The following is a 278280-nucleotide window of genomic DNA, read 5'->3' on the forward strand; positions in this document are numbered from 1 at the left end:
AATTTATTGCCGCGGATACTTATCCGTGTGCCCATTGTTACACGGGTACCTTTAGCTACACGTATGCACACGTGAGTGTGTGTGAAAGTGGGTGGAGCTGGGAGGAAGTTGAAGGAAGTGGGAGGAGTTGGGAGCTCACCCACAAATTTATACGCGGCTTTCCTTGCCACGGCGCTACCCATTTAACAGATGGAAATGGAAAATTATGAAGCGACGTGCCCGGAACTGCAAAGTTCATACAGTTCGCGTGCCCACATAATAAATGTGCCTGCCTGCCTAAGTGAGCAAAATAAAAAACTGAATGCGAGAATGAAAATGGAAAATTAAAAAAAAGCGCGGCGGAACAGACAGTTGCACGCTCGTTTAGAGTCGCCCCTGTATTTGAATGTTGCACTTGCCTCCCAATGGGAAGTATCTCCACCCACCGCCCACTTCGACCCGCCCAACGCCCACCGTGCCCCGCCCACCGCAGACTAAACGGAATAAGCGTTAATGCTTCGTTTGAATGAATTTTTGATTGCGTTGTTTACGATTGAATTTACTTCCTGCCAGGGTAGCATTTTTTTTGTTTTGTTTGTTTTCTCTTGTTTGGCATTCGGGGAGTGAGCATAAATTTGCGTAGCCCAACTCCTCCGGAATTCCTTTTTTCTTTTTTACGCTTGCAAATCCGTGCGAATTTTTCTACGGAGTTATAAAGTTAACTGTTGTTTACAGCTTACCGACATCTCCAAGGAGACTTTTCCTCCTCAGATCGGAGATAATGCAAATGGCAATGGAAAAGTATCGGGATGGGGAGTGAAAGTCGTGTTAAACACTTTTCACATTCAATGAGCAGTGGGGCGGCATTCGGGAAATGCGATTTAATAAACGATAATTTCTGATATAAATAAATAATCCAAATGGTACACACATAAGTGTGTGGCAAATGAAAAATGTGCCAAAGACAATTAAACAATAATGATGCGAATGAAAATAAACGTTAAAACTAGTTTAACTACTCAGAAATTAACAAAACTCATCCTCAAGATCATTATATCAGGCCTCCGAAATTTGAGAATTCTGTTTAAAACAGCTTATAAAATATTGCATTATAATATTCCATCCACCGCTTTAAAGTACCTCTCCGAAAACATAGCTGATGATGGAAAATCATCGGTATAATCTCGTTATGGAACTCCTCATCGCCACCACCTCGAGTTTGCCGGCCTATTGGGCAACGTAACAGGAAACCAATTAATCTCTATCAATGCCCGACTTCGCAGGCTCAAGCTCAAGGATCAAGTGACAAGACATCGACTGGCTTAACAGACGCAACCCGGAATGGACAAGCCGTGAAGTGGCCAGGATGATGGCCGGGATTTCTGGGGGGTTGGAAGGACCTGAGATGGAGACGGGGACTGACATCTACGACTCCCTGGAGTGCAATCGGAAATGGACGCCAATGAAACAAATGCAGGCACGTAAAAAAGTCCAAGACCACGGAGCAGCAAAGGTTGGCCTGCCCCTTGCCTCCTTGGCCCCTTGGCCCCTCGCCAGCCATCCTTTTCTCAATTCAATTCCCAACTCCTGCGGAACTTCCAATTGTGCAACGCGTGGTATGAGTAATGAGAGAAACGGCAGCCAAAAAGGGAAAACGATTTTCCGGTTCAATCAGTTTTGATTTAAATTGCAATTATTAACTTCAGTTTGGCAAATCATTTATTTTGCTCTTATATAGGGGGTTCTCATTACGTCGTTGGGTTAATAAAGTATCCCATGATTTCCATTCACGCAACCTTAATCCAAAGAATGTCGTACCTAATATAATTCCGTTGTCAGCTCTCAGTTTATTCTCAGTTATAAATTAAATGAGAGAGAGAGCTTTAGTAGAGTTCCTCGACTATCAGGTACCCGTTACTCAACTTTTATAATTCTTGAGATTTCGACACTCATACGGACGGACGAACGGACATGGCCAGACCATCTAGGCTAATGACCCTCATCAAGAATATATATATTTTATTGGGTCGGAAACGCTTCCGTCTACTTTTAGGGTAACGGGTATAAATAAATGTTCTTGAAAGACCTTGACAGTGATTTAATGACTATGTTATTTAATTGTAAAATCTGTTTACCGGCTACGTTGACGCAATATCTGGTATCTAAGCTATTAATAAGCTAAGCTATTAATAGAATCTTAAGTCCCGTATAGCATAAAAATAAGTTATTACCGTCTACGTAAAGTACATTGTACAGTTAAGTCAAAACTTTTTCAGACAGTAGCTGATGCCTTTAAACTTCCTTATTAGTGTGGGCTTGGTTTGCGTATCGTTGCCTATTTAGGCCTTTTCAGTTTAGATGCTACTGTTTGCTAATAGTATTATGTATTTATACAGTACAGTTTTATAGTATTAATACAATAACTAAACAGTACATAGCAACGAGGGCCTGTCTAAAGATTAAGGGAATGGTAAAGATTTAAGTCCATAAAGAGCAGTTGCTGTGGCGTCACACTCAAATATTTAATTAACTTATTTTTAGACCCATTACTCGTAGAGTAAAAGGGTATACTAGGTTTCTTAAAAAGTATGTAACAGGTAGAAGTATGCGCTTTCGACCCTATCAAGTATATATATTCTTGAGGATCAATAGCCGAGTCGATCCGGCCATGTCCGTTTGTCTGTCCGTCCGTAAGTTAAGATAAATCATACAGATTCAATTGTCCAATTTTTATCGATATGCCAAAAACGTATTAAATTTCCCGTTCGCATTAGTAACAGGTATCTGATAGTCAGGTAACTCGACTATAGCGTTCTATCATTTTTATAGATATTGAAAAATCCTTTTTGACCTTCTTGAAATAATAATCTCTAATCGGGATTAGTTGAATCACCTGGCTTGAGTAAAAATTTTCCCAGACAGCAGAAAACAGATCTAGCTTCCTTACCCATAAAAAATATTCTAATGCAAGCATGAAGTGACTTTTACGCCGAAAGTGTTGCCTAGATTATAAATAAAAACTGGTAAATAAATCATAAACATTTTTATTTACATTTAACCAAAAACGCACGTTGGACAAAGGGAATCTCGGGAAGAAAAGATAAGTAATCCTATGGTATAGGTAGCAACTCACTTAAATCTAGAGGTTAGAGATGCTAAACACTGTAGTTTCACGGGAAATTATTTACACAAAATAACGATAAGCGTTATCAGACGTGGTTCGTGGCCATAATCAACACGTTATAATGCCATTAAAACAAAGTGTGACTGTCCCATGTCACTTTTCATCGCTATCAGATTTTGTTTTGGTCTCCTTTTCAGTGACGGCAGGGCTTTTCTCATCCTGGTCTGATTTGAGAGGCTTCTTCTCCTCCTCGTCCTCCTTATCGCCTCCCAGATTTTGGAGTTCCTTTAGTCCGGAATCGGGCAGCTGGTGACAGCCACTGTTCCAGGGCTGCAATTTGGATTCCGAGAATAACGCGTACAAGATGCCACTGCCTGTTAGCATCACAGAGCTAAGCAGGAACACATTCTTCCAGGCATCAATGGTTTGCTATAAGAAGACATTATACATGGATTAATTAATACTTACAAAGGCAGTTCCAACTTACATTATTGTGGGTGAGTTGGCCCACGATAAAGGGCGATATGAAGCCTGGCATTCCACCAATCATTCCACTCACACCCAGGACAATGCCCGCATAGTTTGGCGACAGATCGACCATGGAGGCTAGAGGACCGGATGACACGGCACCGTGGAGCATGGTAGCGAATGTGACCAACAAGATGGCAGCCGTCGCGTTGTAGCCAAAGTATGCTAGGGCTAAGACTATCAAGCCTTTAACACCACAGCCTGAAAAAAATATAGTTAAGTAAATTTAGGAAATGTATTTATTTATTTTAGGAAAGTATAATACAATCAGAAGTTATACTCACAAATGAATGTGGCCAACTTCCGGACATTGGTGCGGCTCATCTTATCCGTCCGCAGTAGATAGTCGGCGAACATGGAGAAGACGTAGGCGAAGAGCATTCTCATAAGATGCGGCAGTCCAGAGAGGAAGCCCGTCTGAAAAGGATAAAATAATGTGTAATGTTGTTGACCTACAAAATCCTTTACCCACTTACCGCTCGAATGTTCCAGTGGTGAATCAGTCTGAAGTAAGTCGGCGCATGGGTCATTAAAGTGAAGAGACCCCAGATGCCACCCCATTGGGCGACCACATTCAGCCAAACCGGACGGGAGGTGGCAATCGCCTTCCACGGAGTGGGTCCCTTCTTGCCCTGAATGGAGGCTCCCAAGGACTTCTCGATGTACTTCCTCTCCGAATCCGCGATGCGGGGATGCTCGGCGGGACTATCGAAGACGAGGAACTGCCAGGCGATGAACCAAAGGGTGCCCACGATTCCGCAGATATAGTAGACCCACTCCCACCGTGTCCAATCGATGATATAGCCGAAGATCGGATAGAACAAGGCCACGCCCACCGAGCTGCCCAAGTAAGCACTGACAAACTTGCTGCGCTCGTTGGGCGGAATCCATTTGGCGGTGAGCACGTGCATCGATGGCCAGGCCAAGCCCTTGAAATCAAATATTTAAACTTTTCTATCAAAGTTCGCTTGGGGTTCCCTTACTGTTATCCACCCCTGGAACACTCGAAGGGCAATCAAGCCCGTGTAGCTCCAATAAGATACGAGGGGTATGAGGAAGCAGCAGAACACACCGATACCATTGGACCAACCGAAGACCAGTTTAGTACCATACTTGGTGGCCAGGATGCCGCCGGGGATTTGAAGAGTCCAGTGGGCCCAGAAAAATGATCCCAACAGAGCGCCCTGCTGCCTCTCGTTCCAGTGGAATCCATTCTTTTCGTACGATATCTGCCAAAGATATTGTCCACACACACGTTACTCATACGCCCCGTTGTTGCACAAGCTCCGTCACTTAGTGGCTTCATTAAGCACTTAACCAGTGATTCAGCGATCTGATACTCACATTCGCCCAGTCCAAAAACCAACGCTCCAACGAAAATCGTTCATTTAGTTCTGCAAGGGCAGCCAAGTCCGTGGAGTTCTCATGGGTTTCATTTGAGGCAACAGCACCCTTCCCGGCAATCATGTCCACAATGGTAATGTTCAGATTGATCCGGATCATGTAGTTCACGATGAAGCCCATGAATGTCATGTACCACAGCACAGTGCGCGCCTCGACTAAAAAGATCAAAGTAAAGTACGTGAAATGCGAGCTCCCAACTTGTGGTTGTTCTTAAATTGGAGGTCTTAAGCCAGATCTTCGACTTCGATTTCAGATTTCAGATCATTCTCCTACCTTGGGCCATGGTGAATGGATTGACTGGTTGGGAACTTCACTTGAATTTTGAACTCTGCATTTGCAGGAGCTGCTGCCAATCCCAGCGATTCGATCTCCGACGATCAACTGCTGCGATCCGCTGCCGGAATAGAATGCCAGACCCAGTCTGCCTCCAGTCGATCCGCCTGTATCTCTTTATCCCAGCCGGACGCCACTGATAAGCGCCGCAGATCTGGCGGATTATGCTGCAGCTCGGCTCGTGATCGCTCATCAACCTGCCCAACATGCGACAGACAACGACGAGTTCGGCGATCGGCAGTGCTCAGTTGAATTTCGCATTTAAGCAGATCGGATCAGTCAGCTGTTGGACTATCTTTATGATATGGCGTGCTCCCTGTGGATTTGCTTATCGCGTTTTGAGAGATGAATACTAGATATTCCTGGAGACAGCTTAACGACGGGCCGCCTGCTGGATTTACAGCTTCGCAAAGTCCAAACAAACATGATTGTGGAGTCCACATCAGAACTAAGGAAGTGACTGCTCCGATTTGGCCAGAAAAACATTTGTTAGGTATATGGCTCGTAGTTAGGTATATGGGAATAGGAAATTCTTGCCAGAATTTGGGGATCAATCATTTTAATTGATCTTATATAATAAACATATAAAAACCCAAGGTCCATATTTTCAATAACAGCCACAAATTAAAAATACAATTATATTTGTATTCACACCAAAATATTTATGCGTCGCGATCTATTGAGAACTTGAGTCACAGTTTGGCTGCGCTGTTATTGCCACGAGAACATTTACATGAGGATCACGACATCCACTTACCACAAAATGGCATAAGTCAAGAACATCTTGTTTGTAATCCTTTAAGAATATCTTTGTCATAGACTGCACCATTTCCGACTTATGAACATTTTTGTAGTGAGCAATGTGTACTTAGGTATAGGCTAGCATAAGAGTGAGGCCTACGAATTGCTGTCTAAATCGAGGGCTAACAGTTGTGCGCGTCTGCCGTCGTGGGGGACAACGTCGCAGGGCGTGGTGCTCCACAAGTGGCTTCCCACAGACGGCTCAGGACTCATCCGACATTTTCGTAGGACATTGGAGGCCGTTCGCTGGCGGCAGAGCCAAAGATCGTGGGCGGATGGTGCTGCTGTCCCTGTTGCTGCTGCTGGTGGGTATGCTGTTGCTGGTGGGGATTGTGGGCATGCTGGTGTTGCTGTGCGGGCGGCTGCTCATTGCGAAGTTGTCCCAACGGGAACATGATGTTATGAGTCATCTGGGGGTGGTGCAGGTGCTCATTGGGTGGCGGTGGAGGCGGTTGCTGGTGGGCAGCATGATGGGCCTGAGCGGCCTCCACATGCTTGCGTTGCTCGCTCTGCTGCTGCTGCTGTTGCTGCTGATGCACCTTCTCCACGGTGTTCTCCTCGTACTTTTTCTGAAGCTGGAAAAGTGGCAGCTGCTGGGAGGCATGGATGGGCACAGCAACTGTCCCTGCAGACGCTACTCGCTCTACTTGTGATTGAGGCGATGGTTCACGCTCGCCCTTTTCGTACTTCTTTTGCAACTGGTACATGCTGTGGGACAAGTGAGTAGTCACCGTGCTACTGCCACTACTGCTAGAGCTCAGCTTTGAGGAGGTGGACGTGGAGGAGGCCGCAGGCTTTTCCGCTTTGACAGGCGACTTCTTCTGGTACTTCTTCAGTATCTGCATTAGTTCGGACTTTACATCAAGGCGTATCTCCTCGGGAACTCTCTTTATTTCCTCGTACAGGGATAAAAGGAATAACTTATCCGGATCTCGGTTTTTGCGTTTCTTGCTCTTTTTTGGAAAGGCATCCTGCATGAACTGCAGAAGCTTCTCCTCAAAGGGCGACTCCCTGGATAGTGATCCACTTCCATGCTGCCTCCTCAACAAGTGTGGATGCAAGCCACCATGAAAAGCAGGGTGCTGGAGCATCCCGGAGTGTGACTGACCACCGCCGCCATGCTCGCCTCCTCCACCACTGCCATTGTGCGCCTGCAACTGGGGTACTGGGTGTCCCTGATATGAGCCACCATTGCTTGATCCAGGAGCATCATTGGTTTCGCCATCGTTGGTGTGATGATCCTGCTGCTGCTGTTGCCCTGCATGCGATTGCGGATCCTTCTGGTGCTGCATATTGTGCTGGTGATGGCCCACTGCCGCCGTGAGAATGGCATCGCACAGATGCTCCGGTGCGTAGTCCAAGCCGGTCAAGAAGTTCTCCGCCTTGAGTTCACCATTCATCTCCTCGTAGAAGTACTCGGTGCCCACAATGTCAATGATGTCGTTGTCCTCCTGGTTCAGTTCGATCCCTGGCGGTGGAGATCCTCCAGAGAGTTGACAGCGCTTCAGTTCCGCCAGCTTTTTTCTCGTCGTCAGTCGCATGTCGCGCCAGCACTGAAGAAAAGGTTAAACTTATTTTTTTGCTTTTATAGACGAGTGAACTTACTTTTTTCCACTGAATAATCGTCTTCTTGGGACCAATGGTGTTTAGGGCCGCTTGGATCTTCTCCCAGTACCACTCCTTCTCCTTTTTGCCCTCCATGTACTTGGTTTCCCGCAGCAGTGTGATGAGCATCTTCTTCTGCGGCTTGGTCACTCGATCCTGGAAGGGCAAAACGGCACATTAGCACTCCCACATTCCAATGAATGAATTTCCAAAAATCAGTGCTTTTCCCGCCTCGACCACCACTCCAATTGTTGCTATTGTTTATCCAAATGCCAGCGGTGTCTACAATTTTTGCTGGTTCCCGCACACATACACACACAAGTTGTCGAGTGTGTGTGTGATTAAAGAATCGAACGATTCATAAGTTTTTGGAACCTTGCAAATTACCATGGTGAGCTTTTGGAGCAGTCTGCGTTGGCTCGAAATCTTGATGTTTTGTTTTTAAACCGCCGTCGAGTTTTTGCTGCTTAAATCTGTGGACTTTTGTTTAATTTTTCACTCCCTCAAACATTGCTGTTGCTGCCTTTCGTTCTTCTTCTTCTTTTGCTCGTTGCGTATGTGTGTGTGTGTGCGTTTGACGGTCTCACCAGTTTGACGTTTTGCCCGCCCGGTTGGAAATCAGCTGATGCGCAAACGACCGTTACAAAATATAAATTTGTAGTTGAAGTTCTTATTTCGTTATTTAAATTAGTTTAAATATTGCAATCTGCGTTTAAAAAAAAAAATAATCAGACCCTTCCTTTAAATAAAATTCTCGCCAATTTAAAAATCTAACAAGGTAAATAACGCAAACTTCCAATTAAATAAATGTAAATTAGTGCAATCGAACTAATAAAATTACTTAAATATTTATTAAATTTATTAAAAACCTGTATTACACCAAATTAAATTAAAGCAACAGCATTTTATATGAGATTTTACAGGTTTTATTAAGTAATAAAAATTATACGAGTCCAATTTCAGCGCTTGTTGGATGTTGCCTGTCTGCTGACCTGCCGGGTGATGGTGGACACACCCTCCTCAAAGAGAGTGCGGAACAGAACGTTGGCGTGGTTGAATAGACCATCCTTGAGAGACACAATCAGGAACTGCGAGTTGGTGAAGTGCTGCTTCAACATGCTGCCTATGTTTTGCGTGTGCGACATGTCCAGCGCAGCGTCCACCTCATCCAAAATGTACAAGGGAGCTGGGGAGAACTTGAGCATGGCCAGGACAAGAGATAGAGCCACCAAGGACTTTTGACCACCAGAAAGTTCACCAAGACTTTCCTTCCATTTCCCATTGAAGCCCACTTTAATCTCCAAGCCGGTCAGACACCCATTGGTATGGACGGGATTGAGTTTTGCATCAGCGCCGGGTAAAAGGGAGCTAAAGATCCCACTGAAGTTCGCGTTCACCTCGGTAGCTGCTCTGTTCAACTGATCCTGCTCTTCTTCGTCCATCTTCACGATGATTTTCTTAATCTTCTCCTTGTCCATTGCCACAATGTTTCGCCGGCGCTCGGTCTCCTTGAAGTTCTCTTCTTCGCGATCCAGCACCATGATAGCGTTCATGTTGAGGGTGCGCTCCATTTTGTCTTTTTTCTCCTGCATCTTCGCCAGCTTGTTGCCTGCTTCGTGGGGATCCTCCTTGCTGTAATCGTAGCGAGTGTTCTTCATGCCAAAGCAGTTCTTCTCCTCCGGAATCCAGGGATACTTGGTCTCGAGGGCTTCCATCCGCTTTTTTGCTTCCTTGGCATCTGAACTAATCTTTTTTTGTTCGTTCTCTTTTTTCTTCACCTCTAGCTCAATCTCCTGATTTTGCTTCAACATTTTCTCCTTCTTGACCAACTGATTTCGCATCTCCTTGTTATGGGCGTTCAGTTTATCTTTCTGCTCCTTGATTGCCCGCTCGAGCTCCGTCACCTCGGACGCAGCACTGGAGCTATTTGCTTTTAGAGCGTCTAGCTCGGCCTTGAACTTTTCGAGGTTGTCAATCATGTCCTGGTGCTGCTTCTTTGCAGTTTCGATACTTTTCTGCAGCTCAGTGATTTCCAATTGAAGAGTTTCGAACTCTTGCTCTCGCTTTTTCCAGTTCGCCCGAGATTTCTCCGCCCTTTGTTTGGTCACCTTGATCTCGTTCGTGGCAGCTTTCATCTCACGCTCGCGATAGCCCTTTGCATCCGCCAGCTTCGCCTCGATATCCTTAATTTTGGCTTGCGAGGTCTTTTGCTTTTCACGGGAGTCAATAATTTGTTGCTCTAGGGTCTTGACCCTTTCCTTCATTTCTTCAATTTCTGCCTGATTCTGTTGAAAGGTTGTTTGGGCCAACCTGTTCTCACACATGCTTAACTCATGTTGTCGCATCTCAAGATTTTCCTTTATTTTGTTGAACGATTGAGCCAAGTTTTCAATGGATCTAAGAACAGATAGGAGTAAGTATTGGCAACGGAAAATTTCTTGTTTACTTACGCAATTTGCTTTTCTAATTCGGCTATCTCAGCGTCTATCTCCCTATACTCCTTTTCTATTTGCTTAATGGCGTGTAATTCTTCCAGGACGTTGGCACCTTTAGGAGCAGCACCTCCAGACACAGTGCCATGGGGATCGACAACATCGCCTTCCAAAGTCACCGAACGGCAATTAATACGTGGGTCGTAGCTGATCTAGAACAATGAACAATGCATGTACAAAATTTACCGAAATATAATGGAAATCAACACTTACTTGTTTGGCTACATTAAGGTCCTTGCATATAAGGGTTCCGCCAAAACAAAACTTCATGACAGGCTCGTAATAGCGGTCGTAGTTAATCAGTGACATGGCCCATTGGACATTTTCGGCACCCACTTTGTTTTGAGCGTATTCCACCACATTTCTGCTTAGCGAGCCAGATTGAATCTTGTTGATGGGGATCATAGTGACACGACGCTGAAGGTTGCCCCTCTGCAGGATCTTTTTGCTAGTTACATCATCGTCCGTCACGTAGCTATATAACTAACAAAGAACTCGAGTTTAAAAAAAAGAACTTTTGAAATCTAATACAACAACTTACACTCCCGCCAGCTGTCTGGACTAGAGCCATTGAGTTTTGCATGTCTTTCACCTGGAACAACTTGCCAACCATACCACGCACCTTTCGCCGATCAAAGTTAGGTTCTGGGTCCTGGTATTGCAGGTCATAGCGGGAGGCATTGCAGCGGTCCAACTCTCGTTTCAGATCGCGCTTCCGCATGTGCAGATCATTGCGGCGCTGCTTCAGCTGCTCGAATTGACCACCCTCGTAATTCAGATTTTGTAGCTGCCGTTCCAAGTTCTTAATTTCGACCACAAGCTGATCATGCAGCCTTTTATCCTTTACATAGGCAGCATCGTTGGTCTGGGTCTCACCCTCACGTTGTTTTAAAACGCCTCGCGTATGACGCAGCTCGATCTCTGAGGTCTTAATGGTGGTCTGTGCCTCGCTGAACTGCTCCTTGGCCACTACAGAGGAAAAAGACAAATAGGTGAGTAAAATGATTTGGTTTTATCCCCGACCGACATACCCATTAATTGTTCTTGCAGTGTGGAGGCTTGACCGTCTTCATTGGTGGACAGTCCCTGCGACACAGCTTCCAGCTTCTTTTGAGCATCTTCATAAGCTTTCGAGTCCGTGGCATCTGCCTCCTTAAGACTTTCAAATTCGCCTTGAACCTTAGCCATGTCCGCTTCTTTTTTAGCCAGCGCTCGCTCATCATCCTCAATGTTTTTGGAGGCCATTCGAATCTTCTTCTCATCTTGCTGAATTGTTCCCTGGGCCGCCTTTAAGCTTCCCGTAGCGGTAGCTTCTAGTGCCCGCTTGGCGCTGAGCTGCGTTTCCAGATTTTTGATGGAGCCACCCATCTCTGCATCGATCTGCTGCTGCATCTCCTTCACGGAGTTTTCAATGCTCTCGACCTCTTCGAGGTTCTTGGCGTGAGTGGCCTTGCAGTTCGCTATGCGATCCTCTATTTTTTGCTCATTGGCCTCCACCGTCTTAAGGGACTCGCATTGCTTGAGATATTTGGCGGAGATGTGAATCCTGATAAGAAAGTCAATGTCACGGCAGATCTTCTGATACTCCTGGTAGGCGGAGCGCTCTTGACGAAGTTTCACCAGCTTCGGCAGCACCTCCTCGTCGAGCAGAACCTTAGTCTCCCGCACTTTTGTCTCCTTTTTCTCAATCAGGGTTTTGGTGGCATCTCGCTTGGTTTTGTACTGACTGGTTCCCGCTGCCTCCTCTACCATTGAAAGAACCTTAAGGAAATATCTTTGTTAGATGGAGGACGACTATTTATAAATGTATATTTCTGGCTACACACCTCTTTGGGCTTCATGTTTAGCACTTGTTGGATCTTGCCCTGCATGATCAGGAAATTGGGATTGTTCACATTCAGCTGGATTGAGCAGAAGAAGTCTTGCACCTTCTTGTTCTGCACCAGCTTTCCATTGATGAGGAACTTGTTTTTGCCTCCGACAACCACCTGGCGCGCCACAGAGATCTCCCGGCACTTCTCGTATCCCTGCGGACACTGGGCGGGATTTGTGTTGTCAAACACAATGGTAACAGTGGCCTTAGTAATGCCCGCTTGCCCATTCTTGTACACCAAATCCTGTAGAGCTGACGCGCGCACCTGGAATTACACAAAAATGGTTAAGGTTTAGCCCACAATATGTCCAATTGGTACTCACATTCTGGAGATTACTAATTCCCAGCACGAAACAAATGCTATCTAAGATGTTGGACTTGCCGGAGCCGTTCAAACCCGTGATAGCCGTAAATTCCGGATCGAATCCTTCTATCTCCGTGCGCCGTCCATAGGATTTGAAGCCGTCGAGCACTAGCTTCTTAACATACATTTTTATGCGAAGCCGTTTTTCCAATTCCTGGCGTTCTTTTCGTTTAATTTCGCGTCAAAAATTTGCCGCAATTAGTGTGACCGTGGCACGGCATCTGAAATCCTATCGAAATGTTAAGACAGGAATGATTTCGATAAGTGTCCGCTTAGTGACGAATACTATATGCACGGTATTTTAAATTAACACAAGGGATTCCAATTTAATTCGGTTAGAATTCTCACAGCCATTAAAATGCATCCATCTTTAAAATAGAGCTTCATAATAAAGTTTCTTTAATACAGCCTGGAATCTTACAATTACAAAATGTTGTGCAATAATTTTGGATTGCCTTCGTTACCTGATTTCTAATTGCACCTTGGGCTTTTTAGTTTGTTTTATTTAAACAACCGAAATGGATGACTTCGACGATGATTCCTTTAACGATGTGCTGGGCTCCATGGAAATGCCAACGGCAGCGAAGCAACCAAAAGTAGATGCTCCATCGACTACAGCAGTGGTTCCTGCTCCCAGCACCAGCACGGAAACAAGTGGATCCGGCAGTTCCGCATCCGGCAAGCCGGCTTCGAATCCGCACTGCGTTCTTGTGCACAGCAAACAGCGCGGCAATCCCATCCTGAAATCCATACTCAATGTGCCGCTGGAGTTCCGCGACGACATCGTGCCTGACTATGTGGTCGGTCGGACATCCTGCATCCTGTACCTCTCGCTGAAGTACCATAATCTCAATCCCGACTACATCTGCCAGCGTTTGAAGGCTCTAGGCAAGATGTATGAGCTGCGCGTGCTACTGGTCCAGGTGGACACACCAGAGCCAAACAATGCCCTCAAGAGTTTGACCAGGATATCACTGTTGGCCGACCTGACCATGATGTTGGCCTGGAACGCCGAGGAGGCAGGCAAAATCATTGAGACGTATAAACAGTTCGAAAAGCGTCCCCCAGATTTGATCATGGAGCGGGTGGAGTCTAATCCACATCAGAAGGTACACATGATGAAATTCAGCGTATAGTCATTGTAATGCAATACCCAAATGTCCTTAGCTACTCGCTGCTCTCACCAACATCAAGCCTGTGAACAAGACGGATGCGGCCGCCCTTCTGCACACTTTCGGCAACCTGGGCAACATAATCAATGCCAGCGAGGAGCGACTCTCCCAGGTGATGGGACTGGGTCCCCGGAAGGCCAAGAAGCTGTACAAAACCTTGCAGGAACCTTTCCTCAGCAAATAGCAATCTTTATTAGGTTAACGCATCCCATAACCATGTATGATACACTTCATTCATTATTGGAATACAAATACTTTAATTTGTTATTACGCAGACACTGTACAAAAATTAAGTTCCAGCATTACCCACTTAAATATAGCAAACAATAATCGTTCTGTTACTCGGTCACTTTCCAAATTTTAATGGTGCCATCATCGCTGCAGGATATCAGTTGACCGGCCACCACTGGATTCCACTGAACCGAGTTTACGTCCTGATCGTGAGCACTCTCCTCCGCAGTTAGTTGCTCAAACGTGGGTTCGTCTGGCTTGGAGTCGCTGGTCTCCTTGAAGATGCGAATGCCGTCGTCGCCACAGGCAGTCGCTATTAGGCCTGTAAGCTTGCACCAGGACACGTCGTAGATGGCTCGCGAATGCTGACCGGACAGTGTACACACGCACTTCCAAACGGTTTGCTGGTCGGGTGTGGCCACTCCGGCCGAATTCCCAGGATGGTATGCCCTCCAAATCTTCACCGTGGTGTCGTCGCTACAAGAAACCAGGCGCTCGCCATCCGCATCAAAGTCAATGCCCCAAATTGTGCTTGTGTGGGAAGTTAGAGTCGCCGTGCAGTCCCAGTCGTTGTCTATGGGCTCCTCTGCGTACATTTTTATGGTATTGTCGTATGAGGCGGAGGCCAAAATCTCCTTGGTCGGATGCCACACTACCCGCTTTACGTCCTGTGTGTGCGAGTTCAAAACGGCGGCGCACTCGAATTCATCATCGCCGGCCACCTCCCAGATCCACACGGACTTGTCCCGCGAACAGGTAGCCAGTAATCCGCCGGATCGCGACCAGCTGACGCTCTTCACCTCGTTTTCATGGCCCTCCAAAGTTGCGTTGCATTCGAATTCTCCCGAGGATTTCGACCAAATCGCTGTGGTGGCATCGAAGCTGGCCGAGGCCAGGTACTGGCCACATGGAGACCATTGGATCTCGCGAATTGTGCGCTTGTGGCCGTCGGATAGAATGGTCTTTGTGCTCCAGGTGTTACCGGTCAGCGACCAAATGCGGATGGCCTTGTCCTCGCCGCAGGAAGCAAATACGTTGCCCTTTGGATGCCATGCCACTCCCCAAATTCGTCCTTTGTGGCCCTGCAGCGTGTGTTCCAAAATTAAACGTCCCATTGATGATCAAGTGCTGTATTAGTGGACAAATCACTGTCTGTCCAAATAATGATAACATAAGCGCATGTCGCAAGAAGAAGATTGTCAGCTGATGCCAGTGTGGGCAAACGTCGGCAGAGGTCGTTCTGGCTTTATTTATCTCTTCACTGGAGATAATATCAATACAGCCGTTACCCGTAGAGTACAGGGGTATACTATGTCTCCTAAAGAGTATGGAACAGGCGGAAAAGTTTTCAAACCTTCCTACTTCTAACTGTTGCTCCCCTTTTAAACGATTCTAGTATACCCTTTTACGCTACGAGTACCGGCTATAATAAGAACATGTTAATGAATGAATGGATACAGATTCATACATTCTAAATGTTCAAATTAATTATGAATACTCAATGAAAGTTGACAAAAACATATTTCCACTTAAAGAGTAGGCATTATATATATTGTTTTGTTTGTTTATTAAATGACGTATAGTGCAAAAAGCTAAATCTGGCTAAATAGGCTCGAATTGCTCAGATCTAAAACGTCTTTAGTGTTGTGCAGCGCCGAATTCCAGTCATCACCTTTCCTTATCAGAACGCACTTCGAATTCCGTTACCCAGCACCAGTGGAACTGGTGAAAGTTTTGTTGTGTATTTAGTGTTTTGCCGATGCTGATAAGAAAATGAACGGACTGATTGTGTTTAACAGCGCCAACGACGTTGTGTACCAGAAGCTCAATGAGCCGCTGGCGCAGAAGATTCGCGGTGTGGCCACCACCCAGGGCCTGCTCCCCTCCGGTGGCGCCCTGGACAGCAACATACTTCTCCAGATTTTCAGCCCCATCGTTGGCTCTCAGCGGATAATGCAGTGCCAGTTCGATAACGCCTACTCCAGCCTGCAGTGTGAGCAAGGTTTCAATTTGGTATTTGGCGAACTGCTAGGCTTTACCTTTCTGAAGATCGGACAGATACCCGTGGAGTTGCTGGGCCGCCAAATGGGTGTGGCCATTACGCTGACGCGCTATTGTTACGGCGCCAATTTGTTTGCCGCCCAGGCGGGCGCCATGCAACAGGAGCTGCTGACGCAGTGCCTCGATTGCTACGAGACGTTGCTGTGGGAGGAGGATCAGACGTACCTGCTGGAGGCCATGCCCAGGCTGTTGATCAACACGGAACTAAAGAGGACGGTTCATCTAACGCTGGACGCCACCCTGGAGCACTTGCGTCAGCTGGGATTGCCCCGTGCCCACGCCCTGTTGCTTGTTTCCAACAAACTGGTGGCCGCGAACAGTACTCGGCAAGCTCTGCCACTTGCTGCCGCCGACCTGCTCTTCCTCAGCCTTATGTCACGCGCCCTCCAGGCGCCAAAGTCACCGTCACAGCGGGCAGTAGCTGTGTTCCTGCAGGGCGTCTCCCACGATGTGAATTCTGGCTGCGTTCCCAGTATCGTGCACATTTCGCGCCTGCACGGCAACCAAGTCCTGCTGCAGGTCATCGAGTACGCACACATGCCACTGACCAGCTGCATCTACGATTCCTTTTTTGTGCTTCAAAAAATCATGGCCGTGCAGCATCAGGGCGATTCGGATGCCCTCAAGCCCGCCTTCGAGAATCTCGAGTCCTTTATTGTGCAAGCCCTAAACGCTTTAAAGCGATACCTGAAACAGCGATCGGAAACCGAGGATCTAGAGAACTGCACGAAGAAATTCGCCGCTAAATGGGAAAATCTTCGCAAGATGTACACTGAGTACTTCAAGAACTTTGAGCGGGAGCTGTTGGTGAGGATCGAGTCCAATTTGCCCTCGTTTGGAGAGGAACTAAAGCAGATATTCACACTGGCCTGCTGCGACAGCTCCAGTGTCCATGAGCTGGATCAACTCTCTGATACAGCAGCGAATGTGGAGGCCAAGCTACTTGAGTTCGCTGAATTTCTGGCCGTTAAGGCCACTCGTAACATATCAATTGATGCTTACTTGGAGGATTTTCCGGGTCTGGTGCACTTTATGTACGTCAACCGCAGCCGAGGACAAATGCTTGCTCCAGATCTGCGACCCAACCAGCTGGTGCCAAAAACAAAACTCTGGAGCATGGTGGAGATCGCAAGGAATTACCTGAAGAAGGGCCAGACCACAGTGATGTGGAAGGACAAGGCATTCCACTACTCGTACTTCCTCTGGTTCGAGGACATGACTGGTGGCGTTCTAAATACTGTCGTGGATTTGCAGCACCACTTTCTGTCCACAGGGGCCGCCAGTGGCAATGGTTCGAAGTCTCCAACAGAACCGGGTGCACTTACAATGGATTACTACCATGACCTAGCGGAACTGTGCTTCCCTAAGTTGTCGCCGGCAAAGGTGCGCGTCTACGAGTTGTATTGCATTCATTTGGGGCTCGTCACCGCCACATGCGCCGTGGAGCACGCTCGTCGCCTAGTGGCGACCATCAGCGATGTTGTCGGCGAGGAAGCGTTTTAACTGTATTGTCCACCGCGTCATCCTTTCATTCCGTGCAACATTACCCGAGTTAGAACATGATTTCTAGTCAATTTTCGAGACCCCTTGGCGAGAAAATCCAATCGAAATTTGTTAGGCTAAGGACAACTATCCACTGTTATAGGCTACACAACAAAGATATTTGTAAAATAATTGGAAACATATTTTCTTTAATCGTAACAATAAATGTTATTACTCCGTTTCAGGCTGTTGTGCCTTCTTCAGTTCCTCCAGCCTCTCCAGGAAGAAGGATTTCCGTGCCGTAAGTGGCATGGACTTTTGGCGAATCATAAAGTTCTCGTTGCCCAGGGCAGTGTAAATGTCATTTCCAATCAGCTCTCTCAGAGCGATGTTCTTCTTTAGATGCTTGTCGTAAAAGCTGGCTCCGGCCTCCACAAATTGAGGACCCATGCTGGCCAGCCGCTGGTCAATCTCTGCGTCCATGGACACCTGATTGTAGTCTTTCATAAAGGACCAGATTCCCAGGCCAAAGAGACCAAGGATACTGTATAGCACAAACCGGACCTGGTAATTACAATCGTGAAACGGAATCATTTAATGTTCTACAAGTGTGAGGTTGAAAACTCACGCTGCCATGGCGAGCAAATAGATCTTGCCGCAGGTTGAGGTAGTGACCAATGGTGTAAACCATGAGGAAGCTAACGCTGGGGAAGATGGAGTTCAGAAGTACCCTATGGGTTTGCAGCTGTAGCACAGCCTTGCTAAGACCGAAGATCTGCTCATCCTCATTCAGAACAATGGCCTCCTCCAGCAGCTTTCCGCTGGGCGAACTCCAGTTGATCTCTTTGTCCCTGAAGCGAATGTCTGCCCGCTTAATCTCCTCCCGACTGCCATAACCATAGTTCACTGGTATGCCCAAAGCGCCGCCAAATCGCAACTTGGTGGTGCCCGCCTGGAACACATCGAATCCGAAGACTGTGAAGGGCTTCACGAACTTTCGCTCAAAGGGCGTCAGACCCAACTGATCCAATGCCTTCTCCAGGCGCTGCTGCACTGCCTCCGGCACTGGACGACCCACGCCATGTCTACGGAAAGAAGAGGGTGTTAGAATGGCTTCCAGACGGGAAAATGTTCTCACCCACTGATAGCATTGCACGAAATCGCGGTAGTATTTCAGGCCAAATGTGTGTGGCACGAAGTTTCCCACAAAGAGTGCCACTGTGGTGGCTCCCGCCGCGTAAAATACCAGCTTCCGGCCCTTTTCTGTCTTAAAATAGGAGAAGAATCCCCCGCCGGCTTTTATTTTCTGCTGCATTTCAGCACTTGTTGTTTTGTAACACGGCCAGTGTGACCATAGACAGCTATGAAATAAGACCAAAACATGAACGTTTTGCGGTTACCGTACAGCTGATTTATATCGGTTTTTGAAAATATATTTTAAAATAAAATAAAAATATATGTAATATTCGAGGAAAAAGGTATATAACGATGTTGTCCAAAAAGTAAATATAAAGCAGATGTGTATGTATGGAAGTATGAACCTTCGGCAGAAGATACAAGTGCTATTTATGTATATATTTTCAGGCCGTTTCTTGTTATAAAAACTATACAACTTTACTTAAGCTTAGAAGTTAACCTAACTGCTGGCGGCGCTCTGCAACTTAACGTCGACTACAACTACTTGGTTCTTGGCCTCCTTGAGTCGCCACCAGCGACCCAAGCGGTGCTCCTGGCCGGTGGCCACAAACAGCTTGGTGCCATCGGCATTGAAGGCCAGTCCGTTGATGAAACCAGCGATGGATATGCTCTGAATGAGGTGCATTTTGCGCGCGTTGGGATTAGTCTGCCAGAGGCGGACGCAACCGTCACAGGAGCCTAGAAACATGAATATTGAGTTATATTTCGCAATTAGTAATAAGGCAATCCCACCTGTTGCCACTAAATCCGTGTTCACTACCACAGCAATGGCGGTTATCCAGTTGGCCACGCCATTTTCTCCCACTCCGTGCGCCAGTTGCGTTGTACAAATGGGCTTCTTCTTTAAAGCGCTCCACAAACCGATTGCTCTGTAAATACATCGTATTATTACTAACTGACTGAAGTAATTAGGCAGACTCCCACTTACCCATCCATGCCACCGGACACGAAATGCTCATCGTTGATGTACTTTACGCACTCAATGCTGTCTTTGTGTCCATTGTAGATCAGCTGCGATTCCTCTGTGATCTTCCAAATGCGCAACGAGCAATCCGAACCGCCAGCGGTGATGGCGCGCTCTCGACTGAGCGCATCTATGCTGGTTACTCCCGTTTGGTGACCGAATCTGCAAAGAGGCTCGTTTTTAAACTTTGATATTAAGAATATTATTGAGCACACCACTCACAAACTCTCCACATAGGCCATCTCATCCAGGGACCAGATTTTCACCGACCGATCCTTCGCTGCCGAGTACAAGTCATGCGTGCCTTTGCGAAAGACCAGACCTGCCACACAGTCCCGGTGGCCTTTCAGCGTCTTAATGTGCTTCATCGTCTGCGGACACCAGATTTGAATGTGTGGACCTCCTTCGGCCAGGGCCAGGAACTTCATGTCCGAGGACAGGCATATGCTGATGACATGTGAGCGCCGCTTTTTGACCGTCTCTGGCTCCTCGCGATGCGACAGTACATCGGATTTGTCCAGCACCTTCCCCGTTTCCGTGCACCACTTGAGCAGGAACTGGGATTTGGCACCAGTGTATAGGTATTTGCCATCCGGACTGAGTGCCAGGGCACAGATGGGCGTGTGGTGCAGTTTGTGCTTGAGGATGCGGCTGGACTCGCAGCTCTTCAGGCTGCCCGCAATGTTGCGACGCAGCTTGCCCACGCTGTCCAAGTACTCCGTCTGCAGGCGCTGCTCCACGCTCTGGCCCAGTTCCCGGTCGTCGGCGCGTTCCGCCTCCTGCTTCTCGATCTCCGACAGATACTGTTTGGCCAGACGCAGCCGCTTGTCCTGGGCCGTCTCCTCCTCGCCCTCGTCGGAGGAAAATGCCAACGCGTTGCTGTCGCCGGCGCCCAGATCGCTGTTGTACTCCTCATCGTCGCTGGCTATTTCCTCGTCGTCTTCCTTGGGACGGCGCTGCTTCTTCGGCACTGGTCCGTCTCCGGCTTGCGCTGATTTACCCAATTTTCCGCCTTTCTTGAGCGGTTTTCCTTTTGTTGTTGCTGCGGGATTCTATTGAAAGCGTTACAGGTGCTGCTGTTTGCGCTGCTTCATTCACTCACCTTGCGCTTCTTGGTGCCCTTGGCGCCTGGCTTGAGAAAGAAGGAGGACGACATCGTGCAAAGTTACTACTTTTGCGGCTTTAATTCAATGTTTATGATAAAAAACTTAATTTAAACGAAGAGTCGTGCCCACGTGCATATAACAAGGCGCGTGTCCAAATTTAGTACTTTTGCGGAATCAGCTGTTTGGCGAGAGCACAGACACAAGCTGCATGCTATGAAACTGTGTGTCAGCACGGCAGCCCTGAAATGGGCGCCAATTTGAAATGCAATGTTTAAACTAAAATAAATCCTATTAATCAGCTTCACATTTTATGTAAAAAACATGGATTTTTAGCTTGCTTATATATCTTTATTTGTGAAATATCGATGATTAATCAACCAACAACTAAAACTCATAATTAAATCAATTAAATATGTGCTTTTGGATTCATTTTGTTTATTGTTTCCGCAAATCATCATAAGAAAAGTACACATTAGTTAAGCGTGATGTTAGTGGTCAAATGTGATTTGTTTGCTAGTGTTATAAATGTATCACAAATTATGTATACTCTGTTTTTATTCTGTAAGTGGTTTTTTTTATTAAATGTTGCCAGTTCTTGTTTTCGGTAATAATTTATTTATACGAGTGTGAGCGCGCCGGATCGAAAATATTTGGATATTTGTTGGATACCTACAGACCGCGAGGCGCCGCTCTCCGGCCGAGAACGTCTCTCGTTGACTATCTAAAACTAAGTAACGTGTAAAAGTAATCGTAGTAAAAATCAATTAGGAATATCGCCAGCTCCTGCTCCTCCCTCCACTTAGGCGGCCGTTTTCTTTTTTACATGATCGAGCACAGGCCCGACGTCTCGATGCCGTTCTGCACCTTCTTCGTCCGCTTCAGCGTAGCGTTGCGCAGCGCCGGCTTCAGTTCCACGACGGGCTCCGGATCCGGATCGACTGTGGCGAGCGGCGGAGTGGGCGATTTCCGGCTGGCCGTCTCCGCCGGAAGCGTAGCAGCCGCTGTGGATGCGGCGGTGGCAGTGTTGCTTCGGCTGGCACTGTTGCTGCCGCTTCCGCCGTAGTTGCTGCCAATTACCGAGATCGAGCTGATTACGTTGGAGGGCGTGCTGGTCGCAATCTTCGGCACGAACGTGTTGCCGCCGCACAGCACTGGAATGGTGGAAATGGTTTGAATGGCGTTCACCTGCTGGACAGAATCGGCGGCTCCGGATGCACCAACAGCTGCTCCTCCTGATCCACCGATGACGCTTATGGCCGAGACTTGCGAGTCCGTTGTCGTGGTGTTGGAGGCACTATTATGACTATTACTACTTGTATTCTTAGTGATATTTATCTTTATTTTATTAACTATGCTAGCCAAAGGTAACGTCGGACCCACTGCGCTCAGGTTATGCGTGGCCTCCTGCTTCTCCCCGTTCAATTCAGCATCCGTATCGACGGTTGCATCTCCCTGCTCCACCTCGTCTGCCTCATTGGCGGGCAGGGAGAGCGAGGTCACCGATGCTGGCCGCTCGATGGTCGCCGGCGAAGCGGACGAGCCGATGGTGTGTGTTTGAGTTTCTGCCAGGATGCCAGATGATTGAGCAACTAAATCAGATACTGAGGACAGGAAGGTGGTGTTTGCAAACTTACCGCTGCTGTGAATGGAGATCTCGTCCTCGGGCAGAGGCAAAAGCGAAACCACCGTGCCCACGTCTTCGAATCCATCATCCTCGTCCTCCTCATACTCATCCTTGGGCTCCTCCTTGATCTTTACGTTCAGCAGAGCAGCCTTGGTGGCCTCATCCATCTCCTTCTCCACATACGTGTCCAGATCCGTAAAGGGAATGTTTGGCTCTTGGATCTCGACATCCGATTCGTTGGCCGATTCGTTTTGCGGCTGCTCGCCGAGCTCAGCCTGTTCTTTCTCCGGTTCTTTTGTCTCGGAGTTGGACTCTGTTTTGTCCTGTGACTCGTTGCCCATGTCCGCACGTGTCACGTTTCCCGGAACATACTCGTCCTCATCGTCGTCGTCGACGATTTCCGTAACACTAGGTTCTTCGTTGGGCAGCACAATGACATCGTCGTCATCGTCATCAAAAATGGCTTGTGATGTTTTGGGCGCACCTATTGTAAAAACGCGTTTAAAACACACTGTCTTGTTTGCATTTATTATAGCTAAACCCACCTTCATCGTCATCGTCCTCCACTTTGATTAGCGTGTCCATGGCATTGTCATCGGTGTTGTTCATGTCCACGTCCTTGTCCGACTTTACCTCTGCTGGTGGATTCAACGAGGCCTTGTAGTCCTCGTAGCACAGTGGATGGTAAATCTTATCTTCAACACGAATGGCGCTTCGCAGGTGCCACTCCTCGAGCTCTTCGTTGTAGAACTGCTCGAACTTCTCGTGGCACATGTCACAGCAGTGATCCACATCATCCGTTCCGGCAGCACACGTTGGCACGGGTGAATCCAGCGAGCGTTGTTGAGAGAGCTCTTCCAGGGCCTCAATGCCGCCCGGCTGACCCTGGGCCTCCAGGAAGTTCTTTTCTCGCTCCTCCACATCCTCGATTTCTTCGTATTGCCTCCAGTCGTTGAGATCGTAGTACCATCTGCGCGAGGTGGCCTTTCTAGTGGAATCCCGCTCCCGTCTATTCTGGCGGAAGTGCCAATCCAAATGCTGGCTGTACTTAATGGTTTGCTCTGGCGGGAAACGCACTCCGCAGCTGCTGCACTGCATTCCCAGGTAGAGGACGGCCACCACCGCCGCCTGGCGGGTCTTGATGGTCTCTGGCTTGCGGAGATCGATGCGCTTGATGGGCTCCATCGGGGGACCAGCTGGTGGTGGAGCAGGAGGTGCGGTTGCGGGTGCAGTTGAGGGTTCGGTGGCAGAGGTAGTTGGCTCTTTGGCCGCTGATGAGTCTGCGGCAGGCAGAGTTGGCGCTGCAGCAGCACCACCAATTATTCCAGACGAGACAAGCTTTTGGAACAAGTCATTGATGTTCAAGCTCTCCAGAGCAGCGGCGGCTGCTGGAAGGGAAATGGGCGCCACAGCAACTGGAGCGGTCTTTGGTTGCTCCACCACCGGTGGTGGTTTCACAATAACTGGTGGCGGCTTGGGAGGCTCTGCAGGAGCATCAGTCTTAATGTACACCATATCCGCCACGTGGGTTTTTCCCGCAATGACTCCTTTGGGCAGCGTACCAAATCGAATAAAGCAGCTGCGACCGCCGTTCAGCATCATTCCTTTCGGGAGACCACCATACTCGATCTTCTGCAGCTGCCCGTCGAGCAGAGCATATTGGAAACTGTCCACAAACTGCAGCGAATGCTGCTCGGCGCCCAGCTGGAAGGTCTGCTGTCTGGCGTCCAGAAAGAGCGGCACTATAGTGTGCGCATCTACAATCATATTGATTTTGCCCACAACCAGATCCCTTCGCACTCGGCCAATGTCTACGTTGGGCGGTGGTCCCTCAGCTTTGATTATGTGCAGTTTGTTTCCAATGGGCACGGATACCGGTGGACCGCCAAAGTAGATCTCGTACCAGTGCTCGTCGATGTATAGTTCGCGCGATGGGAAGCCAAACCGAATCCGGTGAAGCTGTCCATCCAACTGGAACGGCTTGTAATCGTCGTTGAAGCAAAGTGGCAGCGGTTCATTGTGATCGATGAGGATCACTCGCTGACCCGGCTGGAAACCAATTTCATGCGGCTGATCGCCATCCATGAAGATGATGGCCACCTGGTTGTAGAAGCGAATCTCTTTGGAACCACCGTCGATCGTGATACTTCGCACTACGTCAGCCATGGGATTGTCAAGGGAATTAATGGCCTTAGTCATGGTCACCGGTGGCACGGGTGGCATTCCAATCATCGACGGCGGTTGCGGGGGCGGCGGCACTGCGGACTGGGCCATCACCATGGCTGGTGGCTGCTGCCAGGGCATGCCACGGAATCCAGGCTGCGGCTGAACCGGCAATTGGATACCGCCCCGCTTGTTGTTGTTATTATTATTGTTGGCATTGGCATTGGCCAGCTGCCAGGCAGTGCGTTGTGCTGCCCCTGGATCCACTTGGTCGCCCCATTTGCTGGGCTTGCGACGCTTGATATCCCGCTTGGTCTTGTCTCTTTTGTTTGTGGGCTTCTCCGGTGCAGCTGACGGCTGCTCATCGTACCTGGGCGATCCATCGCTATGCGGTGAGCCCATTGAATGATTTTCGTTGCCCTTCAGCTTGGGAATACGTTTGCGCAGTACTGCATCCCTGGCCGCATTGCGCTCGAGATCGTCGTCGCGGCGTCGGGATTCTTTTATTTTGCTGTTCTCATTGATGGCCACCACTTTTTGGACCAGATCCTTGTACTGCTCCTGATTCATGCCGTGATTCTCGTACATCTCCTGCGCCTGGCTGAGAATGGTGCGCACCTTTTCGTCGTGCGCCTCCTGAGAATCGTCGTTGACTTTTAGCTCCGCCAGCTGCTTAAGGCGCTGCGACACGGCCTGATCCTTGCCCTTGTCTAAAGGAGGATTAAGTAAGGCAAATATTAGCAAAGTGTTCAAACTACTGTCACATTATCTTCTATAAGCTGGGTATCAACTTTTTCATAAGCTGAAACTATGCTATACTGCAACTCACCAGACTTTCCCTGCTTATTTTGGATTCGAGCGGAGTTGGCCAACTTGGCGCGCAGCTCCTCCAACGTTGCCTTCTTGGGCGGCGAGCCAGATTTCTTCGTGGGCTGGGGATCAAAGTAAAAGAAGTTAGCTATTTGGCACAACAATCTAGACTTATATCAATCCTACCTTTCGCACATCGCAGTCGTCCATAGAATCGTCTTCGACGACAATAACTCCTGGCTTAACGACTGGAATCTCGCGACGCAGGTCCACATCCTCACTGCCAAAGAGACTATGAAATCAAAGGGTGTTAGGAGATGTTCTTGAAAGAAGGAAGATAACTACTTACGCGTCCAGTTTGGTTGACTTGCTGCGCTTGTGCTGCGGCGGTTGCTCTTCACCGTCGATCTCAGGCGGCAGTGCGTCGGCGGGACGTTTCTCGGCGGCACCGGTAGCACCTTGCACTTGGAGCAACTTGGTAATCGACTGCTGCAGGGCGTCCGATACATTACCCTGCGAGGAAATAGACGAGGACGAGGGACTGGGCGACGGTTGCCTGACTAGAGATGCTGCTGGTGATCCTGAAGTCGTGGGATTTGAGTTGAGCAGTGATACTGTTGATAGATTCGCTGTAGATTTTTCTAATTTATTAAACTGTTTTTGTATTTTGAACGACACTTTTGCGGGCAATTTGGAAGTGGACGCGGCTGATGGGGAGGCGTTGGAGGCGCCACTAGCTTGTATTATTGTGCTGCTGATGTGGCCGCTATGTGTTTCCTTCTTGTCGAGGCTTTCCACTGAGTCGAATGTCGGAGGAGGCGGCGTCTTTGGCCGCCTCAAGTCAATGTCCATACTCGATACATCTATAATCGGCGGACTTGGAGGAGCTGGAGGATGGCCTGGTTCGAGTATTTGAAATGTAGCTAGAAAATTGATTTTGCTTGTGGACTAACATTCTTTTTCTTACGGCAGAGGAAGGTAGTTTTCAGATAAAAGCAATAGAATAACAAAACGTGAATTAAATAAGGCAGAGAATGCTAAGCAAATAAAATCGGGAAACTGGTTGGAAAAATAATAACAAAATTATAAGGGGAAAGGGCCGACAAACACCAGGCACAACAATCAGGCTAGAGAAATTGATGGGAGCACGAACTAATGCATAAATAATAATAACTTAAAGAATCCACGGGCTCCGTTGGGGAACCAATGCGAAATCTAGGTTAGACTATAAAAAATAAATTGTAATTAGATAATATAAAAGGGATAAAAGTGCCGTTCTACAAATACAAAACAATATAAATACATATACAAATTCAACTAGCTGGCTTGTATATACAGTAAAGCCAACTACAACGTATGCTTAAAATAAAAGTAAACTTAATCTGGTTCTAGATGTTCCATAGATTTGGATTTTAGTTTAAAAATGTTTGTTCACTTAGGGTTTACACGGTTGTTAACAAGAAATTAAAACTGCAGTCTTTATTTTATTAAGTTTCTCTTCATCTAATTATTGTTTATCAATAGGAAGTTTAAGGTACAAAAAATACGTCACAGTTAAATCATTTTGGTTTATTATTTTTGGTTCGCTTTCAATTTAGTTGTACTTATTGCTTTGACATTCACAAATCGAAAATCATCTTTAAAATCACACCTAAGGCGGCACCTGGCTACATTTTGCATTAATTAAAACAACTTGGAATGCAAAAGGTTTTTAACACATTTTATTTACACTTTGGTTTTGATGTTTTAAACTTGTTAAATTGTTCTAAACGACGCTTAAGTATTTATAAAAAAATATAGCATAAATGTTTAATTAATGGTTGACGGTTAGTTGCCTTAAATCGAAACAAATTCCCCCTTCCCAATAAACTGGGCCAAAAAACAACGTAGGAGAACCAAATTTCAGCAGTTAGCGGAATCATTTTACAGACATTTTTGTGTCAATAATGTTGATCAGTAAGGTACTGGCAATAGTAGATTTTATAAACATCTCAAATGTTTGTCCAGTAGAAATTTAATATAATTTAATACTCGATTGAGTGCTGTTATCTATCAGAATTGAAGCAAAATCTATAGATTTAACATTCCATTGTTGGGAACGCCAGCACTTGATTATCACAGTTGTACTTATCACAGACTTCGGTTAGAGCTGAGCAGAATATTTTCCACTTGTCAACCACATACGGTCCAACCCAAAACCCGCCCTTCCACCATCCTAAGCCATTGAGTGCCGCCATTCTGGTTGATATTTTCTAAATTTTCAACTAAGCTGCCTGCAGCTCTAGGTTCCAAGTCAAACCAGACTTGGTTGTTTGCTAACAAGTGTGAGATTAGAATTAAAAGTTGTTTCTTACGTTTCTCTAAATCTTTTGGTGCTTTAGCTGCTGCTGCTGCTGATGATGCGCCCGCCAGTGGTAAGGATGATGGGGCAGCTGCCCTGCTCTCTGGTGACTTGCTCCGAACTCCGCTGCGCAAGTCAACGTCCATGAAAACTGGAGATCGACTGTGAGATCGTCCAGAAGAGGTCTTTCCTCGCGACGAAGATGACTTGTGCGACGTGCTGCGCTTGGATTTGGAGGGCGAGCTACTCGGTGAGCTGCTCTTGCGTTTCGCAGATCCCGAAGGAGACCCATTGCGAACATAGCGATCCGAATCCTTGGACGAGTTCTTACCGGATCGCTTAACTGGAGACTGGTTGGAGCTGCTGCCAGTGCTCTTGTGCCGAACATCAGAGCCCGACGAAGATGAGGAAGCCGTGGAGCTCTTGGACTCACTTCGCTTGCGACTCGACGAACTGCTGCTGTGGGTAGAGTTTCCACTCTTTCCGGAGCGACTGCTGCTGTTGCGCACAGGCGATTTGCTGCGCGACCGACTAGATTTCAGTGAGGAGCTCGATTTGGACTCCAGCCGAGGATCGTTACGTGCCGGCGCAGTTGGATGTGAGGATTGCGACTGCATCTGGCGCGCTAGTCTTGGATCTCGTTGGCGCACCGAGTTCAGCAGTGCCGGATTTACAGGATTTACTTTTGGTTTATTGGCAAAATGCTGTAATTCCATAATTGAATTAGATTTTGAATAGCTTCCACATCACACTGCACAATTTACCTGCTGAGCCGCTGGCAAGTTATGCATTATGGGACCAACATTGCCCATTGGTCCTGGTCCTCGTTGATTACGCACTGCCAGATTGGGATCTGTGATTGGCGGACGAATAGCAGCTGCAGTAGGGGCAGGCATGATAATGGGTGCCCCAGCCATCGCGTCAGTGGCTTGGTTTAGCTGACGCTCCTGCTCCTCTAAATGCTTTTTGGTTTGCTCCAGCTCGAGTTCCAGTTTGCGCTTCTTGAGCTCGAGCAACTCGCGGGTTTTTGCTTGGAGTATCTCCTCCATGTCGCTGGGCATTGTGGGGTTAACAGGCATCACAGGAACCATACCCTTTGCATTTGAACGATACATTGGATACATGGGTCTAACTAAAGTCGTTTTTCAGTAGTTTGGTGAGCTTACCGTTTTTAAAAAGTCTGGATTTACATGAATGGCCGGATTGACGTGAATTTTATTAGTTGGCTGTTTGGCAGTAATGGGCCAGTTGTTATCCAGCCGCTTCACCTTAACATCCAGGGCGTACATCTTGGATGGCGGGAAGACCTCGTTCCAGGTCTGACGCAGGGCGTACATGCGTTCCCGCACCTTTTCCAAAACCTGCGACTGTGAATGCTGGACCTACAGGAAAGAATTAATATTATTAAGCCATGGGACAGTCATATAAAAGTGATTGCACTTACCGATTCGAAGGCGTGGAGGAATATGTTGACTATGCATTGTCCAAACAATTGGACGTAGCTGCTTTTCACATTCTTTACTATCGAATCAATTAAATATAGTATGGGCAATTTAAATTCGGGCGCCACCTGTTTGAAGTTTAGTAAAATAGGTAAGAAATAAAGAAGAATAAGTGTCTACGGAACGTCGCTAGCGGAGAGTCAAACAGATAGATTTGAAGAAAACTAATGAGACAGGCCGACTGGACAACACAACAGCTGGGTCAGCGATCGTCCACCGAAGTAATCCTCTTCCTTAGCGGGTGGTGTTTGCCTCCAGGGCAAGCCGGTCGAACTCAAAACAAACACTATCCTACAGAGAAATATTTTCCTAAGCATGGGTGGTGAATGAGGAAACGCGGTGTCTGAGGATCTTCAGACATTAAGGGTTACAGTGTTGGCGTATGATGTTACAATGTCTGTTCCCTTAGCCGAGTAAATGTGAATGAAAATCGCAGTGAAAATGTGGCAAGAATATGGGCTTTACTCTACTCTTACGTTTTATGGACATATATTTTTGTTTGGCTGCAGTTTTTTTACTTTTACCAAAACTTGCGCTTTTCTTTTTGAAATACAAAAATTGCTGCACATCAATTTTGTTTTATTGATTGTAAGCAGTCAAGGTTTTTGTATAAAATAAAAGACCATTTGGTGACGATTGTTTAAGCATTTTCTGTTTTTATTTATTTGTCAATATTTTTTACGTTTTTTAAGGTTGTTTGTTATTCCTTAGCTTTAAACTCTGGGATCCAAAGTAGAAAGAAATAAGAAACGATGAGTAGGTTGGTTAAACTTCTTACCTTTGTAGATGATTAAAATCAGTCACGTTTTAGAACCCAAATTATGAGATATATACTAAGATTATTAGGAACCTATCTAGCATTTGTGCCCAAGAGTTTGGAGAAAAAGCCAACTGAAAAAACCAATACTGATAAATGCATATGGAAAATGCCTGGCCTTTGTTGGGTTTTTCTGCAATCAAACGGCAATCGTAATCAATGAACTGCACATTCTATCACAATTTCGATATGGAGAATCACTTTTAGTGTCGACCTTCTACTAGCTGTGTGTAAGCTGGAGTGTCTTTGTTGTTAAGTAAATACGCTTTTGTTTTGTTAACCTGGCTGATGTAATATTCCACCACTTTAACAATGATGTGGGCGTAGTTGATATTCTCCTCGGCAAGCATTGTGAGCATATTGATCAATGGCTTGCTGTTGCAGTTGAGGTCCTGAAGACTGGACAGGTACTCCTCGCCGATCCTCCGCTCATCGTCGCGGTAGTTCTGAAATAGCTGCTCCATTGTGGGCGCCGTATTCCAGATCTTGATCCTAATATCGATCAAGTTATTTGGTTTGAAATAATCGCAGTTGCTAGGTTTCGACTGCAAGGAAAATACAACAAAGTAATTAAATGGCATGAAAAGCAATGGTTATTCGATTATTTGGAAAAATGCCGCTCTTGAGACTTAAGCCTGCGTTTTTTGTTAGCAATATGAAACGTTTTTGCTTGTAATATGTAGAAAATTAGGGCTAGCATTCTAGGGCTAGATAATGCTGTACATAGTGTATCTATGTATGTAATTCGTACCAGATGTAAACAATCACGCGCGTCCACAAACACAAGGTAATCTTTTACATACGCATATACACACACACGTACGGGATTACGACGAAAATTCAATATGGCGACCATGAGCATATTTTTCGCATGTGTGGCCTGTCCAAAGAAATTAACCAATAAAATGCTTGTTTTCGCTGTCCATGCATCGCATTACACGCTTTTACGAAATATTTACGTTTCAGTAAAACTGTCTCGTCGCTTAACTTGATTTAACAACGTTTTTCCCAGATAAAGCCACGTTTGTATTACCACCACATACACACGCGAGTTTTCGGTTCGATTACAAAGTACTTTTTTTACGCTGCAGAACATTAAGAAACATACCTTTTTATGCTAATACATTTGTACAATCACTGCCAGACACTTTTGCGCAGAAAAAAATTCATAAAAGCACTGTTAATATAAAAAAATTAGCGTTTGAAAACTCTCACGTAACTACTGCGATGTATTTTTGATGAGTTACACTTCTAAGTGTGCCCGTATGTGGGAAATGGAAAATATACATTTCTTACAGTTTTTATTTCTCCAAAAATACCAAGAATATACCGAACAAGTATTTTATTCAGTATTGCACCGCGTTGCCAACTACTTGAATTTTTCAAAGTGCCCTTAGAACTACTGGAGAAGTAATTTCTAAAGAATAATATAAATAAATATATTTCTTCTATATTTTTTCCTAAATTTTTTTAATGCTACCGGCTACGGTTATGAGCGATCTTAAAAAAGTCTTTTTTCGTTTAGTTCTTGTATATCTCCATCGCATTCCCACTAGCTGAGTAACGGGTATCTGATAGTCGAGGAACTCGACAGTAGCGTTCTCAAAAGACTTTATAATAAAGTCGCCATAGGAATTGGCATTTGAAATGATAATAATAATAATAATTGGGAAATGTTAGGAAGTTAGGCAGATAATAAATTTATTATATAGATTTAATCACCAGGGCGGTTGTTCTACAGTTATCTCTCACTATATCAATTGCACTAACTTGATTTACTGTTAAAAGCTCCCAAGTCTAAGCTTCCATTCGACTTGTTTTTCAGTGAGCCGAGGTTTTGTGAGACGAGGTTATCTGCCTGGGTCTGTTTACACTACCGCAGCTGATTGATTGGAAGCGGAGCGTATAGAGGCGTTGGTTCTGGAGTTCAGTTGAAAGTGAATCCAATTGGGGAGAGGATGCTGGATGTAGTGGCTCTGCTGCTGATTGCCCTGGCAGTGGGCTTCTGGTTCGTGCGGACTCGATATAGCTACTGGAGCCGGCGGGGCATAGGCAATGTTCTAGCCCGGTTTCCCGTGGGTAACATGGAGGGGTTCCGCACAACAAAACATTTCATCGACATAGTAACCCCAATCTATGAGAAGTTCAAGGGCAATGGAGCACCCTTTGCTGGTTTCTATATGATGCTAAGGCCTGTGGTCTTAGTCACGGATCTGGAACTGGCCAAGCAGATCCTCATACAGGATTTCGCCAACTTTGAGGATCGCGGAATGTATCACAATGCGCGGGATGATCCTCTGACTGGCCACCTATTTCGCATCGATGGGCCCAAGTGGCGACCTTTGCGCCAAAAAATGTCGCCCACCTTCACCTCAGCCAAGATGAAGTACATGTTTCCGACGGTCTGCGAGGTGGGCATGGAACTTACTCAAGTCTGTGGCGAGTTGGCGGATAATGCGATGTGCGGAATCCTCGAGATCGGCGATCTGATGGCTCGCTACACTTCTGATGTCATTGGACGTTGTGCCTTTGGCGTGGAGTGCAATGGTCTACGAAATCCCCAGGCGGAGTTCGCCATAATGGGTAGGAGAGCCTTCGCAGAGCGTCGCCACTGCAAGCTGATCGATGGATTTATAGAGAGTTTCCCCGACTTGGCGAGGTTTCTGCGCATGCGCCAAATCCATCAGGACATTACGGATTTCTATGTGGGCATCGTCCGGGAAACTGTGAAGCAGCGCGAGGAGCAGGGCATTGTGAGGAGCGACTTCATGAACCTGCTGATCGAAATGAAGCAGCGTGGTGAGCTCACCATCGAGGAAATGGCCGCCCAGGCCTTTATATTCTTTGTGGCTGGTTTCGACACCTCCGCATCGACTTTAGGATTCGCCCTGTATGAGTTGGCCAAGCAGCCGGCACTGCAGGAAAAGCTACGCGAGGAAATCGACCAGGCTCTGAAATTGCATCAGGGCGAATTCACATATGATTCCATGCAGGAGCTGCGGTACATGGAACTGGTCATTGCAGGTGAGCCTGACTCGAAATTAATTCAAAAAATATTGTTAGGAAGATAAAATTGGCACCTAATCCTCCAGAAACCCTGCGGAAGTATCCCATACTACCGCAGCTCACTCGGATCTCCAGGCATCTGTATGCAGCCAAGGGCGATCGGCATTTCTACATCGAGCCCGGCCAAATGCTACTGATTCCAGTCTATGGCATCCATCATGATCCCGCCCTGTACCCGGAGCCCCACAAGTTCATCCCGGAGCGCTTTCTGGCCGACCAGCTGTCCCAGCGACCCACCGCCGCATGGCTGCCCTTCGGCGATGGACCGCGAAACTGCATTGGCATGAGATTTGGCAAAATGCAGACGACCATTGGCCTGGTCAGTTTGCTCAGAAACTTTCACTTCAGCGTCTGTCCACGAACTGACCCTAAAATTGAGTTTCTCAAGTCCAACATTCTGCTGTGCCCAGCCAACGGAATTTACTTAAAAGTCCAACAACTCAGCCAACTGAGCAGATAGTGCTGCTTATCATATCGCTGCCTGGATTGTATTATAATCTACATTTTATATAGCTGTTATACAAATGCACAATCATATGTTTTTATCAATCAACGTAGTAGTACAGGAAAACTGCTGTATATCTAATCAGGCTTCTTGAGCTTAATTTGTTTGATTAAACATTTGAGTCGTCACATTAGCTGGGCATTTCACCAGTGCCAGGGACTTTAAATAATAAAACCTCTTTTTCGAATTTCATGATTAGTTTGTAATTTTGGTTTGTACAGCTCAATTTCATCGAATACGCAAAAAATGCAATAATAATTGTTGCGATTCGCTTTGTTTATATCTTATCGATTACGTAAGCGCCAGATTGTTTATATGGAGAGATTGTGTTTACTACAGTATGTATCCCCAATCATTATTTATCACATTGAGAAAGAGAACTAACCTTAAGAGAACTTGGACGACGAGTTTTTTGTGAAAGCAACACACACATGAGAGACCGGCGAACAGAGCGGATGAGAGACCTTTAAACCACTTTAAATTTAAACTCAGTTTTCATTGGACACTGCACGTGAAATGTTGTTACTGGCGCTGATTGTTATTTTACTATCTCTGCTCGTCCTCGCGGCCCGTCGACGTCATGGATACTGGCAAAGAAGGGGCATTCCGCACGACGAGGCTCACCCACTTTTCGGAAACATCAAGGACTGGCCCAATAGGCGCCACATCGCCGAGATCTTTCGGGACTATTACTTCAAATACAAGAACTCCGATTACCCATTCGCTGGATTTTTCTTCTTTTTCACCCGCACTGCTGTGGTCACCGACTTGGAGTTGGTCAAGAGGGTGATGATCAAGGACTTCAATCACTTTGAGAACAGGGGAGTCTTCTACAATGAGATCGACGATCCACTTTCGGCCACTTTGTTCAGCATCGAGGGTCAGAAGTGGCGTCATTTGAGACACAAGCTCACACCAACTTTTACGTCCGGCAAAATGAAGAACATGTTTCCGATCGTTGTGAAAGTTGGAGAAGAAATGGACAAGGTGTTCAGCAGTAAAACCGCTGAGGGTCAAAGTCAAGTTTTGGAGGTTGTGGATCTGGTGGCACGGTACACCGCCGATGTGATCGGCAACTGCGCATTCGGACTCAATTGCAACAGCTTGTACGATCCAAAGGCTGAATTTGTGGCAATTGGCAAACGGGCGATCACCGAGCATCGCTACGGGAATATGCTGGATATATTCCTTTTTGGATTTCCCAAGTTATCGCGCCGCTTACGCTTGAAGCTAAACATCCAGGAGGCAGAGGACTTCTACACCAAGATCGTGAGAGAAACCATTGACTACCGTCTGAGGACGAAGGAGAAGCGAAATGATTTCATGGACAGTCTGATCGAGATGTATAAGAATGAGCAGTCGGGCAATTCGGAGGATGGCCTGACCTTCAACGAGCTTCTCGCTCAGGCTTTCATATTTTTTGTGGCTGGGTTCGAGACGAGCTCCACGACCATGGGATTCGCTCTATATGAGCTGGCCAGGAACCAGGATGTTCAGGATAAGCTCCGGGAGGAGATCGACACTGTGCTAGGCAAACACAAGAACGAGTTCACCTACGAGGGAATCAAAGAAATGAAATACCTGGAGCAGGTTGTGATGGGTAGGTTTAATTAATCGACTGTTTCGTTTTTTAGATTTATTCGATGGCTATCGCTTTTAGAAACCCTACGAAAGTATCCAGTACTGGCTCATCTTACAAGAATGACTGAGACCGACTTTTCGCCCGAAGATCCGAAATACTTTATTGCCAAGGGAACTATTGTTGTGATCCCGGCTTTGGGCATTCACTATGACCCGGAAATATATCCGGAACCGGAGATGTTTACGCCAGAACGCTTTACTGACGAGGAAATCGCGGCGAGAGCCTCGTGCACCTGGCTTCCATTTGGGGAAGGTCCTCGGAACTGCATTGGTCTGCGATTTGGAATGATGCAAACCTGCGTGGGATTGGCCTACCTAATCCGGAGTTATAAGTTCAGCGTTTCCCCGGAAACCCAAATACCCATGAAGATTGTCGTTAAGAACATTTTGATATCGGCCGAGAATGGTATTCATCTTAAGGTGGAGAAGCTTGCCAAATAAGTTTTTAGCATAATCAAAAGATTACTAATCATCATAAATAGTAGTATTTGAGATGGGTACGTCACTGATTTAGTAATAAAAACATTTGTGTAATAAACTTTGCTTGACTATATGCGAAATAGTCTTAACACTTTCAAACTATTTAACATGATCGATAAGATTGGGTATTAGACACCCTTTAACTAACCTTTTTAATATGAAATTAGTTGGGCAAAGTATTTCTGCTGGCAAACATTTCACAATGAGCAATTTACCCCCACAGCAATAATTTTCGCTTTATCAAAAAATGGTTGAGTACTTTCAAAGAGATTAAAAGAGAACGCTGGCGTATAAAGGCCGTACCATTCCGGCTAGTAATTCAGTGTGGAGCTGGCTCTGAGCGAGAAATGTCGCTGTTACTAACGCTAATCGCGGTTCTAGTGTCGCTGCTGTTGTTCGTGGCCCGCCGACGTCATGGATATTGGCAGCGGAGGGGTATTCCGCACGATGTGCCCCATCCAGTGTACGGAAACATCAAGGACTGGCCAAGGAAGCGACACGTCGCGAAGATTTTCCGGGACTACTATTTGAAGTACAAAAACTCCGATTATCCGTTCGCCGGGTTCTACTTCTTTTTCACCCGGACTGCCGTCATCACCGACTTGGAGTTGGTCAAGAGGGTGATGATCAAGGACTTCAATCACTTTGAGAATCGGGGAATCTTCTACAATGAGATAGATGATCCACTTTCGGCCAGTTTGTTCAGCATCGAGGGTCAGAAGTGGCGTCATCTGAGGCACAAGCTGACACCCACTTTTACGTCCGGCAAAATGAAGACCATGTTTCCGATCGTTGTGAAGGTTGGCGAGGAAATGGAGAAGACTTTCAGTGCCAAAACCTCCGCAGGTCAAGGCCAAGTTCTAGAAGTTGTGGATCTGGTGGCTCGATATACGGCTGACGTAATTGGTAACTGCGCCTTCGGTCTGAATTGCAATAGTTTGCACAATCCCAAGGCGGAGTTTGTGGCCATTGGAAAAAGGGCGATCAGAGAACGTCGTTATGGAGGACTTCTGGATTTCTTTATTTTCGGATTTCCAAAGCTGTCTCGCCGCTTGCGGCTCAAGGCAAATGTGCAGGAGGTTGAGGACTTTTACACTGGCATCGTTAGGAATACAATCGACTACCGATTGAAGACCAAGGAGAAGCGTCACGACTTCATGGACAGTTTGATCGAAATGTACCAGAAGGAGCAGGCGGGAAACACTGAGGATGGCCTGTCCTTCAACGAGATTCTGGCACAAGCCTTTATTTTCTTTGTGGCTGGGTTCGAGACAAGTTCTACGACCATGGGATTTGCCCTGTACGAGCTGGCCCGCAATCAGGACATTCAGGATCAGCTTAGGGCGGAGATCAACAAGGTTCTGGGCAAGCACAACAACGAATTCACTTATGAGGGAATCAAAGAGATGAAGTACCTGGAACGGGTCGTCATGGGTGAGTGAAATTCCGCAATGATACAAATCATTACCTCAAAATTTTCCCTATTTTATGCGATAGAAACCCTTCGCATGTATCCGGTTCTGGCGCATCTTACAAGAATGACTGAGACCGACTTTTCGCCGGAAGATCCCAAACTGTTCATTGCAAAGGGAACCGTTGTTGTGATTCCAGCTCTTGGTATTCACTATGACCCGGAAATATATCCCGAACCGGGGAAGTTCAATCCGGAGCGATTTACGGATGAGGCAATCGCGGCCAGACCATCGTGCACTTGGCTTCCATTTGGGGAAGGTCCTCGGAACTGCATTGGTCTTCGATTTGGACTGATGCAGACCTGCGTGGGATTGGCATACCTAATCCGGGGTTATAAGTTCAGCGTTTCCCCGGACACCCAAATACCCATGAAGATTGTCTTAAAAAACATACTGCTGTCTGCAGAGAATGGCATTCACCTTAAAGTTGAGAAGCTTTCTCAATAAGAGTATAAGTTAAATGAATATGGGTATTGATCGTTTAACCATTTTATTCTGGCATGTATTTACTGCTGTATAAAAACACGATATTCTTTAATTATACCCCTCTTAAAGCTCATATACAGTACTTATGTATGTATATGAAAGCAAAGCTTAAGTGTCGCCGTAACTTGTTCTACGCGTCAAGTGCAGCGGAAAGTGAATAAACCAGGTGTACAACATATAAACAAGCATTTCAAAGTTTTAGTTTAACTATTGTCCTTGACTACTCGATGCTGAAAAAAAGACTTAATTATCAGGATTTCACTTGATTTTTGCTCATGTTTATTTATTTTAGAAGTATTGTTCACTTGGTAATAGCCTAAATAAGTGCTTTTATGCTATAAGCAGCCAATTCTGGAAGTAAACAGCTTGAATTTCTAAATAAGAGGAGCGAGCGATAGGTAGATGGGAAGCTCTTCTTCATGAAAGCCACGCTTGGAATTGGTTGCCCAAATCAGTCTACTTGAAATGGCGATTCTGCTCGGTTTGGTGGTCGGTGTCCTTACCCTCGCCGCTTGGTGGGTGCTCCAGAACTACACCTACTGGAAACGGCGGGGTATTCCCCATGATCCACCCAACATTCCGCTCGGCAATATCAGTGATCTTTGGAAAACGATGCCGCTGGCCGGCATCCTTAAGCGAACCTACCTAAAATACAGAAAACAGACAGATGGGCCTTTTGTGGGCTTCTATCTGTATTCCATGAAATACATCGTCATCACCGACGTGGATTTCTTGAAAACCGTGCTGATTCGCGACTTTGACAAGTTTCACGATCGCGGGGTGTATCACAACGAGAAGGATGACCCGTTGACCAATAACCTGGCAACCATCGAGGGTCAAAAGTGGAAAAGTCTGCGACAAAAGCTGACCCCAACATTTACGGCACTCAAAATGAAGAACATGTTTTCCACCGTCTTAAGTGTGGGCGATGAGATGATTCGGGTGGTCGATGAGAAGATCTCCAGTTCATCGCAGACCCTGGAAGTCACCGACCTCGTGTCTCGCTTCACAGCCGACGTAATTGGAATCTGCGCCTTTGGCCTGGAATGCAATAGCTTGCGGGATCCTAAGGCGGAGTTCGTCCAAATGGGCTACTCGGCGCTGAGGGAACGTCGTCATGGCTGGCTGGTGGATCTACTAATCTTCGGGATGCCAAAATTGGCGGTGAAACTCGGACTTCAGTTCTTGCTTCCCTCGGTGCAGGAGTTCTACATGAAAATTGTCCAGGACACCATAGATTACAGGGTGAAGAGCAAGGTGACTCGGAACGATTTCATGGATACGCTGATCGACATGAAACTGCAGTACGATAAAGGCGACAAGGAAAATGGACTCACCTTCAATGAAGTCGCTGCCCAAGCCTTTATATTCTTTCTCGCTGGTTTTGAAGCGGGATCCACAACCATGGGATTCACTCTCTACGAGCTGGCCTGCAATCAGGATGTTCAAGATAAGTTGAGGTCTGAAATCGACAGTGTGCTGCAGAAACACAACGGAAAGCTAGAATACGATGCCATGCAGGAGTTGACATATACGGAAAAGGTCATCAATGGTAAGTTACTCATCCATTGTGCAGCATGGTATAGTTTTTCATAATGCACTGTATATGTTATGTGGATAGAATCGCTAAGGAAACATCCTGTGGTAGCCCACTTGGCTCGCATTGCCACCAAGCCGTACCAGCACAGTAATCCAAAGTATTTCATCGAGGAAGGCACTGGAGTGCTGGTGTCCACCATGGGCATCCATTATGACCCCGAGTTTTATCCGGAGCCGGAAAAGTTCATCCCAGAGCGCTTCGATGAAGAGCAGGTGAAGAAGCGTCCCACCTGCGCATTCCTACCCTTCGGAGCTGGTCCCCGAAATTGCATTGGACTTCGATTCGGACGGATGCAGGTCGTCGTTGGGTTGGCCCTACTTATTCACAACTTTAGGTTCGAATTGCATCCAGAGACGCCAGTGCCTATGAAATACACAGCCAAGAACCTTCTTCTGGGCTCCGAAGCAGGAATCCATCTCAATGTTTCCAAGGTAGTGAGAGACTAAAGTGTTATTTATTTTTTTATGGTCGTTCTTTGTTACCTAGAGTATTTATTTTAATAAGTGAGTTTTAAAATGTGTTTGTAATCATTTTAAGAAATCTCTTTTACCAAACGTCTTAAAAATGTTATGTACAAATATTTTGTCTGCCAAGAACCGCTTGTCACCAAAACTATGTTTTCAAAGAATACATAATACGTACTCCTTTAAAATACTAAAAAACTTTTATTATATCCAAAAATCACCCAGAAAATAAACCGATAAATTTAAATCTTTTTTTAAACGCGTTGAACTTTCAAGAAGATACCTGTGTCACTTGATATTAAGAAAGTCTTTTTGCTATATACCATTGGTATTGTAGTTTGGTCGCAAACGGAGAACCTGAAGTTATTAATCAGCAGAGCCAATCCAATCCTGGCCTGCATTTGACCAAATCGCATCCCGATGCAGTTCCTCGGACCATCGCCAAATGGAAGCCACTCCACGGAATCGCGTTCCTTCACACGTTCGGGCGAGAAGTTGTCGGGGTCAAAGGTGTTTGGATTGGCATACAGTTTCTCATCACGGTGCATGGCTCCACAAGGGATCAAAACAGGCATTCCCTTTTTGATTACGTATTTGGGATGTCCAGGAACCACATAGTCCTCCAGGCACTCGCGATTCAGGACGGGAAGAACGGTGTACAATCGAAGGGTTTCTATAGAACTTAAAAAAGTTAGAGAGGGCTTTGAAAACGCACATGCATATTACATACCCGATATCACCTGGTCTAAATAGACCAAGTCCTTCATACTTTCGTAACTCAACTCCCCGTTGCACTTCTTAATAACCTCCTGGCACTCTACCCTCACCCGCTCCTGAATGTCCTGATGCTGGGCCAGTTCATAGAGGGCGAATCCCATGGTGGTCGACGAGGTTTCGAAGCCAGCTCCGAAAAACACGAAAGCCTGGGCGGCCATTTCCTCGATCGTGAGGTTCACACTTTCCCCAGACTCGGACTTTGTCAGTGGACTGTTTTTTAAGTCGATTAGCTGATCCATAAAGTCGTTGCGACGGATGTTGTTCGCCTCCCTGAAGGCCACTGTTTTCCTGACAATCCGGAGGAAGAAGTGTTCGGCTTCCTCGAGGGTAATTTTCATGTGCAGTTTGCGTGCCAGATTTTGGAAGCTATTGATGAATGCAATCCCAATCGGTCCGTGGCGTTGTTCAAAGACGGCTCGACGACCCATTACCCTGAACTCGGCCTCTGGATCCTTAAGACTACTGCACTCAATGCCAAAGGCACACGTGCCGATTACGTCGGTGGTGAATCTGGCCAGGATATCCTTGACCTCGACAACAGGCGACTTTTCCACCGCTTGGCCAAAGACTTCGATGAACTCATGGCCCACCTTTACCACGGTGGGAAACATGTACTTCATTTTTCCGGACGTAAACGTGGAGGAGAGCTTGCTCCTCATAGACTTCCACTTTTGGCCATCTAGCAGGAACAACTGACCAGAGAGGGGATCGTCCTCCGTGTTGTGATAGAAACCACGATCGGTGAACTTATTGAACTCCTTAATCAGGATGAGCTTTGCCAGCGTAATATCCAGCACGAGTAATCCGGGTCGCTGGAACCAGTAGAAGCCCGCGAAGGGTCCAGTGCCACGGAACTTATTGTAGTAATCCATCCAGATGTCACTGAATGATCGACTGGTCTGCACTCCCGTCAGGCTGCCCATCAGGATGTGTGGTTCCTCGCAGGGAATGCCCAGGTTCTGCCAGTAGTGAAGGGTACGACGCCATTTCAGTGCTAGATAGCCCACTAGCACCGCCACAATTGTAAGTAGTACTATATAAACACCCATGACATCAGCTTGGGTGCGGTGATCAATATGGTTTTGCCGCTGCGAAATATATCGCAAATGTAGTCCAGTGGAGCTTCATAAGCCTACTGGAAGAAAAAAAGCTTGCACTGCTATCAAAAAACGAGAGACGCCATTCGCATTATTAGATTCAAAACAAATTATTTATTTATTGTGTTGCTATTGCTTGCCTCTTTGTTTACTAGTCTTCCAGCTGAGAATTTTTCTCTTTAAGAGTTTATATTTAAGAGTCTTCTGGTTTATGGCCTATACAAAAATATACCCTTACCTATCTCAACTTAATTCATAATCGGGTAGGATTCTGGTCTATGAATGGTTAATTTTGTAATCATGCTAATCTCATAATATATTAATACAACGGAGATCAAAGTAAAGAGAAGAATTTGATCAGCATCTAGTAGTACAAGTTTATAATAGTAGCTTTCCAGAAACTTACATAAAATAGAAACTACCATGGCAAACAAGAATTGCGCCAGTAACGATGACTTGCTTTTTTAATTATTTTAAGTTTTTACCTATGTGGATAAACCAACAAGTATCAACTTTTGTGCCATGATAAGTTTGAATAAGTTTAAATAGTAAAAATTAATAAAAGTTACATTGGACCAAAACTCGAGAGCAATTATCATCTTTAAGGCAAACGAGAAATGCGCCAGCAACGATGACTCGCACATTTTATTTATTTAAAATTTTTTTTCTGCTTATAGATATATTAGTAACTTTTTTGGACCATAAACTCTGCAAGTGTGATAAACAAGTAGAAAAAGTAAAAATTTATTAAATAGATAGCAAACTCACAAGGTACCCATAGAGGGGAGAACTTAAGAGCATACATATGTATGTATATAAATAGACCTGAATGGACTTTCGTACTCTTTATCACCGGAAAGAGAGTGAGATAGTCGGGTATAAAAAGCCAAGACCGCCGTTTGCATTTTCAGTTGCTCCAAAATGGCCATTCTGATCGTACTGCTGATCGGTGTCATCACCTTCGCGGCGTGGTATGTGCACCAGCACTTTAACTACTGGAAGCGCCGCGGCATTCCCCACGATAAGCCCAAAATTCCGTTCGGTAATACCAGCGAGCTGATGAAAACCGTTCAAGTGTCGCAAATTTTCGTAAATACCTACAATAAGTACAAGAGCAAGATCGACGGTCCATTCGTGGGATTTTATATGTATTTCAAGCAGATGGTGGTTGTGACCGATATTGATTTCGTTAAGACCGTGCTGATTCGGGAGTTTGAGAAGTTCCACGATCGCGGTGTATTTCACAACGAACGCGACGATCCCCTGTCCGCCAACCTAGTGAACGTCGATGGTCAGAAGTGGAAGACTCTGCGGCAAAAACTAACGCCCACTTTCACCTCTGGCAAGATGAAGTCCATGTTTCCCACCATCCTGACCGTGGGCGATGAGCTGATACGGGTGTTTGATCAAACGGTTAGTGCCAGTAGCGATTCCACGGAGATCACACATTTGCTGGCCCGTTTCACCGCCGATGTCATCGGAAGCTGCGCCTTTGGCTTGGATTGCCACAGTTTGTCGGATCCCAAGGCGGAGTTTGTCCAAATGGGAACTGCTGCGATTACCGAGCGGCGCTATGGCAAGTCCATGGATCTACTACTGTTCGGAGCCCCCCAGCTGGCGGCCAAGCTGCGAATGAAGGCGACTGTGCAAAAGGTCGAGGACTTCTACATGAACATCATCCGGGACACTGTTGATTATCGCATCAAGAACAATGTGAAGAGAAACGATTTCATGGATATGCTGATTGAAATGAAATTGAAGTACGATAATGGCGACAAGGCAAACGGGCTGACTTTCAATGAAATCGCTGCCCAGGCATTCATATTCTTCTTGGCTGGGTTTGAGACCAGTTCCACATCAATGGGATTTGCACTTTATGAGCTGGCCAGCAATCAGGATGTTCAGGATAAGCTTAGAATCGAAATTGATGCCGTAATGAAAAAACATAATGGCAAATTGGACTACGACAGCATGCGAGAGTTGACTTATTTGGAAAAGGTCATTGATGGTAAGTTTCTCACCACTAAGATTCGTCACCAACGTGGACCTACGTCACTACCAACTATTACCATAGCGTATATCTCTAAAAATTACTTTAATTTGATTTACAGAAACCATGAGGAAACGTCCTGTCGTCGCCCATTTAATACGCATTGCAACTCAACGCTACGAACATACAAATCCGAAATATTACATCGAAAAAGGCACGGGAGTCATCATCCCCACACTGGCCATACATCACGATCCGGAGTTTTATCCAGAGCCCGAGAAGTTTATTCCCGAGCGTTTTGATGAGGACCAGGTGCAACAGCGTCCTGCCTGCACTTTCCTGCCCTTTGGAGATGGTCCCAGGAACTGCATTGGACTTCGATTTGGACGCATGCAGGTTATAATTGGCATGGCCCTGTTAATCCACAACTTCAAGTTTGAGCTGCACCCCACCAAAACTGTCGTCCCAATGGTGTATAGGATCGATGATATTCTGATGAGCTCGAAGGATGGAATTCACTTGAAAGTCAGTAGAGTGGGAAAGTTTTAAAGATAATAAATCATTCTGATAAAGCCTTGTTCTTGCGACGCAAATACTAACACCCATACTAATACTTCAATGAATGTATTTTTAGATTAGAACGTTGTGATAGTTTTTCACATGCAGTTAATTATAACCTTTGGCATCACCTACAGTCATGTGTATAAGCTTTGTTAATTCGTAAATTAGTTTGTTTATTTGTTCTTAGCTTAGTTTGAGGTTTCAAACGAAATGTTTTAAATCGTAACAATAACATATTTATTAAATAAAGATCAAAGAGAATGAACAAGGTCTTATGAACTGGATATATAGCTACATTTGGAGAACTTTTAATTACAGATCATACTTGGAGAGCTTTGTATACTATAACTGCATTACACTTTGTATTGCACTGTAGCCAAAAGCTTTCCTATGAGAATTAATTCTTTTTTTTTTCTAATTCCTCAAAAAAAAGAGAATTTCATTTGCTAAAAATGGAAATTAAAGCCTGATCAACTTGTCTTGATTACTGTTGCATTCAACGTCGAAGGTGAACAAAAATAAACCCGTCAACTACGTTAGCCAGGTAAATAATCGATCTGTGCTATTATTTTGCAAAACAATATTCAATTACTAATGAACCTTGCAAAGGCAACAGATATTAAAATCTTAATTTTAAATATCTATATGAGTCTGCTCTTATTGCACAATCACTTTAAACATAGTTATGTCAAGCTGAACGAACAAAAAAGTAATAACACCGATGACATGCTCCGCTCCTCATTCACATGCTACTTATTCAGTAGCGAAATTGAACAATATAAATGGTCTAATATCAACCAGCTTACACATACAGCCAGACACTGGATATAAAGTATTACGGTGAAGTTGATGTTAAAAAAACACTAGCTGAGAATGAAGAGTAATTTACGCCACTTAGTAGAACATTGAGGTGAAATAGAAAAGAGAAAATTTCCCGGAACGCTTGCATTCCAATATAACGTGAGACGGCATTTTACATATGGATCACACGTTTGTACCTTCATTTGCCCGAGTAAATAAGCCAACTAATTTAAAAGAGAACATTAATTGTTTATAAACGAGTAGACTCGCCAGGAAATGTTTCTTAGATTTTGTCATACCCGTTTTAATTGTGTGTATATATGTACATATTAGCATATGTATTGTTGTTTGGATGCTGGAAATGTAGCTTTTTTAAACGATCAGATACATTTAAAAAACCTTTTCAGAAACAGTCCTTGCAATGGTTTCCAATATTTCAAAATTTTTCGGCTTATTAAATCAATCTATCATTTAAAAATTTACCAATTTAAAAAAAAAAGTGATTTACGCAATAATCGAAACCGAATTGAAATTATAATAATTCTGTTAACATAGTCTACTCTTGGGCTTTATTTTCTGAACGGTCGGATCTGGTTTGGGTTGACCCCTACCTCAACCAGTTGTGAGATCGAATACAATTAGTAACAGCATGAGTTGTCAACAGGTGTACGATTGAGTTAAAAGCAGAGTCCAAAGATGCTTATATCGATATATGCTATTCACCGTTTATTAAAGAGGCATTACACTCGCTCAGCCTTAAGATAAATGCCAGATTCACTGGCAATAAGGAACATTTCTTTGTTGTATTTCATGGGAATGGTTGTCTTCTCGCAAACTGAGAACTTAAAGTCCTTAATCAGAAGAGCCAATCCAATCCTGGTCTGCATTTGACCAAATCGCATCCCGATGCAGTTCCTCGGACCATCGCCAAATGGAAGCCACTCCACGGAATCGCGTTCCTTCACACGTTCGGGGGAGAAGTTGTCGGGGTCAAAGGTGTTTGGATTGGCATACAGTTTCTCATCACGGTGCATGGCTCCACAAGGGATCAAAACAGGCATTCCCTTTTTGATTACGTATTTGGGATGTCCAGGAACCACATAGTCCTCCAGGCACTCGCGATTCAGGACGGGAAGAACGGTGTACAATCGAAGGGTTTCTAAGGAAAACTAAATGTTAGAGAGGGCTATAAAAGCGTTTTTATTACATACCCGATATCACCTGGTCTACATAGACCAAGTCCTTCATACTTTCGTAATTCAACTCTCCGTTGCACTTCCTAATAACCTCCTGGCACTCCTCCCTCACCCGCTCCTGAATGTCCTGATGCTGGGCCAGTTCATACAGGGCGAATCCCATGGTGGTCGACGAGGTTTCAAAACCAGCCGCAAAGAATACAAAAGCCTGCGCTGCGATCTCTTCGATGGTGAGGTTAACATTCTCCCCGGATTGGGACATCATCAGTGGTTTGTTTTTCAAATCGATCAACTGATCCATGAAGTCGTTCCGCCTAATATTGTTTTGTTCTCTAAAGGCCACTGTTTCCCTAACGATGCGCATGAAGAACTTTTCGATGGGCTCCGCTGTCATTTTCATGTGAAGGCGACGCGCCAAATTGGGAAAGCTATTGACGAACCCGACTCCAAGAGGTCCCAGGCGCTGCTCCGTTAGGGACCGGCGACCCATCTCTCGGAACTCTGCATCGGGGTCCTTCAGGCTGCTGCACTCGATGCCGAAGGCACAGGTGCCAATAACGTCGGTGGTGAATCGCGCCAAAAGCTCCCTAACTTCGACAACAGGTGACTTCGCCACAGATTGGCCAAAGACATCGATGAATTCATTAGCCACCTTGACCACGGTGGGAAACATGTACTTCATTTTACCGGACGTAAACGTGGAGGAGAGCTTGTTCCTCATGGACTTCCACTTTTGGCCATCGAGTAAAAACAGCTGGCCCGACAATGGATCGTCCTCTGGATTGTGAAAGAAGCCGCGGTCCGTGAACTTGTTGAACTCCTTGATCAGGATCTGCTTTGCCAGCGATGTTTCCAGCACCAAAACAGCCGGCCGGCGGAACCAATAGAAGCCGGCGAATGGTCCGGTTCCACGGAACTTTTTGTAATGGCTCGTCCAGATCTCGTTGAAAGAACGCTTAGTTCGTACGCCCAGCATACTGCCCATAAGCATGTGAGGCTCCTCACAGGGAATACCCAAGTCCTGCCAGTGCCTCATCGTACTTCGCCATTTCATCAGCAGGTAGCCAACTAGCGCCAGCAGCGCCGTCAGCAGGACTGCTGCAACCGACATGATTCACAGGGTGTATATATGTATGCTCAATTTCGGTGCGACGGTTATAGTTTTCGCTACAGCGTTTTTCAAACGTTCGATACGTACTGAGATTGCAAAAGCTTGTCGCGCTTTTAAATAGCCCACCTCTAAAAAGCAGCGGTCATTGTGACCAAGAAACAAAATACTAGCAGTCGCAATCGCAATCGCAAACTTATCACTGGTATTTGTGTGAATTCTGACTAGCTGATAAATTAGATGTTGGTTTAGTAACGATGGTAAAATACCCCACATTCCAGATCTGGTATACATAATATTGTTAATAATTGTATTTTTATTGCATTCAAGAAATGTACCTTTAACCTAACACCTTTCTTAATAACTGACCAAATGAGAGCACTCAAATTATCTGGCAATTAACAAAAGACAGATCAATGGCCACGATGACCTACCCCAATATGATTCTAATAGACGTAGGCTAAATAAATTACCATCTATTTATCTGCTAATTTTTAGAAGCTTTGGCTTTTAATTACGAAATTTCAGTCCATTTCTTAGACGACCTCCACCTTCAGATAGATTCCGTCCTTCACGCCCAGCACGAATGAGTTGGGGTCATAGACCAGAGGATCGGGCGTCTTCGAGCACGTGGAGAATCTAAAGTTCTTGATGAGCAGAGCGAGTCCAATGCGAGCCTGCATCTGTCCGAATCTCAGGCCAATGCAGTTCCGCGGACCATCTCCAAATGGCAGCCAGGCCACCGAGGGTCGGCTAGATGATTCCTCGGGGGAGAATCGCTCGGGTCGGAACTCGAAGGGTTCGGGGTAAATGCTGGGATCGTGGTGGATGGCGGATGAGGGAATGATGACCGATTGGCCGGCCTCGATGACGAATTCCGGATGACCGGGAACCACGTAACGCTTGGCGGCCATTCGATCCAGATGAGGCACAATGGTGTAGAGTCTCAGAGTTTCTGCAAGGATATTTTCCAAATCAGTGAGATATAAATATTTTAAGTAATAATTTACTTACCATTTATAACCTGGTTAAGGTACTTAAGATCCTTAGTGCACTCATAGGTAAAGTTTTGGCCGTGTTGCTCCATGACCTCCTCCACCTCAGCCCTAACCTTATCTTGGATGTGTGGATTCCGTGCCATTTCATATAGAGCAAATCCCATGGTGGACGAGGACGTCTCGAAGCCAGCAATGAAGAACACAAAGGCTTGGGCAAGAACCTCCTCCATGGTTAATCCCTTGACCACATCGCCATTTTCGAGTGTCAGTTCCTTTTGATTTTTCATTTCAATAAGCATGTCCATGAAGTCATTGCGCTTGATGTGCTCCTTTTCTCGCACCGCCACAGTTTCGGTGACAATTCGGCGATAGAATTGCTGAATATGCGGTGCAGTTCGAACCATACCCAATTTCCTGGCCAAGTTGGGATAGCTGCGCATGAAGCCGTTCAATAGAGTACCATGTCTCTTGTCCACCAATGCCCTCTTTCCAAAGTACAGAAACTCGGCCTTTTCATCTCGCAGACTGTTGCACTTGATGCCAAAGGCGCAGGTTCCGATCACATCCACCGTAAACCTGGCCAACAGGTCACGTATCTCCAGAACTGGGCTTTTTGGCACTTTCTCGTGCATCACGGCCATAAATTCATTGGCCACGGACACTACGGTCGGATACATTAACTTCATTTTACCGGATGTGAAGGTCGAGGATAGTTTGTTCCTTAGCAAACGCCACTGGGCACCGTCCAGATTGAAGAGATGCGCAGAAATGGGATCATCTTTTTCGTTGTAGAATATACCCTTGTTCGAGAAATTCGAGAAGTCTTTAATAAGTATTTGCTTGGCCAGGTCAAGATCTATCACAAATGCCGTGGGATTCTGGAAAAAGAAAAATCCGACAAATGGTGCCTTGCTTTCCCTGAATTTGTTGTAGTGATCTTGGAGTATCTCGTGGAAGTTTTTCGTCCTTTGCAGTTCCTGCATGTTTCCCCTGACGAGATGCGGGGCCACAAAGGGAATCCCTCGACGCTTAAAATACGTTAGTTTGCGGTGGAGATAGTAGGTGAAGGTCGCCAGTAGGGCGATCGCCACTTGGAAGAGGATGTAAGTCAACGCCATACTAGGGCGGCTGCTATTCGAATACGACTGGTTCGGGAAACGCTAGACAAACTGCTTTTAAATGCTGAAACTTACTTACTTTGCATGACAATGCATTCTCAGTCTCCAGAAAGGGAGAGTTAATCAGGTTTTGTTTACTTTTTTGCCAACCACTGTGAGATGGTAACTAACGTACGGTATGATCAGCCTGAAAAGATTAGGAGACAAACCAACGTAGACATCGTGATCATTGTTTTGTAAACAAACTAAGCAAAAAAGTGTTTGTTTAGTTTGGCAGTAATTTTTTCTTATATACTGGTCAAAAATCGAGAGTTAGTGCTCTACAGTGACGCACTGTGACTTATCACAAGGTCTGGGGTTTAGGGTATCCCCTTATCAGTAAACATTTGCAAGTCTGCTTACTCACGGTTACTTTCTGCGATCTTTATATTCACGACAATTGCATACGTATATGGGTTAAGCCAAACAGTTCCAAGAACTACTTTTACTTTTCATTTGATTTCCCATTGATAACGATACTAACCTAGCACAACAAAATATCTACATATATGTCTTTTTATAAACTTTGTTTCATACAAAATATGATTAAATCCTAAAGCTACTTAGGAATTTTTGCAGATGACCATACTAAATGTCATTAAATAAATGCCATTAAATACTTGACCTAAAACAAAATGGCATCCTATGAGTGTAACAAACTACCTTAGGCAGTTTCTACTGTATTTCCACAAGCCCTCGATAATTAATCTCTGCCCCCTTGAGTCACAAATCCAGTGGCTTTTTCGTTAGTTGGGGTCCGTGTTCTACCGACAGCATGATATGGTATTATATGATATGGGTATTACTATTGCTGATATTTGACGGATCTGGCAACGATATCATTTACCTTTTCCGTCATATTTGTTTGACATTTGATTAGATTTCAAGTGCGGATGGAAGCAACAACAACAAGTAATTGAAACAGGCAGCTTTTCGATTTGTTTTTTTATTTATTTTGGCTCTATTCCAGCTTTGTGGTTGAGCTTTTCTTTTGTACATTTGTTTTTCTTTTTTCCACGCCATTTAAAGGGTAATTGGGCGTAAAATGTATCAATGAAAAATACATTTACAAATGAGAAATAAATCTATTTTGCATATTATCAGCAAACAGCTTACTGTTGGACAAAAGGTAACAGTGGACATCATATGTTCATACAAAATTCCCCAAAATTATACAGCCCCAACAAAAGGGTGTACTAAAAAATTCGGTTAAAATTGATAACAAACGAAAATGAACCCAAAGCGTATAGATAAGGGTATTGGACCAGCCAAAGTGACTGCGGTAATATCCTACAAAGTGCAAACTTAGTTGGTAATTAAGTACAGGTAACTTACAGTTGGTAAATAAAAGAAAGTAATCAATTTATTTATGTTGCATTTGATGCATCTGTGATCAGTTTCAGTTTTCAACGATTGTAGCATTGCGATCCACTCTTTTGTTTATTCAGATATCCAAAGTCGCATGAACGTTGCTGCCACCAACATTGAACATAAAGTAACAATAATCGTGTGTCCGTCTGGCCTCAGTGAGACGCCCACCTGCTTCGGCGTAGCTTCAGTGTAGCGCACTCGAAAAGCGGCAAAGAAACAAATTAAAAGCTCGCACCTGGAGTGGGGAGCGAGTATCGTAAATAGTTACTTTTCTCCGCAGCACTCTCAGTCGGATCGTGCGCCTCGCTAATGAACGTTACCCCATCGAGAACGTGAGTCGAGAACGAAAGTCGAGAGTCGAGAACGCTCCAGGGCTCCTGAGCGATGCATTAGATCATAGTTGGTGACTCTAGCCGACGTCCGAGAGCGGGATCGCGATACAGCCGGCAGTGAGAGTGAGTGGGTGGCAAGATAGTGGGGCGGGCAGGAAGTGAAACGAATAGTAACCCCCCTCCCTATCCAACCAAACCCCACCAAACCCCCACCAAACAGAAAAACAAATCAGTGGTTCCGATTCGCAGACGTGTTGTGTGTGCATGTGATTCAGAGCAAACAAAGCGTACGAAATGCAAAACATGTGGATCATTTTCCTGATCATCGGATTGCTGGTGCTCGGGCTGCTGGTTCTGCTAATTATAGCGGCGCGGTATCAGCGAGATTATTGGCGCTATCTGGACATTCCACACGAGAGACCCAAAAAGCTATGGCCTATCATTAGGCAAATAATGACACAGACATTGAGTACGGAGGCCATGAAGGCGGACCATTACTCGGCCATATACAAGAAGTTCAAGGGAAGCGGTCCCTTCTGCGGATTCTACGCTCTGCTGCAGCCACGAGCATTGATCCTCGATCGTGAGCTGATCAGGCAGATAATGATCAAGGACTTCTGGAACTTCAATGATCGCGGATTGTACTGCAATCAGAAGTCGGATCCCTTGTCGGGGGATCTGTATGCTTTGCGGGGTCAGAGCTGGAAGGAGATGCGCCAGAAACTGGACCCCAGTCTCGAAGGCGATCGCATGTCCTTGCTGTACGACTGCCTCTTCGAGGAGGCGGAACAGCTCCTCCTAACCGTCAGCAGCACCCTGATGAGTCAGCCCCATTCCGCCGTCCACATACAGAAGATCATGCGGCGCTATGTGCTCTCTTCCCTGGCCAAATGCGTTTTTGGCTTGAATGCCGAACAGAGGAAAACGTTTCCGCTGGAGGACTTTGAGCAGATGACCGAGCTGGCCTTGAATAGCCACAAACATGGCTACCTAATGAACCTGATGATGATACGGTTCCCCAACTTTTGTCGAATGCTGCGCATGCGTCGTACGCCCAAACAGGCGCAGGAGTATTTTATCAAACTCCTCACGAGCATTGTGGAGCAGCGAGAGACGTCCGGAAAGCGCCAGAAGGACTACTTACAGCAGTTGATCGATGTGAAGGCATTGGAGTTCATCACCCATCAGTATGAATCGGATAAGGAACTGGCAGCCCATCTGCAGAATGAGTTGGCCGCCCATGCAGTTGTCTTTCTGAAGGCGGGCTACGAGCAGACGGCCAACACTCTATCCTATGTACTCTATGAACTCGCATTGCGTCCAGAGTTGCAAGTCCGCGTGAGGGAGGAGGTCAAGAAGGCCATCGAGCGGCATGAGGGTCACATAACCCACGAGGGCATCAAGTCGCTGGCCTTCATGGGTCAGGTGATCAACGAAACACTGCGAATGCATCCCATAACACCATACATCCTGCGACGCACCTTGAACGACTATGTGGTTCCGGACCATCCCAAGTACATGCTGGTCAAGGAGCTGTTCCTCATCATTCCCACGCATGCCATCCATCACGATCCGGACATCTACCCGGATCCGGAAGAGTTCAAGCCGGAACGCTGGAGCGGACCACGGGATTCGCTGCAGCAGCAGGGCACCTGGTTTGGATTCGGCGTGGGTGCACGCAGCTGCATTGGAATACAATTCGCACAGCTGCAACTGCGATTGGCCTTGGCTCTTCTCCTTTCCGAGTACGAGTTCTCCTTGAATACCAGGAAGCCACTGATCAACCTGGAGGATGGTATAGCACTAACGCTGATGCCATTGGGAGTTATAGAACCCGGAAACGAGGAGAGGGCGGTCTAAGTTCGTAGCTTGAGAGTGCAAGATCACTGACATTAGCTTTATCTCAGGGATAGAAAAAATAGGTTCGCATTAAATATATAAATCTAAAATGTAAACCTTCTAGATTTTATGTGGCATCTTTGGAAATCTTTTAATTTAATTTTGATGTTTCCGCCTTATGCTTTATATGGAAAAAGTAATTAAAGCAACTCACTGTGTGCAAAAAAGTCGAAACAAAGAGATTTAGCTTATGTCAGTGTCTAAATCTCAATCTTTTGCCTAATGACGAAGAATTTACTCTATGAACAAAGTCTAGAAAGCAATATAAAACTCAGCATAGTAACTAACCAAAACAATATTAAACTGAAGGTCATGAGGCCCAATGGCACAGTCAGCATAGAATAGTTAATCTTAAACACTGGCTTTTATTTAAGAATTTATTTATTTGAGAAAACATTTTCTTTTAAATTAGCTTGTTTAATGCTTGTTTCTATTAAATACACCCGGTTCTCCTAAAGATGAACCCTTTGATTTGTTAAAACATTTGTCAATTTGATTCACGGTTTGTTATTTGTTGGGTTAGTATATATCGTTTTTTGCATTGTCGGTTGCTTGATATGGTTGATTGGTTTGTCGGCTACTTCAAGATCGGTAGCTCAGGCCTGTGCAGTACTTAATTGCATTAGTTGATCGATTTGTGTCTCAGATTTGTTACGCAGAGCTTGCTGCTTTCGTCGTTGAATCAAGATCGAATTAGAGTTACACTACAAATTAGCAATAAAATTAGATTTACAAATAAATAAAACGTACGACAAACGAATTTTAGTTATACAATATACATATGAAAGTGTAAGCTGCCCTTGTGCCTTTCCTCAGTATCTCGCTATGGAATGTATTCTGAGCAGCTCTACGAAATGCTAATTAAAATCTTAATCACTAGCTGTTTGTTCGTCGATTTGGCCGCTAATACGAAATGGCTTTACTGCGATGGCTGGCGCTTGTGGCGCGGTGGCGAAATCAGGGAGCTCCTTGTGGCATCTCCGCGGTTTGGCAGCTTGCTCCGCAGCATCTGCTCGTGGACGTAGATGAGCAGTCCCACGTCCCGGTGGCCAGCCTGCCAGGCGATCTTGAAGGCCGTGCTGCCATCCTGGGCGAGAAAAAAATCATTAAAACCCTCGTCTATGTATATATACACTAAGAGGAGTTTTCAGGCACACTCACCACATCGGTGACCAGTGAATCGCACTCCGGATGCGACAGAAGGTGCTTGATCACATCCACGCGTCCGTGCTCGGCGGCGCACATCAGAGCCGTGCTGCCGTCCTCGTCCTGGATATTGATATCCGCCCCGGCGTCCAGGAGCATATTGACCATGTCCCCATTACCATGCGACACAGCGAGCATCAAAGCGGTCTGGCAGTGCTGTGGATTGGTGGATGGAGACAGGATGGGAGCGGTTAGTAGGGGAGTAGTTGGGGGTCAGCTCAAACTGGGCTCGGGATCAGTGGGCGTTGGGGCCCCTTACCTACCTTCTTGGCCCGTATGTTGACATCGGCCATCTTGAACAGTCGCTCGACGACTGTTCGATGGGCTGGCTGCTTCAGCTTGGCCAACGATACGAGCATCACCGACGTGTATCCGGCGTTATTCATTTGGTTTACATCGCAAACCTTAGAATCCAGCAGTATGGATACCACATCGAAGTTGCCGTGCGAGACTGCATAGTGCATGGCTGTGTTGCCCTGAAATGAGATTTATCTTTAGTAACCACTCACACAATTACTTAAAAGGTGATTGAAGCTCACATTACTGTCGGATAGATTGACACAATACTCCAGCAGTGGGATCGACAGCGATTCAAAGTAATCCAGATAATCCTCCACCTGATGGGGATCGGATTTGCCAGTGCTGGAGTTATTGAACCAGTGATCCTGGATGGTCGTCTTGGCCGACTTGAGGCTCTGCGAGGATATGGGCTTGGCGCCCAACTTCTTCAGCAGCGAGTCGTTTATGATCTTGAGGGCGTCTTTGAGGCTCTTGGACAACTCGGTTCTAAAGGAGATAATTACCATTCAAATTATTGATACTGATTTTTTAAATTTCCTTAAATAAATAAGTTAATCCCAGCCTTTGAGCATTCCACTTTATATTAGAAAAAAATATAAATATGTATTTCCATTAACTTACTTTTTTCGGGGCTCCGATTCCGCCTGGGCCAACTGGTGGAGCTGGGCTTTGGTGGCCGGCTGCTCGATCACGGTCACCTGGGAGCCCTCGCTCTGACTAGATTTGAGTGGAGTGCTGGACTTCTTGCGTGCTCCCTGGGCAATCTGAACGTCGATGGGCGGACTGGAATCACTGGAGGAGCTCATCACAGGCTCCTGTTCCGGTGAATCGGACTTGGTAGTGCCCGAGGAGGTCATCAGCGGGGCTGGAGAGGCGTCGCGCGACCAACTGATGCTAACCCGCTTCTCCTCCCGGACTATCAACTCATCCTCGCCCAATAGACTCAGATCCAACGAATCCTTCTGCGGTTGACGGATGAAGCTTTGGGACTCGGGCAGTGGCTCCGATGCCTGGAAACTGGACACAGTCGGTGGCTTCTCCTGCAGGGAGCTGAAGGGGAATAACCTTGATAAGTACGGCAGTTTGGTGGTGTCGGAAAGACAAATCCTAAACCCACGTTACAAGCAGAGCCGAGCATCCGCTGACCAGCAGCGGATAGCACGTGAAACTGCTCAGGCTGGAGAACATTGGCAGCACCATGCGAAAAACCAAAATCCAAACATAAAGCAAAAATAAACGGCTCAGCAATTGGGCGAAAGCAAACACCAAAACTCAACTGAAGGTCAAGCCATTTCGATTTCGGGCTCTGACTTTTGTGACCCCAATGCGCAAGAGCTAACATCTGGTTGGGGTCTTGGCTAAAAGCTCAGGGTGAAACTTGGCTAGCACAGTGGGTCAAAGTTAAAGTAACAACTCTTTTATAAAATTTGACAAGTTATTATTATTATTAATTAAGCATGTCGTTGTAAATAAATTAAATGTGCGAAGAAAACCAATAAAATAAATTATAAGGATTTTAAAAATAATTCATTCAAAGGTACTTCATGCTTATCAAGATCAGGATATTATATAAAAAAGTGGGAGACTCACCTCAATCGCGCCTTTCTTTCCACTTGTGGACTGGGCGTTGGCGAGGGCGTGGCCAGCGTGTAGGTGTTCTGCCGCATGAACTCTTTGCGCACCGGACTGGGACTGGTGAGGTGCTTGGGTCGCGGAATTCGCGAGTCCGCCGACGTGGAACGTCGCGATGCTCCTCCCGTCCTGGTGGCCGTGGGACTGGTCTTCGAGAAACCCCTGGCCAGATCCTGGATGGCCTCCTTGCAGGAATCACAGTAGTTGGCTGCACAGGCAATGGAGATGTGCGGCTTGACAATGTCGCCACAGCCCACGTCCCTCTTGCGCACCTCCTCCGTGTTGCAGGCGGAGTGGCTTGTTCGAACTTTAGCCGCCTCCGGTTCCTCCACCTTATCCGTATTGCTGGCTGTGTGGCGGGTTGATGGGCGTGGCACCGACTCCGACACCTGTTCCGCCTTCGTCTGACTCCGAGTCAGTCGCTGCAGTCCCTTGGTATCAGTCTGTCGGGATACCTGCTCCGTTGCACACTGGACGCCGGAGTGCTGTTGCTGCGGATTTATCTGGGCCCCAGTGGAACGAACTGCAGCCGTGGTGGTTTGACTTCCAGAACTGAGAACCAGGGTAACTGGCGTCTGGCACCCAATTGTCTTACGCACCACGGATACGCTCTCATTCTCGCCCAAACTGAAAGTATTGCTGCGTCCGGGCATTTGAGGAGCGGGTTTCAACTTCTCCGCCGGAGTTTCCGGACCGCAGGCCACGCTTCTCTTGCTGACGGCACACTTTTCGCACAGTACATCATCCAGGCGATCATCAGAGCTGCCCACATGACGCACATCCGGCTTGCAACTGGTAAAGTTCTCCCTGGTAGCAGGTTTCGCGGTGACGCCCACATTGTACTTGAGTTTGGGTCGTTCCGGTGTGGTCTGCACTCCACTGTCCTTTTGGTCCCTCTGGGGCACATACATCTGGGTGCCCACAGAGATGAGCTTCCTCAGCTGTTGCTTATGTGCATTGGTCAGTGCCTGCTCCACTTTCTTGTCCAGCTCCTCCTTGGAGTAGACGGTTTCCGACGGCTGAACTCCGACATTTCGCGTGGTGGGCTGGTTGCCAACGGACACATCTCGTGTGGCTGGTGGTCGCACCACCGCCTGGGTGGACACATCCCTGCGGACAACGCTTGGAGATGGCGATGCCGAGTTGGAACTGCTGCGCATGCGTGCTCCTAGGCTCTCCAGCGACACTGGACTGATCCTCTGCGGAGTGAACTGCACGGGTGAGGCGGTCTTGAGTCCCGGACTTGGCGGCGATGGCGTCTGCCGTTGACTTCGCATCAACTCCTCGTTCCTGCGCAGCAACTTCTGTTTTTCCGAGCGAAGAGCATTGAGTTCCAGCTAAAAGGCAAAAGGGTATTTGTTTAATAATACTAATTTATAATGAAGATAGCAACTTTCTTACCTCCATATCGGGGATGGCTTTCACCTGCTCCTCCAGATCCTTAAGACGCTTCAGGCTCAGGGCCATCTGTTCGCGTATCTGGAATAGAGCTTGTGCATCCGCCGTGGTCTGTCCGGTTTCCGAGATGACTGGCGACTGCAGGGAGCTGGTGCTTGTGGAGCCATTCTCCTGCGGTCGATCCTCCTTGAAGGTGGGTTTTCCCGTGGGCGTAGTGGCCAACAGGTGGTGGCGCCTTGGGGGCGGCGGTGGTGGAGTTCCTGGAGACTTTGCGCTCTCTAGCTGCTCCACCGGCGACTTGGCATTGGCCGCCACCGTGGCCTGCACGTAGCTCTCATATTGGACCTCCGCCGGACTTGGCCGCTGTCGCAGGGGAAGGGTGTTGGATCGCAGAAAGGGGCGTGGCGTGCCCGTGGGCGATTGGTTTCCCCCAATGCAGGAATCTAGAAATAATTAAATATGGCATGGTTAGCTTAAGATTGGCTCTGGTGGAATTTCTCGTTACTTGGTCTTCTACTCTCCCTCCTGAGTACAATCCTAATTTGTAAACTTGCCATGAGCTCTTGCCGCTGGCGACTGGACTATGTAGCCCGATAAATAATTTAGCAAAAAGCTTCTACGTCCAAAGATAAAACGCTTGCTTTTCAGATCTAATTTTAATAATTGTGCCAAAGTTCGTATAATGTGCAAGCAACAAGTGTATGTGTAACTAAACATATACTTAATAAAAACAAAATAAAAAGCGAAATTCACCAAATCCGCCCCTTTTGCGTGTGTGCGTGAGCGAAAATTCGTCCCAAGATAAGAAGCTCGGGCTATTATTCAATATTAGTTTTTGTTTATCGCCCTGGCATACACACGTGTGTATATACTCTTTATTACCTCTTATATACATAATAGGCAAGGTTGTTGGCGTATTTTACTTGACATACTCCACTCATGCAGTCTGGTTTATGAGAGCAAATAGAGAAATTTATGGCCAGCTGAAGCGTCTATTTTAATCCCTAAATTTTTACAATATTCCTCATACGCACTGTGCACCCTGCCAGCAACAATGTGTCACTCATCTTGCCAAGAATATTGTGCTGCTATCTATTTTTCCGCCCACTGTGCTGCTATTACTTAATACTCTGTGCAACGAACTTTTCGGCAATGGCAAACAGAAGGAAAATTTCTTTACACTTTGAGAAATTGGAGAGGGGAACTTAAATGGGTTAGTCCAAACAACTTTCTGTTACAATCTAATGTGTTTCATATCATTTTGGTGATATTATGATATGATATGATATTAATTTTTCTGAAACTATTATAGTGTGTTAATACTCGTATTTTTCAGTGTTTGTTTTTTCTTAGCGGTGCCAAATTGGCTGAGCGTCTTTAGTCAAGGCGAAATGTAGGGGATGTGGCGGGCGGTGGAGGGGGGCTTATGAGGGGCGCGTGACGCTGGGTAGCATTGACCGGGCCATAATTAATCAGTTTTTATGGCCCAACTAATTAGCAAGGAACGAAGTTCAAAACGGTAAAGAGTTCGCCCCAAATGAGTGTCTCCCTGAGTGTTAATAGACCTACAGTCGCTCCACCAGCTCTTCTGTGAGTTTGGCTTGCTGTCCGGCTTTAACTTGATGCTCCTCTTGGCCAAACGTTTCCGTCTTAGCGGAATGGCATCCTCTGATGTCGAAAACATTTCTCCGCCTCTGTTTTGTTTTAGCCGGTTATTGATTTATTCAGTTTGGTTGGTTAGAAAAGCACAGCAATTGCACTTGGCAGCCTTTGTGGGCCAAGGCAGCAGACATTGCACTTGGTTTGTCTGGCATTCGCAAGCCAAAGCGTAGCAAATATTTGTTAGTTTTTTTAATATAATTTTTTTGTTTGCTCTTATCTTAGCGGCTGCTAATTAAAAGCGCTTGGCTATAAACAATATTAAATCATTTGATTTGCCAGATCAAGCGACAGCTCATCAAAAGTTATCTGCTTTACAGTCGTGGCCAACGAAACATGCACACTTGGTTCACAAAACTCACATCGTAGAAGTTCATATTTCAGTTTTCGTAGAATCATTGGCATTTTAAAAATATATATATTCGTTTTTGATTTACAATTATGTGTTTATTTTTGTGCTGATTTTATGTCGTCCTAGTAATTTATGAGATTTATTTTCGTTTATATCTTGGGATCGTTTTTTATAGTTGATTTTATTTATTTGTTTATCGCGTAATTCTTTTCTTACACTTTAATAATAATATTTTATGGTTGAGTTAAATATTTTTTTTGTTGTCAAACCGCTTTCGTGTTGTCTGCTGTCGAAATTATTGTCACATACTATCATGTAATTCGCATTAAATTTAGTTGCTGTTAACTCGTCGTACTACAATTACATGTCTCGTTTTGATTAGTTGATTTCGGTTAAGGCATTTCGTATAATTATTATAAGTATCTTATTTTTCAGTTTCACGGACGCATTTTTATGCTATTCGTTCGAAAGTCGCCGACAAACTGCTCTCAGACTATTTCGTTCATTCGACCATCATCCACGGCAACAAAAGCAGCATGAAGAGCGAAAAAAACCATTTAGCAATAGAGATTTTTGTGTTATTATTTAACACAACTCTTGTGCGAAAGGCGAGCGGAAAAATAATGTTATGTCTATAGTACTAACAACGAAATAAAATATAAACCAATTTGCTGAGAGCGCCCAGAGCAAAGTGATAACAGATAACGCTCAGCAAATACAAATTAACCAACCAAAATAAAAAGCACTCCATAGAAGTGAGCAACTTTCCGCTGTGTTTGTGCTGATAAGCTGAATGCACAATTATTAAAGCCAACTGATAAGTGATAATTTCAGTGACGTGGGCCAAGAAAAAAGAGAGCATGCGAACAACAGAGAGAGAGGGAGCGAAACCCTTGGGCTTGTTTATATTCAATGGGCCATTTGATAGGCAACTAATATTGATTTTTGATTGTGTATTTGCACACCAATTCGCATAGAGGGTTTGTCTGTGGTTTCTGAGTCAAGGCTGGGAAAACGAAGAGGCTAAATTTGAATAAATCATCATCAAGTTTAACAAAAAGTTCGCCAACTAATATGTCTTATGTCTTATCTTTGTGCAATTAATTATGGAAAGAATAAAAAGTTTGATTGATATTTAAAGTCCTAACAAATTGAATGGCGAAAAACCCAAACCATTTGCTGATTAATGATTTTTTGGTGGGGCTCGCAGTTGGATAGTTCTAGGCACCACATTTATAACGATAATTAAAACGATTGGTATCTACGTAAACATTTTTCATATGGTTTTTACTTAATTTTATTAAAAATATTAAGCATTTCAATTTCACTTTAACCAAATATTTTCTGTAAGTGCAAATAGCTCAAGGTTCCTGTTTTCTGCCTTTACACGCTTTTTGGCATTCGTCTATTGTTAGAATGGCTTTCTGTACTCTACAAGTTCTTTTTGGCATCGGGCAGCCTTTTGGCCATGTTCAATTCAGTTTGAAAGCCATTTATTAATGGCCCGCACTTTGGCAATTACCATGGAACTGCAACCATTTTATACACATTAATCAATGACAACTCTTTGCGCCATGTCCTCTGGACAAAAAGAAACAGCAAACGGAACGCGACAATTTGATTTGTTTATTTGCATTGATTTTTTTGCACACTATATGGCAAATTTATGGCATCAACAAATGCGACAAAAACGAGCTGGAGCAAAATTTGCATGCAAATTGAGCGCCAAATGCGCATTTCAAATTGATTTGAGATACGAACGCCTCGAAAATTGCCTTGAAGTTGCCCCATGCCGCAAGCTGTAAGACCCAATTGAGTTTCAAATGCCAAAGATGCAAAGCAACTGTATCTGAATCTGTATCTGCAATTGCGTTTGCATGCTACTCCGTATCTGAATCTATATATCTTTGCAGTTGCCAGCAGTGAAGTGAAGTTTGATTTCTTTGCTTTTCTATTTCGTTTAAAACTTGAAACTTTGTAGATGTTGAAATATCCTTTGATCTTTCAGCACAGCTGCAGTAGTGACAACTTCATGGGAACCATGGGATTGTATGCCATAATTATAAACTAAATATTTGATAACATTTGTACTGATCACTTATAAAAAACTCAATCCCATGTTTTAACACGTTTATTCTAAGCCTAAACTTTGCACATTTATCCATTAAAATATTAAGCAAGTCGACTACCCTATAAAGTATTTTTCCAATTTTATTACTTTTCCTTTCACTTTCGATTCCACTGTGTGACTTTTCTTCTGTTTTCTTCTAAGAGTCTAGCTACATTTTTCACACTTTCGTGCGTAAAAATGTCACATGTGCCGCAGCAGCGCTAATTGCTAAGAAAAGAAAGCAAAAGTATCTGGCGTGTCTTACTTGGCTCTATGAATCATCTTGCTCACACTGAAAACAATACATAGAACTCTTTTATTACATTCAGCTAACATCACACAATATTACTAGTTTGTTATAAAACATTCTAAGGCAATCAAAATATTTTCCAAAAATATACTTTCTTTCAGTCCAAGGCTTTTATCATTTTTATTATCCATAAACCCCTAATGTTTTTTCTGTGTATGGCATACTATTGATAAATTGAGCTCTTTTTGGCATGCTATTTTGGGAGATCGTTCGTTCTGACGCCCACTCACCTGCCACATCAAAGTGCCGATCCCACGTGCTGTTGCCCAGGCGATGACTCTTGTGCTCCTTCCATGCGCCATGACCATTGCTGAGGCTCAGACTCAGTTTGTTGTTATTGCGATCCATGGACAGGGAGCCAGCTCCGTAAGGCGTCTTGCGCCGCTTCACGGAGGTCCGCTCCAGCGTCCGCTCGAAGTCGCTGCACACCTCGTCGAGCGCCTCGTGGAGGAAGGCCCTCGTCTCCGGCGGACTGATCGCCGGACGATGTCGCTGATGGTAGATTCCCGCATCACTCTCCACGCCGCCGCGCAGCGAGGAGCACGTGGAAGAGGCGGTGCCGAATGGCGACTCCGGTCGTGGCTGTATGCTGCCGTAGGTGAAACGGGGCACGGATGACGAACGCGGTCGGTAGCACGGAGTGGTGGTGGTGTACGACTGCGACATATTCACCGCCCCTCCTCCTCCTCCTCCTCCAAGGGGGTGTGGCGAATCAGGTTCGATTTCATGTGAGGTCTATTTTGAAAAATTGTACAGAGAAGAGGTTAAATTTACGTGCAGATGTACGATTTTAAAGAGGAAAGGAATAAGCACTCACTAATTTTGGGTTCCCCATCGCCCAATATCAATATCACTTTCTTTAGTTCAATGTATTATATTAGGCAATGTATTTCTTAGTACGAATTTCAATGAAATCTTTTACAAAGCTTGCTTAGTGTTTGTACGAATCTAGTTAGATTGTAGTTACAATGTTTGGTAATTTGCATATCTTTTGTTTCCAGTGTTTTATATATAATACTTTTAAGAAAGCAAATAAGTCGTATGTTTTCTCTAAATCTGCCTTAATTCTCTTTACCGAAATGAATCTGATGGGCTATCGAAGTCCGATGGCCAACTTACCTCGCTGAGCTTGCCCTGGACCCTGGACTCCGCCTGCCAGTCGCCGCCGAAGAGGCTCTCGAAGCCCAGCATAAACTCCATGGACTTTCGCGATCTCCTGCGATCCCGCCGCCGTTGCTCCTCCTCGCTGGGTTTCTCATGGGCCAGGGCCTCGCAGTAGCGCACAAAGTCCAGGTCGATGTGGTAGCCATAGGGACAGCAGTTGCAGCTGCGCACCGAGCGATTCATGCCCGAAGGAGCGGGATTCGCGGAGGACGCGACTGGACGAGCTGCAAAGGAATAAGGGGCAACAAAAGAATAAGTATGTATCTCGTGGATATCAAAGCCAGACGCCGTATATCTTAATGTCACTACCAAGGTCACGTCAATGTTCGATTCTTGGTATTGGCCACAGTCAAATCACACAAAAAAAGGTATCATCTTCTTGGACGGAGCCACACCTGCCCTCCATCAAACAAGTTTCGAATTTGGTAAACTGAGCAGCAGGTACAAAGAGGCGCAGTTCTCGGAATGAGCGTCTGTAGCCGCGAGATAAATTCGAGCCTTATTTATGCTTAATTGCGCCTTATAATAACTAATTTTGGTTAATTTAGATAAACCACTTTTGACTGGGTGAATCATTTTTAACGAAGCAATTTGAGTTATTTACGTTGGCATTGGTTTAAACGATTTTGCAATCAAGGAAAATAAAATAATTAAATAATGATTCAAGTAATGGGGCTTAATAGTCGACGGCATAGAGTTTTCTCAGACATAAAAAAGTCAAAAGCAAACACCGCTCAAGTTTGTTTGATTTTTTTTCCTTATTTATTTATAACTCACTTTCTTGCGGAATTTTCGCCCCATACCAGAGCCACAAAACCCCTAGCCAAAAAACAACCCAAAGCATTTTATGGTTACTCGATATAGCACTTAAAACATTTGAAATTCCTGCAGCTCGTCGGCTGACCTCCGATTCTTCGATAGCACTAAGAGGCCAAGGAAAAACTAAAGAAACCAAACGTTCTGCTTCACGGGAAAGCCTTCACCAAACTGACCGGCAAACGTAACAAATTCTCACTATATTCATCATGCAGCAAATTAAACCAAGATAAGATATGGGAGCATTTAGCCACGCTTATCAAGTTGACAAGTATGAATAAAGCTCTTTGCCGTCGCCATCTGTTGGCGAACTGCAAGCGGTTCGGATTGAAAAGTGCAAAAGATACTTTTCACTTTTCATTCATGAAAACCATGAAAACCAAAAACGACGGCGTGGGCAGACAAACGCGTCTCCAGAGTCGTGGGCGTGTCTAGATTGTGAAAGTGTTCAACGCGGCGTATACGTGTTGGACCGCTTCAAGAGGTCGCATATTGATGAGCTCGAGTGGCCGTAATTAGCAGGCGGCTCCATGGCCACGGCCAAATCTGTTCGCCGGCTTAATTATCGTCGATCGAATCACACACACCCACTAACAACGAAACACTTATAATCACATAATCACACAGACTATTCAAATTTGGCGCGGCTTCTACTTTTTTTTTTTGGATTTAGTGGGCGATCGGGGAATTTGCATGCATAAACACCCCTTAATTGCTGTCTGAGTAGCTTAAATGGCTAGGACAAAGCTTAAATTTTAAGTACCACTGCTTGATAAATGGATCAACTTCTAAACTTCAACTTTCTCGCTTAATTGCTGCACCAAATTACTACCGACATTTTGCAAATACAATCTGTATGCCAGAGAGTTTACAACTTCATTTGGGCGACAATCTGCCAGCCATATAAGGGCGCCTACATACAGGCACATAAATCGCATTGTCGCACCCGACTCACATAAAAATTAAGAAATTAACCCGGCTCGATTGCCACAGTTGAATTACGATCATGCTCGTGAGTTCCATGTATCCATGTGCCGTGTCCCATGTCCCAATCATCATTATCATGATCGTTCCCATGTTGATCAGACCTCTCTTGTAATGACTACTCTTTTTTTTGGGCGTAGGCGTTTCGGTGAACGATGCAGATGCTGTCCAGCATACAAAATGAACTCGACTTGTGAATGAACTGGGAAAGAAATCCCAATCCAGGTTCGTATCGAAGTGGATATACCCTTATGTTTTAACAGGTTGAAATGGGGAAGCCGCTTGATAGGGTTGTAATCTCCAAAAGTACCGATATACCCTTTAGCCAGGGGTATGGAAACACCGAATCCGAACTGGTTGTCCAACTGACATGTGCACAATTTGCTCGTATGGCGATATGGGGGCTTTGCTATCTGAGGTGGGCGGTATTTGCAGTTGCAGTTGCAGTTGCAGCTGCTGCGGCTAATGAAGCTAACGGTGCAATAGCTGCTGCGGCCCCACAGCCACAAATTACCGTAAAGCGCAAAAATTTAATTATGCAAAACACGTGCAACGCTGTTCGATCTAATTGCATGCCCCAACTCACTTGACAGGCGACCAAAAAAAAAGGCGACAGCCAAATATAAAATAAGTGAATAATGGGTATATTAGCCATAATCAAGAAATAACTGCAATTTGTTATTAACCAAATAAACACCTCTTAATTAAAACTCAGGGGCTTATTAATTTACATTGTGCTTTTTGTCTTTTATTAAAATAATATATAATATGTCCTTTATATACTTGCATAAAAGTTAATCTGCTCATTAGCTTAAGAAAAACGCACTTTTCTTTAATGGATTTCGATTTCTTCTTCCACTTCCAAATTTTCATTATTTTTTTTTAAGTGCTCCCCAGACGGGATTCGTCCTATTTATGACTGCACTTTAATTACCCAATTAAAGTTGGCCCTTTGTGGTGGCTGCAGTGGTTTATGGCGTTTTTGTTTTTAATGAATTTTCAACGTGCCATAAACTTTTGTCGTTTCTTGGCTTCAATTTCAAAATTATGGTAAACACTTCGTGTGTGGCTAATGAGCTGAAATCGCGGGCTGGCTGACATAAACGCACACGTTGCCCATTTTAATTGCTTCAATTAACGCTGAAGTCGAAAATCAAAACCTGCCACGCCCACCGCCAACAAAACTGTCAACTCACATCCGCTTGTCATAAATTGGCCGAAGAAAAAACCGACCGAAAATAGTGAGATATCGGAAAATATTTGCGTTTTGAGCCGCAAAAACCAGTTTCGTCTCAGTTTGGCTTAATTAAAAGTTGCATTTTCGGCGGAGTGGGGAGTAATGAAGTGTGGGTCTTGCCAAAATTGATTGTCGTAAAGGAGTCGAAATGCGAAATATTTTACATTTTTACTGGACTAAAGTGGGCTGAAACTGAAAAAGTGCGTTGCGGCGCCGCTGTGACAAATTTGCCTTTTCGGCCAAGTTAAGTGTATTGTTAACACGGCTCAACACAATTGTGGGTGTTGGCCCGACTTGCCGGATTTGTGTGCGGGCGTCAGGTTGACCCACATCCGATCTTGTGGCCAAAGCTGCTGCTGTAGAATGTCTGCCATGTGGGCCTGAGACACGTTTTTAGTATTACTTTTATGGCCCCGGCCCACGCTGGGTTTTAATTCAACTTACCATTTTCCTCAATGAAGGCGCGTTGACTTCGCAAAACCAGCGACCTGGAAACAAATCGGACCAAGGAAATTCTTGTTAGTGCATATTGGCAAACAACGAAAACAATATAATGACAGATAACAGGGCCTGCACAAACAATAATAAAGAAAGTCGCTTGCGAAACGCTCGAAAAACGCCAACAGTATTTGCCGCGGCTATCGGATTTAAAAATAAATCAATGCAGCAGGCACACAGAGAAAAATGTTATAAACAAAATTTGAATGGTTTTCTAAAAAAAAAATGTATAAATTTGACATTAAGTATAACTAAAGTATGCCAGTTTAAGTATAAGAAATACATCTAAAATGCTCATTATGTCTTGAAGTACAATTTAATGTCAAAAGTATTTACCACGTTAATATGCATTTTTTTTTTTTTTCAATACTTGTACTTTTTTCTCAGTGCTATCGACACGGAATGCGACAAATGCGTAGATACCAAAGATACACAAGCCGAGCGACAGATATAGATACAATTCACACTGCCGAAGGGAAGAAATTATAATAAAATATATCAAGCTGTCAGCGTTTTGAGTTCTTGTTGTCGCCCCCTTTGTTTGGTATTTGGAAACATCTTTGGAAAAATATAGTTGAGCGTGCGCCACAAAATCCAGCATAATCTATGTGCCCCGCCAACCGGAGGAATGGTTCTCGTCCAGCCCATCCACATCCACTGCCATATTCACATCCACATCCCCAGCAGAACTCATTAGTGAACTTTGCCGCCGTGATCCCTACTCTAATTTTTCTCGAATTTCGTGGAAAACGTAACATGCGTGCTGCATTTTTCATTTTTCCACTTTAGTGGAAGCGGAAACTGCAATTATTTATAATTTGTTTTGGTTCCCAATGGGGATTCGGTGATTCCATTGCCCACATTATCCTTATGCAATTAGCCAGCCAAATAAGCCAGCTTCACCTGAGGTTTTCATGCATTATCAAATTAATTGGCTGTCATGTTTTGGCCAAAACAACAGCATTGCTAATTTAATGATATTATAAATAAAGTAAATGCATTTGAGAAGGAGTCAAGTTGAAAGCCGTCTGGCAATTTGCTGCCATATTTCTCAAGCCATTTTTCACGTTTCCATCCGTTTGCCCGTTTTGAAAATATGTATGTAAAATGAAAATTTATGCGTCAACTGATTTATGCGGTTTCGCTTTATGCATGTTACATGTATGGAAAAGGCCTGACATGGACCCACTTCCCCACCCCCTCCTCCCCCTTTTAAAATACGAAAAGAACTTGCATTCATGTGGAACGGTTGCGCCATCGCGTATTTTTGGATTGCAGACCAAATTAATATGCGTGTTTATTATTATGATACACGAAACTCGTTGTTTTTATGTTCTGTCTTCTACGTTCGTCTAGCCACAATTTGTTGCGGCTTTTCCTTGTTTACGCCGTCCATTTTCATAATTAGAAATTATTCAAATTGGATTCGGGTTGGTTGAAAACAAAGATTCATGGCTTGCGAGTTGTCACATTTGGATGGTTCTTAGTTTTAGATTTAAACGCAAGGAAAAACGGATTAGGCTATTGACAAGTTAGATATTCTATTCAGAATACTGCTAGAAAATAATAAATAATATATCAATAAGAATTGTAAACCTGTTGGGCTTTTTCATGCAAATCGTACGTACGAAGGTTAAAGATGATATATCGTAAACCTGAATACAATAATTAATAACACTATGGAAACTTGTCTTGGAAACACCCCTACTTATTGATTTCGGCCCATTGGCACACCGAATTCGCACTTAAGCTCACACCTTTAACACCTCCATAAAAACCACACACTCAAGAAACAACATCCGATAAAGACTTTTAGTTTTTTTTGCCACTATATGTAAAACACCCGCACATTCGGCGCGACTTCCTTGCACTGCGTATTAAGATGATATCGATCCGCGGACCCATTTCTGGTATCTTTACCTCCAGAAGCGCTTCACTGCTTCCTGTTCGGTGGGCGTCAGGTGGGTTATCTTTTCGGCAAACTTTGACTCATCGTAGCCCCCGATTACGGAGTTGTGGAGAATCATATCGCCGGCGTTTTTGGGGCGAACACTCATGCGCGTTTTTCCTAATGGCCTTTAGTCGATGGCTTTCTGCGATGGCATTTAATTAGCATTTGGCTTCTTGGATTTACACACACATGCACATACACATACACTTAGCTAATGGAAATTCTATGCCAAATTTAATTAACTCCGAGTGCCGCAGACGAATACTTTTGCCCCGACAACACGGCATTTGGAGGGCCACTTTTCATCGCCGTTGCACTTTTAGTTATTTTTTCTTTCTTTTTTTTTTTGGCTGACTCAGAGAGCTTGTAATTTTTTTAGATTTAGTTTCACGTGCTTTGTGTGGCTTTTTTGTCGTGTGTTTTTTGGTTTTTTGGTTGTGCGAGTTAAACGCTCCGCGCTCGAAAATCGCTCGAATCGAACTGAATGCGCCGGGAGAAAAACTTCACGAGTTCGCCGCCTGAACTTTATGCTCTGTAAATGTGAGTATCTGTGTGCTTGACGCTCGTGTGTGCGTGTGCGTTTCAGTATATCTCTTGTGTTTGTTTTGGTTGTCGACTGTGTTTTTGTTTGCCGACCGATCGTTAAAGAACGCTGCCAGCGCCAAACCAATCTGAGTACCACCCAAAATGGGGAAAAAAAAACCCAAAACTAAAATCCAATCACAATGGCAAGTGTACGTTTGTTGTTAGACGATATTGTTTTGCTTTTAGCCCAGAGCTTAGCTCAAACGAGAGCTATCGATACGATAATTAATAAATACAAGTAAGTGACTGCTAAGCGGCACCAAAACCAGTTCGTAACGAGTGCGCTCCGACACCCAAACAACTCGATGCCGATTTCAAGTCCAATTCCGAATCCAAATCTCTGCGGACGCCCGATAAGCGAACTTACACCTGTACTGAGAGAAAATGTGTGTTATGTCATGGTCGATTTGCTTGTCAGTTGTGCGCCAAGAACTCGTAGCCAATTGCAAATTTGTATAAATGTCTAGAAAATGTATCCATATAAAATTATGTCAATATCTTTACTATACTTCCTTCTTATTAAGCAATTATAGCAACTATAGTACAAGAACTATCCCCAACAGCAATTTAATACATAGATTTCTCTTTGTGTACCATTTGTATCTGTGTATGTATCTGAGTATCTCCGCTAAGTTCTGGTAGCGGAAGCATTTGCCATGATTGATGAAGTTGGAACGCTGTCGCCCTATCCAGGATGTTTGATCTTTCACCGTGGGCATCATTAAATCCCACAGAAGCGGAGTTGGAAAATCTAGTTGCTACACCACAAAGTGAGATATCTTTGGGACACGACAGGTCATTAAGCAGAAAGATATTCTGGTTAACTAATTAAAGCTGGCAACGCAGTGCCATCAACATTACCGAATGTAACGAGTCTAAATCATAAAATGAGTACATATTCATACTTCCTCGGCCTATCTCATCATTCATAAAACCAGGCTCAGAATGACCTGCCAAAAAAAACCAGTAGTTGTACACTCAGCGGGTTACAAATGCCTGGGAATTGTGAAAAAAAGATTATTGTTTATAGACAAATTCCTTTGTGGGAAGAGCGGGCCTGCGGCGATTAGAAATCGATTGGGTGGGACGCATGAATAATTGCAGCAATTTATTACCCCATTAAAACAATGAGAAACTCCACTAACGCAAAATTAAAAGCCGTGAAATCCACTGGCCAAAACACTAAACTTGTTTATGAATAGCAAAGTGAAAAAAATTACAGTTCGACAGAAACGGAAACCGGCTCACTTAACGCAAAGCGTTGAAAAACACAGAAAACTGCGACATTTTTGTAGAAATTCTCGGCCAGCTCATAGGGCATGAAATTTTGTTAGCGCGCAGCTCATGGAATATTCATATTTCCGTAGAAAAAATCAAGCTCATTAACATAAATTACAAAATCAATGCTCGAGGGAAATACTAATTATAAAATAAAACGATCATTTCATGGACTCGCACTCCCTCGACCACTTGGAGTTCAATAGACGATCTGATGGGCTGATAGGCGGCTTTGACATCGATGTCTTGCCTTTTAAGGCGGCAATTGTTCAAATAATAAACAATTGATAGTTGTTGTCCGCAGAGCAAACATTTAATTACGTTTATAAACATTTTGATTAGAGAATGAGCCGCACATTTGTGATCATCGGCGGCTTCTGGATGCAGCCATTCAATTGATCACGATGGTTACAGTGGATAAGAAGCTCAATTATAGAGCTTAGAAAACTAATACTTATCTACCAACTAAGCTAATGGGGATTTAAGAGATTTCTTAGTGAGTAAACTTCTGCTCAATTTGAATAACAATTCAATTAAGCAAAAGCTAAATATGCTTATTAAATGGTTTCCGTTTTTATTAATATTCAGATTAACAGTTTGGTAAACATAATCCCAATTCACTTAGTTCAAAATAATTTCAAATTATTGGAAACCTTTTATACAACCTAATTGGTTTTAACACTACAAATTAAGTACAAGTCAAACCGTTTTTAATGGCATAAAGTTGATATCTTCGAGTCCTGTATCTACCAGACAATAAAGCTCATGCATTAATATAGATACTTAGGTAAGTATTAAAAAACTGAATTTGCCTACAACTTCCTTTCATTTAGCACGAGTTAAGATCAATGTTGCATATATGCTGCTGGAGTGTCGGTAAATAGATCTAAAGTGCCGTACAACAACTGAGTTGCATGACATGCAGTTTGACATATTGTAATGACTATACATATATGACTATATACATATATGAGTCGGTTTTGAGTGCGTGCGAGTGTTATCTTATCGGCCGACCTGTCAATGTGTATGAGTCGACAATATGTTTATTTATATTTATTTCATTTCAAGAACTGAGTTCGAAAGGGGAGCAAACTGCACTCGAGCACTGACAATGTTGGCGCTTTTTATGGCTTTGGTTCTGGTTTGTGGGTACTCAAAACTAGTAATTATAGTTTTCCTGTAACAGTTCGATTTAACAAAGAGTTATCATTAAGCAGGGAATATAAACAGGTAATGTATTTAACGCCTTATTTATTTAATAGCTCCTTGAAAGAAGTTCTAAATGCCTATTCATCTGGTCATCAAACAAAAGATATACGATTACAAAGGTTATCCTCAGTTAAGTTTCCCTTTGGAGATTTCAATAGATTTAAGCTTAACCCGTCGAGTCATTTGATATTCATTTACTAACACTCATTAAAGTGATTGAGTTGTTTTCCTGGGATGTTTTCCTCAGCTGTTTATAAACAGTCCCAAAAAGTGTGAAACTCATGTCTCCATCTACGAGGTATTCCGGCTTCTTGCGCTTCTTTCTTTCTCAGTTTTTGGGTCATTTCAATCAACACCTGTCAAATGGGCCGCATCTCATGCGTTGGCGTTGGCGTTGTCTAGACGGGGTGGAAAATTCGAAAAAAACAGACTCACACGACTGTTGGAAATCAATTAAAAGAAATTGCTGGCCGCAAGGCACAAAAGAAACCGTTCTCGGCTCAAGGCATATCGACACTTTCGCTAAACAAAAAAAAAAAAAAGGAAACAACCTTTTTTGCATATCGATAAACGGGGTTTGGCGTTTATAATTTATGCGATTTGGCGCAGTTTACGACAAGCTAACAAATTTTTGCTGCAACCGCCCCATGTGGCCGCTCGGCAGCAAGAGATACAAGATGCAAGCGCAAGATACAAAACGCCGCCAGGGACAAGCCATCAAGGCCGGAGATGGAGTTTAGTTTCTTGTTGTTATCCGAGGGGAGGATTGGCAACCTAGCTGCAGATGGAGTTTCCAAGAGGGGTTGGGGTTTGGGGTCCATAGATGAAGTCTTACGACCGCCGAAAGCCATGAGGCGCATAATCGAAAACAGAATTGCGGTGAACGCGTGCGCCGCAGCCTGACGTCAAAGTTGTAAATTATGATATAGCATGTTATAGCCATGACGGCGATCACCGATCGCAGATCACAGATCGCAGATGGGGTCGTTCACGGGGGAAGTGGGGGAATGGGGCCAGTTGGCCTGGCCGTAAATATAGTATTTGAGTTAATTGCAAACGTTTGTAATCGTTAGGCGAAAAAGGTGATCGCCTTTGAAGATCATCACTTCGGACCGCACCGGCGCCACCCACTTATTTTACACTCAAAATAAAGGGGGGATTTTAATTGAATTTAGCCAGGAAATGTAGATATAGATACTTTCACAACCTTTTATAACATGTCATTCATATTTCCCCCTATATGTCCATATTTATCATATAAACCAAAGACTTAACAATTAACAAATTTCATGTAGCATTTGAGTTACCAAGTTCCATTTTCCCCCAGTGCAATCATTATTGCCAGCTCAGGCGGCGATTTATCAACAATCTTAATGCAATTTCAATGCCTTCAATTGTGAGGCTATCGTACGAATCTCGACTGTAAATCAAAGCCATGAAGCACCATTGCATCATTGGCAAAATATTTTACCGCCGGACGACGATCGTTAAGTGAGCAACTATTAATGAGAGAAAGATCACTGGAGTGGCATCGACTTATAAGAGATATCCAGGCGACAAGTCAGTGACAGATTGTGAGAGTTGAGCTTGACATTTGGCTGGCAGCTTTGCGGTTTTTGTTTTTCGCACTGCCATCGGGGCGTATGCGCAATTTGCATATGACAAGCTACAAAACGACTTGAACTGCTGACGATGCCGCAGTTAAATGAATGTGCCCCGCCTCTTAATTGGTTAAATACGTTGTTATATCATCGGGTAACTGATAAACAAACGTCTTTAAATGTATACCTTAATGGTTAAATTAATTAAATAAGCTTTGATGCAGTCTATAGTTTGCCTTTGTTTTTGCATTAACGTCTATCATTGACTTCACCTTTATTCCCTCATAGTTTGAGGCATTTTTCTGTCTTTTTCCCCGTCTCAATAAATGAATATTAACACTTTGGCATTGATTTTCCCCCTGAGCCATTTAATTTGTCTTGCACTTGGATCTGGGCGTATCGGGTTTCGTAATTGAATTTCAATCGGTGAAAGTAAATGGCAGACTTCATACTCGCATCCAGCGACCAAGGCAATCAGACACTGCAAATATCCCAAACACTTTATGGCCAAATCGTGAGCGCATAAACCAAAATTGAAAATGGCTCTCGACATTCGCCGAATGTCCGCTTTGAATTGCGCATTTGAAACAGGTGGTTGAGGTAACGCTTCTACGCAAAATTATGCAAATATTTGGAGTCCCAAAAGCGTTCAGCAAAAAAGGTGACAGCATTATCGGCATACGGCGTCGTTAGAAGTTACCTTTTGTCCACAGTATCTTGTGTGTCATATGCAAACGAGGCATGGCAAAAATAGACTTCGAAAATTGATATTCGATAGCCGAGTGAGGGCAAACCCGTGTGGAATGCCGTTGATTTTAAGCCAAGGGATGGCTATAAATTTTCGTGTCCCGAAACTATTAATCGACTCACTTTTGTTTTAGCCACAAGAGTCTCGAGTTACCAGTCATTAGCCCACTTGACCACAACACAATGAGAAATCACCTCAACTTCAGCCACAATGGCGTTGAAGTAATTTCATTATGTGTATCTTGACACTTGAAATTATGAAAAAGGAGTATAGTAAATTTGCCCCCGGCCATAATGACTCGAACGAAATTTGCCAAAGTTTAACCTTCTCAGGTGTGCCAGCAAATAATAATAATTGAGTGGACAGAGACATCGGGCCACAAAAACCAAAAGTCATAATAGACATGGCTCAGACAATTGTCTACCTTCGAGCGGAAGCACTTTGCAAGGTTGAGAGCTGGCGCTGATTTCATTCACATCCAAAAAGTAATGACGAAACATACAAAAACCAGTCGTCTGTACACGAATTACTTGCCAATTGGAGGCACACAAAACGCCGACGTTTGACGCATTCATAACGAGCCTTTGACTTACTTTTTAGTCAATGCAAAACGAACAGTGAATGCGAGTATTTTCCATATTGGCAAGTTAATGGGGGATTGTTGCCAGCTGGGCAGCAGTACGATGATTTTGGCAAGCCACCTTAATTTTCCCACAAAATATCAAAATGCAACAAGTGCAGGCCATCGGGGTAAGCCAAAACTGCAATTTGTATCTTGTAAAACACACACAAAAGAAGGAACTCGACTGTGGAACAGAATTTTTATCGTAATTGGATACACGTAGCTTTCTTGTTGCGACTGGGGAATGCTCTTTAAGGTGAAATGAATATAATATTTATTTCTTGATATATTTTGAGTTAAATCTACAAGGTTGAAACAAGTTTGGCATTATGTGCAGTGCCAAAAATACCTTGAAATACTTCTATCAGATTGAACCTGAATGTAATTTAAACCTATCTTAGCTTAAATATATTATAAACAATTTTGATTATTTCCAAACTAAAAGTCTCTAGAATACCCCACCGATTAATGGAATAACAAAGTACCAAAACTGCAACAGTTTATGACGCCAACTGCATAAATCAAAAGACTCGGGACTCGGATTACCAACGAAAACTGCGGACCCCGGACTTTTTTATCCGCTGCTTCTTTCTTCCCTTGATTTTTTCCAGCTTTATGACGACCAAAACCGGCTGGCATATTCGTATAATAACAGAGGAGAGAACTTGGTCCCTGCACGACGGCGCAAATAACTTTGCAGCGTGACTGGGATAAAATGCCAAGCCACACACAGCTGAAAAATAAAAGGGAAAAAGTATCCAAAAAGCTGGCGAGGCATCTTCCACCAGACTCCAGCCAAAAACTTCAAGCTACAGGCGGCAAAATTCAAACAAATCGCTCAAACAATGCCACAAAAATGAGAAACCAAAAGCACAACAAAAAACACAATACGAAGAAAATGAGAAAACAATTCTTTTTTATTTTGTTGTTGTTGTGCGCCTATGACACGACTTGCGCAACTTTGTAGTATCGTATTAGAAAAACCCCTGAGCGCTTTTCCACAGAGCCAAGCTTGGCTCAGATTTCATTTAATTGATTACGGCGATCGTGTGTGTATTAGAAACGCTCGATTGGGTGGGCCATGGGAACGAGGCGTTTTTAAACGCCTGAAAAACGCCACAGAAACGCATCCGATTTCTAGAAATAGCGGGCGCAAAAAGTTCTCAACAGCAGCTTATAATATAAGCAGATCACTGCAGTTTTGTAAGGATGAGGAGGAATTTATTTATGAAATTTAATAATACCCATAAAACTAAACAGCAAAATCTTCATGTTTCTTTTTTAACAATCAATAGCAAAATAGTAATATCACTTAATTTCATTACAATAAAATCTAGTACAAAGCCCTGATTACTGAAATGTGTTATTAAGTAATAATTCAATTATAGTTATTTTTGGAACTTGTAAGATTTTAATCATTACTTAAAATATTTGATTCCCACTTTATTGACCACTAACTTCCTGCAGTCAGTGTGCCTGCATGCACCTAAGCGTTTTAGCCATATTTCGTTGCGGTGCGCAAATCTGTTGTTTGTTTTTTGCGCTACTGTTTGGCCGCAACTTGGAGTTCATAACTTGGCTAATGACAGACACTAAAACAAAGCAAAAACAACCCGGCAACAACGCAGTGCATTAACAAACTTGTTATTGCCCTCGTCTATGAAGCTGCGACTGCGCACAAATTTGTAAGCATTAAGTTTGAGGCTTTTTTGCCGTCGTTTGTCCGTCTATTTAAGTTTATTATTATGGCCTTTTTGCACTAGCGGACATTTATTGGCTGTCTTGTTCGGTGCTATGTTGTTGTCTCGATGTTTTTGCTGCCCAGTTTTATTTGTTTGTTTATGCGATTAGCCAAGTTCATGCGCTCTGAGGGTCACCGTTGCACGCGAGGCGTGGCCAAATGATCTATGAATGGCTTTAACCAGTCGAGTCGAAGCTGCATTTCCCAACCACTTTAAGCCTATTAGGAGGCGAAGCCAATCGATCTTGGCTGTATCTGGTATCTGCAGAGCCAACTTATAAAAGATACATATTCAGCCACTTATGCCTGGCATCTCCATTGAACACTTACCGTATTTCAGCGACAAATTGCCAAATACCCTCAGCCAATTCCATTGATCTTTTGGCATCAAAGGTTCGCCGCCGCCGCCATCGCGCTTTGCTCAGTAAAATGGAAACTCCTGCTGCTGGACAACAAAAGTTTTCCCATTGTTTGAAGTTCGATAGCTTAATGGGATTGCCATTACGTCAACTTGATGGAGGCAGAAAAGAGCATTACCATATCCAATAATCCATCAAATATGAATAGTTTCTTGCGCTTTGAGCGGCGAACGTTATTGTTAACGAGCTTTAGCAATAGGAATTCGGGTTTATTAACATGATTTTGACATTTTCACAGAGTGCCCAACATTTCCTAAAATCGTACTTTGTAAGATTGATATGAAGTTTTTATAAATTGAAATGTACCACATCCAAAAACCTTTTTAAATGTTAATGTTAGAGTGAGGTTTATACTTTTCAATTCTATTATTCGTTTCTGCTATATGCAACTTATATTTACTCAGTCAGCTTTTTAACCCAGAATATCTTTGGCTAAATCAGAAGCATTCTTTCAATACCCCGACATGAAGTTCATTGAATGGAAAACACAATCGAGGCGAGATTTTACTAAATAGATATCTCCGATTCACCGCGGGCCATCATGGGCAACATTAACCCATTGTGACCCACCGTTTTGCCACAGTGGCACGCGAGCCAACTAGTCAGCTAGCCAACTTCTGCAGCTATCCGCATCGGTAGATTGCGTGCTGTTTGTCTTGGGCTGGTTATTGGTTGTTCCTGCTACTTAAGGCCAACATGCAATGGCTGTAAGCCATCACTTGGCTTATTAAAACGCAATCAGCGCGGTCACAGGAAGCAGCCGGCACAGAAACACACTCAGATACATAACAAGTATAAGAAAATACACAAAAAAGAAACACACACTTCTTGTTTGCCCAAGTCAACGCTGCTTTTGACCATAAATCGCAGTGGGGCCAAACCGCCTTCAAAACTATTCGCGGCATTTGTGTCAAACACGCGACCCAGTCTTCCAACTGCAACTGCGTCTTGCTCTGCCTGCACTCTACAGCCTGCACTCTGCAGTCTACAGGCTACAGCCTTCAGGCTACAGTCTACAATCTTGAACAATCTTCGCTGCCTGCTGGTCTCTTCCCATTGGAGACCCGGCAAACAATTGGCGACAGCCACTGCCACTTTTGGCCAGTTTGCCCGACGCTGGCCAAATCAGCCAAATGCACTAAATTGGCAACTGGCTTAGAAAGTCGATGGGGTGGCTACTGCTGCTGTTTCTGCTGCTGCAACTGCCACGAAGCGAAAGAAAGTCAAATGACAGCCAATACACGCAGCCAACTGACACAATCAGCATTCAAGTGGCTTGATGCATTTTCAAGGGTTAAACGGGGGTTATGTTGTGCGTTAATATAGAAGTTTAGTTAGGACGATCAAGTTCTTGAGAATTGCAGGGTATTCTACATAGGTGCCCAAGTAAATATATACAGATAAAGCGGAGTTTTTCGTGTACTTACATTATGGTTTATTTACTGCTGATGCTGCGATGCCGACGAAGTCGTAATTGCTGATTGTTGCAGCTGCAATTGTTCTCCCCTCGCCGCTGCAGTTTAATTAGCAGCTGCAGGGCGCATCCGCAGTTGCTGTTGTTGCTGTTGCTGCTGCTGTTGCAGTTGCATCTGGCTGGCCCAGCATCATTAGCTGACTGATTGGCGAAACGTAGACCGTGAGGCGACTGCGCCACCTTCTGGCGAAAAAACGATACCTTTTCCCGCGATTTTTCCCTTTTTCTTTTTTATTTTGATTTTTTTGTGCTGTTTTGATTACTGCGGCTAGCACTTTTCAACGTGTTGTTGTCGTTAACTTGTCGAGGCTGTCGTTGTTTTGTTATTTTTTATTTTTTACGCGAACGTTGCTAGTTGCATGTTAATTAAGTGCGCCTTGACTGCATTTTCCTTAGCCAGCTTTTCGCGCTGCAAGGGTTAAGCGATTGTAGTTGGAGCTCTGCATTTAAGCCACGTTTATGCTGAGCATGCCGTCTAATGGGCAGCATTTGTTTTATGTCAGCCTGATGGGCAGTTCAAATATCTATTAGGTGGAATTAAAGGCACGTTTTGTGCACCCGTCATGACTTGGACATTTATGCAAAATCGAAAGCTTGGATGAGTTATTACTTGGGCTAACTGACACACACGGATGGGCATTCTTGGAATTTCTGAACAAAGCGGCGGGCGGGCTTATAAAGAGAATTTAAATTACAAAGTTCTACGAAGGCGAGAAGGAATTTAGAGTTACTATTTTCGGACTGGTGAACAATCTAATTAAACAAAAAGCAAGTGTGTGATCTTTTGGGGATTAAGTTAGAATGGAAATCGTATTAAGTGATAACAAAACTAATATAAAAGGCTTTTAATTACACAAACAAAAGTGTGAAATATTTATTATCTTTCATTGCAATACGTGTTTTACCAGATTGGCATTTATGGATTACCACTAACTTAAAGCCATCACATTTCTTTATGGGATATCCCAATCTGCTCTTAAAAATCCCCATAAAGCACTGCCAAAGATCAGAAATTTATAATCTATCGAGGCATTCCAAGGCTAGCACTAGTATGAGATCTGAAGTTATTCCCAAGCAACCCACGCAAAACTGACAGAACTCATAAACCAAATATCGCAGTTGAGAACTTTGCGTAGGCGTTGCAGCTGCGAAAAATAACTCCAACTGACCAAAAACAGAAAAGCTAAAACCAAAACACCAAAAAGCCAAAACCAAATGCCTTTTGCCAGATTTTATGATTATCATATAGTAGGTGCGTGTGTATATTTCGCGTTGCTGACTTTTGAGATCACTTTATGGGTTGTTGGTCTTATAAAGCACTTTGGCCACCCGACGTGGGTTGGTTTTTTAGTGCGAAATTGTTTCTTTTTTAATGGCAGCCAGGTCCGCAAAGCATTAGGGGGCATCTCTAGACAGCATTCAGATTTTCAACGAGTCATTGCAGGTGCATTAAAACTGACAAACTGACAAACTGAATGAGTGACGGGTTGGCCGGTTGATGAAAGGCCTCAGAATTTCCGCCTTCGAGCCATGTAGTCTAATGCACTTTTAATGATTTTATACAACTGCTGTTATGCCCATTGCCTCGTTTTTTTTTTAATTTTTGTATTTTTCGTTTGTAACAACTTGTTTTGGTTTCGGTTCACGCACCTGTTTCACTGCTGTTTACTGCTCTTTTAAAGGCAAAACAAAAGCAACTGCCGCTCAATTACAAGCGACAAAACGTTTTTTTAATGAACGAACAAAATACCCGAAGCGGGATAATTTGTCGCATTTTCCCACAGACACAAAAAACTGCAACTCGAAAACGAGAAAATTGAAACTGAGGTCCAAATCCGAAGTGCGCGACACGAGATGTTGCAAGCGACGCGTACGAACTGCAACTGCAACATGAAGTTGTGCAGCTGCCGGGAAAAATGCTTCCCGGCCAAGATACACACTCTCTTCTGCTCTCTGGCTATATGTGTTTATATAGATCTCTGCTCTCTCGATTTGATCCAAACCGATCCGATCCCTCAACTCTTTCCGTGTTGCCAAACGAAACGTTCTAACGAGATCTGCATTGGGAACTGAAAATGTGAAATGGAATTCTAACCGCGTCGCCAGTGTTTCGTTGTTGTCCGCTGGCCGAGCTGCTCGCAACTGAACGCCAGGTGCGAATCCACTCGGTAACGAAGCCCAGGTGAGGCCAAAACGCCGGCAGAGGCACTCTAGCGGCTCACCGGCTTCAATGGGTTAACTGGCCCAAACGCCAGTTGCTCGTTAGCCACATGTTGTCAGCGTTTGTGAGCGTGCATTGAAAGGAAAATAAAACGTAATGAAACGGATAAAAGGAAAATACGTAATATGAATCTGGTAACTATAAGAAAATATAAGGAAAAGTAGTTTAAAAGAATTTTATTTAAGTTTTTGCTGACTGCCAAGACTTCATCTAAATATTTTTATTAGCTATTGTTTTTTTTCTTCTAAAAGAGTAGAAACCCCATAAGAGAATGCATTTTGTAGACGTTTTACTAATGTAATTTTCTCCATATTTAAAATTTTTATTTGGCTAAAAAACTATATTTTTCATAAATGAACGAATAATTAATTTTTTCATGAGAAAGCTACACCTTACCATTTCCTTCTTTGTTTTCGATCATGTACCTATCTCTGATCTTCTTTTTCAACCTAAAGATATCCTTTTGTTTGCAACGAGCAGAGTGTACGTGCTGATGCTCTAATGTTTAGTTTCGCCTACTTTTTATTTTCATTCCCTTAACAATCTGGAGGCCCCGACACTCCCCTCTCCCCTACAGAATTCCTTCATTCAATGCAAATGAGTTATGTCCATCTTCCCCAGGTACGAAAGAGCATTCCGACTTTGTTTTTCGCCTGGAGAACGTGTCAGGATCGCAATCCTCCGCTCTCCGAATGCCTTGATTGTGGGTTTTTGGCTGGGAGGCTGCTTCGTCTGTGGCTGTGGCATAAATCACAGGGTTTGGGACGCAGGACTGCCAGCGTTTTCCGGGACTGACCCGCGGGTTAATTGCTGACAATTTCCAGGCGGCAGGCCGTGGCTTAGACGGACTTCTCTTCTGCTCAGTTTTGCCGATTGTAATCTTTATTTATAGGCCGCATGTGTGTGTATTAGCCAGCCCGAAATGCACTCGGGGGGTATGTACCGCATATAGCATATAGTATCCAATGCCTGGGTAACAAGACAGGCCAAGTCGACGACTTCTCCTCGACCATCAATAAGCCGCCGGAGTTGCCTCATTCCCCTGCTTACTCGCACACATGAAGAAATAACAAAAAATCTTTGGTGACTGCAAACAATCTTATAAGAATGCTTAGCTTGCAACACCTCTTGAAAGAATTTAAGATCTACAGCTTCTTTTTATATTTTATAAATTTTACTATTAAATATATATTTGCTTAAACATTTGCTGAACATTTTTCCCTGTGCATAAGTTTAACAAGCCTGGCCAAGAAGATCTTTCAGCCAAGCTGGATCGCTGCCTTGTGGCATGCTAACGAAGTTGACAACTTGATGACATTTGATCTCTGGGCTATGGGTTCTCCGATCTTCGATGTTGGTTCCTTCCCTGGACGGCACGGTGCCCCATCAAGCCGCAAATGACTTCGATGAGCAGATGAGAAGACAATGATCAGCATTTCCCATTTGGTCTGCAGCCGGGACACGCACACGCAAATCAGTTGTGTCTACGGCAATTGCTACACAGGGAAAAATAGTTTTTCCAAATAGTGAAATAAGTAAAAATACTTCAAGAGAAATACTCCATTTATTTATCAAAACCCATAGAAAACATGAGCCCACTACAAAAGAACTGGAGACCCGAACCCCCAAGAGCGACTAGGAAATCAGTAATGTGACTAAGACTAGTAAACGAACTAAGCGCACTATTGAGTGGGCTACCCTCTACAATTTGGCCTTTGGTGGTGTCGATGATGTGGATGGTGGTGGTGGAGAAGCCACTGCCTGTGGATGAGCCTCCTCCAGGGGCAGGAGGTTGCCCAGCGCAAAGATATTCTTTGGATCCAGATGCCGCTTGGCCGCCGAGTACAGTGAACTGCCCGTTTCGGTGACGGCGTTGCGGTACCAATGGCTTCTTATCTTTCCCACGCCATGGTGATGCGACAGTGATCCGCCACAGGACAGTATCTCATCGCGGGCACTGTGCTCGATGGCCTCGAAGAGCTCGACGGGATCGGCCACGTCCGTACTGCGGAATCCAAAGTAAAAGTAGATGCAGGCGCCGGCGTCATACGTTTGGGTTACTCTACACGAAATGGTGTAGTAGTTAATACTACGTTTGCTGCACTCCTGAAATGGTCAAAATGATAGTTAGTGGATGTTTAATGAATCATTTAAATAAATATATCGCACTCACCGAAACAACACGCTGCTTAACAGAACGACAGAGCAGACTGCAGCGATCCCAAGGCACCGATGTCTCAAAGGACTCCGCCACAATTCCCTGATGTAGTCCAAAGTCCTACAAAAAATAGTAAAGTAGTATATAGTAGTAAAGATAGTATAGGTGAAACGAGAAAGCTCTAAAATTGACATGAATTTATTAAATAAGTTCAGAAATAGGCATACATTTAATAAATAAATAGGAGAAAATTAAACATACAAATGTTGACGTAGTTATCTTTATAAATGACAAGTTTGCCAATTATTCCTATCTCAGTTACAGATAAATTATGTTAACTATTCCCATATTAACTCTGATAAGAACATACAGATTGGAAAGAGTTATAATATTATCCAACTTATTTGATTACATAGCCTGTAGTCGATTGAAATGAAATGTGTATGTTTGTTTTGGCAGAATAGAAGTAAAAATCATTCCGAGAGACGGCACAAAAACTATATAACAATACTAAATTAAAGTGGGGAAAACCGGAAATAGTTCACTGTCACAAAGATAATGCTGTTGATCTTTACTTTCAGTTTAAGTTGTACAATTTCAGAGAATACTTACCCTAATGTAGGCAATCACAAAGGTGAGTATGTAGCCCCGCTCCCCATTTTGTCCACCTGCCGGAAATCCCTGAAACTTTGCGGCGATCTCATAAATAAGCGCTTCCTGTCGCTGCACATCCTTTAAATCGCCCTCGAAGAGCAAGGTGGCCGCGCAGATCTGGTTGAGATCGATGCCCTTCCAGGAGGTAACGTAGCGCTGCTTCATGGCATCCACCACACCGGACCACCAGGACTTTTCGGGCTTCAGGGCCTGGCCGAACATGAACTGCTCGTTGTCCATCAGCCGAACGGAGGCGGGTTGGCATCTCCTTCTCGCCACTTCGCGCATGAAGAGCACTCCCTGCTCGAAGTTGGGAAAGGCCAGAGATCCGTAACGCCTCACCGATGGCAGGGGACGCACTTTAAGCACCACTTCGGTGATTACGCCCAGTGTGCCCTCGGATCCCAAGATGACATGGTTGAAATCAGGTCCACAACTCACGCGCGGCGCACTGCACTCACGTTCCAGCGTTCCCGACGGAGTGACCATCCTCACTCGCACCACCAGATCCTCTATGTTGCCATAGACGTTCTTCTTCATGCCGGACGCACGGGTGGCCACCCAGCCTCCCAGGGTGCTGAACTCATAGGAATCAGGTTCGTGGCCCACTGTCAGACCTTCATCCCGCAACACCCTCTCCAAATCCTGACCCACAATGCCGGATTCAAAGCATACGGTGAGGTTCTCCCGGTTGAGCCACAATAGTCGATTCATCTGGGAGGTGTCCAGGGCGCAGATCATCCGGCTCTCGTTCTGGGGACAGGTGATGGCTCCCGATACACTCGTTCCGCCACCAAAAGGCACCAGCATCACATTGTGCTTGTGGGCCAGCCGCACCAACTGGACCACTTCATCGTGGCAACGTGGCCACACCACCAAGTCGGGAATCCGTCGGAACTTGTGGTGCCACAGGCTGTATATATCGTTGAGGGTCTGCCCATGGCACCTAACCAGCCGATCGATGCCCTCCACGGAGTAGTCCACCTGGGTGGTGCCCTTCAGTTCGTGCAGGAAGGGTGCGTTCTCCACGGGTCGCGGGTACGTTCGTGGCAACTGGGGATACGGCTTGGTGGTGTCCACTCTCAGGTCGAACTTCTTCTCCACCCACTTGGTGAAACTGGGCAGCTCGCAGCCACCGAGCGGATATCTGTCGGAAAAAGGATATGATTTGCAGTATTGATAGTGGAAATTCAAAGTACTCTACTCACTTTTCACCACGAAAGCAGATGATCCCATCCTGACCATAGAACTGGGAGTCGTTATAGCCCCAACCGAACCACTTAAGCGCCTCATGTCTGTTTGTAGAATATTAATTAAATTAATTATATTATAAACAAGAGAGAACGCTATAGTCGAGTTCCCCGACTATCTGATACCCGTTACTCAGCTAGTGGAAGGAAGAAGGAGAGTCTTAAACACAGTTTTTGGCGGTTTGTAGGCGTTATAGTGGGCGTGGCAGAAAGTTTTTTGGCAAATCGATATAAATTTACAAAACCAATACAAAAATGAAAAAATTTCAAAACATTTTTCAAAAGTGTGGGCGTAACAGCTTTGGGCGGTTTGAGGGCGTTAGAGTGGGCGTGGCAAAAAGTTTTTTGGTAAATCGATAGAAAATTAATACAAAATTAATACTAATACAAAAATGAAAAAATTTCAAAACATTTTTCAAAAGTGTGGGCGTGGCAGTTTTGGGCGGTTTGTGGGCGTTAGAGTGGGCGTGGCAACATGAATCGACAAACTTGCGCTGCGTCTATTTCTCTGGAGTCTGTATGCTTAATCTCAACTTTCTAGCTTTTGTAGTTCCTGAGATCAAAGCGTTCATACGGACGGACAGACAGACGGACAGACGGACAGACGGACAGACAGGCGGACGGACAGACGGACATGGCCAAATCGACTCGGCTGTTGGTCCTGATCAAGAATATATATACTTTATATGGTCGGAAACGCTTCCTTCTGCCTGTTACATACTTTTCAACGAATCTAGTATACCCTTTTACTCTACGAGTAACGGGTATAAAAAGTCTTACTAAGTGTCATAAATTATAGCAAAACAGTGCATGTTTTTTAAGCTTAAAGGGTTTAATTGACGTTTTTAGTATGCATTCTCCGTTTAAGTGTTTATTTAAACAATTTAATCAAAAAAAATTTAAAATTATAAATATTTTTGGGAATAAAGTAGATTTAATTTGAGTGCTAAATGAAAGTGAAAACTAGCTACTAAAATGAATTGAGTTCTCGATCAACCTGAGTTCCTTGGTGTGAACGGGGCTTAGTTGAGTAGTTTGAGTTGCTCAACTCTTTGGACTCACCGCTTCTTGGGGATGACGCTCTCCACGCGCTTGGACAGGCGGGAGTCGAGGGCGAGGGCGGTACCTTCGCCGGGCGCCGACGATTCCGGAGCTTCCGTGGTCACCGCATTCCGCTTGGCTGCCATTATTTCTTGGCCGATTTGTGCACTTGACTTATGAGGGAATTTAGTCAAATATTTTTAGGGAATTGCAGACACTTTGGAAATGATTTTCATGTGCACAAAATCGATAATTGGCGTGATTCCGTTTTTGCGGCGTCAGGAAAAGCTTGGCCTGCTGTTCAGTTGGATATCTCACACTTTTTGGGAATAACTTTTTAGTTACTTATAAGAGGGTTCTTAAACTGCCAGGAAATCACGTTGCGCTAAAAACTAAAATTACCTAAATAGAATAGAAATTGCACTAGAAAATTATGCGGCCTATGTTGCGCGCACTTGGCTTTCGTTTCCTCAACTGCACGGAAATCGGAATAACGAGACAACTGGCGGAGAGAGAGAACGAGAATATTATGGAGAGTTCGAAGAGAGTCCGCCCCCAAAAGTGGCGCGAATCATTAACCGATTCGCCAAACGGTTATTATTTGAAATGTGCTTCTGCTAAACATGACTGCACTCTAAGTATGCCTTGACTTTTGGTTTAGAGTTGATAGAACTAATTTCATAATAAATCACTTTTTGTCGAAATTTCAAGCGAACAACATCGATTTCGGCTGGAGTAAAAATCTCTCTGCAATTTGTTCCAAATTCGTGTGAAGTTAGTACAAAAATTTACATATTTTAGACGCAAGCTTAAAACTAGTTTGCTTTTTTCGATTTTTCTTTTAGAATGCCCGCAAAGAAGGATTCGAGCAAAAGTGCCAAGAAAGGGGCTGCCGCTCCTGCTGGGGCGAAAGCGACCGCCGATCCTGTGACTTCTGCCTCCACAACCGCTGCGGAGCCAGCCGCCAAGGAGGCTAAGGGCGCCAAGAAGGGCAAAGGCAAGAAGAAGTAACGTCCCCAACTGGTTTGGTGGAGCTAACGTGAAGAAAAAAGGAAACTCAAGTTTCCGCCAAGAACAAAATAAACAATGGTTTAAAGCCAGCTAAACTAAACTCTCAGTGCATAACCGTTTCGCTCATGGGGGTGAAACTACGACCACGAGTGAGAGAATCGTAAGTTGGGGTTGGCGGGCTTTTTAGGGGTGCAATTCGCCCACAACCTTCCGACCTTCCGTGCTCTCTTGTTTATCTGTACGATGCGTGCGATTGCGTGATTCATGCATGATTTTTGAATGAAGTGCCGCTCCAAGAGGACATGGGCGTACCACGGGGCTTTTGCACCCTTGTGTTCAATATTAATATTAATTATTTATGCTACTGTGTCGCACTTCATTCTGCTAATTTAAGCATTCCCTTTTCATAAAAATAAGCCTAAGCCACTGTGCACAGGTGTTTTAAATTGTAAATTGTCCTATGTGAATTGTGTCAACGTATGTATAACAAAGGAATCGGAAAACGGAACCTGCACTACCCACATATCTACATTTACTTTACCATATCGGGAAAAAACTTTGAAATCAATAGAAACTTTTTTCTTCTAATTGCTTGCTAATTATTAATGCACGTCCTCAAGGGTTTCCTCTTAGAACCTTAACTAAAATAAATACCACAACTGTTAATAAACAGCAATTTCCTAAGAATCTTTATAACTTGTAAATTGCCTTTTTTTCTTTTAATTATGATACATTTTAATAGAATACACATCACAACCTAAAAGTCAGTTTTAAAGAATCGTAGGTAATAATAAGGACTTTCGCGTAAGATGGACTTTATTTTCACGCCATAACACACTCTTCCATTGAAATAGCACGATTTGCCCAGATGATGCAGCAATATATGCACAGATAATGCAAGATATGCACAGTTAGTGCAAGATTTGCACAGATATCCCACTCACTTCGACGGATTCCGATTCGGATACGGATCCAACTGCAGCGGACAACTTTAAAACCGAAACTGAGCTCAGCTTTTCTCTTGCAAATAGCAGCGGCAACAAGCACACATGGTTCATTACGTACTTATTTGCACTATGCTGTAGAGCTTAACAATTGTTTGAAGTGTAAATTCGTCAATGCTCCGCCGACGACGCAGCCGTACGACAAAAAACAAAAATAGAAAGAAAAAAAAAATGAAAAAAAGGCGGTTATTTGAATAATTTTCACACCATCGAAACACACGAAACCTGACGACACTTAATGTCAAAGTCTGACTGGGGATAGTGTGAGCTCAGCTTTAATTGGTTGTTTTTGACCGGAATTCGCATTAACCCATTTGAACTTTGCAACTTCGAAAACGCTTGATTTCCCTTATTGCTATTTGTTTATTATCAAGTTAGCAAGATGCCGTTATCAGCAGTTGTGACAACACGATAGGCGCGGCTTACCTAAGCGCAATCGCAGCCAGGAAGTGTAGAGTAAATATTGATTAGCATGGCGTAAAGCGTTTTCAGTAAAATTGCAAGCGCGACTGCAATATTTTTGTAACGTTTTTTTTGGCTCCTATTTGAAATGAAACGGCTGAATTGTGGCGCCACCTATCTGTCAGGATAAAGCCCATGTCTGTTCCCTTTCGATAGGTATGCGATCCTTAGAAATACCTTTTACTGCAAATAATTACTTGGGGAAATTAACTTGCAAACATCGTGTCGGTAAGAATCGTTTATTATGTTAGCTTACAGCTTTAAACAAATATTAAATGTATGTAAGCAATCTATCGATAGCCACTAAGAATACAAGCCGTGACAAATTGATCAGCCACCACTAGCGCGTTCGGCATTTACCAACACTAACACCTGCAAGCAACTTGTCGTTTTCAAAGCGAAAAACATTAAATAAAACGCAATTAGATGGCAAAAGTAAACATTAGCCCCTCATGTTTGACATGTAGCGTTTGAGTAAACAATGAAAACATCGATTTGCGGACAGTAAATGCCCGATAGAGCGAAAAGAGAGGCTCAGCAAGTCTCCTCTGTGTGTATGCGAGTGTGGGTGAGTGTGCCTGTGCGTGTTAGTGTTGGTGGGCAGAACAATAACAAGCCCAAAAATGCCAATGGACATGGAATGTAATGGAGCAGGACCAACCATAGCGTTTCATCGGAGGCGATGAATCACAGGTGAGCGGAGCGGCCCAACCCCAAATCCAGAGACAATGTCAACTTACATATGTATATGAATTCGAATTGCAGCAGCCACAAACGTGCCTTAATTAACGAACGAAAAGCAATAAACTTAATCCAAAGATGCCGCTGCTGAGCAAATGCTTCCCCTGCTTCAAATTCAAGCGCGAGGAGGTGATCGACAAGCTGGACTACAGTAATACCCCGCTCACCGACTTCCCAGAAGTTTGGCAGCACGAGCGAACCCTGGAGGAGCTTTACTTGAGCACCACAAGAGTACGTCTTTATTCTTATCTGGGTACCTTATTTACCATTCATTATCTTTCAGTTGCAAGCTCTGCCACCGCAATTGTTTTACTGCCAGGGTTTAAGGGTGCTCCACGTAAACAGCAACAATCTGGAGAGCATTCCGCAGGCCATCGGCAGTTTGCGCCAGCTGCAGCATTTGGATCTTAACCGGAATCGTGAGATTTCTTTCTTTGTGCATCACTCAGTACTAAAATACCATTTATTCCATTAGTTATTGTCAATGTGCCCGAGGAAATCAAATCCTGTAAGCACTTAACCCACCTGGACCTGAGCTGCAACAGTTTGCAACGTCTTCCCGATGCCATTACCTCGCTAATTTCGCTGCAGGAGCTTCTGTTAAACGAGACCTATCTGGAATTCTTACCAGCCAACTTTGGCCGATTGGTAAACCTGAGAATTCTGGAGCTGCGGCTCAACAATCTTATGACACTTCCCAAATCCATGGTGAGACTAATCAACCTCCAGAGGCTGGACATTGGCGGTAATGAATTTACCGAGTTGGTAAGCAATAAGAACCGGGTACACGTGAGCTCTGATAAAGAATTACAATATAACTTAATATCTTTCGCCGTAAAAACTTTGTAAATATATATGATTGCCGTTTAACCTTTGTCAGATCTTGTAAATACCATTTTTAGGTAATTAAATTTAAATTATAAATTAATTTGTAACTCCACAGCCCGAAGTAGTCGGCGAGTTAAAGTCTCTTCGCGAGCTATGGATCGACTTCAATCAAATACGACGTGTTTCGGCCAACATTGGCAAGCTACGTGATCTGCAACACTTCGAGGCCAATGGCAACTTACTGGACACTCTACCCAGCGAGCTGAGCAACTGGCGCAATGTGGAGGTACTGTCCATATGCTCCAATAGCCTGGAGGCCTTTCCCTTCAGCGTGGGCATGCTAAAGTCCCTAGTGACATTAAAGTGCGAGTCAAACGGCTTAACAGAGTTGCCCGACAGCATAAGCTACTTGGAACAGCTCGAGGAACTAGTGCTAAGCCACAACAAGCTTATACGCCTGCCTAGCACAATTGGGATGTTACGTAGCCTTCGCTTTTTGTTTGCCGATGATAATCAACTACGACAACTACCAGATGAGCTGTGCAGCTGTCAGCAGTTAAGTGTGCTAAGTGTGGCCAACAACCAGTTGTCCGCCCTACCACAAAACATTGGAAACCTGAGCAAGATGAAAGTGCTCAATGTGGTGAATAACTACATAAATGCATTGCCCGTTTCGATGTTAAATCTGGTTAATCTCACATCGATGTGGCTGAGCGATAACCAATCCCAGCCCTTGGTGCCGCTGCAATATCTAGATGCAAGTACAAAGACCCAGTTGACCTGCTTCATGCTGCCGCAGGTCACATTTAAAATGAACAGTATACAGGCCCAGCAGCAGGCTCAGGAGCAGTACGAGTTCGTTTACGCCAACCAGCAGCAGCCTCATGTGAGTCCGTCAAGAAGGATTTGCTTCGCTGAGGAGGCCACCATTCTTAGCAACGCCAAAGCACAGCCGGCGCCCAGCTATCCCAGCTTTGTGGCCGCTCCACCGACGCCAACGCCCGATCAGATGGCTGGGTCCGTGCGGTTAATGCGTTCACCCACACCTTATCCCAAGGAGCTGCGACAGATGGCCAAATATGTAAGGCAGGCTCAGGCGGCGACGACATCGGCCAATGCTAGCGAGGTGAGGGAGGCACGCGTAGTAGCCAATGGACAAATTCACTGTGATAGCAGCAATGCCAACCAGGATGTTGTGGACCAGGCCACAACAAGTGCAATATACGGCATGGCGCCCGAAACAACACACATCTACGGAGTCTATCAGCAACCGCAGCAGCTGGCGCACCCGGTGCCAACGCAGGAATACTACGGCTTGCCACTGGTTAACTACGAAGCACACTATCAGCAGCTCTACGTCGAGGCCAACACGCCGCTTCCCACCACGCATTTAAACGGGGATCAGGAATATGAGTTGCAACCGCTGCAGCAGCAAGCAATGCAGCAGCAGGCGGTGCCTCCTCCCCGGCTGGAACCACCACCATACCACATAGCTCGAGTTTACACTAAGAAAACGCCCGAGGATCTTAACCTTTACGAGTCCATGAGGCAGCGAAAGCAGCAGCAACAGCTGCAAGAACAAACCATCTACCAAGATGCTTTGAATAGCAATAGTAACTTCAAAACCACAGCGATAGGCGCTCAGGAAATCGAAGAGTCAGTCGATCAGTTGGACTACCAAAATAATATTAGCAATAATTTAGAGCCAAATCTGGAGGAGGAGGACCAGGAGCTAGATGACACCATGTCGCAGCACTCGGTTAATTCTACGGCCACTAATAATACTTCCAAGGCGAGCCATAAGAAATCAACCTGGATCTTTGGTGTTCACAAAAATCCAACAGTCAAACAGGTTACCCTTAAGTGGGAGAACACTTTAGGCTTTGATATAGCCGAGCTTCTTAATCAGGTTAGTTCAAATATCTTTAATTCGCACAGCAACAATAATTTAAACAATTTACCACCACAGGTTGGCATCTTTGTGAGTTCCATAACGCCCAATACTAATGCCGCCCGCCTACTGAATCTTAACGACAAGTTGCTGGAAATAGACGGCTACGACCTGACCAATGCTAACCTGAGCGATGCCAAACGGGTGCTGCTAAACTGCGGCACGGTCATGAACATAATGTTGTCGAGAAAATGATGGACCATCTATTTACCGACCTAAGCCGAATCCTATCCCGAGACCGAAGACTTTTTGTGCATTTTTCTAACGCATTTTTCCAATAAGCAGCATCGCCGAAATCGGATAAAAAACCACTTGGACCGATCATAGTGTTAGTTCATAATACCCTTCCATACTGGCGGTCAAACCATCAGTCATAGAGCACAATCGCCAGCTAGAGGATCCCATGCTTTTGTATATTAGATAGACAAATCCAAACTGCCATTTTCTCTGCACCTAGCTGAAGTATCTCCATACTCAATAGAAGAATATTACCATAATACGGCCAAATTTAGTAGTAATAGCCCTCAAAAAGTATTCTCAAAATTTTAAGTTGAGTGAAGATGAATTGATTTAATGATTTGACTTCAAAACCTTTTAATTATAATTCGAAGTGACCCATTAATAAGTTGGATTTATTTAATCAGTATTTAATTGAAATCGTATGTAAATAGTTAAGTTATGCATTTAACAAAGCAATAATAAGTTGTGTCAATTATTAGTTCAAGGCACATATAAATACCCTGTACTTTATTATGCTTATATGACATTTAAATGGCATTTGTATCTCAAAGTGTGCGTAATTAGTGCATTATTCTGGCCGCCAGAGGAATGTATCAGCATAATACATATAAATAGTGCAATTAGCGTCGATTATAAGTATATATACGCACTCATTATATATACTCGCGATAATCAGACAAATTACCTTCAACTAGCGCCTATTTTACGCCCAGCGTTGTTCAAATTTGTTCCCAAAATTGTATGTATAGATCAATTTCTTGATTACAAAAGATATTTGCTGTTTATGTTAGTTGTTATGGTGCAGCAATATAAATTCTATATATATATATTTACATATACGTGCATAAGATCTATATTTATTGTCCAATCGATCGATCGAAGTGTCAAACATTATTTTCAATGGTGAACTGTTAGCACACACTGAATTCTCACGCTATTGGCATTGTGATCAGTATTATTATTTATCTGGTTAAACACACGTGAAATCTAATCGAAAGTTAAGCACTTCTATATTCATAGCTCTTATATATAGTCATACATACATATGTGCATTATTGAAAAACACACGCCCACACATACTACATACGAATCTAGCTAACTTAAGCAAGCGCACACATTTTGCCAATTCAATTTGATTTAAGAGCGTTACCACAAATCACTGAAATACAACTTTCACTTTGTCATTTCGCCATAGTTTTTGATTAAATCTTAGCCAGCCGCTGAAAGGGCCAAGTACAAAAACCATCTAGTCAACAGCCTGCCGGCCGTTTGATTAATGTCCCCGGCTGCCGCTGTCGTTATCGACAGGCAATTATCTATGGAAATTAATTGACGGCGACATTTGTAGTGTGCCAGTTGGCCGACACCAGCGAAGCACGCAATCCAATCCCCCGGGACGACCAGCTCCTCCTTGCATGTCCCGCCCCCCGCTCCACGGCCCTGGCTACGACATCATCAGCGACAGCGCCACCGAATGTTGTCTGTTGCGGCACTTTTGGCCACATGTATTTGCATAAAAAGTGTACAACCAGCGAAATGGCCATAAATTCCGCTGGAAAGTAGTCAACGTAAAAGCGCAACCGCGTACGATGGGCGTGAAATGATAAATAAGCGGAGTTTCTAACGACATGCAGGTATTCCAATGCTCCTTTTAATAGAAAAAATATTTCTTTTAATTAGAAATTAACTAATATTTTACTTTGTCCTGAAAGCATATGAATATAGAATAAGTTCAAATATACATACATTTATAAATATATAATTTATATAATAGAATAGGTTTTAGTTATTCAACTTTGCAGAGACGACTTCCATATTATTTCAATGATTATCAATCTTTTTACTTAAGTATACATCTTAAGTATTGGTATCGTAAAATATTTTAATTCAAATAAATTGTAAGGGTTTATGAACATGAGCTTGCCCAAGTTGGCCAGAGAGTTAGTTAAAAAACTAAAGGATTACAAGAGGAATATAACTAGATTTATTTTTGAGATTTTTAAAAGGAAAATGCGGAAAACTGCCATGGTGTCTTAGTTAGTGGATCCGCGAGCAAGCGTGGAAAAAATGAATGTTTGCATGAATGTACGTACTTATTTATTTTGTAGAGCACTAATAATTACACTAACACACTGCCCCCGGGGAGCTTCGTGCTGAAAGGGGGGTTGATGGGTGGCGGGCAGCCTTGTCCTTGTCAAATGTTTCGTTATCTGCCACCGTTGTTGTTGTTCACACACCAGCAAACACACACACACACACATACACACACTTACAGAGAAAGCAGAAAGAACGCCCATGGCCACCCACTCCGCCTCTTTGATAGCGTCGACATCAACTAAAACTGTAAGCGACTTCAAACGACGCTTTGTCAGTGACCTTCGCGTGCTGGGGCGATGGCATATGTTTTTCTTGCCACCCACCCATGTGGGTGGCAATATGGGGGAGGTAATGGGTTGGAGCCATGGAGCGCTGGGAAACTTGATTTGACATATGATGTGCCCGTTTCGTTGGCGACTCCTTACCCAATCTGGCCCAAATACATTTATCAATATCGCTTCTGGTCGATTGAAATACCAACCGGAGGCGGCAAGTCTTCACCTCCGTTTGGCAGCGAAAGAAATCCGCCCATTGCCCACTAACCCCACCCAATCGGTCATTAGCATTTTCGGCGTGTATTTATGGGCAGAAAATGTTGCGCCATAAACATGACAACAAAACAAAATGCGACAAATTTGCGACGATTGGCCATGTGGCACAGTGAGTTCCTATCCTATCCCCCAGGGCCAAATAATTGTCATCCAGAATAAAATATGTATGCACGAATATTGTTTGGCTTACGCTCAATTGGAGGCCGTAGGCATTGGCGAAAAAAACCCAGAGCCAGGCCAGGAGCAGGCTCATTCTGAAAGCCAGCCCAAATTGCAATGCAGAAACAATTGCATACTTGACGGGGCAAAGTTTATTTTTATGCGAGCGACACTCGGTGGGGTATTGAGAAGTGGTTACAGTGAGGACTTCATATCGTGAACAGAAAAGTTAACCACCATGTTTGGAAGGAAATGGGGAAGATTTCACTTCGCGAAGTGTATGGCAAGTATCGCGCTTAAGTGCTATAGCCTGCCTGGATGTGTGTAAGTCTTAAGGAGTATTCCCTGTACACACACTCATCCGCATATCCACACGCACGAGTAGTGGAAACAAATCAACTCTGTTTTGGCGCCATGCGGCGAGTTGCTCTGCACTTTGGCAGACCGACAAACGCGACCGCGGCCGCGACTCTCGGCCAGAAGCACGGCGGAGGCTAAGGCCAGAGCAGAGCTGCCGGAGAGCCCAGCACGGCCAAAAGGCAAAGGCAGCCAGCCGGGCCAACTAGTTTTTCTTTGGTTCCTCCTTTGGCTTTCATTGTACACGGGTTTGTTGTTTAGTGTGCCATTGGCGCTAACAACGTGCGGTTCGGTCTTGCGGTTTTCTCGCCGCCCGGTGAAGTCGGTGAACGGAATAAATTCTAGGCCGATTTGGAGAGGGTCTAAACACTGGGATGGTGAAAGTGCATTAAAATCAGATCAGCAGATTACACAAGTCGGCCTGCAATCGGGTTTGGGTTCCTTGAACTCCACAAATATAACCAGCTACGTGGCTCTGGTTTTGTGTAACCCATTTGGTTGGCTGCACTTTAAAGGCGATTACAATAAATATTAATAGGATTTATTGATTGACTGGCAGTGGGCCAAAGCCAGAGCCAGAACCAGTGCCAGATCGACACAAGGCTCCAGACCCATGTCCTTTCTTTCGCCCACGCTGCGCCTGGAGAATCTGTCCACGCAGCCCACGATGACGCAGGATCATGTGCCCGAGGACCAGCGCTATAACAAACAAAATATCGTCGCCCAATGGTGTGTGCCCATCAATGGCAAGGTACACACGATTGTTTTTTCAAAACCGCCACTTATATTTAATGGAAATTCGCGATAATTGTCCCCCCATTCCCCCTTTTTTTTGCGCAGATGTACCGCATCGAGCTGGAACATGGCACAACCAGTGGGCGCCGCATGATTTGGGTCAATGGACGGGTAAGTTTTTTAGCTCCTAGGGTGCTAGATGGGTGGTTGGTGGCTTTGGAGCTCGCGAAGTATTTGCATTGTGAAGGTGAACTTAGTTACGGGTCGTGTACGTGCGTATTCATCCTTCAGCAGAACAGAATGGTGTTTAAAATGGTCTCATTTAATTAATATAAATATTCCAGTTTGGTAAATAAATATGCGTTGTATGTTTTATTCCCCAAGATATATGTTTCTGTCATCCCTCGACATTGAGCATTTCAGTTTTAATGTTCATGTTTAGGACATCATCAAGTTTACATTTATTACATGGCATGTTGGAATTTAAGCGACATTAAAAACGTATTAAATTCTTAATTACATTCTAAATTACTGGTTAAATTAAATCGATACCTGTAAAATGCAAGAATAAATCAAACAAACAGAAGAACTGATCAAAGGCAACGGTGCGTATGAGTGATATGCTTATATGCAACGACTCAAAATACGATTACAAAGTGCAAAATGTTTGAATGTTTTTCTGTATTGCCTTAAATTCTCAGGAAGTCTTGCGTCGCGACTGGATGTTCAAACTGGTTGGCGAGGACACCTTTCACATCGATCAGACGCGCTGCATCATACGCGTTGATCCTGCGCCGGGTTTCAAGTACGAGTACTCCCTCTACATCGACGGCAAGTCGCACGACCAGTACACCGAGGACATGACACGGCAGTATCGACTGTGGCTATATACAGATAATGCGGCCACAGAGGCGCCGCAGGAATATAGAATAATGCTGAAGCTGGATACGCTGAGTCTCTATGTGAACGATGAGCTGCGCACCGAGGAGGTGAGGGAAACAATGGTCTATTGGCTCACCACTCTAACCACACCACTCTCACACTTTATTACCCCCATTTCGCAGTCGGTTTTTGTTCACGGCGGCACAGACACCAAGTTCCTGCAGCAGGACACGGAATTCGTGCTTCAGGCACGCTCAAGTGGCAATAAACATGATGGCATCGTTCACACTCTGCTGGCGAATGGGGTGCCAGTTCCGGAGGCGAAGATTCAGGAGATTATGCAAGAGCCGGTCTCCATTTTGCAGAGCAGCAACTGAGGGCTCCACACGATAGGATAACGTTTTGCATTTGTTGATTTTGTGCCCAGTTGTTAATAAAAGTCTTTGTCTTATACAATACTTTATTCGTTTTTGTTTATATGCATAATTGTAACGCCACTGTCGTTCACGTTTTCAATTTCATTTTGCTAGCATCTGGTAATATATGCCAAAAGTGCATCCAGTTTAAAAATTAGTCGGAAACATCAGTTGAAGAAGATACAAATTGATGTATACGCTCGTTAAAATCATTATATACTAATTAAACTTACTCATAGAACTTGGTTATCAAACACAACAACGTAATAATTGGGATAGGCTAAAGAATAAAGATCGTTACTAATAAAATCGGTAACGTTTAAGTGCAATTTGAAATTGTTTTCCTGTTCGTCTTGTTTGTTTAGCATTTAAATTGATTGCTTGCTATGTTTTTTAATCTTTAATCAAAAACTTTGATCAATATTACTTTCTTAGATTGCGTTGTATTTGGAAATTTAACAATATGCGCTTAATTTGTTCTCTTTTATTTGCTTTTCATACATTAACAAGTAACATTTTTGTTGAAATTTATTTTTAGCTTCAATTAAAAACACAATAATTTATTTACCTTCGCAACACAATGATATTTTTGATATATACTAATTTTTATAATTTTCGTAATATTCATATGTGGATTACAAAAACATGCTGGCACTATATATGCCATCACAAATAAACAAAAAAATATATTTTTGTTGTTGTAAGTACAGTGGAATGCGTTAAAAACAAAAGTTTCTTTAATACTTAACAAAGATATATTGCCAGTAGACGGATTGTGTTTGCTTGTTAAAAATACAGAGTAGAAAATGAATAAAATAAATAAATATGTTTTTGTTCGCATTTTGTAGAGAATTTTCCCGCCCGCCACGACTTCGGGAAATGGTTCTCTGTGTAATAATTAGATTTACGAAGTTACAATTGGTATTTCAATTGGTTTTCATTAACTATTGCTGTTCACAGTACACGTATGTTATGTATATGTCGATCTTTTGGTGTCTGTCGCCTTTAAAAACCATGCTCTGCTCTCTAATACTAACACACACACATTTTACATTAGAGTTTATATATGCTTAGATATTATAGATTGATTCACTTGAAGTATATACTCCTCGGCCTCCTCCGCCGCACACTTCCTGGCTAGTAAAATGAACTTGAAAATTCTCATTGAAGTGTTAAACCTTTAAAAATTATATATTCATATTTGATGCACGTATTGTTAGCTTAAAAAGTTCTTGTTGCATTCTCGCGGGATCGTTCTCCCTAAGTTTGTTGGTGAAAAGTCTTGCATTGAGTTATGAAATGGTTTATCCTTTGCTTGCATAAAGTTTGCCTGTCTGCCTAGGTGCTTAAATAGTAAAGTAATCGTTTAGTGTAATACTTGCAACTTGTGACAGTTTTTGTTTCATTTTGTTTTGCTTTTGCATTTTATATAATAAATATACTTTGCTTTTGAAAGTGGTGTCTGTTGTTGAGAAAGGATTATATAGATTGTATATTATGAAATTTATATTCTTGGAATCGTTTTAATTTTCTTAGTTGCTCTCTTCTATTTGTTGCTGCTGTGTGGCTCATTGTTGTTGCTTGTGGTTTTATCTAATTCGTTATTTTAATTAGTTCAATGGAAGGCAAAACATGTGCTGCAGTAGACTTTTATTATTATTTGCTTGCATTTGATTATTATGAATGTTATTGTTACCATTATGATGAAGTTGTTGCTGCTGCTGCTGCTGCTGTTGATGCTGCTGAAGTTGCTGCAGTTGCTGATGTTGCTGCTGCTGTTGTGAGTATGCTGAATGGGGTTGATATTGCTGCTGTTGCTGGCGATAATGTTGCTGCTGGCTGAGATTGTTATTGCTGCTAACTGATCCACCAGCTCCCGCTGCGCTGTTTAAATGCAGGAGACTCAAATCGTCAGCCACGGAATCGTAATCACTGGAATCCTCGCCATAAAGCTAAGAAGAATGGCACGAATTACTTTAAAGTCGGATTTATATATAGCAGTGAATTACTTACCCGCATGTTATACGGATGTAAGTCGCACATTTCGTGGTGTCAGACGCAATCCTCCAGAGACATCAGCAAGGGGTTCACATACTCAAAACCCTCGAACTCGGATTGATCGATGTTGTCAATGACATGACTGGGAGTTAAAGAAAATCATTGTGAATTAGCCATCTCAGTTGGTGCAAGTCGTACGAATAGATAGATAAATCTTAGGGCCATCTTGGATCTCAACTTACTCATCATCCGGGGTCAACTGTACGGCCTCGCCGGTGAACTCGGGCGGGAAATTGGCCAGGTCGCGATCTGAGTCTAGGCGTGGCTTGAATGGTGGCGTGACCTGTTTGCGCTCAAGCTGCGTGATGTAGGGTGTGCATGAGGATAGTAGAAATCATAATCGATTAGGAAAAACTCCCAGCCAATGGGCAAACATAAAACATTTTTCTCCATTATGTCGGTGCGGCTTGAGCATGATTATGACGATGGTAAAATTCATTTTGAAGCGGATTCAGTATTTTCAGAGACAGATAGAGAGGATCAATGGATGAGATACGTGGCGTGGTCGTAATGCGGCTGATCGATAGGAACATTTACCTGCCGTTAGTCTGGACGCTAAGCTAAGATCTTTTACGGGGATTTATCGCATGCAAGGAATACGAAATACGAAAACTAGCACAACTTGCCATCTTTCGGATTTGGGGTACTCGGTATGACTTACGGATCATCTGGCGTTAGCACAGCCGGTTCTTGGGTAAATTGCACATCAAAATTGCTTGTCACATACGGATCTCCCGTGTCTATGTTGGGTATATAAGGCGGTTGCACCTCCTTTTGAGCTATCTTTAACGCGCAATCGAATACGTAATAATAGATATCATTAATGTCCAAGGTAATAAAGAAAATGCTCGATATAGATTGCCTCAGTTGGATCATTATCGGCGGCCAACATTATACCCACAGCAATACAAATAAAAGTAAATAAAAGTTGAACGAGTTACTTTAGACCTGACCTATGTATGTGGAAACGATGGTCTCTATAAACTGTTGAGACAAGTCTAATCTTTTTATAATGTATCTACTATAAATACCAACTACTATAAGTTTCTGTTAGCCTGACTCATTACCATAATCACAAACAAGTTCACCAGGACACACAGAGCTAGCAGGAAGACAACCGCCCTTGGACTCACCAATTCCCAATCCATATTCTTAAAGAAGGGATGGCTGACGATATCCATGAACGCGGACTCTCGATGGCAGCCCAAACGGTCAGCGGGATTCTTGTTGAGGAAACCTTTTAAGACAGAGGCCGCACGAACGCTCAGCGAGCGTGGTATACGAATGGTCTTCTCCAGGATCACTTGGAACAGATAGTCCTCAGTGTTCTGCGGAATAAAGCAACAAATTAGAATTTCTCAAAACAAAGAAACACAGTAACCTACCTGATCGGGATTCTCAGAGGCTCCCGCCAGATCAAACGGACTACGCCCGGCCAACATCTCGTAGAGCAAGACGCCTAGTGCCCACCAGTCCACCGAGAAACCGTAGTCCTCGCCCCGCAGGATCTCAGGGGCAATGTAGTTGGGTGTGCCGCAGAACGTGGAGGTGGTGTCCCCAGATCGGATGCCCTCCTTGCACATGCCGTAATCAGTTAGCTTGATGTGGCCCTCGTGGTCCAGCAGCACATTGTCCAGCTTCAGATCGCGATAAATGATGCCCTTCTCGTGGAGGAAGTTCAGCGCCAAACTGATCTCGGCTGCATAGAAACGGGCGTGCTCCTCGGGCAGCCGCCGTTGCCGCTGCATGTGGTACATCAGATCGCCACCGCGCACAAACTCGATGACGAAGAAGAGCCGCGAGGGCGTCTGGAAGCACGAGTGCAGCCCCACCAGGAACGGGTGGTTCGAGGCCGTCTCGAACACATGCTTCTCCGTTTGCACCCAGTCGATGTCCTCGTCGTCGGTGACCAGCGCCTTCTTGATCACCTTCATGGCGTAGATGCGCCGTGTGCGTCGTAGCTCCACCATCAGCACCTTGGCATAGCTGCCGCGTCCAATGACCCGTATCAGCTCGAAGTCGTTCAGCGAATACTGGCGCTGTGTGCCCGGCTCCAATGGATCTTCCGGTGGCGGTGGCGCCACTATGTGCGCATGGTCGTGCGACTCGCAGGCATCGGCTCCGCCGCCCATCGCCTCGTATGGAAGTGGCGGCAAAGGCACCGGCATCGGGTCACTGGACTCCTCCGCCCGCTCCTTGACCAGCGGCTCCGGCTGGTCGGTGCAGTGCTTCTGCACCAGCTTATGGCACTTCTTGTGCACCAGCAGCTTGCACTGGATGCACTTGAAACCCTGACGGCCCAGTCCCCAGATTCGATCCTGGCAGTAGGCACAGAAAGCACGCTGCAAGAAATATCATATTATATTTCAAGAGCTTAAAGGGTTTTTAAACTTAGCAGTTTCCACTTACCCGGTTGAAACGCTTGGCCTGGAAGATGTGTCCATTGACGCGATACAACTTGCGCCAGCGTCTAGCACCGCGTCGATAGATGCTGCCTGGGAAATCAAATTCGTTTAGTAAGCTGGCTTGTTATAACTTCTTATCACCTAAATATGGCTAGAACTAGCTTTTAAGAACAGCACTTGTAAAATTATACAGATGTCAACGGGAAGAAAATGATGACATGTGCAAGAAATTCTTTCTATTTATTTTGCACTTTCAATCTACAATGCGGCAACTCTACTTTTCAAATCATTAACTTTAAACGCCTTTTTAAATCAAAACACAATTCGTAAAAGGGGCAAAATGACTCAAACGATCGATGAATCAATAGCAAGTAGTAATCTTTAGCCGTGTTATTTATATTGCAAACTTCGCTGTTCGAATGGTTATCGTTAGAACTATACATATGTATATTTAAAATCTGTTACTTTAGCCAATACTTACGATCTTCGCCATCGCAGGACAATCCCGGCGCTTGAGGAACATTGGGGAATACTGAAAGACGAAGGAGAAAAGGTTGGTTAGGCAGACTCCACTCATGTTATTAACTTATATTGTAAAACATAAAGTAAACATTTAACATTGTTCACGTCAGCCAATTGCATGCTTACGGCAGGCTAGTTTGCCCATCGGGTAAATATCTTTCCTGCCGCTGGTCGCTTATCAATTTAATGGGATTTTGCTATGCGATTTTCGATTTTTGATTTTTACTTATGAACGGATTCTTGCCGAGCCACATGGACGCGTGTTGTACTGCGTGGCGAGAGGCCTGTTAACATGTCAGCACCCACTCCTCGACTGAACCAATCCGATTTCCAAACACTGCTAGTTCCTTATCTCGGTGCCACGCACCATATAGAGAGAATAATGAGCGGGAGGGCGATATACTGGACTACTGAAGTAACCCAAGAGATACAGATACAGATACAAAGACAGATACAGATATGACTGGGGCAGGAGGAGATACTTCGCTCTTTTCCGAGTAATGTTAATTAAGCTTTTCCGGCAGACCACCAGCCATCAATTGAGACCAATTGTTCAGCTATCAGATAGATTCTCCGCCCAACAATCGCTCATCGCCCATTCATAATTCAATTAAAGTGTCGTCCCAGGGAGTCTAGGGTTCAATAAATTTGCCTGTCCGTCTGCAAGGTTAATATTCAGATAGTTTCTCACACATGTCCACCCATTGACCTAGAATTTTATAAATACAATAGTATTCTCTTTCCCAACTATGCACATTATTGCCCTCAGTGTTTTGCTTATCAACTGTGATAGGACCCACACCGTTTGCTTGAACTGCGCTCTTGTTTTTTGCTATTTTTGTTTAGCCGGTTCTTATTTTACGCCGCGTAAATGCCTTGCTGGCCAGATAACACGACCAGAATACATAGAGTGAGTAGGGCCATGGGGAAACACAGAACACAGCTAAAAACAATCGACGCGATATGCAATATTAGTCATATTGCTGGGGGGAGGTGAGGCTAAACGGACTGAAGGTCGCAGCGGAAGGGAACGATTTTGTTTGGTATCAAATCACACATAATACATTATCAATGTGTCCACTATTGGCCATGAATTGAGTTTACTAGGAAGGTTGCTTTAAAAGCTCCTAAGTTCGAGTTTTCTTAGCATTCACTTTTCAGAGTCACAAAACTGCGGTTAGAAAGTTCCGAACTGAAGTTTGCACTAGGCAGTTGCACCCGTAGCTGATCTACATGGAATCCGCATTGATTAATTGGCAATTTATGTTAAACAAGACTCGTCACTAACACGATGCTCCGCCGGTCATAAAAGTAGCCGTTTGTGTGCTGTATATTTGGGCCGCCTCGCAGAAGCCACTCCAGATGATCATTGCGATGGCTGTTTGTTGGGTGGGTGGTTAATTGGTGATAAGGGGGCGACTCGATTCGGATGAGTGGTCAGTTCAGGGGTCACTGGAGCCCAGTTGAAGCACTTGAGATAGGCTCTTGAAAACGCGCGAAGCGTCGTCACCGCGCGACTTTCAGCTACGAACTGAGTTCGCGCGACTTTTCAGCCCCAGAAGCATAGGCAAAAACTAAAAGAATCAAGTGAGAAAACCGAGTAGCAAAGAGACAGAGAAACCGAGAAACCGAGAACCAGAACCAAACCAAAAACCAAACCAAAAGCCACAACAAAAGAACAATAAAACCAAGTGCCTCAAGTGGCCGATTGAATTGTCACCGATTGGGAGCAAGTGAGAGCGCGACGAATGGCTTCGTCGATAAGATCAGTCTGACAGTTTCATAAAATTCAGTACAACTGAGGCGGTGGAAAATCAATAGTTTATTGCAAATAATAAATTTGGATAAGCACTAATTTATTGCACCTCATTTTGAGTGTTTCTGTAAGTTTTGAAAGCCATAAAACAAGTAGTTCTTGGCACGCATGATTTAAACTGAAACCAAACATTTGCCAAAATTACCATAAGGCCATAAATAATAATTTAATGTTTCACTATGGTCACTTTCCAAATGTTTTGGTTTTAATTGGGATTGAACATTTGAATTGTGGCTTTATGCCATTTAAGTTGCCAGAAGCACCCCGCACTGAATGGAATTTCATTATATTATATTGTTAAGTTGGATTTGCAAATCAAGGATATTAAGAAATAAACGAAACAAATTAACAACGATGGCTTATAACTATGCCTTCAATTTATATCTTAGCATACGAACTTACAAATAAATGGTATTAAATAACTTAGAATAACACAAATAACAATGAACTTAAATAGCATTCCGAACATGGTTTAACTATTCCATTAAGACGCCGTTTCCATTTACCTGTCGCATAGGCCGGCTCGATCTCCTCCTCCGACTGAAGCTGGTGCTGTGACATCTGCTGCGAGGGCGGTGCCACGCCCATCGGGACAGTAGGTATGGGCACGGGAATGGGCAGCCGCTCGTAGTGGATGCACTCGTGGTGATACTGCTGATGATGATGGCCATGTCCATTATGGATCGTGCCCAGCACACTGCTCCTTCCCCCGATGCTTCCACCAGCGATGCTACCGCCGCCGCATCCGTTTAGGCCACTCCCGGCACTGCCACTGTGGTGACTGTGATGGTAGTCCATTAGCATTCCCGGCATTCCCACCGCCATGGAGGCACTGCTCATGGTGCCCGGCACTCCTCCGCCGCCGCTGCTGCCACCGCCTGAGTCGTCCGTCGTGGTGGTGTTCGTGTTGTGACACCTGCTCGAGCACCTGCCCAGCGATCCGCTGCCGGCGCTGTGGTGACCCAAGCTGCCCATGTGTCCCGGATGACCCATGACCAGCATGCCGCCCATGATGGATCCGCCGCAACCCTGACTGGAATCCGATCCAGAGTCGTGACCCTGGCACACGGCGCCCGCCGATCCCGGACGACTGAGCGACGTATGTGGCGGCGTCACCGAAGCCGTCGTCTGCATATAATGATGCGTATACGGATGCGGATGCGGCACATCGTAGTCTCCAGTGTCGATGTGTCCCGCCGACATCATGCCAATGCTGCCCGTACTCCCTGTGCCCACGCCCACGCCCACTCCCACGCCGCCCTGCAAACAGCCCAGCGATCCGTGGGCACTGCCATGATGACTGTGACTGTGGTGGCTGCCATGGTGACTCCCGTGGGCACTGCCACTCCGGCTGTGCATCGATACGCCACGGGTCAGCGTGTTGTTCGCCGACTGAATGGAACTGACCACCGCACCGCGGCACATGATGTCCGACAGCTGGTTGGCCTGAATGTCAAAGTACTTGGACTGGATTATGTTCGAAATCGGAATGGGATGAGAACAGAATGCATAACCAGGTCAGTGATCGGGGTTTTAAGCCAGAATTTTGGTTCGAACTCAGCTTGAAGTTACTTTAAAGATCGGGTATAAAGAATGCTATATCCAAGTCATGATACACATTTCCCTTTAAGAATAATAATATATCTAAAAGTATTTAAATTTTCAAAGCCTAGCAGTAAATAATTGAAATAATCATTATAAATATGAATTGCAAGTGTGACTAGTTCGTAAAAGGAACGACTGAGTAATCAGTGGGAGTGTGCATTTCTACGTGGCAAAAACTTAATTTGAGCAAATAAGCAATCTATATCCAATTGATGGGGTACAATTACAAATGTGACTAAGTAAGTATTTGATATGTGCGGTGTATCTATATATCTGGTACTATTGTATAATGAATCGCCATAAACTGACTTGGATGAACTTATATAACCATTAAAATAGGTTTGTAACTCCCTTCCTTTCCTTCAAGCCGAGTTCTGGGTGAAAATGCAAGACGCAATGATCCGAATACCTGTGGACTGTCCAGCTGGTCAAGCGATTGTCTCCGAGCGGCGTAATCCAGGTGAGTCATCAGTTGCTGGGCAGCCGGGCAATTTTTATTGGAGTGCAGGTGCTGCTGCGAGGACGTGAGCATCGGCGGAGGTGGCGGCGTGATGGAGCCGCACGGCGATCCTGGACAAGGACTCGAGCAGCGGGATCGACAGGTGGGGCTGTAGCACAAGTTGCCACTGCCCTGCTGATTGGCCGATGGTGTGCTGGGGCAGGTCTGCGATTGCTGTTGCTGCTGCGCTTGCTGCTGCTGCTGTTGCGGCAGGCATGGCTGCTCCTCCTCCTCCTCCTGCTGCACTATATTGACCGGAAGTGGTGCACATTGGGTCAGTCGGCGCGGCGATCGTCCGCGATCCACAGTCGTGGCGGACCAATAGCCCCAGGCCATGTTGGTTTACTTGTACAATTTTTCACTTCGCGACGCGTTTATGGAGTTTCAGTTCACTAAGCTTTCGCTTCGTTTGGTTTTGATTTTGCTCGAATTTGATTTTTACTATTTCTTAAGTTCTGCGATTAGTTAACATAAGATTTAATTAGCTTACGCACCGTAAAATGCAAGTGGGGGAACTAGTAAGACATGATTGAAAGTTGCTTTTAAGCTTGGGCTGTTATCAAGGTCATTACAAATAAGGCGCAAAATAAGTCAAATTGAATGTTTAACTTGTAAACTTTGAGAAAAGTGTTTGTTTTTGGCAACAAATACGTTGTTATTCAATTTTTGCAAGTCCCACTTATTTTACTTCAAAGTACTTCATTCATTCCACTGCCAGTGTTTCATGACTAAGTGCCACCAATATTTCCACTTAGCATAGCCCCCCTCTTAAATGGAGCGTATAAAAAATTGGATACAGTGGCGAGTAACTCGGCGAGGGGCGGAAAAAGTAAATCGCGAAGGAAAGCGGAACAAGGTCCCAGTTGCAATTACAGTTACATGGCGCAGCAAACTATGCAAAGCAAAGTTTCAAAGCCAAACGACAGGCGGCGTATCCCCCACTTCGCCCACTCCGCCCACTTCGCTGATCTCGCAGTTCGTAATGATTGATTAAAAGAAAAACCCAGACACACACAAGGATGTGGCCGTGAGAGGGGCGGTGGGCGGAGGGCGTTTAGCTATGGGCGTGGCCGGTTGCAGACGCCGCAGAAACCACACCTAAAAAAAATATATAAATTGTGTAATAATGGGAAAGACAAGAGAGAAGCGAGCGGGGAAACCGAGAGCAATGCAGGCCGAACAGCTGACAACTCTGTCAGGACACCCACACACACACACAAAACACAGTCGCTTGGAGAAATTGGTAACACACACAGAGACACGGCTGCGACAATCACAAACAATTTAACCCAAGTCAAACGAGCGCACAAGTTGCTGCAAATTGACAAAGGCGTGAAAGGCAGCCAAGAGCGAGCAAAAATTATTGAGAATGTTGGAGAGAGAAGGAGAGAAAGCGGCGGAGAAAGCATAAGAAGCCCAGAGAGAAAATCGGTCGACGCGCGCAGGGAAATTTGCTCGCAATCGCCCTTTTAAGTATGCAATCTTCTGTTGCCATTCCTACATTTCAGCCATGTACAGTGGAGACTCAGTGCAGTAAACTATAGGGTGTTAATGAAAAAAATATTTATTGCTCTCAGTGGATCGCTACAGAAACATTTGAAAAACCTGAACCCATTTAATTTATTTTTTAATCTGTTTCTTTAAAACTCAGTAATGTTAACGAAAAATTATAGAAGTTGTATTGTCACAACAAAAATAAATTAAACTAAAGAAAAGATAATTCATAATGTGGTGAGATGAGATTCAGGTTATTGGAAAACTTAATTTAGAGGTAAAATTACAACAGTTCTTTCTCTTGAGCGTGCACTGTAATCCACTGAAAGACGAACCCAGGGCAAGCGACCACCCACCGATGCAGTCAAGTGTAAACAGAAATTTTCTTCAAGTGTATTGGTAGGTCACATCGCAATCGCTTGTTGTTTAGACAATTGAAATTAAGCACTCCACTTTCATGCATAATTCGCATGATTAACGAGGGTCGAAGTGGGTCGAAAAGGGGGTGGGGTGGCGAGGTCCTTAGGTGGACAGCATCCACTTGACACAAGAGCCTTGTCGTGACAAGGCAAGCAGATCCCTTTGTTTGGCACTCATTTCCTCCGGTTTTTCTTTGTTTTCCACGCTATCTGCTGATGATGCACTCTCTGGTGACTGGTGGACTGGTGACTAAGGGGAAGCACCCAGAGGAGGATCTGATGCATTTTCGAATTAAATTTAGCCAGCCCCCTTCAACTCATCCTCGTTCCTCGTCCGTTCCCCTCTTGCGCTGGCACTATCCTTCAGCGTTTGCTAAATATAAACACTCCGCCGGCATTGTTTTCCCTGCAATTGGAGCATGAATATTGGTTGCCAGCTTGTTTGTCCAGGATGGGAACAGAGCATCCCAAACAATCCACCTACACCAAACCCTTCTAGGTTCTTTCCATAGAAACCCCCCTGTTGGCCAGCCCAAAGTCCTTAAATCCCACAGCACTAAGCTAGATTAAAGCTGATTTGCAAACAAAAAATTATTTAACAAGCTTAAAGTACAAGCTTTGTTTTAAAGTTTTAAGGCGATTAGTCAAATAGCGAGTAGGGAAAGTGCTCTCAATAGATGTCTTTTAAATCCTACTCTATTTACATCTCTTTTAGCCAAAACTTTTAGCTACCTAAATTATATTTGTTAAATGATATTATTTTTTAAATCTATTGCATACTCAAAGTATCGTGATAAATTTTTAATCTCAATAAAGCAAAATTCTATCGATTAGATATTCCCAATGGCTATTGTTTATTCTTTACTGCCCCATTCAAGAATTTGAATGGCCTAAATAAGCACGGCTTCTTACATCAGAAACCCATCAAATTTTGATATTTAGCCCGCCACGCCCCGAATTATTGACCATTCCAGCGGCCCAATCATCCGCCCACTCTTGAACTTTGTGCTATCATAACGATAAACATAAGCAGGCGATGTGCGCCAGGAGGACTGCGGCACCATCTTTGGGCCACCAGATACCAGCACGGACCAGAGGCATCAATAGTTAAACATCAATTTGGCCTTTCCGAGTGACGTCAAGCGGGCGAGTTTCCACCTGCCACCCACCGCGAGTTCCAGTGGATATACAATTTCGCACAGCTTAAAAAAGAGAAAAGCGCCAAGATGGAAATGCCATAAAGTTGGCACTCACAGAAGGAATGCCCATCTGCGAAATTTATCTTAAAACGTAATAAAGACGGTAGTTTATTCTATGAATATTAAAACCCTCACTTTGCTGTACAACTTTTTGTCTATGGATAAAAAATATATTTTAGCAGTAAGCACAAGATTTAGTTATTGAGATTTAGCGACTTTAAAGTTCGACACTTTTGTTTATAAAACATTTAAACAAATTAATATACAATTAAATACATTCGAGCTTCAACTTTAAGCAGAAGGTCCTCAAAGTAGCACCGTATATCTTGTTTCAGTAGTTCAATCAAATTACTTTGTATGTAATATGTTCTCAGCTTGTTCTCCCTGTATCACTATATGCATGTGATATAGGCATCCAAAATAAGGCATATATACCATTCGATTCCGCCCACATTCCTATCCTCAAACTGATCCCCGAACCATACCAAAATGGGCTTTCTTGTTTGCTGAACTAACAATAATTTCATTAAGCCCAATGGCATCATTAAAATTTGCCCAACAATCATAATGGGGCCAGCTAGCAAGCGAACTGGGTACCAAATCTCCCAAAGGCTGCATAGGCAAACCTAAAAAATAAAGGAACACGGACCGAAAACAGAACCCCAGGGTAACCAAAAAAAAAAAGTGGAAATTTGCTGATTTAACTTTGGCAAAGGAGGCGCACACACACCTGGTACGAGTGAAAGCCTTCGGGCCAAAAAGAAACGAACAAGTTTAAATGGCAGGGCGACAGCTTGGCCAGCAAAACGCTTTCCGCAAAGAATAAAAGGAAATTGTTTCGCCCTGCAGCTTCTTCCTAGCCCACTGACTCATATTATCTGTATATATATATAAAAAAATATATATATGGTATATGCGCTTATATGCCTTACATATATGTATGCATACGAAATGGATTCATCTCGTCTATATAGTATAGTCGGTTTGGGCCAAGTTTGGACATCCAGACGGTCGCCGAGGTGCAAGAAGCTCTTGATGAAGTGCAAATGCCTGAGGTCAAGTTTAGGGTGGGGATTCTCGCACACCATCACACACTCGCCAACACACTCACACACACTGCCTCATTTTGCGTCATTTGTTGGCATGTGTGTGTGCGAGTGTGTGTGGTTTTGTTTGCCAGTGTCTGGCGCACAGCAGCCAAAAAATTTGGGAAAAAATGAACAGCGTGATGCAGAAAAACTGAAGCGGAACCCACAAAAATGGAAATCAATTCTTTGATTTTTTTCATCTTGGTTGGTTCCCTTTGTCCAAGTGCAAAATGATAGAGGCATAGAAAATAGTGTGTTTTTTTAAAGCACTGAAGTGGGAAGTATTTAATATATAAGTGGGTGGAATTTTTCTTTGATTTTTACGCTACTATTATTATTATAATTAAGTAATTATTTAAGTAATGGTACAACAATAAAGATATTTCAATTAAATTATACCCTTTAACAACATTGGTGTTTTGTTACAAAAAAATAGGTAAGTTACAGATTTTTGGTAATCCTTGAAATTAAGTTGAACGATGAAGCACAAAAATTGGTCTTAATTATTCTTTATAAAGGGTCCAGTTATCATTTTGCTAAATATATTGATTTTGCGAGATACGGTCGGTCATAAATTCCAGTCATCACATCTCAGGGGTAACTCATTTATAAAGTTGTTATAAAGTTCATTAGCAGCCCCAAAACTTTCATTAAAGAAACATTCACAAAATTATGTTAATCATTCACGTCCATTGCCTTTTCACCTCCCCATTTTCCGCCCCCTTCTCTCAGCGGAAAATTGTATGGCAACTAATCAGAAATGTACGACAACTTCGGCAGAACAGTCAAAAAATATTGCACGGGGGCAATTGATTTTTTCCCAAGATTTTCGGGACTTGCCGAAGAACGAGTGGAAATGTTTGAGAAAATAATTATATGGAATTATGTTGTTCACTGATTTGTACTCCTTTTCCGACATACAACTCAAATTTTTGCGCTTTCTTTTGTTAATTCACACCGCAGAAACTCAATTTGTCGTTTAGCTGTGCAAAACCATGTATATTTGTATACATATATATGTATATATATATCTATAATTATGTATTTGTTTGTAAGGCCCGGAGAGTTGTATCTTTGAATCGAAATCCGCACGGCACTTCCACACAGGCGAGCGGCCAACGCGCGAGTGAAATGCCGATGCAGAGAAGTATGCTAGGGAAATTTGTCGGGGAGAAAGTAGCGGCAGCCATGGAGAAAGCTATTGAGAGCAAGTCTCGGCGAATGGAAGAAGGAAAGAGCAAGAGCGAAAAAAGAAACTAGAGAGAATTTCAAAAGGCTCTTTCCTTTACTACATTTTGAAAAAAAAACTTTGTTGTTCATTCAGTAGTTTAAGAACATATGTATAATTTTTATAAAATTGTAGAATGTATGATTAGAAACAAAGTATTATAATAGAATATTTTATTGCAAACATTAGATTTGCAATAAAAATTTTTAAAAAAAACTTGTTATAAACTTGTAATAATTAAATTATACCAGTCAGTTTAACGATGGTTGTCCTCCTGATCTGCAACTGAATAGGGCAGATGATACTAAAACTCAGTCCTTGTCCGGGAATTGTTAAAAGAAAGTTTCCCTTCCCCGCTCCCCCTAGCTCCAAACAGCGGCGTTGGCCTTGTGAATCTACTTTACTTTGGGAGAGAGAGAGCGCAAATAAAAGCCGCAGACCGGCGCTTTAGCATTGCCAACTTTGATTCAATGGATGGCAATACCTTTCTCCTTGGCTCAGCTGTTTTTTGTGGCATCTGGGGAAATGCTCTCTCTCTCTCTCGGGCTCTCCCTCTATACTCTGCTCGCCATCGCTATCTCGCTCTTGGGTAATGGCATCTTGTGTATCGACCTTATGAGCTGCAAAAAAAGTTCCTCGGACCTGGACAAAAGTTTTTCATGTACATATGCATATGTGTGTGAGTGTGCCGGACAGCGTTGCCATATTGCAGGCGCATAAATTATACCGTTAGCTTACAGATTCCAACTTTTTGTATTGTTTGGTTTTTGGGGGAGCTGCAGAGGTTTTTGCTGGGCGGAGATGAAGCCGGAAGGTGAAGCAAAACTCTACAGACAAACACACTTTGCAACACAAGAAAAATGTTAACAAAATGTAAAAAAAAACGAAACCAAAAAAAAAGAGAAGCAACAACAGAAAAGTCAAAACAAGGGCTTGTAAAAATGCAAGGCACACACACACCAACAGCCATTTACTAATCAACACAACAACAATGAGCACACAAACAGAAAACATGTTCGGCATACAAACACACAGACAGGACATCCTAACATATGCAGGAGTGCGTGTAACGGTAACGAAATACCTTGACAATGTCCCTCTCCCGCACGCACACACACAGTCGCAGGAACTCAAACACACACACACACAGAACGCTTTTAATACATTTTAAGCCGCATTTTTTCACACGTGGCCACATAACACAAGGATAAAAACAAGAAAGAATGGGACTGTCAAGTGTTCCGACAGATTTAATACCCACTAGCAGGCAATTACATATTAAAGTAGCATACTTTTCGGCGTATGCCTTGAAAATAAGGAAAATAAAAAACTAGAAGTACGCTTGATTTGCACGAATACAGCATACCCCTGGATGAGTACCGGGTGTACAACAACCAACATGTTGTCCCTACACACTGTTCTTTTTTGTCATTCGGAGATATGTGAGGGTGGAATGGCCACAAAATATCAGGAAGCCTGCTCCGCAGAACAAAAACAAAGCCGCATAAAAAGGGTAGCGGAAACTGTAACATCCTCTCCATCACACCCCCCTCTACCACCCGCGAACTTTGTTTAGTGCGACTGGCAGTTATCATATCTGCTGGGCCGTAAGTTGGCTTTTTTCTTGTTTTACACACCGGTGTTCGGAAAAACAGAATGACCACAGGTATGGAGTGGCTAAGAATAATGTGGATAACTCGGAAAAATTCGAATGGGGCCTACACTTTGGATTTTTCCCTTCAAAAGGATTATTGAACTGAATAAATTATAATGGAGAGAACAAGTTTGTGTGTGAAAATATTCTAAATATCAGTTTAAATACCTTATTCAATAAAACTAACATGACCTACATTTCCAGCCAAGAAAGAGTGTATTCCTTGTTTATTATGCTTTAACCTCTGGCCCACGCTTTTTAGTAATTTACTGTATGAAAGGGTTTTGTGTTTGTCATTCGCCGAACGAATGTGGTAAGTGAAACCTTTTTGTTGTTGCGGCAGGCATAATTAAGCACAAAACTCGCATCACAGTGTGCATGAGTGAGATCGCCGAAAACCGCACAACAGGAAAATTAAAATTCCAAAAAAGCTGGCGAAAACTTAAACCCACACGAAGCAAACAATTTAATTATAATGAATTATAAATGATGTCGGCGAGCCAAGATCCAAGCAGAATTTATATGCAAATAAGTCGGCGGTTGGGAAGAGTGAACAAAAGTTGAAGAACGCTGACTGCCTTAGGCAATTGCCACAAGACTCGGGCTCTTCGAGCATGCGAGTGTTCGTACGGGTTAATTAATATTTTATGTTATTAACTCGAGTGGATGACGCCGCCTTTGGATGCCGGAAAAGCAGAAAGGCAGCCGGAAAACTCGCGGGGAATGCTCAAGTTTATTGAGCCAACAAGACGCGCTCACAATGTTTAATCAGGCCTAAATGCGCCTGGTTAAGTTATGGAAGCTAAGACGGAATGTGTTGCCTATTGGCTAATTAATTACTTGCTGCCTACTTTGCGGCAGCAGCAGTTAATCATTTAAAAACTTGGAGAATTGAAAATAAAAAGAACAGTAATTCTGTTAATGCAGATATTGTATCTTCAGTTAGATAACTACTAGGCTTACTTTGGTTCCATATTTCTTTTAGCTCAGATAAGTAAACTGACCTTATTAGATACGTTTATCATGCTCAGTTTTAGACGACAACTTCTCAAACTGGGAAGCTTTTCCAAAACCAATAAAGTTCGAATATTCTTAACATTTCTACATTTTAACGGACTTACCATGAATGACTAATTGAGAATCGTAGTTCATTTCGTAAAGTCGTATGGCCTCGTCCAATTCCATCTTCGTTGATATAGTGCAGGGATCGTTCTCCTCATCTACCCATTTAATAGTAAAGGGCTGTGAAAATGCACAATGAATAACACAATCTGAACTCGCATTACTTTATATAACTTTACCTGATCCAGAGGAAAGCGACAGATGTTGCGAATCTCGTAGCAGAGCTCCTCGTAGGAGATATTCTTGTTGACAGTCGTGATGATGATCTGGCCATTGTAGGCGGTCTTCACCGTAATACTATTGGGCGCATTGGCCATGTTCATACTATTCAAGCTGACGCTGCTGCCGTCGTTCAGAATTTGCGAGGGCATTTTCTGCATTTGCTAGCTGGGTAAAATATTTTGATAACACGTAACACACAGAGACAAACAGATTGATAACAGAAAACTGCAAAAATAAGAAAAAAGAGATACGTGTTAAAAATGAAGCGGTTTACAGTAAACTTAATTTAACACACATATTTACCGACTATATTTTAATATATCATATTTTATAATTACAATTTTATACAACTACAAAATACTTCAAGGAAGCTTGACTGTAATGTGTCGTATCTTAAATTTTTACTTAAGAATCTGATAGATAAAAGAACTTATGAATTTCTTTTGCTCTCTCCGTCATCGTTCTCTCTTTGAAAATGAATTTGAAATCCCGCCCAAAGCAAAATGTCAACTTTGACATTTGAGACACGCACACACACGCAGACGCCAATCGAACTGCATGCCACAGGTAGTTGTTGTTGCTGGTGCTGCACCAAATGCGGAGACGGTGATAAAACGAATGAGACAAAACAAACGCGAATGAATCATGCAAAACGCCCACAAAACAATAAAACGAGAAAAGTAAGTGGAATTAGCACGCCGAAGCGAGTGTGGAAATTAGTTTATTTTTACTCCTCGCCTCTCTTTCTTACCCCACTTACTTGGCATCTCAGTACTTAGGTATTTGAGCGTAATTAATGCCGTACATTGACCAAGGTAACTGTTAAAAGTACCCAGTTGGCCGCAACAACAACAGTGCAACAAATGAGCAAGAAAGAGAGAGAGCGGGGGCAGGGCATCGAGAGCGAGCAGGAGAGTCGCCAACCTGTTTTAACTCATTAGCATTTTTCAATTAAGACGCCGCTTTTTTAGCATTAACACTTTTTCTAAACTTAATCTTATTTTTCGACTCACACTAGTTCCTTTAGTTTGTTTAACCACAAAAAGTATGCACAAAACGCCGCACAAATATAACACAGGGACAAATCAAACAGCACGAAACATTTAAATTAAAGCCAATCAGTGCGCCACATACATTTTAATAAAGACACTGGCACTCGCACTCTTTTAATTAATTGTTGTGGCTTAAACGAATTAAAACTAACATTGCTATTTCTCCGTTTATTTCGTTTTGGAAGGAGAGCACAAAGCGGAGAACGCGAAGTGACAGCACAGAAAATACCGACAGGGGAGTGCTGAAAGTGCCTACAAGATATCACGTTCGCCAACACTGTTTCGAGAGCAAAGAAAAATATTGGTATTTTTGAGCTTTCACACCGGTTCTAGGGGTGGGAAACAACTTTTGAAAATCAGAATACAAATGACATCCAGGGAACATAATGTATAATTTTTTAATCAAGATTTTTAAAGTAACTAAAATGAAAATCAAATTACAAACTGAATTGAAAGAACAGGGAACATAAAAGACCTGCAGTTCTTTCAGACCGCCAATAATACCAAAATACCAAAACATCGATACTTAGATACTTTGTGTGCAATCGATGTTTTATTTTTTATCGATGTGGTATTTTACAACGACCACCCTGCGATCACACTAAGTTTTGTTTTCGTTTTTCCGCTGCTCGGACGTTTGTTGCGGAAACCCGTTCTTTTGTCGTTAGATTCAAAAACGGATTATAACCCAACTACGAATGTTACAACGAAATAAAGTAATTACAAATACTAAGTTTGAAAACAGTGCTATATATATCAAAGAATTATAAAATAAAACTCAACAAATTACAACAAAAGAAAATGGCGGCTCAGCAAATAAAAAAGGGCAGTCGAGACCACAACAACTGAGCAAGAAATTCAGCTTAAAAGAAAACCACGAAAAAAAAGCGTCAACATTTTCGTCTGACTGAAATTAATCTGGTTTTTATGTTTTACTCGCGCGTCGTAGACATAAAATAAAGACAACAGTGAGTTTTGGTGCGAGAGTGTGTGTGTGTGTGCGTTTGATGCCGTTTGTTTGTCTCCTGTTTTTGTGGAAAAAGCCATAAAAAACGTGAAATTCATTAAGCTACAAAAGCAACAATTACGAGCGTTTTACATTGTTTACATTTTGTGTGCCAGCTTTCGTTACGCTTGTGATTTACGTGATTTGTCGAAAGGCAAGAGAAGGGGCGGAGGGACCTTAGCCAAAAGTCTGGAAAATAATAACTTTTTCTGCTAACGTAAGTTTATACTATGTGTTTAAAATTACATTTACACTTTAATGGGCCCTGGTGTTTTTGTTGCATTTCGCACAGGCGGCAACTCTTTCTTGTGTTTTTATTTTGATGCGGTCTTTGTCCTGCGCTGCCTGCGTCGACGTCGGCGTCGCCATCTGTCACTTTTGAGGGTTGCCAGCTGTTTCGTTGCGCCTTGTATTCAATGCGGCATCTTTAGCATCTGCAGGAAATTGGGTTTCCAAAAAAAAAGAAAGGAAACAAAAGACAATCAGAAGGTGGGGCACTCACGACTGCAGCTGCCGCTGTTTAGGCTTATGTAATTAATAAACCAACACGTGTCTGGCATTGCCAATGACACGTGACAACTCTGGTCGTGAGTAGTGGGGGTGCAATAAAACTTAACGTCTTGTACTTTAATGTTTTTCTTTTTTTTATATTAATTCCCCGTTTGCATAATTTCCCCTTGCCATAATTAAAATCGAGACCAGAGCTCTGGTAAATTTTTCTGCTCTTTGGTTGTTATAGCTCAGATTGCGCCATAAAACTCATATAAATCAATAGAAAGCGCAGCAGTACTCACACACAAACACACACCCGCAAAAACCATAACTCACTTGCCATAATGAAACGAGTGAGATGGATGGAGAGAGAGCCCGCGCTCAATATGCAGAGATTTGTGTGGGAATCAAATGACTTGATGTCGTTGTCTCCAATGAAGTGTTAGAATAAGGGTGGGGGGAAGGGAGTCCACCGAGAGATTAGAGAGAGAGAGAGCGTGCAGCTGCGCGGTTCTCAAATAGAGTTACCGCTGATGGAGCCTCGCTCTCTCTGCCCAAGTGGCTCCATCTCTCTATTTCTCTTATTGCCTTGTGCGGCATGAAAAGTGGTTGTGCTTGCTTCATTCGCTTGTGTGTGTGTGCTCGGTTTGTTTGTCTTTTCCGTGGCATTCAACGCACAGTGGGACAGATAAGGAGATTATCAATTGCTGTCCCCACTCCCGCTCATTAATCTTCTCGCTGCGAGGGAAAAGTAAACCAAGTTGAACGATCTATTAATATCTTACAACTTAATTGTATTCCTATAAATATGAACATAGAACGTAAAAATATGGTTGTATCTTTTTGAAGCCTAACTGCATATGTTTAACATTTCATATTTCATCTGTTTTATTGATCCTAGATGTCATACACAGTTGTAGATCTTACAGTGGCGGCTGATATCTTTGAAAAATCCTTTGGTGGTTCAGGGGTTCTGCATGTTCTGTTTGTTTGAAATCCCCCTTAGCTTAGGCAGCTTTCCTGAGCGGTTCCACTGTGCCGAGTGCATTTCCATCGTTGCCAATGGCAACCACTTTAGGGAATAATGCCTGTGCCTGCTTATTGAAGCTACGCTTTGTTTTCCCATTTCTCTTTCGCCGCCTCCTTGCCCCGTCCCCCTTTTCATTCATTTATTAACTAACTAATTTGCCAGGCCCGAAACAAATTGCCCAGCGGAATTGTTATTGTTTCAATTGCAACAAATTGGCCGCTGAGAAAAATTGTTTACTCTCCCTGCGAGCGAGTGACTGATTGAGATGCGGGGAGGGAGGAGGGGAAGACATGTACAAGTACAAGTTGCGCATTCGCTCTCCTTTGGGCCCCGCTCAGCTGGCCCGCTCTCTCTGTCTCTCTCACTTGCAACTTCGAGGACTCCGGACTCCAATCGGATTTTACGGACCTGGCTTTAATGCTCGAATGCTGGAGCCGCGATTCAATACGCTTTGGCTTGCGGTCGTCGGCGCTTCTCTTTTTTCGGGCTCCTCTCGCTCGGGGTCTGCGATTCTCCAATTCTCAACATACAGCTACTTTTCTGCTCGGTATATGTCCACGCGCGCGTGTGTGTGTGTGTGCGCGTATGTGTGTGTTGGTGTTAACGTAAAAAGAAATTTTTGCACAGCAATTTTCGTATGAAAAATCAATTGGTATCTTGGTGAAAATCGCAGTTAATGTGAATTTCCAGTGTCATTATTCGTCTTGCATCGAAATCTCGAAGAAATGCATCATTTAAACATGGTAATTTGCATATTTTTTGCACAGTTGTTCTGCAAAATCGTACGCATGTGTGCGTGTGACTACGTTTCGTAGTGTGTGTGTGCGTAGTAGTAAGCCGCATACGATTTTTCGCCGAAAATTGTAGGCGGTGGGCGGGGCACGAGGCAAGTGCCTCAAAAAACGTCTCAAAAAGTTCAATGTAGCTGTAAAACGCTGAGCACTGCCCTCCATTATTAATGGCTACACAGCAAAAAAGTAGTTTAAACCATATAAATTGGTAGTAAGGGTATAAGTTTATAAATGCCAAAAAAGTTATATCCATGGTTAAGATACGTTACTTAGGCTTAATTGCTGGTTATAGCCCAATATATGAATACGACATTAAAAAGAAAATCCATATTTATGTAGATGTGTGAATTCTTTAGATATTTGTTAGTGATTCGATCGTTCCAGGTTCGCGTGATTTTATTGCAGACAAACTACTGCCATGTGGGGTCATGTCTTGTCATCTCTGACATTATAAGTGTCTAATCAAACTTGAAAAGTATCCACAATTTTCCTGTGTACCTCCCACTTATCTCCCTTGCCTTTCTTCTGCATTTCTTGCAACTGCTTTTGTCTGCACTCATTGCTCGCCTTACAACTTGTTTGCCCCTTTCTTCTTGACCAACAAAAAAATAGAAAAAAATGTACAAAAAGAAGGAATTGATGGCCGCTTTTGGTACGACTTGGAGTATATTTCTCTACGTGCCTGTCCGCCGTATTTGGTCCGTCTCTGTTTTCTGTCTTCATTTTTCCTGTACTGACTGTGCTACATGCCATATGCGCAACGCAATGTCGTCTTCGTTTGCATTAACCGTTAAACTGCACGTAAGTTATCCGTCTGTCCGTCCGTCCGCTTGTCCGTATGTCTGTCCGTTCACCGCCCGCCCGCCCACACATTTGACACATCTTCAGCGCTGCATTTTCCTCCTACGAGCTTTATTCCGCTCCTCCAAAACATCGACCATAATAGGGTACTACGAGGTATATCGGTTTGGGTTATGCGTGGAATTCGGTGCGTGATCTACAGATTGGGGTGGGGTACTCCTAATGGAACATGGCCGCCTAATTTGGCCATTGCCATTGAACATGTGCGTTATTGATTTTGGATGGGGTGCCGCCATGAGACCATTATTTATGCATGGGCCGTTGTCAAGAATGATGAACTTTGAAATGGCTGATAAGTGCACTATATTCTATTGGAAATGCCGTTTAATAAGAGCAATCAAGCAAGTGGAAATGCAAAGTGTTTCAAGTTGAATTGGCAATTGCAGTTGCGGGTCTAAATTGATTCTTAGGCGAAGAAGGAGTCATAAAGTTCTTCTTCAAAAATAGTATAAACACGTTTTATTTTTGCTTTCGTTACAATTGGGTAGGTATTTTGATGTTTTCTAAGCCAGTTATCCAGCTCGAACTGTCCTCATTTTCGTTTATTTGCAGGGTAGCAGTACAGCTCCCTCGATGCTCCTTATTGCATTTCACTTCATATAGCTGTTATGGCGCTGTTTCTGCCTGTTCTTGGCGTTTGCCTGAAACCTGAAACAAAACGCAGAGACAATGCACGAGCAACAACAACAACAGCGACAACTCCCTTTTACAGGCAAAACAAGTTTCGGCTGCCTCTGGCCATTTATTGTTGCTGGAGCTTCGAGTTGGAGTCTCAGTCGAAGTTTGTGGTTGCTGCTTGTCTCTGCGCTTTGCGAGATCAACATCTCGAGCTATCGACAGCTTTTGTGGCAAAGAGATGGTAAAGTTTTAAGGCGGCAGGGAATCGCGAGGCAGGCAGCAGCAACAGCAGCAGGCAAGCAGCATCATCATCGACACCATCTTTTGTGCGGTCGTTGGTTGTTGTCGCTCCGCGTTTATTGTGGCTGCTGCACAGCGGAAAAGCCCAAATCAAATCCCCTCAAAATTCACTTACAAAATTTATAATCAGCGTAGTACAGATCTGGTATTTGGTTTTTGAATCTGATCCTAATTTCCACTACGTTTATCCTGCATGTTCTCATTGAATCTTCTGTCATGGTATTAAACAAAAAAAAAAAAAAAAACTAATAGTTTCAGGCATGTACCTTAGTTTTAACTAAAACATATTGCCCTCAAAACCTAAAAGCTTAGATGCCGATTTGTGGTGATTGTTTTTCTCGCTGTGTGTGTAGCTTTCCCTCTTTTTGTTTGGCTTGACAGAATATTCTACTAAGTACAAAACCTTTTCTCTACTTGAGACCCGGGCGTGGTAAACACGAATAAAGTACGACCGAACTTAGTCCATTGCATTTCGGGGCAAAATAAAGAAAATAAGGGGCAGTAGGGAATAACAAAACAAAACAAAAAAAAAAGGGAAAAAGCGAGTGAAAGAGTGAAAAAAACTTGTCATATGCAAAACACCCGCAGCTGATAAATAAGAAACAAACCTTTTGTTGTCAATAATGAAGTGCTGGCCGACTGGAGTCAGGATGGTATGATGGAAATGGGGGGTATGGGGCATGGGGGTGTTTTATTTTTCAGCTGTTGAACCTTACTTTATCTATCTGGCTTAATGACACCAGCACACACTTGTCGCCCACTGGCAGCGTTAATAAACATGAGATTGAGATGCGCCTCATTTGATGCCAACCTCCTGTGGGTCCGGTCGGTCCATACGATGCCATACTATCGCACTATGTGCCGTCTAGTGGGTTCAGTGCGGGGGTGATTCTGGTGATTCAGTGGGTGGTGGTTGGTGTGCCCACTGAGCTGGCCGTTCTGGTGATAGATTGGCCGTGTTACCGTTTGCCATTTTATTGCGCTCCATTTGGCTGATTACTCATGCCAGTAAACTTTAACGGCTCTCGACAGCGACAAAAACGCTATGAAAGAGAAAAAAACGAGCCACTAAATGGAACGAATCTAGCGAAGATTAAATACGCTTTTTCTCAGTCGTCTTTCCGACTGAAGGGTGAAGCGTCAATAGTCATCTTTCAAAGGATTACATTTCACGCATTCTCAAAGGTTGGCTTTCCTGACAGTAAGTGCGTTTTGAATCATAAACAGACTTCTATAATCCCTGAAGTGAGCAAAATACCAAGATATTTTAAAGACTTGGGAAGAAATCCGTAAAAGTTTGTATAAATGCAGCAGCGATTGCAAACTTAGTGTAGTTTTCAATACAACTTTTCCGTAGAGTATAAAGATTGCGGTCATTTTGTATCTGATTTATCAGTTTCCCCTGCTATCTTTGTATCTGTGTGCCTCAATGTGTTGAGAGCTCTGGTGTAACCATAATTATTTTTAGTTGCTCAGCGTTTTTGCTGCCAACTTCAAAACCGCAACTCCGCTTCATTGTACATCAATCAATATGTGTGTGCACAAGTGTGTGTGTATATATGTATGTATATATATGTGTGTGTGACAATCAATAAATCTTTCGGCCTGTTGGCCGCCCAACCACCCACCAACTCCCCGCCAGCCGACTATTTCCCTTTTGTATTTGCTGTATTTATGTATTTGCCAACACTCAAAAGGTCCCAAGCCTCCAATTGCATTTCCAATCAGTTTTTATGCTGCACAACAGTGAACACTCGCCAGGGGAGACCCTTTCAATAGATTCAAAATTGATTTCGATTTTATATCCACACTTTAAAGCCAAAGCCGGCATTCGCTGGGCACGAAAGACAGGGCAAGTGTTATGCTCATTACGATTACTCACCACCCACAGTACGGGGTGTGCACTGAGAAAAACAAATGAAATATTTGATATTTATACTTTAAAGAGAGTAAACAAGAAAATGACACTGAAAAGATATTTTACATTCAAATATATGGCGATATTGTTTTCATTTCATTTAAGATTTTGTGTGAAATAAAACAATTTACTTTGCTTTACTTTACTGCTTTCGTAAGCATTTTTGTAGTATTTGGCGTATTTTTTCCCACTGCACATTATTGCGGCACCCCGACTCCCCTCCCGCTTTTTATGAGGCAGTATGGGGGCTTGCCTGTTCCATGTTTGCAATTAAACTTACAGCTCCTAACAACAATGGTAGCTCATAAAAATGGGATAACAAAAACGCGGGGTAAAAAGACAAAAATTTAAATAAGGAAAAAACTGCAATGCCGGCCGCATGAAACGGTTCAACAACATCTGGTGGGTGGGTGGTTTTCGGTATATGCATGGGAGGGGTGCGGGGAAAGGGGGTTGCATGGGTGCAGCTCGTGTGGGCGGCAAAACAACACAACACAAAGAAACCGCAACCCACATTTGCTGCTGCAGTTGATATACTACCCTACTACGCGAAAACTCGCTCGCTCTCTCGCTCTCTTGCTGAGAGAGGATTTCCTCTCTCTTTCGCGGGTGTTTTTGCAACGGTTGCAGTTTTCCCCTATTTTTCCGGCACGTCGCATACATAAAAATTCATTAAAAAGGCAGCTTGTAAATGAGATTTACTACTGCCACCGTTATGCGCTTTGCAGTTTTTCCAACACACATTTCCCAGCGCCACCCACGCACACACATTTTTGGCGTTGGTGGGGGAGGGAAAACCACTCGGATTATGACACCTGGTGCTTTGGATTTGCACTCGCCGGCCGGGCAGCAGCGAGGCTCCAATCGAACAGGTGGCTGCCACGCCAGTTATCGATAGTCGGGCGGCAATTGCACTTGCCGTCTTTTGAATTCCCAAACACTTGTTTTTCCATTTCCCATTTCCCATTTTCATTTGCAGCACTCGGCGCGCACTCGCTGACTTTGTAAGCGAATTGCCAGGAAATTGCTGCTGCAGCTTAAGTTTTTTGCATTTTTTATTGTTTCCCCGTAAATCGGGCGGCTTTATTTCTGCGCCCTGCTGTTAATGACATGTTGAGGGCCTCGTTCGTGACTTTCTGCCAGATTTCGCCCGTCCGCGGTCTGCCCGTGCATTTTTCGAGTGTATTATGACGCTGCCGACTAGACAGCAGCCCAATCTACCCCACACCCTCCCGACCAGCCGGCCACCCGACCACAGAATGCAGTCAACGAACTTTGACACAGCTCGTGCCGCAGCCAAAGCCTCATAGTCCTCGCCCTTTTGCGTCTCGCCCCGTCTCCCTCTGACCACCTCGTGCCTTCTCTTTCTGACAGCTGCTTAGAACACGGCCATGGGTGTTGCTTTTTGGGGGCATCTAGGGCGTATCGGGCAGATATATGAACATCTGTACAAATAACTCAAGTAATTGGAGAACTCGGGGAAATTTCCTTTTAATATTGATAATTAATTCAATTTTTAGAGCACCCATGATCCTTTATAATAGTTTACTTCATCAAGTATATTTATCAAAATATTAACAAAGCGATTTTGTAGCACTCCCAAACAGCTCAAGCTTTAAGAAATCTCTAGTAACAGCCTATGTAACATAAATCCTCAGCTGCAAAGATTTATTATTATAGTTAATTAAATCATGTGATGCAATGGGTATTTCCCACGTCGCCACCTTTCAAGCTAACAACTTTTTTGTGAATGAAAATTGTAATGCAGTGGAGTAGATAAATGGGGCAGGGATGGGGTTGGGGCCTAAACACATGAAGCTGGGATGGCGGGGAGTTGAAGAACCCGTGGCGCAGTTTATTGACTCGCCATGTAAACAGTGTTGTGAGCCCTATTTTTAGAGTAGAACATCAAAACTGTCTATGACCAATTATGCAGATTTCTTGTTTTCTGGCACACACATCTGGCGGACACATTTGCCCTACTGCAGTACTGATTTTTCAATTTTTCTCTCTTTTTTTCTGTGTGTTTTTCCAACAGGAGTCGGCGAAGTTGCGGCCCCGGCGGCCAGTAGAGGCGCATAATAATCATGCATCGTTCGCTGAAGCCGCATGCATCCACCGCACAGGCTAAGAAGGTGCAACCGCCAACGATACCAGGGGATTCGCTGCAGGATTTGCATCTCTATCAGCAGCCGCAGCAGCTTCACCACCACCAGCACCAACACCACCCCCACCATCATCATCCGCACCACCAGCCGTCGATACCGCTGTACCGGCTAAGCGGACCACTGCGCCATCACCAAAACCACCAGGCGGACGATGGGATCAGCATGAGCGGCAGCAGCATCGTTTCGTCGCCCTCGCTGGAGGAGGGTGGCTTCAATTTGCCCCGGGAGACGAGTGTGGCCCTGCGTCTCAAGGATGAAGTGGGCGGCACTTCAACGGTAGCCCCTTCCACTGGCGTTGGAGGAGGAGGAGGTGGAGGTGGAGCGACGGTGGTTGGAGCACCGCCACCCGGAGCTGGAAAGCCCGGAGTTGCTATGGTTCCACCGCCACCCGTTTTCTGTGCCACTTTGCGCGAACCGCTGACCCACAAAGCGGCCGTCTACTACCACCAGCAGCTGGCCCTGCAGGAGGATCAGGGCATCGATCTAACCCAATCGCCTGGCCGAGACTCGCCCGGCTCCTCGTCGGGCTCGGCGGGCTCTGGATCTCGTCACAGCACCGCCAGCTTGGACTCGGGTCGGGCATCCTCCTACCTGACGGGTGTGTCCTCGTCGGGCGCCTCGATTCGTGCTCCACTCTCCTCGCCGCGCTGCAGTTCCGTGAGCTCGTGCTCCATTGGCAGTGTGGATAGGCAGCGGAACGATGAGCTCATCATCGACTGGCTGCTGGAGATGAAGCACGAGGAGTACGCCCAACTGTTCATAGCCGCGGGCTACGATCTGCCCACCATTGCGCGCATGACGCCGGAGGATCTCACCGCCATTGGCATCAAGAATCCGCATCATCGAGAGCGGATCAAGCAGCGGATCGACAAGCTGCAGGTGCTCGACAATTTGCCGCATTTCGTGCCGGTAAGTACAATTGTAAAAACTAAATAAATAAATAAGCGCTAAGCATATTGTAAACTAGTTCAAAATAGTTCTAAAACGGACTTTATCTCTCCACAATAAAGTCGAGAGTTCCGGAAAAATATCTCTGTTTGTTAGCACGCCCGCAAATATTTGCCTATCTAATCAGTAGACAACCAGTTCAACTCGTGATGCACTTGGTGGTACAGTAGAGACTTTTTGGGGGAAACCCTTGCAGTGGCTTTCAAAATGAGAAGTTCTTTTCTATACAAAGTAGTGTTCAGCTCAAGCTTTTCTATTTAATTTAACAAAAAGAAAACCTTTTGCTAACAATATTGTTCTTAAAAGGTAAAACAATACACATTTTGCTTAAGTTCTAAAGGGCAAAGCTTAAGATTTTAAAATAGGGAAAGGAAAAGTACAAACTAAATCGATTGGAAAGGAAGTGGCTCATTAGCGCTCAAGTTTGAATACAATAAAGATTAAAAACTAATGGCTGGGCTAGCGATCAACTACTGTGAACGTTGGCCTGCAATCACGTAGAGCAACTTATTTAGTCATTGTTAACACAGATAGGCACACATACACAACTGCGAGCTTGGCAAATTGCCATATTGGCATTAATTGTGGCCGGCAACACCCTTTTCTCTCTTTTCGCCGTTTTCCCTGTTTGCTTGCTTAGTTACCGGCTTATCTTTTATATTCATTAAATAAGCATTTGCAAAAAGGCAGAAAAGAGTGAGCAGAAAAAATAAACTTGTTTCCCACATGCGAAGGAGAAAAAGAGAACTTAAAACGGCGCCGTCAGCTCATTTTGTTTTTTTTTTTATAAAGGAATTTTATTAAATATGCGCACATTAATTCCCATCAACAATTCATTAAAAACACGAACAGCAAATTGAATAAATATACAAACTAAAAGTCCATTTGTGCGGATTTCTGCGGTGACATTAAGTTGAACTTGAAATAGCAACAGCAACCATCGCAGATAATTGCTCTGCGGATCGAAGCCGATCATTAGCCAATCGAGCTGGCAGATCAAGGTTCCAGCTGAATGACTAAGATGATGGCCAACAATGCTCATTCAGTGAAATGCCATTCAAAGTTCCATTCGAATTCGTGGCGTAGAAGTAATGGATTTGAATCGCGTAATCGCAGGTGAACAAACTGTTGAGTCCGAAAAAACAGAATCTGATAGGAATCGCATAAACTTCCGCAGTTAAATTGCTTCTTGCAAGTTCAATTGGTTCAATTTTAATGCATTTTTTTTGTTTTATAGGGATAGACAGGTTTATCATTGAGCTGGGGACTGTTTTCATAGCAACCCATCTGCATATAGGGTATAACTTGCCAAACTTCCGCCTTTGAATTCGAGCTTGTAGATTATTCAGCAAACTTAACTTCTTACCTTCCCCAGTTAACTGCACTGAAATTCGTACGAAAAGTACGTGCCTTACAAAATGCAACCACCTGAGGTCTTATCAATATGCATTTCACGTTTGGCCCTAAACAACGCTTTCAAGTCGAATGACTAACCCCGAATAAAATCAACACGCTGTGCATATGGAAAGGCATACCAAATAAGATGCGAAACATGCATATCACCGAGGAATCGGTTCAAAGTTTACTACTTGACCAACATAATTATTCATGGAAACGAATCCAAGTCCAAGTCAATGCTGTGGCTCCAAATATGTTCGAAAAATGAAAATGTTTGAAAAATGCCTCCATAAATTAACATTAATTGTTTGACTACAACTCGTACCATATACACATTCGTGGCACGAGTTCCACATTCACGGAGAGCTGCATTCCGGTGCCGATTAACACCCAACGGCCATAATCTTCAACTTTAACTGCAGCTTCGACTGATTCATTTCATCATGCAGATGCATATACATACATACATACATATGTATATAGTTGGGTTTATGGGTGTATAACTGCATTCCCCGCCCACTCGGCTATATTGCAGCCCACCTGCCGGCGCAGCGAATACAGAAAATATCATTTATCGCCTTTATCGATCATTCAACGGATTTCGTACTCAGACTCGGACTCAAACTTGTGCCACATTCCGTTCGATTTCGGTTAATTGCTAGTTTTGCTCCATCTAATAACCTCCATTTTGGTGTTTCATTATCGCAACGCCTCGAATCTTTTCCAACCGATTTGCCATGCTGTTTAGCTGCAATTTTTCAAATCATGTATGACCTCAGTATGAGCTCTTGTTTTTTGTTTGTTCCACAGACGGTTTTGTATTTCAGCTGAAAAATGCTCGATAATATTTTACTAGCTGTGTAGAATTTTGCGCTTTTTGTTGTTCGGCATTCTTTTTTTTTCTTGTTTTTTTTTTTGTATTTTATTTTGCTGTTTATATAACACGCCGTGACTGTTTTCGCAAGTTAGCCAAGTTTTGTGGTCGAGTTACCCGTATTGTTGTCGTTCTTTTATCGCTCCATTCGATATTTCTTATTTGTTGATCTTGGGCGAGACACTCTTTGTCTTTTGGGGTGCGGTTGTAGGGCTCCAAGACACTGGGAAAATTGATCTTTTCCTGCTACGCAAGGTACATAATATAAGGAAACTACTGAAAAGCTGCAAAACTACTGAAAAGACTTTAAATGCCAAAGTGATTCATTTTGTATACTTCAACTTAAGTACTAACAGACTTTGTGACTAAAAGTTGTGACTTCATATTTCTGTTACAAATGAAATAGTTAGCTCCTAAAGATAGATATTTCCGTTGCCTAATATTTATTGTGAACAGTTCTAATAGCTTCACAATTATTTTTGTTACCATGTACCTTCACTTACATCACCCATAACGAGCGAGACTCGAACAAAAACCGAGCTCACTTCGCTCATTAGCCAACATTCTACAGCAGCCTCTACTGCTGGCTTTCTTTTTTCGCACACACATCTTTATCTTGGCGAAAAAGGAAATAAAGCGAAATAACTGAGAAATGAGAAGTGAGAAGTGAGCGCGGGAAGGAAAAGGTTATTAAACGGTCGCCAATCTCCGCTGCGAGCCCCACAATCAGCCAGCAAACGAAACGACCTTGAGGGTCGGAAGGCGCTGAAGTTGGCTTATATATTCCTACTTTTCTCGCGGTCCGTTAGTAAGGTCCAAAATGGTTTTTGGTTTTTTGGTTTTCTGACTGACGCATTCGCTTGAACAGACGCTTTTTCACTTTTGTTGTACATAGTACGTACAGTTTGTTGTTTTGTTTTTGTTGTTGTCTCTTGGTCAGCGATTTGCTTTTCAAAAACCAGTTTTTTTCGTTTTTGCCTGCTCTAATGATGGCTGCCGCTGCTGTTTAGTGTCATACCATATGCTACCTGCTAATGGATTTCGGAGAAGCGAACTCATAGTGAAGCCAGCCACCAAGCACCAAAGAAACCAAAAAAAACCAAAAACCCAAATTGTTATTTAGATAAATATTTTGTTAAAGTTTTAGTATAATATATGGTGTCGTGCCTGCTGGAGATCTTCGCCCATTTGGCCGACACTGGAGGATTTCGATTAGCATATGGGTCTTATAGAGTTGCGGGCTTGTCATTAGTGTTGTTTTGCTGCGACATTCACTTCGGAGTTGTGAGGCATACATTAAAATAGTGTTTGAAGTGGCATTCCTCTGCGGAGAGTTCTCTAAATAAACAACTGAACAACGAAGCTCGAGATCAAGAAATATTTTCATACCTACTCTGCCAAAGAGTGGGATTATTGCAGGTTTCCAAATGGCAATATGTGCTTTCTAAAATTGGAATTTCACTGGCATATTTCCAAAATAAAATGGAAGATGATACATGCATAGGTAATAGTACATGCCTTAATTGAATTATCAATGTAAGGTAAGGAAAGCAACAGACTTATTCCACGCTGATGTCATGTTCAATAGATACTTTTAAATAAGATTGACTTTCCTATAGCTTGAATGTTATTCCACCAATCAAATGAATGAGATTTTCCTATGGTGAGGCTCTCCCAGCAATCACATCACATTTCGCAGAAGACAAGGCGTTTAATTAAATTGAAATCAACAGCAATTTAGCTGCCGAAAGAGCAGACAGTCATAGTACCAAAAAAATGAAGAAAAAACGAAGAAAACTGATTAACACATCGCGTACATGGAGCATAAAGTACGCATGTATGAAAAACTTAGCTTTACACGCACTTCAGTGAAGCCAACGATTTTTGACTGCATCGCATACTCGTATGTGTTTTTATCTGCGTATATAGCGACTTTTGGTTACGAGTCGGGCTAGCCTGCTACCGTTTAATGACGACAGCAACGAGTTTTGGCTTTTATTCGTTTCTTTATGCCTGTGCTTTGACGCGATTTATGTCATATCTTATCAATTACAACTGATTAGAGCTGGAACGACGACGAGCGATGTCTGGGTAGGCTCATCATGAGAGACACCAGCCCCAGAGTCCCAACCTTATATGTATATAACCCAGCCCAATCCAACCCACAACCCACTCCATACGATTCTATTCGATTCCCCCTTTATCAGCGAGGTCTGAACTAGTTCACGGACAATTTGTAGTCTGTGCCGATCTGTGTTCCCTATTCTGGACATGACATGAATCAAATGCGATTAGCTGGCTCCAATAAAACATAACGATAATGACGTCTCAATTCCGATCTCCCCTACTATTTGCAGGGATCCATAGAGGAATGGCTGCAGCTGCTGCGTCTGGAGGAGTACATTCAGCCGTTATTGGAGCAGAACTATAAGACGGTGCGCGACGTAACCCAAGTGACTTGGGAGGATCTCGAGGACATTGGCATTGTCAAGCTGGGCCACCAAAAGAAGATACTGCTGGCCATCAAGCGTGTGAAGGACATCATTAGCGGAAAGTGGAACCCAGGCGGCGCCAATGCCTACCAACAGCAGGTGAGAAGTGCTTCTATATACAGTGGAATGCAAAATATTGTTTCAGTAAATAAAAGGATTTGACATTACTCAATTTTACATTCTTAAGTTCTTGTTGTATTCGTTTCTTTCTTTCTTTGCCTTAACTTTATTTGATTTCATTTGATTTTGAGTTACCACTAACTTGTTTTGTTTCTATTTTGTTCATTTGTTTTGTATGATTTCCCCCCATCGGAATGGTGACCAATCAGGAGTACCAGCGGAAGCCCTGGCAATTCAATGTGCCCATACCCAGTACGCCATCCTATGTGCCAACCACCCGCGTCTCGTGGGACGACACGAAAATCTATGCCACCAGCAGCAGTGTCCTGAATGCCACTGCCCCATCCGGGAGCAGCTGCCTCAACAGCAGCCTCACCAACGGAGACGCCTACTACTGCACGGGCAGCAACCACGAGTGTTGCTCGGGCAACGACGTGGTGCTCATTAAGGTGGGCACTTGGTTCTCAGTTAAAACAACTAAAAAGCGTAGCAGCCCGTTGGCCTTGAACTTTCAAGTGCCCTCTGACATTTTAGCCACGAGCTAACTTAACTGCTGCATCGCGAACATCGTCGATTTAGTTTAGTTAAATATTTCTTTGAAATGCAAATTTTTAATTCTATAATTTATTTATGTTAATAACTACACAATAGAGGATTCACGAGTTTTAGATATTCCATTTAAAAATGACATGTTTCGCTCTTGACTGGAATAAAAACTGGCCTCATTAATTTCAAAAAGTTGCACCACTTAACAAGCCGCTTATCCTTTTCTGCAGGTTCGTCAGCCACGCGGCAAGAGCCTGGAATCCTTGGAGGACATCCACGACAACAGCACACGCAGCCATCTGACCTTCAGCCATTACACAACCACGGACTACGGCCACTTTGGCCCACCCACAACAGCGGCGGCTGCGGCGGCAATGGCTGCAGCGGCCACACTGCAGCAACAGCATCATCACCAGCAGCTGCTCCACCAGCAACAGCAGCAGGCGGCTGCCGCCCGTCTTCTGGGCAACAATGCGCCAGGCATTGGATGGCGGCGATCCTACGACGACGGCGACATCACACCCACCAACGATGCCACGAGGGAGCTGCTCTACGAGCAAGAGGGCGGTGGAACTCTGCCACGCCAGCAGCGGGGCATCCTGCAGCGTGCGGTGCTGAACACCATGCCGCCTCTGGAGCACCACCACTACATGAATGCAGCGGCAGCGGCGGAGTATGGTGCGGCCAGTGGTGTGGAGGGCGGAGCGGTGAGTTAGCGTTCCATGGATCATTAAGAACACTTCTCTGCGATTGCCATCGCTGTTTATAGAGGTTCATAATTATAAAAATTTTTGTAATATCAAGAAAAACAAAAGTGGCAACCGTGGATTTCAGCTTTGGAACTCTTTTTAACTAATGACTGTCTTCCATTACAGAACTATATGAGCGGCAGTCCCTTGACGGGCAAGAAGATAGCGCCCGAGCCACCTAGACGCCACTGCAGCATCCGCAACTCCCGCACGCTGAGCGGAGAGGGAGTGCCGTCGGGAGCGGCTGCGCAGGCGCATCAGCAGGCAGTACAACAGCAGCAGGGGCAGCACATGTTCTACGGCCACACGGCGCAGCACTGGCAGCAACAGCAGGCGGGTGCGGGGACTGGTCAGCAGCCGATCTACGCCAACTATGCCACCATTCAACAGACAACGGCGGAGATACACTGCGAGAAGTATCACGACAGTAAGTCGACTTCCAGCATCGATTCGATTGACACGATACCCTTTGCCAACGAAAACACCGGGACGATAAAGCAGCGACTGCTCAACCGCCAGGAGCTGCAGGGCGGCGGAGTGGGCAACAATAATGTACCCGGCGGCGGTGGCCATCCCGCACACCTGCACTCCTCCAGCTCGAGCTCCAGCTCCTCCTCCACGAACACCATCGCGAATATAGCACACTCGTTCCATTCGCTGAAATCTTCCAGTTCGTTGCACGATGCCACATTGGCGCGGAGTGAAAGCATGGGCAGCACAGCCAGTGGAGGAAGTGCCTTGCACCTGCGATCACCCACATTGGATATGTCGAATCCCGGAGGATCGGCGGTGGAGCCTGCAAGTTCGCCGGAAGCAGCTGTTCCAACTGTGGCCATCAACAATGGAGTTCCGCCCAAAGTGTCGGTGAACGTTCTGAACGACATTGGCAATATGCTGGCCAATCTAACGGACGAGCTGGACGCCATGCTGGAGGAGGAGAAACGGGTGGGCCTCAACATTGACAGTGAATAAATCTCCAATCAAACAACAAATCGTAGTGTAGCTGAATTTAGAAGTTGTTGTGTAACTTGTAATGTTTTATGTACTTCAACTTAGTTAAGTTCAACTTGTTTTTGTATTTTTTATTCCAAATGCGTGCGGAGAAGCATTCTTATTAGGTCGTATTCTGTATCATTTCGATATACACACTGTGTAGTAAAAAGTAACTAAAACAAGAAAGCTTTGGACAAACCATGTATACTTTTGTACTTTTCCTAAACTCTGCTCCCATTCCCGAAACTATGAGTGTTAACAATACAAAATGAAAATATCCAAGTAAAAGAATGGTAAATGAAGCGCAACATGCATATATGCAGAACTTGCATAGTTATTATATAGCATAAAATATATATAATTCTATATATAAATAAATATTTAAACGAAATCATTTATATGGACAAGTATTCAGTGGTTTGATACTATACGACAGAGGAATCAACAAATAAACCACACGGCACACTCATAAACAAACAAAATGAAAGTCAGACAAGAACTACTACTTAAAGATCCCATTCAGACAATTTCAAATTGCATTACTCTATAATTTTGTACCTTAGTGAGTTTTATATACATTTTTTTTCAAATCACGATGCACAGAAATTTTTTCTTTTTGTTATGATTACAACTGAAATCAAACTATATGAAATGAATGTATAATTAAGTGTTATTCCATACAAAGTAAAAATGGCATTATATAAAATATAAATCTTATATTAGCGTTAAATTAAGAAATTAAAAATAAAAAGAGGAGAACGAATCCATCTTTATAAATTATGTTTAATCGGGCATTGATGCTGAATAACGTTTAAAATTCCGTGGTATACAACTGAATTGCCTTCTTCTTTATAATTTACATAAATAAAAATCTTTTAGTAAAAATTTTGGTTTTGAGTGTATTTTCAGTTTTCTGTTAATTGCGCTCAGTTAAAAATATGTTTGGTGCGCATATCATTAGAGGAAATTGGAGTATTCGATTTATAAACGCATATAAGGAAAAGTAAAAGAATTAAATACAAATAAAATCACAAAAATGTAAAGCACATAAAGGGCAAAACAAAAATGATGAAAACAGATAACAAATAAAGTAAACTTTCATAGTAAAATGTGATTAGTTTTAATGCATGTTTTGTTGTTTATTCGGGAACACATTTTATTTTATTAATTACTTTTTACCAAAGGCAACAAAAATTTAAGATTCATTTTCGGGATCTTTACGTTTATAAGAGTTGATATTATTCAAACCGCCAACTACGTAACGTGATGAATTAGTTTACGTAAGATGTGGTTTATTACGTACATTGAAAGACATGAAAAATACCAAGCCCGCCAACAAAACAATTTGAAAAAAAATGTTGTGCAATATGCATTTTTCCATTTAAATATGAATTGTTATAAAATCAAACTAAAAAAAAAATTTAAACATAGTGGACATTGGGAATGCATACAATTTCTTTAAAATTATATTTTTCTTGAAAAAAGTTGGCAACAATGCCCAAAGTTGTAAAATATACTAAAAATAAACAACATACCAACTGGTTATATCAGCAGCTGCCGCTCAGCATTTCACCCCCTGGTAACACTGCGCTTCGGTCACACCGAATTCAGCTTCTCATTTCGTCGCGTCTGGACGCGTCTTTAATTTTTAGGATAGTTTAGCATTTATAAGCGAGTTAATTGAATATCTCAGGTGCGCCGAGCGGAGGAGAAGGTGAAAAGCCGCGTGCCCTGTCCACTTGTACCGTTCGTTTTGTACACATTTAATGTAATCGCCGTGTGTCCCTCTCACTATTCGCCTTTAACTTCATTGTGAAACATAAAACGCAAAATGAAATATTTGTTTTAATACTACTGCTGTACCCGCATAGCAAATTGCCAGTTAAAATTACCAACACCAATTTACATAATATTGGAAAAAAACACAGGAAAAAAAGAATAACAAAACACACAAACGAGCTGGCAAATTGATAGTCGTGGGATGTGTGTGTGCAGCAACGAGATCAAATAGTGAAATGCAAAAGCGTTTTTCAATTGAAAAGCGGGCTGCAGAAAAGTGAAAATTAACGCGCTTAGCGATATATTTGCATTTGGAACGAATTGAGTGAAAACCTGTGAAAATGTCGAGTGCAGAAGACGGCGAACTGGATCCTCAAATTCAGGTGATTTTCCTTGGCAATTTGCCTGCTGTCCTTCCTTTTTTTTCCCCTCTCTCCCACGGTCTGTCTTTCTCTTTCGTACCTGGCACTGAATGGAACGGTATTTTAATGACAATAACAAAAATCGGGCTGCTTTGTTTTTGGTTTGTTTGTTAGTTCTCTCTATCGCCTGTTCTGCTATGCAGTGCAGTTTTTTTGGTACAGTGCTTACCGGCTAGGGTGAATTGTGTTCACTGTACCAAATTTATAAATGTGATTTGATTTTCATGTAAATCTCTTCGTTCAAACAAAAAACATAGAGCTCTGAATTTTGGGAATAGGAAACAGTCAATTTCGCATTCCATTTCGTTACTCATTTATTGCGTGAATCTTTTTTACGCTTTGTTGATTTCCAAAAACAACAGCAAAAACGACACAGAAAATCAATTTATAAGGCATTTAAGCAAATTTCAAGTTTCCTTTTCCGACGAAACGGTTCAATATGCATTGTGAAACCGAAAACAATACAAAATGCAGGAAAAGGGATCACAGGGTGTCAAATAATCCCACGCACTTCCCAGTAAATTAGGTTTTTGTGAGCTGCAACGGATTTGAACTCGGTACCTAAATGAGATTCAAGTGCAACTTGGTTATTGCTCTTTATCGTTCGCCCCTTCTTCTTTGCTCATCTCTTCGCATTTTCGGGAGAGAGGAGGTATGCATACAAATTGAATAAATGGAAATACCAAAGCGCACACGCAAGTCAAAGCAGCGAAAAGCAAAAACAAACACGCCTTTGTTTTTATTTCGAGTATTTTATTCATATTTTATTGTGTAAGACAGACAATTGAAAAGTGTCTTGAAGCGCAAGTCGCAGTTTGCATAAATCAAGACTTATATACATATGTATGCTGCTCATTCAACTACGCAAAATAGTCGCACACTCGCCTAATGGCCTTAAATGGGCAGGAAAAATACGAGTCTGTGAGAATTTGATATGGTTTGTAGAAATGTTCCTAAGCTGTGATCATTGCACTAACAGGATATATATAACCAATGGGAAAAAATCGTTATTCTCATCGAAAACAACACCTTTTCTAAAGACTAAATCAGAACTCTATGTCCATTGTGAATCCCCCCAGATGGACAAAGGAAAATCCCACTGTAGAGCTACAATAATTTCTATTTTTAAATGCAAAACTTAGTGGGAGACGTCACACGCGGCGCAAAGTCATTAACAACAATTTGATTTCGAACCGCAAAAGACGGCATGTGACTAGATTGAATACGTCGATAATGTCCGAAAGTACGTATGTACATATGTATGTATATATGTATGTGTATGGGAAAATGTGTAGAAGATTCTCTGTCTATAAACAATCATTAGAGCGCCTCTATAAACAAAACACAAAACTGTACCGAAACCGGTTAAGAATTCTAGGAAGGGCGGGCGAACTCATGCTATACGAGTATTATACCAAAAACGCGAAATATTTGCTCCGGCTTTTTTTTGCCTTCTTTCTCAATGTTTTTTATGCTCGACTTCCTCTTTCGACAAGCCGACTTTGTTGTTTTCTCGCCTTCGATTTGCCAATGATTTATCAATGAGCATTTGGTTTTCTTCTTTTTTGTTTTGCGCGTGCAAAATTCGTTATCTAAAGAGATTTTTCAAGTTGATGACGTCAAACAATAGACAAGGAATATTCGCAAAATCTATTTAACCAAAAACGTGTGCCTCAACAGATGTTTTTTTTTAAACAATACCACACGCGTCAGTTAACTAAATTATATATTGTCATTTGCGTATACGGATTTGTGTTGCGGGTCCCAAACTTTCTAGTCTCAGCAATCCCCATCACAGCGTCACTTATCGATTAGATGATAATTGCTTTATTAAAAAAACAAAGGGGCCTTTTCTTACAATACAAATGAGTGGGAAATGCTTTGTAGCAATTTAAAAATAAATTAGTAGCCTTGCCCCATTTGATAATTAGATTAGCAAAGGAAACTTTATGTGCATATGAATTTGATAAAAATTAAAAATGACTAATGATTACGTCGGCAAGGTGAGAGTACTGGTGTCGCGAACTAGAGAACTCTATCAAGGCGTTATGTATGAATCAGAAAATCGTGTTCGCTAAGTGAGTCAACAGCCACCCAATATGTATATATTATATATATCTATAAGGTGTCTCCCAAAAGTGTGTAAGATATTCTACATGCTTATCTTTTATTGCGAATACGAACTTGTGCTGATATCGCAAGATATGCAATCCAAAGTTCATATATTACTCCGCACAGTTGAGATTTGATGAATAAGCTTTGCTCTCATTTATTTTTGAGTTTACTTTTCATTTTGTTTGTGTTTCTAAAAAACTACAACTTTCTCTTTAAAAAAAAAAATCCTAAGTGGCAGCGGTGGGATTCGAACCCACGCCTCCGAGGAGACTGGTGCCTTAAACCAGCGCCTTAGACCGCTCGGCCACGCTACCCATAATTGCGTACGGTCAGAAGCGCTTCTGATCGCAAGTGCTATATTCACAGTTAAAATATTTATAGCAAAAAATACGATAACAATTGTAGGAAATAATAATAAATATTTCAAAAGCAGCTGAGATCGCACTTGCATAAACAAACTGTCTCTTTCAGAAGGTTTGCTTTCTCAATTAACTGGACGTTTTGTAACCTTTCCGCGGGTGCAATCCCCCAGGCTTCCCATTCATCATTATCATTATCGCCATCATCATCATCACTATCATTATCATTATAGTCGATGGAGCACAACACAGTTGCGACTTTCGACGAGCGGTTACCGCACTCAATTTTCCATACATATTCAGCCTAATGAATTCAGTTTGCATCGGCTTTGTTTGGTCGTCGGAATTGTTAATGACATTCAATGATTGCGCTTATTTATGTAGTTGAACCTAGGCAGTCATTTCCTGCTTTATCAAATCAGCAGAGATACGCTTTTAAGGGGCAATCTTATCAGTCATGAACTTGTAGTTGCAGTTAAGGTGAAGAGCTTTATAAAATTTCTTTGGACCCAAATTGAGTTTGGTTGACCTTTGATCTCAATTGCTTGGTCATGAAGAGAAAGTTTAGAATTTGAGTTAGCATAGCAATTGAAAATAATTTGGTCAAAGTGGGTCAGGCACACAAGTTCCACACAAAAAACACATCATATTCAACACAGAAGTTTTTCTGATTTATGTGGCTCGTTGTCGTTCATTTCGACGAAGTTGACACAAGTCTAATTAAAAAAGTAAAAAGCAAAAACTTTATGCGGTCAATTGCAATCGTCAAGCTACGTTGACTTTATTTTCGGGTCGTCAGACATCCACTCACGCATCGCCGTAGAGTTTTCCCTTATATAACCATCTTTTTGACCTACCAGCTAAAACTTTCCCAGCAGTTCCACTTTGCTTACTTTTTCCCGTGGATTGCGGTTTTTTACATACAATTGTCGCATTATTTTTTTGGCCGATGACGTCTATTTCCGCTTGAGTTGAATGTCCTACGAGTGCCTGAGGTTTCCTTCTTTTTTGTTGCGCAAGTCAAGTCGATGTACACTTTTATGTGGGTTTCCATTACAGTTTCTCCTTTGCGATTCTGCCAAAGTCTGGCCAGAGAAGTGGGGTGCTTCTGGCAGGACCAGGCGAGAAAGGGAGAAAGGGAGAAAGCTGTCACCAGCAGATGTAGGTCAGGTCGACCTATTCGGCATCACGCCACCGGCACAAAGGGCAGCTGGCGTCATTGCGGAACTGGCGGAAGTGGTGGAACTCCGAGCGGAACAGGAGTGAGTGTCGGGGTCAAAGGGGTGTCCTTAGTAGGGAGTATATTGTGGAAAGTGGCTGGGACAAGCTAATAACCTCATCCAGGGATATCTAATAATGGGTTTGGGTGGTGCTGGCTTTCAAGGGTGGAAAGGCGCAAATTCAAACAAAGACATCCTGCTACTACTAATTTTCCAAAGTAATTTAACAATATCTATCGACGCAGAACTTGCAGTAGCAACGAATTCGAAACTGAAAATCCATATATTTCCTAATCTAATTTAGTTTTGTATATTTATGAGCGCTGTTTGCTGTAAACTTACGTGTTACTAAGCAAACAAGCGTCATCCTCGATTTTGCAAAGTGTGGGCGGCGCCCTCATGTCTGTCGAATTGTTTTGGATCCTAACAAGTCGCACTCACGTCATCCTCTTGGCAGTAGTTGCCTAGCCAAGGGACGCACCTCTGGCTGTAACCTTTCGCATTTGATTGGCTTTATTCATAGTCTGTGACTCAAGTTGAGCTCCAGACGCCCTTTGGCAGCGCCATTCTGACGAATGCAAAACGAGCGCAACGCAAGCCGTTCGCACATCGCGTGATTTGGTAAAGTTTTGGGCCAGCCTCGTTCCATTTGGTTTTGACCCTGTTGGAAGCTTTAAATACAACGCATAAAATCAATAACTGAAGGAAAGGTTCACTCGTGAAGCTATGGTTGCTCGATTTCCTGAAATTCAGCATACAATTTTATCGAGAATATTTCGATTAGGTTATTTGCATACATTAATCAAGTTTGCACACTCGTTTCACCCCAATTGCATTTGAGTGCCTAAAGGCGAAGTTGAGAAAATATTTATTCAATTTGCGTCGTCATTTCAACATTTAATTTATGCACAATACTTTTTTGTTTGTTTGATGATAATCAAATATTTTTGCGGCCAGCCACACACAGCTGCCTTGGCGAGTAAATATGTTAGCCTTTTTTGCCAGTATTTACAATTGAATCGCATTGTAAGAAAGTGTTTTTATGGTATTTACCCATTAAATTGTGCGTCATTGGAGAAGATACATATATTCTCCATGAAAAGGGTAGAGTCAATATAAAATATATAGTTATGAGTTCTGGAGAACATGGGATGTTTATATACCATCTGTCGGAACTTTTATCTAAACCCTTTAAGCTGCATGAAAAACAGCTAAGTGAAGGGTAAGCAAGCGAACTTTTCGTTAGCCAATCGTTAGGCAAATGCAGCGAAATGCACGAAACAAGTTCCTTGGGCCGCAGAATTCCTGGAAAGTTCAAGTGTTGAAGTGTTCATCTGCGCCGGATGCCCAAACTGGTTTCGTTTGTTTACACGAGAAACCGGTTTTGGGGCTTCAGAGGTTCGCTCGCACTTGGCTTGGTCTTAAATCAATCTCGATTACAGAGGCAACTCGAGCGTGCCCTTACCAAAAACCCCGCCCTCGTCTTCGCTTTATACATGTCCGCATGTCCGGGATGTGGAGAAATGTTGAGCGGACACGATAAAAATCAAACTAGGACAGCGTTAATAAAAGCTGCCGTAAAAAAGGGGCAGACACAACGAGCCACATTTATACATAACTAAAACCAGTTTTTCGACCACAATCTGACGTGGGTCCCGAACTTAAATTCCAAAAAAACAAATAAACCCAAAAGCACTAACAAAAAACTGTAACCGCATGCGGTTCACCCATCCATGAACACAAATCAACCGGCTGTCTGCCATGATATCCGCAAACGGGCAACCTGACATTTCCAAAGGAAACATGCACTTAATTTGTACCTAATTTTATACATAGAGGTTGCATTTTTAGGATGCCCATTAATTGCAGTGCGTGCTAAATTATATAGACAATAAATCAACCCTAGATAAGTTCATCCAATTGCATTTTTAGAGCTAAGATTTAAAATTATCAGAATAATTTTTTTATCCGAATTTATTAGCCCTTAAAGTCGTGGGCTTTGTCATACCTTTGAATATTTTTAAGCTCACCAGCAATAATCCGCCATATACCGTGCCCAATTTTTACTTTATTAAAACATCGCATTCGTTTAACAATTTTATATTTTGTTTAACCTTTCGCTTTTACGTATGTACACGCCTTAGGAACTACTTAAATGATCGCTGGACCACGAATACATTTTCAGAGGAAAATAAAATGCATTGACAAAAATACGAAACAGAATCTGTAAACGCTCGAAACTACGGACAGGGCAGCCAAATGTTGTGAATTTGGATTTGTTTCTTACTGGGCTGTTGTGACTCTCATGGCTTTTGCTAGTGTTACATCTAGTTGATAGTTTCGGGGAGAGGGCAGCTAGACGAACTCATAACCAATGCCAAATTGGAAACCATTCAGGATATTATCTGTGTTCTGGCGTCGCACTGGCACACAATAGTTGAGTTCGATTCGGGCTCTTTCGGCTAGCTTAACCGCCAGACCCATTCCAAATGCACTACGCATGTTTTCTGCAAGGAATATTACGGTTAAAGACCAGTGATAGATTGCTTTAAGGAGTACAAACCTGTGCTGAAACTATTGCTGTTGCCAATGTTGTAGAAGAAATGCATTCTAAAGTGACTGGCCAGGTTTTTGAAGACTCCGGCAAAGGGAAGCGGTGCCCACAGATGAGCTCCCGTGCACCAGAAAGTCTGTGCTCCAATGGGTGTGCCATCAATCACTGGACCAGCTCCTCCAAATTTAAATCCCCTCAGTGTCAATGGACCGCCGCAGTAGAACAGCGAGTTAATAGGCAGCTGGGTGGTATTTTTAGTCTCCTTAACGACGCCAACACGACCGCAAAACTGGGCCACTAAACCGGCAAACAGTGGCACATTCAACTCTCCGTGGGCAGTGCTGCTGGTGTAGGCGACATTGCCGCCCAATCCGCAGTACTCGTTAACTGATTTAAGGAAAACACCGCGGGTGGGGAATACGTTTCCATCCCGATTATCGTAGACCACGGAGTAGCGCAACAAAGAGGCCAATTTGGGGCCACAGTGCTCGCGTATTCCGAAGGGCACTGATTTGTTCAGCAATCCCACGTCTCTGATGGAGTTCTCATACTGCAGCGAGTGCGTCAACTGAAAATGCAAATAAAATGCTTCAAAATCAAGGTTACCATAAGAGTTTTCTGTACTTACATCAACTCCCACCATGGTATGCGCCGAGAAGTCCACCAAATAGCCCAAGTTGGTGCTTTTAAACGAACTTATGTCATACCTATCGGTTTGCCTAAAAATGCTAAAGGACATTCTGTAAAAGAAGAGCAACTGTTAATAGAAAATAAACAACTATATAGAATAGAGCCCCTTACTCAGGACGATTTTCCTTGAAGCGTGTGTGGAAGAAGGGTTTCCAGAACTTCAGTTGCAGATCATTGGCCCTGGTGCTGCTATAGCTGCCCTGCAGTGAGATGCTCTCGCCACGTCCCAAAATATTGGGGATAGTCAACTCGGTTCTCAGGGAGCCCTCGTTCTGGCCAATCTCGGTGCCCGCCGAACCCATCATGCGCGACATTTCGTTGCCCTTAAAGGTAACCTCGTAGCCCTGTGGTGAGGCATCCGTTCCACGGCTAACATCAATGTGCACGCTCACATCCTTGAAGATGCCCAGCTCGTGCAGATACGATTTGGTGGACATGGCTTCCAGCATAAGATCCTGGAAGTTATTGGCCTTGAACAGGCCATCTGCCGCCCTCATCACATAGTCGTTGTGGGTGCGAAGCAAGCCGCTGACGTTCACGCGATCCACGCGCGCTGAGATCTTGCTCAGGTCGTATTTGGAGTCCTTGGGTGCTCCTCCGTCGCGACCCGACTTGGGCATCTTGCTGTCTTCGGTGGGCAGGCGTTAAGCAAATACTGAAATAATAATATTTGTTGTCAATCTAAAATGAAATCTTTATACTAATTTGACATTCTTTATCTTTGCAGATTGAACTGGAGAATCTCAATAGTGCAACCGATGAGATTAATAAGCTAGAAATCGAGCTAGAGGCAAGCCTATAACCATTTTATTTATGATAAAGTAGCCTAATAATATTCCCTAATATTCTGTTTAGGAGGCCAATTCCACCTTTCGCATCCTGTTGAATGAATCTACACGCCGCCTTAAAGTTTCATCCAAGAAGTTGGGCAACTGCATTGAGAAGGCTCGACCTTACTACGAGGCATTGGACAAGGCACGCGAGGCACAAATCGAATGTCAAAAAGCAGCGGTTAAGTTTCAGCGAGCTAATGGTTAGTATATAAGAAAATCATTTGAGGAAAATGAGTTACGAAGCTTTATTTTTTGATATAGAAATCCATGCCGCAGCCAAGGAGACGGTGGCGCTTGCTGAGCAGCGTTTTATGTCCAACTCGCACGAATGGCAGTTCGACAATGCCTGGCAGGAGATGCTTAACCATGCTACCCAGAAGGTGATGGATGCCGAGACGCAGAAAGCCGACTGTCATGCGGAGCACCAGAGGCTCACCAAACTGTTCAACGCCGCCGAGCAAAAGCTGCAACAGCTTGAGGATCGTTTTCGTCGGAGCATTAACAAGTCGCGGCCGTACTTCGAAGAGAAGCAGGTGTGTCAGGACCAGCTGCAGACACAAAAAAACCGCATTCAGGAGCTGCAGCAGCAGGTGGCCGGTGCTAAGAGCACCTATTCCACGGCCTTACGTAATCTGGAGAGGATCAGCGAGGATATACATAGGCAGAGGGGAGATTTTCCCACTCCACCAGGACCCCGCGAGCCGGGTGTGGGAGCAGAGTTAAACTCGCCGACTTCCAGTGCCTTGCCATCACTGCCGGATTTCCAGCTGGAGCTTGAGAAGTGCGACTATCCCTCCATAGCGGGCAGCCAGATGTCTCTGGGCGCAAAAACTCCCCAAGCGGCTGCCGAAACTGAAGATGAGGAGGATGCCTGCGACTACGATGAAACGGGAGCCGGGGAACTCAGGGGTGTAGTAGATGAACGCGATTTGGAGGCCCTACGACAGAAGGTCAAGATCCTGGCAGTGCGTCCCATTGAGGGCGGAGATGGACAGCAGCAGAATGATGTGTGGGAGCATGAACTGAAGGCCACGGTGGACAAGCTGGACCACTTGATGATGCTCAAGGAAACAGCCAAAAGACAGCAAACGAACCGCTTGAAGTCCAGCGAACAGCGGCCCGATTCATTGGGCGCTGAGGCCTTGAAACGTCACTGCGATGTGGTCGAGGTGAAGGTCACCCAATGCGCCACCACCGCCAGCTTGCCAGTCACACCCCACCACCAGCTGAATCACCTTGCACCGCCCACGCCCATTAAGAAGCTGCAACAGCAACTGGCGCCCTTGCCCTCCGTAAACGTCTCCATGCGGGAGCTGCCCCTGTTGGCCAGGTTGTCCAACGAGCTGCTGGATCGCAGCAGTGCTGCCATCGGCGGAGTGCGCAAGACGCTGCGCAGGCGCTCCCTGGAATAGTGAGCAACTAGGGGGCCAGAGGAGACATTTTCAGCCAGCCCCATATCAGATTTGTTTATATTAAATGAATAATGAAGTAATTGTAAAACGTTAAACGCCGCATTTAAATGTGCACCATTATCGATAAGTCTACACCTACACCTACAGGATATAAACACCAACTATTTTCGTATAAATGTTGATTACATTCTAATCTAATGTCTCCGTATATGTTTCTCACTGTTAATACTTTAACTATGTAAATGTTTTGTGATTCGAGAGAGCAAAAAGAAATTGGATTGGATAATATGCAAACAATAAGCAGCTTTAAGTTAATGTTAAAACCTTAAACTAATAAACCCAGGTAGACTCACTAATTTAATTCAAATGGGCACATGCACTAAGTAGTTTAGCCTAAAAATACCACGAAAATGAAACTCTGAATTAAAAACAAGTGTCGAAATGTAACGAATTCAATTAGATAACTAAGTGTAAAACTCTCAAAGCTAAATGTAGTGGATTAATAAAATGAAAATGGTCTACATTTGTTTGGTGCCCGAGAGTAAAGTAAGAAATGTGAACTAAAAGTATTTGAAATAGAAATAATATTGAAACTTGAAATGAGAATAAAACTGCATTCTAATTCAAATTTAAAGGTGTTTTACGTTTTACTGGCTGGAAATTGACTTTTTCTATTTATAGATTAATTGCAGATTTCAAACCAATGGGATTACCCAGAGTGTTAAGAAATATTTGTTTGTTAAGTTGGTAAATGGTACGTGGTGACCTCTTCAGAGACCGAAACTTATGGTACGCATTCAATGATGCAACTGCAGCCGAAATATGGCAAATATTCTAAAATTCACAGGGCAAAACGCCAGTGGTTCTAAAAATTTCGAAGTGATGTCATTTTCGCTGCATTGGCAGTCAAATCTAAGGAGGCAAAATAAATATTCTGTCCCCAAATTATGTAAGCCCGAATTGGCCGCAATCGCCATCAGCTGACCTACCTTTGAATTGGTACCGCCTTGGCAGGTGGTTGGGCACACGCGAATTTTGGATTTGGATTCGGCGGACTTTTGAGTAATACAAAATATATAACACCAGGCGCACAAGCACAAATATTCCCAATTACTTTCGACTGAAACGCGTGCGGCACCGAAAATCAACAAGCTGCTTCTTCTTCTTACGCAGTGATGCCAACTACTCAGCGGCATAAATGGCCAACATAAAAAAGCTAACAATGGTAAACAATTTTTAAAGGCACTACTTATAACTGTCTGTAAGGATTTTAAATACCCATATTTAACCGATTTTATTTCATACATAATTACGGCTATCTTATTGATTAGTCAATTACAATTAAATAACAAGGAACTTAGCTAAGTGGCCACCTCTAATGTATACTCGATATATTAGGTCGATAGCGTTGTCGAATCAAACGGTCACACTGCTTGCCCAAAAATACCAAAGAAGGCGCATGAATATTTAAAAATTAAGATAATTGATAATAGAAAAACTGGATTTCATTTAGAGTTATAAACGCTTCATGCCAAATTAATAAACTCCATTAATAATAAATAAATAAATATTGCTAATTCCTCGCCTCCAGAGGCACATTTAATTGTACAATTTTTAAACTACGGCAATTTTAACTAACAGTCCTACGATTTTTTGACTTTGGTGCATCTGATACCCTTGGATTGCAGTTTTCGCATAATGTCCAAGGTCTCTTGATTTTTGGTTGGATTTAGCTCAGTCGCGGCAGTCGCATTTAAATGGGTACTTCCTCGTTTTACCTGCACACCGCAGGCCCTGAGTTTGTTTAGGATTTTTTGTGTTCCATCCATGGATTGGCTTTCCAATGGAGGAGTTGCTTTGGTTGTTATGGGGGGCGAAGGTTTCTCAGATATCTTGGGAGGAGGTGGCACTTCAGATATCCTTGAAGATGCTGGTACATCAGGCTTCGATGTAGAAGTGAGTTTCTTGGATACCCATTGAGAAGTTGACTGCGTTGCCCTGGGGGCACCTGATTGCAATGGCCTCACAGGACGTTCAGGAGATGTACTATGAGCAGCTGCTGGTACCACTGGAATCCTCCCTTTTTTCTCCGTCTCCTGCAGCCGCTTTAGATCCTCCAGCACATTGGGCACCAGGATGGTGTCCTTTTTCGTCTTCGCCGTGGGCGGCTGGGGCGAAGGAAGGCTGCCACGAGATCTACGCTGCTGCTGGGTGGTCAGAATGGGACGGCGGGAGGTGCTAAGGCTACGCTGGCGTTTTGCAGGCACCACTTCCGGTTCCTGAGACGCCTCGGTGAGCTGCACTAGGTACTCCTTTACTATATTTTCCTTGGAATTGGTCTTTGCTGTGGGTTGTACAGTGGGCTTGGGATCGCTGTACCAGCGTGGATCCTCCAGCTCTGCCTCCCAGTCGATGGCGCTGCTGGTGGTGCTCGTGTTCTTGACCGCCTCCAGTTCGTAGATGTGAAGCTACAAAAGGTGAGGAGTAGAATGTTTTAGGACAACGACGGCTACTGGAACTACTTTAGCTGCCTACCTCCTGCCTGCCATTCACCACCCTCGTTTCCCGCCTGGCGTCATCATATGCGAGCGGTTCGTTCGGCGTTACTATGTGTTTTAGTCCGGGGCATTCGGTTAGGTGGCTCTGGAACGATTGGAGCGTCATAAAGTGGCATTCGCAGCTGCGGCACAGCGTTAGAAGGCGTTTTTGATCGTCGTACAGCACGTCGCCGAGTCGAATTGTCTTCATGGACTTGATTTTTCGCGTTCCATTCATTTCTTTTCAGCAAATTCGCGCCAAGAGGGGAAAATGGTATTAAAAAATTACTACAGTTTGTTTTTGCATTCGAGTAGAGTGGCCAGACGCTGAAACCCAATAGATGCCATCGATTTGTATTTGGTATACAATTTGACACAAAAATACCGAGCAGTTAGTATTTTTTTAATTGCGCGCGCAAATTTAAATTTTTATCAAATAAGACATAAATTGATTATGTTTTGAATAAGGAAGTGTCTGGATTTAAGATTTGTTTGGGATGAACCCAATTGGTTTTTAAACTGATATGTTATTATTTTGTTTAGTTTTAGATTGTTTAAAGAAATGGTATGCAATAATTAAATATGTGATATGATTAAATATTGATCATTTACGCTAATCCATTGCTTCAGTTTATTCAAAACAAATGAAAGAACATCAAGGGAATTTACCAACAAGTTTATGAATACCCTGGTATGAAATTTTTATTTCGCTATGTATACCACTTTTTGTTTGAGTTTTTTAGCCCATGAATGAAAATTATTGAAAAGATTTTTTTTTAAATGCTTCTGCTCATTTTTTGCTGCTAATAATAGTATCTCTTTCATTTCTTTTACATTGTCAAATAAGTGGACCAGCTTTTTCCTTTTCTTTGTCATTTTTTTCGTGTTGGCTTTAGTTTCCTTTGATTAACGCCCATGCAATTGAAATTAAATCGCTTGCAAATGATTCGCAAGCCACCTAAAAAAATTGGGAAATCCAAAAAATGACATCGCTTATGCAGGCGGGGGCTGCGCCATTTGTAAGCATGCCTTTTTTCGACCAATGTGGAGCCATATGGAGGGAACATTGTCTGTATTTGACTTCAACTCGGATGTCTGACTAGTGTGTGGAAAACAAATGAAAAGGAAATCCAGCACTTTTTGCGTACGTATACGTATCCATAGTATATATTACATTTTTTTGTAATGTTCCGCATAACGAGCACGGACCATGTCGAACCACGTGCAGCATCATCACCTGAGTATCGTTGGCATATTCTTGATATTTTTCAACCTGGCCCACTTTGGCCGAATTCTCTGTTGTGCTTGGGACTTAATAAGTGAACTTTAAAGAGCAGCATCGCTTACAGCCAGGAAATTGTATGGATCTGGGGGTCGCAGGCCCAGCGGCAATTGGATGAAGTTGCCGATGCTGATGAGGCTGCTCCTGTAGTTGCTATTTCTGCATGCAATTAAGCCAGGGACGAAAACGAGGCACAACTTGCCACTCTGTACTCTGCGTGTCCCAAAACTGCAAGCTGACCATGCAAATTACGTTGCCCACACTCATACTTGCACTCGCTCTGCTACACACACGCATTCCTGTCGCCTCGTTTCGGTGGCCTTCGGGGGTTCCCCGGCATTTGAGTGATGCACCAAGTCGAGGAAGTGGAGATGGAGGCCAGCTAGCTGGAACACTACTACACTACCACTACCACTACTGCTACTAACTGCCACTGCCACTGCCAAAGCTAAGTTAAATGGACCTGCGGTGCACTCGAGCAGCCAGGATGCAAACTACAGTGGATACTGCTTAGAACTCGATTTCTTGTTAGCTAGCATGCTGAAAACTAATAGCCTCCCTTGAGAACGCCTGACTATGATGATCTTACTTGAACAAATCAAATTTTGGAATGTAGCATGTGGGCTACCAACGATTCGGTTTTAGACAGGCTTCACTGTGCATGCAGATTGAAGTGCAGACCATGTCAAGGTAGCGGCTGCAGCTTTGGCCAGTAGATTAAATTAAACGTGGCAAAGGAGACGGCGCCAGAAGAGGACGAGCTCCGTGGCTAGGAGGCTAGGTGGCTCCACGGGTCCGTGACTCCGAGGACTCGCCAGCTTGCCAGCCAGCCAGCTTGCCAGGAGGAGCAACTGCAGCCATGCGATGGCAATGGCAACGGCAACGGCAACGACAATGGCAACAACATTAAACGTGTTTACACCATGTCCGACCAGTTGATATGCCAACTGCCCGACCTGTCCTGTCCCCCACTACACACACACAGATACACACACACACACACGGGGATGCGTAGCCAGGCATGAACTGCTCTTGGACAATGAACACATGCCATGGCAGGGCATTACCACCCATCTGCCCAGCCAGCCACCCACCATCCACCACCCACCCGTCCACTATTGTCCTGCTCTTTGTTTACTGTTTTTCAAGGGGTTTCGCAGGCGAGTGAACTAGCAAAAAAAAAAGAAAAAGAAAGCAAAGAATCACAATCACTGCATACTTGCAGGTGCAGCTGCTGTCATAATACAATAGAGAAGCTGGCGCTACAATTGCCACAGTTGTTGTTGTTGTTGTTGTTGTCGTTGCAGTTCCATTGTTGTGGGCGGCGAATTAACTAAGGCCACCCCATCACAGTTTTCCCTGCCCCACTTTTCCCTGGCACTATTTGCAGCATCTTGGCGACCACGTTTTCGTAGAAAAATGTTGCATACTTTCCGCAACTGCACAGCATTTTGTCGCTGTGTGTGTGTGTGCGTGTGTGTGAGTGTCTGCATGTGAATGTGTGAGTTGTGTCGCCATGTGTTAAGTAAGTTCGGACAAGTGGTTTTCCCAGGCATTTTCCAAGCACCTTCGCCCGACACTTGTACTGTCACTTAAGCTAAGCATCAAGAAAATGCCATTTTTCATCCGAAAGTTGTGAAAAAACATTGATTGCAACACACTGCTGTCCTTTAGGATTCACATTTGTGGGCATTATCAAATTGCTTTGGCTTTACTGCCATGCAACTTTATGGTCAGAATTATTCATTCAACCGACTTGCATGGCATTAACATACTCTTTTGAACTATCAAGCTCATTGGGAAATGTTGTAAATTACTTTACTGGTATTTGGCATCACATAATCGTAAATAACAACGTAGAATTGCAGAAACAATCACATTAATTACATAACTGAAAAATCCTCTTAAAAGCGATGTAATACTATGCATTAGTATCTATTAGGGAAAAAATGGAGTTTGGTTTTCTGGTAAGGGGAAAAATTAAGAATGACACTACTTCTGCCACATAATAATAAACGTAATATATCAAATGACAACATTTACACCGACAAACACGCCTGTGTATCCCAGGCCAACTTTGCCCAAGCCAACTTTTCCCGTGCGACAGACAAAGTTGAGCCGTAATATGTGGGGGGGCATTGTTGAGCTTTCAACTGGCAACTGGTAATTGTAGATGGTGACTAGCAACCTGGAAGTTGCAAGTTGCAAGTTGAAACTGCATCACCGTCGTCAGTTTAGCCGGAGGAATCAAAGTCCAAATATTACGCTCATTTATTGACCGTCGGCAAACAAGAACGAGAAGTCAAATGAAATTGCTATAAACGATGGACCGATGCAACTTTTCCCCCAGCCCCCACTCATTTCCACAGGTCCTCTTCTATCTTCTATTGACAGGGCCATGTGTTTGAGCGGGCGGACTGGTGGATGGTGGATGGTAGAATTCGGGGGGAAGACAACTTCCTGGTTATACCCGGAGCAAGTCATCCTCGATGGCACCGGGCCCATCTAGCCTAGGTGGGGCACAACAATTGCAGGAGATCGGCAATTTCCTGCTTGCCTCTCAGGCAACTTGATTACAAAGCACAAAAATCAATAGGAAATGCAGTTAAATATTTTGCAAGCCGAAATAATTGCACATCCGTAAAGCGATGGAATGTACTTATGTATAGATGTATGTAACTAGATGGAACTAGGGGAATGATGAGTAGTAGCACAATAAATGCAGCCAGCTGTCCAACATTGTTGGCAGAAAATTATTTAATTAAAAGCCGAAACTGAAGTTGCCCGGAAAATGTTCCTCAGCTGTAAGCGCAACGGAAAAACTTATGGATCATTGCAAACTTTCGCTACCCTCCTGTTTTTATTTTATTTTATTTTATTCCATTTTATTTCATTTCTGTACCAACCCGATTTCCACCCGGAAAGCTGAGCAGGTGAAAAACTTTGCCAGTCAGCCTTCAACTTGTTAAACAATTTTCGTATATATTTTCGACAAGTTTGCCGTCGTAGGTGCGAGTGTGCGGGTAGTTAAAAATCTTTAAGATAGCTCCGATAGCAGAAAAGAAATATATATATAAGGAGCTTTCGCATCTGACTAGCTGACTATCTGCGATTTGCTCTGACTGGCAACTTTGCCAGACTATTTTTCTGCCGCTTTGCATGTCAGCGTGCAGCGGAGCACTGCAGCTTGTGGAAAAGTTATATACCATGCCCCGATTCCCCATTCCCCCGATTTCCCTTCCCGATATTTAGCCATGTATTCCCCCAGCCATATGCAATTGAATTTGCCAAGCTGCATCCTGCATCCTGCGTCCTGCATCCTACATCCAGGTGCTTGGACTACACAGATAACACTGCAAAATACCATAAAGTGTGCGCTTAAACGGTAACGATATCAATAATAAATAGCCCGTCTAGAAATTCATGCAACAGAATCGCCCAAAAGCCAGTGAGCCAGTGCCAGTGCAGAAAACTGAAAACAAAAAATAAGCTACCAAAACAGAAACAGGACAACGCAAACAGGCAAGTGCCACTGGCCAACTTTTAAATTGGCCAGCTTAAACGTGGTCTATACAATAAATTGATGAGCTCAACCACTTTCGGCAGCATGGGCAGAAATTTAAGGAAATGCACACCGAAATTTAAGAGCCTCGTGTGTGGCATCAGAAAATCGCATCATTTACATATTGTCATTGAGTGTTTATTGGCACTGCCAAGTTAAGGAAGCTTTAATGTTGGCATCTTGAGTGTGGAAAGTTAGCAGTTACTTACTTAAGCCACATCTTGTGTTCTGCAGGCGTTAGAGTTGAGCATTTCACTTATTTATTTGAGGTGCTTAAATGCATTGCTGTCCCTAAGCTTTAATTATGAAACCCAAGCGGCAGTTAAGAGTAGTTAGTTAAAGTTGGTTAGAGTAGTGGCAATACTTTGGAAGCCAAGCTGCATGGGTCAATTGCACATAAAGTGGAAAATATACAAAAATTATAAACGAAATGGGAGCATTTGTATAGGTAGGCATCTATACGGCCACCGCACTGCGCAGATAATGGAAAATGCATTTTCACCAGCAATAGAGCAAGTTTGCAATGGTAAACAGCGAAATCAACTGGCAAAAAGTAATCACCAATAAACGACAGCCGAAAAGCAGGCGGGTGCAAATATTTGCCCCAAAAGTAGACAACAATAAATGACAGTTCACACACACATAAGCAGACAGTCGATTGTGGCCTTTGCCGAATTTTCACGGTATTTCCCTCACCGCAGTTGCCCACCACCACCCACCGACGGGCACAGGGGGCCACGATAAATGACAGCAAAATGCTGCTGCAAAGCCAAACAGTTTGCAATAACCGCAAAACGGGCTTTAGCTTTAAGTATCGGCCAAACGTTAGGCAGTGACCCCCGACCTCTGACCTCGGACCTCCACCCCCTACCCCTTTCCCTACCACCACCCCTTGCACTGACCAAACACTTTACGGTTTCACCTCGAAATTAAATTTCCCCTTTCAATATCGGCCAAAAAGCCGCATCGATAGACGGCCCGAACGTGGCATCATGGTGAAAACTAAAATCAAATTGCCACGGCCAGCGATGAAAATCGTGGAAATTATCAGATGCCAAAGCGACCGTGGAAAATGGTTAGGAAAATGGTATGTACGCATCTGGCCGCAGTGTTTCATAGAAATTCCACTCAGCGCAAGCATCTCTGTGCGTCCATCAAAATCGACAAAAGGCTGGGAAGAAGCCCCCCCTTGGATTATTAAAAACATACTATGAAAACACAAGGAAAGGCAGGGCATCAAATTATATTCCACAAAAACGCGGGGTTCATTGGGCAAAAGGTGTGCGGCCACGTACCGCAAATATTTGTGAACACGTGTGCAATGTGCAATGTGCAATGGCCACAAGTACGAAAGTTGCACTCGCGCTTTTTTCTAATGAAAATGAAAAGCAAATAGGAAAGCGGCAACTCAGCTGCTTTTTCGCCTGCAAATGTGAAATGTTGTTTGTGCCACTGTTCCCCATTTTTTAAATTTTTTTTATTGCAAGCCACGCCAGGGGCAAAAAGCCCTCTGTGCCACGAGCAGGTCAAAAGCTGAACTTTCAAACTGAAATACTAAAATCTGAAGCGCAACTTTGTGCACGTAGCTGAAAATCTGCCAGTTATGAGTTCAATCGTTTTTTGGCTGGTCATTAGCATCGGGGCACCCCAATATGACAGCCCAGAGAATTTGGAGAACTGACTTTAAGTCCCTGACATTTTGAAAGCCCTTTTTTCGGCGCGACCTTGACTAGACAACCCTTGGATCAAGGACCCTTGGATCAAGTGTACATACCTCTATCCTCTTTCTTCTATACCCCAAACAACAGCGGCACTCGCGCAAAAAAGCCTCGCAAATAAATTTAAAAATTCAAATGGGTCGACTCCAGGCCAAAGTCATCGAGTCGCCGACTTGACTTGCGTTGAGTCGAGTTGAGTTGAGTTGAGTTGAGGTTGTGGCCATGGAAGCCGTGGAAGCCATGGAGGAATCTCAAGCCGGAGGAGCACAACTGCAAACAGAGATTGGGACACCAGACGTTCACTTGCTGACAGCTGAGTGTATTCTTAATAATGCATATACACACCAAACAACGATGCCAACAAAAAATGCCGTGTGTACACTGTACATACACTTAAACAAAGAGGTGGGTGCTTAGATATATGCAACTGTTTTTACTGCTAATACATATTTTTCGAGGAATAAGACCCATTTCTAAATGCATTGGGTAGCCTGTAAGCATTTTCATCTTAAGCAAGCGCAACAAGTGGTGCGGTTTTTTGCTGAGTGTGGCAATGGACATAGGATTCGAATGGGGATGGTAGTCGCATCTGACGAAAAATTTACAATTTCGCACGCCATAGCGCCTACAGAATGTCGCGGCAAAGTATGGAGAAATGAATGGTGGCAGGGATTTGGGGCTAGGATGCTGCAGAGGATGGGGCTCTGGAGCCAGCACCGCCACCTCCCTCCCGGTGGAGACCCCCTTACCGCCGACAACAACAATCACAAAACAGACAAATCCAGCAGCAGCGACCACGACAACGAGAGCTTGTCGCAACGATCTGTCTGTGTAGCTGTGTGCGTGTGTATCTGTGTGCCTGTGTAGCTGTGTTTCTGTGTGTGCCTCAGTGTCTGTTTGTCTGTTACGTGCCACATGTGCGTCAGATGTGGCAATGATTTGCATCGAGGTGTGGCATAAAAAACAAACGCCCCAGCTGCGGGGTCGTTGCCAGTGGGCAAAAATGGGCAAAATACGAGTGCGCCGTCACCGAAATGGGGATGCCAGTTCTTGGTTTGGAAGTTATGCGTTGCCCGCTTTTATGGCACATATGCAAATGCAGGAAGGACCTGTGTGGCAGGCTCACTCACTCACTCACTCACTCCCTGTTGCCTTCTTGTTTATTTGTTGTCACTGATAGGTCACACATATAATTGAAAATCTTCCCCTCACTTTAATTAAGGAGAGGGGCACAAATTTACTTAGCTTCAAAATTCGGAGAGTAAAACAACAGGGGGTATTGTGTTACATTTTATAGGTTTGCATATGAATTGGGATTTTCAGATATAGTATTTCAGGTAGTGTTGAGTGTAGTTTCCTGTACTTATTTATTGTTATGCAAATCCAAAATACACATTACTGTAATGTGTTTGGCTTGTGTTAGAGCTTTAATGCTACATATGAAGTAATTATACCCGTTACTCGTAGAGTAAAAGGGTATACTAGATTCGTTGAAAAGTATGTAACAGGCAGAAGGAAGCGTTTCCGACCATATAAAGTATATATATTCTTGATCAGGATCAATAGCCGAGTCGATTTGGCCATGTCCGTCTGTCCGTCCGTCTGTCCGTCTGTCCGTCTGTCCGTCTGTCCGTATGAACGTCGAGATCTCAGGAACTACAAAAGCTAGAAAGTTGAGACTAAGCATACAGACTCCAGGGACATAGACGCAGCGCAAGTTTGTCGAATCATGCTGCCACTCCCACTCTAACGCCCACAAACCGCCCAAAACTGCCACGCCCACACTTTTGAAAAATGTTTTAATATTTTTTCATTTCTGTATTGGTGTTGTAAATTTGTATCGATTTGTCAAAAAACTTTTTGCCACGCCCACTCTAACGCCCACAAACCGCCCAAAGCTGCCACGCCCACACTTTTGAAAAATGTTTTAATATTTTTTCATTTCTGTATTGGTGTTGTAAATTTGTATCGATTTGTCAAAAAACTTTTTGCCACGCCCACTCTAACGCCCACAAACCGCCCAAAGCTGCCACGCCCACACTTTTGAAAAATGTTTTAATATTTTTTCATTTCTGTATTGGTGTTGTAAATTTTTATCGATTTGCCAAAAAACTTTTTGCCACGCCCACTCAACGCCCACAAACCGCCAAAAACTGTCAGTGTTGAAGACCTCCTTCGCACTTCCACAAGCTGAGTAACGGGTATCATATAGTCGGGGAACTCGACTATAGCGTTCTCTCTTGTTTTACTTTTGTTTTATAGAACTTAAATTGGCTTTTGCTCCGCATCTTTAATAGGCTGTATAAAAACATCGACACGCCTCATTAGAATCGAGGAAATCCAATGGGAGCAGCTGGCTTGTCCTAAACTGGCCATTAAAATGCACGACACAGAATGATAGGAAAACACTTTCGGCTAATTCGCAGCATCGCAGCAAGTCTCAATTTCTGCTCTCGACATTTTATTAGAAGTATCCATAAGCGTGGGCATAAAATTTAACGCGAATAATAAAAGCAAATTAGCCGCAACAAGCATTTGTATGGAGGTATGAGGTATGGAGTATGGGTGGGAAAATGCCGAAATAAATAAATACATGGCCATAAAGAGCGGCATACAAATGCGATTATGGTATCGACGACAATGTCGACGGGAGAAGGAAAACCAATAATATACCAATAACCTCATTCAAGTTCATGTAAAAAGCCCGAAGGGGCGGGGGGTGGTGGCGGGACACTTGGCACTCGGGGGGTTAATTGGCGTGCGAACCAGATGGGCGAAAATGAAAACGAAAGAGCAAGAGATAAATTACACGTGTTTTTATTAACCCCACAGTGCGGCCATTTCGGTAGCTTGCTATGAATTTATGATAATTATTTAATTGTTGACGCTTACCTCGCAGTTGCAAAACACCAATTATACTATTTTACAAAATAATTCAACTGATACCATTACACCATGGGGTAGATTACAATTATTGTGTGTGCTTTAAGAATATTTAAATAAGTTTCAATGACATTATTCAAATGCGTACATTGCTGTAATGGATAATTATAATTTGTTGTGATTACTCGTCATGAGATGCCATTTCGTGCTTATTTGTGCATATTTGTTTAGGAAAGTTCAAAAACACAATTTTATTGTGATTTGTAAAAATCCCATTGATTGATCCAATAACATTGGCTGTAAATGAATCCTTTGGCTTGAAATGCTCCCCAGGGCCATTTTGACCCCGCCGGCACACGCGAGTGTTAAGGCCAAAAACGAAGACGCCAATGACAATACGCCGCTTGGGCGGCAGGTGAGGAGAGGTAATGGAAGCTGCGCAGCGCTAATGAAATCAGACAACATTAACTGCGCCGCCGGCAGTCGAAGTCGTCCGATGCCGATGATGCCAATCACGCTGTCGCCGCTAAGAGGGCCAGGTAATGTGGGCCAAGACAACAGCTAACAGCCAGCAGCTAACAGGTAACTGGTGAGCTGGTGAAGAAGCTGAAGAACAGGTGAGCAGCTGAGTGAATTAGATGGGCAATTGTTGCTCAAGGTTGTCTGCCAGAGTTATGGCCCTATGGGCGATGGGCGATGGGCGATGGGCGATGGGCGGTGGGTGGTGGGTGGCCTAAACGTTTGATGTGACGGAACTTGAATAAATGTAATTTGCTGCGGTTATTGCCGCTGCGGCAGTCAGGGCCTTCAGGTGAAACTCCTCCTGTTGGAGACAATTCGATTTCGGGCACTGTACTATAGCTTGTGCGCCAGAGAGATTTTCCCGGTGCCCAAAGCCATCAATAAGTTTGACTTCAACAATGTTTGGTAGGTGATTAAATTAATTTTCATAAGCCCGGATGCTTTGTGATTGAAGCCTTGTCAAGTAATTATTCCTGAACGCGGCGGAAAGACAATAAATATTTCGCAAAGTATGTGCGTTTTTCACATTACCTTGTAAGTCATTCGACCATCTATAATTATTCAATTAGGAAGCAAGAGTAGTAACCTTAAATCTAGTCTTTCTGTTTAAAGGCATTTTGAACAAAATGAATAAGTTTTAATAATGTTAAATAGCAATTTTTTTAATATTTTATCTGCGAAGTAAAAACGAACTTTTCGTTGGAAAAGCATGTTTAAATCAAATATATATAGTCAAACTCTTCTAACTCTTTACGGTTTAGGCTGACTTGTAGACATCTTTTTAGTCTATTGGCGAGCACGCATTTGTCATCCTCCTTTAACTTGACGCAATTTTTTTGTGCATTCTGTATATGAGGTATGTGGACCGATCCATTGACAATCACTTTGTGCATCTCAAGTTGACAAAGATTGAAACAGTTGGCTTTACTTCGATCGACATATTTGCCCATCCCAACCTTCGCTGCGCACTGGTGTGCAATTTGCATCTGGTTGTGAATAAAAACATAATACATTTTCCGGATTAATGAAATATTGGTTTTACTTACATCAACAGAATTAACCAATAGTATACCGATGGTCACCAGGAAAGTCACGACAAGGAGCCTGTTCATTTTGGAGACTGACTTTGAAGACTGCAGTCAACTGCATAGCATCCATATTTTATAGGAATTTGCGCACGTTTCATCGAATAAGTAGCCGCAATTATCGACTTTTACGATTCCTAAGGATCGTGACGAAATTTGAATTTGTATAGATTTCCAGCTATTGTAAAACACAGAACGCTATAGTCGAGTTCCCCGACTATCAGATACCCGTTACTCAGCGAACGAGAAAGTTCAACAATCAACTTTTTGACATATCCATAGAAATGGGCCAAAAAATAATAAAATTCAAAAAATATCACAATTTACAAGACTATCAGAAAATTAAAAAATATAGATACATTATCAAAATGTGTGGGCGTGGCAGTTTTTGACGGTTTGTGAGTGTTTGAGTGGGCGTGACAATCTGAGTAAAAAACTTGCCCTGCGTTGACGTCTCTGGAATCTGCATGCTTAGTCTGAACCCTATGACCTTTTACTCTTAGAAGAACAGGTATTAAAAGATATAGAAAAAGGGTAAATAATTTAAACAACAAAATCTGATGAAAAATACTAATCAATTTGTTGAGACATATAAATATTTGATCGATTTAGCTCAAGATATTGAAACAAAATGAATAAGTTAAACGTTTTTAATATTTTATTTATGAAGTGAATACAACCTTCTCATTTAACCATTTTTTAGTGCATAATGCATGGATGAACCGTAAAAATTCATCACCTTCTAAGTTTTTCCTTAGTCGGTTTTTACGAATACTAAGGATTTTTAATGCTGTCCCAATTATTTGTCTTTACGAGTCTCCCTACACAAAAATAATTTCGTAATCAATTTTTTATTAATTTTGAGTTGTATAACAGGCTATAACAATAAAAAGTTCAAATTATAAACTTATCGAAAAATTTTACCCAGAAAGTAACATCTAAATTTTTTGGAAAGCACTCTTGTATTCCTTGGCCGAATTCGCATACGTCTCTGCCCTTTGAATAGGGACATAACCCAAAGTCGATATTTGAGGTAAACCTATATTTGAAACGTTTCTCAAAATACTATATAAACAAAATGCAACGCAAGGGTGTGCATAATGCATTTGAAGAGGGACTATCTTTTCGTTAACACAATTAATTGCATCGTCTTCCTGTTGAACATTGGCATATTTTCATTATATTGAAATTCAAACTTTTCTGTTACTTACTTCAGCAGAATAAACCGATAACGGACCCATGGTCAGCATGATAGCCACGACATAAAGCCTGTTCATTTTGGAGACTGTCTTTCAAGACTGCAGTAAACTGCTTATCAGCCACATTTTATAAGAATTAGCGCATGTCTCATAGAATAAGTAGCCACATTTATAGATTTTTACGATTCCCAAGGTTCGTGACTAAATTTTAATGTGTAAAGATTTGAAGTTACTGTGAAGCACCATTAATGATCAAGAGAAAACATTAGATTAAGGTAATAAATTAGTTATTATAATTTTTATTATAAAATGAAATATAGATAGGCAAACTCTTCCATCTCTTTAAGGCTTAGGCTGACTTGTAGACATCTTTTTAGTCTATTTGCGAGGACGCATTTGTCATCCTCCTTTAACTTGACGCAATTTTTTTGTGCATTCTGTATATGAGGTATGTGGACAGATCCATTGACAATCACTTTGTACATCTCAAGTTGACAAAGATTGAAACAGTTGACTTTACTTGGAATGATATATTCGGTCATCCCAACCTTCATTGCGTACTGGATTGCAATCCGCCTCTGGTTCTGAATATAAACATAATTCAATTTCCGGATTAATGCAATATTATTACTTACATCAACAGAATTAACCAATAGTGGACCGTAGGTCACCAAGAAAGCCTGTTCATTTTGGAGACTGAATTTTAAGACTGAATTCAACTGCATAGCATCCATCTTCTATAGAAATTTGCGCACGTCTCATCGAATGAGTAGCCGCAATTTTTGACTTTTACGATTCCTAAGGATCGTGACGAAATTTTAATTTGTATAGATTTCCAGCTATTGTAAATCACAGAACGCTATAGTCGAGTTCCCCGACTATCAGATACCCGTTACTCAGCGAACGAGAAAGTTCAACAATCAACTTCTTGACATATCCATAGAAATGGGCCAAAAAATAATAAAATTCAAAAAATATCGAAATTTACAAGACTAACAGAAAATTAAAAAATATCGATACATTATCAAAATGTGTGGGCGTGGCAGTTTTCGACGGTTTGTGAGTGTTTAATTGGGCGTGGCAATCTGAGCAAAAAACATGCCCTTCTTCTCATTAAACAATTTTTTTAATTCATAATGCATGGATGAACTGTAAAAATGTATAACCTTCTAAGTTTTCCCTTAGGCGATTTTTACGAATACTAAGGATTTTTAATGTTGTCCAAATTATTGATCTTTACGAGCCTCTCTACACAAAAACTGGCTATAACAATAAAAAATTCAAATATGTATAAATTCAATCCATTCAAATATCCTAATTTGGAATTTTATTACGCTTATGGAAAAATTTTACCCAGAAATTTACATCTAAATTTTTTGGAAAGCACTCTTGTATTCCTTGGGCGAACTCGCATACATCTGTGCCCTTTGAATAGGGACATAACCCAAAGTCCGATATTTGAGGTAAACCTATATTTGAAACGTTTCTCAAAATATTATATAAACAAAATGCAACGCAAGGGTGTGCATAATCTTTTTGAAGAGGGACTATCTTTTCGTTAACACAATTAATTGCATCGTCTTCCTGTTGAACATTGGCATATTTTCATTATATTGAAATTCAAACTTTTCTGTTACTTACTTCAGCAGAATAAACCGATAACGGACCCATGGTCAGCATGATAGCCACGACATAAAGCCTGTTCATTTTGGAGACTGTCTTTCAAGACTGCAGTCAACTGCATATCAGGCACATTTTATAAGAATTAGCGCATGTCTCATAGAATAAGTAGCCGCATTTATAGAGTTTTACGATTCCCAAGGTTCGTGACTAATTTTTAATGTGTATAGATCTCAAGTTATTGTGAAGCACCATTTACACCTTATATTGATCAAGAGAAAACATTAGATTAACGTAATAAATTAGTTATTATAATGTTTAATAACAAGTTTTTGATACTTATACCTTATACTTATTATTTAACAGGCAGAACCATATAAAGTAGTCAGGATCAAGAGCGGAGTCGGACTCGCAAACTCTGTCCTGATGAAGAATATATATACTTTATATGGTCGGAAACGCCTATTTCTACCTGTTACATACTTTTCAACAAATCAAGTATATAAATTATATATAAAATAATGTAAAAATAATATTCAAATTTAAAGATATCCCCTATAATACTCGTAACTTTGAACTACGCGCTTTGGTTCAACCAAATTTACAACTCAGTAGCTTACATACTTTTCTAATGAATTCCCAAGTTTTAAATATGACTTTGCCAAGAGCCTTGAAGAGAAATGGAATAGAATAAATCTCCGACATTTTCACACTGACCAAGCTAAAAATACGCCAGCAACATGGTGGGGAAAAAAACTTTTCAATTAGTTATGCTCACAACTTCATAATGGCAGTGCCAAAACAAGCAAACTGAATTTGCGAAACCGAATTCGCAAACATGCCAATAAGTAGTTCCGCAAACAAAAAGCCACCCAGCTGAAATAAAACAACATTTGACAGCCATTTAATTTGCTTTGGTCCCTGCAGGCCAGGACATTAAAAACCCCAAAACAAACACCGCCGGCCAAATGGCAAATAAGTCAGCTAAAAAATGTGACAACATCGAATGCGAGTGCCGATGCTGCCGTATTAGTTTTACCAGCCCGCCCATAGTAAACCCATAGATAAACGCGAATAAAATGCAACCACCCAGCAGTCAGTTCGGTTTTCGACTGTTTTATTTATTTGGTTAATTATGGCCGCTAGGTGCGGCTGTGCCGCCTGCGGCCTCGGGGCAAATAATAAAATCAAGCAAATAACACAATTACATCTCTGCACGCAAAGCTAAATAAAATTACGCGCTCGCAAAGTGGGAGCAACAGATAGCAACAGGCCGCCAGGGCGGAGTGGGCCCAGATGCAGATACAGCTGCAGAGACAGACACATACACAGATACAGATAGAGGCAGAGATACAGATACAGATACAACTACAACTAGAGACACGGATACAACGACAGTTGGCAAAAATAATAAGCGCGTAATTATGCGAATTAGGCGACAGGCAACAGCCGCATTAAATAAAGTCTAGCATACGCTCGGGGGCCACTAGCTAAACTGGTATTCTCACAAACACTTTAATTCGCTTTGTTGCAGTTGCCAAATGCCGTATGCCAAATGGCGAACTTGGGGAATACACGCTCTGCAAATTATGCTTTAAATTGGGCGAAGCCACACCTACTACATTTAACTATTAGGCAGTTCTGTTAAAGTTCGGTTTGGTTTGTTGCTCATTCATGTTGATAATAAACAAGTAAGTCAATATATGTATATCTTTTTATTTAACCTTTGGAATCATAAGTTCCTCATCCTAATTCCTAGCACATAGGGACTTACCAAGCAGACTCGCCATAAGCAATATGTATTATTTCCAAAAAGGCTGAAACCTTTCGATTGCAAGCGTATTTCCTCAACGACCTTAAGTCCACCTGTGCTGGCCTTTTTATTTACCTCATTTTTGGTAATTAGTGTACATATTTACACATAAACAGCTCGAGAGTCCACTGCATGGCTGTGGCAGCTCCTTTTTACACCTCCTGGCTACTAATATACACATAAGTGTGTCTGAACACGTGGCCAGTGCGACGTGAACAACTGCCATGCACTGTTCACACACACATATCCACACTGAAACTCTCAACAACATTTCAGTATTTCAGCATTTCAGGATGCAAGGACTCGAGGCGTCGAGGAGTGGAGGATTCCAGGAATCCAAGGAGCAGAAGGAGCTGGGAGCCAGGCTACAACTGTAGGCAACTAAGGCGCATAAGCGTCGTCATCTAATAAAAATTTAAAGCCATTATTGCAACTTGCCAGCGTCCTCGGGCTGCGCCGCACAAGCTGAAGAAAGTCGGAGAAAAGCTGGAAAGTAACCCTTCGCACCTACCCTCCCCCCGGCTGACCCCTCCCCGATGCCCCCCTCAATTCCCGTTGGAGCATTAAAACAAATTCCCAAGTATATTGTTTGAACAAGTCTCGTAGAAAACGTCAAATGTTAAATTGCCAATTTTTTGCCTTCTTCCCTGGCTTTCTTTCTTTTCTTTTTTTGGCCCTGTGTTTTGGGGATGAGTGTGGATGTGGAATTTTCTAGCAGCCGTTGCCATTTCACTTTATTTGCAACAAATTCTAAGTTGCATTTACAATAGGCAGACGAGAGCCGCTCTAAGATGGCGCTGAATGCAACAAAATGTTTTCGGGCTTTGCCCGGTGAAGGTGGGGGGATATGAGGGGGGTTTTAGCCATGCATAAATTGTGTAACTGCTTTCGGCCCTTCCTTTGTTGGCCATCCAGAGCTTAACGGTTTACTACTTCTGGGCTTACATTTTATTTCATTTTATTTTATTTTATTCTATTCCAATTCATTTTCATTCTCCGTCGTCTTGTGTCCTGCACGTGCAACATTTATGACGTTTGGCCAGAGAATGTATCCATATCTTTCACAAAAGTCTTTTTTATGATGAAAATTAATATTGCACATATTAAATTTGCCAAGTAAATGCAATGGAATAAAATGTTACTTGGTAAGTCCCCATTCAAGATGTCAGTGCGTCAAAGGCAAAGTGAAAGCTGATTGCTTGCATAAGGGGGGATGAACAGGAATATTACTTTTCCCTTCCATTGATTTTAGACAGACGGATGAAAATACAAACTATGAATACGAGATGCATTCGTCAGATAAATACCTTTATTTGGCCACTGATCAATGCTGGCAAGCATGGAGCTTAAATAACCTTGTGAGGTTTTTAGTTAATTACATTTTTTACTTACTGTTTTCTATAATATTAACTACAATTGCTATTGAAAGCCAATCAGAAATCATGTAATTTTCATAGTCATTTTATTGGGGTAGCAGCTTATACTCACAAACAAGTAGATTTTCTCAAATATTTGCTCCTGATAAGTGCCCACTTTTCGCAAAACTTTTACCATCGATACACAGGCAACCTGTGTGATTTTCTGTTTAAGGATTGCCATTCGGCTCTTAGTTGTTGTGCATACACTTTTCAGTTTGCGCTCGCATCTATCAAGGATCTCTGTGGTCTGACATCAGGGACAGCCAAGTCGCGAAACCACTTGAAAATCCGCAAAAAAAACGGGGGAGAAACGAGGACATCATGGTTAGGAGATACCAGGACACCTTATCAGTGACTGCGGCGTGATTTGCATTTGCATTTCGCTGCTGTTGTTGTGGCTGCTGCTCCTGGCGAGGACATTCTCCTTGTTGTTGTTTTTCTCTGGTTCCTCCTGCTTCCCTGCTTCTCTGTTTTCCTGTTTGCGTGTTTTCCTGTTTGGGGTTATGTAGGCGCACACGTTGCCGAAATGCGGATTAAAAGGGATTAAGCATACGCAGTGTGTACATACGTAGTATACGCCGTGTAGGCGGTTTCGTAGTCAGTTCGCGGAGTCAGCGGGCGGCTGGCAACACATGTTTAAATTATGCTCAAAATTTGTTTAAAGCCAAACTGGGCGAGGTGTTATGCGTTAGTGGGGGGATGGGGTTGGGGGTATTGTGTTCCTTGCACGGGTTTTGGCGTAACTGATAAGCGAGCTAAGTCGTGGCGAGTTTTTGGCGGGTATGAGGGGTTTGGGTGTTTGGAGGTCACATAGGTAAGCCTGGATAAGGTGGGTATAATACCCTCGGTCTTGACTTAAATCGATGCTAATTTTCGGTTTAATTCAATGGTTTTGTTTACATGTGTTGAAACAACACCAGCACCAACACAACTCACCCGCCCGTGTGTGTGTGTGTGTAATGACATTTTGGCTTTTTGTTGCCATGCCTGTGTAAATAATGCCTTTATTATTTTGCTTGATATCCACTCGCAGCAGATAAAAATGGCAGGGCAGCGAAACCACAACAAGCAGCAGGTGTTAAAAATTTCACAATATGATTATCTACTTTTTTTCGTGTTTTATTTTTGCGCTTTGCATTATTTTTTTTTCCATCATTTTTTCGTCCTGTTGTTCCTGTCTGGCGGTGTGAATTTTTGATGAAATTATGCGTGTACCGAGTTAGGCGTAGCGTAAATAATGCGCACTTATCAGGGGCAAACATTGGCACAGGTATTTGAGCCACACACATTAGCGGAGAGCTGTTGGTTCGGAATTGAAGTGCATTTGAGTATCTTTGGGTATCGGATTTGGGTTCACCGTGCACGGAGCTGGAAAATGCTTCTTGCGCAGGAGGAACCTGATTTCATTTAATCCTCTGCGACTTTTGGGGCTTTAAGCTAATGAAATATTTAAACCCATTTTCTTGCAAAACATTTTGCATGGCAATCGGTTCAATAATTTATTATAAATCACTTGTATATCCTGTTATATGTTTACTATTCAATACAAATTATTTATATACTATTGCTAAGTTGAAACAGACGTCAAAGCTGGCAAACCACTTTGGCTTCTTATAAGTGGCAGTCTTAATAATGAGCAGATTGCTCAGTTAATACTTACCCACAATTCAGTCTCTAGTGATATTATCCTAACTCCAATCATATACCTCTAATGAGTTTAAAATGCTAGATTATTCTGTATTCAAACATATAGGTTGGATGGGTTGGTTTCTTATATAGGTTGCTTTGTTATGCTAATCAAGTCTAATTAGTTTACCGTGCATAAACATAATTGGGAGCTCAGTTAATCGATGGACTTACACCAACTCGAGCTTGAGTTACTTTTCTTGGGAAGTCAGGGCCGAAATTGCCTGCCATCTATCTGTACGAAATTCATTGAGGTATAATAACAAAGTCAATGAACACCTTGATGACAGTTAACAGAAACCGTTGAATGGCCAAAAGGAAAATGGCAACACGCACACACGCACGTAAGCACAAAATGGTAGAAAAGAAAAGGCAGAAAGATGGCGCAAATTACAGACAAGCTTATTACGCAAAATTTCGCTTAATTAGCAAGCAAAAGGGAGCCGAACAAAAGCAGACGGGGAAATGGAAAAGCGGAAAAGCGGGAAAGCGGGAAAGTAGGCAACAGTTGCCCCATGACCAGAACAGAGGAGAGCAGATGAGAACAGACGAGAAAAGTGAAAAGAGACAAAGGCTTCGGGGGAAAAACTACTTGTATACCACCCTGCACATGGTGGCAGACTTATGGCACCTTTTCCACGGCAAAGCATAATATATGAACTGACCTTAACAACTTGCACAGCGGCACTAGCAACAACAACAGCAGTAGCAGCAACAAGAACAACCGTCAAGAAGGAAGAAGCAACATGTTAGCCGGGTCAAAACGGCGGAGGGTGTGTGGTGTGGGTTCACGGGGAGGGGGTGAAATTTACTCGGGCAACAGAATATTAAATGCCGCGTGGGAATTCTCGCCGTTTATGGTTGCAGCTGAAATGGGCCAGCTAGGCGGAAAGAGATGGCACGAACGGATGACAGAGAGAGAGAGATAGATAGAGAGAGAGATGGTGGGATAGCGACGAGCACGGCCAGTTACGCTTCAGTAATTTCACTTAAGTCATTATGAGCCATTAATAAAGCCAGGCTGTGCACTAGTTGAGCCGCCACATTATTCAGACTGTATCTATACGCCACATCCCAGGCCCGTTTTCTGTCCTTGGCCAGCTCGTTTCACACATCGAAAGTCGAGAGAATCGTAATCATAATCCGACCTCTTGAATATGATAATCGCCCTATGCGGTTTTCTATATTAAACACTCATCATCAGGTTGTTTACTCTCTTATCCAGTTTAACCAAATCAACCATATATTATCCCATACCGTCGTTGTAATAAATTCAATTTACTGCACTTTCATAAATGGCTTATAAGAGCTGGCGCTTTTTATTAAACAAGTGCATAAACCATAACCATCTCTGATTGCTCGAAACATGAGGTAGTTATTTGCCCTTGATATATTTCACTGGCACCTCGATGGCGTAGTACTTTTATTATTCAGATGCACAGGCAAACAAACATATTTGTTGATTCTTTTCCAACTTGTTTGCTATTTTTTTTTCACCGATGTCGAGGAGGGGCTGTTGCTGTTGCTTTGGCTTCAATTTTTCAGAAACGATTTCTGTTTTCGCATTGAAGTGCATTTTATTGCGATTCATCAGCTGCAAAAGCAAAACTCGAGTGCATTGCGATTTGTGTTGTTCGAGATGTGCGAGGTATTTAATTAATTTGAAAATAAAATCCAGCAGGCAGAAATATTCGACCATAAGAGTGCATGTCAATTTCTGTTGGGGTAACGCCCATCGAAATTTGAATTTCCAAAGTGCAGAACTCTGTTCGACTTTAAATGTTTAACTTGTTGTTGATGACATGTTAACATTTTGTCCAAGTGGCAAAACTTAATTCGAATTCAATTAAATTTACCCAAAACTTACTGTTTTATAGATTGGCATTGAATATTATTTCTCGACGCCAATCTTAACTGGATTATGAGCTGTTTGAATGTGTTTTCGCACTGCCCCATAACTTTTGATACCCACTCTAAGTAATCCGGAATCTCGGTCAATTCATTTCCTATTACTCAAATATTTCAGGCGGCGTAAACTTTTTCTAATTCATCTCATTGCTGGCACTTTCACTTAAGTCGAAAACTTCTAGGATATATAATTTTGTTTTTGCTGGCTGTTGGCTGTTCAATGAAGTTTGCGCCTCACACCCGCAGCTCTTGAAATACTTTTACTTTCATAACCAAAAGCCCAACACTCGAGACAACAACAAACACTTCGACAAAGTTTGAAGCCCACCCTCAAATATTATCTTAAAGTCCAACTTATACGACTCTGCTAACTCCAGCTCGTATACAAAACTCTGATACAGCTCTTATACGCGCTACCTCTTCTACAACGCAGTGTAGAATACAGAGCTTATACAGCTCTTATATGTATGCGTGTATAATATACGTGGTGGCGCCACTGAAGTGCACTCTTCGAAATCACATTCAGCCATATAGCATAGCGTATACGAAGATATCCTTATAAGAGCGCTCCTGCAGAATTAGCAGAGTCACAAACCTCTCTGGCGCCGAAGCAGTGAAAGCTGTGAGAGAAAGGACGACTATTTCACGAATGATTGGGAAAAACGATGTCGGGTTGGTCTAAAAGATACGAGTGCGGGCTGCGAAAATCCAAATGGTTTTAGATACCAGGCATGTACATAGGAAAATTGTAAAATAAATATAGAAGAGTCGCTGCAGCTGGTAACTTGTTTAGCTTGATTAAACAAGGTTGAATTTTTGAATAATATTTCGAATATTTAAAATAATAAAAATATAAGACCTGTTTTACTTATAAATCATATGTTGTATCTTATATGTCTGCCCTAGTGGTGACATGAACCTGTTACTATGTTTATTCCCCAAGTAAAGCTGTATAAGTTCGATGCCAACGTTTTGAAGTGGCTTCCAATGTTCGAGTTCGCTTCAATCTCTTGTGAGCCGCGCTTGGACCTGTCAGCTACAAGATACAGATACTTTGCGTTTAGTCTTGGTCGGTCTGCGCGTGGTCTCTGTTGACAAACATTGGTGTGGCTCCCCAGTAGCGAGTTCATAGTTCAAAGTTATTGCGCCGAAACATACGAAAATACTACGAAAATATTACGAGCAACTGAATAAATAAATAAATACTTGATGGATATTTATTAAGGCGCAGACAGTTCGCATATACTGCCAGTGAGAAATAAGTGCTTGGAAAATATGTTCTGCAAAATGCCTTGCAAAGTGCGGCCAAGCCTAGAATTGGCTGGTGCTTGTTACTAACCCAAAAAGATACAAAACATAACAATCTGTAAACAAGTTAAAGTGAGTGAGTGAGTGAGTGTGTCGCAAGCGAACAACAAATTCCAGCAATCGAGCAACCTACAAGATGCAGTTTTGGATAACTCTGACATTTGCCGTGCTCTTGGGTGAGTTATCGTCGAAAAGTAAAAATTGAAAACATATAAGCCGCCGCATCCGCCGCATCCGTCGCATCCGAATACGAATCCAAATCCAAAACCAAATCCGAATGTAGCTCATAGATGACCGCTTGCAAAATGTCTGCGGCAAAAGTTCATGACATTTTGCGCCCGGGCCAACAAACACAAGCACACAGAAGGAAGATGAGTCTCTTGGAGCCGGGGACTCCAGTGGCAGTCGTATCTTTTCATATGAAATGTGGTGTGGGATTTGGCGGGGGTATAGCAGTATGGCTTTATGTTTAGATACTCCTTTGTCTGCTCGCTGGCAGCTTGGTTTTTGCCAGCGATTTTTAGTTTGTTTGCCGTTGACATTTAAACACTTGTTTTTTCGCTTACCCAGTCTACGGCAACGACGGCGGTTGCTGCTGCTGCTGCTGTTGCGGTTTTTGCCTCACAACAAATAGATGTAGAGAATAATTTTCTTGCCACAGCCAAGTGTTGCTTTAACACACGGGTCGCCCACCAAACTCCACAAACCCTCCTCTTGGCCATCCAGCCATATAGCCACCCAGTTAGCCAGCTACCAAGCTAGCAAGCTTTTACATGCAAAAAGTTTTTCGTATAAATTTTTTCACAGTTTCAGTTATTTTCCTCAACAATTTCTGCAGCCTCAACTTTTATTTTTTCCGCCTGCTTCGGCTGCTGTTTATTTGATTTATGCGACATAATTCAGGCGAACTTTGTGGCACACATAATTTAATTTTTGCCATCACTTCGTGGTGGTGGGAAGGAAGTTGCAGAATGGAAAGGTGAGGAGACCAAACCGGACCGGCACTTTAACTGACAAACATTGTTTCCTTCGCTTTTTAATTATTTTTACCTCCACTTCTGTGATGACAAAGTTGGCGCTTTTGTCTCGCATAGTTTGAGTTTTATTGTTGGTATTTGTTCATCTGTTAATTGAATACTATTTGCATTTCAAATTTGTATGAAGTTAAAAGTTACCATTTCAAATTCGTGCACAAGTCGAGTGCTAATTGCGGAGTGTTAAGAGTCTATGATGCATTCAACGGTTGTATCTATCAACTGCCTGCATCTGTATCTGTATCTATTTGTAATTATATCAACCCGATTCATCTGTTTGCTTTTTTTAATGCTACATGACGAATTTATTAGTGTGCATTCAAAATTCTTCATTAGCGTATTGTGAGTTTGGGAAGGAGAAAAAACAGCGGCGCTAAGACAAAGAATAAATTATTGTTTTATGAAGCGAGATTTATTATTGTATGCTACCAAAGATATGTTTTCATTCTTTGGCGGTATATTAACTTTACATAGGATAGCAATAGATCGTCGATTGTCGCAATTAAGTAAGCATACCTACACATGCTGTTCATTAGTTCATTGCTATACGAAAATTTGCATTTTCAGGTAAATTGCTTTTCAATCGATTTTATTCCTCTCATGTATGCAGTAAAAAGAAAAAAAATCGTTTGAATTATTTACCAACTCGAAGCTTAACAAAGTTAAAGTTGGTCCTTAAAAATATGCTCCACTTATATTAATAAGAGAGCCAAGGATGCAACCTGTTAGTTTAAGGTACTGATTGGAATCTTTACTTTGCAGGCACGTTACATACTTTTTAGATTTTGCAATGAATTCAGAATTTTCACCGCTCGAATAGTTGAAAAGCAATCAATGCTAACCAGCTTAGAGAAAAGCGTTACTTAGAGTAGACTATTTAATCGAAAGATCCAGCATTACTACCTTGGATATTCCAATGCAGCAGGACCAATTTATTATTGAGCATTAAAAATGTTTGATTATTTGTGAGTTGTGAAGTGGCGGTGTGAGGATAGTAAGCGATGGTTAGAAAGCGACCACAAAGCTTATGAAAAGTGTTCATGACTAAGCGATAAGTGACATTATTATATAAAATGGTGTTCCTTCAATTGTGCGTGACAACACTTACTAACGATTTAAGATGCTTAAATGGCCATAATTCTGCGAAACATAATCAAATAGTCTGCTAAATGAAGTAAAACTTTGCAGAACTGAGGCACTTACCACTGACATTACAAAACAAAAAGGTCCCTGACAGGCTGGCAATATCATTGCAAGGAGCCAACTTCCTTGTGGCATTACTAGCACCTGCCCCTTGATGAGCTCGCTTATACAGAAAATGCAGGATACAAGGTTTTGCACGCGTCGCAAATGAATACAGACCAAGCTGCAAAAGGCAAAAGAGCGCCAAGAAACCGCTGGCGCAAAGGCCAAAAAAAATAATAAAATAATAAAAAAAGGGAAGCGAAGTTGGCAAGCTGCTAAAAGACGAAACACACCTGCCCGGGCACACTCCAAAAATTTTCATTCACCAACCTACGAAATTAGTTCCATGCCCGCACATATCCACACGGTTTTTTCCCTCGTTTCTTTTTGCGGCACAGCTGGAAAATTGAGGATGTGGTTTGAGGCGCCAGGGGAGAGTGCGGAATTCACACAAATCTCTTTTACCCACATTGGGCTCGTAGTCGCAGAGATATACAGAGATATACGTCCATATGTACTGCCAGCTTTATAATCCGCAGACGATTTACATAGGCAAATTGAATTAAGGCTGCAAAACCTCGGCAAACAGTGTGGACTTAAAACCCGATTTGGCTTAATGCCGCAGCTAAAATGTGTTAGCACACAACTTTTCAGCATAAATCCTTCACCGGCATACTGAATTGTAGTGCATTGAACTTACTTGGGCTTAAGCCCAAGCTAATCGCTTGCCCAACTACTGCCACTCGGCCAGCCAGCACACATAGAGTGAGGCACTTGCTCTGATTAAAAGCGGCAAAAAAGCACGCAGAAAGGAGTTAAAAAATGAGTGCAAATTATATGACGAACGGGTTATGGGTTGGCTTGCGTACGAGCACTATAAGCCATAAAGAGCAAATGATGTTGGTACTAGCCTACATAAGGCAGCTCTTCAAGTTGCTAACTGACCGCATTTGGCTCTGCTTCCAGACAGAAACGAGCAGAACAGAACGAGCCGGAGAGCCAATGTGATGTATGTGCTCCATTTGGACGGATTCCAAGCTATCCTCAAGCCCAAGTGCTCACCTTATTACGGGGGGCTTGCCCTTTCATATTTTTCGGCCCATGAATGGGTTGCCTAAGATCTAGTTGATAAGCTTAAATGCTAAGCTTAAAATATTTTGAAAATTCCGCTTCATAATTAATTCTTTTTTTTTTTAGTTTTTACTACTTTCCTTCAATATATATATTTCCCCATACAGCCTTGGTTGCAGCTATAAAAAGGGTTACATTTTTGCCACCTCACCTTCGTAGCTTTTTCCCAAGAAAATTGCATTCCTTGTCGGGATGCATATATAGGTATATATATATTTACAGCCTGCATCTGCATCGAAGAGTGCCGCATAATTACAAGTACAACCACGTTCGTAACTTTTCATTTGCGAACAGTTTTTTGCATCTTTGTCCCTGGATTTCTGCTGCTGGATCACAAACACAAAATGCTGGTCATTTGTTTTTATGTAAATACAAAATGTGCTGGCATCTTGCTGTTGCTAAGTTGGCTTATGCACAATTCGCACTCCATAAGCTGAAATTCTTCCGGAAGCAGTATTTATTTGTCGGTTGGTGTAAACATTTCTATTTGGGCTGGCAGTTTTTGGTCAAAAGCGCAAAACATGTTCCCTATTATTTTTTGCGCAAATTCACTTCCGCCAGCAAACCGAAAATGAGCAACCGAAAAGCAGCAGAAAATTGCTCGCAACTTCTTTTCTCCTCCTTTGGCTGGCTGGCTGGCTTGTTGGCTGGTAGAACATTTTCCTTTGTGCTGTAAAAATAAATAAGAGTTTATGAAAATTTGCCAAAGAGCATCAGCGACCAAAAAACAGAACAAGCACAAAGTGTATTGGAGTGGAGTGGAGTGGCTTTTCCTTTACCATCATGGCCTGAGAACCATTGTAGCCGAAAACAGCTAAAAGGCTGAAAAGCTAAAAAGCTGCCCATTTAAAAGGAGTTGACACTCCCCCCCTCCAATTCGAGTACCCCCATCTATACCCATCCACCCGCTGGAAATTCGTGCTAACGAGTTGTCGTTGTTTGCTTGCCTCAATTGAAGAGGCGGGCGGGTCTTCAATAGGCCCATGTTGCCCCAGTAGAAACCCCACTTTCCCTCCCATCTTTGCGCTAAATTGAACCAATTTTTTTTTGCTCTTCCTTTGGATTTCCCTACGTTTTTCCTATGTTTTTGTTTTCTACAAACATATTCTGTTTTTATGGTGCTGCTGCTGTTGCTGCTTTTTTTCGCAGTACTTTGCACGTCAAGTGAGTGAAAACTCAGAGCCGGAGAATGCGATTTCCAGCATGAGTGTGAATGCGAATGCGCTTTCAAAGCTCGTATGCTGTCTATTCATGCGTGCCACACATCGACAGGGGCTGCTGGGTGGTTCTGAGGGTGGTGCTGCGTCGGTGGCTCGGTGGTTTGGTGGTGCAGGGTATCGCACATGCCACTCCTGTATCTACACACTTGGCGAAGAGCATACGGATTCCCATGGATGAGCCGTGCTCAAGTAATTGATATTGTTGTACCTCACGCTCATGTCGGATAATAATCGTTGTTTATCATAGCTAATTCTGATTTTAGGGCCAATGGTGATTAGATATTATGTTTGTGATTATTTGATCGTTTTCAGGCGGCACGCATGACTCTTTCAACAAGCCGAATAATTTGATTCTATTGATATGTGCTTCGCTTTGTTGAGAAGCTTAAATAGAGTAGCCAAAATGCATCAGTTCGAAACAAGAACAATTTATTAAAAACAAGTAAAGATGTTATTTTACAAATTGAATTCCCGTTTCAAGCACTGGAACACTATGTAACCGAGCTCACATTTGTTGGGATGGGTAAGTGTGAGGCAGGGCTTCACCTTTATGCCATACTTTTCATAGTTCTCCGGTGTTATATTGAGTACGTGCGGATCAAAACTAGTCACCACACCATTGGCAATTATTTCAAGTTTTTCCATTTGGCAATGGTAAAAACACTTCACCCGGCTGCTGTGTGGAAAGTTCTCAAAGTAATCTTCGGTAATTCCCAGTTTTTTAGCACATTCTTTTCCTACAGATTCCTGTTGCAAGCATAAAATTTACATACAAATACTTTAAAATTCGAAGTTCTTAAAAATGTTAATACTTACGAATATAGATGACTGCGAAGCGACAGCCGCCACTAGAAGCAAGCCAATGAATACTTTCATTTTGAGAACTAATACCGATCAGGATGCGAAGACTGCTTTTATACCTCATCTGTATGAGTTCTGGCATAAGTGGCTAATGTTATTAAAAATTTTAATTTTTCTTATCTAGTCTTGATTTACATTTCTGACACTATTTTCGTTTTTGCAACTAAGTATTCTTATTTTTTGTAAACATTTTTCCGGTAGAAACGTCAAGACGCTCGTCTTTTAGATGCCTTTGCAATGGAATTCATAGGTCTACATATTGCAGCGTTTATTTGTCTTTCTAAATCTATCATTCATATGGGGATCTTCTAAAAACTAAGGAGTGAGAGGTCCAAGATTGGCTTTTTGTGACTGCAAACTTTTATAACAACTTCCTTAGTTATTCTATAAAGTTCTATCTAAAGAAGAAGTAATTCTTAGCTTGTAGTTCAAATTTTGCAATGTAATAGTAATCGTATTTTCATGTTGTATATCACATTTATTTTATTGAATCAAATCATATTTAAGTATACACATATTTATTTATACTTTATTTTATAATTTTGCAAACTTATCATTTAGGCACTGGAATACCATATAGCCGAGCTCACATTTGTGAGGATTCGTTAGCGTCAGGCACGACTTGACCATTCTGCCGAACTTGTCGTAGTTTTCCTGTGTGATATTGAGAACGGATACATCGAAGGGGTTGACCACTCCATTGGCAATTATTTCCAGCTTTTCCATCTGACAGGCGTAGTAGCACTTTACTCGAATGTTGGTTGGACTGTTTTTGATGAGATGTGGAGTAATGCCTCCTTTCTTTGCGCACTCATTTTCCAAGTGTTTCTAATTTCCATCATAGATATAAAAATTGCTACGACTTTAGTTGGGAGCAGAAATAAAAGTGGTAATACTTACGAATATAGCTGGGTACGCAGGACCCACGGCCATCACAAAAATAAATGCCACTAATACTTTCATCTTGGCAATTGGTGATGATCGGAGCATTATCGACAGCTTTTAAGCCATTTTGGAACGGGTTCTGGCATAAGTTGGTTCTATTATTGTTCTTTACGCCGTCGAATTATGCACTTTCCACACCATTTTCTCATTAAGTAGTGATTTATGGCCTAGCACAGCACTAAAATAGTATGATAAATACAACTATTTTCCTTGTTTGTTTGGTTGCTTATATAAGGTGGTGAGCCCCTTTAAAAATTGTTTACCATATATAAAGGCGTGGTAAATGCAAATCACTTGACCAGTTTCTGCTAATCTGGATGATGTAGTGTCACCATGTGTACTGCTTATTTACCATATCCCATAGTCAGCTCGTGCTCATCGCACTTGGCTTTGCATCGGGAGGGAAGTGGGTGTGCGTGAGGTGTCGGTGGCAACTACCACCTACCACCTACCACGTCGACGTCTCGCACAAGCTGATACTCCTACATCATCCTACATGGCAACCGCGCCCTCTTGCCAACCAGTCTTGGCCAGGAGAGGATGGAGCTGGAGATGAAGCGGGGCATCCAGATGTAGATGCAGATGGAGCCGAGGTTGCGGTGTCTGCGCCTGTTGGCTGTTTTCTGTTTTCCGCTGGCGAACTGTTGACTGCCAGCTTGCCACTTCACTCACGGTGGTGCTGGTGGTGCAGGGGATGGCGGATGGTGGGTGGTGCTGGTGGTTGGTGGATATACAGCCGGGTTTCCATTGCATTTTCGGTCATTATTCAACGTCATTGCAGTTTGCTGCTGCGGTGGCAGCTTCAATGATGCATAATTTGTAGCGTTATATAAATGCAAACTGTGTTGATATTTTTTATGCTAATTGCATGCAAGTAAAACTTACACACACATACAGAGTCAGCTCCCTGTAATTACATGAGTCCGGGCGAAAAAAGAAAGTTGACAGTTAGGTGGCGTCAACGGCAGGTAGCAAACAAGTTGCAACTGCAACAGCAACAGCAAAAGCAGCAGCAGCAATTGTTGTCGCTCCTTATGACGCGACAGTAACGAGCAAACAAACATACAAACATATGTACTTGTACACATACGAGTGTGTACATATGTGCGCAGTTAGGTGTTTGTATCTGATATATGCAATTATGCATGACGGGCTCTTTCAGATCTCGAAAAAGATACAGTCGCCTCGGAGCGAGCAGGTATAAAAAAAGATATTGGGTTAAAGATGTATAACGTGCGAAGTTAAAGATTTTCTCCATTCAAACTGTGCACAAGTAACTGCGATTCGCGAAGGAGCCCCTGAGGCAATGCGACCTCTATCTAATCTTATATGTATATATAACTACCTCTCTACCAAATCCTATGTATAATCTTTAGTAGCCCAACCCACTTACCAATTATTACTTGATTACTCTTCGCAAACGGATCTCATATGCATTCGAAGAAGTCTATCTAATAGGATTAAGCGTAGCAGAAATCATAACTATTTAGACATAACTGTAGCTCATCAACCCCATACCATATCACCATCTCTATAGGAAATACCTATAGTAATAACTCTCGATAAGCCTACTGAAATGGATTGACCACCAAAGCGGGCTACTTACACTTGCCAATTACTGTTTTATTACGGATAAGAAGCAAATCAATTTAGCCATAAATTCCCGCTTGCCAGCCATCGATTTATGGGGAAGAGTAAATAATTGGCATATAACGCCGCCTGGTAATTAATAAAGTTTAGCCTAAGCTGACGGCCAGCATATTGGCACTGTCATAAAAGGCTAGGCGAATTACACGAAATTACATTGGGAGCTAAACTAAACTTACACTGGGTGGAGATGGCGGGCATGGAAAAAATGCATCTGAAGCGCTTTCAATAAATTATCAAAGCCGAGTGGGAACCCTCCTCGATGGGCAATTGAATATGCGATTTCTATGGTCATTAATCTCGTGCATCGCATCGATACGCCGACTGCTAAACAGCTCCTCTAAACTCGATTGCCAATTTGACTATGCAAATACGAGAGTAGTGGCTGGAGTTGAATGCTCCGCGTTTTGTGACTTGCTTTCCAAGTGCTGCCAATTAACAGGCCCTACACATCGCAGCTGTGTGTGACTGACTAACTGAATGACTGATTGTGTGTGTGTTTGGCTATGTAGGATATGTAGGGATATATGTCTGCGAATCGATATTTACTCAATTAATTTATAACTTCCGCCAGCAGACAGAGATGGCAAGCCACAGGCAAAAGCAGAGCGACAGCGATTTTTCATTCATAAAAAAAGGCATGCGAACTGATGAAGCTCCGCTGATGTCGCTGCCTGTCAGCGGGTTTTTCAAGCCGACTTGCCCGCTCTCTCCGCTGCACAGGAAGCAATCATCGTGCTACAAGTCATATTAACTTACGCTGGGCGCACAAAAAATACATAAGTATATACCCATCTGGAGGTTGTTGGTAAAAAAACAAAAAACACAGAGGAGAGCAGAGACGGGTGTCCAGAATCACGGCAAAAACAGAAGCAGCAGATGGGAGCTGAGAGTTGGTAACTGGCAACTGGAAACTGGCCACTGAGAATTGGTAACTGGGAAGATGGGCAGATGGGGTTGGATTTGGACCCGATCCGGTCAGCATATGTTGTCCGGCAAGTTTGCGCATGCGAAAGTTGCACTCGAAACCATCAATGAAGGAGGACCCAAGTCGGAGTACGAGTTCGAACCGGACCTGTTTTCCCCTCCAAATGGCCCCTCTTTGGATAGGGGCTACCGCCAGTCGAAAATGCGAGCAGGTGCACCACTTACTCACACTGGCAAACATTTCATAATGATGGATGGCCAACACAAACACATACATACATAGGCGCGCCTAAGCCGGTTTTGTGTATTTTTTTTTCATTTTTCCTTCTGTTTTCGAAAAGCGTCAGTTGTTTGTATCTTTTTGTTTTGTTCGAGTTTTTTTTCTCTTATTATTTCTCGTGTTGCCTCAATTAAACTGCCAGGGACGTGGTCGAAAACCCACAAGAGTGTACGGTAACTTTTGGCCAAAACCAAAAAAACAAAAGATACTCGTGAAAACTGAATTAATAATGGGACGCGTCAATGTGAGAATTATATCAATTTTCAGTCGCAAATGCCGGGAGTGAAAAGTTAATATTTAGCACTAACGAACTTTTCATGGAGTCCCCTCCAAAGAGGATGATTGATGGTTTAGATTCGAGTTAATAGAATGACAATAACCGAGAAGCCGTATGAGTGATGAGGGTGTGGGAATACCAAATTGCTGGATTGGACAGGATGTTTTTGTGTAGATAACACGGAAAAATACAAAGTATCTGAAGTGAATGGATGAAAGATATTTATTTATAAATATTTTAAAGGCTTGATGGGAAGTTAGGATAATAAAGATGGTATATAAGTCAACTACCGATAGGGACATCTCTATTTACAGGTTTTATGCGCAAGAATTTCGAAGCCGTACAAGTAATCAGCTTGTCCCAATTTCTGTGGCTCTTGGATCTCTTAAGTGTTATTACCTATAGCTGGCGGCGTGTTTGATTCGATTTGATTCGGCTCCACGGCGGTGTTAATTTTGACAAATGAACATTTTGGTTGCTGGGCATGTAGAGCATGGAGCATAAAGCATGGGGCGCAATAGGCCAGCTTATCTATAATTTACATGTTCTGACTAAACTGAGACTCCACACAAAGCACCATGTTGCGTTGTCTCTGCTTAATTACGGCCCACAGAGTTGGCCTTTTGTGATATGCCTTTTGTCTTGGCCTCAAACTAATCAGCTCGCAGCCATTAATCTGGCATCTGGCCACAGTGACTTGTTTCGATGCAGCGGTATCTCGATTATCTAACTTTCGAGCCAGAATTTGTTGGCTGTCCGAACGTTATGCTTGAGCAGTTTTTCAAAAAGCCGCCAGATAACTTGTATTTCTGGCTCTTGGGTGACGATTGACAGCTTGAGTAGTTTTGTATATTTTTTTGTGGACTCATTAGGAGGCAAGAGTGCGAAGTAAAAATGGGTTTTATGCCCGGCCATTAAAAATTTGCGTTGTCTTTCAAATGGGAATCGCTGACAATTGCAGTGATGTTGGAGTTTTGAGGTTGGCCCGCATCTGTTCACACGCTGCCTACATAAATCTCGAAAAGTTAATGAACGCATCCTTGAAAAAACAAGCATATTTGTACAAAGTTGTATGGATAATGCCGACATTTTGCCCGGCAATCAGCGGACCATTAAGTTTTATAAAAACAAATGGGTGAGCACACGGTCGGTCTCGCAGTCAATGGCAAAGTTTTCAGCTGCATACATAAATAAAATTAAGCAAATGCTAACAAAAACACGAAGAAATGTTTAAGCCTGGCCCAAAGTGTGCGGGTGCCAAAACAAATGGCATAAACTGCGATCGCTGGTGTGTATTGATTGTATTTGCAAAAATATTTTGTTTGAAAAGAGGAAATGGTAATTTTCCTTAAAAAAGCTATCAAACTATGGCGTATTCCAACCAAAATCGCAATTTCCGATGTATGATTTTATGGAGCTTATAATTTTACGTTTTAATTTGCATAGCTATGAATTTATTTCTGTTCCGTTTGAATATATGTTCTTTAATTTCGGACTTAGCGGTTTTGAAGTTTTTATTTTTTAATTTTGCAACATTTCCAAACATTCAATAGAATGCCGTATTTTTGTATTTTTAGCCTGGTATTTACATAGTCATGAATCCGCTTTGTGGGTTTCTGTTCGAATAGCACACTGAATTTTTAATGAACATTTTTTTTGTAGACATTTCATAATGTCGATTGAGTTGACTAAACTAATTTTGTCTCACCAACAAAGTTCAGAGCTTCAATAAAAACGCCAAAAATATGCTGTTTGACCTTTTGGCGAGACAGGCCAACTCAAGTCAGCCAATGTACCGCTCGCGGCCCAAGTCTGCAGACATTATAATTATGCAGCTTACAGCTGCCACATGCACGGGGGCATGGAATCGAGCATGGAGCAAGTGGCTCTGAGCGGAGTGGGGACTTGGCATTTGAGCCAAGCGACAAGTGCAGCCGTCGTCGATCGCCGTCGTTGGCCAATTCAGTGCGGCATTAAACTAAGCCGTCTGCAAGCCAAGAAAGCAGCCAAAGCCAGGTGCGTGCCTTGGGTTCGCAAATGCCCAGACACAGACAGATCCGACTCAGACTTCGACTCTGACTTCAACTGACAGAGCATACTGACTCTGCTCCAGCTAAATTTAAATTCAGTTTAATATGCGCCGCGAACGGAGAGGCAAGAGCCCACGTCTTTTGTGGCCTTTGTAGAGCCATTCATATGGCGGTTGCCATTCATAAGCCCGTAGTTTTTTCATATGTATATGCCAGGTATGTATATTATACCTCTATCTATATCTCCTTTACCTGTTCACAGCACGTAGGTTGTGTCGACGGCTCTCTTAGTTAGTTTGGCCCCTCTTGAACTGGTTTTCGCCTTTGATTGCTTTATGAGTCTATTGCTGGACCGTTTTTTACTACCTCTGCTGGCCAGCTAGATTTTGTTTGTTCAAATAGCCACTTGGATACCCTCGCAGCTCCCAAGAGTGTGTAAAACTTTTCCAGGATCTGAGGGAGAGGGGGAGAAAAAAAAAATTAATTTTCCAGCAAAAGTTTAACCATTTGCAGGAAATCACCGCACCGAGTTTTACGATTCTACTAAATAATATTTTCTTGCATACTCGTATCTCAAGGAAGACCTTGCCTTGACTTTCCCTTTCATACCATTTCCTCTAGCCAAATTATTTGATATACTAAGATGCTAGGTGCTCCGAAGGGGGGATTTTATGATTTTCAATTTATGAGTAATAAAATTCGTAAATATTTTGTTGTTGCTGTCTCAGCTTTGTGGGTGTTCAAAACCTTCTAACCCACGCTAATGTCGTTGACAAAACTGGTTGGACAAGGCGGATTGACAAGCGGAGTGGCTTACAGTCATAAAATCATCAAATCTATTACTGTTCGTTCTCCCTATGTTTTTATTAGAGTCGACGTTGAGAAAAAATGATTTTTATATTTCCCGCCACACCGAATTGGTTTAATATCGACGAGGGCTTTTCTACTATTTAATTCGTTATGTTTCCTTGTTTTTTGATGGCCCAAAAAAATTGGATATATGGCTTTACTAAAGCCTTATATTGTGCGGGCAGCACTTTAATTCCACATTCTAGCTGACATTCCTGACAAATTCCCGCATATACTACGCTTACTATAAATTCAGATATTTGCATCCAAACTGACCAGGCCGCAAAATACTTTCAATTTCGCATGGAAAAGGTTTACTCTTGCGGTCTAGCAAAAATTTTCCAAAATATTCGATGGCATAGCTGAAAAAATAGTTGACACAACCGAGAGGGGTGGGTGGGGGTAACATTTTTGTATTAATTAACGAAAGATGAAAGTCCCGAAACGGGAGGGTCTTCACTTGAGAGAGTCGGGGTCACAGCCATCGACATCTCCATCATCTACATCCCCCAGTTTGTGTTCATCTAAAATGCTCATGAAGCAGAAAATAATTAATGTTAATGCCTTCAAATGGAAATGGAATCGGTGTGGCCTCTTGGACGCTCTAATTTGTGCAGACCGCAGAGTTCATAGCAAATTAGTTGATTAGTTTAACGTCGATCGGGCCAAATGGGTCCGAATGCGACCAAACTGCCGGCTCTTGGCATTTGATATTGGCCAGACCGGGTCGCATTTGTTCAGTTGCAAATTTTATAATTCAATCAGTGCTCAAGCACACACTGAGCAGCCAGACAGAGACTTGGTAATGCGGCAATTTGAGATCAGGATGCTGTCTGGAGGGAGGAATGGGAGTGGCACAACAATAAACAAACAAACATTTCGAGGTCGTTAAGGCTCCTTGACCCCCATCCCCATTCCCACCCACCATCAACATCTGAATCACACTCACACCCACACCCACACTCTCGATTCGCGTGATTCAAATGCGTTTTATTGTGAATTTATTAAGCGTGCCCAGGGCGCACATTAAATGCCTGGTCGTCGGTTGACACTCTCGAGTGAGGGTATGCGGGTTGCCGGCGATGATTAAGGCGGTTCTGGGTCAGCAATAAACTTGGCCATAAGCGCAGCATCCAAAGCCACCGACATTTGGGGTTTCAGTCAGATGGAGATAGTAACTGGCTTGCCATTGAAGGCAGCGAGAAGAGTATTTCGTTTTGAGATTAAGATCTTACGACAAAATTCATCCTAAATTTTTGGAAGTTCTCCCAATTCTGAAAAAGAATTCCACTCTTCATCACAATTTCATTAAAACACTCTCTCTCTCTCCAAGCATCTTATGGCTTATATCACCATGAGGACAGACAGAAATCCCAGCGACGTCAGAGTGGCTAAAAACCGCTTAAGTGTCGTCTGAAAATCGGATAGGCTCACATTTAGCCAAGTATGTAAGTCGCTTTGCCTTCCTAACTCAGCTCAGAGCGCATATAGAACACATGTGGAAAATAATTGTTATGGCCGTACCGAAATCCTTTCCCTTGCCATTTAAAACAATTTGAAACACTTTGCCTCGCGCTTAACATGGCTGACAACAAATTTGACACACCAAAGCCGCTTTAATCAATATAATAAAAGACATTTGTTCACTTGCCGAGAGCAGTTAGCAAAACCACCGAAAGGAGAAAAAAAGTTGGTTAACAGGCGCAGATAAAGTACACAAAACGCAAACAAAAAATTTAATTAAATTTATAACGCAAAGCCGCAAAACCCAGAGTGGAGATTTATGTGCCCGTTAATTTTGTCAAAGCGAGTAGATGCCGGCTAAGTGTCCTGCCGGCTAAAAGGAGTGTGCACACACACAACCATACCGCCACCAGCAACACGACAACAACAACAAGAAGAACAACATGAACAACAACCACTGGCGGGAGAAGGCCAAAAGCAACAGCAAACGAACGAGAAAAAACCTCACCGGATTTCCTGTGATATGCCACAATATTTTCCATTAACGCGCTGGAGTTACCAGAAACTGGCAGCGTGAGCGAATAAACTGGAAACTGGTCTCGATAAGGAAAGCGAGTGAGCATGAAAAAACAAACACACACACGCAGGAAAAAAGGAGCGAAAGAGGAAAAACAAAGGGCCAAATGTGCGTTGGTCCAGGCCACTTCACTTAACTCCGGACCATGGCCAACTGGGCCCTCGATTCTGGATTGTGTACCCAGGCCTCACAGCCTCTCAAACATCACCATCACCATCTCACCCTCTGCGACAGTTGCCGGCTTTGTATGAGTTAATGACTTGTAGATAGTTTAACTTACAAAGCAGCCAGCAGGCCATCTAGGCCCGATGCCCAAGTCGATGGCCAACACGAATGGCAGTGGGCTAAAACGGGCCGGGACCTTCGAGTTGCGATTGCGTTGCGTTGCGTTTGCCATTAGTGCGACATCCGGCGTTGCGCTTCGCTTGGCTTTGCCACACGTAACAACTCACGATAGAGATGCGCGAAACACACTTTGGAAGTATGGAAATGTTTCGAAATGTGCCAACTAGTATAAATCCTTTTCTTTTTTTAAAGCGAATGCCCAACTCTTGCATTTCGCACAGTAACTCAGTCACACGGCAGAGTCCTGCGAAAGGGAAAATGAAGTGCGGCCAATGAAAGCCAACTGCAGCTCAAAAGCCTTAGTAGTAATTCAGGCATCTCTGGGTCCTGCGTCCTGCTCGAAAACTATTAGCAGGCTTTTGAGGCCAATGCAGGCCAGCATACTCACTTAGCTTGCGGCCAGGAATCGACTTTGGCATAGGCACAGCCGCAGGCACATAGGCAAATCCGTAGGGGAAGTGCTCCTTGGAACCCTCATATCGACATCATCATCACCATCTTCATCATCGAGTATGGACGTACGCTTTGCGGTTAAGCAGTTAGTTTAGTTTGCGTACAATTTGTGGGACCAGTTGACAATTACAGCTGCCCCTGGGCACCCAAACTTCCCGGCGATTTGGCCACTAACCACTGGCCAGAACGACGGATGACTGGATGGCTGGCTGACTGGCTGACTGGCTAGTTGGTTTGGAAACCCATGAATGAAATGCTAAACCGGTTGGGCCTTTCGGCCTGCTGCTCATCTTTCATTTACTTTGCACTTACTGCACTCAGTCGAGTGTGTGTTTCGTAGTCTTTCCTTCTTTTAGTTTGCTGCCTGCTTCTTTGCTTCCTACTGTCACACTTCAAGGATTTCTTTGTTGGCCATCCTGGCCTGGCCTGGCCTGGCCTGCATATGTGTGACAATTACCCTCTGTACGAGTATATTGTGTGTGTGTTTTTCTTCGTGCCAGCGGGGTGGCTTTTCTGCCGCCGCGTCCCGCCGCCCTCTTGGCCATAAAAGCCACAGTGTCGTTGCCATATAACCATCTACCATATAGCCGTCTTTCCATCTACCCATCTACCCGTCTTCCTCCCGTAATGACACTAAATGAGTTGTATGTAAGTTGCAGCGGGCTGGGTCTCAGTTTTCTCTGTTTCTCTGTTTTTGTCGTCATTGTCAGTGCAAAAACCTGTCAAGTTGCGCCGTTTTTTGTTGCCTCTTTTCTTGCATTTTGTTTTTTTTTTTTATTTTGGTTAATTGCCGCAGGAAATGTTCTGGCAGTGGCGAGTTGGTCAACTGTCGCTTGGCTTAATTGCTTGAACTTTAACCGGCTGAAATGGCAGCGCATGCAAATGGAGGCGAATGACTAACTTTGCCACTGTCGTTGGGTGGGCCAGTTTATGCTGGCCACATTTCCGTTTCGACCGAATTCATATCCGCCTCCTCTTCCTCTTGACCATCTTCTTCAAGACCATCTTGTCCGCTGTCTTCCCAGACAAATAATCAATTAATCCGCCGACGGAGTCCGCGACAGAAACGTTTGTTTTGTTTATTTGTCCAAGCATTTGTGGTCGATTCGCCACCATTCACGATTCACGTTTCACGCAGCGCACAGTGGCACCGAAACCAGTTTAATTGAGCAATGTTCTCTGAAATAAATGAATTATAAATTAAACTTGTTTCGATTTGGGGACGGGGAATTAAGAATGTTATTAGAGATTTTCGCTTGATAAATGGCCAATTCATTAGGCGAAACTGGGCGGGATTTATCTATGGCAGTCAAGGCGACAGTTGTCTTTAGCTGGGTAATTTATAAGAGCTCTCGATCAGCAAATGATTAATGGCGCATTATTTGCCAGCAGGTTATTATTATATACTCGTATCTGTATAATCTCCCATTTAATTGCCCGATCGGAGCAGCTCGAAAATGGAACTTTCTCTGGCACCCACACATCATCTGCGATCCGATTTCCCACCGCACCAGCGACAGTGTGCGTGAGTTGTCAATGCTTTTACGAGTATATGTATACCTATGTAGATTGCCCTAATGCTGATTAGGTCGGCAACATATAGATATATGTACATATATATGTATACATATGTATATATACCCCGAGTGAGTAGGCTGTTCAATTTGGTATCGAACGTGGCCCGGTCGTTTTTCCTAAGACATTTTAATGCTAATGAGCCGCAAGCTGTAGACCTACTTTGGCCTAGGTGTGGGCCGCTTCAGCGTCAAACAGCCTGGCGGAGAACAGAAGAGACCGATGGACTTGGACGGACAGACAGATAGATATACATCCCATGTCTCAATGACAGCCTGAGAGTTGAGCTCCCTGCCCGGCTGGCTGCCACATGTGAGTGAGCGAGCGGAAAGGAAACGACTCGAATCGAATCGAATCGAATTGAACTGAAATCGGTGGGGGTAAAAAACAAAAACAAAAAAAAAGTAGTTGTACCAAATTAGTGCGATGTGACTGAGCGACGTCGTCGGGGCTTACGCTTAAGTAATGTGTGTTTTATGTGTGGGCCGTAAAACTGGGTAACCGGGGCCATCTGACTCCGTATTCGACTCCGACTCTGACTCTGAATCTGCCTGTGACTACGATTCCGATTCCGATTCGGATTCGAACGGAGGGCGCTGTCAGGTCGACATTCAACATCCATGTCGATTCGATGCCAATTGAACTGTTCCCATTGCCGATGCACTTGGCAAACTACGTGCGCAAATGTCGAACGTGCCGATTAACCATGCGAATTTCCTTTCCATCTCGTTTGGTTGTACACGTAGAAAAATCACTTGTATTTACACATTAAAGTAGGAAGTAACTAAATAAGAAAGCCAGCTTCTGTCGTATATGATTTTAGTACAATTGATAAAGTTTACTTACTGACATTACAAACCTACAATGTATTTTTCTCTCTGCACAGCTACCACCATCTGCCACGTAATGGCCGCAGTTACTGCTCCAACTCCGGCCGTCCAGGTGGCAGCCCCACCTGTGCAAAAGTTTCACCTGACGCCCCACGATCTGCAGATACTGGAGGGCACCGACACCCTACTGCGCTGCGAGGTGTCCAACCGGGCGGGAAAAGTCCAGTGGACCAAGGATGGCTTTGCGCTGGGATTCTCGGCGGTAATTCCCGGATTCCCACGCTACTCGGTGCTGGTGGATGCCAAACAGAATGCCTACAATCTGCAGATCAAGAACGCCACGCTCGAGGACGATGCCGAATACCAGTGCCAGGTGGGTCCAGCAGCTGGTAACCCGGCCATTCGTGCCAATGCCAAGCTGAGCATAGTGGCCGCTCCGAGTAGCATCGTTATCGAGGGCTATGCCCGGAATGCCCGCGTGGAGGTGGAGGAGCGCCAGAACCTTACGCTGCACTGCATCGCCGAGAACGCCAATCCGGCGGCGGAGATTGTCTGGTTCCAGGGCGAGGTTCCAGTTTCGACAGGTGAGTTCAAGACATATATGTACTACATAACTATATTTTTAAGGTGCTTATAAAAATACGAACTTACAAGGCATTCAAGCTTTAAATTAATATTGAATGTAAGTAGCTGGAATATACGGGAACGACGGTTTTTTAACGGTTTTATGATTATATGATTTTTTATATATACGTATACACGACCCTATAACCAGTTTGTTTGATATTTCTAAATATTTCTCAACTAATAATCCAACCACCAGTTACCTTCCTAGAAAATTGAGGACACAGTAAGGTGCATAGCCTTGAACAGAAATCTCACCCCCACCCTTGCGATCATCCTTATGACTGCTTGTGCGCGCAGGTACACCCCTTCCAAGATTGCTTGTGCGCACCCCCTTCCAAGATTGCTTGTGCGTGAAGAAGTGCAATTGTAATTTTGAGAGTTTTTATGAAAAGTCGTATTTTTAATTTCAGAATCGTGAAAAGCATACCATTGGAAAGGGCTTGAAAAATCCTTTCCAATGATACCCAATTTTTTTTTTTTTTTTTTTTTAGAGAGGGATCCCCATAGCATATACCGAATCGGCGGTTTTGGCCTGTTTTCGGGTAGTAGTGGGAATATACGGGAGCGGCGGTTCGGGAGCGGCGGTACTTAGCGGAGACACGAACCTGTGATTAGTCAAGACGCATTTAGTTGGATAAATGCAATTCTTATTGGAACATTCTTGTTAGAACACTTATTAGGTTTCAGAAAAATCCTGTTAGAAGGTTTGTGTATAAACGGTGTAATAGGAAAAATGAGCTAGAGAGATCCCTTTTGGGGTTGAGTGCAATTTTACGTATTGATTTTACTTCGTCGAGTAGATATTTATGTATAGAAGAGTTGCTTATAATCTTAAATAGGTTTGAGAGATAACTTTACATTTGTGTTCCTCAGCGCCAAACGGGGAGACTGCTGTGAAGACGCTCGCTCCCGTATATTCCCACTACTACCCGAAAACAGGCCAAAACCGCCGATTCGGTATATGCTATGGGGATCCCTCTCTAAAAAAAAAAAAAAAAAAAAATTGGGTATCATTGGAAAGGATTTTTCAAGCCCTTTCCAATGGTATGCTTTTCACGATTCTGAAATTAAAAATACGACTTTTCATAAAAACTCTCAAAATTACAATTGCACTTCTTCACGCACAAGCAATCTTGGAAGGGGGTGCGCACAAGCAATCTTGGAAGGGGTGTACCTGCGCGCACAAGCAGTCATAAGGATGATCGCAAGGGTGGGGGTGAGATTTCTGTTCAAGGCTATGCACCTTACTGTGTCCTCAATTTTCTAGGAAGGTAACTGGTGGTTGGATTATTAGTTGAGAAATATTTAGAAATATCAAACAAACTGGTTATAGGGTCGTGTATACGTATATATAAAAAATCATATAATCATAAAACCGTTAAAAAACCGTCGTTCCCGTATATTCCAGCTACTTTCAGCTAAAAGCTATGGAGCCGTTGAGAAGAAAATCTAAACAATCTGAAGTCATAGCGACTTTCAGCTTAAGGCTACCCACGTTTTAAATGTATGCCTTGCAAAATGTTACTTATAAAGTAACAATGACTAGTAGTCACCAATAATTTCATGATCCCTGACTGCGGTTATCCGAAATAATTCCCTACAGAGATATGTATTTCAAATTATCTGTGATCTGTCTCCATTTTCATTATGCTAGGAGACCCCATAAAATCAAATATTTATGACTCTTTGAACCTATTATCGAGAAAGTCAAGCGGCTATTTACCTGCATCCAAACCCATAGCTCGCCCTCCTTTTCTGACTTCCCCATTGCAGTCTGTGCAGTCTGCAGTCTGTGAAGGCTCCTTAAATCGAGAACCAATCAGGTGGATTCTAAGAGTAGACACCCCCTGTAGATGTCAAACTCTCTAATACTCGTGTATAAAAATGGATCCCCTTAAATTGCTCAGGATCAGTTCTTATAATACCTCAGCACTGCATTCTTATAATATAATTTCGGTCGAACTTTCTCGGGATATCACGTCTAACCGTTTTAATTGTTTGTGTGGACTCAAACCATTTACTGTGAATAATTTTTAAAACGAATTAAAATATATAAATAAAATATATTTATAAAAAATTCAAAATGGAATCATCAGTGGCTTGTGATTTGTGCAACCAATGCATCGAAATTAGTGAGTTTGTCTCTCATTACGCGAAGTGCTCAGAACCCAGTAAAGCCTGCGAGGCTTTAATGTTAAACTCTAACATTAGATGTGACTTATGCTCTAATCTAGTAAAAAATTGTGAATTTGATGATCACTACCAACGCTGTGAAGGACCCCGAAATGCATTTAGCATTTTAATGGGTAGAGGAAAACTGGATGAAGAAGACCGCCCTATGACATCAGCTAAGTCTATAAAACGAATGAGGATGGAAGAGGATAAGGAAATATCTAACCCCCCAAAAAGAAAACATATTGACTTAAGAAGGGAGCTCTTATGTCCTACTTGCGGTGAAAAGTACTCGGCAACCAGAGAACGTCAACATATTTTGACCGATATACATAAAAATGCGTCGGCCAGAGAAGTTAAGAACAATGCGAATATCATATTGCTTACATCAGAGACGACATTTCCAGTACAATCATATCGAATTGGTAGTCCATTTAATAATATGATTGATTTAAAAGAGTTTTATCAGCAGTGTCAAAAAGATATAGTTGAAGTTATAAAGCATTGTATGATAGACTACAGAACCATTAAATTTAACCTAAGTGTATATGGTTCATATATAAAGCAAACAGATGAAGGAGTTACAGTGGAAACAATGAAGCACTTTAAAACTGCCTACAAATCTGTATACATAAATGAAGATATTATTGATGAGCTAAATTCGGCCATAGATTGCTTACTTACATTAAGCAGCGAATTTCAAGAAAAAGACTCAGGCTGGGCTATTAAAAATTTTAACTATTTTGAAACTACTATAATAAAACTGGAAAACATTCCTGCCAGCGGATACATTAAAGCTCCTCAAAAAATAAGAGCCCGAAATGCGCTAATAAACGTGCAGAATGCCGACGTATTTTGTTTCAAGTGGTGTATACTAGCATTTATAGCTAATCAAAACCATGAAAATAGGACTTTTACAACCCCCCAGCAAAGGAAATATTCTAGAGAAAGGATGACAAAGCCTCAAAGCTATAACATTAATATTAATGATGAAACAATTGTGTATGGCGGAATGACTTTAGATTTTTCGGGAATTAAATTTCCAATAGAAAAAATAGGAGTTCGACATTTTGAGAAAAACAATGTCAACTTCAGCATAAATATTTATGAAATTGATGAAGCAGGTGAAAAAATTGTTGGTCCCACGATTAAAACAAAAGAAAGAAAACGGAACCACATTAATATATTGGGAATCGATAATATTACCCATAACATTATGCATTATGCGTATATAACAAATCTTTATACATTATGCTCTTCACAATTTTCTAAAGGAAAATCGGGAGGATATTTTTGTGAGAACTGTCTTCAGTGTTATCACGTGAAAAGCACTACTCACAACAAACTGGAATGCGGAAAAGTGTCCTCATTTTATCCGGATCCTAATACGACAACATCGTTTAAAGGATATCACAAAAAATTATCTCCTCCAGTGGTAATTTATGCAGACATTGAGGCTGTTCTTGAAAATTACAAAACATGCTTGAATTCTTCTGCTTCCTCGTCAACCACGCAAGTACAAAAGCATACGGCATGTGCCGTATCTTTTTATGTTGCCCATAAAGATTATCCTAATCTTAACGAACTGTGGACCTACGAAGGTAAATAGAACCACATTTTTATAAAATTATATTTAACTAACATATTTAAATTTTATAATTTTATAGGCGTTGATTGCATACAAACATTTTGTAAAACTCTTAAAGAAAAAACTTTAAGCCTGTATTACAAATATTGGGTTAACTCCAAGAAACCGAGGGATGACACTTTCGATGAACAGCTTCAAAAGGGAAATTGTTGCGCCTGCGAGAAAGAAATAAATGCGAGCGACCTGGACAAATTCTTTGATCAATTTTCTGGAGAATACGTAGGTCCTATCCATAGAAATTGTAAGCCTAAGTTTAGATTAAGTGACCCTTTCTTTCCTGTAGTGTTCCATAATTTATCTAAATATGATATTCATTTATTTATTACTGAATTAGAGGGGGACTTAAGTCCCATACCTTGCAATAAAGAGCTCTATATAGCACTTACGCAAACTATAAAAATCAATGCTACAAGCAGATACAAAATAAGATACATAGATTCAGTCCGATTTTTAAATTCAAGTTTAGATAAACTATCAAGCTATATGGAAGATAAAGATTTTAAAATTCTAAGTACGAAATTTCAGGGAGAAAAATTTAAGCAAATGAGGAGGAAGGGGGTGTTTCCCTATGACTACTTAGATAGCTTTGAAAAGTTTAATGATACCCAACTTCCAAGCATTGATAGTTTTTATAATTCTCTAAGTGAAGAAAATTGTAGTATAGATAACTTTAATTTCGCACAGAAAGTCTGGGAGACATTTAACTGTCGAACTATTAAAGACTATTTAAAACTATATTTAGAAAGCGATGTTTTAATTTTAGCAGATGTGTTTGAAAATTTTAGGAAAATTTGCAAAAAAATTTATAAGTTAGATCCCATTAATTATGTTACTGCGCCATCAATATCATGGGATGCTATGCTTAAGTTCACTAATGTAAGTTTAGAACTAATAAGTGATGGCGATATGTACAATTTTTTAAAAAGAGCAATTCGGGGAGGGTTGACTCAATGCACTCAGCGCATTTCTATAGCAAATAATAAATACTTAAAAAACTTCGATCCAAAAAAACCGAACAATTTTTTAAGTTATATTGATGCCAATAATTTATATGGGTGGGCTATGAGTCAACCCTTGCCACTATCAGGGTTTCAGTTTTTGGATAAAGAAGAAGTTGATTCATTCGACTATAAAAATATAGCATGTGATGGTAGTATAGGGTATATGCTAGAAGTTGATCTGGAGTATCCTGCCGATAAGCATGATTTACATAATTATTTACCATTCTGTCCTGAAAATAAAATTCCACCCGGGGGCAAGCAAAGAAAGCTTATAGCTGATTTAACTAATAAAAGTGAATACATAATTCACTTAAAACAGCTTCAACTTTGTTTAGAGCATGGTCTTATTGTAAGAAAGGTACACCGAGTTTTGTCCTTTACGCAATCATGCTGGCTGAAGCCTTATATCGACCTAAACACACAGCAGAGAAAATTGGCTGAAAATGATTTTGAAAAAAATTTTTTTAAGCTAATGAATAATGCTGTTTACGGAAAAACAATGGAGAATGTAGCAAAGCGTCGTCAAGTAGCTTTAGTTAAACATTATCAATCGAAACAAAATTCTCCAGGTTTTAGACAGCGCATAGCTAGAAATGATTTTCATAGCGTAGAAATATTTGGTTCAGACTTAGCAGCAATTGAGTCAACACCGTCCAAAATTATGTATGATAAACCTATATATATAGGAGTAACGGTTTTAGAACTCTCAAAATGGCTAATGTATGAATTTTATTATGACTTCCTTTTAATTAAAAGTCCATCTACGAAAATAATATATATGGATACAGATTCATTTATACTATCTTCAGAAGAAGATTTTTATCAAACTATAAAAGACAACCCACAACGCTTTGATACTTCTAACTATAAGCAAGAAAACCAATTTAATATAATACAGGCTAATAATAAAGAACCAGGAAAAATGAAAGATGAACATGCCGGTAAGGTTATGACCTCTTTTGCGGGACTTAAGGCTAAGGCATACTCTTGTTTAGTTGAGGGAGAAGGAAATGACCCCGAATGTATAAAAAAAATTAAAGGTGTAAAAAAATCTGTTATTAAGAGGCTGAATCATGTAGATTATATTGAATGTATTAAGTATAAAAAGACTTTTTATGGGTCACAGAGAGTAATTCGTAGTAGGTCTCACATTCTTTATACCGAAATTGTAAATAAAATTAGTCTTAACTATAAGGATGATAAGAGATATATTTCACCAGATAATTGTAACACTTTAGCCCACGGTCATTATAATATAGATAATATAATTAGCAGTAACTTTACTAATACTCAATAACAAAAAATTATTGTATACCCTTGTAAATTACAAAACAATACAGAAATGTAAATAAACAAAAACCAAATTGAATTTGAAATTATTTTATTGTGTTTGATTACTTAAGCATATCATTTACAGATATCCATGAGTTGTGGCTGGAGTCGAAACCGCTCCACTTTACAAGCACCTGATTCTTTTTTCTTTTAATTATTTTCTCTATTAGAAACGCATTTTTATCTTTTACTTTCTGAAGTTCCTCTTCATAAAATGAACCTTGAATAGGGTTACTCATATAATCTTCTATTTCATACGTTACAGGCCTTGTTGACTTAACTTTTAAAACTTTAAAAACTTCTGTAGTCCAATTAGGTTCATATCCCTTCATAAATACTCCCTTGTATTTACTTATTCTAACGAAATCCCCTACTGAAAATTTATGTTTTGGGAATATTTTTGGTATATTATATACTGATTTTAAAATGAACTCTTCATTTTTGACACCCACATCCACAGGCTTCATTTTAATAGTTCGATGATAAGAATTATTGTATTGATCTACAAGAAATTTGATTTTATGAATCCATTTATAGTCACCTTTCATACTGAACATTTTCCACATACGATTTTTTAGAGTTCGATTGAATCGTTCACATATAGAAGCCTTTAGGTGTGTATAAGTATGGTAATGATTTATATGAAATTTTGTCATTAATTCCCTAAAAGCGGAATTAAAAAACTCTTTTCCTTGATCTGACTGAATGTTCTTAGGTCTACATTTACTAGTTCTAAAAACAGTTTCCATTGCCTGTACCACATCTGGGGCAGACTTTGTCTTAACCGCTTCGGCGAACGCATACTTTGAAAACGTGTCAATAACGGTTAGTAAATATTTATATCCCTTATTTTCTTTACTAAATGGAATCATTTCAACCAAATCAATTTGCCATGTATCATTTATTCCTTTTTGAACGAATTTTCGACGTTTAAAATTTTTCCGAGCAGGCTTATGAATTTCATTAACAACTTGTTGTTTGCTCATGATCAGGATTTGATTTCTTTGAGTTACTTTTTATTATAAGACGTTGCTTGATTAGATAATAGTGATTGCTTATATACTAGTACATCCCGTTTTATTTCAACACGCATCTTTTTAGAAATTTCAAAACATAATCGAGTTAAATCTATTTGTACATCTTTATCATAGGAACCCTCCAAATCAGACAGTTGAATATCTAACTTTTGTAAGGATGCACACTTAGGAATTATATGTTTGTGATAAAGATAAATAACTTGTTGTCGTAATATGGAATTCCAGCACAAAAATGTGGTAAAAAAGATACCCAATCTTAATAAAGATCTCCAGGACTCACAATCGAACTCAATTTTGTTACCATATTGATTAATTACTAAAACGTACTGCTTATCTGATTTCCTAAATCTAAAATTACACTTTATTGAGGACATGCAAGGATGATCAATAATAGTATCTGGCATCAGGAAGTCATACTGGTCAAGTTTCAGCTGTATATATTCCTTATATGTGAGCAGTTGCATCCATTCGTCTTTATCAAATCCAACGTAATTGTTTTTACTTTGTTGCATCCAAATCATGGCCGAAAAATTACGAGAAGTTGACAGACCACATTTCAACTTTAAGTTATGACCAACATAATATTCGAAACCAAAAATAACTTCATGATCCTGGGTCTTTCGAGAAGATTTCATTCTTTTAGTTATGCACGTATCCATTGGCTTAGAGTGCTTTATTCAAACTAAAAGTATATTCTGATCTTGGCGGTATATAAAGGAGGAAGCCCTTCCAAACTCACCCTCAGTTGATTAAAAAGTCTCAACCAATCATCATGAACACTGTAGATCGAAATTCAAGCATTATAGTAGACTTTCAATATTTACTTGGAAACAACAAACAAGTTTTTGTAAAAGAGTTAGCGTTTATGCCGGCCGGAACTGTCATACCTAATTACTTTCATTTTAAACCACCATTTAACATTAAGGAATTGGATAATGAAACTCTTAAGCAACAACATCTTAATCATCAGAAAATAAACGGATTGGACTGGTCAGCTGGAGATATTCCGTATACATGTCTTGAAGAAATACTTTCACCGCTAAACAAATACCGTACAGTTATCGTTCGTGGTGAAATTAAGAAAATCTTTTTAAGCAAGTACTTAACAGCCAACATAATTGATATAGATATTGGAAAAAGTTTAACTCAGCTACCCAATTTTTTTACCAATTGTAGAATACATAAGAAAAAACTTCCACTTCGCTGTTCATTAAATAATTTGTTTAAGTTATTTGTATTCTTAGAAAACTCGAATTATGAAATATACAGTAATGGTGACACATATGTCTAAACTTAAATAAAAAATAATTTGTAAACCATTTAGATCGTCTACTATGGATTCCGTTAAAAAGTTGTTTGGTAATAATCCTGAGAAAAAAGGATACTCTCGACTTATATATTGTAATTATTGCGGATCTGATACGCATTTCGAGAAGAACTGCGCCAAGAAACGCGACCAGGAAAATCAAAAAAAAGCATAGTATATGTACAATAAATAACGGAAAAATATACATTTTATAGTTTATCTTGTATAAAATAAATCAGTGAATATACATTTAAAATGTTTCGACAATTTATACATCCTTACACAATGTTAATTTGCGGCCCTTCAGGATCGGGAAAAACAACATTTCTAGAAAATCTGATAAACAAGAAGAATGATCTTTTTAATGTTTCAATTGATCGAATTATTTGGTGTTATGGGGAGGAGACTGCTAAGCCAAATTTTAATAACATTGAATACTTTAAAGGAGTTCCTGAAACTATCGAAAATGAAACTAATGAGCCTATTCTCTTGATATTGGACGATTTGATGATGGGAGCCTTTAACAAAAATGTATGTGAACTCTTTACTAAAGGTTCCCACCACCGAAATTTATCTGTTATTGTTGTTACTCAAAATATATTTCACAAATCATCGCATACCAGAGATATCTCACTTAACACTAAATATATAATTGCATTTAAAAATCCCCGTGACAAACTGCAATTTCAATGCCTGGCAAGACAAATTTATCCGGAAAACCCCATGGAGTTATTTAGAATATATAAAGAAGTAACAGAACAACCACACGGGTATTTACTTATTGATCTTACCCAGGGAATAAACGATCTCTTGAGATTTAGATCAGACATTTTTAATTCGGAATATACAGTGTGCTATTCTGACGAATATGGTTTACAAAAAGAGCCTAAATCGCTTGAAAGCGAACAAACATATATTGTATGTTCTCAAAAGGGCCAACAACAAACTACGGAAGGCAATTATAAGCAATGGTGATAATGAGCTGGTAAAAGCAATAGTAGAAATAGTTTTAAATACATTACGAGGAAATCATAAAGTCAATAAAGCTCATCTAAGTGCTTTAAAAAAGTATAAAAATGCATTGCGATATATTTCATGTCCAAAGCGTACATTAAACTCTAAGAGAAAAGTCCTAATTCAAAAAGGTGGCTTTTTACCAATTCTAATTAGTTCGTTGCTTTCAGGAATTTTTGGAAAAATTTTAAAAAATGATCAAAAATAAGCATAATTTAAATAAAGTAATTTTAATGAACCCGAATACCTTACAAAAATTACTTAATAATGATCGAGGGAATGAATTAATAATTACAAAATTTTTACCAATTCTAAATAATAACAAAATAAGTGATTTTGATAAATGGATTAGGATTCGTCAAGAACTAAGTTTCTATCAAAATAAAAAACGTAGTAAATCATGGAATACTTCAAATGAACAAAAATCATACTTAAATTCAACGAGAACAGCTGAATCTCAAACAATAGAATCGATTGATATAAGTCCTAACACTTCAAAATTAAATTCAAAGTTTTCACCGAACATGTCGGAGCTTTCGGATTTACCTCAAAAAACTGATGAAGAAGATTTTAAATCAAAAGAAACTGCTAAGTTATTACCTCCAGAAAGTGATGATGAAATTCCAAATAAAATTATCAATAAACGAAAGATAAGAAACACTTCGTTTTCAGGTGATAAAGATGATATAAAAAAACAAGCAGTAGTAAGAGTAAAGCTTACTGAAAAACAACGCAGGTTAAGAGAAAAGTTAAATAAAATTAAAGCAACGGAAACATTACCATATCAAAATTTAAATTATATAACAGGTCGTGAAAAATTGCGAAGATCAACTAGAAAAAATTTAGTGCAAATAGGGAAAAACAAACTTAATTGGATATCTTACCAATAGCAGAAATTTAAATATAAAAATGAATTATGTAAATGATTTCTTTATTACATTGCTCAGTAATGACTCATTGAATGTATTTCCTGATAATGTAAAGTGTGCATTTACAAACATTGTAAATATCTCCGAAGACATGAATGATGACTGGGAAGTAGGCATTACAGATATGTATCTGAATAATTATATTAGCAAAACAACTGCAAAAGAAACAAATTTATCTGAAGAAACAGAGTTTGTGAGTTTAGTAAATGCTGAAACATTTAGATATAAAAACGTCGCTGTCGAATCGAAAATATCTGAATGTGGATTGATTTTTATTTACACTGACATAATTAAACCCAGGTCTGTTGGTAGTATGAGACCCCGATGTCTTCGTGTATTGCATTATAACGGAAAAGAAAAAAATATTCATATTAAAAATATTGAATATTATCCTTTGGATATATGGTCTCCAAATGAAATCTCAATATTAATTACTGATTCAAGTGGATATAAAGTACCTTTCGAGACTTCAGCAGTGCCGATTTTTGTTACTCTTCACTTTAGAAAAAGGAGAAGGTCAAATCTATAAATAATACATACTCAAATAATGCTTACTTAGAACACTAATAGTCATCATGGTGAAATCTTATCAGGATTATTATGTAAATCAGTGTGGAGCAGGTTTGTCCAATATAGGAACCCTATATGTAACCCCGCGAATTATTCAACAAGGTCGAGGAATCGGAAACTTTTTTAGTGGACTTTTTAATTACATAAAACCACTTTTCATTTCGGGTTTAAATGCTATAAAAAATCAAGCTGCAGAGACTGGAAAAGCTGTAATTAATGAATTTGGTAGAAAGCCATTAAGAAATATTATTCAAGAACAGAGTAAAATTGCTTTACAAAACCTATCAAATAAAGCAATAAATAAAATGACACGGTTTCAAAATGGCAGTGGAAAAAGAAATAAAAAGCGAGGTGGTAGAAAAAACCGAAATCATTTAACATCTAAACGACCACGTAAACATACCCAACCGTCTCATAAAAGAAAAAAATCATCAAGGAAATTAAATATTACGGATATTTTTTCTAACACAAAATGAGTAACCATATAGAATGTATGAAAGGCGAATTGGATTTGTTTGCACCACACCCTACGCAAAGTTCAATTCTACGAACCGAAGAGGTTTCTTATAATCCAATTGCATCCTTGGATGGTGCCTCTTCAATCGAATTTGTTTGTTTAGGGAATGGTGAAACATATCGAGATCTATCAAGTGTTTATTTACGACTTGTGGTGCAATTGAAAAAAAATGATAACAGCGTCATTGAAGGAAATGCTGTCGGTGTAGTAAACAATATCTTACATTCAATATTTAGAAGTTCATCAGTATATTTAAATAACATATTAGTTTCGCAGAGTGATAATAATTATCATTATAGAGCATATCTGCAAACAGTTTTAAACTATGGGAGTGACGCCTCGGAAAGCCACTTGGCCTCGCAAGGTTATTTTCCAAATTTCGGACGATTAACATCAGGAAAATACGTTTATCCGAGCTCTAATGAAACTCTGAAAAATATATTTCAAAATAGTAATAAGGTAGAACTATTTGGAAAAATTCATGGTGATATATTTAATCAAACGAAACTTCTTGTCAATAATGTTGACTTAAGAATTAATTTTAATATTGAAAAAACTGCATTTTATTTAATGGAAAAGGATAGCGAATCAAATTTAAAGATATTAGAAGCACAACTTTTCATGAATCATGTAACTGTGAACCCAAGCATTTTATTGGCTCATCATCATGTTTTACAAACAAAAAATGCTCTTTACCCATTCAGTAAAGTAGAAGTAAAATCGTTTACAATTTACCCAGGAAACAATACGCTATCAATAGACAATGCTGTAATTGGACAATTACCAAATTTTCTAGCTTTTTGTATGATTAAAAACCGTTCATACTCAGGCAACAGAGGACTAGATCCATTTAATTTTGAACATTTTAAAATGCAACGCTTTAATCTAATGGTGAATGGAGTTCAAGTTCCTTCGCAAGCTCTGGAATTTGACTACTCGAACTCTGAAAACGTTCAAAGCTCAAGAGGCTATAATATGCTATTCAGATCAAGCGGAATAAAACATTATGATCGTGGTCTTCAAATTACCAAGGAAATGTTTGATACGAACAGTTTTATATTAGCCTTTGATCTAACTGCTGATCAGGCAAATACCACCATATGTTCAAATTTGATGTCGCAAGGCACAATAAGAATCGAAGGAAGATTTTCAGAACCTCTTAGTGAAGCCGTTACTTGTCTGGTATATTGTGAATACGATTCCATGATTGATATTGATAAGCATAGAAATATTCGAACCCTTTTTTAAAATGAATACTTTACAAATTCACGATTTGCTTACAAAACATATATACACAAAATCAATTTTTAAAGGAGTTTTCCCTTCAGACCAGCTTCCAAAAACTATTTCAAAGTATCCGGCTTTAATTATTGCAAACACCGACACATCAGATCAACCAGGAACTCATTGGATTGCATTCTATTTCGAAAGTCGCAAATCAGCAGAATTTTTTGATTCCTATGGACAATTGCCCCAAAACAAGGAATTCGTGACATTTTTAAAATCTAACGCAAATAAATATTGCTATAACAAGCAACAACTACAAGGATATTTTTCTAATACGTGTGGTCATTATTGCATAATGTATGGTCTTTTTAAATGTAAAAAGAAAACGCTAAAATATTTATTAACAAATTTTAAGAGAAATGACTTTTCATATAACGATAAATTAATACTTAAAATGTTTAAGTCTAATTTTAAAAAATAAAATGCAAGATATTTAAGAAAATCAATGTAGTTTATTTGTTAAGTCGTTTATTTAGCTTATAATATTTTAACATAATATTGAAGGCCTCGTCTCTTAAAATTGGAAGCCTATGACACTGGCACGTATCGGGTCCTTCCGAAGCGTCATCATCACTCCAGGGACAAAGCTTGTAGTGGAATCCATATTTAGAATGGATCAGTTCTTTATCCTCTAAGTCCTCCAGAGTGCTCTTCAAATATAAAAGCTGCGTTACGTGCTCCTCAAATATCATGTCTTCGAACTGCATCAAGAAGAGCTCAATTTGTTTGGAGTCCATTATCGTTATGGTTCTTTTAAGGTTTTTAAAGACTGATGTTGGATTTAGAAAACTCAAGCCTTTATATTGGAAAATTTCATTTACTTATTTATTTACTGATAAAAATTCAATTCGTGCAGAACTATATCTATTTACATCCTTCCCCTTATATACCATATGGGTAATACCATTCTCATTTAATTTCCTAAAAGGTGTCTTAGTACAGAATTTGTTTACATAACTCTTAGGTAGAAAAATCCAAACATCTTTTTCGTCCTTGTCTGCTAAATAAAGAGCTACCTTAGTTCCATAAGGTGTCTTTTTCAGCTTACAACCAGTGATCTTATACTCAAATCCAATACATAGATCTTCAGTTTTTGTATAACCAATCACAGGCTTCGATTCATTCAGAGTCTCTAGGAAATCCTAGAAATTCAATAAAATTTAAACAGGATTTATTTATTAATGTCCTATATGCATACCATTTCTGACCAACGTGAGATTTGATTCGTTATGCTCTTGTAACTATTCGTATTATACTAATGCATTTACTTACAATTACGAGACTTTTATACTGTTCAGCACTACATATATATATATATATATATATATATATATATTACAAGAACAAAATACTACGTGAAAGAGATACCAATATATCTGTTATGCTCTTTATATACATAAACTCAGTTAAGCCTATGTAGAATATTTTTATATACTTGAGTATATCTATCTCATTTTGTATAAATATATAACTTCATATGAAATAAAAGGTTACTACAAACCTAATATAAGACAGCACTTTTCTCGAAAACTCAGATTCAATTTTTATTCTCAGAATGACAAAGTTGTATTGTGAGTTGTGTTCGGAAACAAAATCGTTTGCTTCACGCAGCGGTTTAAAAAAACATACCTTAAAAGTGCATAACTTCAGCTATCAAAAATCAAAATCTTCTTATTATTGTTGCTTTTTCTGTCCCAATGAACGAAAATTCTGGTTGCGATATAATTACAATGTTCATCTCTTGCTGATGCACGATGCAGAATTAAAGAGTATGCGTAAATCAACGGAAAGTTATCAAATAAAGATAAAACAAGTTTAAGAATTTAATTTTGTAAAATAGTTTTATTTAATAAATTTCTGTATAATATAGACAAATTAAAAACCTAGATCAAATAAAACGTCTAGTAATGAATGGTCATCTTCATCCTTCATTATTCGTAAATACATGTTGGGTTGACTTGGCTCGATGAACTGATCAAAAATATGATCATCATCAGGAAACTCATAGATTATAGGATCTGTGTGCAGTATATCCATATCGAAATGCTGTGCACATTGCATTTCTTGATCGTCTCCATTGCCTCGTATAAGGTCATTTAAAACGTCCTGCGTTGCCGCTCCAAAAGGAAAATCGCTCCACTCAAGAGACGCAAATTCACTTCCAATTTGTGTAGTGGGGGTAGATGACATAGAAGGAGCAAATACTCCTCTTAAGAAGCGATCTATCGAATCCTCTGTGTCGATAGCCTCCACATAGCCTTCCTTCGAGCCTTCAATTATTTCGACATCAGAGTCTTGAGTTAATGGAACATTTATTCCATTTACTGAGTCAACAAACTCTACAGTAAGATCCATTGGTATGCAGTGCTGAGGTATTATAAGAACTGATCCTGAGCAATTTAAGGGGATCCATTTTTATACACGAGTATTAGAGAGTTTGACATCTACAGGGGGTGTCTACTCTTAGAATCCACCTGATTGGTTCTCGATTTAAGGAGCCTTCACAGACTGCAGACTGCACAGACTGCAATGGGGAAGTCAGAAAAGGAGGGCGAGCTATGGGTTTGGATGCAGGTAAATAGCCGCTTGACTTTCTCGATAATAGGTTCAAAGAGTCATAAATATTTGATTTTATGGGGTCTCCTAGCATAATGAAAATGGAGACAGATCACAGATAATTTGAAATACATATCTCTGTAGGGAATTATTTCGGATAACCGCAGTCAGGGATCATGAAATTATTGGTGACTACTAGTCATTGTTACTTTATAAGTAACATTTTGCAAGGCATACATTTAAAACGTGGGTAGCCTTAAGCTGAAAGTCGCTATGACTTCAGATTGTTTAGATTTTCTTCTCAACGGCTCCATAGCTTTTAGCTGAAAGTAGCTGGAATATACGGGAACGACGGTTTTTTAACGGTTTTATGATTATATGATTTTTTATATATACGTATACACGACCCTATAACCAGTTTGTTTGATATTTCTAAATATTTCTCAACTAATAATCCAACCACCAGTTACCTTCCTAGAAAATTGAGGACACAGTAAGGTGCATAGCCTTGAACAGAAATCTCACCCCCACCCTTGCGATCATCCTTATGACTGCTTGTGCGCGCAGGTACACCCCTTCCAAGATTGCTTGTGCGCACCCCCTTCCAAGATTGCTTGTGCGTGAAGAAGTGCAATTGTAATTTTGAGAGTTTTTATGAAAAGTCGTATTTTTAATTTCAGAATCGTGAAAAGCATACCATTGGAAAGGGCTTGAAAAATCCTTTCCAATGATACCCAATTTTTTTTTTTTTTTTTTTAGAGAGGGATCCCCATAGCATATACCGAATCGGCGGTTTTGGCCTGTTTTCGGGTAGTAGTGGGAATATACGGGAGCGAGCGTCTTCACAGCAGTCTCCCCGTTTGGCGCTGAGGAACACAAATGTAAAGTTATCTCTCAAACCTATTTAAGATTATAAGCAACTCTTCTATACATAAATATCTACTCGACGAAGTAAAATCAATACGTAAAATTGCACTCAACCCCAAAAGGGATCTCTCTAGCTCATTTTTCCTATTACACCGTTTATACACAAACCTTCTAACAGGATTTTTCTGAAACCTAATAAGTGTTCTAACAAGAATGTTCCAATAAGAATTGCATTTATCCAACTAAATGCGTCTTGACTAATCACAGGTTCGTGTCTCCGCTAAGTACCGCCGCTCCCGAACCGCCGCTCCCGTATATTCCCACTACTACCCGAAAACAGGCCAAAACCGCCGATTCGGTATATGCTATGGGGATCCCTCTCTAAAAAAAAAAAAAAAAAAATTGGGTATCATTGGAAAGGATTTTTCAAGCCCTTTCCAATGGTATGCTTTTCACGATTCTGAAATTAAAAATACGACTTTTCATAAAAACTCTCAAAATTACAATTGCACTTCTTCACGCACAAGCAATCTTGGAAGGGGGTGCGCACAAGCAATCTTGGAAGGGGTGTACCTGCGCGCACAAGCAGTCATAAGGATGATCGCAAGGGTGGGGGTGAGATTTCTGTTCAAGGCTATGCACCTTACTGTGTCCTCAATTTTCTAGGAAGGTAACTGGTGGTTGGATTATTAGTTGAGAAATATTTAGAAATATCAAACAAACTGGTTATAGGGTCGTGTATACGTATATATAAAAAATCATATAATCATAAAACCGTTAAAAAACCGTCGTTCCCGTATATTCCAGCTACTAATGTATGTAAAATTTGTTGGCTATTTTCTTGCCGTGTAGCCCCCATCGTGACGGTGAATCAAACTGCCCCAAAGCGATTCACAACCAGCTCCACTTTGCATCTGCAGCCGCGCGCCGAAGACGACTACAAGGAGTTCTCCTGCGAGGCGCGTCACAAGGCTCTGCCCCCCGATGTACCGATGCGCGCCCAGGTGCAGCTCTCCGTGCTCTGTAAGTGCATGCCGGATGGTCCTTTGTGTGTGCCAGCGGAGTTCCTAATCCCAAACCCAATCCCTTGCCAACCCCACAGATCCGCCCGGTGCTCCGTTCTTTGAGGGCTACAGCCAGGGTGAGACCCTGCATCGCGGCCAGGAAGTTCAAATCGCTTGCCGCAGTCGCGGTGGCAATCCGCCAGCCCAATTGACTTGGTACCGCAATGGCGTGGCCATCAGTTCGCCACAACGCACCTCGGGTCGTCTGTCGGAGAACGTCTACAAGTTCACCGCCGCCGCCGAGGACAATGGCGCTAATTTGGTGTGCGAGGCCAAAAATCTGCTGGCGACAACTCCCCTGCGCGCCGAACTCAATCTGACTGTCTTGTGTAAGTTTCCGTGGCCATAAGCTATATTTACTTTTACTGGGATTATGCAGAAAACCAATCTAGTTAGATATACAAAACTTACACATTGATGCTCTATGTTAAATGACTTGTAGTCTCAGGACTTATGAGCTCCATATTAACTGACTTCTAGTCTCAAAACTTGTGATATATGTTGTACTTCGTGCATGCTGTTGATATCCTTCCAAAGCGACATGTTTAATGTTTTAAACCAATCAAATCAACAGATGCGCCCAAGGATGTCTACCTGAGCGGCGCCACACAGGCCAAGGTCGGCGATTCCGTGCAACTGAGCTGCGTGACAGCGCCTTCCAATCCCCAGGCACGGATTAGCTGGTCCATTAACGGCAGACCGCTGGACAATAGCACCTATAAGACCACCAGCAGCTCCGACGGTGGCTGGGTCAGTAGCTCGAACATCAGTCTGACCATCGATTCGCAGAGCAGGACTTTCATTGCCGTTTGCCACGCCCTCAACACGGAACTCACCCAGAATGTGGTGGGATCACACACCGTGAATGTGCTTTGTAAGTTCTCGAAGACCCACCCCAGTTAACTACCATGAGATCTTATCAAGAAACTATTTCAGCAGCACTTGAGCGATGTAATTAAATTATAATTTCATTATTGTTGCTTCATCCCCGTTTCAGACCCCCCCTCGTCACCCCTGCTAACGGGCTATAATGATGGTGATATCCTTATCTCTGGATCGATTCTGAAACTGCAGTGCAGCTCTGCCGGCGGCAATCCGCCACCGACTTTACAGTGGTACAAAAACGACAAGATCATTAATGCTCCCTCCAAGCTGGTGGACAGTAAAATCACCTCCGAGCTCTCACTTTTGGTAAACGCCTCGGACAACAATGCCATCTACAAGTGCAAGGTGCAGAATGCAGCTATTGACATACCACTCTTTGCCACCAAAACCTTGGGAGTTCATTGTAAGTAATGGTTATCTTGCAATGGGTATACGAATCTAAAGGGCTATTACCCATCGCAGTTCCTCCCGAAACGGTTAAGATCAGTGTGGTGCCCAAGAATCTGGTGCCTGGCATTCGGGCCAAGCTGATCTGTGACTCCAGCTCCAGTAATCCGCCGGCGAAGATTAGCTGGTGGAAGGATGGCATTCCCGTCGAGGGTCTTAACTTGGCCAACAGGCCCGGTCTGTGGGGCGGTTCGGTGTCCACGCTCGAGATGTACGTGAACATAACCCAGGATCTGGATGGCATTGTCTACACCTGTCAGAGTCACAACGAGGTGCTGCAGCGCAGTGTCCACGAAACCATCAGCTTGGATATACTTTGTAAGTAAAGCGAAGAGTTCACTTTTTGGTTGGAGGTCAACTACCCCCAAATCCCCCAAATCCCCCAGATCCGCCCAAGTTCGAGACGCCGCAGAGCACCACCTTCGTGGGCGTTGAGGGAGCGCCGTTCCATGTGGAGCTGCTGGCCAGCGGAAACCCCATGGTAATTAGCTATACCTGGACCAAGGACGGTCTGCCCATTAGCAGCAACAGTCTGAGCGGCCAGCGTTTGATCTCCGACGGACCTCGTCTCAATATCAGTCGTCTGAGTCGCAACGATGCGGGCGTCTACATCTGCGAGGCGCTCAATAGCCAGGGCACCGCTCTGCTGGAGATCCAAGTGGCCGTGGAATGTGAGTACTAGCTTGGCTCTAACGTTGACCTTCAAAAAACTGGAGCTGACTCTCTTTGTCTCGCGCCCCAATTCATAGATGCCCCCACAATTACGGCGGTTAGCGAGGGTCGCAGTTTCGTGGCCGGCGAACCGGCGGTATTGGCCTGCCACATTCAGGCCCGCCCGCTAGAGGCCGCCCATGTGCGCTGGTCCCGCGACGGCTACGACCTGGCCACGCGCACCATTTCCAGTTTCGAAAACGGCACCGCCCTGCTGCAGATCGCCAGTGTGGAGCGCAGTGACATTGGCAACTTCACCTGCATCGTGGACAACCAAAGAGGAGCTCCCGCGGCGCAAAACGTGCTTCTGGTGGTGCAAAGTAAGTGGATTTATCGCGGCTTAATTTTAAGTTTTTAGAAACCACAAAAAACTGCTTTACTAAATAATATGTGTGGTACATTGTGTAACCTTTTAGCTGCCCCTGAAATTGACCACTCACCCGCCTTCACCCGCTATGCCGCCCGCCTGGGAGTTCGTGCCCAGCTGATCTGCAGATCCCTGGCCTCGCCGCAGCCCAGTTTCATCTGGCGCCGACATGGCAAGGATCTGAAGATGCAGCGGCGCAACAAGTTCAAGAGTGTGGAACGCCAGGTGGATGCCCTCAACTTTGAGTCAGCCCTGCTGATCGAGAACACATCGCCGGATGACTATGGTCAGTACGAGTGTGTGGTGCGCAATGCTCTGGGACAGGCGAGCACCACCCTGGAGTTCAGCAAGCCCTCCCGTCCGGATGCTCCGCAGCAGCTGAGGGTGGGCAATGTCAGTGATACGGGTGTGGATCTGAATTGGACGCCCGGCTTCGATGGTGGCATGCAGACCTACTTCCGGCTGCGACTTAAGCAGCATGGCGAGGATAAGTACAAGTACGTGGACGCCAAGCCCGGACATCAGAATATATCCCTCGATGGCCTCAAGCCAGGAGCCACCTACTACTTCTCCGTGATGGCGGCCAATGAGGCGGGCGGCAGCAAATTCATGCCCGACATCAAGTTGACCCTCAGCAAGGGCTCCCAGCCGCATTCGGCGGAGTACACCGAAAAGGACGAACTGCCCAATGTGATGATCATTGGCATCACCTCAGCAGCCATGGTTCTCTTGGTGCTGAATGCTGCACTGGTGGCCTGGTTCGTCATCCGCCGGCAGAACAAATCGCAGAGCGAGGCGGAGCCCAGCAACGATGATGTGTACTCCAAGGATGACAGTCAGTCGGTTTACAAGGTAAGAGTTGCGCTTGATTAACCCACTAATCAGATCTAACCAAGTGTATTCCGAAATTCTAACCAGCTGCCCATCACTGCTTTGCAGGCGGATGTTCAGAAGAAAGCAGCCGCCTCCACATATCTCGTGGAGAACGTGGACATTATCCAGTCGACGGCGTATCCGCCGAAATACCAGGAGAGCTCCATGTGCACCCCGCCGTATCCGCTCTGCAATCCGGACTTCACCCGCACCCTGCCCAATCCCAAGCGGCACAGTCAGCGGAATAGTGCCACGGGCATGATCGAGGGCATGCCGATGCGCTCCAAGGACGATCACATGCTGATCTCCAACGGACTGTACATACCATCACCGTCGCCCGCCTCCTCGCTGGTGATCAAGGGTAGCTATATATCCTCACCATCGCCAGCGCCGCCAGCAGATGGATCGTACTTCAATATGAGCGACAAATACATCTCCTATCCGCCGGTGGTAAGTTGAAAAGCCGAAACAAGTTCCAATAGTTGCCCCCCAACTCCCCACTACCAACCAACACCTTATTTTTGGGATAATTATAACGAGCTATTTCGAAATGTATGCCGTTTGCCATAATGGTCCAGATCAATCTCTCGAGATCTTCCCAATCCCCGCAAATCATTAACAGCTTGTTAGGAACAACCTGTGTTTATCGCATTTCTAACAACCCCTCCACCTCTCCACCCCTCTTTCTTCTCATCCGCAGACTTACTAAGCCGTGCTGAGCGTCAATGACAGCTAGAGACTACCCAACCCAGCCAAATCCAGCTAGACTGATTGACATACATCATTCATTCAAACATAATCACCATCGGAAACACGAAACAAGAAACACGTAACACACACAGAACTTGACTGTCATTTCGTTAGGATTGGTTGTCGTTGGCTGTTGGTTTTATTGAATATTTTACTTTTATTTTATGCTTGTAATTATTACTATATGACGTTGATTATTACGGAGCGCAAATGGAGAAACCATGTTGAGTGTGTTTTGAGAAAAGACATTTGCATGCGGCGCTCGAAGGCTGTGATAAGTACCTGTGCCCAAAGCTCTGGAGACGTTGGCACCGCCGCCACTCGCAGCTGGAAACACGCAGGCCAAACGTTTGCCACAAGACCAATCCCAAAAACAAAAACAAAAACCCAATGAAACACCCAATGGGATATTGGTCTGGCCACGGGGCAGGTGCGCAACCCGTTCTACAGAAATGCCTGCCCTCCACCCACTTTTAGTCGACCACAACCTGAACCCGAACATCGGCAGAAGCAGCAGCATTTTGGTAGACACCACAAATAACAAACAAAAAAAATAAATAAATAAAAAAATATGAAAGGAGGAGGGGAATTTGAATGAGCAACAGAACACTCTCAAAATATTAATTCGTAGTAAGGTCACTCGATATTAAGTAGTAGGAATTACGCATTTTAGCATTTAGCATAAATATATTGCGAGTCAGTCGAGTCGAGACTCGTGACCCATTCTCATTAGCAGTTGTTCATGTTTAAGCTATAGGACATACCAATATTTATCAACATACGTACTAAATGCATAAACATAACATGAATAAACATAAACGAATATATATTGAATATATATACACACACACACACACACACCAGGCCCCAAAAAGCGTAAGCGTTTGACTCTCAACGATAAACAACGGATCGATTCGAAATCGCCAAAAACGACATAGCGACGACTTCAATTACTTACGAGTACGAGTACGAGTATATAAATATTTTTAAGTGTGACTTTTGCTAGAGCTAGGGATCGAGACGTAAATGATATTCAAGATACATATTTACAGCATTCAGCGACGTTCTTTTTATCATGCATGACAATAATTATATACATGGTAAAGAAGTTGATGCATGCACGCGTGAGCGCCAAAAATTATGCTAAAGAAATCTATAAATACAAATTCAAATAAAAATGTTAATTATAAACTAGACTCCAGGCGCATTTGCAATTACATTTGCACTTGCATTTGGATTAGAGAAAGACGCAGAAGCGAGCTAAGTATGTGTGTAAAAAGAAGTTCATTAAATAAAGTAATTATTTATATGTAATATCTAAAACAATTAATGCAAAAGCGGTAAAAATGCAGAAAAAAACGACAAATTTTTGTATCTTCGAACAAAAAACATATTTGAATAAAATTACAAATTTTTCAAATTAAACTATGGCTTTTTCTTGGCAAGCAGCGAAGAGGGAAATTATAATTAACATAATTATAATAATTATACCTTGGATCCATTTCACTTTGAAGTACATAAAACCCCATAATGATATGCCCAAATGCTATGTCTTCTTAAAGATTCTCCCGCGTTAGAAAAGTGTCCAGTGTCATCAATCAGTGCGCTTCAGTCATCAGTCTTCCCGCTTTTCGCCCCCGAGGCTTTCTTCTGGGGGCGTGTCCACTTGCACCTTAAATGCCGCCTAATTGATTCCATTTTTCGGGGCCAGACAAAGTGGCGGCATTTTGTGAGGAAGTTTTATTAATTAATAGCCAAGGCTCGCGGCTTAATTAATGGAGCGCTTAATAATACATATTTCTATTTTTTTAATTTCTGAAAGACCGAATTAGCGGATTGCGGACAATCGGCTTTCACAGCCTGAAGAGTTCTGTGGACCTGACAGGTGGTCCATAATGGAAACTATGTACTATAAAGAAGTTTTCCCATTAAATGGGAAATGGTTTGGCATTAAATGTTTACACTTGGAACTCCAGTCGAGTTCAATAACACTGAAACTGCCATTTATTTTGCTACATTTTGCTGACTGGCAGTGATTTGATTTTAATTAATGTTCAATTTTATCCAATTGGATTTTGCCTTCAAACTCTGTGCTTTCGATGTTTCACTTTGCTGTGGAATAATTTGTTTACTTATTTTATTGATTTAAAAGCAGCACAAGGTTCTGGGCATAGAGAGTTTTATTAAATGCAGATTGCTTATTATTATAGTAAATTGAATATTTGTTTATTCGATGGCTAAGCGCAGTGCATGTTAATTAAACCAGCAATTTCAGTTTACGTTTTTGGCTAACTTCATAAGCATTATTGACATATTTCCATACTCAAATCAATTCCAATATAAATGCAATTTTAATTACCATGCTTATACAGGCTGTCACCGCAAATTTCAAAGCTTTTTCTGGCTCATATGCGCCTTGATTGCCACTCAGTGCAATTGTAGAAAAATAGAACAATTAAATTTAATTTTCAACATACCCCGTTTTGCGTGGCAGTTGCAAAAACAGGAACAGGCGGCAAGGGCAAAAAACAACAATGCATAATTAAGTACACTGAATTCATTAAATTTTAATTAAAACATTTGAACGGCCAATGGATTTTTATTTTGTCTGGCAGCTTAGCAAAGGCACTGCCGGTAATGGAAAGGATCTAAAATAGAGGACTTTCTAATGCCCTAGCCAATTGTTTTGCAGTTGCTGTCCTCTGGGGAAAATTGATTTTCCCTCGCTGGCTCCGCTGAGCCCACTGTGAGGGTATCTAACCGGGCTTGGAAAGTCAACAAAACCATCACGAAACGGAAAACTTCATTAAAAGTGGGCAGCACTTGCTGCTGCCTCATGGAACAGGCTGCTAGGTTGGGGATGGGAATATGGATGGGGATAGGGATGGGTTGGGGAACAGTGAGTGCCGCCAATGTGACGACGCCTGACGCGGCTCCACTTCCTGTGGCCATTCGTGCTTTTACCCAGCACTCTTACTCCAACCGGTGGATGAATCTTGAAGAGCAGCGCAGAATCGAACACATAATCATATTTAATAAGCGAGTGTTGCAAGTGTGTGTTGTGATGTTGCTGCTGCTGCTGCTGCTGTGCTCCTTCTGTTGTTTTGCTGCTGCTGCGCCTGATGATGATGAAGCTGATGCAACAAGTGCACCAGAATCGAGCACAGATGTGCTGCAAACCGGTTGAACAACTGGGCTCCGTCTTAACGCAATTTGTTAACCTGACTGACAAACTGCGGCCAGTTGATGCTGCACTTGTTGCTGTAGCCGCTGCTGCTGTTGCTGCTGCTGAGGTGCGATTGCAATTAAGTGCCAGATCCCGGACCAGTTTCCAGTCTCTCAGCTAAACTGAGAATCCTGGCCGGCAGCAAACACTTCATTCATAAAATTACGCGCATGTTGCGTGATATGCTGGCCAGATAAGAGCCAGGGATCTAAGCCAGTTTAGCGAGCCCAGGCCCAGTTAGGGCCAAACCCCCGAACCTGTTGACGGAAAATACTAGTCGCCCCTAGAAGCAGTAGCAGCCACTTCATGACTGGCAGGAAAAGGCAAAAACACGCCGAAAACTCGCTTTTCTTGGTAATTAATGAAAGCCGTCGGGACACTCAAACTCTCAAGCTCTGCGGCTGAGATCTTCTGCACCATCTGCAGTTGGCTACTGTTGCCGCCAGTTATTAAAATGTTGCGATAACTTCGGCTTGGTAGCACATTTGTATGCAAAGTGCCAACAGTTTTTCTCCTCGACCCTGTTCCTTTTGATGATGATGCGACCGGCTCCGGCAGGAAGTTGTCTCTGGAAAGTGATATTGAAAACTGCACTCAGAATGGATTACTTCCTCTTTCCTAGTCCCTTTCGGTGCAAATGGCTGCCGGAGATGCAGCTCGGACTTTGGGGGGATTTCTGCCGGGAGAAATGGTGTGATATGACCATTGATATGCAGGGCACTAATGGGCCTGGGTGTTTGGAACTAAGGAAGTTAGGTACAGGTACCCTGGAAACATCTTTCCTTTAAGTTTTTCCAACCCATACACAGTTCAATCAAGCAGTTCAAATTACATTTGGAGTAATAATTCCTGTTGAATATTTGTCATTCGACTGTTCTTACGAAAAAAGTTCTTTTTTGTTTCAGCACTGAATCGGCCTTTTGGCAATTTCCTTGCTTAGAAAAACTTGTAAAAGAACGCGTTTTTATCATCATCTTGTAGTGTCTCAAAGCTGCAGCTACAAATTGAATTTGCTGGCACTTGCTGCACTCCAGAAGCTTTCTCACACCTCCCACCCAAAAAAAAAAAAATAAAAAAAAACAGAAGCCCGCCCGCATGTTCCAGCAATCAACTGCCACGCCATTTACCATCATTAAATTAGTAGGTCAAAACATCAGTACAGGCCATAAAAAATGTCACAGCTCCCCAAGAGAACGAGTGCGAGAAGACGAATAACTGGGTGGGGATGTGGTCTCCAAGTTCCAAGTTCCAAGTTCCGAGTAGTGTGTCACAGGGCAGTGGAATGGCATCTTGAAAATGTAGAAGCTGAAGCCTCGAGTACTTGACAAGACCAAAATGAAAAGTCAACTCTGGCTCATTATAGTTCACACACCATACACCATACACCCCCATCAACCAACGAAGAACGAAGAAAGCTGCACAATGAGTCTTCGTCCCTGCGGCCAAAATCCAGACATTTGTCAGTTGTGTGCCGCATAATCTGCCACATAATCGTAAGCAGTACAATTATCTATGTCAACCAAAAATGTTCACAGAGCGCCAGAATGAAGAAGGCCCCAAGTGCCCGACGGTCAGCCAATTAGAACGTTTAAATATTTAAAAAGATAAAAAGATAAATCTACAAGAGCGTCGAGGAACACTACTTGATGTAATTTTCAGAACCTAATGACAAATTTAATGCTCCACTCGAATCGGTAGCGTCAGTAGCTCAGCTCCACTGGGAACATTTTCCAGGCGGGGGACCAACGACACATGTCGATGGGCAAACAAACGAATTACGACAAAAAACTCGGTCTGGAGCCAAGAGTTTGAAGGTTATTAAAAAATTAAAGCAGAAAAACTGGGGCCACTGCCTTCGACGTTTCGAGGCGGGCAACCAAACACATTATTCACTCATTAAAATCATCAGCTTAATAGCTAAGCAAAAAAAAAAAGTCAAAATTGTATAAGTATGCACGTAGCATATGTATGAATGTATGTTTTTCAACAAGCTGCTGCTAAGAATTATTTACAAAAATTGTAGAAAACTCCTCCCCTGGCTTTTCACATACATAATGCAGTGCTGAGCTGAGCTGCAAAAGAAAAGCAAAATGCACCACAAAGTCGAGAATGGAGAATGGGGAAACGCGAGTGAAAACAAAAACAGACAGCATATGCGAAAAGTAAAAATTAATAAAGGGTGAATCGCGAACCTGTGTGGAGGCATGAAATCGGGAATGGGATCAGGCTGCACTAACTTTGGTAGCCCCTCTGCGATAATTCGAAAATTATTGTATGATTGTGTAGTGTATAATGGTATGCTATTAAACTATATAAATGCGTTACACCACAGGAGCCGCATTATTTATTTATAAGAGGCTTTACACCTCAGTTTTGTTGCTCCATACTGGCTGTAAAAATGAAATTATTCAAAAATTCCACAATTACTCAGATGCATTCGTAAAATGTGAACTATAAATGTTCGGCTTATTACGGTGCTCAACACAAGGCGGTAAAAGGCCAAATTTTCATTCATTTTTGGCGCTTACAACAGTCAGCGCGGGAACAACAAATTAAAGTTCAAAGTGCAAATCATCAAATTTACTTACTCGACGCTAACATGGTCCAATGATTTGTTACGAGCCCGTCCCGTTGTCTGGCTTCGCTCTTGGCCAACCAGCCAACCAACCAGGCCAACAGAGCCGGGCCATCCATAAGACTATCCCAAAACGGCCATTGTAGGGCGCCATAAAAAAAAGATGAAGCGATTTGCAGGCCCTGTTGTAATTGCGACGCTTATCCGTGGATGTTGATGAGCAGACGGCGGTGCGGATGGGAATGGAGATGGGGAAAAGCTGCCATAAGTACATAAACTTTTGCCTATGTGTGTCCGTGTATATTCACATGTATCTTGGGCTTAGATGACCGGAACCTGGGATGCCCTTTTGCGCTTTATTATACCTGTAATTCTACCGTGTCCTGCCAATAAAAGAAATATTACTTCATGGGAGGAGAGATAATGAAGAGTGGAACCAATACTAGAAAAAAGACTCATAGTTCAAAAGGTATAAGATCAAAAGATTAAGTCAGATGCTCTATACAGTATAGTCTCTTTGCATCAAGTCCAACATGAATATACTTAAAGAATTTTAGCCAAGGAATAGTATATAAATATGATTTTATCGCATCTATAGATAAAACTAACGACCAGAAGTTATTATATCTTTAAAAGACCTCCTAACTAAGGCACACATCTCACTTCCGCGTGATAATACCCCCTGGCAGGGTACAGAAGGAGACCGTGAAGTGCTGCAGATACAGATACGAAAATGTTCGCCTTACCGCAGAGGCAAAGTGACGAACTTGGAGGAGCTGGAAGGTTGGGAAGTTGGCAAGTTGGGAGATTGGGAGATTGGGGGCCTCAGATCTGGGTATCAACGAACGAATGAGTGAGCGAGTGTCTTGGGAATCGTCACAGGCCTGAGAATAATTAATTCCCACGAATTAATGTGCACGGCAGCAGCAGCAGCAACAACAAGGTGTTGTATCTCAAGGAAGCGGGGATACACAGACGACACAGACTACAGAATACAGACTACCACCGACTGGGCCTGTATCTCAATCTTCTTTCTACAAGTTGAAGCTTAAGTTACTTTAGCTTAGCTCGCAAGACGAAATTAATATCTGTTGCTGCAGCAGCAGCTTCTCTTACTTTCTGGCATCGCTTTACCTGCCGCCACTTGCTACAAATTACACGCAGCTTGAGAAACTGCCAAGTCCTCATCATCCCTTCCGAAAAACGTGAAAAAATAACATCCCTGCTGCCATCCGGCCAGAACCCCTCCCCCCTTTCGCCCAGTGTATTTAGTCACCTTAATGAATTCTACACATGATGTGCTTGGGAGTTTGTGACAAAAGCCTGCACAGATTTGCCAGCGTAAATTTGCACAGCAAAGAAAGTTTTCTCAAGTACTTACCCCAGTTATCCCCCCCCAGCTCCCCCGATCTCGTCCTTCGGCAACGGATACTTTATAATTTTATGCGAAATTTTGCCGGCATGTGTTTGGGATTCTCTAAGGTTTTTTTCGTTAGCCTAAGAGGGAATGATCCATAAATTGGCAAGCGGGCAAAGTCACAGGAAGTGAGCCAAGATTGGTATTTATACCATGAAAAAGTTTTCAACTTGAGAATGGCATTTTAGAAACTAATTTTAGTCCACTCAAACACCTTTGTGCTGGGGCTTACGGAAATAGAAGATTTTATTTTAGACAGTCATACAAATCCTTACCCTAATCCTTTCCTTACTCAAATCTACTTATTCTCCGGCTTAAAAAAAAAATTTTATATCTTTTGATCCTTTTCACGAGCTGTGATAACCCATGAATCGCATTTTTAACTTTCACCACTCACTCTGGACTTTTCTATTTTTCGCAGCCATCGTGATCGGGTCACTGGCCAAGTTTGCTCCGCAACAAGTCACAGTTTTATCCAAGTCAAGAGTGAAACCCTCAGCCGGGAGGCCCCTTCTCGAGCTATATTAAATAATTATATTTTTAATTAAAATAGATTAAAGCCGTGTTGTGTGCTCGAGCGCCTTGTGAGGTGATTAAATACAAAAAAAAAGGCAGACCGAGAGTTGAGCAGAGCCTGGCGGATTGGATCCTTTCGCAGGAAAGTTGAGGTGGAAGTGGGTTGAGGGCTGGGAAAGTGGCGCAAAGGAAAACTGCCACAGGATGTGGATGTGGAGAAAAAGAAGACGGCAGGTGGGAAAGCCTTAACCATTGCAAGGCGGATGAAAAACACAAATCACTTCAAGTTGTTGATGTTGCTGTTGAGATTATGACGATGATGAAAAGCGCGCGCCCGGGTTTTCCTCCACGCTTTTCCCATACAAACACAGGCAGACACCCACACACACACACACCAACACACACCGAGATACAAACGGATATACCGAATGAAATAAAAGCCAAAAACAACAGCAACAAAGGCGCTTGGGCGAAGGACTTGAGCCGTTCGCCGGGATTAAAAAGTGAAAAACTTTGGCGGCTGGCGTTGATGAGCGGCAAGGACTTGCGGCTAAAGATTTGGATTCGGATTTTCGCACAAAACTGACACAACGAGCCTGTTTCTTTGAGGTCGCTCAACGGCTCCACGGTGGTAGCCATTCGCCATTTTAATTATACAGTCTATATGTACATCAATTAAGCCGGTATTATTAAAATGGGAGTTGGCTTAAGATCCGAATTCGTTGTCGTAATGTTCTGCGCCGGCGGCGATTGAAAAAATGCCTGAAATTTTATACAGCACATTAATGCAGCTATTTAAATCCGGCTCAAGGCACATCCTTTCAAAGGATTATCCATCATTACTTGGAGACAAGCCATCGAACAGAAGCCAGCGGCGGGGCGACTGTAAGACGATATCCAAATAGGCAAATCAGACTGCTGTCTATCCACACAAATCCGTTCACAAAGGGATAACTCTCGAGTGAGCCTCGTAAATAATACTTCCGCTCGTCCTTGTGGGTCAAGCAGCCACCAGGACATAAACAAAAGCAATAGCTGATTCCTGCAACCTGATCGCATAACCCAAACTGTTGACTAATTAATGTCACCAAATGCAATGCGATATTTTTCGAGCCTCCCAAAAGGCTCGAGCCGCAGGGTCAGAGCTCAGAGCTCATGGCTTGGGCATTATGTGTTGATATTTGAATTTAAACTAATGTCTCGCTCATAAATAAGAACCCAAATTGGCCGGGCCCAGCCAGCCAGCCAGGATGTTTGTTTGTGTGTGTGTGTGGGTGCCGGCAGGCTGCAATTAGCAGGCCGAAGGAAGCCTCCTCGGCTTTGTATCAGTTATGTATCTGTGTCTCAGTATGACTATATCTCGAGCACCCATGTGGCACAATCTTGTCTTGGATTTTATTTTTAACCGCACATTCCTCAACACGCCCGCTGGGTCTGTTCTCAGTTCGATGATGCCCGGTCCTCCAGTAACTCCCTATCCCTTCATATGGTCTCTTTGATTCGTTGGGTCTTCTCAGTTGTTGTGTGTGTGTTGTGTGTCGCCGACAGTGATGTTTTCATGACCTTTGCGGGGGTTTTCATTTCACTTTACTTGGTTCCATTTCATTTCGCTGCTCTGGCACTCGCTCTTCCTTAGTCTTTTATTGTGTGCTGCGCCTTTGTGAAATCATTTATTGATGCCGCCACGGATTGGCTGTGTCAGATGCCTTGCAGTCCCTTTGGGGCAAGTAGCGTGTACAAAAATACACATGATTTTTCTTTCGATTTTCCCCCTTCAAGCCCCCAGCCACTTGCCCCCTACCATTTGCCTTTGGAGCTCGGCTCGTTCATGTATGAGCACACTCAATTATTTCAATACATTGTTCTTCCTTTAGTCTGTAGTCATTCGAGCACATGCGACGCCGCTTATTATGAATAGATACCAACATATATCCCCAAGATTTGATGATGAGGCAGCCAAAAAATGAAAAAAAAACGAAAATAACCCAAGAAAAACGAAAATTGAGTCGCTAGTCTAGGGCCATGATATGTAAATGGATGTGTGCGCGCATGGAGATGTCGGTGCGTTAATAAAATAAAATTGTTTGATGTTGTGTTAAGTAGCTATAAAATTTGAAAAATGAGCCCATTTAGTAGGTAGTTAGAGGAGGGCCGCTCTCATTTGCATGGCCAACAACCAACAGCCTGTTGGATCCAGGAGCTGATGCTGCGCAATCCGAATCCCAGCCAAATGAAGCTCATAGCCAAGTAACTGAGTAGCCTACTACCACCAGGCTCCACTGACAGCCCCGTAATATATATGTGCCTCCAGCTAATGAGCTTTCTGCCAGACCCATTCCCCAATCCCCAATCTCCATTCCCCATTCCCCATTCTTCCCATTTCGCCGGAGACTGGCAGGCGGTGCAGCTAAGCCCCAGTGAGCTAATTACGACATCGAGTGAATAGCCCTGGCACATGATGTACGACCTGTGTCGGATAGCAAAGCTCCTTGTCTCCCTAAATCTCTTTTAAATAAACTCCTGGACAACATATTTCACACTTTCGCAGCAATGTGTGGCCTTTGGTGCACTTGAACTGGCTGATGGAAGTAAGTAGTTACATTTAACTTGGAACCTATTGCAATTATGAAAGGATTTATTTACTGCGAAAGAAAGGTCTCAATGCTAGTATTGTTTTAGACCCTAGAACCATTTGCTGAGATAGAACTATAATAACATTTATATTATATTTACATTATTGTTATTTTATTTAGTGAGTAATATTTTGGGCTGTGTCCCTTTTGGCTGCTCTGTACATATTCATATGCAACGATGTTGCAAATCATTCCACACAGATTGCTGGTTAAACAGCCATAATCTGCTGTGAGTGTTTGAGTGTGCTCGGCCAGGGTAACCGCATCCGTCAAGAACATGCAGATGGCCAAGACAATCTTTCAATCAGACCGCGCAAACACCAAAGCCACCACTCCGCCGAGAAACCGCAATGCAAACAAAAAGCGCATCGTGGCGTAGGGACGACCCATCGGTGGCAGTCCCTGCCCTTGACACCCCCCCACCTGGTGGGTGCCCAACCACCCAATCGCCATACACACACACCCACCCACCCCGACACACTCTTGCCCCACCGGGCACACACACGTGTCTAAGCAAACGGCAATCGGCCGCAGCACCTTGAGCAAATGCGGCTCAGTGGGGCGGTGATTGTGCGGCAGCATAAGTGGCACGTTCTGGGCTGCATATTTGTTCAAGTTTATGGCGACAAGCGATGCCATTTGCCATTCGCCCCTTGCCCCCCGCCACTCACCATTCACCCACCATTCGCCATTTGGTTCGACATTCAACATTCTGCAGCCAGCTGATGACTTGTTCGATACAAAAGTCGTGGAAAACTCCTCGAGTGCGACTCGGAATAAGGAAAAGGATTTCTCCGCCTCGGCAGGTGAGCAACAAAAAGTGGTAAGTGTGGTGGTTTTCTTTTTTATTTAAGCATAAAACTCGTGAGCAAAGTCAGCAAAAGAGCAGCTCCGAAAAGAAAGGGGCTTAAAAGTAAGGCAGGTTTTCCGTGGAAATTGGTTCTTAAATACACTCAGATTACAACAGCCAAGGCTTGCTGCTAACTAAGTCGTTAAGTTGAGATAATAATTACTAATTACTAGGCCAACAGGTGGTAGTATCTTATTAAACTCGAAATTTTATAGTAGGTAGTTCAATAGATAAAACTCATTTAAGTAAAAAATGTGCATTGCTCTAGCCAAATGGTAAATAGAAATCTTAAAGCCAATTCCAGTTTTGTATCCTAGCAATATTTAATATTTATTTTTTTAAGTCGCAAACGCCGTGTAACAATTATAGCACCTTCGTTATTAGGGTATGAAAACATAAAGTTTCAGGCCGAGTTATCGCAAAAATACGGAGCAGGAAATCAGGGGTGTTGGCAAAAAAATTTGCATGCAAGTCAGAGAAACGACTTTTCGGACTAGGTCCTTTCGATACATTCGATGTGTGTGCGTGTGTGTGTGTTTGTGTGTGTGGTGCTTGTGCTTAGCGATAACACTTTGACAGGATTACGCCTGCTTAAGGACCGCATCAAAGCCGACACCCAGAACACCCAGAACCCACACGTCCTGCAAAGGATATTACCGCAATGCTTCTTGCGCCGCCTTCGATTGCCAATTGAAAAGACATTTGCAGGCACATTTTCCTCCACTTGCCACTTGCCAGTTGCCACAGCTCGGCTCAATTCAACTTAACTGAACTGAACTCATGCGGACTGAACTTGATTCGGTTCGGTTTTAGGTTCGACTCGTCGAGTCCGGAACAAAGTTTGCATGACTTAAAAGTTATGTGGGGGTGGGATTGGGTCGCAGCCCGAGAACGTGAGGTAATTTCTAATATTTAGCTCTAAATTAAGTTAAGAAAGGGGTTGCAGGCTCTTTTGCGGTCGGTTGGCAGTCTTAAAGGAACTCGATGACTTTACCAGGCGTATTTTATTGCAGCTCGCAATACGAAACCATTTGGTATTCGTATTCGTATTTGGCTGCGTCTGCTGGACAGTTGGTTTATTGGTCACACTTGGGCTCTCACATAATTTATGTGGGAATCTTGAGCAAGTCACTCCCCATCACATCAGTCAGCCCAGTCAGCCAAGTTACCAAGTTACCGAGTCACTGCCAAGACACCGAGACACCAAGACAGTTGCCTAGTTGCCTGGGCCAAGCTCAAATGAATTGTGTGAACCAAATTAAAATCAAAACAAAGCATCGGCAGGGAGAACTGCATAGTAAATATGTATGTACTATATATACCATATAACACGGGCAATGAACGACAATCAGATATCCTACCTGTTGCAGTTTAGGCGATGGAACACACGTTTTCATCTGCATTAAGCAACCCCGCTGCCAGATGCACATACCCTGCAATCAAGAAGTCGACGCCTTCTGCGGAAAGCCCACAAATGCAGAATCACATTTCGCACAGGGAAACGCTTCATTGACGGCTCAAGATACAGATGGAATATTCTGAAAATAATTCATTAGCAGTTATTAGTGAGGCCTGTGTGTCCCAGGCTTTTTGCCCAATCTTTTGCCACAAAAACCCCATAAAATCTTCCTCCAGATTCGCTTAGTATTGAAGTTGGTCGATTGAAGTTTGAAACATTTTGCTAGCAATTACCAGAAGTTGGTGTACATTTTCTCGCAGTGTGGCGGGAGGTGGCTACCTCTGAACTGAAACGGGAACTTCCCTCTAACTGGGACTCACGGTTGAACTTGCTCGTTGCGTGTGCCTGAAAGCAATGCATGCCGCTAATTGCTGAGTAGTTGAGAAACTTACTACCGCTAAAAGTCAAGCAAGCATTTATTAAACTCATTTTAAAAATGAGGGAACAAAAGGGAAAAACTGGGAAAATGTTGCAGAAAAAGCATTGCGTGTGGGTTCCAGATGCTTCTGATGCTCCTCATGCTCGTGATGTTCATGATATTCATGATGCTCATGTGTCTGAGCCGAAAACAAAGAACGCACTGATAACCCAGCCACGCCCATTTTCCCGCTGGCTTCTGCTTTTGATATGCAAATTTCCGAGTGTAACGAAAAACTCGAGCAGAGGGGGCGACACTTTAACACCCACCCACTTTACGACCTGACGCAAACAGTTATAATTAATTGCCTGTTCGGAATTGACAACCCACTCGCCAAGCCGCTCCACTGCGGCCCACGCTTTCGGCTCCAATCAATAACGAAAAAAAAAAGAGCTGAGCCATCCGAAAGTTACACTTGTAGAAACTGAGATATGGATACTTTGTGACGGACGGAACAGGTTCGCCCGGCCAGCTGAAGATCAAAGCCCCATCATCAGCGGTAGTAACTGCCCGCTCAGCCCGCCGCTGAACATCCGCTGTCTGCCCACACTGAGGTGACTCCAACGCCATCGTACGGTGGATCCGGTGCATTGCAGTTAAGTCCCACCCTTTCCCCATCTCTCGATTTCCCTACCGAAGAGTCCGCCTTTCGTCATAAATATAAATTCTTGGATTAGGGCCTTTGTAAGAGGTTGGGAGGTGAAGTTTCCTCGTCAAGCTGCCTGAAATATTATTTTAATATTTTGACGAGCTTATCAACAAATCAAACATTTATTCTCCTCATCTATGCATTTTGACATTGGTAAAAGCTACGTTTTTGAAAGCATAAATTGGGCTGCTTTGCCCAATTCGATCCACTGTGCAATATCTTGTGAACTTGATTTGGGGAGCGAATGTGTGTGAAATCTGGTTTGTGTACATGGCTCAAACTGGATTTGGCGCTTGGGATTTTTATGAATGAATGAGAGTGGCAACAGCAGCTATAGTTTGCTTCCCCATGGCCATTTGCGTTTACTACGTAGAAGTTGCGGCTGCTGCTGTTGTGGCTTTCGCAATATGCTTTGCCACAGATACAAGATACAACACACCAGATACGAGCGGATCCGGTGCGGGGCCTGTAGATACTGTAGGTACTGGTGTTGGGTACTCGCATCGAAAGTCGGTGCCCGGTGCCTGGGCAAATAATGAACATGGAACGACGCGTCGCAGGTGTATCGCCAGCCAGTCAGCCAGTCAGCCCGTTTCCCTTGTTTCCCGTGGCCAATGTTTGAACCATAGCCCCATGGCTCTCGAGTTACTTGCCAGAGCCACAGTTGGCCACAGTTCATTAATAAAATTCACTGAAGCGAAGCAACTCTGCTTACCCGCCCATCTATTTTGCCGTGTGTATACGTATACCTATAGCTATCCCATGGATTCATTTTGGGTTTCATCGCTTTTTCATGTATTTGCGAGCCAACATTCTAGTTCGGGTTTTCTTCGAAAACGTAACTAATTGAATAATAATCCGTGCATTTCCATATGAATAGCCGATTAAGACAAGTTGTTCATTTAGCATATATGGCTTTTGAGTATCGGAGATTCGGGGGAAACGCCGTGCTAGTCTCTGTGGTGTATGCTTACTTCAGGCTTTCTCAATTGGGATTAGGTTGTTGTGTGAGCTTAAATGGATATCAGCTCATATGCTCATTAGTTCCCATGTACAATGTAAGCAAAGCTAATTAACTTTAAATGCACTTCCTGTGTGAGAGTCTTCGCTTAAATCCCCGTGCAGAGGTGAAGATGTGTGCTTAATTCTCTTTAAAATAATTCCTGATAAAATTTGTACTTCGCAGAAATGCAATATTTATTATGTTTAATAAGACTGAAAGCATACTCTAGGTACCTTGAGGGCGCTTTTTACTTTTTATTTGGTCCATCGCTTGAAGGAAGAACTTTACGATGCCCACAGATTCAGTATGCGTAGAATTGGAGTCACTGAACATCACGGTGATTTGGTACTGTCCATGGGGAAACGGCGGAACGTAACTGGTGTTCAGATACCCGTTCCTTGCGCTAACCTGACCGGGCTGTTGGGGATAAAATAATCAATAAAATAAAAATAACAAACTTAAAAATGCATTAATACCGAAAAATGACAGCTTTTGACATTCGTGAAACTCTTAAAAAGTTCCCAAATCATGACGCCATAGGGCAGAAAACTCTTCCTTTCGACCACCTCGCATAATTTGAAAGTCGCGTCAATTAAGAATGGCTTGAACTGGTTGCTGTAGTCCTTCATAAACACTTGCACTCGAATCTGAAAAGTTGAAGTTTGTATATCGGGTTTTGCGAAGAGTTTCGGCACAGTCTTACCGTTGGGTTATTGATAGGAAAAATTAGGTAGCAGTCCATGTTCACCAACGCCATATTCCAACTAACCGCCTTCACTTTGCAGGATACATTTGTCACCCGCGACTGATTTGGTAGGCACTCGATGTTGTTCAATTTGTATACCAACTGGGAGTCCGTCTGTTGGGAGATTAACCTTATACGGATTTATTCCAAGTTCTGGGCCTCATACTCACCATATGCCAAATAAAGCAGATACCCAGAAGCACCAGCCATGTGAGAGTCATTTTGATAACTGACTGCCCATTGTATTTGAATGAATTTGGGCTTGAAAGGGCTCTCATTATTGAGATATAATATGGTTTTAATTGAAGAGCAGAGGTCTGCTTGAAAGCATTAATTATTGAGATATAATATGGTTTTAATGAAAGACCAGAGGTCAGTGTTGGCAACTAACATAAACGCTTTAAAAATCAATTAATTTTTTAAACAACGACAACGGTAAATGCAATATGTTTGAAATGAAAAATATATTTATTTCTGTAACATAAGAAGCTTTTTTCATTTATTAGATAAAGTATTAAGTAAAGTACCTGTTAGTCGTAGAGATATATTTTATTATTCCGGGCAATTATTAAGTTTCCATTTGTAGGAAACGTTATACTATGTAAGTTTTTTATTTCCTCTCTATCAATAGTAGGTGTAAATGGCGTTTTACAATTCCTCGAAATCTATAAATTTTGGTTTGTAAGGGCAGCATTAAAAGTTCCTCACGAGCCTTAGTAATCGTAAAATTCAATAATTGTGGCAACTTATTCGATGAGACGTACGGTGTTTCCTATTAAAGGTGAATTCTATGCAGTTGACTGCAGTCTTAAAATTCAGTCTCCAAAATGAACAGGTGGTTTGTCGTGACTTTCTTACTGACCATCGGTCTACTATCCGTTCTTTCTATGGATGTAAGTTATAACCATAGTTCATAAATTCGGAAAGCTTTTATGCTTTTTATTCACTAAACTTTATGTCTATTTGCAAAGGACAAAGTGATTGGCGATAGAGAACTGATCGATATAAGATGATGACGAACGTGAGCTCGCCTACAAACTTATAGATTGTCTAAGGGAAAACTTAAAAGCTTATGCATTTTTACAGTTTATCCATGCATTATGACTTATAAAATGTTTTCTCAATTCTCAAAAATAAAATATTAAAAACGTATGACTTTTGAATGTTGTTAAAACATCTTGAGCTTAAACGAGAAAATATTTATATCTCTCAACAAATTTATTAGCATTTTTCATCAGTTCTTGCTATTTTTAAAATTATTTACCAATTTTCCAGATCTTTTAATACCCGTTCTTGGTAGAGTTGTAATTGTGTGTTAAAGTTTTGGTCACCTAATTATTCAAAGAAAATGTGTATGCAGGATGTGCGAACTACTCGACTTTCCTATTGTTCTCTACACCGAAATTATCAAAAATCGGTCCTCACATCGTACCGACAATGAATTGTTTTTTGAGAACCCACATAAGCTTGTGTTTTCATCTCGGCTAATTTAATCAGCACCATTCAAAATCAATGAATAAATGATAAAAACCAATATTACCCACATTCCACGGGCTTAACTAAAGTGCTATCCACGCTGCTCCTTTTCGGTCCGCATAATCCCCATTAAATGCCATTCAATAGCCAATGTACGGGTAATACTTTAATCCTTTAAAGCAGCTGCAGTTGTGAAGTTTTCGGTTGGCATTCGACGTTGGCCGTTTGCTCTTTATTTTTTTTTTTGGTTTTTTTTCCGTGCAACCATTTCCCTACTGACAGCTGGCAATTGTTCAATTATTGCACAGTGGCTCGGCTCTGTGGATCAGTGGCATATCCTGGCAGACAGGACCTCCATCGACATCGGCATTGGCATCTGGAGCGGGAGCGGGAGCGGGAGCGGAAAAAGGAGCCAACGAACTATAGTTTAATCATAAAAAATGCATGCGCCCATAGAATAAATCCCAATGCGTCAATTGCCCTGCCCTCCGTTCCCTCGATGCTGTTAATTGCATATCAATGCAGCATCAGCATTGGGAAGTGAAACGGAATTGGCTTGCAGCAGGAGATGGAGATGGAGCAGCAGCAGGAGCTGGAGCAGGAGCAGGAGCAAAATCCAGATGCTGATGATACTGAAATACCGACTGCAGTTCATCAGAGTGTCATTGACATCGCCGACGGTGGCTATATTATATGGGCACCGCCAGCTGCTCGCCGACTGATAGTTGTAGCCACGAACGCCAATTAAACTGATAGACTTTTAACGCATTTTGCGATTTTAATTATTAACTTGGTCTATCGACAAGTCAGCCATCCAGCATGACTTCATTTCGCACATCTCCACCCCGGCCCCCTCCTCTCAGCCCACCACCTCTGGTCCTGCATGATGATGAATGCCTTTTTAATGACATCACATGTGTCCATCTGTGTGCGGGGGCGATTGTAATTGTGTTGCCACGTGCTTTGTAGTGTGTGTGAGCTTATAGAGACAGTGCTGTCGCTGGTGGCGATTTAATCAAAAATCGCACAAAGTTATATAGTTTATATTTACATTCAATTTTACTTTATGTAAATGAATTGCCTGTCATTAAATAATCAGCAAAATAGCTATATAAACTGGCTTTAAATTTTAACTAAACACGTTAACATTCCAAATATTCCGAGATTTAAAATTAAATGACACAGAAAATGAACACTAAAAATGCATTCGTTTGCATGGTGGCACATATTCAACTAAAACTGGTCATATTGGTTTAAATAAATAAATAGTCTTAATGCGTACCATAAATATTTTATGGTAAGATTATATGGCTAAAGGCAGAAACACCTGTCACTTTGGAATTTTAAGGTGCTTCAAGCGAGCTAAGGTAAATATTTTTGACTACAGTTGGAAATGCCAAGAAGTATTAACATTTACTGCCCAGTTTTCAACACATTTGCTGATTGCAAATGTCAGACTTCAGCAAACACGCCAATAGACCTACATTTTAATAACCCCTGCAATTGTATCTTTTACAATCCAGTTAGATCAGGAGAAAAATAATCTAAAGTGAAGAAAATTTTGCCACATCTGAGCAACAGTTTTCGCATAAACTCGATTTGCTACCAACTATGTGGCAGCATGTGGTTTATCCATGGCTTATGGATCGGTTTTGCCACCCACATCCACTTCTGCTGTGGACTGTGTGGCAACATCACTTCTGTGTCATGTGCCCATGCACCCTGCCTGTATTCTGTATTCTGGCTTGTCATTGCACATTGTCCTTATTTTAATGTTTTGCAATTTGGCAAATTTATTATGCCAGGATTTGAGTCACAGGCGCCCAACGTGTCATTTATTGCATTTATCATGGATGCACATCGACCCCGAAAACGTCACTGCATCAGAACATCAGTACATCAATACAGTCGGCCACACAGAGCACCGCACACTTCAGCTGAACTGCCAAAGCCTGACACTGATTGCAATTTTAATTTACAATAAAACTCATTAGCAGTGATTGCTGTTTACTGTTAGTCGGAGACAGCCGTTGGGGCCCAACTAAATGTGCCGCAAGTGCAGCGACCACCCAGCCACCCTACCACCCAACTGGTCAACTCCCCTTTTTGCCCCAACTATCCCATCCTAAGTGCATAAACGTGTCGGTGTATTACGAGTTCATTTGCTCCGCACTTGCCGGCCTAGGGTCCTCATTCTCGTGCCCCTCATCCTCCATTATGCGTCCAGGCCCAGAACTCGTCCTCACTGCTGATTTAGTGTGCCACCTGTGTTGACTTTGTGAGGCATTATCATTACCAGTGCGGACAACCTTAAGCCGTAATGTCTTGGACCCACGGAACACCGACTGCCCATGGAATCAGTCACCTTGCCTTCGATGGGCATTCTAATTGCTGTTCAACTGTTCAGCTGACCAGCAAATCCCAAAATGTTTGACTGTGTGAATATGATTGTGATCCCGCTGGTAACAGTAATTCATGCGTGTTCTATTTCACGCATTTAAAACATTATTATTACTGGCCTAATAAATCGTGATTTGGTTAAAGACGTACCTAATATGCACTCGCACTATGATATATAAATTATTTTTATTCGATTGTTTAACTTTTTGTAATACAGTTGGATATTTAATATGCACTCGCACTATGATTTATAAATTATTTTTATTGGATTGTTTAACTTTTTGGACTTTAGTTGGATATTTAATATGCACTTGCGCTATGATTTATAAATTATTTTTATTCGATTGTTTAACTTTTTGGATTTTAGTTGGATAATTAATATGCACTTGCACTATGATCTATGCGTTATTTTTATTCGAATGTTTAACTTTTTTGATTTTAATTGGATATTTTGTAGCCTTTGGCCTTGTGACTCGCTGCTTATTGTGTCTGTCCAGCTGAATAGAGTTTGTTATACGATTTTCGGTATTTGCATTTAAAACATTATTATTACTGGCCTAATAAATTGTGATTTGGTTACAGACGTACCTAATATCCACTTGCGCTATGATTTATAAATTATTTTTATTCGATTGTTTAACTTTTTGGATTTTAGTTGGATAATTAATATGCACTTGCACTATGATCTATGCGTTATTTTTATTCGAATGTTTAATTTTTTTGAATTTAATTGGATATTTTGTAGCCTTTGGCCTTGTGACTCGCTGCTTATTGTGTCTGTCCAGCTGAATAGAGTTTGTTATACGATTTTCGGTATTTGCCTCCAAATTTTCCATTAGCTCAAATTTGGTGCGAAAGATCAACTGTTTTCGGCACTCGTGTTGACCAAATTTAATATAATACGTAGTATGTACTACATTGGCTCGTGTTTTCGGCCAAATGCAATGCAGCCCATTACAATTAATCATGCGACCGGTAAGCCGGCTAAGCCGCATGCCACTGAAATCGAATAAACCATACAGGTCGATATATAGTCGTGCATATATGTTCATGTATAGTCCACAGTCCACATAGTGTGCTGTCATTCACAGGCCTAAGCCGACAGTGTTAAACATTCGCGTCCCTTGGGTTTGAATCCGTTTTAATTAAGCAAACGCCATGGCATATTTCAGTTAATTTCATTATGCAACCTATTCGGCGAAGGCAGGCCTTTGTGATCGACCACACCATGCCATTATTGCTATTATTATTACTGTTATTGGCTTTAATTAGGTATTACCGCCAGCATTCGCATATTAGCCATGGCTTTGTGCACACGCATTATGGACCGTGTGCGTGAATTATGTGTTAATTTATATTAATGATCTTTCCCCACAGTCACCGTTCGGTTGGAACATGCAATTGAATTCCTTTTGCGAATGCTGCTGATATTTTAAAGAACTTTAAGAGCACTTAATTACGGATATCTTGATAATACGTTTACACAAAATCACAAACATCGATAGAGGCGTAAGAGGTAAGAGAAACAATTTAAGTCGCTGGATAAATGGGTAATAAACAAACCACCACCTATGCATATTTTACGAAAGGCTTTAGCAGTTTAAGGATGGGTAATTTTCATCTAGGACAACCTAGATATACTCTTTAAATATTTACGGAACTATAACAGACTTAAACTGACTGACTGTATAGCTCTCCATATTCCTTAAAAATAAAAATTGTGGAAATAATTACTTTTCCTTTCCTTTTTTCATGCCATTTTTAATGAGGGGAAACATGTTGGCTGCTGGTACTTAAATGAAAGTAATACGAAAAGAAAATGTAACTGCTTCAAGAAGTGAGTGAACCAGGCCTGTAAGTGTAAAACTTCATCCAGACAGACAGAGCAGCCAGAGCAGCCAGCTCTCTTTTTGCCATTTTCCCCTGAATTTCGCCGGGTATTTTTGTATTTTTGCATTCGCTGACCAGTTGATGACCAGGTCCAGACAAGGACCACAGACTCAACCCAGGAGCAGTCTGCCGTGGGGCAGGTGTTGTTGATGCCGCGGCGCTTGCGTTAATAATTATGGAAAATCAACGCTTCGGCATCATTTGGCAACTCATTAAAATTCATAAATTATACTTCAGCGTTTCATTAAAAAATCAGCCAACGATTGCAGACACCATGATGTTGGACCTCCTCTTCAATACATAGATGCTGTGTGTGCTTTTTTTTTAGTGCTGAGGTAGTGAGACAAAAACGATTTAACTGATACAAATACTGCCATTTAAGCAATGAATTTTTTAGAGCACTCCGTAGTAAAATGGCAGTTGGAAAAAATCACATTAATCCAAATACATTAAATCGATGTGGAATGATTTAATTAAACCAGAACAAAAAGAAAAATGATAACAATGATGGTAATAATTCGCATTAAAATTGAGAGCGCTTTAAACAGCTTGGAAATAATTAACGATTGGTTTAATTAATATGGTTTTTAATTTAATTTACAAATTTAACATCATCAATTAAGCTAATTCAACAGGAGCCGCTTCAATATTAATTATTGTGCTCGTTAAGTGTTTGGAGATTAATTAATAAATGCTGATACATTAAATGACATCCGGCTAGCTGTCATAGATGAAATTTAAGCACTTCAGTTTTTTTTGCATTATCTGCTTATCTGGTTTGTGTAACCTATTCTATTAATTTGTTAAATCCGTTTTGTATTAAATTATCATTTTCAGGGGTTCAAACTCAAAGGGTGCAATGCTCAAATTTCATTCAAATAATATCATTTAAATGCAAAGTTCAAGTGTTAATAATTAATGGCGCGCTCTACTGCTAATTATGCGGGATTATATTTGCAAGGAAATCAAGAAATAAGCATATAAACGTATTTATAAGCACATAGTTTTCGGCAAACAAACAGACATTTAAATACACATTAATGTAATCAATTTGGACATTAATGATTAATTATTTTTGCTTCGATTTCAATGGCAATTCGTATGTTAAAGCCTCGAAAAGCAGTCAGGTTAAAAACGATTGAATAATTAACGAAATTAAATAACGCCAGAGCAGCAAATTCTTTTTACCTCTATCCGTGTATTTATTTGTTGCTGTTTTTTCGGTATTTTCAAATATGTAAATAAATATTTGCGCAAATGTTGTTTGCGGCATGGCAAGCAATCGAATAGTGGCAATCCAGCTGTAAAAAAATAATTTACTCGTCCACATCCAACATTCAACACCCAACACCCACTTTTCTTTTGGCCCGACAACCGATTGCGGATTAATTAAATAAAGCTGCATGTTCGTTTTCATAATTTAATGTCCGTACTTCAATAAATATCCAACTATTGCTATAATTTCGCCCAGCTCTCGCTGCGCATTTATTTTAAAATTTTAATACATTTACAAACTTTCTTAAAGCCCATAAATTGGTCAAGCGCCGTTCACTGAACCGGAAAGTTGGCTCTTTCCTGCCGTTGGCCGCTCATTTAAACGCGTCAACGGCGATGATATGAAAATTATTTTTAATGGACGCTCTCGGTAAGGACACCTTGTTAATTTGTGTTTCCCTTGGCTGTAATTAAGGTGTTCAGCTATGAAAAAGTAAACTATTATAAGGTATTCTTACTTCCAACTAAGTAACTTAATCGAGAGAATTTTGCAACCCGCTAGACTTGCTACACTTTTCTACAAACAAACAGCCAGGATATTGAAAAGAGCATGCAAAAGTCTCCTGCGAAAGCCAAAGTGTGTTGTTTGCATTTCATGCTTCCCTTTTTGCAATAATTTGCCCGGCCAGTGCTCAATGAAAAGGACTCAAAGGGGCGAACCAGTGGGCGTAACAGTGGGTGTACCAGTGGGCGGTGGCTGGGAGGCGAAGGACCAAAGGCGGAGCCCCGGAATCAGCAACAAAATATACAAACACCCAAACAGCCGGCGTCACGGGAGCAACGAACGGCCAACGAAATCAATTAATGAATTGGTAAAAATTAAGTGCTTCAATCGCATGAAATTGATTTCGAGCAGTAATTTTCAGCACGAGCGATGGCGGGCATAAAATGTGCATGCACACATACATACATATATAGAGGAAAATGCAGCTGCATCTGAATCAGAATCACAATCACAATCACAATCCGCATCCGAATCCGAATCGGGCAGCAGCAGCAGCAGGATAATAATAATGCATAATGGCCACAGCCAGCGGCGTGGTAAGTTTTTTCCACTTATTTCTGCTGCGTTCGTTGACTCCGGAGTCCTGAGCTCCAAGCTCCAAGCTCCCAGGGCCCAGTTCCCAGTTCCCCGGTTCAAAAGGTCGTCGTCAAGCATCGTTGGTAGTTGGTTGGTTTGTTGGTTGGTTGGTTGGTTGTTGGACGTCTGGACAACTGGCCCCAAAGGAGGACTTTTCTGTTTGTTGCATAATAAAAAAATCATTCCTCCTTTTTGCGCGCGTGCTGTTTTTTTTTTCTTGTTCTTGTGCTTATTCTTTTTTTTTTTTGCCAGCAAACGGGAGCTGTGCATTATTTTCCTTTTGCCATTTTTAATGCACTTAGTTTGCGGCTGAGAAGGCATAGCCGCCAAAGGGACCACTCGTCTCGTCCTGCGAAAAGGATCGGCGGCAGGTGTTGGGCCACCAGCTCTTTATCACGTTTGCCCTTTTTCCGGCATATTTTAATGGGCATTATCTGCATCATGAAAATTAAAAACTTTCTGCTCGTTACCCACTCGCCTTCCGTTCCGCGCTGCTCATTGTTGTTGTGGCAAAGCACACACAAATTAATTTCTCTAATTATATGAGCGAGTCAAATGCGCACAATGCAATCGTAAATTAGCCAAGTTTATGTGCAGCAGGCCACAAGATCCTGCCACCTTGCCGCTTTGGCAGCAGAACTAGTTTGCAACAGTCGGCGCAGTGCAGGCGATAATGTTATCTAAACAAGCATAAAGTTTTGCATCAAGGGCTAAAAATCTAAATATTATTACCAGCATCCGGTCGGCCAGAACCGCACTGCCCCCCCCTTTCCCTCTTCCCGATTCCAGCTTCACCCATTGATTAACTTCGTAGAGAACTAGTTTACTCCGTCTTCGTCTTGGCAGTAGTTCTCCATTATATGCCCTTGCAAACGGTGTTCCTACTATGTACATATGTCATTTAGAAGCTTAAATATTTAAATATTTCCATAAATGTCTTGCAGTTTCCATTTTAAGTTTTTTGATAACCAAGAACCTTTGCATATAGTTTATACGTAATATTTTGATTGAAACTACACTTTCGTGCACATATTTCTTGAGAGGGCAGAGCAACTGTGGCTTTTCAATCGAACCTATTTTGCTGCGATTTATTTTTAGCCCAAGCTGGTCCGCTGATTGTGGGCAATTGCCGGGAGTTGGCCAAAAGGGGAGGGGATGGAGGGTGTGCCTTAATTTGCCTAAAGGAAGTTGCTAGTGGCTGGAAGGAATGATGGAAAGGAAAGGGAGAACTGGCTTGCAACAACAACATTGTGGCTTTTAATGTGGCAAGCGAGGCGCACATACGATTTCTTGCCCCAGTGGATTTTAAAGTTTATTGCCACGTTTGAGCGCACTCCTTATTTATTTGCAGCTAGGGCGATATACAAACCGGAATAAGCCTTTTATTTTCAAAATAAATACATTATTGATTAATCTGGGAATCATATTAGCAGGGTAGAACGTTTATTTAATTCTATTACAAACAGATTAATAGTAATAATTTCAGTTTTCTTTATAATTTATATCATTGTAAGGAAAACTGTATAATATATGCAACATTTAACAAATTGAATTTTATTTGAGGAATGTCAAACTTTCAAATACCAAAACCGCATCTAAATCTTAGATCAATACTTATGTTTTTCTAACACCTAATCGAAAATACCGATAAGTTTTGATAAAGTGCAAGCCAATTGCTAAAACAGTAATTCCTGATTTCCTATTGCGTTACAGTCCGAATAATTAAGATGCCATATCCCAGATGGCCATCGCAGCCATAAAATCGAGTAAACAGCTCCTCCAGACGTTGGCACATGCAGCATGCAAGGATGCCTGATTGCACACATGCACATTTGGCCTAATCCATGGCCATGCATGGCCAAGACCCAACACGCTTCGGGCCCTATATACTACAAGTTGCAGATTTCTAGCATTTTATTAGCCAATTTTTTGTGCACAGTGCCGGAAACGCTGGGAAATGTTGACAACGGACGACATGCGACAAATGTGCCTGATTACACAAAATTAGCTCTGATTTGCTGGACGCTGGTTGTGATTGGGGGGGAAAAACAGCAAAAAATGACACAGCGATAAGGAGAGGGCTGAAAAAAGTGTACGCGACTGACAATATGGCCAAATGGAAATTGCTGTGAAATGTATGAACTACCAATTCTGTTTGCAGCAGCAGCAGCAACAGCAAAAACCACTTTCGAGGGCTTCGCTGTTGAGTGAATAAAAAAGGGGAAAAAGGAGGGGACATAAAAAAGGGGGAAGGCCATCGAGACATTGACACAATAACACCTAAACTGGCATTGTCCGCCCCGCAATATTGACTGCCGGAAAAGTGCTCGCTGGCTTGACCAAAAGAGAGATGGGAACAAAAAAAAAGCCGGGCGAAAAATGAAAACCACTTCTGGTGAGCCCTTCGAAAAATATCCATTTTCCACCCGAAACCCCTTTCCTACCACCCAAGGCCCATTCTGAATTCATGCATGAATTTTGAGAGAGAAGCAACCATTTTTATACCTTTCGCAATATTCCTGCAGTGTCTGCTGTTAACCCAGCCCCTAGAAACCCAGCAGTCCGTTACTTTTCAATTTCCACTTTCCACTTGCGACTTGGTTACCCGGTGTCTTTGGTGCGATTTTCCGCAACGCTGCATTTTCATTACCATCAAGTAAATGGGTGCGAGCAGTCGAGCAAACTGACTTTGTCTCCCACTCGATCCATTTTCGGCTTTTTTGCACCCTGAAAGGCGGCGGGCGGCGCCTTATTGCAAATTGTTTGAATTGCTACCGACTTTCGAGGGAGTCAAGTTTTCCGGCGAGGCGCCACTTACACCTGCCCCAACCATCGGTGCCCCAGCCATCTACTGTTTGCTCACTTCACGGCCACAACGGACCCAAAAATCAATTGGCCAATCGGATGGGGGCTAAAGATAAAAAGATGGCCATCACCGGCAGGCAGCAACAGATTATGTTGTTTAACAATCAAATAAGTCACGCGGCGCTTAACACGGCCAAGTTGGAGGACCACAAAGGCAAAAGCCTGCCACTGCAGCACTAAGTGGCAGTTTGGGACAAGACCGATTGCGAAATACCCTTTGAATGCAAACAGAAATGGCATCCAAAAAGAAGCTCAAAGCAATCAAAAGCAAATGAAAGTTTAGAAATAAAAACTCTACTATTATTTTATTATTACCATAGAATAAAACATTATTACAATTCATATTTCATTGAAGCATCTTTGAGTCCAACTCGATTTTAGAATCGAAGTGCCTGACTGAACCCAAGTGCCTTCTTCGCCTTGCGTTTATGTGCATGCCAGTTAGCAGAGACACCGCTGAGTTCTGCACCAAAGAATTTAGTTACCTTTGGGCGCCGGTCGAGACGAGATCCACGCTGCAGTGCCTTCCGCGTGCCACCACCCACCCACCGTGCCCCATCCCAGCCACCTAACTTAGCTAGCTCACCTGGTTCACCTGGCTCACCTGTCTGGCTTATTGTGGCATCGTGTCCGAGTGTGGGCGTATCGTATGGCGACGTCTCCTCAGTCTGGCTGCCTTTAGCTGCCTTTGGCTGATTGTTTTGATTCCTGCTCTTGGCCAGGTCGCATATGGTCGAGCGGGTTCTGTGTCGCCAGTGGATGTGGAAGTGGATGTGGATGTGGATGGGGATGTGGCTCTGACTTTGCCTGTGCCTGTGCCATCAGCCGTGTAAACATTGGCGCGTGCCGTTCGGCCAGCAAAACAGCAATAATAACACCGGCAGCAGTGGCATTAGCACCTTTGTGTGTGCGCCCTCCTGGAACTGATTCTAATCGGGCTGTGGACTATGGTGTTGCTGCTGATGTATCAATTAATTTTTATTAGCCCGACTCCTTATGAAAAATGATGTTGAACAGGGCATGTGATGTGTTGTGTTGCAGGTGGGCTCCAAAATACAGAAGACTCCAGCGCTGAAGCTCCAGTTCAATCAGCGAACACGCTTAAGCCCAAGCTTTTTGTACCCACTACTTGTGGAGAATAAAGGGGCATATTGGTATTGATATAAAGTGTGAAACAGAACACGTCCAACCGTATATGGTACATCTGTTCTTGCTCAGGATCCTTAGAGAATAGGTTATATCGGTTATATAGATCGTCTCTCCTTTCATTTCTCCGTGGAATGTAGAGATCTGGGGAAGCTTAAGATCCAGAAACAGGTATCTGCTAGTCGAGGCATGGTGTTCTCCCTTACTTGTCCTCTGCTCGGGGGCATATGGACACGACCCGGCCGAAGATCCATCAATTTGCATATTGCAGGCGGCGTCTGCTCGCTCTCACCTATAAATCCTTGGTTTCTGTCGCTTTGCACGCCGTAAATAACCAGCCAGTTGGCCAGTTGGCCAGCTGAAAGCTGGAGGAGAAGCCGGGGAAGAGTCGGTCACGGGCCGCCAATCATTTATCAAAAATATTATCAATCAGTCAATAGATGAAATGGCTTGATGAATGTCCAACAAGGAGGCGGGATGGCGGAATGGCGCGATGGCAGGCGTACAGGAGCTCCAAGGATCGGGTGTCGCCGCTGACAGGCCTCCTGTATGTATATGTGGGTATGGAGCTATGGGGCAACAGTATTGGCAGGGGAAACAGCAACCAAACGGATGCCTGCATTTGATTGATTTCGGAAAATGAAGAAAAATCGTGTCGAAAACGCCAAGACAAAGTGAGGCAACCTAGCAATGGCCAAAACAGAAATTGGATAACGGCCGGGGGGCCCAGTTTGGGCCAAACTAGCACGTTGTGTGTGTGTGTGTGTGGAAACGGGGTAAAAGCACTTACCTCTTTTTATTGCTGGACGTTGGGCATTCAACGCATGCACTTTGTGTGGCGATGAATTGAATTTGCGGGTGTCTTCTATCTCGGCCAAAGATTGAATGCCAGGCTTGCTGAAATGGAAATTTTTGGGGAAAGACACAAATTGATGAAAGGGGAAAACACCTGCGAATATGATTGTCATACCCCATGGCTCATATTTTCCCACAACATTTTCGAGAAACACTAGCTGGCTTGTAGCATTCGCATTAGTTGCCATGGCAAGCAAAATCCCTTAAGCGGTTTAAAGTAGCCCATTCAGCGCACTTGCCAAGTCTAAGTGCTTTCAGCTGAATGGCCTTTTTACGAATTGGTCGTAAAGCTGTTTACCATCGGTCAGATATGCAATGATTGACAAAACTGCACATCATAACCTTACGAAATTAACTTGCTCCCCAAATAAAGTTTGCTGGGAATGTGGTGCAACTCTGCCGGATCAAATGCTTTAATTTACCGCCTCCTCACCTAGGGTGTGTGTTTGGCGATGCAGGCGAAAAATTTGATTATTTCAACCCGGGGCGCACATTGGGAAAAAGAAACAAACAAATTGTGTGTCTGTGTTAGCCATTATGTGGCAATGTCAGTGCGGACTTATTCAATTTGCACTGCAACATGTCAAAAAGTTTTGCCCGGCAGATGAAAAATGTTCAGCAAAAGTGCAAAACGCAGCAAACATGCAACGAAAATTACGAAAAAAAAATGTGTATTCTAGATCTTTTTCGTTTTCGTTTTTTTTTTTCTTTTTTGCTTTTTGTTTTGGGAGGATAGGTTTGGTTCTTTCCCGTTTTGTTTTGGTATGTTACTATTACTTGCCCCTTTATCTGCGGCTTGTTGTTGCCTTTGGAGCTTCTGACGATGTCAAAAAGTGTGCCAACGTTGCAGGATGGAATACCAACGAACTGAGTGATGGACGAACTGAGGGTCTCCAGCTTGGGACTGGGCAAAAGCAGCATCCCCAGTTGGTGGTGGGTCATGGGTCATTGGGTCTGGCGGCTGTGCCGCCCCCTCACTCCCTTTGTCCTTTCGACAGTTGACAAGTGGAGCATGCGGCCAAATGCCTTTTAGTACCTCTTTCATCTGCAAATATTTGTGTTATTAGAATTTTTAAGCCAACTCGCAAAAACGCTTTTGTTAGCCGGCAACAAAACTGTATGCAGCCAAAAGTTTTCCTCGAAATGAGGAGGTTCTGCAATGCGAATTTGGCGTAGGAAATTATAAAAAATATATTACAGGTATTATAGATAAAAAAGCAAAAGAAAAGATCATCCTCAATTACTGGAAAGTTACTAATTCAGTTATAATGCATATATTTATAAGGTGTCTATAAAATATCCATAAATTATCTATAAGATATCTTTAATATATATTTAAGATATTTATAAAGTATTTGGGATAAACAAGAAGTGAAAATTCAAATAAAACTATCTTAAGCGAAATTCATCCTTGGAACGTTTTCACATTTGCTTGTTTTCCGTGGAAATTGGGTGTATGTGTGTATGTGTAGCATACTTCACTGCGCAAACATGACCAGCTCTTGTGAATGTATTTGTGCAAGCTCCTGAGTGTGTCTGTGTGTGGGTGTGTGCATGTCTGTGTGTGTGTGTCGTGGGGTTGCTGTCAACTAAAATGTTTTGAAATTGTTTCGAGTCTCTACAGTCTTTTTCATTTTTTCGCTCGCGCTATTCAAAATATTTAATTTCCGTATTAACACTGCGCAAAATGCCAAAAAGTTTGCAACGCTTTGTGCTGAATTTTCGCCCCCAAAGCGAATTTTCTCTTTTATTATGAATTTTTCAATGTCAATGCATTTCAATTTTGTGGCGCGTCGCCGTCGTGGTGACAATCGAGCGGAATAGATTTATGACAGCGGCACTGCATTTTATTATACTTAAAGGAAATCTTTCTTGAAATTGGCACACGGCGCAAAAGGGCGAAAACTGAAAAGTTTTTCGTGGAAAATAAACGCAAAATGGCCAAGGGTGTGGGTATGGTTGCTTTTTTATCTGGGGTTGGGGTGTAGGGGGTAGGGGTTGGGTCTTTTCCAGGGGCACCTGATGGCCAAATTGGTTTGGGGGGAAAGTGAAGAAGTTGGCGTAAGTAAGGCACAGCCATTTATCAGCGTGACACCTTGCCGGGTGGCCAACTTGGAATACTGGGAACCAAGGCAACCAAGGGAGCCAAGGGATCCCTGGGATCCTTGGGATCCCACCTCCCAATCCTGCCCCCTACCATCTTGTGGTGTGTTTGGTTGTCTGTGTGCGTCGGTTAGTGTGTGTGCAGCATTTTTATGGCATGTGAGAAATGGCGCAGAAAGTGTGACACAAAATTGTAGACAAATTGCTCGAAATGATTTCATTTCTTTTATTTATGATGCTCGGTTCAGTGGGGCTTTGCCTTCAGCTTCCTTTTGGCTGGATGCATTAAGCCTTCACTGAGGTTTCAACTCTGCCGAACAGTCCGATGAACTCTGGGAAATTTTGGTAGCTTGGATTTGGTTCGGCTTTTGGTTACGTGACATATGGGAAATTCACTGCAGAGAACATAAATTTGGATGCGAAATTATATATATTGATAAGATAGCAGAAAACTAAAGTAAACTAGACTTTTGCATTTACATTTTAAATTTAGCATATTATTATTTCATCTTTCTTAGTTATAATGATTTAAAACTGTGTATGTAATGTTCTTTGGCTAATTGTTATTCATAAAAATTTAAGTCCAGCTAAAACTTGTTATTTGCTTACAACGACTATTTGTGCTAATTTTGTAATTTCATACGCCACTTCTGACATATGTAAAACTCCCTGCAACAATGTCAATAGATTTAGTTGATTTTACAAGTTATTACATCAAATACCAGAAGGACTCGTGTCTTTTTTTTGCATTTCTATTGCATAAATCAGCGGCAAAAGCCAACGCAAAACAATTTGTACAGAAGTAAACCGAAATGCGGGCTCAGCGCATTGTATATCCCATGACAGGATAACAAAACTAAACTAAAACACAAATACATATGAGTAACACAAAAAGCACGCGCGAGGGGCGCTTAAAACAAATCCCCAGCACAAATGACAACCAGCGGCGCATTTGCATATCGCACAAAAAACAACCAAAAGGCAAAAATCTAACAAAAATGCGAAAAAAAAAACGAAAAAAGCAACAAGCGAGGAAAAGTCACAAAAATGCAAAACACTTTTGGAACAAAAATCAGCCATTTCCGTTCGACACGCGAATAAAAGCCCAATAAACGGAAGGACTAGCTAAGCGAAAGGATATCAAATGAAGGGGTTTGCAGGAGGCGTGAAAAGCGTAAAGAATAATAAACGCCGAGCACATAAAAATCGGCGATGAAATCAGCAGAGCAAACAAAACGCGGACTCCAACAAAGGACTCGAGTTCTTGGGTCAGTTACGGAAGGGATTCGACTGCAAGTTACCAATTAATGGAGATTTTCTCTAGTGCAAGGTAGAATAAAACATATGCATATGAATTAATTGGTGACGAATGCCAGCTCTATGAACTAGCTTACTTCGGTTTAGATGTAGTATTCCTTCAAAATACTTTTATAGGTACCTAAATAGATTGAAATTCTTTAATTTTTTTTTCACAATAATACTGGTATAATACTTTAAAATGCATTATAGTTTGCAAGCTAGGACCATATTAGTCGTTGTATCCTTTCAACCACGTCTATAATATTCCCAGGTTTCCAAACTTTCCAGGTAAGCGAAAACACAGGGAGTTTTATGTTTATTTAAAGCATATGCCACGGATGCGAATGCTCGGCTAATACAATAACATGAAACGCAATAAAATCCCAACCGGGGTTTTCAGGGACTTCAAGTGCCGCTGGGATCAGGGATCAGGAACCAGGGATCGGGGATCGGGAATCTGGCATCAGGCATCTGGAGTCCGGGATCTCCAGAGGGGGCAGTGAGGTATGGCAGCTGTTTTTATCAGTGTGAAGCAATCGAATTCGATTAGCCGAGGGAGGGTAAACAGCAATAACACCACCAACAAAGGCCGAAACACTTGACTGTTTTGGCAGCTGCAAAAATCGGAAAAAATAAGCACAAAAAAGGATCAAAAAAAAAAACTGAAAGCCCATTCAATTTTATCCTTACTTGAAGGCGGGGGAGTCCGCGGATTTGCCAGTTGCCCTGTTGCCGCGGTAATTGTTTGTTTTGTGTTCATATTTCCCTTCCCATTGCACGGAAATATTGTCAAGGCTACAACTTGTTGAGAGCCCAAAAACGCAAAACGGGCAAATTGAATGGAAATAATCAGAAAGTTGAGCCAAAAAAAAAAAAACACCGTGCTCCCATGGAGGGGGCATCAAAGAGGCATAAATAGCAAAAGGAGGCAAAAAAAAAAATGGAAGAAAACAATTTGCTGCCCCGACGATATCGGGCTTAGCCCCAAAGACTTATGTATATAGCGAAATGGCTAAGTGGTTTTCAAGGACGGCGAGGGCTTTTAAAGTTCGCCGCCAAGCCGAAGATAAAACAGAATTTCAAATGCATTACGATTCGATTCGATTTCGAAATGTGTTCGAAATGCGATTTGGCCACGACCAGTAGATTTGCAGGCGGCATAAACCAGCAAACGAAGGCTGCCAACTCGAATGGCTAAGTGGCCATATCGAAATCGGGCTAATACCCCTTGGGCCCCTTCTACTCACGCCTTTTGGCATTCGACCCTGGGGTCATATAAGACCCAGCTGAGCCTCCTCCGTCATTAAGGATTTCTGGGGTTCGCAAGACTCAAACCTCTCGGGTCTAGTTGTGCGACAGGGGCAAAACCCAGTGTATACCCTCACGGGTTGTTGGCCAGACAATTTTACCTACTTTATCGTTATTTATTTGCATATTTTGCAACTTAAAGACGACAAAGAATACGCCATTGTCGGCGACACAAAGGGCCGCTGGGCTCAGGACCACAACAATAGTAGTCGAGTCCCTGTATGTGCGCATTGTGCCGTCTTCTTTTTTATAATTGACAATAATACTTGGGGAAGATATGTTCGGGAAAAAGTAAAAAGCATAATAACGCTAAGTAATACATTAGCCAGACGTAAGCCAACCCACCTTAAAAATGGTGCCCAACCATTCCAACTCCACCCACCGACCACCAGCGACACTGACAATGCATTTGCGACCCCGTGTCGGAAAGGTCACGTCTTATCTATTTACCTAAACAATTTGCTTAAAATGTTTACAACATAAGCAACATCATCATCAGCATCGGTAAGGTGAGCCCCTGAGCCGATGGGTGGATGCCATTCGTCGGATGGTGGGGGAATGGCATGTGGGAGGCCGGGTAGTGTCATCTATTTACCTTAAGTAGTCATACGACCACTGCTTTCATGCTCCCCAATTCTCTGCCTGTGTTTTTTTTTTTGTTTTGCTGGCATCTATGTGTGTGCGGAGTCAGAAGAATGGGCCGAAAGCTTGGCCAACATTAGAGCGCAATAGCCAGGGGAATTGTTTTATAAGCTATGAATAACAGGCCCAAAAGAAAACGAAATGACAGAGGGTGGTAAAACGCACAAAAAATAGAGATTTCAGTGGACAAAACGTAGAAGAACAAATGCTCTGGAATGCTTTCGTTTATATTTCACCAAAAAAAAAGTTTGTTATAAAAAGTAGTATTTATTGAGTAGTATAAGTATATAAGACGATGTATAAGATTAACAATCTCTAAGTATTATTTTGATTATCTTATCTTATTCCATAGCGAAGATACCCCTCGCGAAAAGTGTGAGATATCAACAAGAAGAGCGAGCACAAATAAGTGAAACGAGACAAAACATGGCAAGGACCACCGCTCAGGGCCAGGACTCTGCGGCTTGTGGCCTGTCCCTTGACTCCTCACACCCTCTCCACGCTTGTGCCGTCAAGAAAAAGCTTCTAGTACCATTTTGCTTAAATTTTTCTGCCGCCCTTAAGTTCGTGTTCGTGCAGAGATGTTCGACGTCGGGCTAAAAGGACGCGTTTTATTTTTGGCAAGAAACGCTCCCAAAAACTTCCACGACCGACGCACCATTAACCTCCGGAAAGGGCTTGTGAAAATGGTCCTCGGTTGATTATTGGTTCCTCGTCGCATCAGTCTCTGCAATCAACATCATCTATCAGAATTAAACTCGCAGGAAAAGCCTTCCACAACACAAAAAAAAAACACAAAACAACTGCAGACAAAACAATTGGAGGATGGTGAAAGGAAAAGTACTTCCGTTTAGATCCCGAAAAACAAGGCGAACCCAATGAAAAGATTGTGGAAATCGGGGAAAACTGGGAAAACGGAAAGAACGGGAAAAACGGCAAAAGAGGAAAGCTTAAAATTGCCTTTAATGTGCATGTTGGTAATTTTCTAATCACAGACCGTGGAGCGATTCAGACTTTAAGATAAACATTTCCTGCCTTTTCCCCCACTTTGCCACGGTGTTAATTGTATAAATATAGAAAAAGTTTTTATGATCCACAGATGGAAGCTTTCAACGGAAAATCAACCCTCGTTTCAGGAAGCCAAACGGCTGCTAATTGAGCCTGGCTGTCGTTCCAGGACCTGCAGGATGTTTTTTACGAGCTGCCGGTGGACGGGGGACAAAAGTGAATTATCTTGTTGCGAGAATCCCTTGAACTGTAAGGGATATAAACAAGTAATAGATACTACTAAAAATGCACTAGAATTACATGACTAAGACTTTAAGCTAGTGCTTTAATTTGTTACATTAATATTTGAAATTAAAGTTATTTGCGTTTATTTTGAAGTCTCAAATGTCTGTTGTCCGTTTTCTAAATATTTAAGCAGGCCCAAGACAAACGATGTGAAATGTCGTAAACAAGATTCTGCTAATGTGTGCCTTTCATTCGTCTAACCATCAATCAGGTCCGTTTCCGCTCTCAATGTGCTTCGCTTAGTGGAAAATTTTCGGTGGTCAAACGACCCAGTTACCAGTTAGCAGGCACCAGGCCCTTTGCAATTAAATGCTATCCACGAGGCGAGATGTGCAGCCGGCAAAGAAATTAGAATAACAATGAAAGGCCTGACGCCATTCGAAATTTGGCGGGTATACCACCTCGACGGATTTCGACCAGAAGGCCCAAACCAATTGACATGACCATTGTCATTCACATGACCATTGCCATTTCCACTGCCATTTCCATTCCCAATTGGTTGATGCATTCGCGGGCTCCGGCATTTGCGAGTGGGTTTTTCGGTTTTGGGCTTGGCATTCGCGTTTTCCTGGCTCTCCTGCAGCGTTGCGTATACGTAATTTATTACAGACGACGCCATTTTGTGTCACAGCCATGTACTTGCGTCGGTGAAATGAGCATGTGTGTGTGTGCTCGAGTAGGTGTGTGTGTGTGTGCCAGGATAAGCGTGAGCAGATAAAATGCAAAATAGACATCATGGATGTACGAGTCAAGTCCCCATTTCAACCGTCATTTGCCTCCACACCCGGGAATGCTACTTTCGCAAAAAAAAAAACAAAAAAAACAAAAAAGAAGTGTCCTTGCGTCAGTTTCTAATTCAATTACGGCGAAAAAAATCGCATCATTAAAAATGTTGTGTGACCTGCCTGGAAATTACAGAGAAGACAACGAGTTTTAACACGCCAAAGGCGCGAGAACAAAGTAATTTTATACGGCAGCTAGGATTTTAAGCAACTTCGCATTATGCAAATCAATTTGTCGCTGGCTGATGAAAATTCGCTGCGGCATTAATTTCGTGCGTCCAACTTTGTTAAGTTTGCTAGTGAAATTAATTTCTAAAGCAAATCTTTTATTCCGGAAAACAAGAAAATGTGCGCGAAAAATTCAATACCCTCCCACATTTCAAGCGAAAGTTGAATTTTCGTTGTGCTTCACGTTTTCCGTTCTTTTCCTTGCTCTATCATTTGTTTTTCCAATTTCGTTTTTTTTTTGCCCTCTTTTTGTTTTTGGTTTTCCTTTGGATTTTATTCATCGAGCTAATTATGCGCTACAGTGCGTCTCCGTGGCCATTGTGCGAAGTTTCCGCTAGGAAATGTCTGGTTTTCCAAGGATTCACGGATTCATGGCAACCGGGTAAGTTCAAGGACGGAAAATGCGGTCTGTCTATTAATAAGCCTAGATTCGCTGTGAGAAGTGAGTAAGGGCGAAGTTGCTAGGCAACAGATTAAATACAAAAACCAGCAGCCACTTTACTTTAGCATTTCAATTAAAGTTTGCCCATTCTGCGAAACTTAAACCGCAAGCTTTTTCCTCGGCGTCAGATGAAAGAAATTTACGTTTCCATTGGGGCCCAGCTAATTATTTTATTGCGCTGGCTTCCAACCATTAGTATAAATCAGAACGTCGATATTGCTTTTGACTTATGCATTGGCCCAATCTGCAGTTCAAACTGTTTGTTAACTGGGCAACAAAGTCCATCTATAAAGCTCAATGCTGTGTGCCCAGCCATAAATCACGCACAGTGGCTGCCAAAAGTTTATGCCCCGCAGCAAACTGTCAGAGCATCTGCTCATTACCAACAACTGCACCACTGCGTTTCAGTTGGACGGCAAACTGGCCAACTGGCCAACTGGTCAACTGGCGAACTGGTGGTCAGATATCGAGGGTGACTCCATGTCATGGAGGGGGTGGATGGAAGTGGCAGTGCTCATTATACTTGGAACTGATTTCTTTTTCAGAACACCAGCCAATGCATTGGCATTGCAATGTGCAGCGCCGAGGATTCGATTACGACACCATATTTACTAGAATATGTGAACGTCATTGTGCACTGGAAAAAATAAGTTGTAAAAAATATTAGTGCTAAAATATAAGTTCTAAAATAAAAGTACATTATAAGGATAAATCTTTGTGATGTCTAAATATTTCTTTAAATATTTTTTTGAATAAAAAAAATATAGTAAAATCAAAATTGAGACATTATTAAATTGTATTTTTGTGTTGATTGATTCAAACAAAATTCCACTTATATATTTTATATATTATTTATATCATTCATGATGGTGAGCATTTTTTTGCAGTGTGCGTATGTGGTGGCCGTTGGCCATGCACTGCGAACATTTGGTCTATTGTTGTCATTGCTGCCCATTGCTAATATTGGTAGCTGTCGGTGGCTGCAGTCGATGCCAGTGTCAGTGGCATAGACCCAATACCCCAACATTCCGACTCATTCATGTGTTTTATTGCTACACTCACTCACACACACACAGATGTTGCCCACAAAACAGCACCGGAAGCAACTGACCCCATGGCATCTGAGTTTTGCAGCAACAAGAGGAGCAGGATCATGAGCACGAGCAGGAGCAGAAGCAGACTCGGAATCAGGACCAGACCAACATACTCCCCACATATTTATGCCCCATATGGTTGTGCCATATCTCCGTGGGCATAAACCACAACTCAACGCAACGACTGTTCCAGCGGAACTACACCAGAATCAGCAGCAACTGCAGAAGTATGGCATCGCAAAAATAAGTGCAGGACGAGGCTGGTTCACTTTCAGGCTCATTACCGCAACCAGGATGGTGGTGGTGTGGGCCAATTGGGGGTGCAGGCTAACAGCAAATGCAGTTTACACCAAAAATGGCATGCTTTCATACAAAAATCTAGCTGACTTTGCTATCTAAAAGGTATTTTCTAGCTCTAATGTACATAAGAATTTCAAAATATTACAATAAGCTAGTTTTGTAAACATCATTTTACTCAGGCATATATTATTATTGGATTAACTTTAACTTCTCAATCACTTCAAAACCACTATGTGGGCCAACAAAAGGGCCAAAAGCTGTAGCACACTTTGCCAAAAAGACAAAAGCCAGCTCTGGGTTTTGTTGTCTGCTGATTTGGGTTTTAATCAAGTTGCCATGGGAGTATTCGTAGCTGGGTCTTGGGTTGTGAAAATGCGATTTACTGTAGTCCCTGTGCCGCTACCCATAAATCCATTAAATTTTGAACGGACAATAGGAAAAGTGCAGGCGTCAGCAGATTTTTGGCTACGGCCGCATTCCACAAATGCTGAGCAACAACTCTGGCAAATAATATTTATTGTCATTTATTTTATTTCACATTTAAGTGACTCGTCCGTGCTCGGCCAAAGCTAATAAGCTGCAGTAATAAATTATGCGGTGTGCAGCATATAAATTATGCGCAATTAACTACAAACATTTTTGCATAACTGCACAAAAATGTTTGTCGCCTGCAACTCGCAAACATATTCTCATATTTAGTGCACCGAAAAGTTTCGACGACACAATAGTTTTAAATGCATATTAGAAGCAGATAAAGCTGTGGGTCATGCCACACGTTTTGCTGTACATATATATATATATGTATACCCGGTTCTGAACACACACTTAATGAGGTATAGCAAATGAATTTAAATTTCATTTTAAGTGGCGGAATAAACTAGCATTAAGTGCTGTCCGCTGCCATTTCGAATGCCATCTAAGCATAGTGCTACGCTTTATTGGCATCTAATTTGGGTTTATTGGGGCACAACAAAAGATGATTAGCCAGCTGCCCAATCAGATACATTGTTTTTCCAAGATCTCGTCCGGCCAACGAGACCTTGAGCTTGATGACCTGTGCTTGGAAAGTGAGCGAGAGGATTGTGTCTGTGGAAACAGGAATTTAAATTTCAAATGAATTCTCTAAGCTGGCTACCATGTTTATGGGCCTGCTAAAAGTTGTTTATGGTCTACTTGGAATTTCTTAACTAAATCAAAATGGCTGTGGAGTTGTGCAAAACAAAAAACATTAATTTGCTGCTGGGGGAATTCATAGGAGAATGCGAGCGGCAGCAACAATCACAGGACCAATCACAGGACCTAAGCTCACATTGTTATGCAGAGGGGACTGCCCCCCTGCCCCCTGCCCCCCTGCACCACCACCACCCCCCTCTCCCGCACTCCAGCGTATGCATTTAAATTTATGCGCAACTTAACGCTTCAGAATTGAGTGCAACGAACGCGAGGCGAGCCCAAAACAGGAGCAACAGTCGCATCAAGTATACGCCCTGGCAGCCGGAAGCAAGACTCGGAGTGTTTGCCTGACTCCTGCTCCCTGGCCATCGCATTTCGTCCTTCCCCTTCCCCTCTCCCTTCGCCCTTCGCCACCCCTGGTGGCGCAACAAAGCGCGACAACAACAAGGACAGGCCATGCCTGCCTGCGTTCATGTTTTCTTTGCCGCTTTTAATTTCAAAAATTTATGCGCTCGCGCCACGCTAAGCGTAAAATAACGATGCCAGGCCAAGTCGGCAATACGACAACATTGTTGCGGATACCCTGCCACTTCAGGGATCATGAATGCTGCACTAGGACACTACTAATCAATTGGGGTTTGGGCTCACTCCTGCTCATCTGGAGAAGCTTTTAAGGCGGCACGCTCTGACAGGTACAGACAACTCAGCTGTTTGTGAAGTTACCATAGATGATGTATCTTATATCTAAAATGGTATACCTTATCATATACCACTCCTTATCCTGTGTATTTATAATTAAACTTACATTAATATGTGATTTTTGACTACTTCCACAGCATATTAATCAAGAGATCTACTGACTGCACTTTGATTTCTATAGAGCAGCCTGGATTCGCCCTGCCAATTATGATATTTTCTCAATCTTTGCTATGGTTTTTGTTACCCGTTTTGTATTCGCCGCTCCCCCGTTCCCCGAACCCTTTGTCCCCGACTCGCTTTCGCTCACTGGCAACTTGATCCTGTGCCTGTGCCTCTGCCCGTGCCGCCATTTCGCAGCAAACTACCCCAAGCTCAACTCCAAGCCCAGCAGCAGAAAGAAACACCCCATCCACAGCCAGAGCCAACGTGCACTCCATTAAACTCTGCCGTTGACTTTGTTGCACAGTGTACACTGTGCAGCGTCACACTGAGCTGAGCTCTCGCAAATTTTATTTATTAAAAGGAGGGTTACAACGAACAAGTCAAGTGGCTCAGCTCGAAAACAATTAAAATGAAGTTTCTTTTTGAGCTGCTGCACTTTTGCATGGGCAAAGCAACGGAGTTTTCGCAGCGCAACAGTGAAAATGTTTCAGTTGCAGTTTCGGTTTCAGTTTTGTGTTCTACACTATATATGTTGCCTACTTGAGGGCGCTACCGAGCCGAGCGTAAGATCTTAATGAGTTTTTGGCTAGTAGTTCACATGCTCGACTTGCATCTGAAATTCGTTTCCATAGCGGTACTCGCAGATACACAAATCTTGCCAAAAGAATGGCATAATTAATTGACGTTCCCGTTGGCGTTGGTTTTAGTGTTGGCGTTGTAGTTGGCGTTGTTTTTCCCTTTGGCCAAAAGCTTTCGTACTCAACGCTTCGGTTAAATGTTGCATGCAAATGTGATGGTTTGATCCGGGGATGCGGAGTTGCAGGGATACAGGGATCCCGGGATCTGGGAATTGAAGGAGAAAAAGGACCTGGTGGATGGCCCCAGAATGGTGCACTCTATTTGGGTCACCTGCCGTGCGTAACGGCTCGTGAATATTCAATGGATACTGCTTCAGCTCCCACAAGGGACAGCTATCAATTACGGGGAATTCAAGTTGAACCAGTTCCATTTTTAAAGAGTTACAGACATATTTGTTGTCAGCCCAAGACTACGAATACGATAGGTACTCACTACATGACTACGAGAAGTTAATTAGACTGAGACACTTCCCAATCGGCTTCCTGCTTAGGAAGCAATCTATTGTGCTGTACTGATTAACTACAAATCGTAGTCAGATATTGTGGGAAATTAAAATATATTGTAACGTGACATGCAAAAGCTTTCTTTTAAAGACTTCCTGTCTCTTTGGCTGTAATGTCTGCTTATACAGAAAATACAAAAAAGCAGCCAGGCGCAAAGAAAACCCGTCTGCACCACCTTACTTCGTCCTTAGTCCTTTATCCTCTAAAAACTAAACTAAGGCAGCAGTTTGTCTTTCTGCCTCTTCCTCTTTTCAAGTGGGTGTGTGTGTGTGGGTGTGTGTGTGGAGACGAGAATCTGTCTATGTCTGGGTGCAATTTTGCGGCGTGAAACCATTTAGCACGCAATGAGGTGCTGCCAGGCTCCTTGGGAGCGAGACCAAAACCAAGACCAAGACGAAGACGGCGAACGCCGATGCAGCTCGTCAAACTTGTCCGCAGCGAACAGATGCCAATGTGGCTTAGACTAAGCGGCAACAGATACCGAGAACCGGAATTTCTTTGGCAACAATTTTCATTTAAGTTCTTGCTGGTTTCGCCATATTTCGAGGCTTATAGCTCCTTAGCCGAGTGAATGCTTCCAAGAAATTCGACACAAGAAAGAGCATAAGAAGATAAGTTCCCCCAAAAGTACACATAATTTTAAATTTTTAAATTACCAGAGCTAAATTGCTTATGCATAGTGTATAAGTCTATTTAACAAACGAATCCTGTTGCGAAATAAAAGGTCGTAACGATAAACGCGTTTCTGCGTCTGATATTGCATGTCCTTAAATGTAAGGACTTCATTCTTTGACAGCTGTTATCCCATGCGTTAGCAGGAGTAAAAAAAAAACAATATGGGCGAAAAAGTTGCAGCACACATTGCAACTAATTCTATGCTTCTGTATTCTTTTATGCACTTGCGACATTGTTGCACGAACCACCCCTGGCGAAACTTCATCTGGCATCAACATCCAAACAGCACACCAGAGGAGTGGAAACGTTTAGCATGCCCGGCAAGAAAAAGTGGGAAGTGGAAGCAACCGTGGAGGCACTACATTTTAGCAAACTTTGCGGCATTTTCAGCAATTTGTGGTATTTTACTATTTAATCCTTAACTGTCTCGGGTGTCGCCCTAATACAGAGCCATTCCTCCTCCTCCTCCTCGTCCTCGTCCTGCGCTGCGTTGCGACCTCAGCCTGCCACAAGCCATCAACAGTTTGTTTCAAATCAGACAACTACGCCAAGTACAACAACAATGCCGACGATGACATTGTGTGGCACCTGGTGTGCAAGTCCCGTTCCTTCGCCAACTTCTGGGTCCTGTTCAGATCCTGCTGCCGCCTCCGTTTCGCCGTTCTCCCGCTTCCCGCCTCTCGCTTCCCGCCTCTCGCTTCCCCTACTTTGCTACTGAGGCATTGTGCTTCGCTCATCCTAGACAGTGCCATTGTGCTCCGCCTGCTCCTGGCAATGTATGTGTCTTGGTCGTGGATGTGGATGTGGTATGTGTATGCGTATGCCAGAACTGCCAAAAGTCTGCCTGGTCTCTACCCCGCACCAGTTGAGCTCTCAGTTCGTAGCAAAGTTTAATTAAAGTCGCGCTACAACTTTTGATATGTTCTTCGAGTTGCCTGCCTGCCGCGCACTTCCGCTTCCGCTGGTTGGGCTTCGCCTAAATAGCATTATGTACAGTGGGTGCAAAGTAGTGATCGCAAACAGAAAAGAATACGTCTATTCTATCAGTTCCACCTTTCATTTGGTTAAAAAATACTAAACAACCATTATTATTGATTTGTATTTGGTATGCCCCACGTTGGGCGCCATTTTATGCTAATGTTACTTAGGTCCTTATAGCTTAACTAAATGTCATTTATGCTATTTAATACCACCTATTATCTTTATAAATCTTTGATAATAATGCATTGCATATATTATTATTTATTTACTGGAATTTAATTTTAGCATAATCTAAATTAATTTAGTTTCAATTCTTATCGATTGTTATATTCAATTGTTATATTTTCTCAGAGACAGTTCTGGCACACTTTCCACTGTTCTGTTTGTCGCGGCAAATTTTGCTCGAAAGGACTTACATACTTGGCTCAAATCTTTCTACGACAGTTTCGCCTGCATAGTTTTTGTTTAGTTTGCTGTTGAATGTTTTAGTTTTCATATCAACTCTGTTGCACATGAATAGCTCAGCTGCATTGGGGGCTGTGGAGGACTTTGTGGGTGCCTATGACAGGCACTGACAGCTGCGGCAATGGTCTTATGGTTGCTCACCTCTGAAATAACTGATTTCGATTTGATTCGGTTGGAGTTGTCAAAGATGCTCGTGGCTGATGCTGATGCTATTAAACAGATTGTTCGTTACGAAAATTGGCAGCAGACGTCAGAAGTATTTCTGAATTTATATCATTATTATTTTTATCGAACACAGCGACTAGAACTCGAAGACATGCACAAGGACAACCATAATAATGCATATAAAATATTCATAATTCTGCTATTATTATTGGGAATGCTAAAAAGGTCATTGTATTTGATGCCCTACATAAAAAGGCGTAGGGAATTTGAAATGGAAATTTGGAAATAAATGAATACATAAACATTTGATTGGTCCAATGTGAGTCTTCAATCCAGGGATTTTGTACACAACTAAAAGGGCTATATGCAAAATGTAGAGTGTTCATTTATTTTTTTTATCTTTTATCGGGCATTCGTTGGCGACAGATACATATCTATATATATGCAAGTGGTCTTACGTAAGCATTGTGTGCAGGCAGGCGAACAAATTGACAGCATTATGAAAGGTCAGGTCAGAGCGGGGCAAACCATATTTATATATATTAGCCTGGCACGTAACTAAAAAGGACATTCCATTGTCCCATAATGTTGGGCAGTTAGCACACACACACACACACACACTCATACACACACAGCGACAGACCCACAAAACTGGGAATCAACGCAGCAGTTGTCCTAGCTTGTTCTCGATTCAATTCCGAGTTTTCTTAGCCAGTGGAAGCTCTTGGTCCCTGGTCCTTGTCCTAGTCCCAGTCGTAGTCGTAGTCGTAGTCCTGTGGCCCTGCCGCTTGGCAACACATGCGCGCATCCCGAATGCCAAATGCAAATTTTATTTATGAATATGATTTCTGGCAACAAACAATGGCCGGGCCAAACATACACACACATAATACAAATAGAAAAAAAATATTTTTGGTTTGACAAACTCATACAAATGGCAGGACTAACTGCCTCCTGTGAGCGAATGGGGCGTGGCTGCAGCTGTTAACCCTTTGCCCCTTTGGCGATGAGTTTGGGGCGCATTTCGATGGGCGATGGGTTGCTATCTGTGCGTGCCAAAAATTTAGCATTCTATGTGCTGATGCTGGCGCGTGTTAAAATAATAAAATATGCTGCTGCCTGCTTGTGGTCCTGGTTCTCATTCTGGTCCTGATTCTGGTCCTGATCCTGGTTCTCGTTGTCGTCCTCGCCCTGATGCTACTTGCCATAACCGCAGAGTGCAGGAAATCAAAAATTGAGGAAATGAAATTTGGTTATTAGTCAGCGTGCGACGAATGGCAAGGACGAATGGGTTGGGAATGGCAAGAGAATGGGTTGGGAATGGAAATGGGAAGAGAATGAGAATGAGAATGGCAATGGCAATGGGAAACTCAAAATAGGAGGTGGTGGCACGTCGTCTGGTAGGTGTGGCAGATGGTCCTGCCAGCACACTCGACGCTCAAACAATAATTATAAATCAACGCCAGCACTCGAATCAAGTCTAGACAATGCCTGACAAAGCCAGCCAACCAGCCACTCATTACGGAGATGGTAATGGAAATCGGGATTGGCCTAGGATGGCATGATATGTGGCACCATGGCCATGTGTGTTGGCTGACCACGAAGCGATTCGCTTGGCCAGTTGCCACACGAGGCATGCACCCGTTTCATTCAGACAGACACACTCGCACCCATTCCCCAAAAAAAATGTTTCAAATTAAATTTTTTGTCGTAATAAACAGTTAATCAGGACTAAAAAAAACCGTGGACACAGTGGACTACCTACATGTGAGTGGCACAGCACACTCAAAACTTTAACTAAAAATTAATATTCGATGTTTTAATGGCCCATTGATTTATTAGCAATTTTTTCGTGCAATATATCATGTGCTTGAGCCCACTTGACTCGTAATTAAATTACTGTTTTTATCGGTAGCTGATTTGCAGCAAGAGCACGGAGAGGAAGTAAGTGTGCTGGTGAAAAATCTAACCACATTCTATGCGAATCACTTCAATCGCTGATTGATCTGGCAAACCAAAAAGCGCTGAATGGCGAATCACTGAAAGCAAACCAATGTGTTGCCGCATTTCAATCGCATTTGCCAACTCCGGCACAATGCAGCCAGCCCGCAAATGTAGGCAACGGATTTGCGTTCGCCCACCCACCTAAACACCCTGCCACCCACTCGCCGCCCAGTCAACGTTTTTATATTGACATTAAATAGCTGTTGATATAAATCAGCAAACGCATAAAACGCACAGCAAGGCAGAACTCATCAACAGCTCGGTTCGAAACTCGCCTACCCTGGCTGCAATAAACAAATAAATAAGCGAGAGGGGCTGTTTGTTGCTGTAGTCGATGTTTATTTTACGAACAAAAAAAAAAACACAAAAATTTGAGGGAAAAGGACGAAGGACGAAGTGTGAGCGGTGAGTGGTGAGAAAGAAATGCGGGCCATGATTTTTAGCGACATGGCACGTACACAGCCAAAATGTTTGCACTGCCGGGGTGGCCGGGGTGGGTGGGCCAAGGAGGAGTGGATTCCTGGCGAGGATGGGCCCTCCATGCCATGCGCTTCGTGGGATGCAAATTCTGCCAGACGGTTGGCCACTTCAAAACTCGCCGGCAGCACGGCTCCTGTTGCTGTCAATTTTGGACTCCGGCTTTTTGTTGCGCTCTACGTGCCAGACAGCCAGGCAGTTCAACCTGGCAGTTCAGCCTGGCAGTTCAGAATGAGCCTGAGCCATGAGCCTTAAGCCTTGAGCCCCGATGAGTCGCAGCACAGCCAATGTCCTGATGACTGCCTCCTGTCAGCTGCACTCGAAGAAATATGTGTGCATTAAGATGCATATGAATATATAGATCGCTATTATGAAGTAGCCAAAAATGTATCTACATAACTTAACTACTTTTATGGTTGATGCTAGGAACTATAATTCTGCTTAAATTTTACTCATCTTTGTTAGCTTTAAACAGAAACAACTCTCTTGTTGCGACATGTACAGGATATGTGATATATTTTTCAGTGCTGAACACACTATAGTATAACTTGATGCCTCCAATAAACCGCCGTTGTTCTTGGTCGGCTCGGATTACCCACACAGCTGAGCTGAACACTGAAAACCGAAAACTGAGTACTGAAAACTGAAAACTGAGTGCTCTGCGCGAGTGGCTGAACAATGGGAAAGTGAGCCTAAATAAATGAAATTATGCATAGAAGCAAAAATAAGTCAAGGGCAGAGTAAAATTAGAATATGGCAGGAAAAGAGACTCTGCTGACTAGCAAAGTTATCGTTAAAAGCACAATATTGAATCCATAAATAATAATAGATAGTGGAGTGTTTTTCGAGTATGTAGAATGTTACATACCACATTCATACACAGACCGAACTTCTTGGAAAACCACCGAAAAGAATGAGTTTTTCCGCCTAGTTGCATTATATGTGGCATGTGTCCGAATCGTAAAACTTGTATATAGTAGCTCTTCCCCAGTTATGAAGCGACATTGTAGCTCACATTTCAGATGCATTGCAGGTGGTTATGCCCATTGTTAGTTTCTGGCTGCTCTGCATCAGTGCAGTTGCGGTTCAGTTCAGTTCAGTTCGGTTCAGTTCAGTTCAGTACGGATTGGTATAAGTATGTATTTTCGGTTTTTGGTCGAGCACTCGGTTATCCCGGGGTTGGACCATAATTGCCGGGCCTTGCAGCGGTCCGTAAAAAACACAGCCAAATGTAAATGCGGCTCTGACTGGTTAATTAAAATGCTCTACGTTACGTTCGGCGTTTTTGAGCGGCAGACAATGCGAGCTTGCGGGGTTTGAGGACGCTCCAGGATAAAGGAGTCAGTAAGTTAATGCCCAACATAAATAACAAAGAACAAACAGAAGTGTTCGGCACAGCCAGCCAGCCAGTCAGCCACACCAAGAGCAATAATGGTACAAATAATATTCCGATGCGTACATATGCGTATATAGGTTTATATACATAACATGCAATAAAACAACAGTCTGGCAAAACAATCCATTGCGAATGCAACGCAGAAATTTAACTGCCAGTGGGAATGGAGTCGAATGGCCAATACTTTAAAACACAATTCTTAAAGGAACTTTGCCGTGGCTTTACATAAGCTTAGATTAATGCAAACAGCCCTAGAGTAATACTCACTCACGAATCCACTCATTTTGCTCCACTAAAACCCGACCACATTCCATGGCAATTAAGGCCCAACGTTTCCTGTGTAATTTCATCAAAAGTCCGACTTTAACAAGGTCCTAATATACCGAACATACCCCTTTCCCGGCGGATTGCAATCGGCATCCAGGGGTGGATTGCAATATAATTACACCAAATGGTAGTTGTGGTTAACAAATTTATAGCGCTGAATAACAATCCGGCAGCAACAGTCTTTTTGGTCACAGCCAAAGGCATCCGTCTCCTGGTCATTTTCTAAACTGACCACACCCCCAGGCCCTCCGCCCCTTTTTCGGGCCATAACACGCACAGGTTCCCATAACCAGCACATATAGTACTTACTACTACTTGACCAAATGGTTCCCTGGGTATGGGTTACTCGCAGCCACAGGTTGTCACCCGAGTGGCTGAGGTGCCGGGGCAACGGAGCAGGACAAAAGGTGAAATTATTTCTGGATCTGGGGTGCTGGCCTAATTTGCCCCTCCCTCATCTCATAGCTCGTTTTGGACAACTCCTTTTGGCCATAAGCGCGTGTGGTCCCGTTTCGCATTGTCGACAGCAGTCAGTTGTTTGATTTATGTTCAGACCACTTTGTTATTATTCCAACAATAATGCCCAAATTAAAAAACTTTCAAATGACCGGGGCCATAACTCAACTGTCAATGCATTTGTTTATTTTCACATATGCATATGGCTGCTTTGTTGTGCTTTGTTCAAACTTCATTTAATTAAAATGCATTATTGCCATGCAAACATAAAATAAATATCAATTTTAGTTTTATAAAAATACAAGAAAATATTACCTGCTAGTGTTTTGATTTTTCAAATCAAAAGTGACTTGTATCAGCATACATAAATTGCATTTGTATCTGAATTAAAAGCGCTTAAGTTACGAAACGACAGCACTTGAGTGTGGTACTACCTATAGTGCGTTTAGCAATGCAAATACTTAAGGACAACTCTCGAGGACTGGCCATTGAACGGCTGTCTATATTTCTCCACTGGATGAGCCTTCTGCTCAGCAAACAGGATTTTTACATGTGCAACTTGTCAACAGAGCCCTGTGTAGGACCACTTGGTGGTGGAGCACAGCTGGAAGTCGCCTCAAGATCCCCACTCCCAAGGCAGTAACTATAAACGTTTACCACAATCGGGTGGCGGAACCACATCAAAACATCTGTGAGCTTCTATCAATATGAAGGTGCAGGGAAAAGGGGCAGTCGGAACTGTAGAATTCCTGATGCCGGGTAGGCGGTCAAGATGCAACTAACTGCAGACTGCAGACGGTTGGCGGCGGCAACAATTAGATAAGATCAACAGGCAGAGGAGGAGGAGGAGTGTCGACCGCAAAACGGCGTCATCGCGAAATGGGCGGCACACGGAACGGAACCGCAGAACTAAGTGCCACGCCCATTTAATTGCAGAAAACAACGCCACATGGGGCGACAATTTGCTGGCGACATTTAGCATCAAAGGGCAGCCGAGCCAAACGCCCACCGCCCACCGCTCACCGCCCCCTGTCAATGCATAAAATTATTTCCGCTTGAAAGTGCACTGCGCGAAAAAGATTGGTGCGCTACCTACATTCATAAACTAATCAAAATTGTGTGAGAAACATGCATACATAGATGTGTAAAGGTTTATTGTGCGCCACCAATTTTTGGGTTGGTTAATTGATTGATTGATAATTTTGTACCCCTTTATCTGACAAACAAAATCCTAAAGAATTTTTATAATTTATTTAAAAATACTTTTCTAAATCTGGAACATTTTGAAGCATTGCAAAGCAAATGCTCTCATTTTCTGTGGCCTAACAGTTCAACTTCCTGTCTTGCTTACCATACGTCATGTTCAACCTTTGAAATGTTGAACTATGATGTTACTACCCCTGAACGGAAAAAAGACAAAATATATTTTTAAAAGTGTAACATTTCCCTGCCCTGATCCGCTGCTCAGCAAGCAATTCTAATTAAGGCAAAAGACATTTGGATTGACACGAGACAAGCGAAGCGACTGTGTAATCGGAGCAGTCGCTGACCACCGCCCAACCTTCCAGACCTCCCATCCCATCCCATCCCATCCCATCCCAGCCCATCCGATCCCATCCACAGCAGAACAGACCAGAAGCACTGGAGTCCAGAGCGAAGAAGCCTCCCCCTCGCTGTGCAGCAAATTGCATAGAATAAATTTTCATTAAACACTGACTCGAATCGACTCACAGTCGGCAATGTCGATGTAAAATGTCAGGACATACAAAACGGAGGGCGCGGCCTTAATAATGGGTCAATGGCCAGTCGTCCAGTTGTCCATTCGTCCAGTTGTCCATCCGTCCATCGGCAATGAAGATGGAGCTGAAATTCGAGTTATTCCGCTGCTCTGTCCATTTTCATAATTTTTAATTATTTTTAATTTAATTGTCGCGCCTCGCGTGCTCTTCGCCGGCAAGTGACTCAGTTGAGCGCTGGTGATTGAAGACTGTACAGTGATGGCTGGCACAAGTGGACAGGGGCAGCGGAATAGTAAGAACGGGCAATAAAATGCGTCTACATTGGAAGCGTTGAGTGCGTTTAATAAGATAGCGAATGAGAAGAAGCTACAACGAATTTGAATGTCTCTATTTGATATTCAAATTTGTATACAGAATGGGGCAAAAGTGCTTATTTAGGTAAAACTTATTAAGTAATGGTTTTATATTTCATCTGATGATACTAATGAACTTAAGACAATGCGCAGTATTTCATCTATAGAAAGCTACGCAATTGGACACACATGTTTATAATTCAATATCAACCATGGTAAAAATTCTGTTAATCTTTCATGATAAGCAAGGGCATTTGATTGAATCAGCTTATCAGCACATTTGTGCAAATGTATTTACATTTTTTGCCATTCTTTCAGTAGAATCAATAAAGACCAGCTAACACAAGAGAGTATAGATTTGTATTCCCCCCAAATTTTGATTGAATCAATTCTTGAGAAGGCATCGGCAGCGTGAATAACGCGTTTGTACATATGAATGTTCATACATACGAGTATACAAAGCAAATGTTGATTTCAATAACTTTCAGTCGGTTCCGAGAATAAAATTTCGAATTTTTCATGGTCGCGATGGAGGAGTTGGAGTTGAGCCAGCGAACCAAACGAACGCTGGAAAACATAAACAGAAATTTTAATTACATCAAAATGTGCGGGCGCACTTAGTGACCATTTTATGGGGTCACGCGATCTGCAGACCCCCATCCCGAAAAACCCGAAACCCAAAACCCAGACACTTGAAAATTTGGTCTAGCCACTGGCAGGTGCCCAGTTGGACCAGGCAGTTCCGCTCGGAGGTTGGTAGGTTGGCAGGTTGGGGGGTTCAAAGTTATTTACCCCCTGGAAAAATGTTATTTAATTACAAAAGTTTTTGGCTATATTCCGGGCTATCTCGCTAGCAGCTAACCGAAAATAAACGCTCCGGCCGTTGTCAACGTTATGGCCAAAACGTTATCATCTGCAGAGCTGACACCGAAAATATACCCAAACTATGCGGCGGAAGTGGGCGGTGGGTGGCACTGAGGTTGTTGGGATTGTTGGGGGTTTCTGGTCTGGGTGCCAACTTATTGTCGCCGATCAAGTAATTCACACAGCAGGTGCTCGCAGTTAGCTGCGGTTCCCATCGACCAAGTCCAACAAAAATAATTATCACTCTTGATTATCTTTCGCAGAAATTAGTGCGCACACAGAGGGATATCCTCCTGCAGAATCCAGGCTCCAGGACTAAGGATCCAGTGCTCACTCCTTTAGCGCCATCTCGAAATCCTCGTAAAAGTAATTGTTGTGTTTTGTTGTCAAAAACCTTTGGAGCCCTTTAAGTGGGCAACTTTTGCACAGGTGGCGGCGGTGGGCAACTGTCAGCCAACTATGCTAACTGTTTAATGTTGTTACCTGAGCAAATTGTCGCCGCTTGTTGCAAATTTCTCAACGTTTTATTGGCGATGTGGGAGCGGCCGGGGAAAAGGACGAAGATGATGATGACCATGATGGTGGTTGTGGAAGGAGCACCAGTAGCACATCGTGATGTTTGGATTGCAAATTGCTGGATATGATTCCAGCTTGACTGTTTTCGGGCTAACAGTCGAAGTTATCAAAACCGACAAGTACTTAATTGGTACTTCTGAGTCACATTAAGGGATTTGCGATGCAAATTTGGGTATGAAGAAAGTAGTCCGACTTGCCTATGAACTTTGTAGAATGGGAATATAACGAAGAACATTCATGTAGCACTTAAACAAAATGTACTTATATTATTATTAGTACATATGTACATACATATATATAAGTAATATGTTTTATATTTATATGATTTACAAGTTATAGCTATGATATTCCTTTCTATCTATATACACCTATCTACAGTACATCTATCTACAGTTACATATATAAATTATATATATAAAAAATATATTTTTTTCATACTGAAAATGTATATTAGCTGTACTCACTTTATCTGCAAAATATTACTTTAACTGAACCGCAGAGCAGTAAAAACTTTAACCCTTACTCAAAAGTTATGTTACGGACTATAAGAGACATTTACCAAGTAGATAAAATATATATATATATATATTAATGCACATTTCTTGGATAACTTTTCAAATTTTAGCTTGTTCGTATCGTTTGCATACAGTGGAGAGTGCCAGCAAAGAACATTCGCAAAATGTTGATTGTAGTTGGTTGGGCTTGACTGCCACTTCTGAAATTCCATAAATGGCCGGGGCCGCAAACTTTTCGATGACATTTTCCCCTCGCACGCCAAGCCAACGATTTTCCCCTTAGCCGGCTGGCTTCTTTTGAGCCAAAAACCTCTTCTGTCTTGGCCACACTTTTGTGCGAACAGCGCGCAGTGCGCATTTCCGGCGAAAACGTGGGTAAAAACTTTTACTTTTGTTTATTTGTCGCTCGTTTCAGTTGATGTTTTTTCATCATTTGCAGCTCTGGAGCTCAAGTGGGATGGATAGTAGATCGTGGTACTTCTACTGTCAGTACTGCCGGTACTGGAACTGCTCGGCTTTTTGTGCTCCAGCTGCAATCGCTCGCTGGCCGTGCCGCTCTTGTCTGCCGTTAAATGAAAGCTAATTAAGTTTTATTTTTTTCGCCCAGTTCGCTTCGGAGTTTTTTCCGGACTTAAGTGCGGCCGTCCTTCGTCCGTCTCTTGGTCTTTCGGTCTCTTGGTCTTTTGGTCATTACAAGTTGATTAACTCATAAACATTTACTGACAACTGACGTCGGACATCTGACAAGTGGCAAACTTTGTTAGCGGCGGCAGACCCCAACTGAAAGCAAATGATTTTTGTATTTTAACTCGACTTTGCCTGATTTCTTTATTACTTATTTAATTCTTCTTATAATTCCACTTTGCTTTGCGTTTGCATTTGCATTCGAATAAATTCTGGCTTTCGCGGAATTTGTTTTCGCACTTTCTCGTCGCTGATCTTCTGGCTCTTTTTTGCATTTGAAAATTTAATTTCATTCGCTACGGCCGCTTCGAATTTCATTTCACTCCTTTTTCGTTCGTTTTGTCATTTTGTGCTTTTCATTAATTTGGCGCTATTTTTTCGCCATCGCGTGAACCCATTTAATGTTTTTATTTTTCTTTTATTTCGCCGTCGGGCCGCAAAGTAATGTTGATTGTTTGCCTGGTTGACTTTGATTACGAAATTGTTCAAAATAAATAAAATTACACACCCCTACCCCCCGTGGAAAAGCCCCTCTTCGCTAGTCACAGTCGCCTTTTAATTGAGTTTTTCTCGGTTTTCTCGCCATGGGTCAGCCCAATTTTCTTGAACCTGAGCAGCAGATTTCTCGCCGAGGATAAGAAGGCCTGACAGCCGACAGCCTACGCAGAAAAAAAGGTTTCTAGATTTCCTACTGGCTTGTTAGGGCTAATTAAAATGTGACTTGCTGATGGGTGGGTCAATCAAGTGGCTCGGAAGAATTAACTATGCTTTCGACCCTGCTCGCACGTAACTGCCGAGTTTACAGATCTAGTAAACATATAAGTAAATTAAAGGCAGCTTGTGCTGATTAATTTGAATCAATTTTTAATTTTTACAAAAAAAAGGCATGGTTACTATGTATATTTTATTATATGCGGGTACATATACAACAGCCTTTGTGTTTTGTATCGTTCTAGTAACTGGTCCTTTACTTCTATTAATTAACCTATATGTGCTCAACAAAAGTTCCTTTATATCTGTTACAGCTTCAAAGTAGTTCATAATAGTTACAAAATCTGAGCATGATCGCATATCTCCAGCAGTACGCAACTATTATTTCAATCACGACTGTGAACAATAAGTTCCCTTGGAGCGAATGCACAATTGCGACTGCTCCATTGTTTTGGTGGTCACCAAATCCATGGGGTTGCTTGATTCGGGTTTCCAGATCTTTCACAACACATCGCCCTCGACAAATCCCAGCCAAAGTGCTCCACTCACAGATGCTCGACAATGTCCAGGCCTTTTCCCAGGTGTATTAGTCTAAAGCCAATACGTACGACTGCCGTACAATAATCAAGGTAATTAACATGCAAACGAAATTATGAACGAGAGCAAATGGTAAACACATCGCACACACACAGTTGAAGACGCAGGCCCATTCTCAATGGAAATTCATTGTGGAATTTCGGGTTTGTACAAACACGGCTCTCACTGAAACGTGGCCCGAAAATGCCCGCAAAGATGCCCCAAGTTCCCTGGGAAAACCGAGAAACTCCCGAACGTGATGCGACAGTTGTGATGCGGTCTATTGGTGTTGTCAATGGCATTGTCATTGCACAGCCTCCTTTAAAGCGGGGCAATGATTGGCAAACATACAGGTAAAATGCTAGAGGTAACTGGTTAAAGGTACCTTTACGGGTATAGGTGAAATGGAAAAATGGTAAAGGCAATGCCAAAGTCAAAGTCCCGACTCGACCTCCATGCGTTGCGTGCGTTGTGTTAATTAAGCAAAGTGAGCGAGGGTCACGTAGCCGGGTAGCTGGGTAGCTGGATATCTTGCATCTTGGCATCTGAAAACGCGGCGAAAGATGCATTCAAATAAAATGCACAGACACAGACGCAGACACTCACTCACACTTGCACACCCACATCCACGTCCATGGGCAGGAGATCCCGAGGAGTCCATGGACAAAAGGACGCAGCCGTCGACGACGATGACGCGATGTCAAAGTCTTTTGGGGGAGTACGTCTACCTGCCTGCGGGCATAAGCAGATCTTGGCTGCTCAACTGCATCTGATACCCAGTAAAACAGAAAACCTAATATTTATATTACACAGCTACAATATATGTGCGAATTTTAATTTGGTTTCTTACAGCCTCTACACTCAGAATTGCATGTGCATTATTGTTATAAAATCCATGGGTTATTTTATTATCTAACCTCTTTTTAGGCTGGCCCACTATGGTTTATTTAATTCTCTAACCTTTTTCTAAGTCTGCCCAATATGCCCCTCTGAAATCGCAGTCAGGTGGCATGGAAATGTTGCAAGGAGGCATTGAAGCGTAAGTCGGTGATAATCACGGCAAGCCGACGCCTCAACACGTAACCATGACGTCAAATGCCACGACACGGTCCAAGTCAAAGCCAGAGGCGATTACACTGAAACTGCAAAGAAAAGAACCCCCTAGTTGTCATAAATTTAAAAAATATCTATATTGATATCGTTGTATATCAGCCTAGAAAGACTTGACCTTAAATACGAGCCATTTCTGATGGTTGCATGCCATCATAATTTCTCTGAGTGCAGAATTGCAACAGCATCAGCAGGACGCAGTCATTGTCATCCCCCCACCCCCCTCCAGCCAGTGAAAATTGCAGGATAATCACAGCAACTTGAGTTCTCAAGTGCAAGGCGGGGGGGAAAAAGGCGGAAAGAATGGGCCATGGCAAAGGGAGGGAGGGGTCGGTGGTTGGGGCAAGTCTGACTCTGTTTATGCGTGGTAAGCCAATTTTGATATGAAGCCCTAGTCCAAAAAATAAACGTAAGGAAAAGCAAATGCAGACGCCGAAAGTGGGAAAGCGGGAAAGTGGGAAAGTGGGAAAATGGGAAAATGGGAAACGTGGCCATTGTTAAAGTGCATGAAGAGATTTATTGAAGGACGGGATCGGAGGACTTCGTTGCCGCCAGAATAATGACATTCCCAGCTCTTCGAAACTCACTCCGTCATGGTCTTCACGATGAAAGCGAAAATATGAATTAAATTTTAATTGTTGGTTGCTTTTCGGTGCTGCTGCTCTTTAAAAATGCTTCAAGCAAGGTAGAATTCAAATATTAAGCAGAAAAATGTTAGTCTAAGCTAGAGAAGATGAAAATTATTTGCTAAATTCGATTCTAGTTATGTACATGAGTAATCATTAATCAGTAATTATCAGGAGTATTATGGCTATTAGGAGGCATTTCCAGAAATCAAACTGAAATCAATTCCGAGCAAACACACAAATCAACTAAATTTGTATTTCTGAATAGAATTATACAAATACGAAATATGTAATTATATGTATTTTAGCCAAGATTTAATAGGGTATAGGTGATTTAATATAATAGGTATTCAATAGAGGATGGGTCAAGTGAATAGAACACCTTTCTGCCGAATAGTAATGCCACAAATTTAATATGTTTTCAGTTATCATGTAATGTTAATGTTTCATGTTATGAAACATTTGAATAAATAAAACTCATGCCAGCTTTTTATTAAAGCCACTTGTGAATGTTGTTAACTGCAAAGAACGAACTTTCAAGAGCTGCTCTTTCATTTACATTACGGTAAATGCTTTTTAATGGAAATATCATTACAATTTGGTTCACTTACGTTGATATTTCTGGTATTAGTTTGGCAAGGACATTTCCTACATTTTTTATATTTTCTGCGTTCTTCATCAGGCAAAGTGTATAACTTAGCAGCACCCCAAAGAGTTCGAATTTCGAATTTCGTTGGAGTTCTTCGCACCCCCGTCGCTGACAATTTGATATGCCCTGGTGCAATTTCCGTAAATTGCGCGTAAATCGTTTCAAATTTTCACTTGTCTACATTTGATTCTCCATTGAAAGGACCCCATATAGCATGCCACATAGTACTGCACACAGACACACGCTTCCGTATATCCACATAATTCAGCAAACATTTTTCCATTTCACCAGGAGGTGAGGTGGGGCTGCGGAGGCTATAAACCAAATAAATCAATAAAAAATTATGCGAAGTAATGCATGGGAAAAAAATGGGGGGGGGGGAATGGAAACTGGGAAATGGAAAATGGAAAAAGGAAAAAGTCGAGGAAAAGCCATGAGCAAAGCAAACGGAATCCATAGAAAGCCACAGCGGCGAAATGAAAAACAAACTGTGCGCCCAGCGTTTCTAGCATCTCCGCTCCTTTGCCTGCCCTTTCCATTTGCAATGTTTCGTTTCTATATATACAAGTATGTATGTGTTTCGTCCTGGCAATCGAAGGACCTCTTGGAAAGCGAAATTTTAAACGGCATCTAAAGCTGCAAATATGAAACTTATGGCAATAATATTGATGTCGTCTTTGACTCGAAGCCCCATCCTCAATTTCTGGCGCACCCGTAACCCCTGCTAAGCAACCCGCATCAAAAGAGTATGCCTGCCAGCAGAAAAAGGACGAGAACAAGGACGAGGTCCAAAGGACTAAGACGTTTCGGGATTGAGAATTCTGAGTGCGGGGAGTGGGAAGGGGCAACGGGGCCAAAACGAATTGCGATAAAGATAAATAAGCAGCGATACACTTGATGATGTCCTTGTTGCTCTTGTCGCGCTCACGGCTTCACTCCCACTTCACTGTTGTTGCTGTTGTTGTTGTCGTCCTTGTTATCCTGGCTGGTGTTTCTCCGCAGCCCCCTCCCCGCGCCCCCCGGCAATCGTATTGTATTATTTAAATTTGATTTTATTTCATGAAAATTGAGTTTCGTTGCGGGGTTGTGTTCTTGCGCTCTCCACTGTCGGTTATTGCCGTTGTCCTTTCCACCGCCTCCTTTTCCACAAAAGGAGGCCCGCCACATCTGCTTATCGCTTCTTACGCTTTTCGTATTTTTCATATTCCCCTATTCCTATTCTTATACACTTGGTCCTTTCTACGCAGCCCCATTTTGCGGCGAAGAAAGTTCGTAAACAAATTATAATATTGAACTTGTCATAGATACGCGCTTTTGATTGTGTCTATCTGTGAATGGGCCAGTGTGTGGGTGGGCGTTCGCCGGTGGGCGGGGCCGAAGGACACGTGGGGTAGGTCATTATATTATTTTGGCAGGGACTTCGGAGAAACAAGCGGCAGGTATATTTCCATGAATTCCAAACTCATTTACAGCTAAGTGATTTATTTATTTATTGAAGTATCACTGATTTGTTGAAAAATTTGTTTTTAAAATGTGCTTTAAGTTTTGCACTGGAAACCCTTATGCAAGCATGTTTCCTGTAATTGAAAAACTCTAAACCATGGATGGCTAATAAGCTGCTAAAGAAATTTTCCCTTATTTATTTTCCAACAACTATTCGCCAACAATTTTTCCTTGTTCTCCGCCATTGCCCCATTTTCCCGATTGTTCCCTTGCAGTTTTTCTGGTTCGTTTCGTGGCCATTAAAGCAAAACAACGGGCTTCATTTATTTTCAATTAAAAGTCAATCATAACTTCGCTTATCAATAGAACCACGCGCACTTTTCCCCGAACTTCGGGGGAAAAGCTCTGCTGGTAGGGGGATGGAAAAAATGAAAACTTTGCCATAACCAAACAATGAAATGCTTGGGCAACAATTATGCTGCAGTTTATACCCTGTTCGGTGGCTTTTCTCCCAGATTTTCTGTGTAGTATTTGGATTTACACAAAATGTTTGCTCTATGCGTTCTCTGTTTTGTTACCCGAAAAACATGCGAAGCCACAAACTGCACAACTTGTTTGTAATAGGCTTCCTCATTGTGCTCAACCCGACTTCTGTTGATTTTCCTTTTTCCTCATCCTAGGGATGTGCGGATAGTTAAGCTTCTACTGCCTGATTTTCTACCGAGTTGTGGGTACTTTTTTTATAGGGTTTACCTTGGATGTGATGAAGTGGGATGGGAATCGTGCGGTTTTGGAGCATTTCTAATTGAAGCGTTGGAATTCCATAAGCGGATTTCATTTGTTTTTCCAGCTTAGCTAGCGAATTTCTCATTTGTTATTAATTTGATGCTTTTGGATATTTTGTATCCCTCTTTTTCACTTTTTCACAAACTTATACATTTGAAAGGCCCAAAGCTGTTTAAGTGAATTCTAATTGTAGGAATTTATTTGCTATGCAAATTTGTTGACGGCACTTTAACTTTTTAAACATTTTAAACTTTCATGTGCCACCACTGAAATGTGGAATTTGAATTTAAACCATTTAAAATACAAGCTTTATCTAAATTGGAAGCTTGTAAAAATATTCTTCTTATTTTCATGTGCTGCTCAGTCCAGTGGAGCAGCAACTGTATCAGCCAATTATCGTAACGAGGAGCGTTGCAGACAATCGGGCCAGGAATCCTTCAGGTGGAATGCCCTCCCAGGAAGGATGAGTCTGCCAACGACATTTACGCATTGGGGGTAGTGAAGCTCCAACCCTTCGAGCTGCGTTTATTTGGCTGAAAAGCGTTAAGCTCGCCACTAAGCCAAGTTGACGGGCAGATATTCAGGGTTATGCCCATTTCCTGCTAACTGCTTGCTGGTGGCTGCCATTGACATGCATTTAGTAGAAAAGGGAACAGAACCCAAAAGCAGAACAATGGGGTGCGTCTGGAAATCGTGATGTCAGACCCAACTTCAAGTTTTCTAGACGCCGCAAATAGAAGGACGTTTCTTTCTGGCGCACAAAGTAAACAATTGCACAGGAAGGGCTCAAAATAAAAATGTTTTGATGTGGGTGTTTGGCGAAAATATATATATATACATATAGTATATACATATATATGTATTCATTCCCATTTCTTTTTTTGCGAGGCGCAGACAGGGCTTAAAAATTGAATTTCATTTGCTTTTCAATTTGCCCCGAGGGCAACGAAGGGGGTTGTGCGCAGAGTGGGGAACGTGGCAGTGTGATTTAGCTAATATATGGTCGTGGCCCCCCTTGAAGCCATGGTTTACCATCCCCCTCTCACTCTCCCCAGCTTTTGTCCCTTTTCCGCTTGCTCTAAAAGAAAGTAAATATTTTATTACACACATTTATGACGCACTTTGCTGCGTGGAAAAAGAGAGGGGGGGAGGGGGAGAGCAGAGGCGGGCAGAGCGAAAAACTTTTGGGACGCAAAACTGCCAAGTGGAACTATTAAAGCTGTAAAAAAGTTTTCCCACACACAGATACACACACACACGCGCACACACACTCGTAGCCGGAGGGAACACACACACAAACATGCGGCTAGCGCTGTCAGCATATCTCCCTCCCTGTCTTTCTGTTGTCGTCGTCGTCATTTTGACCGGAAATGCGCAGTTTTTAGTGAAGTGCATGCCATTTTGAATTGCCAACACACAGATACACACACACAGAGTCGTCTAGATGGACTCCTCACACACACACACGCACACACACACACTATCACGGATCCTAACCACTGGCGTTTGTCAACACAGCTCGCGCACTTTGGCTAAAACAAAACGAATAGGCAGTCGCCGCTCGCTCCCCAAACTCCGAGCTCCCCAAAATGCCGCCCCACGGACCCAGCTCCACTGGATGCCCTCCGCCCCACCTTTGCCCCCTTCGGAGCACCCCCGAGTCTCATTGAAATGCTTTTGCAATGCTGCATGCTGCATGCTGCTTGCTGCATGCTGCACTCGTTTGGTCAATATGGCGCACTTTTACCCATTTGTTTCGCTTTCCTTTTTTCGGATGCTTGGTCTTCCCGGGAGATGCAAACGTGAGTGCTGCGAATGGCTCTGCTCTGCATTTCATATCAAAGATGCTGGGCGAATGTGGCTATTAATAAGCGTAATGCCAAGGGAACAGTCGTTTTCAATATGAAATCTCTATCATTATAACGATATGCTTCTATCAAAGGGGCACGTATTACTAACATAGTAATTTAAAACATGTATTGCTAGTACAACATAGCTTAACTTACTAAAACATAGCACAAGATGCTTTCACACCCGAATAAGATATGCCCCAAATGTTCCACCATTTTCCCCACGAATTTTCCAGCTCACGATGGCATCGCTGAGTTGTTGCTGTGGTCAGTGAACCTGCTGCTCCATGTGTGCAAACTGTAAATGCAACTGGAAAACTATGCGACTGTGTCGCTAAATGTCGCTGTCGCCTCTTGTTAGCCCTCTTCTTGCCGCTTGTTGCCTGTGTTATTGTTATTGTTGCTGCTGTTGCTGTTATTGTTGTTGTTGCTGCCGGCGGCAGTGTTGCAGTAGTTTTCGCAGCCACTGTTGTTGCTTCTGCAATGCTAATATCGACATTTCCGTTTAGGATTCATTTTGCTGGCCATGCTTCTGTGCCCCATGCCACATGCCCCCGTTAGTTGTTTGCTTTTTTCGTATGTTTTTTGCGCCCATTTTTCACACGCTCCAGCCAACCCCCTTCTGCCACCCTTTCACATCCCTTTATGCCCCATGTGTGTTTATTGCATTTTGACCTAGGGATAATTCTCAGCATTGTTGTCCGATTCACTTTGGAGCTTTCCTTTGCACTTACCCGCTCGTTTCATTTTGTTATTTGGCTTTTCGGAATTGTTAATCTGGTGTGTCGAAGGACTTAAAGGATTTTAGTTTTCACCTGTCAGGCTGCGTGTTTACAACCAGATCCAGCTTGTGCTGAAAAGTAAATAATAAATGATTTAATAAGTGATGTGCATGTTGCAGCAAAGGAAATCAATTTTGTGCTTTTCATATTAAAATGCCACATTTGTATAAACAGCAAATACAAACCAATAACTTCTTAAGCTCATTACTTCTTAAATACTATTTAAAATGAAGGAGCAAATCTGTCTTAATTCATTGCTATTATTTTATCAATTTTTCAAGCATCGGGTTCGAGCGTCTTGGGGTCCTGTTTGAATGACCCTTAAGTCCTGGGAATCTATTAAGTGTGATTCTTTGGCCGACACCCGAAACTTTATCCCATTGCATTTGCATCCCTCATCAGCAAAGTTTTGGCCTACTTTCGTGGCCCACGATTGCCTTGCGAGCAACTCGCGCGCTCTTCTGCCAAGTTTGCATTTTTGCCAGCGCCGTCTACACATTTTTCCTTCTAAATCCCCAAGCCTCTTGGCTTTGGCAAGTTTCGTTGAATCCTTTCATCGGAGTGCTCAGACTGGAGGTCCATGCCCACAGCTAAAGCTAAAGCTACAGCCACGCCCACCCACACAAGCGGCCGCCTTCCTTCCGGCTGGCAACTTGAATTACTTAAAGTTTTTCAGTTGGCAAGCCTGCTCCGTGTTTACTCGTTTTAACAATCCCTCTTTGTTACTGCCTCACTTTTCACACAGCTTAATTTGGATGCGAAAGTTTTCTTTGTTCAATCCAACGTCATATGCGAATCCTATTCTGGCCTCTCGGCTTTATTTCCTATTTGCCAAAACAAAAACGAAAAAATAAAAAATAATTCATCTGACTTTCGTACGCTTTGTACGCTTTCGCATCGGACCCATAGCTTTTTAGCTTATACATAATCGCATCCGTTTTCGCAAAATTTTCATTAAATGTACACCCTTGTCTCGCCTAAGGGTGACTGCTAAGGTAAGGAACATTTCTTCCTGGCCCACAAAAACGGACAGGTATTCGACCGGCCTTTAAGAAAATCTTTAATAAATCTTCAACTTTGTAAGTAAGTCATAGAAAACGTAACCGGAAAGGCGAAAATCCACTCTTTATATTATTTATGCCATGGCATTAGTAAGGTCCAAAAGCAGCGCTGTAGTTCACATTCTGTAAGGTAATAAAATTGAGAAAACTTTTTAATTACCCCTCAGACAATTTCAATTCTTTTGCTGAGTAGTGTAGATAGTGACCCATTTTTTTCTCTAAAGTTCTATTCACATTTGTGTGCTCAGTCCGTCCGCGTTTGCATTTGTTGCTTACTCATTTAGGAGGGCGATGGCATGGCCATTAGTTATATTAGTTCTCCTCCAAGTGAAACTCTGAAACTCATCCTAACCCCCTTCTCCAGCCCGCTTAACCCACTCACTTACACGAGGATGCTCCCACTTTAATCATGCTTTGCCGTCCTGCTCTATTTATTATTTACCATCGAAGGACTTGGAAGGACATTGCATTAACTCACGTCCATAAACATGCATGCCAAAGCATATGGAGGCGTCTGCACCGCAGTGTCCCCCCTCCTCTTCTCTCCCTGAAAACACATATACCCATTTGTAGATGCTACATGTGTACATATGTACGTAGATGTGGCAAGTTTTAGCTCCAATGCGCTCGAAGATTTCTGATGGCTCCATTGAGTTTATTGCTAGACGCTGTCGTCGATTGCACACTTTCAGTTTTATTCCTGCGAAAATACGGGAAAATACGAAAGGGTAGCGGGGGGAGTGAGGGCAAGGAGTGAGCCGAAGGCAATGAATTATTTTCATATTTTCCTCGTACTTTACTACCCAATCTCTTGGATACTTCTACTTCTCACTGCTGCCACTCCATCGCTCTTTGTCATTGTCAATCGTAAAAAGTCCAAGAGCAACAGCAACAGCAAAAGCAAAACCAACACCAACAATGGACTTGGGCTTGGAATAATAAGCGCAAACAAAGATTTCGATATCGAGACGGGCAACGTCATCATCCAAGAAGTAGAAGCTTTAGCCGTAATGGTTAGCCAAGTTAGTCCAAGTGAGTGAAAAATGTAACAACAAGTGCACCTCCCGTAATACTTATACCCTTGACTTAAACAGAACGTATCAGTTAGTTGGAAGCTTCCACATAAGCAAATGTTTATATCACAGAACTGGGACGGGAAATTAAAAGTAATGGCACGGTTTTCTGACAAACCTTAAAGCTCTTTAAAATACTCAATTTTTACCTTAGATAATCTTTTCATTAATAATTTGAAAGTAGCCAAGTTTGTTTAGAGGGTATGTTATAAACGAGTTTATTGCACACAGCGATCCTCCTTCATATTTCTATGCTTTTTTTGAATTTGTGTGTGCCCATCTTATATTCATATTTATTGAATTTACGCTCGACAGCCTCAAGGAGCTGCACAAAATGCTTGATGTGGCCAAGAAGAAGCGGAAGGTGCTGGCGAGGTCAGGCGGGGATTCCCTTTCAAAAGGGTGGCTCATATGTGAGTGTGCGAGTGTGTGTTTGGGTGTTTGTGTGTTCGTGGGTGTCGGTGTGCATGGCTTAGTGGATATTTATGTGGCTTGCACCGCGCGACTCCCAGGACTCCTCGGCGCTCGCCTTCAGTTTTTTCATAAATATTAAAACAGCTGAAAAAGAAGCGCAACGTAAAAGAGCGCCCAACTGAAGTCAAAAGTCGCACGCGAATGGCTCTTCTTCTTGTTCGCGCTTTGCGACTGTGTGGGTGCGGGTGTTGTGTGTGTGTGTTGCTGTATGCGTGTGAACTGCATTGGCATCTTTTAAATGCACTTTGCTCACTTGCAACGGCCATCGAACTTGTTGCCTTGCAAGGGCCAACTCGAACTGCTTCGAACTGGTTGGAGTTCAAAAGTCGTGGTTGTTGTCCGTACTAAGGCAACTTATAATGTGCTGGTATATGAGTTTCGAAGTGTTTATACCAATTTCAATGGCTGCGTATTTGGAATAAAGTCTGCGAATGAACTTTATAAGTTGAGTAGATGTTGCACTTTGCGTAGCATATAACAGTTTGAGCGCCTCGCGTTGCATGCAACCATTACAAGTTGCTGTTGCAAGCTTCGGTTTTGTTTACATCGCAGAGGTTCGAGGAAAATGCCGGTGAAAGGCAAACGAACTTTTACAAGCGAACAACTGAGACAAAATCAACAATATGTGGAAAAAAAACTCAAAAAAAAATAAATAATCAAAAACAATTTCATATCGCACTCATGTACGTTTTTTAATCTCTTGAATATGTATAAGATTAAGATAAAAAATATATATAAAAGAAGTCCTAAACATTCCTTTGTTATAATAAATTCTTATTCACTTAAAAGAGTAAGCAATTAAAGAAATTAACAAATATATTTTTTAATACTTTTTTACGGAAAAAAAGGAAGTAATTAATTTTCTAATTTCAACTAATGTAGAAAAATATAAGATTAATAAATTCATAAAACATTAAGTGCAACAACTTTGCAACGATACAACTATTTTGTGCTATCCAGTAATATAAAGACTCTCATTGACCTTTTCTAAGCCCTCAAAAGCTGATTGCACTACATTATCAGTTTTTTCATTTCGTTGAAATTGCCTGGAGCCATCATAAATTGCAGTCACATATCTCAATATATTTGCTAATCTTTTTCAGTCGGATTTTATGGCTTTTCATATCTGATTTAAGCACTCCGATCCGTGCGCTTTTCCATCTTCATAGAAAAGGACGACAAAGGAAGTGGATTAACCCCGTTTCGATTAGATTTCCTTTGTCTGCGCGATGAAATAGGAATTTCGTTTGTTTTCACAAATTAATTACCCACAGCGAGAGCCAAAAATACAGAAATCTTTTTAAGCCGCACTCAGCAACCACCAAAATATTCGGGCACACACATACTCCAACATACTCCAGCACATAGACCAAATGAAAATCTGAATAATTCCAAAAGCAAACCGAATATTTTCGGTAGCGGTAGCATGAGGGTGCGCAGAAGTCAATGGTCCGTGCCGTGGGATGGTGGGGGAGGGGGGTTGGTTCCGCCGGGGGGTGAAGGGGTAAAGGGCCAATAACTTCCCTGTCGACATGAAGTTAAATTCACTGGACGTTAGTTGTGTTGCACTTGAAACTTTAAACCTGCAACGCGCACGAATTACACACACAGAAATTATTAGTCAGTCAGCATAACTCCTTAATGAAACATATTTATGTGGTTAATAACTAGAACCCATATATCAGACATCTGCTCTTCTGATCAATAAATAATGTTTGTATTAAGAAATATAATTGTTTTTACTTGCTTAATTACCCTTCAGAATAAGGTTATAGTATTTACATTTATTCCTTTTTTTTGTGTTAAGCGTATCCATTTGTGATTGGTAACTATTCCTGTTATAAAATATCTAATATCTTGATTATATAATTAAACGATGAATCTATTAATATTACTATGTTTTAATTTATTGCTCAAAAGACACATGCATTTTGTCTTTCTGCTCTGAAACAAATGTGCATATAAGTACTTCTCTCTTACAAACTACTTTTGTGCACTATAGAATATTATACAAAGAACATAGTATATATAGAGAGTATATATATTAGTTCAATAAAGTGATTAAGCAGCCTCTTTTGCTTCGGTGTACACCCTACCGCCCTACCACCCTCACAACCCCCCTTTCCGACAATGAGCAAATGAGAAGTGCACTTCCGATGCCCAAAGGGGAGGGGCGAAATCATGACCACCCGCAACTTTTTTAGTGAACCCGCAGCGCGGTAATGAAAATATAGCTCCGTGTGTGTGTGTGTATGTGGAGGGGGGATGGTGGTTGTGGAGGGAAGTAGTGTATTTAACCCACCCAGGCCGTGCTTTTCCCACTTTTCCACGTATTTCTTGTGCAGTGAATCGTGCAGCGCTCAACCCGTCAACTCGTTCATCTAAATTTCATTGGCCGCAGGCGGCAAAACTGTAACTGACAACGAGCCAAGACCCGAAATCCAGCTCAAAGTGCCACCACCCCACCCCACCCCAGCCCAGCCCCCCCGCACCAGCCACAATTTTGGGGCTAATTGAAATGTCTGTCTATCGGATGGCCCCAATGATTTCGCCCCTTACCCACATAGTTAACGGAGCCATCTGTCATCGGGGATCGCTGCAATCGGGCCAAAATAAATGCAGCTCAATCAGCGAAAGTTCCAATCAACTTTGGCAGCCATTAGACCAAAATGGCAGATGCATCCCCTCACTTGCCCCTCCGCTGGCCAAATATTCTCCTTATTTCGCTGAATAATTAAGCAAAAAGTCTGAAGATGAAGCGGCAGAAAAAAAGACGGCGAAAAAAATGGTGAACAATTAAACATGAATTATGTATTAATAATTTCTTCCACTGCAAATGGGGTTGGGAAAACTGCCCGAGTGCTGGGCGTGCAAGGGGGTTACGGGGGGTTGGGGTTGGGTTAAGATTGGTCTGAAGTTCCTATATCAACAAAATAAGCGGCAAAAAGCAACTTCTTTGCCAAACAAAACAAAACATTGGAAACGCTTCCCACGCGCCCCAAAACAATAGTGAGAGAATTTCTGTTTTGCCTCGTAGTTTTTTATGTTTTCCAGGCATTGGTAATACTACGGCAGCGCCAACAAGAGCTTCAATCAAATACTGGCAAAAGAGGGCAAAAATCTTTTGGCCACATGCGATAAGTACAAAAGCGGCGGAAGGCGAAGCTTCCCAATCGCTGGGAACAGTGGGATCATTTAGGGGACTTTGGTGTTAAAAACTATATCTCGATCACAAAAATTATGTGTTAGGAACTAATTTTAAGATATACGATATCTATACATCAGCTATCAATATAAAAAAATCAAATCTTTATGATAAATCAATATAAAACAAAAGCTTAATGCATCGCTGACTGCAAACTGTGGATATTGGAAAACCTTAAAACATTTGATTTTTATTTTGTTTTAAATCATAATCATGTATTTTTTAAAGTGATTCAGAGTAACTAAAGTTATTCTTGAGTTCCTGTGTGTAAAGAACTTACTAAAAACCAATTCGCTTTTATTTCAAGTTCATGAATCAGCTTAATTTTCCTTAGGCATCGTTATATATGAACATATAAATGTCGCGTCATTTTAAATAAATATCCTAATATTATTTTGTAAAAAGCGCGATTGGAAAGCTTAATCAAAAGAGAAGGCAGATTAATAATAGCCCGAACGAAAAAAGATAAACAAAATCGGTCAGCGGGGCGTTTTTATTTATTATCCCATTAATTGAAAGCGTTTTCTGCCGTTCGCCATTTGCGTGAATGAAGTTTCCAAGCTCCATTGTGCTGCATTTGACAAACCAAAAAAAAACACAAAGAAAAGCCAATTCCCACCCACTCACACACAGGCACAGACACACGCACACTGACTCGTGGGAGAGACACACACACACACACACACTGGCGCAAGTGCATGTGTGTGACGCCATTTTCATAAGCAGCCAAAGAAACAATTTGCTTTTTTCGTTGGCTTCTGTGGCTCTTTAGCCACATATAGTGTGGATATATTTATTTTTGTTGCTGTCTGGAGCGGCGTCTAAATAAGTTTTTCCGTTTCTTGTTTGCATATTTTAACCAAAGCACAGCAACTTTAGTATCTCTGTATCTATGCATCTATGCATGTATCTATGTATCTGTGTATCTGTGCATTTGTATCTGCATCCGCAGCTGTGCATTTTGTATCTCCATCTGCACTTGCTCCTGTCGCCCAGTCCTTTCATATTTATTTCGTTTTCATTGCGTTTTCATTGTGGCTCGGACTTTGGCTTTGGGTCTCATTCGTTTTTAATTAAATGCATAAACCAAAACAGCCCGTTTGCCGTCAAATGTTGGACACAAAAATCATTTTTGCTCGCAAACCAGCAAACCAGCCAAACACAACAAAGCCGCCCGCCCAAGAGGGCTATAGTTTCATTATTCATGTACCTTTTATTTTTCCCAGCTCTGGAGACAAATTACTGGGGGGAAATTGCTCCTCCGCTCTCCCATTATGAATTGTTTTTAATTGCATTGAATTTGCTTTCGGTGAAAATGCGGCAAATATCCACAAAAATCGAGGCCATCTGTGGAAAAAAGGCAACACGAAAAACCGAACAAAAAATTAAACTGTTAAGTAGGAAAAATGCAAGAAAAAAGAAAAACGCTCTTGTTGTTGGTGACGTTGATTAAAAACTTTTCGAGACAGTTGACGTTGCAGAAAATTCTCAAAAATGGAGATGAAAAATCCTGTATTTTGGTGTGTGTGTTTGTGTGTGTGTGCAGCTGAAGAGGCAACTGTAAAATTAGGTTAGCAAAGGAGTTTTGAGGTCTGCGGAGTGGGTTATGGGTTGTATGGCTGACTATGTGGTCACATGTGCAATTTGATTAAAACTTGGGTGCCACTAAAAAAAGAACGGCTGTCCCCAAGTGACGGCAAAAGTGGACAAAAAAATGACGAAAATCTAAAAACGAACGTCGTCATGGGTAAAGTGGTAGCCATGTTTTACCTGAAATCGTTTTGCCACTCGACTGAATGGTTTTGCGGCTGGGGTAAAAACATAAAATCCACGAAAATTAATTAAAGATTGCGCGAAAATACCAATTGCAACCCCTTTTTAATTAAATTCCTTTTCATTTCAGCGGCACATTTTAAACTAGTCGGTCAGCTGCATATAAATAAGAGTTTTTTTTTTGTCTGTAGTATCCTACATATAATATATTAAGTATACTATTTATGAATTTATGATATTTCTATCAAAGATTAAAAAGTGGTGTTACCTCGTAAGCTAAGAACAATGTTTTATAAAAAGCATGATAACTTAACAAGTAGAGAGATATTATTTCAAGCAAAAGTTACAGACCTAGTAAATTTAAAAATATATATAAATCATTTTACCTGAGCATTTAAAAATGCGTTACATTTTAAAAGGAAGCGATTTAACAAAAAACAATCGATAAACATGTGTCGAAATCGAAATAACAACCTCCGTAAATTGTTTCTACGCATGGGGATGGCAGCTCAAAAACAGTTATTCAATGGTTGGTGACAAAGCTAACAATAAAATGTAAAAATGTAGGAATAATGTAAGATGTTATGTCAAATAGGTACCGGTCGTGTGATGTTTAAAAAGGATGGCAAATCAATTTAAATTTAGTGTTTACAAGTTTTTACGGAAATTGCTCTGTTTTTTTAACCGTTTTTGAATTGGCTTAATTTTAACAGATTAATCTGATTATTAGATTAATCAGATCAGATTAACAAAACAGCCATTGCTGGATTAGTTAAATAAAACTAATTTAATATGTTCATATTTATTAATTCGAATATAACAATTAATTAAAGAGTTAAGATACGATGCAACGAATTTTTTGCTTCGCTTAAATGTGTAATAAATACTACATAAATAGAGTGTAATACAAATGTTCTGCCGTTTTCAATTCGAATTCATCCATTCCGATGTTTATTGTTAATTTACGTTTTTATTTTACAATATATAAAACAATTTTTAAAAAATGTTAAAGAGACAATCAACTGTTTTTTTTGCGCTGAAACGTTGAGTATTTGAATTCGATGTTCGATTTTGTCCGATGTTTTCTGGGCGACTATCGATTGTATTACG

General features: G+C 42.5%; 32 protein-coding genes, 2 long non-coding RNA genes and 1 other non-coding gene across 71 annotated transcripts; 14 read left to right on the top strand and 21 right to left on the bottom strand.

Moving 5' to 3' along the window:
- Window positions 1–3007: 3007 nt before the first annotated feature.
- LOC6530447 (sialin) lies at window positions 3008–5733 on the bottom strand. The gene is made up of 7 exons (XM_002091327.4): window positions 5309–5733; window positions 4976–5190; window positions 4615–4860; window positions 4108–4560; window positions 3916–4048; window positions 3591–3832; window positions 3008–3532 (listed from the first exon to the last, which is right to left on the bottom strand). The coding sequence occupies exons 1-7, from the start codon at window positions 5316–5318 to the stop codon at window positions 3257–3259; spliced, it is 1575 nt and encodes a 524-aa protein (XP_002091363.1). The 5' UTR covers window positions 5319–5733; the 3' UTR covers window positions 3008–3256.
- Window positions 5734–6009: 276 nt separating this feature from the next.
- LOC6530448 (putative uncharacterized protein DDB_G0288537) lies at window positions 6010–8324 on the bottom strand. The gene is made up of 3 exons (XM_002091328.4): window positions 8162–8324; window positions 7775–7930; window positions 6010–7722 (listed from the first exon to the last, which is right to left on the bottom strand). Exons 1-3 carry the CDS (start codon window positions 8162–8164, stop codon window positions 6379–6381), a joined length of 1503 nt encoding a protein of 500 aa, XP_002091364.1. The 5' UTR covers window positions 8165–8324; the 3' UTR covers window positions 6010–6378.
- Window positions 8325–8677: 353 nt separating this feature from the next.
- LOC6530449 (structural maintenance of chromosomes protein 2) lies at window positions 8678–12713 on the bottom strand. Its single transcript, XM_002091329.4, has 7 exons — window positions 12463–12713; window positions 12093–12404; window positions 11298–12027; window positions 10808–11235; window positions 10480–10749; window positions 10225–10418; window positions 8678–10171 (listed from the first exon to the last, which is right to left on the bottom strand). Exons 1-7 carry the CDS (start codon window positions 12628–12630, stop codon window positions 8734–8736), a joined length of 3540 nt encoding a protein of 1179 aa, XP_002091365.1. The 5' UTR covers window positions 12631–12713; the 3' UTR covers window positions 8678–8733.
- Window positions 12714–12772: 59 nt separating this feature from the next.
- LOC6530450 (DNA excision repair protein ERCC-1) lies at window positions 12773–14016 on the top strand. Of its 2 annotated transcripts, XM_015197187.3 has the most exons (3): window positions 12773–12837; window positions 12999–13612; window positions 13671–14016. In XM_015197187.3, the coding sequence occupies exons 2-3, from the start codon at window positions 13022–13024 to the stop codon at window positions 13857–13859; spliced, it is 780 nt and encodes a 259-aa protein (XP_015052673.1). In that variant the 5' UTR covers window positions 12773–12837; window positions 12999–13021; the 3' UTR covers window positions 13860–14016. The 2 variants fall into 2 exon arrangements, with proteins under 2 accessions (XP_015052673.1, XP_043062832.1); XM_043206897.1 differs by having other exon boundaries at window positions 12796–13612.
- LOC6530451 (probable cytosolic iron-sulfur protein assembly protein Ciao1) lies at window positions 13909–15099 on the bottom strand. The gene has a single exon (XM_002091331.4). It carries the CDS (start codon window positions 15019–15021, stop codon window positions 14014–14016), a length of 1008 nt encoding a protein of 335 aa, XP_002091367.1. The 5' UTR covers window positions 15022–15099; the 3' UTR covers window positions 13909–14013.
- A 392-nt stretch (window positions 15100–15491) lies between these two features.
- On the top strand, window positions 15492–17693 carry LOC6530452 (Hermansky-Pudlak syndrome 1 protein homolog). Its single transcript, XM_002091332.3, has one exon. It carries the CDS (start codon window positions 15680–15682, stop codon window positions 17468–17470), a length of 1791 nt encoding a protein of 596 aa, XP_002091368.1. The 5' UTR covers window positions 15492–15679; the 3' UTR covers window positions 17471–17693.
- LOC6530453 (transmembrane protein 177) lies at window positions 17639–18804 on the bottom strand. The gene is made up of 3 exons (XM_002091333.3): window positions 18592–18804; window positions 18078–18534; window positions 17639–18013 (listed from the first exon to the last, which is right to left on the bottom strand). The coding sequence occupies exons 1-3, from the start codon at window positions 18762–18764 to the stop codon at window positions 17681–17683; spliced, it is 963 nt and encodes a 320-aa protein (XP_002091369.1). The 5' UTR covers window positions 18765–18804; the 3' UTR covers window positions 17639–17680.
- A 167-nt stretch (window positions 18805–18971) lies between these two features.
- Window positions 18972–20875, bottom strand: LOC6530454 (U3 small nucleolar RNA-interacting protein 2). The gene is made up of 5 exons (XM_002091334.3): window positions 20713–20875; window positions 19833–20662; window positions 19575–19772; window positions 19379–19515; window positions 18972–19324 (listed from the first exon to the last, which is right to left on the bottom strand). The coding sequence occupies exons 1-5, from the start codon at window positions 20764–20766 to the stop codon at window positions 19086–19088; spliced, it is 1458 nt and encodes a 485-aa protein (XP_002091370.1). The 5' UTR covers window positions 20767–20875; the 3' UTR covers window positions 18972–19085.
- Window positions 20876–21134: 259 nt separating this feature from the next.
- LOC6530455 lies at window positions 21135–31240 on the bottom strand. Of its 5 annotated transcripts, none has more exons than XM_015196457.3 (12): window positions 31082–31240; window positions 30255–30518; window positions 29099–29224; window positions 28821–29036; window positions 28419–28748; window positions 27668–28358; window positions 25663–25894; window positions 25500–25605; window positions 25333–25435; window positions 22886–25213; window positions 22351–22824; window positions 21135–22278 (listed from the first exon to the last, which is right to left on the bottom strand). In XM_015196457.3, exons 2-12 carry the CDS (start codon window positions 30435–30437, stop codon window positions 21536–21538), a joined length of 5532 nt encoding a protein of 1843 aa, XP_015051943.1. In that variant the 5' UTR covers window positions 30438–30518; window positions 31082–31240; the 3' UTR covers window positions 21135–21535. The 5 variants fall into 5 exon arrangements, with proteins under 5 accessions (XP_015051943.1, XP_015051944.1, XP_015051942.1 ...); XM_015196458.3 differs by having other exon boundaries at window positions 25663–25927; XM_015196456.3 differs by having other exon boundaries at window positions 25663–25942.
- A 546-nt stretch (window positions 31241–31786) lies between these two features.
- Window positions 31787–33739, top strand: LOC6530456 (cytochrome P450 6a22). The gene is made up of 2 exons (XM_002091336.4): window positions 31787–32997; window positions 33066–33739. The coding sequence occupies exons 1-2, from the start codon at window positions 31932–31934 to the stop codon at window positions 33497–33499; spliced, it is 1500 nt and encodes a 499-aa protein (XP_002091372.1). The 5' UTR covers window positions 31787–31931; the 3' UTR covers window positions 33500–33739.
- Window positions 33740–34010: 271 nt separating this feature from the next.
- Window positions 34011–35738, top strand: LOC6530457 (probable cytochrome P450 6a17). Its single transcript, XM_002091337.4, has 2 exons — window positions 34011–35144; window positions 35205–35738. Exons 1-2 carry the CDS (start codon window positions 34061–34063, stop codon window positions 35624–35626), a joined length of 1506 nt encoding a protein of 501 aa, XP_002091373.1. The 5' UTR covers window positions 34011–34060; the 3' UTR covers window positions 35627–35738.
- Window positions 35739–35971: 233 nt separating this feature from the next.
- On the top strand, window positions 35972–37805 carry LOC6530458 (probable cytochrome P450 6a23). The gene is made up of 2 exons (XM_002091338.4): window positions 35972–37099; window positions 37163–37805. The coding sequence occupies exons 1-2, from the start codon at window positions 36013–36015 to the stop codon at window positions 37582–37584; spliced, it is 1509 nt and encodes a 502-aa protein (XP_002091374.1). The 5' UTR covers window positions 35972–36012; the 3' UTR covers window positions 37585–37805.
- Window positions 37806–37911: 106 nt separating this feature from the next.
- LOC6530459 (probable cytochrome P450 6a19) lies at window positions 37912–39934 on the top strand. The gene is made up of 2 exons (XM_002091339.4): window positions 37912–39175; window positions 39245–39934. The coding sequence occupies exons 1-2, from the start codon at window positions 38089–38091 to the stop codon at window positions 39667–39669; spliced, it is 1512 nt and encodes a 503-aa protein (XP_002091375.1). The 5' UTR covers window positions 37912–38088; the 3' UTR covers window positions 39670–39934.
- On the bottom strand, window positions 39677–41602 carry LOC6530460 (cytochrome P450 6a9). Its single transcript, XM_002091340.4, has 2 exons — window positions 40418–41602; window positions 39677–40360 (listed from the first exon to the last, which is right to left on the bottom strand). The coding sequence occupies exons 1-2, from the start codon at window positions 41511–41513 to the stop codon at window positions 39942–39944; spliced, it is 1515 nt and encodes a 504-aa protein (XP_002091376.2). The 5' UTR covers window positions 41514–41602; the 3' UTR covers window positions 39677–39941.
- Window positions 41603–42449: 847 nt separating this feature from the next.
- Window positions 42450–44384, top strand: LOC6530461 (probable cytochrome P450 6a20). The gene is made up of 2 exons (XM_002091341.4): window positions 42450–43569; window positions 43673–44384. Exons 1-2 carry the CDS (start codon window positions 42483–42485, stop codon window positions 44098–44100), a joined length of 1515 nt encoding a protein of 504 aa, XP_002091377.1. The 5' UTR covers window positions 42450–42482; the 3' UTR covers window positions 44101–44384.
- A 1229-nt stretch (window positions 44385–45613) lies between these two features.
- Window positions 45614–47297, bottom strand: LOC6530462 (probable cytochrome P450 6a21). Its single transcript, XM_002091342.4, has 2 exons — window positions 46125–47297; window positions 45614–46072 (listed from the first exon to the last, which is right to left on the bottom strand). Exons 1-2 carry the CDS (start codon window positions 47218–47220, stop codon window positions 45654–45656), a joined length of 1515 nt encoding a protein of 504 aa, XP_002091378.1. The 5' UTR covers window positions 47221–47297; the 3' UTR covers window positions 45614–45653.
- A 399-nt stretch (window positions 47298–47696) lies between these two features.
- Window positions 47697–49369, bottom strand: LOC6530463 (cytochrome P450 6a8). The gene is made up of 2 exons (XM_002091343.4): window positions 48232–49369; window positions 47697–48172 (listed from the first exon to the last, which is right to left on the bottom strand). Exons 1-2 carry the CDS (start codon window positions 49331–49333, stop codon window positions 47754–47756), a joined length of 1521 nt encoding a protein of 506 aa, XP_002091379.1. The 5' UTR covers window positions 49334–49369; the 3' UTR covers window positions 47697–47753.
- Window positions 49370–51014: 1645 nt separating this feature from the next.
- Window positions 51015–53750, top strand: LOC6530464 (probable cytochrome P450 317a1). Its single transcript, XM_002091344.4, has one exon. It carries the CDS (start codon window positions 51370–51372, stop codon window positions 52933–52935), a length of 1566 nt encoding a protein of 521 aa, XP_002091380.2. The 5' UTR covers window positions 51015–51369; the 3' UTR covers window positions 52936–53750.
- On the bottom strand, window positions 53338–78904 carry LOC6530465 (KN motif and ankyrin repeat domain-containing protein 1). Of its 9 annotated transcripts, XM_039371963.2 has the most exons (12): window positions 68797–68979; window positions 68561–68733; window positions 66587–66630; window positions 63061–63329; window positions 62172–62676; window positions 57514–57953; window positions 56071–57449; window positions 55102–55530; window positions 54720–54966; window positions 54444–54656; window positions 54136–54336; window positions 53338–54061 (listed from the first exon to the last, which is right to left on the bottom strand). In XM_039371963.2, exons 2-12 carry the CDS (start codon window positions 68695–68697, stop codon window positions 53894–53896), a joined length of 4032 nt encoding a protein of 1343 aa, XP_039227897.1. In that variant the 5' UTR covers window positions 68698–68733; window positions 68797–68979; the 3' UTR covers window positions 53338–53893. The 9 variants fall into 9 exon arrangements, with proteins under 9 accessions (XP_039227897.1, XP_015051939.1, XP_002091381.1 ...); XM_015196453.2 differs by lacking the exons at window positions 68561–68733; window positions 68797–68979 and adding an exon at window positions 76706–76764; XM_015196455.3 differs by lacking the exons at window positions 68561–68733; window positions 68797–68979 and adding an exon at window positions 78222–78904 and having other exon boundaries at window positions 53371–54061.
- A 3130-nt stretch (window positions 78905–82034) lies between these two features.
- On the bottom strand, window positions 82035–86089 carry LOC6530466 (alkyldihydroxyacetonephosphate synthase). Its single transcript, XM_015196447.3, has 5 exons — window positions 85614–86089; window positions 84510–84596; window positions 83260–84448; window positions 82663–82767; window positions 82035–82595 (listed from the first exon to the last, which is right to left on the bottom strand). Exons 1-5 carry the CDS (start codon window positions 85736–85738, stop codon window positions 82191–82193), a joined length of 1911 nt encoding a protein of 636 aa, XP_015051933.1. The 5' UTR covers window positions 85739–86089; the 3' UTR covers window positions 82035–82190.
- A 2315-nt stretch (window positions 86090–88404) lies between these two features.
- LOC6530468 (protein lap1) lies at window positions 88405–93454 on the top strand. 2 transcript variants are annotated; one of them, XR_005560804.1, is made up of 7 exons: window positions 88405–88762; window positions 88835–89041; window positions 89094–89229; window positions 89286–89575; window positions 89754–91547; window positions 91608–91917; window positions 93025–93454. XR_005560804.1 is itself a non-coding variant. In XM_002091348.4 (6 exons), exons 2-6 carry the CDS (start codon window positions 88889–88891, stop codon window positions 91782–91784), a joined length of 2550 nt encoding a protein of 849 aa, XP_002091384.1. In that variant the 5' UTR covers window positions 88405–88762; window positions 88835–88888; the 3' UTR covers window positions 91785–93013. The 2 variants fall into 2 exon arrangements, 1 of the variants encoding a protein (XP_002091384.1); XM_002091348.4 differs by lacking the exon at window positions 93025–93454 and having other exon boundaries at window positions 91608–93013.
- A 40-nt stretch (window positions 93455–93494) lies between these two features.
- LOC6530469 (fas apoptotic inhibitory molecule 1) lies at window positions 93495–97068 on the top strand. The gene is made up of 4 exons (XM_002091349.3): window positions 93495–95744; window positions 95834–95899; window positions 96430–96717; window positions 96793–97068. Exons 1-4 carry the CDS (start codon window positions 95607–95609, stop codon window positions 96985–96987), a joined length of 687 nt encoding a protein of 228 aa, XP_002091385.1. The 5' UTR covers window positions 93495–95606; the 3' UTR covers window positions 96988–97068.
- On the bottom strand, window positions 97053–115612 carry LOC6530471 (atypical protein kinase C). 17 transcript variants are annotated; one of them, XM_039373275.1, is made up of 11 exons: window positions 115371–115612; window positions 114315–114582; window positions 114135–114255; window positions 101971–102021; window positions 101494–101579; window positions 100470–101426; window positions 100218–100412; window positions 99746–99867; window positions 99040–99166; window positions 98723–98978; window positions 97053–98663 (listed from the first exon to the last, which is right to left on the bottom strand). In XM_039373275.1, the coding sequence occupies exons 2-9, from the start codon at window positions 114513–114515 to the stop codon at window positions 99079–99081; spliced, it is 1821 nt and encodes a 606-aa protein (XP_039229209.1). In that variant the 5' UTR covers window positions 114516–114582; window positions 115371–115612; the 3' UTR covers window positions 97053–98663; window positions 98723–98978; window positions 99040–99078. The 17 variants fall into 17 exon arrangements, with proteins under 17 accessions (XP_039229209.1, XP_039229210.1, XP_039229199.1 ...); XM_039373276.2 differs by lacking the exon at window positions 99746–99867 and adding an exon at window positions 99267–99382 and having other exon boundaries at window positions 115371–115610; XM_039373265.2 differs by lacking the exons at window positions 114135–114255; window positions 114315–114582; window positions 115371–115612 and adding exons at window positions 104334–105294; window positions 105842–106386; window positions 111053–111256.
- A 416-nt stretch (window positions 115613–116028) lies between these two features.
- On the top strand, window positions 116029–133822 carry LOC6530472 (caskin-2). 5 transcript variants are annotated; one of them, XM_015197190.2, is made up of 6 exons: window positions 116029–116632; window positions 124464–125502; window positions 130171–130404; window positions 130635–130874; window positions 131202–131678; window positions 131847–133822. In XM_015197190.2, the coding sequence occupies exons 2-6, from the start codon at window positions 124513–124515 to the stop codon at window positions 132690–132692; spliced, it is 2787 nt and encodes a 928-aa protein (XP_015052676.1). In that variant the 5' UTR covers window positions 116029–116632; window positions 124464–124512; the 3' UTR covers window positions 132693–133822. The 5 variants fall into 5 exon arrangements, with proteins under 5 accessions (XP_015052676.1, XP_015052678.1, XP_015052677.1 ...); XM_015197191.3 differs by having other exon boundaries at window positions 116036–116125; XM_002091352.4 differs by lacking the exon at window positions 116029–116632 and adding an exon at window positions 118393–118680.
- A 485-nt stretch (window positions 133823–134307) lies between these two features.
- On the top strand, window positions 134308–144725 carry LOC6530473 (SH3 domain-binding protein 5 homolog). Its single transcript, XM_002091353.3, has 4 exons — window positions 134308–134875; window positions 142580–142642; window positions 142708–142885; window positions 142947–144725. The coding sequence occupies exons 1-4, from the start codon at window positions 134834–134836 to the stop codon at window positions 144095–144097; spliced, it is 1434 nt and encodes a 477-aa protein (XP_002091389.1). The 5' UTR covers window positions 134308–134833; the 3' UTR covers window positions 144098–144725.
- Trnal-aag lies at window positions 137262–137343 on the bottom strand. The gene has a single exon. It is a non-coding gene; the product is annotated as a tRNA-Leu (tRNA).
- On the bottom strand, window positions 140693–145271 carry LOC6530475 (SAM50-like protein CG7639). Its single transcript, XM_002091354.4, has 5 exons — window positions 145087–145271; window positions 141964–142507; window positions 141791–141902; window positions 141172–141730; window positions 140693–141115 (listed from the first exon to the last, which is right to left on the bottom strand). Exons 2-5 carry the CDS (start codon window positions 142470–142472, stop codon window positions 140964–140966), a joined length of 1332 nt encoding a protein of 443 aa, XP_002091390.1. The 5' UTR covers window positions 142473–142507; window positions 145087–145271; the 3' UTR covers window positions 140693–140963.
- Window positions 145272–145665: 394 nt separating this feature from the next.
- LOC6530476 lies at window positions 145666–146970 on the bottom strand. Its single transcript, XM_002091355.4, has 2 exons — window positions 146633–146970; window positions 145666–146565 (listed from the first exon to the last, which is right to left on the bottom strand). Exons 1-2 carry the CDS (start codon window positions 146870–146872, stop codon window positions 145741–145743), a joined length of 1065 nt encoding a protein of 354 aa, XP_002091391.1. The 5' UTR covers window positions 146873–146970; the 3' UTR covers window positions 145666–145740.
- A 10246-nt stretch (window positions 146971–157216) lies between these two features.
- On the bottom strand, window positions 157217–159634 carry LOC26536040. Of its 2 annotated transcripts, none has more exons than XM_043206938.1 (2): window positions 159521–159634; window positions 157217–157587 (listed from the first exon to the last, which is right to left on the bottom strand). In XM_043206938.1, exons 1-2 carry the CDS (start codon window positions 159617–159619, stop codon window positions 157315–157317), a joined length of 372 nt encoding a protein of 123 aa, XP_043062873.1. In that variant the 5' UTR covers window positions 159620–159634; the 3' UTR covers window positions 157217–157314. The 2 variants fall into 2 exon arrangements, with proteins under 2 accessions (XP_043062873.1, XP_015052950.1); XM_015197464.2 differs by lacking the exon at window positions 159521–159634 and adding an exon at window positions 157648–157798.
- Window positions 159635–168426: 8792 nt separating this feature from the next.
- Window positions 168427–209551, top strand: LOC6530477 (nephrin). Of its 2 annotated transcripts, none has more exons than XM_002091356.3 (12): window positions 168427–168814; window positions 186325–186852; window positions 203984–204154; window positions 204234–204524; window positions 204770–205069; window positions 205193–205483; window positions 205543–205845; window positions 205914–206198; window positions 206277–206558; window positions 206655–207457; window positions 207524–207928; window positions 208179–209551. In XM_002091356.3, exons 1-12 carry the CDS (start codon window positions 168775–168777, stop codon window positions 208185–208187), a joined length of 3708 nt encoding a protein of 1235 aa, XP_002091392.1. In that variant the 5' UTR covers window positions 168427–168774; the 3' UTR covers window positions 208188–209551. The 2 variants fall into 2 exon arrangements, with proteins under 2 accessions (XP_002091392.1, XP_015052680.1); XM_015197194.2 differs by having other exon boundaries at window positions 207545–207928.
- LOC6530478 lies at window positions 173617–174127 on the bottom strand. The gene is made up of 2 exons (XM_002091357.4): window positions 174025–174127; window positions 173617–173955 (listed from the first exon to the last, which is right to left on the bottom strand). Exons 1-2 carry the CDS (start codon window positions 174082–174084, stop codon window positions 173665–173667), a joined length of 351 nt encoding a protein of 116 aa, XP_002091393.1. The 5' UTR covers window positions 174085–174127; the 3' UTR covers window positions 173617–173664.
- On the bottom strand, window positions 174491–175093 carry LOC26535714. Its single transcript, XM_015197440.3, has 2 exons — window positions 174970–175093; window positions 174491–174897 (listed from the first exon to the last, which is right to left on the bottom strand). Exons 1-2 carry the CDS (start codon window positions 175057–175059, stop codon window positions 174604–174606), a joined length of 384 nt encoding a protein of 127 aa, XP_015052926.1. The 5' UTR covers window positions 175060–175093; the 3' UTR covers window positions 174491–174603.
- On the bottom strand, window positions 181994–186326 carry LOC122319520. Its single transcript, XR_006245132.1, has 2 exons — window positions 185601–186326; window positions 181994–185042 (listed from the first exon to the last, which is right to left on the bottom strand). It is a non-coding gene; the product is annotated as an uncharacterized LOC122319520 (long non-coding RNA).
- A 13601-nt stretch (window positions 209552–223152) lies between the features above and the next one.
- LOC6530479 lies at window positions 223153–224000 on the bottom strand. Its single transcript, XM_002091358.2, has 4 exons — window positions 223890–224000; window positions 223678–223833; window positions 223451–223621; window positions 223153–223391 (listed from the first exon to the last, which is right to left on the bottom strand). The coding sequence occupies exons 1-4, from the start codon at window positions 223995–223997 to the stop codon at window positions 223200–223202; spliced, it is 627 nt and encodes a 208-aa protein (XP_002091394.2). The 5' UTR covers window positions 223998–224000; the 3' UTR covers window positions 223153–223199.
- A 439-nt stretch (window positions 224001–224439) lies between these two features.
- On the top strand, window positions 224440–224918 carry LOC26534887. The gene is made up of 2 exons (XR_001454221.3): window positions 224440–224612; window positions 224691–224918. It is a non-coding gene; the product is annotated as an uncharacterized LOC26534887 (long non-coding RNA).
- The last annotated feature ends 53362 nt before the right edge of the window (window positions 224919–278280 follow it).

Source organism: Drosophila yakuba, chromosome 2R (genome assembly GCF_016746365.2).
Source record: "Drosophila yakuba strain Tai18E2 chromosome 2R, Prin_Dyak_Tai18E2_2.1, whole genome shotgun sequence".
In the NCBI taxonomy this organism is placed as follows: domain Eukaryota; kingdom Metazoa; phylum Arthropoda; class Insecta; order Diptera; family Drosophilidae; genus Drosophila; species Drosophila yakuba.

Coding starts and splice junctions, on each gene's coding strand:
- LOC6530462 (XM_002091342.4), bottom strand. CDS start 47,220: ATGTCGGTTGCAGCAGTCCTGCTGACGGCGCTGCTGGCGCTAGTTGGC. Junction 46,073..46,124: donor TGTAGACCAGGTGATATCGG/GTATGTAATAAA, acceptor AGTTTTCCTTAG/AAACCCTTCGATTGTACACC.
- LOC6530463 (XM_002091343.4), bottom strand. CDS start 49,333: ATGGCGTTGACTTACATCCTCTTCCAAGTGGCGATCGCCCTACTGGCG. Junction 48,173..48,231: donor CCTTAACCAGGTTATAAATG/GTAAGTAAATTA, acceptor ATATCCTTGCAG/AAACTCTGAGACTCTACACC.
- LOC6530478 (XM_002091357.4), bottom strand. CDS start 174,084: ATGAAAGTATTCATTGGCTTGCTTCTAGTGGCGGCTGTCGCTTCGCAG. Junction 173,956..174,024: donor CTTCGCAGTCATCTATATTC/GTAAGTATTAAC, acceptor TGCTTGCAACAG/GAATCTGTAGGAAAAGAATG.
- LOC26535714 (XM_015197440.3), bottom strand. CDS start 175,059: ATGCTCCGATCATCACCAATTGCCAAGATGAAAGTATTAGTGGCATTT. Junction 174,898..174,969: donor CTGCGTACCCAGCTATATTC/GTAAGTATTACC, acceptor GATGGAAATTAG/AAACACTTGGAAAATGAGTG.
- LOC6530465 (XM_039371963.2), bottom strand. CDS start 68,697: ATGAGTGTTCGCCCCAAAAACGCCGGCGATATGATTCTCCACAACTCC. Junction 55,531..56,070: donor GAAAGAAAGGCGCGATTGAG/GTGAGTCTCCCA, acceptor ATTCCCCTTCAG/CTCCCTGCAGGAGAAGCCAC. Junction 54,967..55,101: donor GAATCGGAGCCCCGAAAAAA/GTAAGTTAATGG, acceptor TATCTCCTTTAG/AACCGAGTTGTCCAAGAGCC.
- LOC6530448 (XM_002091328.4), bottom strand. Junction 7,723..7,774: donor CGATTATTCAGTGGAAAAAA/GTAAGTTCACTC, acceptor CCTTTTCTTCAG/TGCTGGCGCGACATGCGACT.
- LOC6530461 (XM_002091341.4), top strand. CDS start 42,483: ATGGCCATTCTGATCGTACTGCTGATCGGTGTCATCACCTTCGCGGCG. Junction 43,570..43,672: donor TTTGGAAAAGGTCATTGATG/GTAAGTTTCTCA, acceptor TTTGATTTACAG/AAACCATGAGGAAACGTCCT.
- LOC6530451 (XM_002091331.4), bottom strand. CDS start 15,021: ATGGGACGTTTAATTTTGGAACACACGCTGCAGGGCCACAAAGGACGA.
- LOC6530454 (XM_002091334.3), bottom strand. CDS start 20,766: ATGTCGTCCTCCTTCTTTCTCAAGCCAGGCGCCAAGGGCACCAAGAAG. Junction 20,663..20,712: donor AGGGCACCAAGAAGCGCAAG/GTGAGTGAATGA, acceptor CGCTTTCAATAG/AATCCCGCAGCAACAACAAA. Junction 19,516..19,574: donor GTGTCCGGTGGCATGGATGG/GTAAGTGGGAGT, acceptor ATGTATTTACAG/AGCAATCGGTTTGTGGAGCG.
- LOC6530471 (XM_039373265.2), bottom strand. CDS start 106,267: ATGGCCTGGGGCTATTGGTCCGCCACGACTGTGGATCGCGGACGATCG. Junction 105,295..105,841: donor ACCAGCTGGACAGTCCACAG/GTATTCGGATCA, acceptor AACATAATCCAG/TCCAAGTACTTTGACATTCA. Junction 101,427..101,493: donor AGGCCAAGCGTTTCAACCGG/GTAAGTGGAAAC, acceptor TATTTCTTGCAG/CGTGCTTTCTGTGCCTACTG.
- LOC6530457 (XM_002091337.4), top strand. CDS start 34,061: ATGTTGTTACTGGCGCTGATTGTTATTTTACTATCTCTGCTCGTCCTC. Junction 35,145..35,204: donor CCTGGAGCAGGTTGTGATGG/GTAGGTTTAATT, acceptor TATCGCTTTTAG/AAACCCTACGAAAGTATCCA.
- LOC6530453 (XM_002091333.3), bottom strand. CDS start 18,764: ATGCAGCAGAAAATAAAAGCCGGCGGGGGATTCTTCTCCTATTTTAAG. Junction 18,535..18,591: donor GATTTCGTGCAATGCTATCA/GTGGGTGAGAAC, acceptor TTCTTTCCGTAG/ACATGGCGTGGGTCGTCCAG. Junction 18,014..18,077: donor TATTTGCTCGCCATGGCAGC/GTGAGTTTTCAA, acceptor TGTAATTACCAG/GTCCGGTTTGTGCTATACAG.
- LOC6530460 (XM_002091340.4), bottom strand. CDS start 41,513: ATGGGTGTTTATATAGTACTACTTACAATTGTGGCGGTGCTAGTGGGC. Junction 40,361..40,417: donor TTTAGACCAGGTGATATCGG/GTATGTAATATG, acceptor TAAGTTCTATAG/AAACCCTTCGATTGTACACC.
- LOC6530450 (XM_015197187.3), top strand. CDS start 13,022: ATGGATGACTTCGACGATGATTCCTTTAACGATGTGCTGGGCTCCATG. Junction 13,613..13,670: donor AGTCTAATCCACATCAGAAG/GTACACATGATG, acceptor AAATGTCCTTAG/CTACTCGCTGCTCTCACCAA.
- LOC6530476 (XM_002091355.4), bottom strand. CDS start 146,872: ATGAATGGAACGCGAAAAATCAAGTCCATGAAGACAATTCGACTCGGC. Junction 146,566..146,632: donor TGGTGAATGGCAGGCAGGAG/GTAGGCAGCTAA, acceptor CACCTTTTGTAG/CTTCACATCTACGAACTGGA.
- LOC6530477 (XM_002091356.3), top strand. CDS start 168,775: ATGCAGTTTTGGATAACTCTGACATTTGCCGTGCTCTTGG. Junction 168,815..186,324: donor GACATTTGCCGTGCTCTTGG/GTGAGTTATCGT, acceptor CTCTCTGCACAG/CTACCACCATCTGCCACGTA. Junction 205,070..205,192: donor ACACACCGTGAATGTGCTTT/GTAAGTTCTCGA, acceptor TCCCCGTTTCAG/ACCCCCCCTCGTCACCCCTG.
- LOC6530466 (XM_015196447.3), bottom strand. CDS start 85,738: ATGGCAGCCAAGCGGAATGCGGTGACCACGGAAGCTCCGGAATCGTCG. Junction 84,449..84,509: donor ATCTGCTTTCGTGGTGAAAA/GTGAGTAGAGTA, acceptor TTTTTCCGACAG/ATATCCGCTCGGTGGCTGCG. Junction 82,596..82,662: donor TTAAGCAGCGTGTTGTTTCG/GTGAGTGCGATA, acceptor TGACCATTTCAG/GAGTGCAGCAAACGTAGTAT.
- LOC6530447 (XM_002091327.4), bottom strand. Junction 4,861..4,975: donor GGTTTTTGGACTGGGCGAAT/GTGAGTATCAGA, acceptor TATCTTTGGCAG/ATATCGTACGAAAAGAATGG. Junction 4,561..4,614: donor TGTTCCAGGGGTGGATAACA/GTAAGGGAACCC, acceptor TTTGATTTCAAG/GGCTTGGCCTGGCCATCGAT.
- LOC6530456 (XM_002091336.4), top strand. CDS start 31,932: ATGCTGGATGTAGTGGCTCTGCTGCTGATTGCCCTGGCAGTGGGCTTC. Junction 32,998..33,065: donor CATGGAACTGGTCATTGCAG/GTGAGCCTGACT, acceptor CTAATCCTCCAG/AAACCCTGCGGAAGTATCCC.
- LOC6530475 (XM_002091354.4), bottom strand. CDS start 142,472: ATGCCCAAGTCGGGTCGCGACGGAGGAGCACCCAAGGACTCCAAATAC. Junction 141,731..141,790: donor ATACCATGGTGGGAGTTGAT/GTAAGTACAGAA, acceptor TTGCATTTTCAG/TTGACGCACTCGCTGCAGTA. Junction 141,116..141,171: donor CAGCAATAGTTTCAGCACAG/GTTTGTACTCCT, acceptor TATTCCTTGCAG/AAAACATGCGTAGTGCATTT.
- LOC6530479 (XM_002091358.2), bottom strand. CDS start 223,997: ATGAGAGCCCTTTCAAGCCCAAATTCATTCAAATACAATGGGCAGTCA. Junction 223,834..223,889: donor TCTGCTTTATTTGGCATATG/GTGAGTATGAGG, acceptor ATCTCCCAACAG/ACGGACTCCCAGTTGGTATA. Junction 223,392..223,450: donor TCAAAAGCTGTCATTTTTCG/GTATTAATGCAT, acceptor TATCCCCAACAG/CCCGGTCAGGTTAGCGCAAG.
- LOC6530455 (XM_002091335.4), bottom strand. CDS start 30,437: ATGGAGCAGCTATTTCAGAACTACCGCGACGATGAGCGGAGGATCGGC. Junction 28,749..28,820: donor ATCCAGACTTTTTAAAAACG/GTAAGCTCACCA, acceptor TCAAATGCAAAG/GGTATGGTTCCTGTGATGCC. Junction 25,606..25,662: donor AAGTCAACCAAACTGGACGC/GTAAGTAGTTAT, acceptor TTGATTTCATAG/TCTCTTTGGCAGTGAGGATG.
- LOC6530459 (XM_002091339.4), top strand. CDS start 38,089: ATGGCGATTCTGCTCGGTTTGGTGGTCGGTGTCCTTACCCTCGCCGCT. Junction 39,176..39,244: donor TACGGAAAAGGTCATCAATG/GTAAGTTACTCA, acceptor TTATGTGGATAG/AATCGCTAAGGAAACATCCT.
- LOC6530449 (XM_002091329.4), bottom strand. CDS start 12,630: ATGTATGTTAAGAAGCTAGTGCTCGACGGCTTCAAATCCTATGGACGG. Junction 12,405..12,462: donor GAATTAGTAATCTCCAGAAT/GTGAGTACCAAT, acceptor GTGTAATTCCAG/GTGCGCGCGTCAGCTCTACA. Junction 10,172..10,224: donor GAATTAGAAAAGCAAATTGC/GTAAGTAAACAA, acceptor ATCTGTTCTTAG/ATCCATTGAAAACTTGGCTC.
- LOC6530472 (XM_015197190.2), top strand. CDS start 124,513: ATGCATCGTTCGCTGAAGCCGCATGCATCCACCGCACAGGCTAAGAAG. Junction 130,875..131,201: donor ACGACGTGGTGCTCATTAAG/GTGGGCACTTGG, acceptor CCTTTTCTGCAG/GTTCGTCAGCCACGCGGCAA. Junction 131,679..131,846: donor GTGGTGTGGAGGGCGGAGCG/GTGAGTTAGCGT, acceptor CTTCCATTACAG/AACTATATGAGCGGCAGTCC.
- LOC6530469 (XM_002091349.3), top strand. CDS start 95,607: ATGTCCTTTCTTTCGCCCACGCTGCGCCTGGAGAATCTGTCCACGCAG. Junction 95,900..96,429: donor TGATTTGGGTCAATGGACGG/GTAAGTTTTTTA, acceptor TTAAATTCTCAG/GAAGTCTTGCGTCGCGACTG. Junction 96,718..96,792: donor ATGAGCTGCGCACCGAGGAG/GTGAGGGAAACA, acceptor CCCATTTCGCAG/TCGGTTTTTGTTCACGGCGG.
- LOC6530473 (XM_002091353.3), top strand. CDS start 134,834: ATGTCGAGTGCAGAAGACGGCGAACTGGATCCTCAAATTCAG. Junction 134,876..142,579: donor AACTGGATCCTCAAATTCAG/GTGATTTTCCTT, acceptor TTATCTTTGCAG/ATTGAACTGGAGAATCTCAA. Junction 142,643..142,707: donor AGCTAGAAATCGAGCTAGAG/GCAAGCCTATAA, acceptor TATTCTGTTTAG/GAGGCCAATTCCACCTTTCG.
- LOC26536040 (XM_043206938.1), bottom strand. CDS start 159,619: ATGGATGCTATGCAGTTGAATTCAGTCTTAAAATTCAGTCTCCAAAAT. Junction 157,588..159,520: donor TATTGGTTAATTCTGTTGAT/GTAAGTAATAAT, acceptor ATTCACAACCAG/ATGCAAATTGCACACCAGTG.
- LOC6530464 (XM_002091344.4), top strand. CDS start 51,370: ATGCAAAACATGTGGATCATTTTCCTGATCATCGGATTGCTGGTGCTC.
- LOC6530458 (XM_002091338.4), top strand. CDS start 36,013: ATGTCGCTGTTACTAACGCTAATCGCGGTTCTAGTGTCGCTGCTGTTG. Junction 37,100..37,162: donor CCTGGAACGGGTCGTCATGG/GTGAGTGAAATT, acceptor TTTATGCGATAG/AAACCCTTCGCATGTATCCG.
- LOC6530468 (XM_002091348.4), top strand. CDS start 88,889: ATGCCGCTGCTGAGCAAATGCTTCCCCTGCTTCAAATTCAAGCGCGAG. Junction 89,230..89,285: donor TTTGGATCTTAACCGGAATC/GTGAGATTTCTT, acceptor TTATTCCATTAG/TTATTGTCAATGTGCCCGAG. Junction 91,548..91,607: donor TAGCCGAGCTTCTTAATCAG/GTTAGTTCAAAT, acceptor TTACCACCACAG/GTTGGCATCTTTGTGAGTTC.
- LOC6530452 (XM_002091332.3), top strand. CDS start 15,680: ATGAACGGACTGATTGTGTTTAACAGCGCCAACGACGTTGTGTACCAG.